Consider the following 286,881-nt stretch of genomic DNA (forward strand, 5'->3'; position numbering starts at 1 on the left):
GATAAGGGCTAGATGAAACCCTTGGAATATAAAAGGCTCTCAGTAGAACCATTGGGCGGGCTCTTATTAGCGGCCTTAGAAGGTAGAAAGGTTCTGGATAGAACCTCCCCAGAGGGTTGTGGTAGGAACGACTACACAGTTGAATGGTTCTCTGTAGAACCTCTCATACAGGGTTTATTCAGGGTGAAACCTTTCTCTAACAGGGTTCCAACTTCAATCTTTATAAAAGGTTCTACCAGGAACCTTTATTTCTAAGAGTGTGGGTATCCATACACTTTAAAAAAAACATAACTGAAAAAGTTTGTTTGAATCATTGCATAATTGCCTCAACTTGTCTTTTCAAATTTAGTTAGCTTAAAATCTTAAGGCAGCCTGACTTAAAAAAATAAAATAAAATACATTTTTACAGTGTAGACAGTATCTATACTCTCTAGCACACTCTGCTGTCCCAGTTCCTAACAGCTATTTCAGAGACAGGCGAATGTTAACCAAAAAAGGTGTCAATCCTCACTCAGGTCCTCAGTGAAGACACAGTAATCCCTCCAGTTGTGGATGTTCAGGTTCAGCTGCTCCGCCGCTGCCAGAGCTCAACCGTGACAAAGCCGCCAGATTGGAGGACAGTTATCTGGACTCGCAACACAGGAGACGATATGAGAGGTCAAACTAAATTGGCTCACCAGAGAGGGGAGTCCACCCTTCAGGCAATCTCCTGCTCCTCCCTTCAATGAATTGGAAGTCCCACCGGCCGCCCGCCCGGCTCTGAGAAGGCCAACCACATCTCACAAATGGGGCGGACAGGAGAACGAGGTGATCTGCTGATGTCCTTGGTGTTTTGAATGACAAAGAATTCAAGGGCAGGAGAGATTTTGGTCTGAGCTGACTTCACAGGGCTGCAGGACTTGGGTCTCTTGGACTTCCAATAACAGGTTAATTCTTGTGATGTGTGGATCATTTTCCTCCGGCGCCACAATAAGGGATTTCAGCTGTCGATTAACCACAATCATTGCTGAGTCAAACTCAATTTAGTGTTTGTTGACAGGTTTAGTAGAAAAATGACTCGCACACAAACCATCTCCATTGATCATCTCAAAGACTTCATCATGAATGCAACTTAATAACCTTCTGTTGTTTTGATTCATGGCAGACCTACAACTTCTACAAACTGCATCTGTTGACATTTTTCTATTGTGAAAAATGACTATGTGTGACGTGAAAGGTGCAGTTCAAACAGATGAACCTACACTGTAAACACCAGTTCATTCGTGGCACAAACTTTAGTGTAAAGTTCACGCAAATGTTTCGGACTGTCAAAATGGCATTAAAACTTTATATTTGCTTGACATTCATTTCTTGTAAGACTGACTGAAAAAGTTTTGGTTTTATATAGCCTAATTATTTAAAGACCAATTAAGAACACATACATTGTGCATATGTTCTGATAGCCAAACTAAAAGAAATGGTTGGAAAATATGGTACTCAGTGGTTTTATGTTGAAATGACATGTCAATATCCTGTTCAATACACAACAAAAACACATTATTACAGAAGAAAAAAAACTATGACAAACCCATTGTAGGTTACCTGGCACCACCAAACAGCAGACAAAGTTAGCAATTAGCAAGTGAACATAAATCAAATCAAATGAGTTTGTTAATTAACAAAAACCTACCATTTCTGTGTTTAACTCTTTTCTCTCCAGTTCCATACTATTCAGGTTAGTTTGGTATTCTTTTGCGTACTGTAATTCCCTAATGTTTGCCTCACTTTTCCTCCTCTCTATTTTGTTATCCTGTTTCTTTCTAAGTTCATGTTTGGTTCTATTGTGTCTCTGCTGTTTCCTTTTATTTGTTTTTTTCTATTTGTTACAATGCTCTATTTTCTGTTGTGTCCTCACTTTTTTGACATATTCCAAAGGTTTCATTTCGGTCTGGAGTTTGTTAAATTACTTTCAACATGACTCACAATACTTGTCAAGGTTAGCAGAGCTGGCTGTTAGGCTTTATTAATGAGCTGGTGGCTTTAGGGAGATTTAATAAAAAGAAAAACAGTCCTGCTCTTACCCCAGGATATTGTCCGGCGGTTGTTATGTTAATCACTTAGGCCTAATTAATACCATGCATATCATTAGCAAAATGAAGATTCAAATGCCAGCATGCGTTAATTACCGTTATAGAAGTCATCTACATTTCTGCGGTGAATGTTAACCGTCTGCCAGTGCTAATTTACTTGAACCCCTGTCATCTGGTGCAAAATGAGAAAATGACACGTTGTATAAGGTTTCAGTGATAATGGAGAGGGGCAGGAGAAAACATACATATTACAACAAATGTTGCCTTGTAGTGTAATCTAATGACATGACTTTATTACACAATATTCAAATTCACATTACCTGATGGGTTCACATGTGTTTCAGAGATTTTATGTACTTTTTTTTTTTTGCTGTGTTTCTGCTGTTTAACTGTCCATAAAAACCTGTACTTGTGTCTTACACAGGATGTTTAGCAGTATCAAGATGATCTACTGTGTGAGTGTGTGTGGTTCAGGGGGATTTCCTGATATAATCTCCAGTCCTTTCATTCCTAATAAGCCTCATTCGATGTGCCACAAATCCCCTGACTTATTGTTGTTATTGAGACGTGGGAAAAGGCCACTTAACTAATTCACCACCTCCTTCCTTTTGTGTTCGACTTTAAATGACTGAAACCATGACGCCCACCGCACACAAGACTGTCAGACCTGCAAGAAAAACTTAAAAACTTTTAATTTCAAAAAAGCACAATGATTTTTATAAACACTCATCTTTTATAAGTTACTCATATAGAGAGTCTGCAATCATATTGCAGATAATTTTCTCTCTTTAAAGGTCCATTGTGAAAGATGTATGGGGATTTATTGGCAGAATATGATATAAATAGAATATTATATTCATAAATATGTTTTCATCAGTATATAATTCCTTGAAAATTAGTATTGTTGTGTTTTTGTTACCTTAGAGGGCGCAGGTCCTCTTCCCCAGAGAGCACCATGTTGCACCACCATGTTCGTGAGTTTCACGGCCACTGTCAGCCCTCCTATACACTTGAAAGAGGAGAGTGAGGGAAGGTGTTTGCAATCACCACTAGATGCCACTAAATCCTACAGACTGGTCCTTAAAAGCTCATCTTAAAGAAACTGTTTAGCTTTATGTTGGAACATCACATTATACTGTTATATGTGGTTGTTTTTTTAAGTAGTATATTTTGGACTTGTCATGAACATGTGAGTTTTATTATACTGTCAAATGCTTTTGTAACAGCGCCATTAATCATTTCCTGGACTTTGGCTATGCTGGTATCATTTGAACTTGTGAAAAAGTTGTCATTAAATGTTATAAGGCCAGTTTGATGACAGAGTACAGTACCAGGGTGGTTTAGCTGACAGAGTTAGCTGATGGACAGACAGCCATCAGCTAGTTCACTTGTTGCTGAAGTATGCGAGCCGCTGTCTGCTGTTATCTGTAGCTGGTGTTAACTAGTTAGCCCAGTTAGCGAGTCCCAGGGTGCCAGGACCCCAGCCCAGCAAGAAAACCACCTCAGTACTCTTTTCCCTGTCAAACTGCCTACCACCTCCAGTTCATCCAGAGTCATCTAGACACTGACGACACTAGCATGGTGGGGAAAGGGCCGATCAATACTGTGCATGTATATTTCTCAACAGAGGTTTTCTGAGACTTGATCAAAGTCTAGGTCTTGTCAGGACACGACCCTGGATGTAATTTCCAAGACTTAAGAGTTACTTGTAATTTGCAAAAAAAAAAAAAAAACTTGTAAAAAAAATCTTTTACTTTTAACTTTTAGTATTTCTGTGGTTAAAAAATAGTTCCAAGGAAACATATTAGCAGTGAGGTCTGTGGATTATCCAGAGGCAAATGAGAAAAAGCTGTCTTGTTGATTTGGGTCAGCCAACCATTAATTCAGCTCAGAGACGGCCTTGCTTTGAGAGTTGTGTCAGAAAGTTGTGTTCAAATTACATGAAATTGTAGTAATACAAAGATGATCTCTGCCAACTTTAAACATCTTCTTAATTAATCCTCAACTTGCACACATAATTAATTGATATACATGCCCGCCCCCCCACCGCAGTCTCACACTGTGCTTCCCCGCTGGGGAAGTTAATTGTCAGGTTAGACGGTTCGCCTCCAGAGGATTTGTGCTGTGAATTATAATGATTTCCACTTTTTTCTCCACTGTCACTACTGCCTGTTAACTAACTAATGAATTATGCCTATAACACATCCCTAGGTAGGCTACCATATATACTGTATTAAGTCACTTATGTTATGGATCAGTATTCTTATTTACTTTTACTAATACCTCACTATTATAACTCCTGTATAGATATGATCTGCAGTACTAAGATTAATATCACTTCTGCTGTCATTGTTTATATTGAGTAAGGCACCATCTACCATGTGTAATAATAGTAATGATAATAAATTTAGGTAGGCCTATCATTTTGACATTTTTGAATATACTATGATTTGCTTTCTGGCAGTTTTACATGGGAAACTTGATACCACACTTATATTAGCTTAGCATAAAGACTGATTTTAGAGAAGAAGCAGTTGTAAAAATTACTATCGGTAAGTGTTTTATCAGTCAACAAAGTTTGTATCACTATTATAATTAAAGGCATAGTTTGACATTTTGTGAAATACCACTCTTATGTCTGTACAGTAAATATGAAGCTACTGCCAGAAGCCAGTTAGCTTAGCATAACGACTCAAAACCATGGATGTATTAAACACAGGTTACCAGACGCAAAGATGGCGCTAAGGTATGCCTCTGTATACGTCAAAAAAGTTTTCTAGCTTCCAGGTTTACTGCCGAATTATGTGGCCCACTGGCAATGCGCAGTTCCCGGTCAGGACATAGACTTTACATTGTGATGACGTAACTGATTTTAAAATCACTTTTTCCGGCTCAAGGAAATTTTTGCAAATATTTAACCTCCATCGACCAAAAACTCACAATAGAAAGAGTCATTATTGACCTTGTTTGGAGTTTGAGGTGTCCTGCCAACAGTTTTATTAATGTCTCTTTTATAGCTGTTTCATTCATTTATGCTCAAAACAGGAAAACAGCTAGCCTGGGCCTGTTCAAAGGCAAAAGTCCAGATTCCTGTACCTCCAAAGCTCTTTCTTTAAATATCTTGTTTGTCCATACAAAAACTGAAGTGTAAAAACAAGGGGTTACATGACTTTTTATAAATAGTGAATTCAGAGGTGCAAATAGGTGGGTTTTGTTAACTTAGGAAAGAGCCAGGCTAGCTGTTTCCTAGTGTTTCTAGTCTTTGTGCTAAGCTAAGCTGACTGGCTGCAGGGTGTAGCTTCATATTTACAATGCAAATGTGAGAGGTGTATTTCCCAAAATGTCAAATTATTCCTTTAATTAAAATAGTAATAATAATGCTTTGTCTACTAGTACTAATTAAAGTGATAATATAGCTACTTCAACTTCTAATTTCTGCTTTTATAGGCTACACTGCTAATTATGCTAACACTGATGGTAGCTTATACTGTTACACGATTTTATCTTCTTTTTTTTTTCTTTTTTTTTACATAAAAGCAAGTTATTTTTACACCTTGTTATTCTGGATATTTATCCTCATATATCTGTGCTCAGATATGATGTCAGCTGACAAAACAAGCTTCAAGTTGGCCATCTTTAGATATGCACTCTTGTCCTCAATCAGCTGAATATGATTGTTCTCCTCAGGCTAAAGTACAGGTGACTGGACTCAATATATTTTCTTTGTTCAAGTGTTTCCCCAGAGTGCTGGAGATGGGGCAGAAAAACGGCCATCTTGGACAAAGGATGCCGCTCGACCAGCTTTTTCCCCCCGGTCTCTGCTCTGCTTCTGTCTTTCAGTCATGTCCATTTCAAAGTCATCCAAAAGAAGCAAATGTGTGTGCGTCAAACATTTTTCTCATCACACATTTTGACGATGTATTGTGCAAAAACATGCATGGCCTTCTTTATAAAATATACAGAAAAAATACAGCTATCTGAGTAATTCTGAAATTCACAGCTAAATAATTCAGCAGTTTCTCATTACCAGCTCCACCCACATGAGGAGCAGACACCTTAAAACTTCACAAAGACAAGTGAGTGTCCTCGTACTTCATCGCCTCTCCACGCTACAACTAAATCTGGCATTATTCTAATTAATGAGATGAGTTCATTAGTGTTCTCGGGGTTAATGTGTTGTCCTAGAGCAGATTAGTGGAGGGATTCCAGTGTTGCTGGAGCATCCTAATTAGATCACAGTGGGTGCTGCCTGCTTAAATAGATGGAATAATGAAAGTCGTCACTCTTCGCAGCGGCAACTTGATTACTGCGCCCCATCTCTGCTCATAAAAGGCTCAACGTTCACCTGGAACAGTGCTGCTCTCTATCAAATGGATTCAATTAGATGTATCAATAAAACAGTAATAGCACTTTTTGTTCAAGTTTGGACTGGATTTGTTCTGGTGAGGATTTGTGGGCAAAACTGCCATCCAGAGGACTGAGGTGGTACTGCAGCCTGAATGAGGGTTTGAGTCTACATTATTACTGCTCCACAATATAGCAATGTTACAGAGAAATATTGCAATATTATTATTATTATTATTTTCTCAAGACAGCAGGTAGATATTTTCAGCAAAACTAAGTAATAAATAAGCTTAAATTCTGACTGGGAAGGTCTTAAATATTTATTTATTTAAAATCCATATGTCTATAAGCTTAGCAGTTGGGAATTCTACCTTGATATAGGCCTTGTCACATTTCACACTGGCTGTAAGACAATTGTGGTGATTAATGCGATTATATTTTTAGTCACTAATAAACATATTTGGACAAGTTGTTCTTTTGGTAACTCAACCAATGATTGTCATTTTACTCTACTTATAATTTTGAACTGACAATACAGTGTATGCATTTATTAAGAAGAGTACACCTATATTTTCACATTTAACATTTGAGCAATATAACTTGCTGAAACATGTAGACACCCTGGGAGTATTTTGCAATTCAAGAGACAAAAAAGAGAGTGAATATCAGAGCTGTCAATCAACAGATTTTCATTATATAGCCTAAAACATGACACCACTACTAATGTTTCAATTCAATAAATAATCAAAAATGATGATACACTGTAGGGTTTTAAATAACTTGTCGTTTTAAGTAGAGGTTACATAATCCACAAAAAGTTCATAGTAATCTAAAATTATTAGTTTAATAAATACAAAAGAAAGAAAATTATACAGGCACTTTTTACAGAACCAGAGATTCTAAACAAATTTTAAGTTGACACTACTTTTTACAATTAATTCATTTTCATTTTTTAAATTTATTATATTTGGTTTTACAGTGGACAAGCTCGCAATAACACCTTCATAAGTTGATAGAGTATTTACAGTTTGTGGCACTTTTTTTTAAGAGAATGGTAATTTAAACCATCAGGATCAAAGGACACTGAGGCTACGTCCTAATTTTAGCAATTTAGCAACCTCTGGGGAGTTTCTTAATGAAACATATTAATGTAGTTGTTATTTTATTAGCTCTGATTCTGGTATTTTGGGAAGGAATATATTTGTTTGAGACTTAAATGTCTGTGTGTGTTGGTTGTGAAGACTTTCACTCATGATCTCAGGACTTAATTCCTGGCTACAGTCCTCAACTCATTACTGGAGCATGAAATGAGTCAGCTTACAAATGAACAACTTGTTCTGCACGTCTAATTGTATCAAATGTGTTCAGTAGCTGGCATTGATATGTACACAATTCCAGTTGTAATTCTGTATTTCTATTGTTTTATTATGATTTCTTTATTTAGTCTTCTTGGCTGTATGACATTGCCCAAATCCAAATATCATTCCCTCCTTTTGTTTTGTGTTTTGTCTCACATTAATCCCGCTGCCTTGAAGCGGTTTTCATCATTTTCTCCGTTAAGCTTCTAAAATTAACCTAATCTTCTTTGCTCCTCCCGTCCCACCCACTCTGTCTTGTTGTCGGAGCCCACTCACTCATCTTTTTGTAGTGTTTCCTAAGAGGAGAATGTTGTCGAGATAAGTGGCATATTACACTCCAACAGCGGCCACGGCGAGTGACTTTGTGATTATGATGCAGAGGGTGTTGTCTTTGAGATAGGCAGAGGAGGAGGAGGAAGACTGGGGATTATGAGGCTAATTCCCCTTATAACTTTTTCCCTCATTAATCTCTGCGGAGGGATACGAGATTCTTTAAATGCTAATGTCTAATAAAGATGTCAGCGGTGACATTTTACAGTGGCGGCGCAGATGTGAACAAAGTTGACCGTGTTGTTGTGGAAGAACTTTTCTCACTTTATTCATTTTACTCATCTCACATGTTAATTTGAAGAATCCTCTCTTGGGATTAGACATGAATGTGTTATAATCACGGATACTTATGCGCCATCAGTTCAAACATTTTGAGCCAAGGTCGAACCGAACGAGACACCCCTTCTCTTGTCCTCACAAATAACTAATAACTCTTCACTTTTTCAGAGGAATCAAACTTTAATTCAAACACACGTTGGTTCTGTTTAATTTAAGCACAATCAGCTCTATTTACAGGAAATTAGTGGAGGTCAATGTGGCAACATGATGAAGACGAGACGGTCAAAAAGGAAATCCTGGATTTCCTTAAAAGCACCCATAGATCACCTAAAAACATATGAGAATAAATCACTGGGGCCTCATCTAATACATAACTTCCAGAGCAAAATCACCCCTTGCGATCCCTTTATACAGAATTAGTGTCCAAAAGGCAGAAAATGAAATGTACAGCAGATCCTTCCTTTGCGTTCCCTTTCCAAGGGCAAATCATTCTCTGAAAATCCCTTCTGAAGGGAAATGGTGGTTTTTCGACACAGTGTCATTCTGTTGAGGCTTTTCTTACGCTGACGACGGCCGCCAGTCAGTCACAGCACCCTTGGGGGGGGAGGTAAATGAGAATGTGACAACTACTAAAGGTTCGCGTAATATCGATCTCTGTTCTCATAATCTCTGTAGGCAAACCGAGCATCCTTCTTGCTGTGCGGGATTCGTCCGAACGGCGCGTGGTCGTTGAAACACGTGTCGAAGACGTCGTCCACTATTTTCTCCGCGTCCTCTCGGCTGATGTTCCTCACTGCCAGGATGGAACGGAGGGCGCGCCCTCTGACGCACTCCTGCCAAAGAAAAAAAAAAAAAAAAAACATGATCAAAGTGTTAGATTACATAGAAAAACCTGAAAGCTGCCAGTAAAAGTTCCAGCACAGGTACCTGATGATGCTGCTTCAAGCCGAAGTTGAATCTGGCGGCTTCATTGCTGAAGGCGCAGTCTCCACTGAGGTTAGCTGCCCGAATCTGAAATAAAAAGCAGACCAATTCACTTTTGAATATAATACATTATGAAGACAAGGAGCAGAGGGTTTACAATCTGTCCCTTTTAAAAGGGAAGAAAATGAAGAAACTTCAGGGAGGGTCACAGAGGAGGGTTCCCACCCCAGGACAGACAGACGTGATAGATGTTGCACAAACATAACAGAAGAACAAAAATCATGTTAAATACAGAATGATTTGATGATGATTTTTTTGAGAAATAAAATTGGATTAGGGTAAGATTGGATTAGAAATCCTTTATCCACAAAGGGAAATTCATTTTGCTAAGGTCGATACCATACAGACAAACAGAACAATTAATATATGCAAAAAGAAAAAAAGATTTGATTCTATCTAATAATAGCTTTCACTTTTTTGTAACATACCGGATACAAGTGTTCATCAATTAAAAACTCCAGGTATTTCAAAGTAGATGCCAGCTGTATCAATCCTCTGTAGAAAATAGTCCCCACCAAATTCAGTATTAATGAATTCATGAGAAGTTTATGAGAATATATGAGAGGTTGTTCTCTGCTCCCTGCCCGGGGACCACAGATGAAAATAAGCTTGTATCTAACTCTGGTACAGCTAAGGAGCTTGTCTCTGTCAAACAAATGAAATAAGATAAAATAAAATATTTACTCCTGTTTCAGTAACAATTTAATCAAACGTTACTAAAACACAATGCCCACCTGTTTTAAGAAAAAAACAAACATTTTTTAAGATAATGTATATTTATGTCCATTTTTTTCCTGCACTTTGAGTACATTTTACACATATTAAAGACAAAGAGCAGTGACAGAATACTTTAGCTTCTTGTGTAGCTGTAACCCTCTATTCCAGTGTTTCCCAATCCTGGTCCTCAGGGCCCACTGTCCTGCATGTTTTAGATGTTTCTCTGCTCCAACACACCTGATTCAAATGATCAGGTTGTTAACAGGCTTCTTCAGAGGCTTGATGACGAGCTGATCATGTGAATCAGGTGTGTTGGAGCAGAGAAACATCTAAAACATGCAGGACAGTGGTCCCTGAAGACCAGGATTGGGAAACACTGCTCTATTCAATCAAAGAGAAAATTCAGTAACTGGTTCATTCATGACAACAAGAAGACAAGACAGACCAAACCGAATCACACAATAACCACTGCACGTAAATCCAGAGCGCTGAACACACCAGGACTCACCTCAGAACAAGCCAGGTGTCTGTAGTTGTTGAACCAGTCCACGTGGGCCCGACAGTGGTCAAAGGCATGAATGAGCTCGTGTGTGACCACTCGGGTCATATGGGACTGCTGGTGGATGTTGTTCTGGCACAAAACAATCTGCAAACAAAAGCAAAAAATTTCAATGCCGAATTATTTTAAGCCTTCAGAACCTGCTTTGCCTTTATTACTGCCAAGACCTTACTTACTTGAGAAGAAGCTGCGTCAAAGCCGCCACTGACAGTCCCGTCACAATCTTCACAGGAGAAATGTCGATCTTTAAACACTTTGCTGTGTTGAGAGAACAAAAAGCGTCAAGTGTAAAAAAAAAAAAAAAAAGTGCCATTGAAGTGGAGGGAGGACAACAAGTTGAAATGACTTCAATATTAGGAAAAAATGCACATGAATATTTGGGCAATTAAGTCATTAACTAGGAATTTGATTTTTGTGGCCTGCATGCAGTAAATGTTTGAAACACAAATGAGAAAAGGACACATTAAAGGACCAGTGCGTTGGACTTAGTGGCATCTGGCAGTGAGCTTGTTGACTGACACCATGTGTATAAGGTGGCTGCAAAACTCACACAAAATGAAAAAGGCCAAATCTTAAGTGTTTGAAACATGGCAGTGCAAGATAGCAGCGTCCCTGGAACAGGGCCTGCAACCTCCGTAAATAGAAACTAGTTATTCTAAATTAATAAGTCTTAGTTTCAGATGATTAAACGCTAATGAAAACATACTTTTTAATACTATATTCCATTTCTACCACAGGACAGGGTAAACACAGGTGTTGCTCATGATAATTAAGGTTCAGTTCCATTCAGGTCAAACAGTGTCAGGGTGTTGCTACTGTGCACGTTGGCTCACTGGAAAGGTTCCACCACACTAAATGGAACGCGACTTTAATTAGTGTCGCTAGTAACACCTGTGTTTCTCCTACTATTTAATGTCAAAATGGCTGCGATGAAAAGGTTCTAATATGTAAAAATGAGAAAAAAACATTCCCTGGTTGTTGGTTTGTAGTGATGTTAAAGTCACAGTCGAAGGTCAACAATGACATACTTGTATTTTATTTTAAAATGATACATACCATCCTGAACTTTTCATGGCACTGAGGAGGAGTTTGGCATATGGACCTGAGAGAAGCACAGAAATCATTTAGAACTGAATGTACTTAACATCCACTGCTAGCTAAATTAGCTAATGCTAAATGCTGTTACTCTTGCAGCGGCGCAAACATGCTAACATTGCACTGGTAATTAAATTATAAACGCATTTGAAAGAACTTTTAATCTGACAGCGTGTCCAATGTTCATTGCTGGGATGACATTCCCTTTTAAAGGGTACTTAACTGTTAGCCAGCTAACTGCTATACTCACTAGTTTCCACTGCGAACTGTAACATGACCTGACACTTGTGGTTGAAAGTGAACAGGCTCTCCCCGATCGATCCCTTCTTGTATTTTCTCGTGCTCCTCTCCGGGAATAAGTCGTATCCATATTCCTCCTCTTGTTTCGTCTGGTCCATTGTATGAAATTTTGCCCACAATTTGGAAATATTAGCATAAATTCCCCTGGTAAGCTACCGCTAGCTAGCAAGAGAGGTCATCGCTGTTTTGTAGATCACGTGACGACGATAGGTCAAAGGTAATGATGGGACTATTTATGTGCAATTGTATTAGCATCGCTCTTATACAAAAAAAGTTTTATAACATTCTTCCTAATATAATATATATTTTTAAATTCTATAAAAAATATTGTGTTAAAGACTAGCCTATTGTGTAGATCGTCTATTCAGAACGTGTAGGCAGGTCGTCTACTCGAAGCAAAATATGTGGACCAAAACCAAATATAAGGAGGACAGTTTTTCGTGCAATTACAGCTCTCTGTATACTTTTTATCATGACAAGGGAGATGGGTCCACGGGCCACCTTTCACGTTTCACAGAGTTTTTATCTCATAATTATGACTTATTGTAGGGATATTTTTCTTTTACTGGCGGAAATGGGCCTCCATGTAAACATGTAGTAGTTTTAGTAGTAGTTTTGTAGTTTTACGAATTGATGACATTACAGAACCACAAAAATTATAATGTCCATTGTCTTAAAAATAAAAAATACTTGTTGGGTACTCAGCGCCTCTTTAGGTTGGTTATTTGTAGGCTTCAATAAAGGACAAGTGAATAAAATGTTTTTGGAGTAACATATCTGTTGTAATATAGACGATCTTTGGTTACGCCCAGCACAGGACGGAAGCGCAAAGGCTGCTGGGATTTTGCTGTCATGGCTCCGAACGTAAACAGAAAGCTGTGAATAAGGACACACTTTGTTGTAGTATTTGGCCAAATTAACTGCCGCTGCATTTTAACTGTAATTGTCAGCCGGAGAAAGAAGTGAAAGGTACTTTACAAGGTTCAAGTAGCAACAGAGTCACTTATAATTTACTTTATTTTCTTATATGTTTGGTATTTCTGCTAGCTAGCCGGTTAGCTGCTAGCCACAAAGCATGACAGCGTGATTCTCGTGTTTTCCTCTTGGCTTCAACACCAACTTCAAGACAACAACTGCAGCAACAAGTGTTGAGAAATTGTCCAAACAAATGTCTGTTTCACAGGGAATAACATGTCTGGAGGAAACAAAGCCATTGAGTTACAGCTTCAGATGCGGCAAAATGCTGAGGATATGCACAGCTTCATGAAGGAGCTGGAGTGCTGGGAGAAAGACATCAAGAAGAGGGACGAGGAGCTGAGGACGGGAGAAGTGCAGGAGGTCCAGGTTTGTTCCTGTTGTAGACATCCATCCATCTCAGGAACTGATAATAGACTGGATGATCTTCAGGTGTTAGCAGCTTGTTGTCTGTGTGTTGTAGAAGAAGCTCCCACCTGTGCGCAACAAAGACTACAAAACAAAGATGAGGGAGAAGAAGAAGAAGAAAAAGGAGCCAACAGGCGATGGAGATGCCAAGGGAGAGGAGTCCAAGCAAGCCTCAAGGATAAAAGCATATGATTATCGATCATGGGACAAGTTTGACGTGGTAACTACTGCATTCTTACAACATATACTTGAATGGATAGTTGGGATTATTATTTGAATTAGGTGTTGTTGAGAGGTACTTATTCATAGTCAGTGTATTACCTACTGTAGATGTCGGTCAACACGCTCCAGATTGGAGAAACAAAAAGGGATGCAGATCAGGAAGCTCGGCAATGTCCTGCTGTGGACAGGGTCAGCAACAAAAGTTATTTTAGCCACTTAAAAAGATCCACCTAAAAAACACCAATATCAGTTTAAGCATATGCTATATTAAGAATGTTTTCAGTGCTTTACTTTGCTGTCAGACCTTCAGCTGTCAGCCTTTTCTGATTTAAGTGGCTAAAATACATACAACCCTGCTTTAAAAAACCTGAACTATCCATTTGACATGATCCGTGACATTGTGGAGTAGCTGGCAAAAAAAATTATGCTTCCATGCTTGCAGGATAAGGTTCTGTCAGAGATGGACAAGGAGGAAAGTCCTGCTGAGTCAAACGAGTCAGACTCTGAGGAAGCTGCAGTGGATCGGGAGAAAGGGATAGCTGAAAAAGAAAAGGTAAATGCTATATGAAAGGTACTGCAAAGAATAACGGTAGAGAAAGAGAAATGACCGTTTCATAAAGCAGATTTACATCTTTTATTTTTAGGGTAACAAGTTTTTCAAAGATGGGAAGTACAACGATGCCATTGAGTGTTATACCAGAGGGATGGGTGCAGATCCTTACAACCCCGTGCTTCCCACAAACAGAGCCACATCCTTCTTCAGACTCAAAAAGTAAGTGGTATTGTCCATATTGCTGCTGTTTTCAGTAAAATTTTCAAAAATGTGCCAACATTAAGATGGGTGTGTGTCAGTGAAAAGGTTTGTTCTCCTGTAAATCACTGCGACTTCGTTCTTTGCAGGTATGCTGTGGCAGAGTCTGACTGCAACTTGGCGATAGCTCTGGACAGCAACTACTTCAAAGCTTATGCACGTCGAGGGGCAGCGCGGTTTGCACTGAATAAATATGAAGCTGCATTAGAAGGTGAAAAACTGCTCAAAGGATTAGATGATCTTTTTTTTACATTTGGAACACTGAGATAAGAATATGACTCTATCTCTGAACAGATTATGAGATGGTTCTCAAGCTCGACCTCGGGAACGTGGAAGCACAGAATGAAGTGAAGAAAATCAAAGAGGTGAGTGTGAAATTATCACTATGGGGTAAGATTAATTTTTCAAGTCACCCGCTCTTTTATTTCCTGTCTTTTCCTGGCTGGTTTCAGATACTCGGACAACAGGCCCCTGCCGCACCGAGTGAAGCCACACAGCCACAGGAGGCCCCCACACCAGACCCTGAGCAGCAGAGACTGGAGGAGGAGCAGCAGAGACGGCAGGAGGCAGTCGTACAAAAAGACAGAGTAAGCTCACATGTCAGAAGCTGGTAAAGTAAACCCAAATTTTGATGTTTTACACATTTTTGTAAGAATTGATCATTTGTATTAATCTATGTTTGAGGTGTTTAAGTGCAGAGATTGTATTAAGTATTGAAAGTATGGAAAACCCTTAATTTTAACAATTACAAGAATCAGAATCAGAAATTCTTAATGAGCCCAGGGGGGAAATTTGTCATGTAACAGATGCTCCCCTTCAAAAATAGAAAATATATGAGCATAGAGAAACTATAAGAAAATAGAAAATAAGATGTATAGATATGTACATTCTAATTAATATGTTAAAAAATAATATAACAATAATACGACAAAAATAAATGTAAATGAGAAATATGTAATAAATAATAAATGCTAGAATTATGTACAAAAATGTGTAACATGCTACAATGTATAACTGTGTAACAGTAAACAAATCAAGCTGTGTTTGTTTGGAAACACTTTTCTCAAAGCAGTGATGTTTTCTCAATGTGTGTCAGGGAAACGCTTACTTCAAAGAGGGGAAGTATGAAGCGGCTGTCGAGTGTTACAGCAGAGGAATGGAGGCAGACAGCATGAACGTCCTCCTGCCTGCCAACAGAGCCATGGCCTTCCTCAAGCTCGAGAAGTGAGCACAACATTTATTTTTCCGGCACTTTTTTTTTTTCTTGTTAGAGTGAAAAGGCCTCTGTTAAAACCAGATAAACCATTTGTTGCAGGTATAAGGAGGCAGAGGAGGACTGCACCAAAGCCATCTCTCTGGACAACACTTACTCCAAGGCTTTCGCCCGTCGTGCCACAGCCAGAGTGGCTTTAGGAAAACTGCAGGAGGCCAAACAAGGTGCTGTGTAGAACAACACTGACCTCCATAGGCAACCAGTTTAACCTGCTTTTACAGGGTTTCTGCAGGTTGTTAAAAAGTTTAAAGGCATTAAAATGTCTTAAAAATTATTATGACAGGTCTTAAAATTGAATTATGCAGTCAGTGCTACTTTTATTAAGTTGGATTTAACTTCAGTCTCACTTTTAATGTGTTTTTGGGGAAAGAAATAGTATTGATCACGCTGTAACAGCCACTAATGCAAACTATGCTTGTTCTTTTTTGCCCATATGGATGTGAAATAGGTCTTAAATTACATTCATAATGGTCATAAAAAACCTTAAATTTAAGTTGTTGGAACCAGCACAAACCCCTGTTCTAACACCAGGAAGACCAAAAAGTTCAGACTGAGTAGTATTCTTCTAGATAATCTCTGTTGCTATTGTTTAAATTTTCATCTTCACTTATGTTGCAGAATTGGTCATGTTGTATTTAAAGGCAATCCACAGCTCAAGTTATGTCTAGAAGTTGCGTTACTTTCTTAATCAACCTTAATTAAACATTAAAATATTCTACTAGAGTTGTCTTGAAATGAAGTTACACTAAAATAATATAAGCAAGGAGTATTGCTATCACTTATTGACTCTTAAATCTCTGAAGTCTAAAATCTTTGTGTTGATGTGTGTTACAGATTTCCAGGAGGTGTTGAAATTGGAACCAGGGAACAAGCAGGCCCTGAATGAGCTCCAGAAACTCCAGATTGTATGTTTTAAGATCCACTTATTTGTTCAAGTGAACTTAGTTCAAATGGTAAATTAATAGTTGATAAGGGAACAGTGCTAAAATATGAAGAGCAGAGGTAATCAGGTTATTCTGCATTCCAGAGATACATTTACAGAAATACTATTTTTACACGAAACTTTGAGCTCTTCGTTGTTGGTTGTTAGTAGAGAAATAAAATTAATTCTCTCCATCACCATGATAACATAACTGTGTTTTAAGCCCCTCTGGTTATGATCACGACTGATTAAATTCCAGTCTAATGTACAGATGACTGATGGACATGTCCGACTCTCTTAGCTTCGATCTTCCACAGACTTCTCTTGTCTCTTGTTAATGTCATTGTATGATGTCAGGACGACGACTCCAGCGGCCTCCTTCAAACACCAGACAGCACGCAGAGGAGAACAGTTCAGCCAATTGACAAACCAACACATCTGAGGTCAACTGTAAGTTCTCATTTTTTAATGTTCAGTTCTACTTTTCCCTTAATGCAGATATTTTAATGCAGATTTTTAAGCAGTTTTTATTGAGTAAAAATACAAATATTTGCTGAACTCATTGTCTCAAATTGAAAGATCTGCTTTTGAAACTCTTTTCGGTTTTTGTAGTTTATGTCAGAAAATAACCTATTTGAAGACATTAGTTTGGGCTCTGGGAAATTGTGTTACAGCATTTTATAGGCTAGAAGATTCAATAAATAAAACTAGTAGATTAGTTGATGTAGAAAGTGATGATATGGAAGATGATTTTGTCTTAATACAATGTAGAGCTCTAACAATTAGTCAATTAAAGAAAATTGATTAACTGTTTTTGTAATTGATTAATCATTTCAGTCAATTTTTCATGCAAAAATGTCAAACATTTGTTAGTTACAGCTTCTTGAATGTGAGGATTTGCTGCCTTTCATTGTCATTTATGACAGTAAATGAAGAATCTTTGTGTTTTGGACTGTGGTTGGACAGAAGCAATTTAAAGACATCACTTTTATAGACTATTGAATATTAATTAATCCTGAAAATTAATCCTGAAAATAATTGTTAGTTGCAACCCTTATAGAATTCCTACTTTTGAAAAGCAGAAAACCTAATAATTGACATACAAACTGACTTCTGTTTCTGTCTACCATGGTAGCTCACTCCCCATGTTTAGAACATGCTTTAACATTGTGTTTCCAGCAGGTGGCAGCATAGACATCAATGTAGATTGAACATCTGGGTTCTGTAACCTTCGTTTTGTACAATCTTTGTTAGAAAATTTGAAAGATTTTTAAAAAACTGTATGATCACATCAATTGACACTGAACATCTTATGTTTCCCAGAAGCCACTGAGGAGGATTGATATAGAAGAAATAAGTGGAAAAGTGTCGGTGTCAGAGGTGGAGTCGGGTGGGTCCAAGTCCTTGGTCCAGGAGGTGGTGAAGGATGCTGCAGACGAGTCGTCTCCACTGTCGACATCACCCAGCGCCAAGATGATTAAGATTGAGGAGATCACAGAAGTCCCTCCGCACTCATCTGAGCAGTTAGTGGCATTACCTCGTCTATTTTATGAAATTGATTATTTTCTGTTTTCCAATGCTCCCAACACATCTGTAAACTGCTAAATATTGCATTATTCCCACCCAGTAAACATGTCTTCTGCTTCTGTTTCCCAGAATTCCTTCTAGCAGACAAACCAAACAGGCAGCACAGGAGAAAATCACTCATCCTCCTCAACCATCAACTAACCCCTCACCAACAGTAACAGACCTGCCTCCTCCACCCACCAACAGCTTCCAGCTGGAGGGTGACCTCCGCAAGATCGGAAACCAGCCTGAAGTGATTTACAGATATCTGAGGGTGAGGCGCGTGTTTGACGATGGCAGATCTGACTGTGTAATTTGCTGGTGACAAGATAATATTTGTGTGTTCAGACAGTATAATTATATGCTGTCAGCACGGCCGTGGCAGTGACAGTTAGGGCGTACATGCAGATAAATTCTTTTCTAATTTTAATGATGTATGTTCTCATTGCCGTGTCAATCTAGTCTGATTTCCACACATGTAATCTAAATCTCATTTTGAACAAAAACGGTATTTTCGCTAATTCTTTTCTGAAATAGTCTAAATTTTACAAAAATTTAGATTCCGGTTAGCACGCCCTCAGTTTGTCAAAGAAGAGAAGAGAAGGGCACCAGTATGGAAGCTGGGCAATGTACTGCTGTGGACAGCGTCAGCAACAAAAGGTATTTTAGCCACTTAAAAAAAGAATAAATAAATTATTTTCTGATGAGTTATATAAGCCAAATATCACTCTCTCCAAGCCAACCAAACTCCATAGATGAAATCAATCATTTTACCTCACTGAACACAGGAGTTTCTGGTCCCCTGCTTCCTCGATCTGTTTGTTTGTTTGTGTTATTGTGTGACTTCGGTGAATCTGAATTATCCTTTTAATAGACTTAAGTCGCACAATAACACAAACAAACAGATCGAGGTAGGGGAAGACTGGAAATTGTGTGTGTGTTCTGTGAGGTAAAATGACTGATTTCACCTGTGGGGTTTGGTTGGTTTGGAGAGAGCAATGTTTGGCTCATATAATGATTGTTTCCCTTCAGAAAAGGTTGTCTGACAACAAGGTAAAGCAGTGACACTGATATTGATATGTTTTTTTGTCTAGGTGGATCTTTTTTAAGTGGTGAAATACCTTCTTTCCATCCTGATGCCCCTCTCAGCTTCTCCTACCAGCCGATGTGCCGACCACATCTACTGTAGCTGATTATACACTGAATATTGATAATTACCACACTATCCCTGAACTATCCCTTTAATTGAAGTTCTCTCCCATGTTTTTGTTCTTGTCTTACAGCAAATCCAGCCTGAAGCATACGTAAACATTTTCCACAACTCCCTTGAACCTGACATCCTCTATCAGATCTTGAGGACTCTGCACGGCTTCTACATCAAGTGAGTTTTAAGAGATGGGGAAAAATCTGTTCATTTACACGTGTAGTATTGTGCTGTACATTAACATCACTCTTGTGCAGCAATGAAGCTCCGGCTGTAACACTGGAGGTCCTCAGCAGCCTAGCGAGTGTGAGGCGCTTCGACATGGCCGTCATGTTCATGTCCTCCACAGAAAAGAAAGGTGGAGTGTCTTTGATGTTCTGTTGCACTTGACTCCTACTTTTCTTTCTTTTTCAATCCCGCATTAATAATTGCTGCATTTGCTTCTGTTCCCCAGTGCTGAAAGAAGTGTTTGACTTCCTTCACCAAGCTGAGCTGGAAGCATCATCAGTCACAGCCTTGCAGAAGAAGTATGGAGTGTGACACTTGGATTTAAGGAAAATCTGCAGGTTCTATAGACTTTACACCTCAACATACAGTGCTGCAAAGCCAATAAAACAATATAGTTCTATTCTAATACTAAAAAAACTTTTATTCCATTAGTTTTCATTAAATTGAACTGGTGTGTTCTGGCCCTTCATCTATGGAAATACAATGTCATCTCTTTTCTTTATTCATAAACTGCATTTATTTGAAGTTGGAAGTTGGAAATTCACAAATTGTAGATTTTAAGTCAGACCTTGGGGCATTTTAATGTTGTTGGAAATTAAAAACGAGACTCCCAGTGTAGAATCCTGTTCCTGTGGAAGGGTATTAGGGTCAGGCACAAGGGGATAAAATGAGAGGTGTTTATTCTATTTTGCTGTCAGACGTTTAGTATTTAGTTAAGTCCCAGGCAGATGGGAAAAAAATTAATCATATCCGAGGAAGTTTTTTTGGGGGGGGTTGGGGGGAATAAAACTGAAAACTGAAATGTTTTCATGTTTTATTATTCCTGTTGTTTGCTGTTTTTATCCTGTAAGGCACCTTGTAAACCCTGTTTCGCAAAGACGTTATACAAATAAAGTTTAGAATTTTTATATTATTATGTTGAGAATAAAATTGAAACACCATTTTGAGAAAAAAAAGTCAAACTGGTATTTCAACTTTATTCTCAACATTTCAACTTCATTTTCAAAATGCAAAAAAATCTTTCTTCTCTTATTTTCTTTTTCTTATGCCTGGCATTAAAACCTAATGTACTTTATTTTCAAAGTGTAAAAGATAAAGATCTTCCTCCTCATTTTTTCTCATGCTTGGCCCTAATACTCTTTTGTATGGTGTTTATATAACACCTAATGTCATCATTGATACTGCGTGTAAATGTATGTTTAACCCTTCACTGCTCAACTTTCTGCATATATTTTTTATTTTTTTTGAGGGTTTTATTTGGTGACAGAAATAGGAGTATGCATGTACATCCAACGTGCTTGGGCTCAGATGTAGCATAAAGGTTGATTTTTTGAAATTTTGAAATTTTTTATTTTTTTTGAGCAGCATAAACATGTTGATGTGTTAAAACGGAGTCAAATAGTTACATTTGAGGGAGAATCTCAACCAGAAGGGTTGTTCTTTGAGAGTTAAGTGTGAATTTCCAACTTTCCACCTCATCTTGAATGCACCGTAAAGGTATGGATTGGTCTCTGTGAGTCCTCTGTACCATTCTGAAACCTACCAAATAAATCCTGACGCTGCATTGGCTAAACCAGTATAGAAAACTGTGAGTGATTGAGGTGTTCAGTTTGAGTAAGAAGTGTTCTGCAAATACAGATTTTGCTCCGTTTTCAGAAATTGATTCACAAATAAATGTGTATTTTGTAGTTTGTGTGTCAGCTGTCATTGAGTCAGTAACAATGGGTGTAAAACTCAACATTATGTAATCTCAAATGTGTCACACTGGTGATGAATTGACACTGTACTCAGTAAACGCACAGTAGTTCCTTTTTTTTATTAAGTATAATAGTATATATTGTTTGGCAAGACAAATGGGAATACATCATGAAAGACAGTGATTAGCCTTGTGTAATTAAAACCCAAAAAGTTATTACTCAAGCACACAATCCAAAAATCCTTTCTCTATACCTGTCAAATCTTGTTCAGGGTCACAAAGAGGTTGGAACCTGTCCCAGAATGCACTGCACCAAAGGCAGGGAAACGCCCTTATTCAAGTTTCACAGTCAGCGTGCATAATGCTTGAGCAAATACAGCCTTACACGTACAGTAAGTGTCATTAATAAAGATTACCAGAGTACTTGCAGATCAGGAGAGTGTGGTTTGTATTGAATAAAGTTCTTCCAGTGTCTCAACATCCACACCACTGAGGATCTGCAGTGAGAAGCATATAAATTAAAGTTTGAACAGACAACAGCTATGAACTATGTTTAAATACACTAAAACAGGATTGCACCAACAAAGATTAATGTAATCTCAGCTGTTCCCAGATTTGAGCAAAATTAAGTTTAAAATCAGAAAATCCAGCAGAGCTTTGTTGCACACTTAAATACTAATCTCATTTTATTAAATCCAAGTTTATTGATTTAAACCAAACAGAGTTTAATCAATTTAAAAATAAATTAATTCAAGTGCTGTTCAGAGGCAGGGGAACTTTCAGCTGCTCTGTATTCTTTAACAAAACGTTGAATTGTTTGCTAGCTAGCTGAAAAGTGTTTGTGTCTACATCCGAACCCTAGACCTGCTGAAAATCTCGCTAAAAAGCTAGTTAGCCTACTCATAACAGTTAAGCACTGAAGCTCTAATTACTTGTTTGAGAAAAACTTGTCAGCCAAATTATCAGCCGGGGTGAAATAAAGACAAATTGGAATTTAATTTTTTGGCTCAATGGAATTAAATGCAATCTAAGTTCAGAGTGAAAACTAAACTGAGGTTTAAATTAAATCTTTCTTCATTTTAACCCAGTTTACAAGTCTGGTGCACCATAATTTCAAGTTCAATCATGATTTGATTGGATTTAAAAATTTCAACCTTGCTGGTGCAACCCAGCCAAAAACTTCCAAAACCAGCCCACCTGAGACACTGAGCGTCTCATTGAACATCGCCGTCTTCCCGGTGTATGTGTTCTCAGCCTGGCAGCTGATGGACTCTTTGGAAACGTAGCGGTTTACAGTGATGTCAATATCACTTCCTGTCATAGTTTTCCCATACACGTTCCATGTGATACGGCAGGAAGGAGTGCACTGAGCTGAGCACGTAAAGCTCGCTTTGACACCTATTTCAAGGCTGTGTGGTCCTGAAATGGTCACGTTCTTTGGTCCATCTGCAAGAGAAGGGACACAAATACAAGTCAAATGTCTTTTTTCTTAATTAGACTTATCAGTCATATTAAGAAGAATCATTTCTTCGGCCTGTGACAGTGTCTTACCAGGCACCACCACTGTAGTCTCGGCCGTCCTGTTTGTCTTTGACACTGGGTTAGAAGCAACACAGGAGAGGGCAGCCTTATATGGAGGTGTCACAGGTGTGAAGAATATGGAGGCGTTTATAGACAGGAGTTTGCCACCGTAAAACCAGGCGATGGAGCAGACAGGGAAGCAGTCGGTCAAACACTGCAGCTTTGTTGTGGATCCAGGGAGAGTGAACATCTGCTCACCCACGGGAACTTTGTCAGGTTTCACAATAAGCACCTCATATGGACCATCTGGAAAATGTAAAACAACCTTTTTGAATTCCCAGTTCTGATTGGTTGTCAGCACTTTAGATTATAAGTATCATAAAAAATGACATTTGAGACAGGGACGAACAGATTGGTACAACGCTCATGTATAATATACTGTATAATGTATAATACATTGAAAAAAAGGGAGTGAAGAACACTTAAAAAGTAAAGCGACCAGCTGCAAAACCTTTTGGAGTTTACACAAGTTTGTTGCTTGTTGTGTTAACTTGACATTGCTAATCAGATCTACTCATTTAAGTTTACTCCAAGTGCTATCTTAAGTTTGTTAAACTTAATATTACTATTTAGATCTACTCATGTACTTAAGTTCACTGAAAGTCTTAATGCAAGTTTGTCAAACTTAACATACTGTACTATTCAGATCTACTTGTGTACATGTTGAACACCACAGCACAATTGCATAATAATGTAATTCTCAAGGTTCTGATGTACTCACAGTTTACTTGCATCATGTAGCCAACAGACAGTACAGGCCCTCCATCAGTTACTTCTGCCAGTGTGTTGTTGTGGATGCCACTGTTCTCACCCTCCACCACCAAACACTGGTATACCCCTGTGTCCGTTCGTAAGAGGGAACTGAAGGTCACCGTGGTATTGTCAGGGGAGAAACGTACCCTGTCAGATGCTTTTATTTGGCGTTTGTTCTTGAGCCATATTATAGAGACTGGGTCCTGAGCACCGACACACTGCAGAGTGAAAGGTTCTCCTGCAATTGGCAGGGCCTGAGAGCTGGGACGCACTGAGAATGGATCTATAAAGAGAGAATGCCAAAAAAATCAATATGAACAATGATCACAAGGCTGCTACACCACAACATATTCGACTCAAAACAAACTCAAATACAATATCAGTTCAATATCTGGGAGCAGTATCACAGACTCACCAATGACAGTGAGGTTCTTAGTGGTGGTGATAGTGGCGTTAGATAACGTGTTCATGGCCTCACAGGTCAGAGGCTCGGTTTTAGAGTAGTCACTTAAAGTGATCTGCATTTGACTGGTAAACTTTGTCCTGTCCCTTTGGTCCAAGACAGGTATCTGGACTTGGTCCCCGTGGAGAGTTTTCCCCATGTACTTCCAGGTGATTTCACAGGATGGAATGCATGTGACAGAGCATATGAACGTGTACTTTCCTCCCATTTCTACTGTACTGTCACCGATTATGTTAATGTTGGATAAAACTAAAGAAGGAGACATAAAAATACATTTGAATGTGTAATAGTCATTTCTACAAGATTACAGCATGACGTGTGTGAACTTAAATGATTATCTTAAAATAATCTAGATGGATTAGCTGTAGTCATGTTTTTTACAGATAAATTCTATATAGATGAGGCCTGTCAGAGGTGTGAACCACAATTCAAAACCACAATTGAACCAGAATTTAAAAGTGAATTGATCTAAGGTAAAGATTGTGTTCTCAGTTTTCTCAACACTCATCCTTTGTATTAATGGTGCAATGGTGACATAAGTGATATGAACCACGTACGTCACTCTCATTTGGTGAAAACAAGTGTTGTAGTACAGAGGAAAAAGTCTTTGTGATGGTGCAACTAAAATTGTTATTGTGAAAAAATACCTCAGTCCACTTCACAAATCTATCGACTGTAATTTCTCACTTAGAAGTAGTTTATTTCACATACTTGCCACCGGCAGGATCACAGACTTGGAGATAAAGAGCTGTGAGACGGTGTCTTGAGCCAGACAGGCCACGTTTTCAGACAAAACAGGAATACCAAGTGGAATGACTGAAATGGTGTTGCCTTGTGCGGTACTCGATATACTCTCATCTGCAACAACAATCCATGAGTAGCTGCAGGAGGGGTAGCAGTCAGCGGAGCAGGTAAAGTTTGATGCAACTCCTGCAATCAAAAAGGCTGGACCGCTGATATGTATATTTGATGGTCCAGCTGAAAAGTTGGAAATAGATTTGGTTGAAGGTATTGCTCTCAAAAAATATATAAGCTCCAAACAGTATTTTTGAATGATTACCTGCCATTTGCAGTATCTTTTGGACAGTGACTGAAATTCCTGTAATGGGATTGACTGCTGTGCAGGTCAGGTTTTGTGTTGGCTGTAGTTCCTCAAGCAGCAAGTTTAGCTGTGGGCCCTGAGAGGTCACATTACCCCTGGTCCAGGTGAACTGGCATGTCGGGTAGCAGCTGGCTGAGCACTGGAAACCATACAGTATTCCCACTGTTACTATGTTGACCCCAATGATCCCCACTGAATAAGGCCCGTCTGCGGATAGAGGTAGAGTAGATAGACAGACAGATAGACATTAATTTACAATGATACTTTTCACCTAAGGAAAAGGTTTTCATAATTACTTAATGCACTTGTGAAATAGGCATTTTGCATGATTTTGTCTAGTGTTAAGTTATGAAATGCTACTGTTTTGGATGGCGACTGAAAAAGGTGCGCATCAGGGTTTGATGAATTGCCAGGCAAAGGTCTTGGACCAACCTTTCCTGGTGGGAAGGAGCTAGAGCTAGCATGTGAGGTCAGCTGGACAGCACTGACTGCCGAACCAAACTCCCAAATAGGGAGTCTTTCTCAGACCTCCCCACAGTTAGAGGCACCAGATGTACAGATGTAGGGATAGTTATCAGATTGTGGCTGAGTGCCACTGTGCTAGAGTGTACCAGTGGAGAATGCATGTCACTGGGTGGGGGTTGTCTTAGTAGTCTGTGCCTATTTGCCAAACGACAGCTCAGAGTATCTGACTTTGTTGGGGTCTCTGGATGGGGTCCTAGCAAGCTCACCATCAGGGAATTCAATTGCTCTGCCAACGAACTACAATGCCTGCAGGGGCTGTGACAAGAGAGACCTGAACCAGGCTGATAGGAACAACCTACCATCAACTTAATTGTTACATCACTAAATTTGCAGCTACATTTCTTGTACGCTCAGACTCTCAGTTGTTCAACACCTCACTGCTTGCTGGGGGATTAGATCACATACTGTTGAAGGCTGTTTAAGAGACTTGGTAAACTTCTGGCAGAGGCCCTTGGCCAGTGGAGATTTTCCTGCATCATGTGGGAGCATCATAAATATTTGGTGGGTGGTTGGGGCCAGACGGTTGTCTGTGCATGCCATGACATGCCATGACTCTCAGTCGTGTGTAGAAAGGAACCCCAGATTTGCTAAACTAAATATACTTTGTGGACAGAATGCTTATGAGTGTGTCCCTTAGGGTGGCCTTGGAAATTTGGGCTAGCTGGACCATAACCATCAAGTCCCTGTATGGAGCAAGAGCTGCATTCAAATATTGAGAATTGAGTAAAGCTTTTCCTCAGTGGTTATTGAGTCCCTAGTTGTGTTTCCTCTTTCCTGATCCTTCTATAACTTGTATGCCGACATTGCCTCACTACATAATGAGGTGACTGTGATGAACCTGATATACTCACAGATTACTTGCATCTTGTAGCCAACAGACTGGAACGAGGTTGGCCCCTGTGTCACCACACATTGGTAGACACCGTCATCATCCTCCAGGAGAGGATTGAAAGTTATTGTGATGCCGTCAGGGGAAAAACGCACTCTTTGAGATGCCGGGATTGGGCTCTCGTTCTTCAGCCATGTAATGGATGCTGGGTTCTGAGCGCCAACACACTGCAGAGAGTAGGCTTTGCCTGCCAGCGGCAGGGCCGGAGAGGTCGGACGCACTGAGATGGGGTCTGCGCAGAGAGAACATCAATCAATGAAAACACTGAGCATGAACATGAATTTTTTTTTTTTCATTCAAAAAGGAAGGGAGCAATATCAGAGACTCACCACTGACAGTGAGGTTGTTAGTGGTGGTGATAGTGGTATGAGATATAGTGTTTGTTGCCATACAGGTCAAAGGCTCAGTTTTCGAGTAGTTGCTAAAAGTGATCTGCAGTGAACTTTTAAACGTTGGCTTGTCCCCCTGATGCAGGATGGGTATCTCAATTTGGTCACCCTGGAAAGTCTTCCCCATGTACAGCCAAGTGAAGTCACAGGATGGAAGGCACGTGGCAGTGCATACGAACGTGTACTTTTTTCCCATTACCACTGTATCTTCACCAAGGATCTTAATGCTGGATGTACCTAAAGGAGAAAAAAACGGAGATATAAAAAGACATTTGAATATGTTACGCTCATTTTACACTGTTACAGCAAAGCATGAATGCAATCGATGTGGCATCTACAAATTGTGAATTGGTGAAGCACAGGACTCTCCTGCAGGAGAGTGGGGTTTGAGTCCAAGCCTGGGACAGTAGGATTTTAATCTAGGCCGCTTGAATTATATTATGTTCAATGGTTATTATGTAACATTTGCCCAACAATGCCAAAAATAAACTGCATACCCCATCTTTAATCTCAGACATGTAATCCAAATGAAATTTATCAGTGTTGAGTATTACAAAATGTAACATTAAATACAGCAATGCACGCAATGTAATTAGCAGTGAATGTCAAATGAATCTAATCACAAATCTAAATCACAAGTAATCTAGTTAAATGGAATTTTAATCAAATAATGCATTTATGTATAACCAAACTGCTTTAGCAGCAATCACACAACTTTCTCTCATGCAATATACCCAGTGGGATTGGATTTTAATTGTTGTTGCTTTTTCTTAAACTCATCGATTTTTAATTGTCATTGAAGATGAAGTTGTTTCACATACTTGGCACCCACAGATGTAATTTTGTAGAGACGTAGAGATGGGAGACGGTGTCCTCAGCCTTACAGATCAGAATCTCACTCTGAACAGTATTATGAGGTGGAGTAATAGAAATGGTGTTGCCCTGGGCAGTTCTGTATGTCACCTTATTCAAGACAACAGTCCACGAGTAGCTGCAGGAGGGGTAGCAGCTAGCTGAGCAGGTAAAGTTGGACCATTTACCAAAAGTAAGCATGGGTGGACCGCTGATCTGTACATTTGATGGACCAGCTGTGAAGTTTGGACACAGATTTGGTTAAAGGAGGTGCTGCTGAAGGAACTCGTGAATTTGAATTTCCTTTGGTGATTCATACCCGTCACTTGCAGCGTCTTTTGGGTAGTGACTGACTTTCCCGTAGTAGGGTTTACCACGGTGCAGGTCAGGGTCTGTGTTGGCATTATGTGCAGGAGTTGCAGGCTCAGCTCAGGACCATGAGAGGTCACGTTACCCCTGGTCCAGGTGTACTGGCAGGCCGGGTAGCAGAAGGCAGAACACTGGAATCCATATGTGATTCCTACTGTCACCACATCCACCCCATAGATATCCACTAGGGATGGCCCGACTGCAGGCAGAGGTAGAAGAGACACAACTTTTAATTTTTTCCAATTATAAAATGTCCAACTCCTCAGGAATTTGAAGCCAACAAATGACATTCAGCCCAACGTGGGAATCGAAAAAATTTGCTTTGATGCAGTTTTTTAACATTTGAAGATAATAATTATGGGTAAGAATAAGAATTTAAAAAATCTTACTTCCATCCTGCTCCATCTCAAGGGCAGAGAAACCTTAGATATGAGAAACATTATATGAGAACATTTATGTCTCAGCAAAGCTTGGTTTAAGCAGCACTTTTTAAATGTAGCTCAAATACTTCACAAGACAAAATTGAAAAAAACACAAAAGACAGAAAATTAAACATTTTTTGGCAAGAAATTACAGCAACAAAATAATAGAATCTTAAAAATCAATAAATAATAGACAATATTTAAAAAGCAGTGGGTCAGTTAACTTCAGCAGTTTAGTTAAGATTCTGGCTGCAGTGTTTTGGAAGTGCTGTAGTTTTCTTGTAGACTTTTTAGATAATCCAATGTAAAGGGAACAGTATAAACGGCAAGTACCTGCTTTCTACCCGCTTTCCTGTCATATCTTCAGCTTATCTATCATAATAAAGGCCAAAAACAGCCCCAAAAAAGCTGCTAAATGTAGACTATTGACCCATTACCAGCATACAACTTTGCTTCTTTTTTTTTTTAATGTGTACTGGAAAGCAGAGTACTCAGTACTTTTATAGCTTCTACCTGAATTGCTGTAGTTTGAAATTTATTTTCTCTCCTGCCACGTTGTTTGTTCTTTCAGGCATCTGCTTTATTTTAAGATTTCACTGAGACAGCCGATGAGGATGTGTGGTGCATTGAGGTAATTTGGCAAGATAAGGTAACAATTGTGCATCTTCAGCTGTGTATCATTGTCTCTATAAAAATGATGTTATTAAATGTTTGCATCAGCATGATAAAGAATGTCTAAAATAGTTAACCGATAATTCTGCTAAAAAGCTGATTTGATGCGAGCAGAGGGTAACCTAGCAGGGCAGCCTCTTACCTGCCAGGCAGGTGAACAGCAGCAGCAGCGGCAGACAGGCTGTGGTGACGTGATGAACCATGGCGCTGCAGACAGTCTGAACAACACTCGTATAACTATCTGCACTCTTATAATGCATGAGAAGAAGGCCTTGCCCACTGTTATCACCCACTTGAACAAAACACAGACAATAAATGACCCAGTGTTCCTGGCAAAGGTGCAAGATGTTGGTTATCAGCTGGATTTATTCTCTACAGAGGGTGTGCGTACAAGCAGCCGACGCGTTGCGTGGTTTTGTCTTCTGTGGGTTGTGGTTGCTTCTTTTGTACCTGCTTTATTATTATAGGTCAGACAATATGGCAGTCTCTTTTCCTCATATTTGCCTGCGGTTACAGTTGTAAGGATTTATAGTCAATTTATCACAGCATCTTGATAGAATACAAGTCCAGCTGTCTGCAAGATCTGATAGGTTTTGGCATTAACTTTGGGATTCTGTTAATGTATTTACCTTCTATTAATACTTCTGCTGTATGTTATCTCTGTGGGTAGTTTAAGCGCTTTGTTGCACGTGAGTTTAATATAAGAATTCTCTGGATGATGTAAATAATTCTCTGGGTGCAGCCAAGACATTTATCCATGCCAGTTTCCCAAATATTTTATAGCATTTCTTTGGGTCAGGCTGGTGAAACAGCCACGAGAACTCTTGAGACTGTACACCAAAACTCGACAAATTGCCACTTCATCGTAATAGGGTACAAAAGAAATACAATTTACAGAGCTTTGAGAATTTTAGATTCTCAATTTAGAAATCGTGTTCATGGACAAAGTAATGTTAAAGTTTTATTTATGTTACGTTTAGTCATGTTTGCCAACTTCCTTCCTCACTCTCTGTCGTATCCAATGTATGCATGGTTTAACATTAGTTATAGCAATTAGCAATGAGCTAGAAAAAGATAGTATGAAACCTTGAATAAATCATGGATTTCTCTGTGTTTGAATATATAGGACAACTTAATAAAATATATAACATGTGTCTAGTTTTTAAAGACATTTTAATTTGGAAATGTTGCATATTATGGCTCTAAATCCTCAAGATTATCCTCTATACAAGACTGTAGCATACCATTTTGCAGTGCTGCATTTGGACAATCAGCTTTTTCTGTCAAAAAAAACACTTTTTTGCCTTTTTGTATCATGTTCCTGTGTTGTTGTTTCTTTATTTTGTGCATCAAATAGTGGCATTTATGTTTTAAACGGTACATCTACATGGGGCCACCATATGAGCTTTAGATTTTTCATGAAACTATGTTTTGAGTATATTTTGTCTCTATTGTCATGTATTTTCTGTCTGACATATCAGATATGGAGAAAATATGACAAAAAAAAATTACCATTTAGCCTACATAATACCAGCTTTTAAATTGTTATGGCAAACTTGTAATCAAAGAGTTGCTAACAGTTGATCAGTCATGTTTCTGGCTGCGTGGCTAATGTCAATCCAATGCTCACTCTATCTGGTTCTTAAACTGCCACATGGGCCAATAGGTTCACCAGCTATTTGCTAACTGTTCACTGCTGAGCAGCTTAGTGTAAAAATGTTTTTAAGGGTTTTTCCCATGGGAACAGCAGCTTTTGTGACTGAAAAAGTCATTTTTAATGTTATTAGCACTTACATTTTTATCAAGTATCAGCATGAGTTGATCAAGTGACTGTCCATTAAACTCCTTGTTAATTTAAGGGAAAAATGAATTTTTCTTCTAAATACTTTTTACCTGTTAGAACATAGTTACTGGAAATATGTGAAAACACTGAGTGTTAGTGTCTATGTGGTGCTGAATTTTGGAGTTAAACCCTTAAACTGTTGTTCACAATTTCTGTGTTCGGGATTTTTTGGGAAGACCTGAAACATGGCTCAGTGACGTGCTGGAGTCATGGTCCCCCAACCCTATATATGCCCCATAGTGCGACACACAACCCCGCCCACCCACCCCCCACCCCCCCGACAGCCGGTTACTAATGCACTTTCAGTGACCCTCTCAATTCAAATCTGCCCAGGAGTGATGTGGATGTAAATTAAACCTAAGAATTACATGTCTGGTGTTGTTGTGATTTACAAGCCATCATTTTATCAAAGCGAGAAGGATTACAAGCCACGACGGTGAAGTACTTTGAAGAAAGTGTTTGTTAAAGGATTGATATGAACCCTGGGTGTGTCTTTCATCTGTCAATGCTATTTGCCAATATAAGATTACAGCAAACGTGCACCTCAAGTGTGTGGAATACTGAGCTGACCTTTCTAACTCCATATGAGTAAGACATTGAAATATGAAGGATTAACATCACACAATGAAAAAGAATTTCCTTTGAGTCCAAAGTGAGTTATTTGTTATACTAGTAATGGACACAATTATGGCTAATCACAGGGATCAACTGACCCTTCACAAAGCCCTGCCCTCCTTAGTTATTGTTGCGAAGCCTGACAAACTTTCCATTCTCACACTGCATTTGCAGTTTACAGTGGTAGTGGTAGTCTATTAAATAATACTAGTTTAGCATGTGTCGTACCTCAAGGAAATTGTCTGGGGCCACATATGCTCTAAATTTTTATTAATGACTTGCCCTTTGCTGTGAAAAATGCAGGTAAAACAATATATGCTGATGATTCTATTGTATATTAGTGTGTCTCAGGGCTTCTCCACTAGCTTGGACTATTTCATGATCACTGTTTTACTATTTTACTGCACATCTACAATCAGCCCAGTATAGCTAAACTATATCTGATCCATTCAAAAGCTAGTTAAATTGTTGGGCCTAGTCCTTGACAATCACCCATAATGGAGTCGACACATTAACACAGTTGTTTGTAAAATGGGCCGAGTAGTCACAAGAAAGTGTTGTTGCTTTTTATAATCACAACCGCTGGGTCAAGTGTCTAAATCATTAATTTTGTGCTGCCTGGACTATTGTTCAACAGTGTGGTCCACTCCAACCTGTCATGGCTATTCAGTGAGCAAAGAATTTTCTGTTCAGCTGGAGTATTGACTCAGAGATGCCAACTTTCTTATTTGACCAAATAGTTTACTACAATAACACACATAACCACAACACCAGATTTGGTTATGTTTTGGTATGCAGCCCAAGGACTAACTTTTTTTTTTAAGTCAAGCTATAACTTTTTGGAATAATTTATTGGCATGCACATCAAAGACTGAATCGGAGGATTATATTATATTATATTTAGTACCCCAGGTTCATTCATTAAAATTATCATTACATCTATGTCTTTTTTGATTAGATCTAGCAATCATTACTTATTTGCACAAATAATTCCTTTTCACACACAATTTTATAGGCCTATCATGTTTATATTTGTAATTATTTATATGTGCCATGAATATTATTTATTGTATATTATTTATAAATTATCAGAATCCACATTTCATTATATATATATATATATATATATATATTTTTTTTTTTTTTTTTTTTTTTTTTTTTTTTTTTTTTGTTTGTTTGTTTTTCATTTTATTTTATTAAGAGTGAAACACATCCTTGACATGTGTATGTATACTATGGGTATTCTGTGGGAAACATGGTGACATGGTGCAAATGTTTTTAATATATGTCTAATATCTTTAATACATTTCTCTTCCGTTGTTCTTTCACCTAACTAAGTAGAAGTGTAAAAAAAAAAAAAGACGTACAGGTGGGGATCATTTATATTTAATGTCTTGTAAGGGTTCCTTAACACCTCTGGACTAAATAAACAACCACCTTTCATTTGTTAAAGCCATTCAATACAGCTCAGGGTGGTGTACCATCACCATTCAACCTGCAGGTGGTGCCAAAGCCGAATCAAGACCATCACATCAATTTGACATCCTCACAAGAAGTCTGGAGTAGTTTAAAGCCCTGGCAAACACCCATTTTACTGCATTGTTAAGAGTGGAATTAACGACAGCCTTAGTGTTTTTATTAGTTTATTGGGTTAATTGGTCATTGTTAATTTCCAGCAGAGCTCCACCCAACAACCTGAGCGCAAGTCTATCTGAAAACCATTCATCTAGTCCTCCTGTATAGAAACTACTACACTGACAGACTGAATTTACATAAGATTTTACTGCTTGTGTGAGACAGTGAGTTTTGTACATATTTGGTAACTGATAAAAGGTGTGTCGAGGTAAAAAGTCATCAGTGCATTTTATTTATGTAAAGGCATAAAATATTCAACAAATGTATCAGGGTAGGAGCATCTTACGAATATTTGCATAACTCAATAAATTCTGACATCACATATGCACACTCCCTCCTGATATTTAAATGCTTCTCGACATCTCTTCCGCGAAAGTTCAAACAGGGTTCAGACAACAATAATATGCAGTGTGAGATCACAGGTACATGAGTCATTACTTCTCCCTTTCTTCATCACAAGTTCATTCACAGGCTGCAGAAAGACCTGACAGACAGAGACAAAGACAGAGAGACAAAGAGAGAACTGTTTTTATGATGGTAAAATGAGCATGAATGATTACCTGCTAGTATGGCTAGCAACATTTTAGTTGGTTACAGTAATAAGTGTCACCTGTTTGCAGTGGAATCACAGTGTGATTGCAGCAGAAATCATGAAGACTAGCAGCAGCATAGCTGAAGTCTCTTCAGGACGAGTTGAAAGGCTGTGCAACCCTGACACTAAACACCAGAAAAAAAGAGACAAACGCAGGTGAAAAAAACAGTGGACATTGGTAATATGATATAAGATTATTAACATTTATCTACCTTCTACTTGTACAGTTTTTAAGGCCATGGCGGTCTTCCTGGAAGCAGTGTTTTGTGCCTCACACTTGACTGTGACAGATTTAAGCGGATGATCCAGCGCCAACTCAATCACATTGCCCCTCACGGTCTGACTGTCCACGGACGACACGTAGCGACAAGAGGGCAGACACTCAGAGGTACACACAAACTTATACGTTTTTGCGATTTCTATTACGTTGGGGCCTTTGATCTGAATCTCTGATGGACCCGCTGAAAGAAAGATAATGAGGATAGATCACTACTGAGAAAAAACACATGCAGTGTACTACATTAAAAATATGTTGTGTTGTCTCTAAATGTGATGCGTTACATTAGTTGTTTCCAACTTTCAAAATTTTTTGTTAAGGGGGAAGACAGCTGAATGTTGTGTAAAAGCTTTTAGGTGTGTATTCAGGAAGTTATATTGGAGGTCCTCCATGATGGACTTACACCATGAGACCTGGTACATCAAGTGGGACAGTAACTGGAAAGACCTTTGAGACATACCATGTTACTTTGACAATGTCAAAGCATGTACAATGGTGAGTTTGGGACTTCTTATTTTGTGTTTTGTATGTTCTTCATGTCCGAGGCAATTGAGGGACTGACTGCTTGATCTGAACATCTTCCAGGCTCTTGTCTTGTTTGTGAGACAGCCCCTGTGGACTTGATGATTTGACTCGAATAATTAACGGGAACATGCCTCAAGAGTCCATGAGTGTGGACTTTGGGATTGGGCCCTGGTTCTTTTTCTAAATGTTCATCACTTGGTGACTAAGTAATCACTTCTTATCTAATTGATTTGGTATGCAGGTGTTATCTTATCAGCTGTTGTTAAATATTCATTAGTTAAAGGAATAGTTTGACATTTTGGAAAATACGCTTGTTTGCTTTCTTGCTGAGAAAGAGGAAAGATACCATGATTGTTGGGTAAATATGAAGCTATTAGCTAGCAGCAGCTCAGCTTAGCACAGCAGGAATACTTAATTCTGACTCAATTAAAGCAACAAGATCAAGCAGCTCTAAAACTCATCAATTAACAAGTTAGCCTCTGTATAATTTTTTTTCTAATATGTCTAATGTCACTGTGACAGGCAACCAGCAAAGACTCCAGGAAGTCACTGCTCCCAGCCAGTAAATAGTCCGGGGCAGAACCCACATAAAAACCACAACTTGTCATTTTTGGAATTGGGTGTGTACAGATTTAAAAATGATGAAGATGAATTAGTGACCATTTGAGGTTTTTGAAGGCCAATTGTGTTAACTTTGTGCAGGCAAGCTGTTTCTAAGCTAAGCTAACTATCTCCCGGTTGTAGCTTCATATTTATCATACAGACATGAAAGTGGTATTTCTAACTCTGGGCAAGAAAGTCATAATTTAATTGGGACGATGTTCTCTCCAGATTTTGGACTTTTCACCCCACTATAGTAAATCTGTTGTTGAAACTCTTCACTTACATGTTACAGCTACGTTTTGAGTAGCTGTGACGAACATGCCAGACACACTATTGGAGGCTTTACAGATGAGAATTTTGGAGTTGTCCTTCTCCTGAGGAGTGATAGAAATAACATTCCCTTGACCGCTAATCCATGGGCCTTTATCCATCTTCCAGGCATAGGTGCAAGACGGCCGACAGTAGGCATGGCAACTGTAGGTGTGGCTCACATTTGGATTCATCAGATTGGGGCCTGTGATGGACACGTTGGCAGGTCCAGCTAAGGTGAGAAGACGAAAAACATATGAGACTTTAGAAGGCAAAGGCATTCACAAAGCATGGAAACTGTGATTATAAGACTGAAAATTCTGAAAATGAAAAAACAGCCATCACTTACCTAACACCTGTAGTTGCTTTGACGTCATGGCAGTCTGCTGTGTATCGTCATTTGTGGCTGTACAAGTCACTGTTAAGGCCTCCACCCAACTTTTAACAGTGAAGGCCAGGACATTGCCCTGACCCTGGGCGCTTTGTCCATCCAGAGACATGGAATAGGTACATGTAGGGCAGTCGGCAACACACTCAATGCTGCTTGGCACACCCACAGTCACGTAGTCCGGACCGATGATTGTACAGTTGAATCCCTCTGAAAGTTTCCGCAGTCACAGTTACCACTATAATGTATCTGGATGTTTATGATTACACAGATAGTACCTTTAATATAAGTTTTATTATATATTTGAGTGTAAAATCACTTACCAGGATCATCATCATCTAGCTCAGGGGTCTCTGCATCTTTAGAGAGTGCTGGCTGAAGGCCTGCACAGTTAGTGAAAAATATTTCATTGTTATATAAAACAGTTTCTGGTATTAAGCATCAAATTTTGTTTCTTTGACTGAACAATCCCAACTTGACTTGAAAGGGTTTTTCCAGAACTTTCAATCATTTCACATTGTCTTCATAAGCCGAAAATGCTCAGTTGTCATGGTAATTGTTGAAAGCTACAAGTAGATCTCAAGTTCAGATTGTTTTGTCAAACCGCTTTTTCCAAGGTCTGAACTTTGATGCTTAATTTTGAAGCTAACATGTACACAAAGGCTCACAAGTCAACAGATCTATCTCCATAACAAATCAGTGACTGACATCTGCTGATAAAAACTGTGTGTTATGGTTGAAAGTGGCCTTGATTTGAAATTATTTTGTCAAATAATCCAGAAGTAGTGGAAGATGACCTAATTACCTAATTAAGAGAGGCTATGAAACTTTTCAAATGAGAAATAACCCAAAATTACTTTATGAATGAAAATTTAAACTCTTAGACAATAAAACACACCCTTAATATATAGTCAGTCATTTTGCAACTATACATCTGTATCTGTACTGTTAAACTATGTTTTAGCATTCATCATTATCCTATAATTGTCACTTACCCTTATCATTGTCGTCTCTTTCGGGTGTCTCTCCATCTGTAGACAGTACCGGCTGAAGACCTACACAGTCCATGAAAACATATTTAATGTTCATCGAAAACAGTAGTCCTATCTGGTAGCACCACAGTTTGTTTGCTTTTGCCTTGGAAATACTATTGATAATTAATTACTTAAATGAGGCTATGTAAGTTTCCAAAAAATAATAGATAAATAAATTTCCAAATACAAATGAAAAGTTAAGTTCATAAGTAATAAAGTTCACCATTTCTTGGGTCAATGTAGGTCCACTCAGGCATTTTGCTGTTATACATCCGTATATATTTATCATTTTCCCAAAATTGTCACTTCAATACATAGGCTATTAGTAGCAATACAGCAAAGTAAAATGTAGCATTCAAAAACTTACAATGCAGGCATGTTATCACCAAAATATAATTAAGGTATCAAAACTAATAGCATTCAATATACGGCAAAATATCTGCTTTGAGTGAGCAGTTTTAACACTTTAATGTAGTGTTTTATTGCTATACAACCGTACTTGACCTGTAGCATATTTTAGCTAATGTTAGTTAACACTGGCAAACATCCTGTGTAACTGGTATTAATGAGTCAGTTTGATAATGTAATGTAAACTATGTATTAGCATTTGTCTTTATCCTGTAATTGTTACTTGTAGCTTTAGTGACTGCTGTTTAGCAAATGTTACATAAGCTTGCAATTCATGGCCTGTCGATAGCAGAACAATGTGAAGACCACATTGCAAGTGAAAATGCGACATTCAAAATCTTACATAACCAAAATAAACAGTAGTGTTATACAGCAAAATTGACTTTTTCTAAGTATCAAAACTAACAGCACTTTATGTTAATACTATATTATTAGGTTATTAATGCATGAACGTTCAAGTAGTATTTTACTATCGTAGCTGGTTGCAGTAGAGCCAACTGTAACTTCTTTATGTTGTTACTTGTTAATTTAATCTATAACAATGCTTCATATTTTAAAAGCTGATACTTTGTAAAATCATCATCTGCAATGTAATTATACCTTTTAAACACAGGCCATGTTATGTTGTAAAAAGTAGAATATTTAGTGCAACGTCTGAAATTAAAATGATTTGCATAAAGAAACTCAGAATGGGTTAAGTACAAATACAGCTACATTGTCCTGTAGTTGATGATCTATCACAGTAAGTAGTTTTCCCAATAAAAAGAGCAATAAACGTTTTCCCAGCCATGGCAGCGCTGACACGTCACTGTGCCATAGGACCATATTACTAATCACGACTCAAAATGGACTTCGCCACTGTTTTTTTTTTGTTTTTTTTGTAAAAAGGAAAATCCTCGTATTACCTGTCAGAAAGAGCAGCAACAAAAGTCTGCTGAATTTTGAGTGTCGTCCGTTCTGTTTAGATATGTGGGTATTATCCATTGTCCCTTGAGACCCTGAAGTGTACAGCACACCAGGAAATACACACTGGCACTGCTTGGTCATTCAGTCAACATCAGCAGGCAAACAGCTCTTATCGGAGAGAGGGTTGTGAAGAAACATATCTGCCTTCTTAGTCACCCTAATGGAAAATCCACTGCTTTTAATTCATGTCAGATCAAAGTCAATCAAACATGACCCACTGAGTAAATTTTTGCAGATTGTCTTCAGCTACAAATAACCAGCTTAGATCAATTTGCGTCTAAATCTTGGGTCAGTTTTCCAGATGTGAGTCCATGACAATGCTCAGAAGTACAGTAGTACAAGAGTGGAGGATTACAGAGCAGCAGTGCTCCCTTTTTTGGGAGTGTTTGGAGATTGTTGGATGGTGTAATGGATTGGAAACTGACCCAAATAGGGAAATGTCCCAGGTCTGGTCGATGTAAAATTAAACATGTCCCAAACAAATTAGGATTAATGGTGGAAAACATGCATATACAACAATATGCAGCACAGCATCACCATAACCCAGCAACAGCGTAAAAACCTACACTGAAAAAGGGAAATAGTTAAGAAAACTCATAATGTCAAGGCAATACTTCAATAGATTTTTTACATTTTGGGCCCCACTCAAAGGTTTGATCAACTAATATTGTGTTGTTGAGATGATGAACTTGAATCTTTGAGTTTTATAAACCCCAAAACATGTACTTAAAAAAGTGTGAAGTACACTTACTGAAGTGACAATGAATAATGGTTAATTATTCAGTATTTTCAGTTGCAGCTATTTAATTTTCATGCGCCCAAATAAATTCAACCACCAAATTGTTGAAATACAAATTTTGGGGGATTTCCAAAACTTAAAGATTCAAGTTTATCTAAAGAAGAAAAGTGACATCTCTTCAAAAGATTATAGGTCAGCAAAATGTTGTTTAGTTTATTTCAGAACTCAAGAGCTTGAGTTTATTTAAAAGCTCAAAAATCTACTGAAGGCATCGTCTTGAAATTATGAGTTTCTCAACTTTTTTAAGGTGTAAATTGAGATTTGAGAATTAATCCTTATTATTTGCCCACTTTAAAGGTTCTGTGTGTCAATCACAATTTAAAAAGAACACAGTTACAATGAAGGGAAATTGAGGGACCTTCACTGGTTAATATAATGTGTGTGACAACATTATTCACTTCTGCTTTCCCAGCTATACAATACATGACCTCGCCCTCAGTTCCAGAAATACGGCTAATTATCTGAATAAATTATCAAAATGCAAACAGACAAAAAAAAAACTGCTGCACAATGGAGATCCAGACTTTATGGAAGCAGCAGTAGCAGTTAGCATGAATTTGAATGTGTAGTCTATGGAAATAATGTAGCACACAAACTAAATGACAACTGCGCCTTTTAACAGCAAATCACATTTATTGAAAGCAAAAATGTTAACAATCTAAAAATATCAATTACTTCTACGTACACAAAACAAAGTCAACAGGAGAAGATTTTTGGGTGCAGGTATGTATGTGTGAGCGTGTGCACAATGTGTGTGTGTGTGTGTGTGTGTGTGTGTGTGTGTGTGTGTGTGTGCTCTTAAAGTGACGTCTCTCTGGAGTCCCTGGGTGGCCTGAAGGTCAGTATCTCTGTGAAAGTGTGACCTGCACAAACACAAAAGGGAGGATTATCCATCAGCCTTTTCAAATCATGCCTGTGTCCTACTTTCAGATCCAAGTTCGCCTTTTCTCTTATGAAACTGCTTTTTTTTCTGTTTCCTCTGTTGCACCTGTAGAAAGTTGTACCTTCTGTGTATCAAAAAGTATGAAAAGATGCATCATGTAAGATCTTCGGTGACCTCCTCTGGCCAACAGCAGGTACTGTAACAACAACACTGCAAGAATTCATTTCCTGCTACTCCTGCAACTCCCTCCTCCTATCCATGTGAATTTGAATTTGTTTTTTTAACAAAACTAAATGTCCCTTGAAGGAGAATTAAGGTTGCAACAAGCTCTAAACACAACCCCAGCTGCTTCTACATGGACCCTGATATTCTACAAATAATCAGAATAATAGTTCAGACAGAAAAAAATTGCCACCAGCTGGAATTTCTAATCTGAATAATTTAAGTCATTCTCCATGTGAATGTTGCTATCTACATATTGTCAGCTTGTAAAATTTATATGACAGATGTGTTACTAAACAGTTGCTTTTATCTGTCAAATAGTCCTTCTAGCCCTAACATGAGCGAGAGCTGTGAGAAAGAACCAAAACAGTAAAACTGCAGATCTTGAAGCCAAAACAATGAGCTGAAAGAGGCTAAGACGGCTAAATTTGGTGCACATTTTCAAAGGGTTTTGTCACTAAAAACGACCCCTTTCACATTACATGTAGGGCCTTTTCACACCTTTAAGTTGAAACCAAGGTCTGAAACAAGGTTCATGGTTTTGTTGCATTGTATATATTTGATTCAGTTAGTTTTGGTTTCACATTGCAGTTATGTGAGCACACTAAAGAAGTACAAATGGCATACCTACTTCCTGTCTTCATCACCTATGTGAGCTACATCTCTCTTGCAATTAACTGGTAGGCAGTTATGTGTCTGAAGTTGAATTCAATTCCTCTTTTTCTCATCCTCTTGAAAAAAAGACTTGAAAAGAATCAGAATTTTTGTTAGTTTTGTTAGAGGTTTTTCCAGCTGTCTCTTTATAAAGTCAACAGACCGAATGGCATTTAAACATTTGGTCTCTTTGTCTCTATAAGTGCAACCACGGCTCATTTTGTTTTGTTGCGTTTTGCCTTTTTTTCCAGTTCTAACAATAGCCTTACACAAACCAAACTATGGCTGAATTTGGTCTGGACTCTTTTGGTCGGACCAAGGTTTGGCTGTTTGGTTCACACCATGCTCCACGGGAGGTTGCATGCCTGTAATTTTGGTTCAGATGAAACTGAAAAGTCCAAAAGTCTGGACCAAACAAGGTAGGTGTTGAAGCACCCTCAAAAACTGCAAAGAGCTGAGAGGAACAGCAGACTTTGGTGCTCCTTTGCTGTGGGTTTGTCACTACATTAATCAATCTTGACCTAATGTTGATGAATGCAGCTTTAACTCTAAATCAGCCTCCCGCTTGTCTCTTACGTTTCCACTGGTCCAGCGGCAGGTCTGTGTTGTCCATGGTCTGATCGTAAGGCAGCGCTTCAGTCTCCTCCTCTATATCTCTGAACTCGCTGAAGAAAGGCAGCTCTAGAGCCTCCGAGGCGCTCACCCTCTGCTCAGGGTCCAGAAGCAGCATCTTCTCCAAGACACACACTGCTGTGATGCAGATACACACATAACAAGGTCAGCATGACAGAGTTTAGTGCACCAACACCTGTGTGAACTGGAGAACCGAGATCTTCACGTACCATTTGAACTTGCTTTGGAGAAAATAGTGTGCAAATCTTTTTTTGGCACCTTTGGTAGACTTCTGATGTAGTTTTTGGCCTGTCAAAAGAGGAAGTAGAAAGAAGGATGACAAAGGTTGCTATGAGAGAAGTCACGTACGGACAGTGTTTTGTTCTGATACTTCTGAAGTCTCAGATTTCACATCATCATTAGAAATTCTTAAAGGGTTACTTCCTCACACAATGTAACACAACAAAATGGTTCAGTGGTAATGAAACACTTGGATAAAGGTGGCTCAAGTACATTACATGAATGATTCATTTGCTAAAAGTATAAACAAAATAAAATACAAAAAACAACAACAAATATGATTGCTTTTCTGTATGTATAGTGATGTATCAACAGCAGTCATGTTTCCATCTAAATGTCAAGCAAATTTGAAGCAAACTATTAAAATGTCAAGAAGCAGAAAGAGAGAGAAAAGAGAAAAGGCTGAAAACTAGGCAAAGCATACTTTTGTGAGAAGGTGGCAGTACAGGCTACATTAATAAGTAGAGTAGAACGAGTACAGGTCGCAAACTGAATACAAAATCATTGAGCAGTATGCAAGCCAGTATGCTTTTCTGGCGACTCTGACCCACAGTCCTCTGTGACTGGTGTATGAGCAAGAGGGTCAAAGTTCAAGGTGCCATGTTAAGGGGAAGTAGAACGTCCCAAAAGTATGCGTACTACACACAACAGAATGATCTTTGTAAAGGGCTGCTGCAGCATGTATTAAAGTAAAAAGGAGAAGTATGTGATGTGGAATGCAGGGCAGTTGTTTGCAAGGCCACAATAAACATGAAAGAAGAAGAAGAGGGAGGAGGAGGAGGAGGAGGAGGAAGAACTAATTGGTGGTCAACTGGGTAGTCTATGCCAGTATCAGAAACAGCTTCCTCTTCTTCTCTCAGAGTGGACGTAGCTTGTCACTTATTCAGAGAAGGTTTTTCCATCTCCCTTTAAGTGCATTAACTCATTTTTTGAAAAAGGCACAAACCACCTCAAGCGAGAGGAAAAACATTGTTTTGCAAATCTCAGCATTTCCATAGACCTTTCCTGATGCAATACGGTTAAAAATGCGCATAAAAATATGTTGATGGAAACAGCTAGTGGCACAGCACGGTGTTATTACAGACAAAATATATCAACAATCAAACAGTGGAAATAGTAATTTCCTCACTGATGGATAACAGAAGCTGAGCTCAGTATGATTTCAGTCAGTCGCAATGATTCCTACAGAGGAAAAAGGAGGTAATATAGAAAATTTTCCATCCCATAGTGCTGCCAAATTTTACCACCAATCGTTATTTCTATGGAATTGTGTATCTAGTCTAGAGCTGCGACAATTAGTTGAGTAATTGATTAGTTGTCAACTATTAATCAGCAACTATTTTGATGATTGAAGTATTCTGAGTCATTTTTTGGTTTATTTAATATCCATGACAGTGAACTGAATATCTTAAGGTTGTGGACAAAAAAAAAAAAACATTTGAGGATGTCACCTTTTGGGAAAACCGATCAACATTTTTCACCATTTTCTGACATTTTATATACCAAATAACTAATCAATTGAGAGAATGATTGACAGGAAAATAAGTGTTGCAGCTCTAATGCAGTTGTATTTTGGTGATAATATGAAAACAGGAATGAAGGGTCATGGTGCAGAAGTGGTTCAAAAGTGGATCTGAACCGCAAGAAGACACTTCTTAAGAAAACTGAAAATTCTGTGAAACTCCAAACTGACCACCGCTGCTTTCATTTTCGCAGGTCAGAGGAAAAAAACAGACTTTTTTCAACCATCCTTCAAGTTTACAGTAAGTGAGTATTTCATACAGGTTTTTGTGTTGAGTGTATATTTAATATGTGAGTCTAACCCCAGGGTGTGACTTACATCTTGGCTCTGTAGCTTTACAACAAAGTCAGCAGTTGGGGTTCCTGTAATCTTCATGATTTCTCTGAGCTGGTCCAGGTCTGACAGTTTGGTCAAGAGTCATCCACTGCATGGATTTTTACCATTCAAATACAAGCTTTCTATTCAGTTTACAATGTCAGTGTGATCAGGTAGTAGAAAGAGGAAAACAGGCAATGCAATTATAGTTTTTCTTTACTAAAGAAGGACTTCACACAGGATCTGAAACATTTTTAACCGTAAAACCTGTGTTGGAAACAGTGAAGGATACGATCGTTTCCTTTGAACAGCGGTTTTCCCAGCAGCATCTCTGCCATGATACAGCCTGCCGACCAGATATCCACTGCAACAGAGAGCAAACATCAGCTTCCTCAGTGGAATTCTGGTGATGAAACAGGATTTTTTTTTTTTTTTGCCTTTTCCTGCGCTCCTGTTGTTAGCACAAAATGTGATGAATGAGAATTTACCAGCTTGCGTGTAGTGCATCCAGTTGAGGATGACTTCAGGCGCTCGGTACCAGCGGGTAACAACGTAGCCCGTCATTTCTGCATCTGCCTGCCTGGCCAGGCCAAAATCAAGTATCTGAAGCAGAAATGTAACATGAAAATGTGTAGATGTATGGGATGTTCACAATAATACGGCTTAATGTGAAGTTAACATACTTTTAGCTCACAGTCTGGGTTAATGGCCAAATTTCCAGGTTTAAGGTCCTGTGGGATAACGAGACGTTATATAAAGAAGTTAAGAGTAATGTTTTAAGGAAAGACTCTGTTGTATTTTAATACCTTGTAAATGTCAATTAGCAAACTATGTAGTATATGGATATATAAATAAAGGTTTAATCTTATTCATGGGATTGTTCAGATTTTTTTTATTGTAAAGAACTTATCCATAGTCAGTGTATTACCTACAGTAGATGATGGTAAAAAAGGCCCCCAATTTGGAGAAGCAGCAGGATTACATGTGTAGGAAGCTTAACTTGCTGTATACATCAAATATCGCTCTTTCCACACAAACCAGATTCCACTGGCAAAATCAGTCATTTTATCTTGCAGAACATGGGAGTTGCTGGTCTACCGCTGCCTAGATTGGTTAATTTGTTGGTATCGTTGTGTGACTTTGGTGAATCTGAACTAACCCTTTAAATCCTGAGAATCCAAAGAAATTAACTGATTGAGGCAGGAGGTCTGGTTGGGCAAGCGAAAGTGGTATTATGCTTATAAAAAGGTGGCCTCCTGACAGAAAAGATTGCCTGACAGCAAGATAAAGCAGTAAAATTAAATATTCTAAATAGAGTGTAAACTTAAACATATTTTTACTGACTTTTTAAAGGTGGTTAGAACACATTTCGCTGCAAACCATGTCCACAGCAGTACATTGCTTAGCTTCCTATACCGTTGCTCCTGCTGCTTCTCCAAACTGGGGTATGCATCTCCTGTAGGTAATAAACTGACTATGGATAAGTACCTCATACAGCCCACTGAAAAACACACACTTATGGGTATAGGGGCACTTCGGATCCCTGAACCTTGACTGGAAAGGTGCTGCCTCTTCAAGGGCTGGCAACAATGAGCTCAATTCAGTCATCCAGTATGAACATGACAAATTAATTCATAAAATTTCTACTGATACTAAAATTGTATCCATGCAATAACCCATTCACTTGGTGGGTAATGTCAATGAGATATGTACTTTATGGCAGACCAGCCAAGAGCAAAAAGAATCCAATGCAAGCTCACATTTCATCTGCACTGAAAATGTTTTGAGATGTTTAAAGATGAAAGAGAATATTTGTGGAACTCAAATGTTTGTGGCTGCTTCCATTTTTTTTAGTATGAGGTACAATATTTTCAATGTTTGAGGTAATCTAAAATGAATCCAAAAGTATATAGGTTAGACTGCATTTTTTATTCAGTAACTGACTGCATTTCAAAGTAATCCTGGGCAAACAGGACATTTCAATAATTAAATTTATGACGACAGCGTATCATTCTGTCTGGAGTTTAGAGAGCTCCCTGTGTGGGAATTCGGATGAATGGGATTGGGATGGAGATGGGATGAATAGGAGTGTGAAAAAGAGCAAGAGCCCCACCCCCAACGCTCATGGTCCAAAAGGTCAAAGTTTACGCACCCTGTGGATGATCCCTGCAGAGTGGATGTACTGAGGAGAGAGGAGACACAGACAGCATCACTGAAATAAGTGCATAACCTCCACTTTTTCTTGTAATTATTAATCATGGTGAGGGTAACATGGTACAACCTGTAATCACATTACTTTATATTTATTCACACTACTCTAATAGGTACTGTATAGATGCTGGTAAAGGGAATAAATAGCATATATGTGTTGGTTGTCACCTTGAGTCCTCTCAGCATCTGATAGACGAGGAACTGCACTCTGTCTTCTGTTAACCTCTCAAGCTTCATCAGCTTGCCGAGGTCGGTGCCCATGAACGGCATCACCAGGTAACTGTGGAGAAGAGAAGAGAGGCTGAGTCACTCCAGAGGAACAACAACCAATTTCATAATCGGGGATGGAAAAGAACTTACAAGTCACGTAGGCGATCCAACGCGATTTCTGCAGTGAAAACATCCAGGAGCCCAATGACCTTATCAAGAGATACAAGCCAAATAAAATACTTAATAAAAGTGCCTCAGAAAATTTCAAATTCAGCAAGAAATCACAGACTGAAGATGCATCGTAGAGATCATACATTCTCATGTTTCATGTGTTTGAGGAGTCGTAGTTCTCGGTAAGCCCTTTTGGCAAAAAGTTTGGACTGGAAGGGCCGGTGAAGTTTCTTGATGGCCACCTGTGTCCCTGCCCGACGATCCCATGCTGAACTGAAATAGAAAGATAAGTATATATTATGTAAGTATAATTCAAAAGAAAGCTTGAGCAGGTTAAATTATACCCTTAAAACGATTCAAATGACTGGATCTAGGCAACTAGCTAGCTCATTGTGATATAGATTAGGTAGATAGTTAGCTAACATTTTGCTAAGATAAGCTAACTTAAGATGTGAATATATGATACTATTACAGGCTCCCAGCAATATCTTTTAACCATCTTCAAAATTTGGTTCTCTTTTCAACATAGACAAGCCTAGTACATAGCATAATCCAGGCTAGCTCAACTGTTATTGGAGCACAGAGGGAAAAGGGGTGGGACTTAGGATGGATCAATCGTTGTATCCAAAACTTTAATCACTACAGACCCGACATTTTAACATGTCTATTAGGAAATCCACAGGAGTAATTAACAGCATCTGGGACATCTAAATGGAACAGTGCCTCATTAATGATGTTAGTTACACCTCAGCCTTCACTGCTATGACAAGTCACTGTGGCTGCTGTGATGAAAAGAAGTCTATTTGTGATTGAAGACAAAGTAGTGGTGCATTCCATGCACTTAACTCGGGATCTTTGACTTCTTCCAACAATGAGACTGGGGGGTGGTTTTCTTTGTTGACCCTCATCCACACAACACAATGCAATGAGAGGCCCTGCAGAGCCAGCTGTGGACCAAAATACCCCACACAACCAGTAGTGCTGCTGCTGCAGGAATATTGTAGTTTATTCTCAAGTAGAGGTAAAGTTAAGTTCTGACATACAGTTGTACTTGAGTTGAATAAGGTCAAACTGGTGAATTATTATTATTATAGACTAGAATATCTGGACAAAGTATTTTGACTTTAATTTAGGTTTGGCAGGTGAAAATAATGAAACACCGAAAACACAAATTCCTAATGGAACTGCAGAGTAGGGCCTGATTGATACTGATTTTTGAGAATGATACAGATACTGATATTGGGAAGTAAAGAAAAATTCTGATACCAATATATCAGCTGATTCTTTATATTTAATAGAATAACATAATAAGAGAAAATAGAATATATATAAAAACACACATTTTTTGCAAAGATTCCCAAAAAATGACAAATATATGAAGAGCTGCAACAAGTAAGTGATTATTAATCATCTATTAAATTAATCTGCACCTGTTTTGATAATAAATTAATAAATTTTAGTCTCTGATTCTCAAATGTGATTATTTTCATGGTTTTCTTATCCCTCTATGACACTAAACTGATATATATTTGGATTGTGGACAAAATAATATATTTGAGGACATCATCGTGGGCTTTGGAGAAAAAATGATACCAGTTTTTCCCCATTTTCTGAAACTTTATAGACCAAGCAGCTAATCGATTAATCAAGGAAATGATCGACAGATCTATTGATAATGGAAATAATTGTTAGTTGCAGCTGTAAATATGTGTAGTGGAGGCAGGATCATTTAAAGTTTAACAATAAACTTTACTGTCCAAAAATACTATCAGGGCTGTAAACCAGTAAACTTTCACTAGTATTTTTAATAATTATCAATAATTCTAAATAAAACACACAAATAGAGTGGAATATGTATATGTATTAAACCTGAATGAAGAAAACAAATTGTATTTTAAAATAATTTATATATCAAAACACTGTGATTGGCCAGAATAAGCCGATAATATCAGTCAAGCGATATATCAGTCAGAGTGAAAAAGAAAGTAAATCTAATTTGTTGTTTACATGCTGTACTTTGAACTATTTATCTCTGGATGTGGAAAGGTTTGGACAAACGCATTTGATCGACTTGGATAATCCATAACCCCTGCTCCAATCAGCTGATAACAATAACAATACTCTGGGCTGTGAGGTTTATGTTTCTTGAACTCACCACACTGTCCCGTATGCTCCTGTTCCGATCTGCTTCAGGTCCCGGTACCTCTCCGGAACCTCCCACACGGTTCTGTTCACCTCCTGCCTGTAGAATCCCGTCCTGGACCGCACAGCCATACCGACTAGACTCGGCTGAGGTCAGGATGTGGGTCCGTTCAGCTCTCCGCTCCGTCCTCTCATGTGAACAAGCAAACCGCGTTTATGTTTCAAAACGCCCGAGACGAGACGCGCTGTAGTCCGAGCCGCGGCGCAAAGTTTGTTGGGGCGCAAATTCCTCCGGATGAACCCGCAGACCACTGAAGTGATTCACAGGGTCGCCGGTTACACCCCCAACACACTCACAAACACAACACACACACATTGTGTCGTGTTTGCTGGTCGCCCGGGGCAGTCTATGGGAGTGTCCACAATGTGGGGAAAACATCTGCCCACCCTAAACTTATACCCCTGTAATACTCCTATAATATCACTGTAATGTCTCTGAGGAAGCCTGTGACTTAAAATTAGTGGTCATCATCACCTTTTATTAGTGACACTTACTAATTATGAAAGTTTTGATTTAGTTTGGTTTATTTCTAGGGTGTTCATGTTGCTCAATAATGTATTTAGATTCATCTTAAGTTTAACCATGTTATGGTTTTTTTTTACTGTATTTTGGTGTCATTAAACTGTAAGTATATTATTCTTTTCTATGTTACCATATTATTCTGGATTATGCAATTTTATTCTATGCTCTAAGTAGTATAGTATAGTATAAAATAGTGTAGCCTAGCCTAGCATAGCAGAGTATACACAGTATATATAGTATACTATAGTACACGGTAATGTTACAATTACATTTCTATGCTTAGTTTCTATGCTATCTTATCCTTTAGTGTTCCATAGTGTTCTATCTACCTATCCATACTATACTATCATATTTTAAATTATAATATGCAATACTCAGAAGTCTAAGAAAGTTCACGCCACTTCAACCCACAATTATTATCAATTATCAAGAATAACTGGTGAAGCAACTGGTATAAAAGGAGTCAAGGTAGATTCTAATTAAATAAGGGTCAGCATGAAAGCATCAGCAAACTGACTTTTATTTATTTCCCCTACAAAAATCATAATCATTTAACTTTGTTTCATTCTAGATTTTTCCCCCAGTCGTCCACGCCTTCCTGCGGTGGCTCTATGTCCCCCAGGGGTCCCTGCCCCCCAGTTTATGTTCTATATTGTACTTCTCTATTGTATTCTTTTCTTTTCCATACTTTACTACAGTGGTTTTCAGACTAGGGTTCAGGGACCAACAGGGGGTGTTTGAGTGGGTTGCAGGGATCCCCAGCAAAAGGACAAATAGAAGAGTTTTACTTTTATAACATTTTTGGAAGTTGAACCAACAGGGTAAGGAATAGCGTAATCATCATTTTGATCGGTTGTGATTTACAATGACTCTAGTCTAGTGACTCTAGTGATATACAGTGACTCTAGACTCTAGTGACTTCTAGTTCAAACCTAAAAATAAAAAAGTCACCCAGGTGGGAGTCCTCTCATGGGGCTCTGTCGTATAATGAGCATCTATTGTGGCAGTAGATACACAAGTCAGTCTCTAAAAGCTTTGCTCACAAGAGACTGAGCACAACCTTCTTCACCGTTTCTGTTGCTAAAACTGGGTGAAAACAATTCAAAATTTAAAAAACAGCTTCATTGTAGAACCAATCCAAAGTCTTTACGGCGGACCCTCATATTAGGGCGGTGACATTGGGTGCTTACTACTGAGAACAATGGAAGGAGAGCATCATTTTAAATACTACCTTGCATTGAGAACCCCCAGACCATCAATAGGTGGCAAGATCTCAGATTGTTGCAAAACTATTGTTGCAGCTCCTTGACATGAAAAAGTTTGGGTACCTTTGCTACACTAGACTATGTGGTACTATTCTGTCCTTGTCCATACGTGGACAAAATTATATGTCAATATATAATTGTGGGTTGGTCGTTGGTCCATGGTTATTAATATGTTGTTACATTAGCCTCCAGTCTTTTAGGAGGGTTTTCTACAAGATTATGGAGCCTGGCTGCAGGGATTTGCTCCCATTCAGCCACAATATTACTGTAATGAGTTTGGCCACTGGGCATTCAGGCACTCAGTTGCTGTTTTAATTAGTTCTGATGGTGTTGGATGAGGTTGAGGTCAGGGCTCTATAAGGCCAATTCCTCCACATCAAAGTTGAATAACTGTTTCTTTATGAGACTAGCTTCGAGCAAAGGGGAAGGGCACTTCCCAAACTGTTGCTAAGAAGGTGGAGTATGCAGACGGGTGACTGAACATTGCAGAGAATATACTGTAAAAGACAAGAAACACACTGACAAACAGAAATGATGGTGTTTATTCTGTTGAAGCCAAGACTTGCCAAGTCATGTTACCCGTTGATGAATGAGAAAATCATCTGAATCCTTTGAAAACTGAGAGTTGACATTCCGTTTAGTGATTTGAAACTCATGGCTACTGTTGAACCACATGCCACCGTGTATTCAAAAGACACCTCTAACTTGTAACATACATACATACAGTATACGTATACATTCGATTTGCAGTTTGCTATTCAAATCCACCACATATACAACATCCACATAAGCACGTAACACGTTAACATTCAGAGCTCTAACACGCTTTGACTGAGACACAGTTTCGATTCATTTGGACTGTAAATTCAACATTTTGCATCCAGTGTTCATGGACAACTTGCACAACAGGCTACATGTAGCACTCCAGTGTGAACCAGTACAGGAAATGAAAACTAGGTAGGAGGAGGGTTTCTTTTCTGTTTTCCTCAAATATGATTCTTGTTTTAGCAGAAATAATCTGATTGACTGAGATTAAACTTGAGTGGATTAAGCCAAGGAACCACCGCACATTAAGCTGTACATGATAATCTTAAAATCAGAACTAGCTTGAGGTTTTAGTTAAACCAAAAAGATACTAGTGTGCTTTTCACTTGCCATTAGTATCCAACTTGTATCCAGATACAACAAATTAAGTGAAGAATTTGTGAAATTCCCTTGACTTTCACTTAACTTCTTACTCTGTTGTTCATCTCAACTGTGTATGACCCAGATTTTAACCACGCTATCCTATCCTAAATTTTAACCTAGCTAGCTAGTTTAAAATCAAAGCTAACTTTAAGCTTATTCGCTAACAATCTACTAGTGCTGTATATGGCATTAGAAGTTCAGTTAGGATAAATAACTATCCAGAAAATGTGTATTATGTGCCATTAGTATTCCAGTAGTATCCACATAGTATATAAATTAAGGGTAAGAATGCATCTGCAGGTATAAACCTGATTTATGAGTTTTTGCTGAACACAAATTGGTATCTGTGAAATTCCCTTTACTTCTTATTCTGATGTTCATCTCACATTAGAAGCAAATTACATTTTTGCAAAGCTAGCACAGCTCATTTGCCAGTCTAAAGAGCTACTAGTGCTGCTACGTGACATTAGGAGGTCGGTTAATTTGACTAACATACTTGTGCAACTTTTATCTGCCTTACACCTGTCATGACTATCCAACTTGTACCCAGGTAGTACACAGATTAAGTGTGAGATTGCATCAGCAGCAGCCAGATATAAACCTGACTTATCCTGATTTTTAAGCTTTTTATCGCTCCATAATTGCCATCTGACATCTGACTGTCTTTTCACTTAACCTTCTATTCCTGCAGATGGACAAACACAGAGAGTCTGGTTCTGCTTGAGGTTTCTGCCTGTTAAAAGGGATATTTTTTCTTTGCTACTGTTGCCAAGTGCTTGCTCATGGTGGGAACTGTCGGGTCTCTGTCTAGTCCTGCACTATGTAAATAACAATGACTTGACTTATATTTGCATTTAATGCTGACAGTTAAGGTTTGTGAGACAGATGTGCAGCATTTAACCTTGACAAAACTTTTGGTTTGATTCTGTTCCAAGATACCAACTAAGCATCTGAACTGCAGTCCCTCCTACAGTAAATGCATCCTACGTGTGCTCACAAATATAAACATGATCAGATCATCATCCTATCACTCAGGACTTGCTTAATTTATCACTGCCCTCGTTTACCTCTTGATATTTTCACTGACCTTCAGCATTAAGCTGGGCGACCTGTGGTTTGTTGGCTCTGCACACTGTGGTTTAACACAACCAGATTATTTCTACCTCAGCAAGAAGTTTGTGGAACTAAAATCCCCAGTCTGCTGCAAGACGAATGACACAATGTCAGTGAGGAAGTCAGCCATTTCATGCACTGCTCATTCAAAAACGTTACCTGTGAGGGACTTCCTTAAGAGGATTATGGGTGTAATAATGTTGCAGTAAGCTATAAATTACAGCAGTATTGTAACACCCACCATCGACTTAAATAAAGGCCGGAATATTTTTATACTGCAATCACTAATGAACGTGTACAATCTGGTTTGTTTTCTTTAGAACACTCAAGCATCGTGAAAACTGAAATTAAGCTGAGGAAACATGAAAGATCACTAATGAGTTCCCTGGTTGCCGCGAGCAGCCAAATATGGCCGCTTTATCGGAGTGTTTGACCAGTCACTGCTTGGACGGAGCTACTCGCTGGGTAATACAGTAAATTATTATCCAGCACACACCATCTGGGAACTGTTTCTAACAGTTTACAAAATGCCCATAACCTTTATTATTGTAAACACAAACCGGGGCTGTAAAAAGACACAGTAGAGAGAGGTATGGAAACGTGATGGAGCGCTGCCAAAGCCAACAGGTGATCAGAACAACAGCCATCAGCGGAAACTGTATATGAGAAGCGAGGTCACACTGTAAACACAGACCTGCAACACAGTCACTCTGTTCCAGCTTTGGCATATATTAATTACCTTGCTAATTAATAGCACAGTTGGTGTTTACTATTCTGTAAGCAGGAGAGGATGACTTTCATCCAAGGAAGAGCTTTTTTGTATGTTTTGTTTTTTTTACTGTGCAGAAACTATAAAGATAAAACAGGTTGAAAGTTGGTCGCATTTCCTGGTAACGCCGCTCTCTGACCCTCAGGCTGCTTTTACAGCACTGTGGCAGATGCAATAAGCAGTCTTAATGGTTATAATACAGCACCAGTAATATTCTGTAATAATAAAATGCACATAAATCATGCGGTAGTATGCAGGCGAAATGCTAAGCTCTTCTGTGGCGTGACGTGGCATTACTGCAAGCCTTTAAACATGAATTTCATAATATATGAAAGCGACGACTGCTTATGGCATTTGTCATGATGAGGGAGCAGACAGCACTCTGTCGTTGCTTTGGAAATCCTAGTGTGCGTTTTTTTGTTTTTTGTTTTTTTTTCTTCCTTCAAAAACCCGTCTATCAGTCTGTAAACACAGTTCAGTTCTGTAAAGTTGCTCCCTGGTATGACTCTTCTGCAATCCCTGACGTAAGAACGGTTCTTCTTTTTTACCACCGCTGTAGCGGAAAGACATAAGAGGAAGCAACTTTCTGGAGTGGAAAGCTCCTTCTCCTCATCAGATTCTAAAATTCCCTGTAGTTGCAATGTGTGCATTGGATCCTGTGGAGACTGTCCTGCCCCTGCTGCTCAAATAAACTCATGACAGGCAATCAAACACAGTCACACTGAGCAGAGGGGATGCAGAGTTTTTTCTTCACTTGGCGTGCCACAGTCCTTCTCCCACTCATTGAGTACGTGGTCCTTCTTCAGGTACAGGTTGAGGCAGAGCAGACAGAGGATTACTGCTCCACCTGAAGGCTGTCAGTCTTGCTGCCAGATGATTTGAAGCTGTTCACCTCTTCGTATACCAACTCTATGGACATATATCACAGAGAAATAAGCAAAAAAAAGAGCACTAATGAGACAGAGGGGAATTTTAATCCCACTTAAAGGGATAGTTTGACTTTCTTAAAGTGGGGTTGTATAAAGTACTTATCCATAGTCAGTTTATTACCCACAGAGTCAACAGCAAAACACATTTTAGCCACTTAAAAAATGTCAACCTAAAAAATCAATATCAGTTTAACTGTACGTAATATTTAGAATATTTATGCTGATTTTCCTTCCCATCAGACAGCCTTTACCTCACGGGAAACTGCTATTATGTAAGTCAAATACTGCTCTCCCCAAAGCAGCCAAACTCCTTTGGCAAAATGAGTCATTTTACCTTGCAGAACAAGTGAGTTGCTGGTCAACCACTGCCTTGATTGGACTGTTTGTTTGTGTTATTCAGTATTGTAAAAGATTTGATAGGATTCACTGAAGTCACACAAAAACAAACAAACTAACAGATAAAAGCAGCAGATAATGAGCAGGTTGCTTGCTTTGGAAAAAGTGGTATTTGGCTTACATAATGGCAGTTTCCTGTTTGAAAAGGATGTATGATGGAGGGGTAAAGTGGTGAAAATATTCTAAATATAGCGTATACTTAAAGTAATATGTTTTGCTACTGACCCTGTCCACAGCAGTTCATTGCTTAGCTTCCATGCTAGTACTCCTCTCTGCTTCTCCAAACTGGGTGGTGTGCCGACTGCCATCTACCGTATCATAATACACTGACTGCTCATGGGTACCTCATACAACCCCACTTCAAAAAACCCTAACTATCCCTTTAAGGTGGAAAAAACACAATGGAATGGTATGAAAGACTTCATTGAAGTTTTCTTGTCACAACACTTTATTTAACATTAAAACCAAGACTCCTCTGGCACAAGCTTTTATTCAGCGCTATTATATTTGTGCTTGTTCAGCTCAGTATACTAGTCTATCGAAGAAACTTAAAATTAGGATGCAAACCAGGCACACAATTATCCAGCATGACTCACATCAGCTGTGGGGCATTTCACAAACCATAAAACTCCCTTCTGAAATGAAACATAATCATATTTATGATGCTGCAAACAGTATCTCTAAATATTTCAAAACCCATAGTACACTTTAGTGGTGTAGTCAGCATTCCTGCAGCAAACATGCACGCTTAAACTCATCATTGCATAATCCTCAAAGTTAAAAGCTCTGCGGCTCGAGGCTCCCTTTGAATCTTTGGCATCAATTTGTGCAGCTTCCTCCTCTGCAAATCAAATTTGCCCTTGTAGAACTGTTTATATACAGAAGTGAGAGCATTCATCTGAAAGAAACTGAGAAGTAGACAATATCTAGACAAAATGCCATACAGTTAAAGCTGCTATAAAAGCCTTACCTTTCCATTCTTCTAGAGTTCGGTCTTTACTCTCCAGTGTTTGATCGTAAGGCGGGGCCTCCGGCTCATCGTCTGGATCGTGGTACTGTGAGAAGTAGGGGTGGGACAGAGCCTCGCTGGCCGAGATCCTTCCATCACAGTCCAGAACCAGCATACGCTTCAACAGATCAACAGCTAGTGGAGACAGAAACACACAGATAGGTGAGCTGGGATATCGTATGACAGGAGGCCGGAAACAAGTTTAAACCCAAAGGGCCAAACGTGTGTAACTGATTTTCTAATTTGCAATATGGAGAGTGCAACCTGAGCTTCAGCAGCGTCTGTGAGCCTTTCAATTGAATTTAAGAAACTCATAATCCAATCTTTGGTGCATCACCCACTTACCTAGTGGATTTGCTCCTCTGAAGATCTTTTCCAGGTCCTGCTGGGGCATGAAGGGCAGAGACTGGATGTACTTCTGCGCCTGCAAACATAGACCAGCATTCAACTTGCGGCATGTGACAATTTGGATCATTTGTTGTCAGACAGTTAGTGATCAATCACCTCAGCACTCACACATATTGACTCTACATTCAATAGCATTGTCAAAGGAATGAACTAATCAATTAGAACAGATTGCCTGCGTCACTGGGAGCAACATAATAGTGTGTCTTTTTCACTTTTTTGTTGAACCAAAATCAGTCTTTCCAATCACTTCTCCATTCAATCTTCTTTCTCTCACATGTTCAGAGCAGATCTTCTTTAACAGATCAGGTGTCGGAGTCCCAACCACCTCCATGATTCTCTTCAGCTGGTCAATATCTTAGTGCGAGAGGAGTTAAGGGCTGTCAACATTTCTGAAAAGATGATATGACACACGTGTCACATGGGAAATCAACTAAGACAGAAACTATACTTGCTGAGCACTGGTGGTGAGGATAATGTGCTGCAAAGTAACTTGTTAGAGTACTCAGACTACTTTTTTGTTGTAACAAGTAAAAGAACACGTTAGTTTTGCAATTATGTCAATAACAAATGTGCAAAGAACTGCAAAGGGGTTTTAATTTTTGGTAACACAAAAGTACTTAAACCAGTTACTTTTCTTAGTAGGTAATGCTGTAACATAAATTACTTTTTAATGGCAGTAATCTTTCAATGTAGTTTTGAGAGTATTGCTAGCCAGCAGTGCTGAGCTGTTGTGGAAGTCAACTGCTCTCCTGTGGGCACAAAGTCCCACAACACAGAAAGATCAGTAAATCAAATTCGTTTTAGCTCTGCTCTTAGATGCCGAATACAACAACTTAGATAATTCAGCCTTTTGTCATCGCTCCCATTCACTCCCCACTTCTCTCTGTTGATGCACCTCCCCTCGAGAAAGGCCGGGGATTGTAATGCAAATCCACAAGAGGTCTGCGTCCACAGGGCACTTTACAGAGGTAATGGAAGGTTGATGCTAAGAGCGGAAAAAAAAGCTGCAAATTGCAGCGCAGACTCTGGCTGTGCTGATAAAGGATACAGTCAGTGCCAGGAAAAAGGACTTTTCCCTTCAGCAGCTCTCCCATAATGCATCCCACTGACCAAATATCAACTGGAACAGAAACAGCAGAGGTTTAATCATTCAACATGTATTGTGTTTTCTTCTGAAAAAAAAAAAAGATTAGAAAAACAAATTAAATGACATCTTACCATTCTGATTGTAGTGCATCCAGTTCAGCATGATCTCTGGTGCCCGATACCAGCGTGTCGCCACATACCCTGTCATCTCATCGTCTGTCTGCCTGGCCAATCCAAAGTCAAGGATCTGTATACGGGAAGACCATTTATTAGCTGATGGACTTCACAGGTTGAAGTGGAGGAACTGTAGGTTTAAACTGAAGGTCAGTCTTACCCTCAGCTCACAGTCCTCATTTACTGCCACATTACTTGGCTTTAGGTCCTGGGAGAGATAATAAGGCAGATAAAAGAGGAGAGACACATGATTAGAATGAAGATGTATCAGCAGATAGAGGGATGGATATGAATATAAAGCAGTATAAACCACCCAGCTTGTGTTTGAAATCCATGATTGGCCATTTTCACTGCATTTATGCAGAGCATACTAATGTCAATAGCACCAGTCAGAAATGCAGCTATGAAGTGGTTATTTCATTTCTGTACTTTTTACGTCACCTCACAACCTAATTCAAGCCTGACTTTTCTATTTTTCAGCCAAATATTAAATATTCACTCCTTCTGTCCAGGCAACTGGATTTCAGCCAACTTTAAAGACGCCTGAAGAAACATTAAAAAAAAAACACTATTTAATATTTTAATGTACGCCTACGTTAGGACTAGATGCTCTTCAACAAACTTGTTTTTGCATTTAAAATTAAAACACAGTGAAGACTGAGATTCAGTGTTTAACCCTTTAACATGCATGCTCTACAGCTCTAAACCTGCAGAACTTTATCTTGTGGAGATCCCAGTATTTCCCAAAAGAAAGTTTACAAAAAAAATGCCAAAATGTCTGAACTGTGTATAAATGTGTTTGCGTGTGAATATGTGAATATTTCCATTTGAAAGAATGGTGCAGCCATATAATGCATGCTGCACTGGGCTTAGGCATTTCCCTCAGTGTAAACATCACATATCTTCAATGAAATGGAGTGAAATGAGTTGATTATTAACACTGAAAAACACAAGAGGTTAAAGAGCATTTATTTTTACTTTAAATTAGGCAAGTGCTTTTATGTTTTCTCAAACTTGGTGGTCAAAATGACAAGAGGGGCAAAGAGAAGGCACTCACTCTGTGGATCAATCCCGCTGAATGGATGTACTGTTCGACAGGCGGTGGGGTGGGGCAGGAGGATGGGGGAGGAGAGAGGAGAGAGAGAGGACATAAAGGGGGACAGGGGTCAGCAGTGCAGTTCACCATATTAGCCCCTGCCTAAAGGGAGACTGCTTTTGTCTGCCCCATGGTAACCAGGAAGGCCGAACAGCCGGTCCTGCTGGCTGCTGGACTCACTCAGTGTTAGCATGCAAGCTCTGAACAGAATTCACTTGATATAAATGAGCAGTGTTCTGATAGAAAGTTCAGTTTGACACACAGTAAGTGTATCATTTTGTAGTTAATTACCTTGAGGCCTCGGAGAAGCTGGTAAATTAAGAACTGCACATGCTCGTCTGACAACCTCTGAAATTTGACGATGTTATTGAGGTCTGCTCCCATCAGGTTAGTCACCAGGTAGCTGGAAAAAGGGGGAGAGTGTGTGAGTGAATGGGGGGTTGAGAGGAGAATATAGTGATGCTGCCATGGCAACCGGACATCTCTACAAGCCTGTAATCCCCGAGGATCGCCTCCATCAACACCACCCTCCCCTCTAATAACACAATCCTTCCATTTTTGTTGAGAGGTGAATAGATGTATAGCTTGTAGTAAACATCAAGGGATAAAAGATTTACAGTTCATTGAAGTCCTCTAACGCTGCAGCAGGTGTGAAGACGTCCAGCAGTCCTATTACCTGCAAGGGACAGAGACAAGCAGAGCTGATCAATAACAGAGTGGGAACATTGAGGAAGCTGCGTCTCTCTGTCTCTGGGTATTTTCATAAGGAACACTAACATTCTCGTGTTTCATGTGCTTGAGCAGCCTGAGTTCCCGGTAGGAGCGGCGGCTGTGGATCAAAGACTGAAAAGGCCTGGACAGTTTCTTCACCGCAACCTTCTGCCGTAAGACAACATCGTACGCTGAACTGCGGAGAGAAAACAGAAAGGAATAACATTAAACTTGTCAGAATATACTTCAAAATACCTGAATAATTGTCTGTCCAGGGTCCTTAATAAGATAAGATGACTTCCCAAAGATGAGGGGTATTTTTTATTGAAACTGCCATTATTGTGGGTGGCCCTAAAAAAGTGAATTCCACAAAAACAAATAAAAAAAGCAGAAAAAATTATATTGAAGTAGCCTGACAGTTGGAAAATGTGTTTATTTGCTTTCTTGCAAAGACTTAGATAATAAAATTCATACCACTCTCATGTCTGTCCTTTAAATATGAAGCCACAGTCAGACAGACACGCAGACTCCAGTCACAACTTGGACTCAAGTCACATATTAGATGACTTTAGACTCAACTTGATGAAATCAAAAAAGACCTGCAACTCAACTTGGATTTAAAACCAGTGACTTATTATGTCACTTGGACTTTTGACTTAAAAACACTACGCTAATATTATCACTATCCATTTTCAGCCAGTCAGCACTAATTCCCCAGATCCACTTTGTTTGAACCAATCCAACAGCATCCAATCAAGTTGCAGGAGAGAACCATGAAGAACTAACGCTACGTTACTGAGAACCAGTTGGAAAAAAGATAAAAGATAATGAAATATAATGTTGCTTTCACACAAAATCTACATTTTGGTCAACAAAAAAATGACTTGCAAAGACAGTTAGTCACTTGGTCGGGGGGGGAGACTCTACATGAATTAGTTCATGAACTAGGGTATTATTTTTATTTTTAAGTTTTATTTACATTACTTTTAATCATTTTCACCAACTTCCTTCCTCACTCCGACTTATCCGTCATATCTTGTGTTTTCACGGGAGTTATACAAGTGTAATTAGCTAGCAATGGCTGGTAGGAAGTGCATCAATACCTTAAATAAATTAAACTTTTCTCTGCGTTTGAACATGGTTGGAAACATTTGAGACTCATTAACATATACGTGACATAATTCTAATACTCATATGTCAAACCTGATATCAGCTGATGATACTGATGTCTATATATAGGTGATACATGATTGAGGGTGGAGAAAGGCAGAGGCAGACTGGCAGAGACTACTGCAGAGGGGTGAAAGAGGATGTGGTGGAACAAGAGGAGTGAGGATGTCAGACATTGTAAAAGTGCTGTGGTTCATCTCATCCGCCTCTTTTGAAATGTAAATGTCATTCCACATTTTGTACACTGAGGCTGAGCCCTGCCGCCGCTGCTTATGGCGCTGCTTTTGTGGTGCCGATGTCTCTTTTCAATCCTGCCAGCTTTTCAACACTCACAGTAATAAGAATAATACAACCATCAGAGAGCGGAACAGACAAACAGGAAGGAAACATGGGTGAGAATTGAGAAATGCAGCACAGCATGCAGAAACAGAACAAGAAGCAAGAAGTGAAACACTGGAAAAAGTGGATATTTAAAGTAAACTAAGACCAAACATGGTATAAACCACTTTATTATGTGGCATATACCCTTCGTTTTTCTGACTGATTCCAGGTTACTTCTTGCTTTCTCAAGTCTCTTCTGAATGTGTGATGTTCATTCCAGGAATTTCTCAGTAACGAGGTGTACTTAAAACCGCAACGTGCCCTGTCATCTTTTACTTACATCACACAGAATACATTGATGAAGAGCTTTTTGCAGCAGAGTCTGCAGCAGCAAACATGACCTATAATATTCAGCCATCAGTTTTAGATGAGGGTGGAGACAGGCACAGAATATTAAATGCAATATACTGTGAGGAAATGGGTGAAGTAACACCCATGACTTTTCAGTAATGGACTTCCTTCACCCTGAATGATGATCAGTGACAGTGCTTCTGTAGAAAGTTCTCATCAGAAGCCATAAATATACTGTCAAGGAGGCCCACAAACAATAAAAAATCATCTTGACTATATAAGAATGAATGTAAACCTTTGAGAACATACAGCAATTGTTAAATGGAAGCTATAGTAATTCAATATAGTGACCAATTCAACCCATCAAAAGCTACAGTTTGGCATATCAATTAATAACTAATATGACATTTTGGTAAAAACGTATCTTTGCTTTCTTATCGAGAGTAATATGAGATACCATTTTCTATCTGTGTGTAGGATTTAGTGGCAGCTAGTGGTGAAGTTGTCGATTGCAATCAACTTGCCACTCAGGTGCCACTCACTCTCCCCTTCCAAGCATGTAGTAGAACCTATGGTGGCCACAAAACCTGTGAAAAATAACAAAAGGCTCTCTCTACAGCCAGTGTTTGGTTTGTCCATTCTGGGCTACTATAGAAACATGGCGGTGAAGCGTGGCAGCGTGGAAGAGGATCCGCACCTCCTGTAGATATAAACAGCTCATTCTACGGTAAGAAGAACAAAACGATTCTTGTTTTCAGGTGAGTATACACTAATGAAAACATACTTAAGAATATTATGTTACATATTTTCTATGATCTGCCAATAAATGCTCTTAAATCTTACACACTTGCCATTAAATATGAAACTACATGTTAGTATAACAGAAAGGCTGGAAACAGGGAGAAACAGCCTGGCTCTTCATCTCAATTGTTCAATTTGTACAAAAACTGAAGTGTAAAAACAAGTTGTGGTTTTACAGGGGATTATATGCCAGAACATTTTTTTGGATGGGAGAGCTGAGATGAGAGACTTTGTGTCCACAGGAAAGCTGCAAGAAATACAGAAGACTCCAAAAAGACACATAGCATCCCCACAGCACTAATACCTTTTACTTACTGTTAAACAAAAAATAAAACAAATGTGATTAATCAGCAGAGATGTGGACCCAATTCGCATGACTTGGACTCGATACAGACTTGAGTCACAAATCTGATCACTTTTGGATTCGACTTGCAACACAACTTGCACTTAAACACTCATGACTTCACCTGGTTTAAAAATAATGTCATTTAGAACATCTGCCACAAATCAAGTCAACCCTTTTCATTCCCAGTAAGTTAACATTTAATTACCCGATTGCTTTGTTTTGAACCAACTGATCCAATCAAGCAATACACAAACAATGGTAAGTCAAGACTAATATTGACACAGTTAGTGAACTACAGCTAAGATAACTTTAGCTTAGTAACTTTGTAAATCAATGAGGTTGGAAAGGCATAGTTCAATTATGACTTGTTTAGGAGTTGACACTGAGTTTAGAACTTGGGACTTCTCAGTCTTGACTTGGGACTTGACTTGGGACTTGGGAATTGGTACTTGGGTACAAAGACTAGAGACTGATGCTAACCAGCTCTTGCTGGTGTCTTCATTTAGATTTAGCATACAGATATGAGAGTGGCATCAATATTCTCATCTCAAACATCCATTCACAGCAAGAAAGCAAATAAATGTATTTCCCATCATTTCAAACTATTATTCTAATTTCCAGCATTTTTTAAATGTAAATCTGAGTAGGCCATCTGTGCAGCGTAAAAGAGTACCTATGCAGGCCCAGAAATAAAGCCTTGGCATGATGTAAAGATTTTTCTAAAACAGTTGCTGGACTGACTGTGTTTTCATAGACACATTCTGTACTTTCTGAAATGCATCCAAGCTGTCCACATGGTGGGAGCCTATGTAACCTTCGATTTCTGTTCTTTAATTTTTCCTAAAAACCTGCAAAAATTCATCTCTCAGCAGGTATAGTATATGATATATGGTCACCTTGTGACGGAGCAGAAGTGTCCACCAAATGATGCGTGTCTCCTGTGTTGACAGTATGAAACTCACTGTAAATAATACTGTATCATTTCATGGTGACCTGTAATGCTCACATGCTTGAGTAAACTACACTCTTGCATGGCTGAGTTGATCCATGTGTCTTCTAATCACCTGCTGCCAGTCCGGATGTCCCCGCCGGGCTTCAGCCAGGACAGCAGCCAGTCTCCTCCATCTCTGACATGAACCAGGCCTCAACACCTCTCACATACCTTCCTGCCTGCCATCTTCCATACATGGGTCTGACTGCACTGCTGTCAGCACATACAACCCAGCCAAGGCATCGATTTCTCCCCTCTTCTTTTGTCTCAGTATTTTTTTTTTTTATATCCAGAGCTCTTAATGCGCCTCCGGTTTCATAAAGGAAGAGGGGGAAGGGGCAGTTAATATCCAGTGTGAGATGATTCAAGTACACTGTTTATCCACAAAGAAAAACTGTTTCTAACTATGCTTTCTGATCTTATCATTTAATGGGATTCATTCTGGTTCAATCAAGAGGAAAACCTACATGATATGCATATAGTTGGAATGGGGGGATGGCACTAACTCTTGCAAATACAGAGTGGAAATCATAATTCACTCTATAGATTGTTGCCCATGCAGCTAGAACCTTGCATTCAACATTGCACCCAATTTTATGCATTTTATCCATTTCATGAAATAGGCTTATTTGTTTTCTTACTATGAGCTGTCATCCCTGCAGCATTCTAGTAAGCAACAGCCAGCAGCTGTTTAGCTTAGCTTAGCATATGGACTGGCAACAGGAGAACGGCTAACATAGCCTACATCCCAAGGTAGTAAAAAACACCTAGCAAGTCCTCTAAAGCTCACAAATTACATCTATTCAAACAAAGAAAATGTACAGAACTGACAAGTTGTCATTTATGAAGTTACGTGGGGGGCTATTTCTTGATCCGACACAGTGACGTCATCAGATTTTGTTGCCTTTAAACCGCGCTGGGCTAGATCTTTTTGCAAGAGCGCAGTCATTTAACTAAGATAGCTTGATTTTCTTATCAAAACCCACCCTACTCTGCCTCTGACTGGCTTGCCTTTGTCAGTTGTGTTGGGTTTAGGCTTGTGTGCGACTGTGTGGTAAGAATATCAAGCCAGTTAGAGACAGAGTAGGGTGACTGCTCATGCCAAGAATAGCAATGGGATCCATAAAAACGCTGTAATTTCATACTGAACAGACAGACATTAGAGTGATATCAATGTCTCATCTGTTTCTTTAAGCGCTATACCCCCAGATACACACTTACACACACACATACACCGTCAGTCTTGCACTGCAGTCACACGATAACCACCATCTACCCAAATTACATCAGCAACAAATGAGTACCCTAATCTTGCTCTCTGCTCAGTTTATCATATTTCCAATCAACAATCCAACAAGCGGAGAAACAACAATTTTGACAGGTGAAAATAAAGCAGTCATGTTTTATTCATGGTTATCCAAATGAGCGGCTTTGTGCCAAAGTTCTGGTTTAGTGAACAGATGTTACATATGCTGACATGAGATGAAAGCAGCCTTGATCAGCTTAGTGCATATTCCCTCTTGATGTTCAGTCTCGACTGGTCCAAAATTGGCACAATTTTGGTCTCGAGAAACAGAAACAGAAGCAGAAAAGAGAATATTCAATAGGATCAGGGTGATGAGGAGACAATGAGTCTGGATTAGGCTGCAGATATGACAGTGTTCAGTCCTCCAAACTTTTGTCTCATGACTTATCAAAATTCAAGAGGTGCTACATGTTCAATTATTGAATCAGCTTTCTATTTACGATGCTTCACTCTCTCGCATCTGTGCTCTGTATCTCTAGCATCTCTCCATAGTCATTCATTACTAGCTAATGCTCCCTCACCTACTGTACTATTCTCTTTCTAAGCTCTATTTCTGTGTCGTTTGGTTCCCCTTCTCTCATGGGTAATGGGGTATAAGTTCTTCAGCTCTAGCTATAATGGATTATATGATCTTGTCAGATCCTTGACCTCACGCCTGCAGCCTCAAGAGGGTTTAAAGAGAACAGGCTGCTGTTTGAGATAAATGATGAGAGCTGTTTTACTCTGCATCTCAAGAGATATAAAACTGTGGGGCGATCCTCACCCCCCTATCTTGCCACACACACATACATATGTCGTCCTCTTAACCCCCATCCCCCAGCCGATTGCTAATCAAGTTTTTGCCATGAGAAAGTCACTGACAATGGCTGGAGATCAACATTAACAATGCAGGGGCAATGCTGGGTGGTGTGTGGAGGAATGTCCTTTGTGCGTGTGTGTATGATTTAAGAAAGAGTTTTTGGAACGTCAAGGCATTTCACCAGTGCCATCATTCATACTTATGTACTGCTGATATGATGCTCTGAGAAATGTAACAGCTCAGAACATAGAGTGCAGTGATTAAAACAGGTGCAGAAGGAACAGCTAATCCTCTCATCTTTGTTTACAACTTCAAGTCCGTCTGATAACTCTGAACAAACCAGATACATAAAACACATCAATTCTTGCGTGGCAGGGAACAGTTTTCAGACATGTGATTCTCAACCAGGGGTACTTGTACCTCAGGTGATATGAAAGATTGTGGAAAGGATCGATTAATATCATACTTTAAAATTAAAATCTACAGTTTGATAATACATACATAACCAGACCTATCTCAGAAAGGTCTGACTGCACCAATCCTATCAATCTGCTATTGGGGGAAAAACACTTGTTTGTATTTCATTAAACCAATCACAATCATCTTGGGTGCCACACAGCCTAGGATGCAGTGGCAACAGTGACTTGTTTTGGGAGATCATTTGCATATGGGGAGGCGAGCCCTGACATTAAAATGGCAAAAAACCCTGCAAAAGAAAAGGCACAGCTGCTAGCTTGGTCACGTTCATGCCGCTAGTGACCAGGTTAGAGTTAATGTGCTGTTTTCAGCGTGTCGGTTGCTAGCTCAGATGTTGCTGTTGTTTCCCGTAGTGACGGGGATAATAACATGCAGAGAGCGGAAGGAGAGAAGAATACTACTTGAAACAGAAAGAAAAATCTATCTGTGGTCTCACAGACTAACCACGCACCCCCTTAACTGCATGGCACAACCCCTTACCTAACTTCCTGGATTATTGTACTTGAACTCAAACCACAATCTTTTCCTAAACAAAACCAAGTAGTTTTCGTGGCTAAAGGTAACCAAATTGTGTGTCATGAAGTAGGCATGCCCTGTAGTTCTGTGTACTCATGAATAGACCAATCAGCCAGTGGCAGGCTTATACCGACAGTCTACATGAGTCAGACTATTAATAATCCAATTATGAAATCAGAGAAGTTCTAGAAAGTGTCATTCAGAGATACAGTTGGACTTGACATTTCCAAGTTTTCCACAAACTGAACTGAATCTTTAAATATCATGAGTAACAAATGTGAATGCCACATTGCTTAGAGCAACATTTTTTTCTGACAACAAAGACAAGCTTCATGTACCATTGAATGGATGCTTTTAAAACACTGAACGTCTAACAGGGGTGTCCAAAATGAGAACCAAACCTGAACCGTGGCAGTTTCGTGCTGTAAAAATACCCATGTGCATATAATCCTGAGGGTGAATGAAACAGCTGAAAGCATAGTCATGATCCAGGTACTTTTTTTTTTTACTCTTGTGCTATTCTGGGCAGAGCTTTAAAGCTGCGATATTGGCAAGATGTTTATGCACAAAATACTCCTATGGGAGCCTGAATCATAAAGTGGAGCGCCAACAGAGAAGCACGTCACATCTCCTGCGAGTTCATACAGCGTCTTAATTAATGTCTGAGTTCTCGGGAAGTCAGCTGTTGAGATAAAACCTCCTTTATGAGGATGCAGGCAATGACAATGATGGGTGTGGCTAAATAGGCAGACATATGAGCTCCATATCATTTTCTTGCTGGATTGTGATCTGACACAATATAGTGCACACAAGTCCTGAATCCATGATGATGTCCCAGCAATGTGATCAGGGAGTGATACTATTCCACAACAAAAACCACTCTCCTACACATCTGAGACAAAACAGGTCTGACAAAGTGAGAAAAAGACGCAATAAATTCAGCCTAGGAGTCTGTTAGGGATACTTCTTCACCTACAACAAGAAAACCCAAGCAAAAAATGATAAATCAGAACTTAACAGCCAATTTCAGGCTGTCTCCTAAAAAAGCACAGAGTGAGTGTTCCATCTGGAGAAATTTGGACTTACTGACATTAAATCTTCTGCCTTTTTCATTCTTTTGATACAAGGCATCACAGGATTTGGATTTAGACTCAGGATTTGGGAACACACAGTGTAGCAAAGCTGGCCCACAACATTTTGATTTTTCTCATCGAAGTCTGGAAAGGCTTTGTGGGCATATGCTTGAGTCAGGGGTGTCGTCAGTGGGTGAAGAGTGAATTTACCGTGCGGACAGGTGACTGGATGAGCTTTTAAGCAGTTTTCACAAAGGTGACATTTCAACCAATCCTTCCTAAGTCCCGCCCTATTTGAAACCCCTGTCAATTATCTCCTTTGGCAATGGTTGCCAATGTTGGAATGAAAAACAAATTTGAAGATGCTTTAAAGGGGGACTTGTAAAGCAACATATGCCTGACCACATCTTAAGTTAGCTAATCTACATCAATTGTTAGCCAGATAGTGAGCCAGTGTTTTGGTAACACTAGCTAATTTAGGATGGTACTATACGTTGCCTTTATAGGTCCCACAGCAACATCCTTAAACATTTTCAAAATTTGGTTTTCTTTTCAACATAGATATGCCTGACACTTAACATATCTAGTACAGGAAGCAACTTTTTTTTCCCCAATATGGCAAAGTCATGACCAACTCTTCTCTGTCTCTGAATGGGTAATACTCGTTGCCTTCATTGGTTTAGGTTGCTTAGGTTGGGTAGGTTATGGGTAGGTTTAGGCACGAGGGGTGGGTTGGATAGGGTTAGGGTAAGAATATCAGGGTGAGGAAATCAAAGAAAGAGTAGGGCAGGACTTTGTCATCTGTGGAAAAAAAAAAATATGTGCAGGAAACAGGAAAGGAGAAAATTGAAGTTCCGCTGCATACCAAGCTTGCACAAGTGTAATGGGAAAGGCGGGACTTAGGAAGACTCAATTACAGAAAGATTCTTATTTTCAAATCTACAAATCTTCTTTTGAGTGTTTTATGAGAGCCTCTCCATAGTTTCGGCCCGCCTGCCTGGATAAATCAAGTCTCTATGGAAGATTATCAGACTACTTCAGGCTTAACAGTGACTTCTTACTGGCATCATAGTGATACCAGCATGCTGTGCTGCGTAGGAAAGCTTTAACATCTCATTCATGTCTTGAAAATGTGATGATCCCACTGGGATCAGTCACACAAACCCTTCTATCCACATTTCCTCAGGCCTGCTATTACAGCTTAATTAATATTGACTGTTGGAGGTGGTTATCGCCATGACACATCACCATGGTAACGGGATCCCACCGGCTGAGCGATTGCATGTTGCGAGATTGGAAATGTCTACATTAGACAGAGGGACGTACAGAGAAGAGGAGGGCAGTTGTGCAGGTGTATGGTGAGGATATGCTAAATGATGCGTGCACTTACTGCAGGCTTCAAAGTCAAAGACCTGTGCTGTGTTATTCATAGACAGCAGCAGGACCCAGATGTGGTGGCATGAATTTTCAGGGTTCCACTACACCAGCCTCTGCAGAGTAGTGCTTCACATTAAAGTATGGAGGCTGTGTGTGTTGGCATGTTTAACTGTATTTGTGGGTGCCAAAAACCCAGAGCAGGGCGAAATCCTGAGCCCCACAAGTTTAAAGGGCTGTTTGACAGTTAAGACTGGGATTTAGGGTTGTACTTTATGGTAAAAAAAAATGATATTGCAATTAATTGGACAACTATTGTAATACGATTCAAAATCATTTGAAATCATTGTTAAAATCATTTGATATTTGTTAAGGTTTGTACAAATAATCGTGTTTTCTTATATCTAGAGAAGAAGGTTTGTAGGACAGGACATCCCTGCAGCACTACAGTACTTCATTATCATGCTGTTGTCACACATTTTTCCTTTATCAAAAAAAATGCAGCCTCTGCAATTTGGATGTTGCACTTGGCCATATTGTGATTTTGAAAATATTTTGATTAATTGCTCAGACCTAATTTAACACTAGGGTTAGGGTAAACACTTAATTGTGATGGGTAAGGTCTGGGAATCTATAATGTGAATGATAGGTCCCTACAGTGGAGTACAGTGTGTGTGTGTGTGTGTGTGTGTTGGGTATCTGGGAATTCCTGTGCTGATGCTGTCTCATTCCCTTCCACACATAGAGCAAACAGTGAGCTGTGGGATAAAAACAAGTCTTGCAGATCCGCTGTGTCTTTCTCTCTGACTGACAGCAGCACTGTCTTCAAATCTGCCCACTGAAACATTGACATACATCATTTTACATTTTCCCCTAAAATAGCTGCAGATGCAAATAGATGATAATAATTCGCTGGTAAGCAAAGAACAATGACAACAATAAAACCTCAAACAACCAGTTTCCACAAGCTGCTTCCTCCTCACACAGCCGACATGAACGCATCGCTATGCTGATGCATCATGACCAACATACGGTAAATGTTGTGGCTGTGCAGCCTCGCCCCTCCATCCGCCCTGCACACACACACAAACACTCACCACACCGAGCCGTAGGCTCCGGAGCCCACCGGCGTCAGGTTCTGGTACCGCTCGGGAACCTCCCACACAGTCTTGTTCAGCTCCTGACGGTAAAATCCTGGTCTGGCGGACATTTCGCCGAGGTGGCTACAGAAGAGGAGGAAAAAAAAGGAGAAGGGGGGAGGACAGAAATGAACGGAGGGAGACGATAGATGTGTCCGCCGTCTGCTGTCTGAGCCGAGCTGCTGCTGCTGCACACACACACACACACACCGCACCGGCCAGTGACAGCCGAGCTCTCTCTCTCTCTCTCTCTCTCTCTCTCTCTCTCTCTCTCTCTCTCTCTCTCTCTCTCTCTCTCTCTCTCTCTCCCTCTCTCTGTCTCTGTCTCTGTCTCTGTCTCTCTCTGTCTCTCTCTCCCCCACCCTCTCCTTGACGCTACATTGTTTAAAAGTTGATGCCATCATTAACAACAGAAATAACAATGAGTATCAGGTTAAATGACAGACTAATGAAGCCCGTTTCCGCCAGTAAAACCAAATAAATAAATATACCCCCATGGTAATTCATATTTATGCGATTACAGAGTCGGAATTATGAGGAAAAAAAAGTCTCAAGAGGAAAAAAACATAATTTTGACTTTTTATTTCATAATTCTGACTTCTTTGTCTAATAATTTTGACTTTTTAAAATCGAATAATTATAACGTTATCTCATAATTTCAACATTTTATCACTGTCTCAAATATGATCTTTTTTAAATCTCAAAATGTCTTATCTCATAACTGTAATTTCTTTTTTTTTTTATCTTTTAATGTATATTTATAATATTTATATCCCATGATATCAACTTTTTATTTCATGTTTATGACTTGTGGCTTTTTCTCTTAATTATGACATTTTATCTCATAATTTTGACCTTTTATTTCATATATCGTGTATTTTTCATATATCTATATATTACTTTTTTAATGTCAGAATTTCAATTGATCTTAGAATTTTGACTTTAAAAAAATCTCTTAATCATGATTTACCATGGAGATATTCTCTTGTTTTATTGACAAAAATGGGCTGATGATGGATGCTGCTTAGCACAGAACCAGTGATCCAAGTTTAAATCTCAGCTGAGCCTTAGGTTCCTCTTTGCCAAAATCTGGTCTGTAAACACTTAGTCAAGGAAGTCAGGTGGTGATATAACAGAAGAAACTGTTCTAAAACATTCAAAGTCATATGTATAGTGGTTCCATGGTGTAATGGTTAGCACTCTGGACTTTGAATCCAGTGATCCGAGTTCAAATCTCGGTGGAACCTACTTTAAAGCAGCTAACACGTTGCTGTTGTCAGTGGCACTGAACTTTGAAACTGTGATTCTTCAATTAAAATCAAATCATAGGGGTTTTGCTGCTATCAGTTTAATATGGATATGCCACACAATGGACCTTGCTTGGCTTGGCTGTCTGGACAAGGCCTCTGTTGCTGGAAGTAAATGGCCTAAGTTGCCATTTCCACATCTTCTCTAGCTTGTGATTCCATGGTCCAATGGTTAGCCCTCTGGATTTGAATCCAGTGATCTGCCTTAAAATTTTGGTGGGACCTGATTTTAAAGTAGCTTAGATGGGGAGAGTGTCATTCTGCAAATTCACTGCTAGATACCACTCAATCCTACACTCTGTTCTTTTGACACTCTGGATTTGACATTGCTATGAAAATACCAATCTGTGCGACCAGAGTGATGCTCAGGTCACATGCACTTTTTACATCTTCACTTTACTGTCAGGGTCAGAAGGAGTGTAATTGTTTTTGAGCTGTAAGATGCATGCATACTCTTACTGTCGCCATCAAAATCAGGTTTTGAACACAGAACTCAGAAATCAACAATATATGACACTTAAAACATATGACACTTCATGGGGTCTGCCACTTTTATACAGTCAACCAAAACAGACAAAGTAAAGACTGGCTTTATAAGTATGGTCTTTGCATTTGTTGCAGATACCACTGGTTCTCCTACATACTTGGAAGAGAGGAGTGAGGATGTTATCTCCTACACACTGCTCATTTCACAGAGAGCTGATTTTAGTTTAAGTGTGCGTTTATTTTTTCATATATGACCTTTAAATTAGGTTCCACTAAGATTTGAACTTAGATCACTGGGTTCAAAGTCTAAGGTTAGATTCCAGCCTGGAAGCTTTGCTGCATGCTATCCCATTTCTTTTCCCTGACTCTCTTTGGCTGTGACTATTGATTAATCTGTTGATTATTTTCTTAATTAATCAATTAGCCATTTGATCTGTAAAAAGGCAGAAATGTAAAAAAAAAAAAAAGAAGAAAAATGTCAATCAAGCCCAAGATAATGTCATCAAATGTCTTGTTTTGTCCACAACCCAAATATATTCAGTTTACTGTCATAGAGGACCAGAAAATATTCACATTTAAGAAGCTGGAATCAGAGAATTTTAACTCTTTCTTTTTCCTTACAAATTACTCAAACCGATTGATCAATTATTGAAATAGCTGATGAAGTGAATAAATGGCCCTCTGTATCCTAAGTGCATTTCTGCCACACAGTGGTGAGACAGTGTTTTGATACTTGCTTTTTACCATGTAGTACTTGTGGTACTATACTATACTCACTATTATACATTGGCATATTATCAGCTTTAATTCCAAACACTTTTTGTGTTTGTGCAAAATCTCATTAATTTCATTTGTCTGTGAAAGCAGCACGACAAGCAGAAGCATTCGCACTGATCATAGTGACGTCATTATGTTTCATAGCATCACACAGCGGTTCCATGGTGTAATGGTTAGCACTCTGGACTCTGAATCCAGCGATCCGAGTTCAAATCTCGGTGGGACCTGATTTTCGAACGCTTTCAAGTGAAGACAAACATACTGGCGTATTAATCAATGACAGTCTATAAGGAAAATACTACTCTGTGTTCACATCACACCATTGCACTTTTTCTTAACATTTTTGGACCGAAAAAAATTCCTTTCACTTAAAATATCGTGCCTACTGTATATTATACTACAGCTAAACAGTATGCTTCATGTTTCTGGAAATATTGAGGTGAGAAATCGGCACTGCAGCCACAGAAGCTTCCTGTCCTGTTGTCCCGAAAATGAACTGTAATAATGGGTAACATAAACATGCTAAAACGAGAGGTGTCTGTGCACTGTGAGATGACTTTAAGGCAAAAAATGCCGAGGAAATAAAATATATTGGTAGAACATTCACAGGGTCTCTGCAGGCGCTTAATCAGTAAAAAATCCAGTTCAGGCTGTAAAGTATGTTAAATACGTCTTAAACGGAATTATGATCTTAATGCACTAATGCATGCAATTAATTGATTGTTTTCACTTGACTATCGATCTTTTTTACAACAACCATTTTGACATGAAATAACAAACACGGGTGTTACTAATGATGCTAATTAAGGTTCCGTTACATTCAGGCCAAGCAGATCCTGGGTGCTGCTTACAGTGCATGTTGGCACACTGGAAAGGTTCTGCTACACTAAATAGAATGCGACCTTGTAATCAGTATCACTGGCTCCACACGTGTTTAACCCACTATTTCATATAAACATAGCTGCTGTGGAAAAGGTAAATTATACAGGTTATCATAAATAATGGATTATTGATTTAGACCAGACAACCCAGAATGCAGGGTCCGTACAACCGCCGGTGCAGAAGAAATTTAAAAAAATGAAACATATTTATATGTATCTACAAAATGTGTTCGTAAGACCATTAAAATGCCAGTAACATACCAGGTTGAACATGGTTGAACACGACGTCGCGTGCAAACGGAGTCTGTTTGGTCACGTTTGTATCTTTTAACTTACATAATGTTAATCCACATTTAATCAGCACCGGCTAGTTTAACAGTTTATCAAACTTTTGTGAGCGGTTTGTATTTTTCGGATTCCGCTTTCCTTTTTTTTTTTTTTTTTTCCCAAACTTTATTGAGTAAATAAAGCATGAGATGCCGATGCGACCTCTAGTGGCGGTGAACGTCGCTGCTCCGCGACCTCTAGTGGCAGGAAATGTAACAACATGTAGAATAACAAATCATAAATCAGATATTATGATATGATTTCATCAGCTTACAGCGATATCATATGTCAGGATGGCCGAGCGGTCTAAGGCGCTGCGTTCAGGTCGCAGTCTCCCCTGGAGGCGTGGGTTCGAATCCCACTTCTGACATCACACATTTTTCATTGACCATGAAGTGTACATAATACCTGGAATTCTGTCACACATCTACAAGAAAAAAGAAAAAAAAAAAAAAACAGATAGAAACATGTTTTATAAAATCATAGATTGTTGTCTGACCTGGTTTGCCTGTTTACACAATATGACACCAACAATCCACTAGAGGGCAGGAAAGTGTAACCCCCCCCTTCAACAACAGTCCCAATAATCTGAGCAATCTCAGGTAATCCAGTTAAATTCGATAAAATTTAAAGATTATATCATATTAAGAAGCGTCATCTAAACATTATAATATAATTATTACCACTAAAAGTCTATTTTCACTATAATTTATTACACTTATATTACACTGATATTACACATATTGTATTCATTTTTACATGCATAACTGTATTTATTTAATGTAAATGCATTTTACAGCTTACATAATTAGGTTTTCATTTTTTTTCTTCCATTACTACTACTTTTAAATAGTTTGATATAATTTATTGCCTATTTTGTTGTTTAAATTCTATCCTAATTAAAATATTTTAATACATGTTTAGTCATTTTCTGTTTATAGTATGCAGGGGGCTGCCACTGCACTTTATTGTGAACTTTATTGTATGACAAATTTAAAAAGCCTTGATTGAATACCTTAAATAAGAAACATGTACATGAGAAAGGAATGATCTGGTACATACAAATGATATTATAGTAGTTTAATATTTAGCAATTATATAAAAATATGTTTTTTTGTCAAGACAAAGCCAAGAATAGATATATAAATGGTGGAGACCCTTTATGAAAGATTAAAAATGACCCAATCACAAAGTGGAGTGACTGGTTTCTCAGTGTCTCGTTAAATCCAATAGATGGAGCTGTTGAGCCACGAGTGTTTCACTCAATCTTTGTTTTTGACGAGAAAAGGTGTAAAAACTGGGAAGACTTAAAAATTTAAACTTGAAAATTAGTTTTCTTTAAACATAGAGAGTTAAGAAAAGTTAGAGAACTTGTCTTATATTATATCCCGTTTGAAGCAGATACCTTTCATTTGAAACGCCATACTGAATTCTGTTAACAGGAAATACAAAATCATTCAGACATATTGCATTGATGCAAACCGAGCTTATTATTCATTTGATACTAAAGAAAAAAAAAAAACTATTTTACTTGATCTTGCTACTATTGAATCACTTTAAATTTTTAAATGAGTTGAGTCATTAATTTTGTTTATCCTGTGTTTCTCATAGTTAGTGTGGACGTCCAATTACGTAACAGATTATATCAAATACACCTTCTGACATGGACGGTATGTAACCAGCTTTTTTCCATGTGGCTATGGCTGCAAACACACACTGTAATGTGTTTCATATTCACATATTCAGTAATCATACTGATGTCAAATGTCTCCCTCATATTTCCGTGACGCGTGTCATGTACACAACTTTTAGCATTTTCTAAAAAGAAAAAAAATAATAAAGAAAGAAATTAAAATGAAACAATTCATATTCATATTAAATATAATGATGCCATATTTAACCCAGCGAGGAACATTTTTCCGATACCTCAAGAGCTGGTCGCTGAAGTTGCCCACAGTTTAAAGGCTTTTTATTAATTCGTAATTTCTCAATGGTGAACAGTTCAGTACTTTCTTAGAGGTTCACTTTTCAACAATTTGGCTCCCTTTTAAATCAAAGCCTAATTATTTTTTAGTTTAAAGAATTCACCAATCAATCGGTTGATTTGCTTTTTAACTTGCCACCCTAATTTCTGCATTTAAACAATTATTTATGTCATTTTTATTTTAAAATGTTATTTATTAATTAAATTAGTACTCTATTTATTCATTTATGAGTCACTGAGTCAATGAGTCATTTGCTCGTTCTCCAAAACCTTAGGTCTAACTGAGTTTTGTGAGCTGATTCAAAGATACCTAATTACTAGAGGCAATATGAATACTTAAAAAAACAAAAAAAACAGAACAGGATGGAGATTGTTTACATTTGTTATGTAAAACATTTTGTCCACTGACCAAAGTAAAAAAGGCAAAATATAAATAAAAAACAGTGATATTTCCACTGTGTTCCATGCTCCTTATACTATTATGTTCAGGTTTAAAATGACAAATAAACTGCTGAGATCTTGTCAAAATGTTATTGATTTTATGATTTCTTTCTCCGTATGCTAAAAGTGACTGTGTGTCTTGTGATTGGTCCATTTGTCCACCAATAGGCTTGTGCAGGGGCGCGTGCGGATTTAAATCAGAGGCGGTGCTTGTCAAACAACGCGTGAACTGATGGACTTGAGTTTCTCTCCGTCTTTCTGGTACAATTTACTGTGTTTTTCAGAAACAGCGGGCTGAAAGTCTGAACTGAAGCGACTCTGTAACAATGTTTGACTTGAAGAAGAGGAATAGTTTGACTCTGAACTGCAGCCGTGAGGCGGAGGAGTTCAGACGAGTGGCGGTGAAGCGAAAAGGCAAAGGTGCTGCGGTGGACTGCCACGCCTCACATACAGGTGAGCTGCCTTTCATTTAATGCTTCGGTCCACATTGTGTAAGAGACGTGCCCAGCCTTTTAAACAAATAATTGCTATCACTGAAAGTGGAAAATAAACTACCACACACACCTTTAACATTGCTGAGTAAAAACAAACAAAAAAACCCTACCTTTTCCATTGCATTCCGGTATGCCTGTAGCTAGACTGTATTTCCTCTTATATCTTAATATACACTATTCATATATAGATATGATCCATTAAGACACTGAGGTATTAATTCTTATCAAAATAATTATACAAGAAAATAAAAATTAATCTACATTCTAAGGAATTTTGAGCTGCAATAATTTATAATTATTATTAAAATCTCTGGTTCCAGCTTCTTAAATGTGAATATTTTCTGGTGCCTTTATTCCTTTATGATAGTAACCTGGATATCTTTGGCTTGTGGACAAACCAAGACCTTCAAGGATGTCACGGGTGCTGGAAAACACTTGATCAATATTTTCCACATTTTTCTGACATTTTGTAGACCAAACAAATAATCAATTAGTGGAGAAAATAATCAACAGATTCACAATGAAACTAATTGTTAGTTGCATCCCAGAAGGCATTAATATTTATGTAAATAACTGAAAAAAAAACTGCACTGGTGACCCAAAATGCATAAAAAGTAAGCAATAGTAACTATGTACTGTTTTTGCTGTGGTTACTATCAACACAGTGTTTTAGTGGATTTAGTGGCAAAAAAAGAATGGGTGTGAGTGATTATTGTTTGGGTGAAAAACTATCCAAATAAAATCTGAATATTTTTCCAATATTTCAGCGGAAAGCTGCCACAGCAACCAGATTATTAAGGCAGATATAAAGTTATTACCACATTCAGTAAATGAAAACAGTAACCCCTTAGCCTTAAACACTCACTAAGACCAGAGGAAATCTCATTTTAAAATGTCTTGCATTGAAAAATCAAAACCAGCAATGGAAGCTGTGGCTCACCCTGCCCTGTAAGAGGGTGACCGGGGCAGCTGGCAGCTGCACTATTGGCACCTGCTCGCCTCTTAGCTTGTTGGATTACTACAGTGAAATCTCTTTCCCCTGATTCAGCCTGGACTTTGCCTGTGTGTCTTGAGACCAGCATTTGTCAATCCCACTCCCACACATACACAAAGTCACTCTGTTCTCCCATTGAGGCTTTTTTATGAAAGAAGTGTGTTTGCTCCAATGGTACTGTCAGATGCAGGATTCAGCAGTGCCATCCTGCCTTTGTAATGCAAATCATTCTTTGGCTGGATGTGAGGCTTCTTTAAACATTTGCAGAAGCAAAATATGCCGTTCAAAGACTTTTTTTTTTTTTTTTTTGTAGCATGAAAATGACATTGCCCTTTTTGCCAGAGGTGTGTTGAAACTTTGAGACAAAGACATCTCAAAAGTTGAGTGTACTTTTAAAAAAAAAAAACAATAGACAAGAATCTTTTGGGATTCATTTCAAAAATAGTTGAAAACATCAAAGATCCATACAATTTATAGGGGTTTATTGGAAGAAGTGGAATTTAATATTCATAAGAATGTTTTCGTCAGTGTATAAATACTTTAAATAAGAACTGATGTGTTTTCGTTACCTAAGAATGAGCCGCTTATATCTACAAAAGGCAGGGGTCCTCTACCATGGAGACCACCATGTTGTTCCGTACAAAACCAAACGCTGAATATAAACAGGGCTTTTCACATTCTTTGTGGTCATCATAAGTTCTGTTACACGCTTGGAAGAGGAGAGTAAGATGAGATGTTTGCAATCTGCAAGCTCAATGCTAGATGCCACTGCATCCTCCACACTGGTCCATTTTTAAAAGAATATTTTGGGAAAGAGACATTCACTTTTTTGCTAGATGAGAAGACTGATACCACTCTCATATCTGTACTTAAAATATGAAGCTACAGTCTGCAGCTGGTTAGCTTAGCTTAGCATTAAGTCTACACTGAGTTTCTTTTCTATTCTGAGCTTCTTAGGAGTATGAATGTACCAGAACTTCCAGTATTCTGATTAAGCATCTTGTTAAAAGTAAGGTGTGTCAGTTTTAGTAGCTACTGCTGTTATTTTAATGTAAACACTGTGTAGATCCACACCAGGCAACGGACGGTGAAGCACCTACTGCAATGGCACCACAACTGTCATATCCAACCAGCTGAGATTTGTTAAGTTCTCCCAACATTAACATGACCCCCACATATGTTGTCTTAAGCTGAAACATAATTTCAGACTACAGCAGTTGTCGTGGCCTCTGGTGGTTGCTTAAGAGTGAGAAGTCAGTCATCAAAAAAAAAACTACTGCCTCACAGTTGTTTGTCTCCACCAACCAATCAAGTTACAGTTTACATCCATGTCTATTCAGACTCATACCTATAATGTAGTGAAGACTTTGAAGGAATTTAATATGGAACATACCACTGTATTGACCTGTAACTTTGAAAAAATGTGTTGAATTTATGTGAATACATTTGTGAATAATTTCCAGTAACAAACATACACTCTTCACATAAAGACTATTTTTATAGCGGGTTAGAGAGGACTGATGGAGAGCAGGACATTATGATATCATAGTGAAGACGACCTTTGACCTTTTAGACATAAAATGTCGTCACCTCATTATCATACCCTAATAGATATTTGTGTGTAATTTTGTCATAATTGGTTTATGAAATCATGAGTTATGTGTTCAGTGAGGCCACCATGACCTTGGCCTTTGATCACCAAAATCTAATTAATTAATCTTCAAGTCCAAGTGAACATTTGTGTTCTCAAGGTGTCCTTGAGATATCGCGTTCATAAGAATGGGATAACCTGAAAATATAATGCCTGTGGCCATGAAAACATAAAGGCATATAAGTCATTAGAAAAAGGTTTTTCAAGGCTTTAAAACAATTCCGAATCACAGAGGTTCTTCAGCATACAGTCATGAATGTGCAAATAATTAGGCAGATCGGTCCAGTAGTATTTGAGACAATGGACAAACTGTAGGTCCAGTCAGCACACACATGCACAGAAGCAATTGCATGATCCCCTCCCGGCCAAAATGACGTGATGAGGACATTGCTAGTCAAAAAAGACATATTGCAGTTTTATGTGCTGGACAGAGAAGGAGAAGAAATAAGCATGTTGTTGAACTATTCCTGTAAGAATTGCACGCAGCAAAGGGCCACATGTGGGAGTTGAACCCACGGCTGCTGCAGAGGACTCACAACATTAGTACATGGAGCAAACACTTCATCAACTGAGCTGCCAGGCCACAGAATTCAGACAAATTTCATTAAAAAATAACTCCAAACAATAATTTGATTATCAAAATACTTTATTTATTTAATGGTTATCATCTAATTGTTGCAGATCTACAATGCACACTACTTCAGTATTTTTTGTCTCTTCACTCAGACTCTAGAATAACAAGTGGTAGAAGTGGTAGTTGCTGATGAATAATGAAAAAAGCTGCTGCCTATAGCTGTAACCTTCAACATGCCTCTTTCTCTTTGTAATTGACTCTCAAGCTTTTGTGTTTCACTGAGATGTCAGCGCTGTCTATAAACTAGAAAATTCTGTGGGAGTGATGGGACTCAACTCATGTCAAACCCTGGCATAACTGGCAAAGGTTAGACACTGTGGAGAAAAGAGAGAAGTGAGATTGCAGAAGTATTGTATTATTGAGAAAGTCGGATTTAGCCATCTCCACGTGACCGACAAAGCAGTCACTTCAGCAGAGCCAGGAGGGAACAGGAGAGCTTTACTTTGTTATACAAGTAATGGATAATCTTACATAAGTTTGGAAATAAGCCGCTGGTAAGAACACTGTTTGAAAGTAGTAAACTGTTATGAAGTAAGAATATTAAGGCATGGATTTGAAGGAGTAGTGAAACAGCAGTGAATACTATAAATGTGTTTAACATGCACACTGTTTACTGTTTTGTGAAACTTATTAGATCAAACATGAAATGGATGTAAACCAAGAATAATTAGCTGATTGTACAAGATTGAGCCTGTAGGATTACAAATTTTAGCTGTCTTACTGCTACAGTTTGTGTCTGCATTCATTTTGTTTGAGGAAAAACACACTGTCTGCCATGTTTAATGTTAATGGAAGTCCATGATTATTGTTTGGCAGTCCAGAAAAATCCATATCCAATCAAGGCACTCTGCCTTTATTAGCTAAAGGATTATCATGAGCCGATAAAGCACCATTCATAAGCAAGGAAAAGGATTTTTTGACTCACAATTAGAATGCCTTAGATTTTTCCGGACTGCTAAATAATAACCATGGATAATAGGGCTGCACGATATGGTTAAAAAAATCATATTGTGATTATTTTGACAGATAGCAGTATGATTCATGATTAGTGGGAATGACCATTATGCAACATAATTTTCATTTTCACTGAAAAAAACCTGTTGGAAACATGATGATGTGACATTTGTTGGGGTGTGTACCAAACAAACATGTTTTCTTACATCTGCAGAACAAGATTTGCCAAAGCGTCTTTGCAGCACTCCAGTACTTAATTGTAATGCCCGTTTGTCACGCATTTTTCCTTCATCAAAATATTGCATATTTCAATTAGCTGTGCAGCCCTGATTAATAGTAAGCAGGACAGTCATTGTTTTTTCATTCTAAAACTATAAAATTTGGTAAAACAATTGGCTCTGAGGGCTGATAACAATTTAAAAAAGGGGATTTAAAAGATTAGTGACATTACATTAAGGTCAGTTTGTCATGTGCATGTAACATATTGTAAGTAGTCAAAGCTTTCTGAGGAACTTCTGAATCATACCCTTAAATTGGTTTCAATTTAAGAAGTGGTGAATTTAGTTTACCAGGACTCAGCAAATCCAAGGTCTGCAGCCAAGCCTAGTTCAAAGGTCAAAACCAGTACATTTTGTCAATGTAGTCAAGAAGTCCTCAGTTCCCAAATGTTTCTTGAGTGTTGTGCAAAGAAAATTTAATGCAACACAATGGTAAAAATGCCACAACCTTTTGGATGTTGCAGGCATCAAATTCAGAATGAGTATATATTTACAAAAAACAATAAAGTTAATCAGTTGGCAGATCAAAGTTCTTTGCACCGTATTCAATTGAGTGTAAGTCAGAGTTTTTGCAAACCATTCAATTCTGTTTTCATTTACGTTTTACAAAACATCACAACTTTTTGGGGGTTGTAAATTGAAATGTGCAAAGAACAATGGAGTTATTCATGGCTTTTCGGTGTAGTATATCGACCATCGGCTGCCCTGCTCTCTAAATATCGGCATTTACATCAAATTTACAATGATTTTGCAAGACATGGATTAGATTTTGTTCTTTTTGTAATGGTCCAATGGAATAAAATGACATTCTCTGTTACAATGTTTCACTCAATAGAGCTGCAATAAAGCCTCCAGTAAAATGTGACAGAAGAACTGTAAACAGGCAACATTGTCATATACTGTTACTGTTTGAACCATATATACATGTTATTCTCCACACGGCATTTCTTTCAGTAATGAGCAGCGTGGTGTGTGGCTCGTACAGCTGTGGCCACGCATGTGACACCGTCTGTGGATCAAAGTCTCAACTCGGTGCAGAGGAGGACGTCAAAAGAAGCCCAGCAAAAGGATCACCTTTCAAACCACAAGGTAGGCTGAAGTCTTGAAGCCTGTTTACACAACCTGGAAAAAAATGCTATCCATTCAAGTCTATTACTGTAAGTAGTGTGGTTCAAATAATCACTCCTTTTTCTATGAGATCACCACTTGTGGACTATACTGTATCTGCAAGACATTGTACTATCATCATAAAATAACTGTTTATGTCTTTGCAGTGCCTCCCAAACCAGCTCACCTCCAGAGTCCTCTGAGGCCAGGACAAGCTCAAGCCCACAGTCCCACCACAGGAAAATTACAAGTTAATGGCACAGAACAGCAAAGTTCTAACAGAGGTCATGGGGTTTCTGTCTCCTGCGTCAGCCCAGCACAGACTTGTCTCGGCTCCCCGAGTCCTGTCAGAGGAGGAGGGAGCAGTTTTTTGAATGGAGTGTCTGGAGCATGTATCAGCCCTGCCAGACACACTCAGGGGATTCCAAATTTTACAAGCAGTCCAATTTTTGGATCGCCAAGTCCAGGCAAAAGAGCCATTCAGAACTGTAGCCCACTGAGGGAAGGAGGGTACAGCCCCTCTAAGTTGTCTCCAAGGAACCAGAGCCCTCTGGCAGGAAAACTGCGAACCCCCAGCCCTGTACAGGGGAGGATGGGGAGCTACAGCCCCGCCAAGAACTCTAAATCCTGGCTAGGACTGCACAGAATCCCGAGCAGCAAAATGGAAGGACAAGAGAAGAAAGCGGGGAAATCTTTGAGTGTGCCTGACTTGATTGTTTACTTGGAAGAGAGCAGGTTTGATTGTTAATTTGGTCTTTCTGCACCATCTGAATACTGTCCCATAGCATGTATACCACTAATATATAGAATCCAGTCATTTCAGTAATTTCAACACTTTATTTCTGCAGGATTCCCACTGAAAAAGTTCAGCGTTCCCCACTAAAACGGCTGCAATCCCCCAACTGCACTGGACCAGTCATCACCATCAAAGCACCAGTTAACCACAGACTCAATCATTCCCAAAGTGAAGCCCACCTATCAAGTAGTGGCAAAGAGCATTCACAGCAAGTGAACGGCATACTGCAGGGGAAAGAATGCAAGGTATTTAATGTGAACGGAATAAATGACAGAGCGGAAGAAGGCAAAATACTCAAAGGACATGGCTCCAAGTTTTCCTGCCAGTGGAACGACCCAACTACAGAAGATGGCAGGATTCACAAGGAGTCTAAAGGTGAACATAATGATGAGGAGAAGATCAAGGAGAGAGCAGGAGGTGAGACACAAGATGACGAGAGCACAGAGCAGAAATTGTACAAGATAGCCCATGAGCTCCTGCAGACAGAGAGGGCCTACGTGGCTCGTCTCCACTTGCTGGACAAGGTCAGTGCAGTCATCTTTTTGTGGAAGTTTCAGATACTTGTTGGTCTTGAGGGATGGAACGTTTTATGTGCAGAAAATCAATAACTGTCAAGTTAATTTAAGCATCTCATCCCACTCTGACTCTCACCACAGGTGTTCTGCTCACGTCTGACAGAAGAGGCAGGTCGAGGCTCATTTCCTCCCGAGGTGATAAGAAATATCTTCTCCAACATTTCCTCCATCTACTCCTTCCATGGCCAGTTCTTGCTACCTGACCTGGAGAACTGCATCAGCCACTGGTGGGTGTTCATGTCATAAATACAAACAACATTTAGATGGTAACAGTGCCTTTTCAACAGTGTTAAAGAGAGAGTTCAGATATTTTAGAGTGGGGTTGTATGAGGCACTTATTAATATCGGTGTATTATCTACGAGAGATGGTGGTCAGCATGCAACCAGTTTGGAGAAGCAGCTGGAGTACCGCTGTAGGGAGCTAATAGCCCATTCACATGACATGCTTAAACAGTGTGTGAGCATGGTATTACCTGCTGATTTTTTTTTAATTTCAGCGCCCATATTGATGCGTGCAGTTCTTGGCAAAAATGCACGGTGAAAATGATTGACAGTCATATCGGCATTATATCCGCAACATGACATCTGTAGTTCAGCAAAGTAAAAAGCTAAGGCCAACAAAAAAAAGAATATGAATTTAAATGAACATTATGTTAAGAATATTTAGACTGCTTTACTTTGCCGTCAGACAGCCTTTTCTGATGGGAAAGCCAAATATCTCTCTTTTCAAAGTCACTCCATTGGCAAAAGAGTGATTTTTGCCTTGCATTAGAAGGGAGCTGCTGGCCTACTGCTGCCTCAGTCTGTTAGTTTGTTGCTGTTATTGTGTGACTTTGGTGCTGGTAAAATAACTCTTTTTGCCAGTGGAGTCTGGTGGCATTGGAGTGAGCAATATTTGGCTTCTGACCTTGATTTCCTGTCAAAAAAAGGTTGTGTGATACCAAGATGGAGCACAAAGAGTATTCTCTGGCTAAAATGCATTTTATCGCTGACCCTGCCTACTAGACCCTTACACCTTTGACCTCTATACAACCCTTTAGGTGCGAGAGCCCCGGCCTGGGTAATGTTCTGCTGCAACACGCACCCTTCCTGAGGATGTACGCCGACTACGTCAGGAACTTTGACCAGGCCATGGAGCTGGTGAGGACCTGGACTGAACGCTCCTCTGCCTTCAGAAACATCATCCAGGACATACAGGTAAGGCACGCAGCATATCATCAATTGTACCCATGTATGTAAACGTACAGACATCTGAGCAGAATGTTCTGTATAAATTGTCCTGTTTTTAGAGTCAGGAGGTGTGTGGCAGCCTGACCCTGCAGCACCACATGTTGGAACCAGTCCAGAGGGTCCCACGTTATGAGATGCTGCTCAGGGATTACCTGAAGAAACTGCCTGAGGATAGCCCAGATTATGAGTTTGCTTACAGTAAATATGCTTTATCTCAGTTTATTGATCCGATCATTATGTGCTGTTAGTGGCTTCATTGGTCAGTCTATCAATATCCTTGCTCTGAGTGTGCTTGTGTCAGATTTTTATGGTAGCTTTCTGCCTCATAAAGTGCCTGTCTGTCTCTGATAGGTCGTTATGTCCTTAATGAACCTCTTCCTTCATCTCCTCCCGCAGAGTCCTTGCAGACCATTTCCATGGCAGCCACCCACTCAAACAGCGCCATCCACAAAGCTGTATGTTACCATTACATACCACATCATTTACCATTAATTTTTTTATCCCTGTCACAACACATTAACTGTATTATATTGACAAAACTGATCCTGATATTGTGGTTTTCATCCATTTAATATCTAGCTTTTACCAGCAGATTGTATAATTGGAATACTGCAGCTGTAGTCACGCATCTAATCTATTTCATTGTAATATTTTGACAGAAATTAAACATTTTTAACACAGCTGCAACTAACGGTTATTTTCATCATTGATTAATCTGTCGATTATTTTCTCGATTAATCAATTAGTTGTATGGTGAGAAAATGGTGAGAAATGTTAATCAGTGTTTCGCAAAGCCCTAGATGACATCTTCAAATGTCTTGTTTTGTCCATAACTGAAAAATATGTAGTTTACTATCATAGAGATTTAAAGAAACAAGAAAACGTTTACATTTGAGAAGCTGAATTCAGAGAATTTTTATGTCTTTAAATAGTATGCAAATCTATTATCAAAATTGTTGGCGATTAATTTAATAATCTATTACTCGATTACCTGTTACAGCTCTAATTTTTAATATGTTTATAATTTTGTGATTTGCCATATGCAGCTATGATTGTGTCTGTACAGATCTGTTTAGGTGTTACTCTTTCTCTTCCTGCAGGAGAGCCTGAAGCGGCTGCTGGAGATCTATGAGATGGTTGGAGAGGAGGAAGTGGTCAACCCGGCTAACGAGTTCATCAGGGAAGGTCGTCTGCTCAAACTGGCTGCCAGGAACACATCCGCCATGGAGAGACACCTATTCCTGGTTAGAACACCGACTCATTTTTGTTGAAACTATGATCAATTATCTGTTAAAGTTTTTGAATGTGCATATCTACCCCCCTAATTTCCTTGTCTTTTACTTTTCTGTTATAGAGTAAGTCACAGGATATTTTATACTGTACAACTGCACTTTTTCTGAGCCACTTGAGCTAATATCTAAGTATGCTTCATAAAGGGAACCATGTAAATGATGGTGTATAACTTTTCTCTGCAGTTCAACAACTTCCTGCTGTGCTGCACTCCCAAGTTCAGTCTGGTTGGGCAGCGTTTCACTGTGCGCTGTAGGATCGGAGTGGACAGCATGCAGGTGCAGCAGACCACTAATGAAGACCACCCGTACTCCTTCCAGGTCTCTGGAAAGGAGAAAACCCTGGAGCTTCAGGCCAGGTGTGTGTACGTGTGTGTGGTAAAATTGGGCCGTACACACACAAATGCATTAAATATGATATCCAATTTCAATTGTACTTTATTCTTCTTTTTTTCAAGCTCTGACCAAGACAGAGACGAGTGGATAAAGGTAAGGTGTATTTTTATTGTTTCCTTTAACACATTGGTGCATTTTTCAGATTGGTGAAAAATGATACGGGTTTTCTGAAGCAAGTTTTATCTGCAGGTAATCCAGGAAGCCATTGACGTGTTTCAGAAGAAAAATGAAACCTTCAAATTGGCTTCCAAGGAGCTAAATATAGACGAACCAGTAAGTTTGGCAATATTCCAGAAGGGTTTGTATGTAAGTTATAATGTATTCACCAAATTCCAGTAAAACATCCCAGCTGATGTGCATATGTTTTCCAGACAGAAGAACTGGGCCGACGTGCCCCACGCTGGATCAGGGACAACGAAGTGACCGAGTGTATGAAATGCCAGGAACCTTTCAATGCACTCACCAGGAGGAGACATCACTGCAGAGCCTGTGGCTGCGTGAGTGACGAGATCCAAACACACAATACAGACCAAACCAAATTTCAGGACAATTTCAGTGTTAGTCGTTCTTCTGCTCCCCAGGTGGTGTGCTGGAAGTGTTCAGACAATAAAGTGGCTCTAGAGTATGACGGTAACAAACTGAACAAAGTGTGTAAAGCCTGCTACTCCATCCTGACTGGTCAGAGAGGGGAGAGGGTGGAGGGGAAGAAGAGACGAATGTTGGAGGTGAGCATTGTGTGTTTTGCAAAAGTTATGAAAAGCGTTTAGCTTTCAAATCAAAGCCAATTATACCCTTTGGCCATTGATGTTGTGGAGACCTGATATTTTGTTTTGCATGATCACCATGGATGATTTCAATTAATTTAGAAAAAGTTCTCGCAGATGCAACAAAGGCAACAGTGGATAAAGTTTTGTATATCCTGTATAGAAAATGGAAGTTTGTCTTTTTAGGAGCGTGAAATACAACATTACATGAATAGAAGTCTTTAATATCATTGTGTTTTCCTTGTGTGTTTATGTTCTTCCAGTCTGAGGCCCCTGCAGTGTCCAGTGACAGTGTGATGAGTGGCTTCTTGCTGTACGGTGACAACCCCAAGACCTGGCAACAGCTGTGGTCTGTTATCACCAGGACTGAACCTCCAGTCCTTTGTCTGTATTCTGCTTCACAGGTAGGTATCTCTGTGATGTGAAAATGACATTAATGTAACAATGTGGTGTACTGTATTATTCTTTATTGTATAAGAGACTGCTGCATTTTATTTTCAGACTTTGAGCAATGATGCCACCAACTAATCTGTTATTTTGGTAGGACTATCTGTAGAGGGTATACATGTGATGTTGTCATATGTCACAGTCAGCATCTGCAATCATGCACTCACATGAAAAAGGGAAACGCTGCTAAAATTGTGAAGGACTGTTGCGAAACCAGTTAGCTGCACAAACAGATTTGGAGTCGTTTGTCCGACAGCTAAAGGCTGTAGAGTACTGCCTCTCCTGCGTCCTTCTGTGAATGAAATCTAATACATGAATAAAACATTAAGTCCATTAAGTCCTTGTGATTTTGATCCATCACCTGCAAAAACTGCTGTATTAATTCTGTCCTGCTGAGACGGGAACTGTAGGTGACAAATTAAAGAATCTAATATAAAGTGTCCATTAATACCATACAAATCTACCATGTAATTGTAAATTAAAAATTCCACTGCAAATTATCTACCACATTTTGCTAAACACAGAGGTCCTTTCATAATATTCCTTTGCGAATTGGCATGGCAATTAATTTGGGGTCATAATTTTTTTCAACATCTTTTTGTCAGAGCAATTTCTAAATCACTTGAGGTCTTCTGTTAATAGTAGTCCCAAATGAATACGGCTAAACAGTCTAACATGACATTTTTATTTACCCCCTCTTAGAAGGAAGAGTCCCTCTGTGATGACAAAAGCTTGTTTTTCCATAAAAGTCTTGATGTGCACAGCTCCAATCTTTGCATCCACCACCTGCTTTTCTTTTCACCCCTCATATTTCAGGATGTGAAGCCTCTATCCTGTATACCTCTGCTGGGCTGCAGTGTGGAGGATTCCCCCCAGGAGCTCCAGGGTCAACCTGGTTTCTGTTTAAGCAAATCCAAAACAACTCACACTTTTTGCTGCGATGGCTTGGACCTCAAACAGAGCTGGATGACCGTTCTTAAAGCTGCGGTGACAGGCAGGATACCAGCTGACACACAACACGACATCACCACACGTGTTGATAATGGAAGAGCCTCTACTGGTGAGGAATTTATCAACATCGGTAACATGGAAAATCACTCAAATGTTTGAGATGATGGAAAGTGCTCACAAACATACAGCAACAGATGAAACCAGCCCATTGATGTTGAAGATGGTAGCTTTGAATTTCATATTCTGATAAAATGAATGAAATCTAGAACTGAAATTCAGGAATGTCAAGGTTGTTGAGACATAATAATTCAGACTGTTTCCCTTAGAAGTGGCAATGCACTTTATTTCTGAAATGGTTTATGGTAAAATAAATAAAGCGAAGGTGTTTTAACATGAGCCAGACTATCCCTTCAACTACAAACATGGTTGCTTCAGCTCTGTACAGGTCTGTCTAAGGTGCCATGCTATCTGGTGTGAAAATATGCTATGTTTTCTTACAGTGAATTGAACACATAATTGCATGAGGGTTTCAGTGATACACAGAGGCTCTGTGGGATCATAAATTGCCTTATAAAACACATTCAGCTGATCCCATTTCTTCACAGATAATGTTACAGCAATTGAATATTTACACTCAAAACAATTTACAGCTTAGCAACTAAACAAACTGACTTAATACATTAAAAAAATGGATAAAAATGATCAATGTAAAACAGAAAATGACAAAATGAGAACCTTTAGTTTGTTGTAGGAGTACTACATATATTTAAGTGTTCAGGACAAAGCCTATGAAGTAACCAAAGCACCAGATTAGCTTAGTGTGCAGCATGGCAAATTAAAGGTCTTGTGTGTAAGATTTAGGAGTATCTATTGGCAGAAATGAAATATAATATCCATAAGTATGTTTTCAGTAGTGTATAATGACCTGAAAGTTTTTTTTTTTTTTGTTCCCTTAGAAGGAGCTGCTTATGACACTGGCTCTTACGAGGATGGTAGTTTCTCCCAGACGCTTGAAAGCGGAGGGTGAGGCGAGCAGTATTCAGTTGGCTGCAGTCTACAGACTCGCCACTAGATGCCACTAAATTTTACACACAGATCCTCAATATATTTTTTTTTCTTTTTCAGCACATGTATCTTCATGTAGCAATTATACACTGATAGTTACACTAAAGGAAATTTCCCAAAACACTGACTTTGCTGTTCACCTAAGTTGCTAAGCCACACCTGATCTATGGAGGTATGTGGGCTGAAATCAAAATGTTCCCATCAAAGGGAAAAGTTGCTTAAAGCTGCATTAATCTGTATTTTTATGTAAACACAACTCAAATGACTAGATGTAACTGTTATTGCCAAACTTACAGAGAATTGGCGTTAAGCTTTGTAGGCCTTTAGACCTTTTAGCGTCTTAGCTATCTAGTTAGCTTGCTCTAGTTTTAGATAACATTTACTGTAGTAGCAATACTATTTCCAGCATCAAAAGACCCAACTATTTTTCTCAGCAGTTGGAGAAAAAAAGTAGAGCTAAAAGAAACAAAGTGAAAAAATGTTTCTTTGTGTATTAGGCCTTTGTTGGCAACATTACAAACTTCCAGATGTCCAAATGAGTCCAGATGAAACAGCATTTTGAGAGTATCTAGCTTTCAATATTGTGACATTTTCAGAGTGGAACAGGATAGGCAGCCCAGTGGGCAAAATTAGATTAATGCAGCTTTAAGGTTCTCACTTCATTTCCTAATAACAAAGAGCCGTCTTCTTGTGTTTAATGCCACCTAAGCACTACTTCATGTATCAACAGCAGTATGCAACATAAGATACTAACGAGCGCAATTTCTGTTTTGCTGTTGACGGAGCTGAAAGCATATGTTGCTATGTTGTGCTTCAAAATGTACAGAGCTTAATCGAATTGTGTCTAAACTGATTCTCTCATCTGTTCTGCAGATGATAGCTGTTAAAAAATCCACTCTGTGTCTCTGAATGGAGAGAACCATCTGAATTTGTGAACTCCTCTTCTGAAGAACAGTCTTTGTCTTGACAATAGAGCTGCAAACACAGCTGGACATTTCAGAAAAGCAGAAAAGACGAAACAGTGGTCATTGTGCGACAGCTTATTTTTCTGAACTGCAGGCCCAGCTGACAGCCAGGGTGCAAATAAGTCATTTCAAACAGCCTCTATGTCGTCATGGACATTACTCCTGCCTGTTAGACATCATTAGAAAATCTGATTTGGTCTCAGCACAGGCCAAAAGTAATTAATCTATGATGAACTGGTCATTTAGCAGTGCTTACAGACATGGCTCTTGAAGACAGAGGTGGTTTGACCTGCTTATGGTGACAGATCTCAAGAAAGGAGGCCCTGATTTAGACAGAGAGGCATAAAAATGGGACATTTAAATCCAGCACTTGATACAAGGAAAGCAACACTGGCAGAGAGGACGGACCCCATATCACACATACGCTGACACACTGTACATAAAAGGAAAAAAAAGATTATTTACAGGACGACTGCCTCTCTTTTACACTTTCATACACTAATCCTCAGTTTTGTACTCTAAAACCTCCTAATCACCTGCTCTATCTTGAAGTTTCCTGCTCTGTCGTTCAATTTGATGTCCAAGAACAGTTCAGGCCCCTTTAGTATTTGTTCTCATCCATTGCATTCAGACGTGGCTCAGTGTTGAAATACTGCTGATCCAGAGAATCACTTCCAGCCAAGCATGATTAATCCATCTTCAGAGTGAGTTTATCTCCAGGAGACTGTATCAAGTAGAACTGACCACATTACTCTTGGTTATTATACATGAAAGTAGTTGCTCTTGCCATCAGGTTGTCAGGGAGCAGAATCACGGTGAACAAAAGAAGCACAGGGGCGATATACAACACTGAAAAAAAGAGGTTCTACCAGAGAAATTTCCATCCTGAAGACTCCAAGAAGTCAGCGGTGCAATGCTCAAAGCTTAACCTGACTTTTAAAACCAGAAAGGCGGAAAGCCGACCCGTCTGCCGTCTCTCAGCTGCAGCACAGCTGCTCCGAAACCAGCAGGGTGTCATAGCCGTAGATCTCCAGCAGGTGGAGCAGGAAGAGCCTGTCTCCATGGGGATCCAGACCCATGGCCCTCACACTCTCCTGGGTCAGCGTGGGATCGGAGCTCGCTGCCACCTCGCTGAGGGTCTGGAAAATCCTGTTGTTCTGCTCCAGGAAAAACCTGGACAAGATTTAGAAGGAAGGCGGAGTTTGAGATTTTGTTCTATGGCTCAATTTTATTAATTTTTAAACAAAAGTTCCCCTTGTCTTGTACACTTTCCTTCCACATTCCTGTGGTTTTCATCGCTCATGTCAATGTGAACAGGGATAACACTGAAAAAGCCCCAGTAAACCTGCACAAATCTCCACTTTATGAGGCGTATTAACTACTGTGAGAGGAGGACAAAGGTCAGCAGATTCTGACTGGCTCATTACTTCTTGGATTTAATTTAAAGTTTCTGAGTTGCCACTGTGCAGACACTCCCTCCCAGGATCCTCATAAAAAGATCAAGTTGTGTCTGCTCTGCACACAGTGGTTCATCATTAGTTTTCACCCCATTGACTGGTTAAATGAATCATGTACTTACAGAATAAAGAGATCCTCTTCACTGGACACACAGTCTCCATTCTCCTCCTGGGAGTACAGCAACATCTGCCTATACACACACACAGACACACACTTTATCTCTAGCTGCTGCTTTACATAACTACAGGAGAGCCTGCACTCTTTGTGATTTACACCATGTAATGTAATGTAACGTGTACTTGTGGTACTTTAATTTTATGTACATATCCAGGTGTTTTAGTCAGTGTTTGGTCAGTTATGCTCAAGCTAGCAGCTTTTTAAAGCTATACTTAAAGGTGCAGTAAGTGATTCTGGAAAAACATGGTTGATAACTCTCATTCCCAGGCCATTTTGTGCATGGGACTCAAGAATCCACTATCTTACTAACCTGTGAGTCTCGTGTCACAGGCTATTATTTCTAAAGAGGAAGTTTTCTCTCAGACCACATGAATTACATTGTGCTGAAAGGTTATTGTGGAACTTTTGCCTAATGACATCAAAATAATTGCCTACCCCAGCTTTAGAGACAGTGGTTCTTATGAGCTACATGCTAATTAAACATTAACATGCTAATGGTTACTACGGTCACCACCATAGGAAAGTCTGCTAGCATGACAGATTGTTTTTGTTCTCTGAGCGTTATGATCTTTATGATGTAGTTAAAACAGAAAGAATTCCAACTCCTCCTGCCATGAAGTATATTTTAGCAGGTGCAAATTCATTGATAGTTTCAATTCCCTTCCTGGTAGTTATTTTGAGGTGTAAGCAGCAGGGTGTCCTACCTCTGTTCAGTGAGTTTGCGATATTTGTCCCTGTCTGCAGTGCTGAGACGGAGCAGAGGCTTCAGGCCGTCTCTGCAGGTCTTTACATTCTGATTGTCTACATACACGTCATACAGATCCTTCTTCTCCTCAAAGATCTTCTCAGTAGTGCCTGAGAACACAAACAAACGAGATTTGACACACTAAAAAAGCAACAGATGTATTTTTGACCAACTAGTCCTTTTTAAGTGGGGCTTTTCACAAATGTTAACATGTTTCGGTCGTCCACTTACACGCCACATAGGAGAGCTCGTTCTCCAGGGCGCTGATGTCGGCCACATTGACGTAGAAGAAGGGGCGGAACTCGGGCACGGCCACACCGATCCCGGGGATGGAGATGTTTGCCAGGCAACAGCAGCAGTACACTGAGAGGGGAGAGGGGGTGGAGGGTGAAATTAGAAAAATGATGCATGAGTGTGGGAGAGAAAAGAGAGCGACGCAGGGTGTGAGTGTGTGCATGACGTGTAGGCTGTCCAACGCTAATACAGCTGGGGAGGAACTGCATGTACGCTGATGGCAAATCCCCAGACTCATACAAGAAATTAGTAAAAGGCACAGTTTTGTGAATGAGTTTAATGGGCTTCAGAGCTGTAAAGATTGTGTAAAGGTAAAAACATGATCAAAAAAGACACTTCTCTCATCATTTTCGAGGCTAGAGAGCAAGTAGGTGGAATTCCCTATTCTTTTTAACTACTATTCAAACCCTTCTGGATAAATCCAGATGTTAGTCTAGCATCGGCATCAGTTCAGCAACAACAAATTGACAGTTTCACACTTTATATGTAAAGATTAAACAAACCAGAAAAAAGATGTGTTCATTTGTGAACTTCAGAAGTGCTAGTAGGCAGATTTTGTTACCTTAAGACAAAGCTAAGCTTGCCGTCTCCCCCTGTTTTCAGCCTTTGTGCTAAGCTAAGCTAACCAGCTGCTGGTTCCAGCTTCATACTGATCGGACAGACATGAGTGGTATTAATCTTTTCGTCACACTCTAGGCAAGAAAAACTTCCTTTATTGTTCCAGATATAATTGTGATAAATGATATAAGTCACAATATAATAGCAAAATAACCCAAGTGCACCCTTTCAAACTTTTAATTCTTCAGAATATTGGAATTGGAATGTGAAAAAAATTCAAATATCCTAAATAAATAAAAATCCACACAGAAAAAGTTTATGTTAATCTGGTCTCTTCTCTCAGTTGGCTTCGACCTTCAAACGTTCCCACACCAGAGCTGTTTGAGTGCAGCTTTGAAATCAAATCCATTTGGATTTATTCTCCCACACTTTCTGGCCTGAATCATGCAGTTGCTGGGAAAAACACCTATTAACCTCAAGTAACACCTCATCTTCACTTCGCCTTGTTCACTGTTATTGTCGCTGTGCGTGTGTGGAGGAGCTGCTTGAGCCCCACCCACGGTGAAACGTTGACAAAGCGAACAGATGGCAAAAGGACGGGAGCAGTGTGACAAGAAATGACAGCAAAACGTGTCTCAGCATTTTTTTTTTTCTGTTCGTTTGGCTTAATTCAAGCAAGGCGCTGCGCCCATGTCTAAATAATGGTAAGAAGAACCCTGCTGTTTGTTCTGGCAATGGGCAACATCAAGGTAAGCAAGAACGATCAAAGTAATTTAATTATCATGACAGACCTAAAGCTTCACAAAATGTCAAACTATTCCTTTACACTTCTATTCAAACTGAATAAATCCAGATGTTTCTTACCTCTGTAGCAGACCACGCCCACTGGTGGAGGGGAGAAGATGAGGATACGTCTGCGGAGGAGAGCCAGTTTCCACAGCACCATGATCTGCTCCCCAAAGAAGCGGATGAACTGGGACATACAGCCTGCAGGGTGGGTGATCTGGTCCAAACACAGAGGGGCAAAAGATTACTGAAGCGATATGCAGTAAAAAAAAATACATCAGCTGACGTAGCTGTACAGGTGGAAGTGTCCCTCCTACCTTCATCTCAGGGTGCATGCTGTGGTTGATTGCAGCTCCCCAGGCATTGGCTGGACATGCAGTAACGACAGCATCACCACTGGGGGGCAGAAGTGCTCTCTTGTCCTCATAGAAGGCCTCCAGTGGAGAGTAGTGGCCTGGGGACTGAAGCTGGAGCCTGGAGGAGCAAAAATAGACATTAAAACTGGAAATTTTTAAACCTTCAGCTATACTGTGTGGGATTTTCCCACAAAACAAAGCATAGAGTCATACACACATGCAAAAAAAGGTATTTGACATCCTGGGAATGAGACTCAGTAATCAATGATTTTTCTGGTAGGGCTGAAAACTACCAGAAAAAATTCCGAACCGAAGCTGCAACATGGCCTACTGCAATTTTCAAATCACAGGAGATGCGATATTTGTTGAAAATTGTGTGTCAAAATTCCATTTTATATGAAATATTGTTGTTCTGCAGAGATGTCCTTGCCCACAGATCCTTGCAAAGATCACACCATAATCATTCAATATATTTTTCAATGAATAAGAATAATGATGAAAAAATCACATTGCAAAATCAGTCATAATAATTTCAATTAGATACTTTTTCCACAGTCATTTAGCCCTACTTTCTGGTGCATTTACAAATATCAGCTGACAAAATCTTATCCTGCCTTTAAAATTCAAATATCTGCACAGATATACAAGCAGATTTTTTTTCTTAATTTCCTTTATTTTTTTCTTTGAGGAAGCTACAGCTTGTAACAAGGTGCAAAAAACACCAAGAAACAACAGCTTCAGTTCAAATACTAGTATAAAAACTATCCAGCAGAAGCCAAGAACGGCACAGATTTCTCGAGATAACAAGATAATTTATCACGAGAAAAAAACTTAACCTTGTACACCAAGTTTCATGTAACACACAGTCCAGTTAATCTGCACCTTATCTGGTTACTAATGAAGTTAACCATCTCAGCGGTTTGTGCCTGTTAGACTTTGGCTGAAGTACATTCACTGATGCACTGATCAATAATGGATACTCCTTGATCTGACATGTTCAGCTTCAATCAGTTGCTACAGTTGCCAAGATAACATCTATGCACGTTGGCATGACGCCCCTGATCTCTAGTGACCTTTTGTGTCCTCATGAAAATGACAGAAAACAAAGCCTGTTTTCTTGAGATACCAAAATAATCAGCTCTTGATCTTGAAATAACAGCATTAAATTCAACTATTGAGAAGAAAATTCATAGAAGGTTTTGATTCGAAACACCATAATTTCAAAGTTAGTACAAGAAAATTCAACTTTGGGATGTTGGAGGGAATGCCGTGAGCAGAAAGCAAACCACAGTCACGGATTTTGGTCGTGTAAGGTGATAAATGGCTTCTGGGAAAATTCTATTAGAGAAATGTCTTTGGTATTTCTCTAAATAAAAACTGGGAAAAATACCAGAAGAGATCAACAAGACAGATTCTCACTTGTTTCTTGTAATAAGTGTAGCAATGATTAAACAGATCACAAGGAACTGGTTAAAAGATGGAAGGATGAGGAAGAATTCACAGTGAGAATTAGAAATCGAGTGCATATCTTTGAAGAAAGATGGGAAAAACGGTGTAGATATATAACACACAATATTTCTAATGACCCTCGCTGAGATGACGGCTAAAACTGTAGGATGTTGACGGTATTTATGTCCTTTTTTATAATTCACATGAATCTGCGTGTGATTATGTGTTCATGATTGGCACACACTCATGTGTGTTTATACGTATAATAGGTATGTAGGTAACGTGTGTATGTATATTTGAGTGAGCTATGGTAACCAGTTTTTAATGAATCCTCCACCTAAATCTATCAGTTTATTTTATTATGTCCTGTAAAATAATACATATGTAATTAGCTACTTTATTATTCTATTATTATTTATTTTCTGAGATGTTGCTGTTGTTTTCTTGTTTTTTCCTCTTTAGCCTTTAAAAAATCTGAAATGCTAAATAATTTAAATAATTTTCCCAAAATGCAAAAGATAAAACAAACAAACAAAAAAACACAATACAAACATGACCAGTGTGCTTTTTTGTGTGTAGCTTGAATTTCTTTGTTTTGTTTTAGTTGTTTTCCTCTTTAGCCTTTGTTCTTTTACATTTTTATTTTCTGATATGTGTGTTGAATCATTTTCAAAGACTGCAAAAAAACAAAACAAAACAAAACAACAAAAAACACAGTGCGTTGAAAACATGACCAATGTGCTTTTTAGTGTATGGCTTGATTTTTCCTCCAAAGACTGTACTATATTATTATATCAAAATGAATTGGTCATACATTTTTATTTTTAAACGGAGAGCTAAAATGTGGAACGCATGTGGTCAGCCGTCACCAATTAGTGCAGAAACAGGACTGTGAAACAAATGATCAGCTGCAGCTCTTTGTAATACAAATGAACTTGGCCTGGAAACCCTCATTCAGTAACAATAGGCTAGAAAAACTGAACCGCCACCAATATGCAGCAGGCTGGATGTCATTCTGGGAAATAATGCTACCAAAGTTAAGAGAAGCATCTTCCCAACATAGCCAGACTCTGACTATGGCTATAAAATGTGATGTTTTTTTATATTTCTGTTAATTTTTCTATGACCACGATCCCTTTCAGAGTATTCCACTAAAACGGAACAGAGGAAAGGAGAGAGAGAGAGAGAGAGAGTGAAAAATGGGGAAAGTCTCCATAAATTCCTAAATATCTTAAACACCTCGTGACCAACAGTGAGCCCTTTATATAACTGCTGTAGCAGTCAGCAGATGAGGTATCTGGAGCGAGTTACGTGGGGAATGATGAGTAAGGAGGAGCACGGCCACCGTGTGACTGGAGGCCAGAGTGTGGGAACTGTGGTTTCTGGGGAAGAGAGGAGATTCGGGGGAAAGCAGAGAGAGAGAAAAGGACAGGGAATAGAGAGAGCTGTGTTCAGGAGCGAGTGTGACAGGGGTGTGATAAATCCTGGGATGTAACACTGTAGTAAACAGGCCTGTCCACACCAGCTGTGTAAAAAATAATGGAAGTGTAGTGTTGTCGAGGAGAAAGGGAGCGCATGAGTCACGGAAAGTGTGAGAGTGGTCTATTTGAGATGAGGGGAAAGAAAAACGGAAAGAGAAGTAGGCTAAGAGGAGTCAAAAAGCCCCATTAGTGGCCCCTAGAGGCCACATCTGAAGCCTCTAACTAACTACTAGGAGCCGACAGACAAGTGCACTCTGATATGTAGAACTAATGTGGATCAACAACCATACAAATAGCTGTTATTTGCATTACACATGCTAACAGCCTGGCTCTGAGGCAGTGTTGGTCAGTTTCCATCATCAGGTCAAACTTTAAATTTGTCCAACACTTGCCCAAATACCTGGTAGACTAATGACACATTGATTAGCATGAGATGTACCTTTCTAGTTAATACTAATTAGCAAATGTTAGAATTTAGTCATTATGAGCTTATTAACATGCTGACTCAGGCTGCGTATCACCAGAGGCCCCATGATACGATATTATCATGATACATAGGCCACAATATGATTAATGCAATTTCGTATTTTGATAACCTATATTGTGAAATTTATTACCTTTTCTCAACTGCAAATTATGTCTCCATATGGAAACCTTGTCAATGTCTGTTTTATCTAATAAGATTAATTTTTCAGTCTGTTTATCTTCACTCATTTTTATTGCAGCAAAATGGGATTGTCAAGACTGATCAACAGTGTCATGAATATAGACACATATAAATAGACGTTTCATTGGCCTGTGGATTGTGTGTCAGTGTTGCCGACACGCTGAAAAAGTCCAGACTGACCTGTAAGTAAATACATGTAAACAGGGGAGCTGTTTCTGCTGTTTTTGTGGATGAGAAGCGCTATAATGTTTATCTCTCGAGTCGTGTTATATTCAAGGGTTCACAGTCAATGTGGAGTAAGTTAGAAAAATAAGCAAAACCTTTTTTCTTATTCAGTGTAGATAATAAACTATTGAATATAACACCACTCACTGAAATCGGTTGAGGACATTATAGTGCCGAAGCTGAAGAGGTCAATGCAGCATCCATGTATAATATGTCTATAATCATATAAACCTGCCAACCCAGCTGACTGTGACTTCTGCTGACCTCACCAGAAAAAAATCAACACTATCTTATGGACTGAAAAGCCAGTGCTTTTGATATTCTAGTATCTAAGCATTTAATTCACCTTTGCACGAATAATGAATAATTTATATTATAAAAGATTGACATTTGACATCCTGCACTGATATAATACTGCCATGCAAAATACTGCAATATTATGCTGTACTGACTTTTCCCTGACCCCTAGCAGCTAGTATGGCTGTAAACTCTTAGTCTTTTTTGCATAGTCCAATTATGGAAGCTTCTTCACATCAAAATAAGATTTTTTTTTCAAAGTTTTCCACTGATGGAAAACTGATGGTGACTGTGCAAACTCAGCTGCCCTCTTTCATTCATTTAACCACCTCCTTGAAAAGGTCAGCATTGCCATATTTGCACTTAACCAAAAATCTGTTGATATCAAATCTTTAAAATAATGTTTAAAGGTAGGCATGTTTCTTCCTCTGGCCAGAAATGTGGGCTTTTCTTTTGTGCATGTATCTGCACCCCAGCCGTGCAAACTGTTGGCTTGTTGGTTTGTTTACAGCACAGATCTGACTGAAAGCAGGAAAGAGGTCGTGTGTCACAAACTGCAGTAAAAAAAAACAAAAAACTTAGATGCATATTCTGAAATTGCTGGTTACATGTCCACAGAATACTCCTAAAACCTGAATAATACCAGCATATCCCACATGTCTTAATCAGAATATGCTCCATTCAGAATAAGGCATAATTCAGAATATTCTGAATGATAGTGGAAAATTAGCGTGCATGTAAATATAGCCATTGTGTTACCTCATACATATTGACTTAACAGACATTTATTTAAATGATATTCTTTGAGAATATTACTTTAAAGTGCTTGGAAAAAAACAATTTTTTAGGGCAAACTTCATGTGTGGTGAAGTTTTTTTTCACTGAATAAATTTGGGTTTCGGGACATTATTTGGACAAAACAAGCATCATCTTGGTTTCTCAGAGATCATGTGGGACATTTTATACACTAAACAAGTCATTAATTAATCAAAAAACTATTAGGGGATAATGAAAATCATCAGGGGCTGCAGCTCTAATTCTAAGTCTGTTGTTCAGTGACAGTAACAGCTCCTGCCACTCTGCTGTACCGACTGGCTCCTCTTACCTGACCTGGTGCTCCAGGAAGCTCATGTAGCGGTAGAGCAGGGTGTAGGAAGGAGACAGGATCCCTACCGACTTCATCCTCGCCCCCCTCTCCACCGTGCTCTCCACCGGCATGTTGGCAAAGCAGGCGAGGCCGAAGTAGCAGCCCTTCCGGAAGTAGCTGTGGATGGAGAGAGGAGAGGGAGACAGACGAAGCCATGAGTCATGAAAAGCGAAGGCACTGCCAGATGGCTGGGCTGTTTTTTTGTTTTGTTTTTTTTTTGTGCCGGGCAACACTTTCTGTCCTGCCAGGAAGAAGACATGGGGCCGCATCCTAATACTCTAGATTAGCTTCTTTCACTTGGTTGTGTCCTTCAGGTTCTAAAGAAGGTGAACAACCTCTTATATTGTGCGTACTGATCATGCAAACACACTTACATGAAGTCTGTGGTGACTCGGTGGGAGCCGCTGGCGATGGCTTTGAACTCCACCCCCTCCAGGTCCATGTCTTTGGGCAGGCACCACTCCAGCATGTTCCCTATCATCACACCCACAGCCACAGGGATAATATGAACACACAGGCAGGCAGACAAACGCTGATACAAGAGCAGACGGTAAATATATTATCACTGTTTCATTTCATGCTCATGAAACAGCAGTGACACAGCCCTGCTGCTGGATTCCTTGGAATTCATTATGTGCCGGTTGGGCGCTGACGCTCGAGCGGCAGCTGAGCAAATATGGCCTGATAGGAGCAGGAGACAGAGAGGGTGACTCAGCCAGTGTGTTTTTTCAATCTATTCATTAGCCACATGTATCAGTCGGTGGTGTTCCTGCAGAAATATGAGTTTCATCAAGTCTGTATCAGCCACTCAGACTAAAACCCACCTGTGGCCAACCACCAAAAGATGCTCTATCGTCACTTTGACAGCTGTTAACTGACTTCAGGTATTCAGCTTTAAGTATCATGCAGTGCAAAGTGCCTATCAAAGCTCTTTCTTGTGCAGACAGAACAGTATTAAAAGCTCACTGCTGTTTAAAGGTAGAATATGCAGAATTTGATGGTCACTGTTTGTAAATTCATCATAGTTGGCCGCTCCTTTCTAGTACAGATGTCTTAATACCACTTTTTCATATCCGACACCAATATAGATACTGCGACCTTGACAGTGTTGGGCAATAATATATAGTATATTACTGTAATCATATTTTTTCCAGTAATGAGTAGTGTAAGGGATTACAATTTCCAAAACAGTTACTTTTTGACCTAGGCAGCCCATCTTATGTAGTGTATGCATGGCAGGTCAGGGCAGGTCACGTCAGCTGATAGCCAAAAAGCTAAACGAAGTCAACATCTGGACGGCTGACAGCAAAAGCTGCTAACAGTTCACTGGATCAGCAGTTCAACTTTGGAGCTCAACAAGGCTGCCAACAAGGTGCAAAGTTGATATAGTAAAGTATATAAGGAGTATTAAGTAAAAAGTAACTTATTACACTATCTGAGTGAGTTGCCCTTGAGTATCTGCCAATACGATACCAATCAGATACCTGTTTTTCCTCTCTCTTAAATAACTACTAAGACCTTTAATGTAAGAATACCTGTTCATGGATACACTTTGCTTATCATAGCCATCTTAAAATACAGTACCGACCTCACAACTTCCATGTCGTATTGGCTCGGGGCTACACGCCACCAAGCAAAGGCTGATGCCCAGAAACATCCTGGAAATACAGGCACACTGCAGGGTCACAAGTGACGATTGACAGGAATTATTTTTATATGAGTCTCTACATAGTATTTTTTTAGGAAAATCCTGCGTACTACGCCTTTTAAATAGAAGAGACCGTTTTTTCACTCATCTATTTGTTTTATATCATGCTTTGACTCACAATGCAGTGGCTCTTGATGCTTGGCTAAATCCTGTAAAAAAATTTATCCTCAATTCAATTTTTTGTCTAAAAATTCTGTCTTTATCAAGGAGAAATGCTAAAATGAATCTTTACCCTATTCCTATTCATCCTCTGCTTGTGTTAGTACATTTTTCATATTTAAATTCATTCTCCACTAAGTCTCATTTATTTATACTTTGGATTTTGTTGCATGTCTGCTCCCCCTCCTTCTCTTACCTACCTTTTCCTGTCAGATCTCTGCTGCATTTTGTGATACAAAATAACAAAATCCAAAAACTTTGAAAAATATATGAGAAAATCAAAATATTTTCTGCCAGAATTAGGGATGTTAATGATTAATTGTTAATCAATTAATCACTGTTAACAAATTGAACTGCTTAAAAACGTATTAAACAATAATTTATGCTATGTGTACCATTTGTCTGGAGGTCACAGGTTTTCTCACGGTTTGGTTTGGTCTGCCTTGTTAATCTAGAAATGGCAATTATGTCCAGTGTGATGTTGTTTTGTTTGGTGGAGTCATTTGTTGAAGGACAGGAAGATGAGAGCAGCGTTTTTCAAGCGAGAGCCTTGTTTTATTATTATTCTGTTTGTTGAGATTATTAGTGCTTCACCAGGTATTGTTTCACAGAACTAATGTGCAGTTAGAATTGTTTAAATAAAACTGAAACTGACAAAAATATGTGTATTTTGTATCTTATTAATGGTTAATCAATTATTGATTGTTAACATGTTCAACTATCAATTGACGAAAATTCAACGATTTGCTATCCAAGCAAGAATAACACAGTAAAAAATCAACATATATTAGGGAATTCAATGCACATATGCACACCTGTGTTTTAGGGTGGATTGTAGAGACACAAATCCACTTTTAATCAGTTCCGATCTGATTTTGATCCCTGAACTTGGATATCTGCCGATATCTCCTACATGTGCATTCAGCCCTCGTGGTTTCTCTGTGAGACTCGCAGACAGCCAGACAGGTACCATAAGTGTGACTGCAGGCTCCAAGCAGCATGTCTGTCCCTCTCTGCACATCCATCTGTCTTTCACCACCTTTCATTCTCCACCTATCTGTATCTTGCTGATCCTCACACACACACACACACACACACACACACTCATATATGAGCACCAGTTAAACAAATTAACTCCAAAAAAGACCCAGGCAGCTGTCATAAAAACTACAGAATCTGGATCTGTATCAGTGCAATAACTGATGAGTGAATTACATCAATATCAGCACCAGATACCGATATAGAATTGAATCTGTCCCAGTGTTGGTGAATGGCTCCTTTAAGTGAGCAGAAGTGGAGGTGTCTGTAAGTCAGGAGGTGGCATATTTTTGATACTGCTATATCTTCCATCTTTTGTGACATCTTGTCAAAATGCTCACACAACTGTCATAACAGTCTAAGTTATTGTGCTACTAAGGCAGAGGTATATTTTCCTTCATGTTCTAACATAAGAGTGACATCTGAGCGCACAAACTGTAGATATTTTTGGTGCAAGCGTTTGTTACACGTTGTTTCATCCTGGCTGCAACTACCAATTATTGCCAGTATCATTTAAGATGATCTGTTGATCATTTTCTCGATTGTGAAAAATCAGTGAATTGATCAGTGTTTCTAACAACCAAAGATGACGTCCTCCAATGTCTTGTTTTGTCCACAACCCCAAAGATATTCAGTTTCCTGTCACAGAGCGGTAAAGAAACCAGAAAATATTCACATTTAAGAAGCTGAAATCAGAGAAATTTTACTTTTTTCTTCAAATACTTAACAATTCATTTAATAGTTGACAACTAATCAATTAATCATTGCAGCTCTATAATACACTGAATAACAGGGTATGTTTTCCATTATAGGTACAAGTGCAATGATGTACCATCTCCAGCTGTCTTGTAATATTTCATATCATAGATCTACCTACTATTTTGTTGATTTCTTGATAACAGTGTGTTGCGAACAATAACGTACCGTGTTTTATCTCATCATGAGTTACCCTGTAAATCCTTGCTCTGGTATACAGTGAACATGTGGAAGCAGCTCACCAGAGGACTGAAGGGTAACAATATTGACTCTACAGACCAGAAATTGATCTGGCTAGTCTAGTCTAGTCTGAAGAAATTCCTGCAAAGCCTCTATCAGACTGTGTATACTGACCATACAGTGACCATTCTACTAAGCAAATATTTTAAAAAGCATCGTCATAACCTGTTCATTATCCTGTTATTTTCTTGGTCTCATGTCAATTTGACATGCAGCACAGCTCCACCCTGCAGGAAACCTCAAAGGTCTTCTTTATCACTTTGAAACACTAAATCTTAAGGTTCTTAAACTGATTAGCCCTTTAGGTAAAAGTAACCTGATTGGCCACTATTTCACAAGGGCTCACCCTGTCTTCAATATACCCCTCTTCATTAAAAATGTATAGGCCTACTCTGCAGAAACAAGCAGATGATTGATTTCCATCACAACACTCATCCTGACATTTTGACATTTTTCTGTGCTGTACTTAGACTGCAGAAGGTGTCATGGTTTTTAATCGTGTCTTTAAACTTATGGCCAGGTCAGAAAATGCCACACCTGTAGGAGAAGGTTCTGCAGACTTGCGCTCTTCATTTTGGGCGTCAGACAGAGGAGTTTCTCGCTTTAGACGAGGCAGGATTCATCTATTTGATCATTTCCCTTATCTATGAACGTGTTGTATTGTATTTAATATAGCAATGATAATTCCATGTTGCATATTCGATGTCCCACCTGATCTGGTATTGAATGTGACCACAAAGACCGACACAATCTGGTCCTTTTCCTCCCATTTCACCATCCTGTCCTCCAGCGACACCTCCCTCGATCCTGCATCCGAGGGATGCTCCTCGTCGTCGGGACGCGGTGCCTCATCCCTGCCCGCCGGGGTGCTGGAGGTCGCGGGTGGGGCGCTGCAGCCGTCTGCGTTGGTGGAGGCAGACTTGCTGGGAGTGGGACCCCCCGGACCGCCGCTGCTCCACCCAAACCCCGGCGCGGAGCATCCTGATGAGGCACGACTGTTGGAGGGGCTCGTGAGTCGGTCCTTGGTGTGTACTCCTACCGCGGGCGGTGTCGCTCCGTCCGGCTTCTCCGCGGACGGAACCTCCTCCCAGTCCAGCAGAGGGGCTCGGTCCGACCGCTCCACCATCCTGTCGGCGGTCCCGCCTCGTCAGTCTCACCGAGGATTGTAAATGATGTCTCAGCCGACAGGCACCAGGTCCATCCGTGGATAATTACAGCTCAGAGCAATTCCCGCATTGTAAAGTTATTGTAACCTGCTCAGAACGGCTGCATTTTGCATCAGATTAACGTTACGCGGAGCAGCGTTCACATCTATCTTTATAATCTTTCTTGTCTGAGGTGATCATAAATTTGATGCTGTTCAGAGAGGGCAACTCCTTCGTCTAATGTGGGCTGCATTCAAAACTATTCACCAGTTACTGTCACATTCCCTCGGTTAAGAATAGCTACTGAACATTTGAGAACGCAAATACGATTTGGCTTCTTGAATGCACCCTGCACCACAGCATCCGGATGAGTCTGCTTTTCACTAGCAGCACTTTCGACTAAACTATTTACGCTTTTACAAAGCAGTGTACTTACGTTCCATGTGTATAAAATGTAAAATACCATTAATTTGTCAAATTTATTGTTGAAAATATTTTGCATGTGCTATTAGTTGTTTTACTTTTGAACATGACATTTTGAATGTGGCGAATGTGGCGAAACAAATTTCACGCGAGAGTTGGTGACATCTTCCAGCGACACGTCAACCACACGGAAGAAACCTGCCACCAGACTGCTGATACAAGGAGCGTACTCTTATCGAAATGGGTGAGTATTTCAGTTATTGGTCGAGAAAATATGTACCTCTTCTCTGAATACTTATATTCTACATGCGTATGAATGATTACACCCCTGTATTATCCAGTTTTACTTCTGCCTGCTTCATTTAACGCGCAGTGCGACTGTTGCTAGCTGGCTTGCTAACGTTAGCTATTGACGGTGGATACCGTGTGTTTTCTATCCGTGGTGTTTTTGTCAGGGACAGTTCCCCATCGTTTCCCCTCCAAGCTACCCAGGGTAGCTTTTTTATAATATCTACATATTGGCACGAGGGACATAAGAAATGAACCACGACAATCCGCAGTCTTAAGTTGATTCAGTTATGCCACAACGTCAGTGTCTGTAGCTAAGCTAACCTCAGCTAACATTCTCAGCCACCTGAGTGATACTGACAGCGAGGCCACCCACTGACATGCAAACCAGGAAAAGACCTAGAAAAGCTCACTTTCATGCTGTATTGACTTTAACATTCCTCTCTGTTTCTGTTATTCTTCTATGACTTACATTCACTACTGTTTTGGCAGATGGTTAACCATTGATTAAAGGGACAGTTCACACCAGTTCAGTAGTTCATATTTCCCCCTCTATTTATCCATGTAAATCTTTTTAGTGTGAGTTGCAGAGTTTTGGAGAAATTGGCCATAAAATTGCAATTACATTGAAAAACTCAATAGTAATGTATTTTTCCAGAAATCATGACCTGGTTACTCAAGATAATCCACAGACCTTGTTGTGTGTAACTTCTCAGAGGAACTATTTTCTTTCTACTCTTCGCAAACCATATGTGCAGAAGTAAGTGTGCATCTACTCATGGATATGAGATAAAGGAGGCGGCCATTATTGTCATGAGCACAAGCCTCTCCTCCATGAGTAAACGCACACTTCCTTCTACGTGGTGGTTCTTTTGGTGGGTGTAGATGGGTAGAAAGAGAATACTATATACATGAAACTGCTTGTAATGTGTTCTGTGGATTTACTTGAGTAACCAGGTCATTATTTCTCGAAATAGACATTGTTGATTTTTTTTAAATGCATGTTTGTGCCACTTTGAGTACCACAAGCAGAGTGCCATCTAGTTCCTTTATATGTGAGAGATGGCAGCCACCTCTACGGCCAATTTCTCCAAAACGCAGCAACTCACACCAAAACAATCTAGATGTATAACTATCACTACAGGTAAAAAGAAAATATGTATTTTTAATTTAGGGTGAACTGTCACTCTTAACTATTTATATTTTGATTATGTGAGTTATCATCATGTTTAGTCAAAGTCAAAACAATACAAAAATGCCCATCACTGGTCACCAGAGCCCAAATTGACGTGTTAAACCCAACAAAGCCAAAGCGTTAAATTCAAAAGTATATCTAATACCTATCAGTTAATGAAAAGCTACTTTTCTCAATGCTGATTTCTCCCCTGTGTCCATTCTGCAGGTGGTTTCTTCTCTAATCTCTTCTCGGGCCTGTTTGGCACCAGGGAGATGAGGATTTTGATCCTGGGTTTGGATGGTGCTGGAAAAACAACCATTCTGTATCGGCTACAGGTTGGAGAGGTGGTCACTACAATCCCCAGTAAGTCCTGCTCTATTTCATCATTTCCATCTGGGGGTGAAAATTACCTTTTTAAAATGTGATCGTCTACCAGCCACTGACAGAACATTATTCTGCATCTGAAATCTACCAGCCACTTTCATACATTTGGCTGGTGCAAATGTCCATGCTTGGATTCACATCAGTTATATTTATTCAGATGCACTATTTTTAACTTAGTGGTATGAGAACAACCTCTTCATGTACAGTGATTGGATTATGAATGGAAGCGACCACGGAGAGGCAGTGTAAACACGAGCAACCAGTCCGGTCAGCATTCTTCTTTGACACATGAGTGTTTTGACTGGAGAGAATCAAAGCTGGTGGGAAACAGGGGAAACAAGTTTTCCTTGCTTTAATCAAATTAATTACAGCTTAAAGTAGTAGTGTGAGTTTGAAGTGAGTGTGTACAAACCAACAGTTGGTAAGGCTGTTCACAAGAACAGCTGTAATATTGGGAGAACATACATTTAGATTTAAGGACCAGTGTGTAGGATTTAGTGGCCTCTAGTGGTGAGTTTGTAGATTACAAACACCATGTTTACAGTGTTCCCTTCCAAGCGTGTAGGACAACCTACAGAATGCAAAATGCCATATCTAGAGGCAGTGTTTGGTTTGTGTGTTCTGGGCTACTGTACAAACATGGCATGGATGAGGACCCGCACCCTGTAGATTTAAACATCTCATTCAGTGTTAACAAAACACAACAATTCTTATTTTCTGGTGATTATACACGGATGAAAAGATACTTAGAAATATATATTCAATTTCTGCCATATTTTGCCAATAGATTCCCATAAAGCTAAACTCTTGACCTATGACCTATAGATAGAGAATTTGTGAATGTGCAGATGCTGAATATTTGCCTCTTAGAAGCGAGGAGCTGTGATGAGTACCTCTACTATGACAGCACAAACTCACTGAATATGTATGTTGTGTTCCACTCTGGGTTGTTTAATTGATGATCTTTGTGGAGAACGAAACATTTAGAATAAAGACAGAATACATTAGATTTGAAATTTTAGAACGAGTAATCGGTATTGTGTCAGTTCTTTCTTTATATTAAGTCTCTCTGGTGTTCCATGCTCATGTAAACCCAGGAAAAGTCATGTCAAAGTCAAGTCAAAAACTCATTATCCACTCCTGGAAATGTCATGGAATTGGTAAAATCCTTGAAAGTTTTGGGATAGTTCAATTTTGTTTTATGTATAATGAAATTGTTGCAGTAATACTCTGTGGATAACCTTCCACATAATGTAACATAATGGCAACATTTTCTGTAGTAACTTAATGTTGCTCCAAACAACATCTTTATTTGCTGTTATATATGTTTCTTCATTCTCTCCATGTGTTCCTAAGTGAATTGATGTTTGAATATAGTTTAAATATGATACTTGTGAATAATGCTGAGCACTGCCGAGGTCAAACACACATGCATGTATGCATATACACATACACACCCTATGCAGTTAGGTGGATTGATCAATCTATGTATGGGAATCTATGTGAGGGAACCATGGATTCAGCATTATTTTTCTCCCACTACGTCACTCACATCACAAAGCCTGAGAAAAGAAATTGAATTTGTTGCACACAGCAGAAATATCACACTGTACATGCAGATGAGACAGCATTAATAATCAGGCTTGTGTTCTCTGCCCTCACTGTACCCATTTTGATTTCTCTCCACAGCAATTGGCTTCAATGTTGAGACAGTCACATACAAGAATCTGAGGTTCCAGGTGTGGGATCTGGGAGGACAGACGAGTATCAGGTAGTTCAATTTCATGTTTATGTCAAATTTGAGATATTGACTTTAGAACATTTACAGTTTTATTGCTGTACATATATACCACATTCATCTCTGGTTTATGCAATACTTAATCGTCTTCTCATTGCTCTCCATCATCCACTTTTCAGGCCTTACTGGCGGTGTTATTACTCAAACACAGATGCAGTCATCTACGTTGTTGACAGCAGTGACCGCGACAGGATGGGCATCTCAAAGTCTGAGCTGGTGGCCATGTTGGAGGTAAGCAGGCTTCTTCTCAACTGTAGTCTAAAAACTTTGAGCCAAGTCAGGTGTGAGTGTTGTTTCATTGCAAGCTTCAGCCATCATGCATCATGCAGAGCTGCAGGGATGTCCAGAGTTCAATTACTCACCACTTTGAGAATACTCCCACTTTTCCTCTACTGCCACCATGAAAATGCACTGTCTATTTGTCAACACTGGTTCTTGGCAAGATATCTTGAAAAGTCATTGTTAAATTACTACAAAAACTGGTGTGAATTGTACAAGCAACTGAGTACCCAGTTGTGAATTTGACCATTACTGAGTACTTGTGTTGAACTTTAAGTATTACTGAAATTTACTCACAGCATTGACATCATTTACATGGAGAACCATTTGTATAAATGAATGGGGTTTACACTCCCCTCTTAAAAAGTTACAGCAGGTAATTTAAAGTGGTGCAGTTCACAAACATGACCTAAGATATGTTTTTCTGTTTTTTCTTTTCTTTTTCATATTTAGGTTCACAAAAGTGAAAATTCAGCATTTTTCATATGGATGTCCAGTCAGTGTTGATTGTAAATGTAGTCAATCGAAACAATAAATTCCTCAGTGTGTGCTATATTGATTGAGAACGCTGAGTTCTCCTACTCACAGAACCATGCTGGCAGTGCCTACATGTACCAGAATACATTGCGCGTGAGCCCATGTTGTGTTATCACCATCCTAGTCTGTAGCTATTACTTTGTTGGCCTTAACACACCGTGAGGTAACAAAGATCTTGATCAGTACACCACACACTCAGGAATTTGCTTCAATTAACTACATTTACCGAGTATTTAAGTGCAGTTAAATATCACAACCAAGCATTTAGTTTTATATAAGATGATTACAGCTGTTTTTTGTTGATATTTCTCATGATGTAATTCTGGGACTTTGTGTTTTATTCAGGAGGAGGAGCTGAAGAAAGCCATCCTGGTGGTGTTTGCAAACAAGCAGGACATGGAACAGGCAATGACGCCCACGGAGGTGGCCAACGCTCTGGGCCTTCCTGCCCTCAAAGACAGAAAATGGCAGATATTCAGGACCTCTGCCTTAAAGGGCACAGGCCTGGACGAGTCAATGGAATGGTAGGCTCTAAAAATACAATAGAGAATTTTAAAATAGGTCTGATGTAGGAATAACTGAACTTCTTATTATTCTTCTGTAGGGAGATGTCTGTTCTTTGTATTTACATAGGCTGAATTATATTTGCTCTCTGTCCTTGCAGGCTGGTGGATTCCCTGAAGAATCGACAGTAAAGGTTCCCACCTGTTCTGTATATACACCTGACCTTTGACCCTTCTGTATGAAGCCTTGTGACTGTCCCCACGTCCCACTTTTCCACCACACCCAGTTGATTGCACTCCCCCCCCCCCCCCAACCCACCTGAAGCCTTGGCCCAAGCCCTCCCAATGCCTAACGCCTTTCAAGCCTGGGACTTAGAAGCGAAGGCTGCAGTAATGTCTGGACCGGGCACAAAAAAACACACTAAGCCACACTTCTCCCAGGTTTTAGAGAACTATATGACTTTAGTGATGGATGGGTATCAAGTTAGTATCTACATTTTTCAAGGCAGTTGTAATAGCAGTGAAATACGTTATCATGGATTAAAAGGAAACAAAGTATGACTGAAATCAGTTGTTTCTGCTGGACAATGTTAGCTTCATCTTCTCCCAGACAGGTTAAGTCCTTCACAATGTACTAAAGCTAGAAGATTATCAGTAATGTCTAAAGGATGCCATGAAGATCCACTAGGAGGCAGTGTTTTGTCATCGTGAAAGGCTCGACCACCTGAACATAACTCTGAGCAACAACGGACGAGGAAACATCATCACGGAGAAGCAGCTGCCTGATTACCAACTCACTAGACAACTTTGAATAATATGCTGGACTAAAGTACAGTATTGAATTTTCTCAATAAGAGCAGCAAATTCAACTCTGGATAATGTACTTCTCTGTGAACGATCTGTTGGCTTGTGTGAAATGTTTTGATTTACTTTGGGAAATTTGGCCTCAAACAGTGGACAGAAAATGTGATCTCATCTACTACACATATATAAATATATATATTTATGTCCTCTGTCCTAGTGTTACTGCAGCCTGAGCTGTTTTTGTACTATATTGTCAGGCAAATGCAATGTCATGGATTTCTGTTGTTTTTTTCCCTCCTGTTCATTTGTGTTCCCACCTTTTTTTAAAAATAATTTAGTAGTTGAAGTCTTTTTCCATTGAAATCCTTGAGTACAGCTTTGGCATATTGGTAATGTAGTTACTGAACACTAACTGTATGCTCAAAGTTTTATGGTTGCATATTTATATCTGCTTGTACAGTGAAAATGATTCTCAGTAAAGATTGCTATCAGTGATTGTACCATTTTGTGTTGTGGCTGTTTGATTTTCAAATTATGATACCAGAAGATAGATGGTCTGATCCCCTTTTTAATTACAAAAAGTTGTACATTTAACTGCACAAGATATAAATCCACCCTTTGTTCACAGCAGGACAATAAAAAAAGGAGTTCAGCTTTGATCTGAAATTCATCTGAATTGCAGTCATTAGCAATGCAGAGACATCCTGCTGTGTAACAGCTGTTACATGATCGAATACCTTTTACACACACACAAGATAACACCTGTCATTTGGCATGGTTAGAGTGTGTTGAGAACACTCCAACAAGCCACCACGGTAAACATCTGTTTTCTGTCCTTGCTGGATTGATGTGATATTTGCTTCGTCATCTGACAAAATAATTAGAATAGCGAAACGTCCTTGATAGACAAATGTAGCCACCTCAATGTTTCACTGCACCATGGCCAGGTCTTTGAGAGCGTGGCTCCGGTGTTTCTTGGCTTTATATCCAGGCCGGAGGAACTCGATCTTCCTCTTTTTGGCTTCGATTTTGTTTTTGTGCTTCTTGAGTTTCTTCTTGGCTGCAATGTCCGGGTTAGCCACCGCCTGAGAAACAGAAGAGAAACATTAAGTCATCGCTCAGAATAAAGTTGTCGCTCTTGAGTGCGAGTGTGTATCCCATCATACCTGCATGGCTCTGTGTCGTTTACGCGCCGCTCGCCTCTGTGAAAACTCCTTCTGGACAGCAGAGAAGGCCAGAGAGAATCTCTCCAGACCCACTTGTTTCTTCAGCAGCTCTATCAGCTCCTGTGCCAGGTTCTTTAGTGTGGGATCTGGACAAAGACATGCAAGGTCTGAGGTTTATTTCACTGTTCTGATATTTTCCCAAATTACAAGTTAGACCCTGGGGCAAAAGAGTTTCCTAGGCCTCCAAAGACAGCTTAAGGACATTTACCTTGGTCTGCATATGTGCTGTCCAGCTCCCTGTACAGGGGAGTGATGATGGTTTTCAGATACGGGCCTAGTCGCTCCTTCCCCAAGTCCATGGCTATTGCTCCCAGGAACTTAAATACACATGTTCTCTGTAGGAGCGAGTGGAGGGAGAGACAAATAAATTACATTACAACTCAAACAATGAAAGATCATCATTGCGTTTTAAACAACAGGAGAGGAAAAGTCAAGTATTAGTTGAAATTACACGTGCAATACGGCATGTCTGTCCAGTGATTCTGGCTGTGGTCAGGGGTGCAACAGACCATGAATGTAAGTAGGGATGTACAACAAATATCAGGGCCAATAATGGGAAACTTATAGAATGATTTATTACTTTCATAATTCAATTTTAGCTGATAAATACTGGCTATAATAATATCTGAGTAGACAGAGTAGGTCAAAGAATGTAATGTTAATGTTTAGGCAAAAGGCTACAAAAGACTATAAAGAGTATTTTTGTTAGGGTTTTTTTGTTGAAGTTAACTTGAAAAAATAAACATCAGTCAGAATTGTTCTTTGTTTTGTTGTAATAGCAATAACAGATTTGGTTTGGTCAGAGTTATTGAATGTTAAATCATCCATCTCTGCACCTTAGCCTTCTATTTAAAATACAAAAATGTGAAATTATCAGTTATCAGTATCAGCTGGAAAAAAAAAAACATATTGTGCGTTACTAAATTTAAGACCAATATTCACTCTCCTTCTGGCTCCGTCTACGTCTCAACTCCTGAGGAAAATATCTGGCTCTTTAGCCGCAAAACTTTGATCACAAGCTAGTTGCTAACTTTGTTTACTGTATGGTGCTGAGCAAATAATCATCAATGCATTTATCTACTGGATTTTAACTAAAAAAACTGTGTGCTGATGAGAGCTGTGAGAATGAATGAAAACAGAAGTCGTGATAATTCAGAACTCAGAGCAACCCCTTTCACAAAAATATGTAGAAATACTCTACATATTTCAGAGCGCATGTTTAGACTAGACTTTACCTTCAGTGGAACTTTGGGGGTGTATGCAGCCTCTCTCTTGGCCATCAGTGACAGCTTCTTCATCAACCACAGCAGGGAAGGAGGCCGATCGTCTTTGTCATCTTCCTCCTCTTCCTCTTCTTCCTTTTCTTTCTCTTCTTTCACTTCTTCATGTTCATTCTCTTCATCTCCGTTCTCCCTCTGCTCCTCCTCCTCCTCCTCCTCCTCCTCCTCCTCCTCCTCCTCTTCTTCTTTCTCTTCCTCCTGAGAAGCAGTGACGTCGGACTCCGGAGAAACGAGGTAGATCACCTTGCCGACGAACAGCAGGTTTTTGATCACCTGTGGGCAGAGCAGAACACATCTGTTAATTAAATCTTGTATGATTTTGTATTCAGCTCTGACTGAAGTGTGTTCTGGTGGTGTTTGTATACCTGCTCTCCTGATGCCGTGTCGAGGAACTTGGACTGCAGCTGATGGCAGAAAGATAACGCCAACTCTCTCATCTAAGCATTAGGAAAGAAGATAAGATGTCAAACAGTGAAAATAAGGTGCGGAAATTAGATCACTGCAGGAAAAATGAGCAGGTCCTTGGCTTCACCTTCTTATCAAGGCTGCTGGTGATGAAGACTGTGGCTGACGGCTGAGTTGAAGCATCTCCACTCTCTCCTTTCCAAACAGACACCAGATGTTCTGCCTGATGGGCAGCAAACAGCTGACCAAAGATCTGCGAGGCTGTCAGCCACACCCAGCAGTGAGGGTACCTCAGGTGGGCTTCAATGTGACCTGCACATGTAAGAAACAGTGAGTGTGTGTGGAATGTGTGTGCACCTGTAAACGATGTGTAGTTGGTGTGTGTTGGTCCTTTACCCCAGATGTGACAGAGTGTGTCATGAGGCTTGCTGAGCTCCAGCAGGCTGCAGTGTTTGCTCAATTTGGTGATAAGAGTCAGGAAACTGAACAACAGCCTGTCTGCTCCCTTCTCATCCTGCTCATCCTCGATCTGAAAGACAAAGTGACAGAGTGAACATGCTTTCTTTAACTCATGATTCAAACTTATGGCCAGAGATGGCACAAATGCGTCGCCTCACATCTTCGTAGTTGTCTGGATTTAGCTCTTTCTCCAGCAGAGGCAGCAGGTCGTCCAGACGACGGGCAAACTTCTCCTCCTCCACCTCTACGAACAGACCACAAATCTGAGCCCCAAGACGTCGCAGGCTGGCCTGGGAGCGCAGGAGGAGAGGTGAAAGTTTTAAATGACATCTTATTCAAAATATTTAAGACTCTGAAACATACCAAAGCCGTCACAGCCACTGTAAAGCGCATCAAAAACAAACAAAATACTAAAAACCTTCATGTTAAAATAAAAAAAAAAGCAGCTGATTTGAATTCACTTCTGGCCTGTGAGAGTATGTCTTACCTTCTCTGCATTCAGCCACGTGTTGACGAGGGCAAACAGGGTGTTCTGGCGGTTCAAGTCCAGCTGGGTCAGCAGGCCCTTGATGGCCATTGCGGCCATTTTCTTACAGCGTGCAGAGTCATCGTTGACCACGACCAGTGCTAGCGGGGCGAAGAGCAGGCTGCTGTACTTCAACAGCAGGTTCTGAGCAGAAAAATAAAAACAGAATGTGGTGAGACCTTCCAGTTGTTTGCAAGCAAGACAAAAAGAGGGGTTGTATAATACTTTTCAATAGGTATGCTAGAGAGCAGCCTACACACAACCTCACTTCAAATAATCTGAACTATCCCTTTAATCAACCTTTTTGCTTTCTGTGCACTTTTTGTACATGCAGACTTGAGAGGAAATTTACTCACCTGAGGGAAAGTCTGGAAGATGTAGGCCAGCATCTCGAGCACAGACTCCCTGCCGGTGTCGTGCTCGTAGCGCAGCTGGGACACCACGAAGTCCAGGTGCTGTCTCAGCTTCTTCCCAAGGGGGTAGTCCAGCAGGTACTTTAGATAAATCTGCAAAGCATGAACACCGGCTTAGCACAAGACTTATTCTGTACCCTGCTAGACGTTCATTCAGTGTACAGCAGAGAGAGGGGAAAATGCGGCTTGTCTTCTTTTATGTGCAAGTACCTGTCGGCAGTGGATTCTGATCATAGCGTTGCTGCCGGTGACGGACAGCTTGGCCACTTTTTTCAACACTTCCTCCATCTCTGGAACAATGAGTTTTCTGGAAAGAATCGCCTGGAGGAGACAAACATACACAAAAACACACAGCTCATAGGGCAGTTTTTCCTTCCTGAAAGAAACTGTCATAAAGCATTAATGATATTAACTTTATTTTTTGTGTCAAGTATGTTTTATTGAAGAAGGGCTGCATGATTCTGGCTCTTTATTTTGAGCCACTCAAATGATATTTTGTTGATATTTTATATTTTTGATCTACTGCACAGCACCACAAACACTCAGGCCAACATCTGACTCACTACCTTCAGTAGCCCAAAGGCAGTGGCCTGGCGAGACTGGTCGTAGATGTCCTCCTCGGCGTACCCCAGCAGCACTTGCAGTTGTGTCTCTGAAATTTCGTTGCTTTTGACATTCTTCACCAGTATGGTGATGGCCTAAGAGACAGAGCAAACGTCACAAATCAGTCCAGCAGTTCTATCTTTTAAATCACCTATTTTTAACACCAAACACCACGAAATTACAAACAATAAAACAGGCTGCCGATTTTGAATCTTTAATCTATTCTCTCCTCAACCCCCAAGCCTTACCCGCCTCCTCCTCCTCCTCTCCAACAATCAACAGGTAACAGTAATATCTACATAGACACAGCATCCTGATTTCAACAGAAGATTTTTTAAGTTAAAAATCAAATTTGTCCACATCAAAATTGTATCTTTGACTCTTGCTGATAACAGTTCCAGGTAAGAAATGTCCAAAAAGCTCAAACCCCGGTAACTACTTGAAATATTGTGAGGAGGTTTCTAGCGATGGACTACAACCTTCTTAGCTGCAGTCTTTGTGTGCTTTAAGCAAAAGGTGGGAATCATCATTTAGAAGATGTACAGCAGTGTTGATTGGTGACTGTATTCCTGTTAATCCTGCAAGGGTACTGATGCAGCAGTACTTATGCATTACTAGTGCGTTAGGTTTGTCCAAAACAAGGAGGCCAATGACATTTGCATGACATTTCATATTGTAATTTCTTATTTAAATAATGATGTTTATCTTCGGGTGTGTGAAACTATGTGTATTTATTATCAGCAGTACCTTGAAGCAGTTCTGGACCAGGTGGTAGTTCTCCCCGCGGGCCGCTCCGGCCTTGGAGTAATCCTTCAGCAGGACAAAGAGCTGCTTGGTCAGCTGGCCGGCGTTCTGCGACACTGCGGGCAGAGGGAACTTCAGCAGCCAGGTGAACGCGATCAGAGCCTCTGTGATCACCTGGGAGGTTGGAAGAGACAGATGGATGGAGGACAAGTCACAATCTCCATTGTATTTATTTAAGAGAGCAGAATTGATCAATGATGCTTAAACATAAGGTGCCAGTACCTTGACATGCATGGAGTTGAGGCAGTCAAGCAACAGCAGTACGAAAGGATCCAGCATTTCCAGGGCCGAGGGCTCAGATGACGTCACTTTGGATTTCTTCAGACTCAAGTGGAGCAGCTTAGAAATAGACGGATCAGTTCAGATGATTTTTCCAGAAACATACATCTATTAAAACAAGGCAACAATTTCTTGAGGTAAAGGAAATGTGCAATATTTATATTTCATTGCAAAATACACCAATGGCCACCCTACTGTACAATGGTACCTGCAGGAAAGTCATTCATCATGGACTGTGGGCTACTTTACTGTACCACCTATTGAATAAATGTGAATACACTGCTGCTGCACCGTTTTTAAACATTTCATAGGTTTTATTCAGACTCTCTTTGCAATGCTTTTTGACATATTTTATAACTATCCATGTGGAACTGAACTGTTTTTTTTATTATTGTTGCCATTTCTATTTTATTGATGCATGCATCACAATTTGCCTCAGGGGACTTCACAATCTGTACAGTGTGCAACACCCCCTGTCGTATAGATTCTGTTAAGCAGTCAATCCCAGAGGCTGAGTTGAGACCCACGGGTTTATTTTTTATCCCAAGATTTATTGATAAGGCCTGTTGTGAACTGGGTTGCGGTGGATTGTCATTTGAAAATAGTGAAAAAGGTGTGGGAAACACTGTTCTACAGAATAATGAAAAACTACCTCAACAAACCTTTGAACAGGGAAAACAATGAATAAACTTCAGGGAGAGCCACAGAAGAGGCTCTAAAGAGACAGTTTATACTTTACTGTGGATATTAAAATTCCCTGTACCTTGTTCTCACATTAGTATTATAACTGTTAAGTATGTACATTTTTTATTGTATTGCCTAGTTTTTTCCCCATTTACTTTTTTTTCGTTGCTATAAACCGATGCTAATAAAACAAGATATAGGATTACTGTTTCAATGCTCACCTTGAGGCCAGCGTCCACCAGGATGTGCATGTTGGTTCGGCTGCTGACTGCAGCTTTCTGACCACCTCTCTTAGGAGTTGGAGGCAGGAGCAGGCAGCTGGGAGGGGGCAGTCTGGGGTCTGGGGGAGGCTTAGCTGAGGCCTTTTCTCTGTAAATACACACACACACACACACACACACACACACACACACACACACACACACACACACACACACACACACAAACATACAGTGTCATATAAGGTAGATGGAAATAAGCATCATAGTGATTTAGCGTGTATTGATTTGAGCTTGTATGTGTGTGTGTGTGTGTGTGTGTGTGTGTACCGGTCTCTCTTGGTGAGCAGCGGCAGACTCTCGCTGACCAGGCCGTGGCACAGCAGTAAGATATTCTGAGAAGTCATGCCCCCGTTGACGAGCAGACCCAGGATCAGTCTTCGCAGCACAGCACCCACACGGTTACAAACCTTCAGACTGGACGATGTCTCCAGGATCTGACAGGAGGGGGAAAAAAAGCAAAAAATGAGAAGGCAGAGCGAGGAGATCTGTGTGTCCTATATTGACACCATGCGATTTGTCATTTCACTATTGTTTACTATGACCACAAGCATGTATTTTTAGATTTTCCACATCAAATGCAGTCACCTCCTTCAGTGGCAATATGAACTTGGTGATGCTCTCCTTGCTGCAGAACTGGGCCAGCAGCTCATAGGAGTCCATGCTCTTGCTGTGGCGAGCCTCCATCAGCTTGGAAACGATTCCCTTCACCTCCTTCTCCTCAGCCACAGCCCCAAACAGCTCATTGTTGAAGATCTGACCAGCAGGGGAAAGCAAGAATTTAACTAATGTTTTTTAAGGCCTTCTGTATTATGTAAGATAGTAGAGTCAATGTGGATTTGTGGTGTGAAACATTCTTACATCGATGAGCATGTGCATACATGGGTCCAGGTCACCAGTCTTCAGTGTCGGACTGAGGACCGACAGCAATTGGTACACTGTGAATGTTAGGACATGGACCTGGACAGAGGGGTGCACAAACAGAAAACAGAAAGTCAAAGATTTGAATCATCACCTCTCAGTTGACTCATCGAATCGAGCAGTCAGGTTTTTGTAAGTCAGTGTGCATTATAACAACAAGATAAACCAAAACAAAAATCCACATTTCAATTAGGTATCAATAAGGGGAGTCATAATATATTTTTATATTATCTGAAGCATTCATGTGACAACATGCACTGATGGTTAACTGAGCGAAAGTGAATCAGGTAGTTGGTAAAGTTCTTTTTCTGTTAACTTTACAAACTGAGAGTCTACATCACTGCAAGTAGTGTTGGTGATGCACTGCAGTGGCACGCTGCCAGCAGCCCGAGAGAGACGCTCTGTAGTGTGCCAGGATTTTAGAACTGAGCTATGAGCCAGATGTACAGTTTTACTTCTCTCTGATTGTGTGAAAATCTGATGTTTTCACATCACAGCTCATGAAGAAAGGCATTAAAACACAAGTCTTTCTGGGAAAACACTGATGTAGGCTGATATGGGACAAGGCTGATTAAGTGTGGTACTCACTGAAAAAAAGGAGTAAATCATTGAATCTTCATATTGAACAACCAAATCCAATTCAAATGACAAAATTCTGAGTCAGAATTGCATGTGTTCTTCCCTCCTCTTAGTCTTGTAACTATAATGATGGTTGACTCCCTGTGGGTGCTCATACCTGGTAGCCTTTAACCAGGACCGACTGCATCTCCTTGAGCAGGTACTGCAGGTACCTGCAGCCTAAAGTCTTCAGGATCTTCACCAAAGTTCCTCTCGCCACGTCACGGATCTCCTGGAAACGGTTCCTCAGCAGCACACACACCTTGATCAGGATCCTGGAAGACACACACAAATATTATCAACGAACAGATTATTAATATGCTGCAACATTTTAAGTAGTCCCATACATAAGTTGATCTCAATTTTTTTAGAATTCATTGTCATTCTCTCTATATAAAACAGTCAGTATACAGAGAATGAAATTGTAAAGCATACAGCACACATGTACACACAGCTGCATACCCAGGCAGGTTGGCCTCCATGATGTGTGGGGGCAGAGTCTGCATCAGTTTGACCATGGCGAAGGCTATCGGTATCCTCACCACCTCCTCATCCTTCACGTCTTTCGACTTTACTGCTTTGTGTTCCTCGTCACGCTTTACCTAGACATCACAAACATCCACACACATCCACTGTTAAACAGCTGTTTAGAGTTTTCAGAGCAGATTATGAGTTTGTGTGTGTGTGTGTATTGCACCTTCGCAGTGAGACACTTGTGCAGGCGAGGCAGCACACTCTCAGTAACAGTCTGGTGGATGATACTGATCAGAGACTCCAGCTCCTCTTTGCTCTGTGGGAGTCCGCTGGACACCGCGATTGGTTTAAGAGCTGCTGGCCCTTTGGCTCGGGTGGTGGCTGCTTTCTTAGAGAGGACATCCTTTTCTCCACTGATGGTGTCTGTTTCCATGGGAACGTCGGCTGGAGCGGTGTTACCGTCTACCTCCATTGCTTCCTCATCATCGCTGTCGTCCGATTCATCGGCTGCAGGTTTCTCCTCATCATCTGCGTTGATTGTGACGCTCCCAGCTTGATACAGTATGTTTGATTTAGGATGTTTTATTATATTAGTTTGAGTTTAAATACATTTTGTGATATTATTCATCAGATTATTGAGATGCTTGTAGTAAGTGTTAATAATAGCATAATAAACATGTTCATTGTTTACTTGCTATATAATTAATCTTTTATTATGCACTTGTTATCAGGTACTGCTGTTTTTTTTAATTATTGCTATTTATGGCATACTTCCTCTGCTAAGAATTATAAATGCATAATAAAGTTTGTCAAAATCTTAATTAAGCAACAATAAAGGCTTAGTAAAGGTTTAACAATGATATAGTTGCTGAGATAGTTAAACTCAATAAATGTGTTTATAATGCTATTATAAACAATTATAAGAACATTCTTAAGCAATCTATTAACTGGTACAAGTTATTATGCTATTATTAACATATATATAGTCTTAACATATTAATTTTAATATGCATCTCATAAAGGCCTTATTAACTATCAACTAATGCTTATTGCAAGCATCTTAATATAACATCTTACCAACTTTGCTTATTTTAAAGTATGTTAATAGACACACAGTCCAAAATTTTAACTAATTTAAAAACAGAATTTTGAACATGATTGGTCACTCACCCTCTCTGGCTTTGGCAGCCTCCATCTCTCTGCTGAGGGTCTGATGGTCAAAATGGAACGCCTCCAGGACTGTGACAAGCAAACTGGAGTTGTGGGGGGGCAACACAGAAAAGAGAAGGAGGACCGGAGTGAGTCAGTACGTCCAGAGTTTACAAAATGCTTCAACAAATAATGCAGTAAATTAGTATTAGGGATATAACAATTCCAAAAAGTCAATGTACGATAATATTATGAAAAAAAAAGTCCATGATGCAGCATTTATGCAATATGTGAAAACGAAGAAAAAATATATTTTTTTGTTTGAATATTATTTGTTTTTCCTTTTAACTTAATTTCAGCTTTTCTTCTTCAATAAAATAAAGTAAAAGTAGCCCGTCATGAGCTAAGTATGTGCAAAAAAGTAGTATGAACTGTCTTTGTGAATGTTTGAATTATGTGCGTACAATTGGAAAACAAACAAAAGCAGCAGTCAATAGCAGCCCATTTATAAAATAAAATAAAATAAAATAATTAACCATGTAATGTCAGGGTGGATGTCGTCACAGTCTGGTATAGCATCAAGACATTTTTATTGTGAATGTACAATATATTTAAACCTTAAAAAAAAAACATTAAAAAGCAATGCAATGGTGAGAAGAGCATATAAAAGTGTGATTTGTAAGCAGACAGCCCTACCTGACAGCCAGTTTCTGCTCAGTCTGTGCTGTCTGCAGGATGTGGACAAAGTGTTTCAGGTAGTAGAGGTACTTGGACCAGGTCAGCCTGCGACACACTGCGCCCACCACCTCCACAGATGCTGATATCATGTTCTCATGCTGCAGTATGAGAGCAGAGGAGAGGTCAGACAAACAAACAGATAAACAAAACACAAGTATTTTAACATACTGTGAAATTTAATGGTTTGTGTGTGTGCATGAGTCACCTTCAGCATCTTCTCATCTAACAGGGCGGTCATGGCGTACGGCATTATGTAGTTCTGAAGAGAACGAGGCGTCATCACCACCTGACCCTCGGTCAGCTGCTTGGCCAACTTCCTCAGGGCGCGACCTCGACGGTGGATCTAAACAGAAGGGATATAAAAACAAACGTGTAAATTTGGGGGTTTATATGTGTGACACACAAAAAAAGATAAATCCAGATAAAAAAGAGAGAAGGGAGATAAAGGAATAAATTTTCATGGTTTTCTCTGACCTGGATGTGCTTCATGTGCTCAAAGAAGTCAGACTCAGGGTCACTGTAGTTGGTGAGCTGCACCAGGTCTCTGAACTCTTTCTTGGAGGGGAAGGTCTTCACCAGGCAGGCCAGTATGGTGGTGTAGTCATGCTGCACACTCTGGAGAACGGAGGGAGAGACTTAAAATGACGAATTTTCTATTTCGCACACTATCTTGAGAATCCAGGGAAAAGCACGTGTTTTTATGGTAAAACACAATGGCCACATTTCAAGCAACAATAAATGCAACGAGGAGAAATAGGATTTCCCACCTGACCACTTTAATACAGTATTTTGTGGCATTAAAATTATTAAGCCAAAGGAATGCAGCACTTGTCGTTGAAGGATGAAATGCCACGTGCATTGCCTGTGATTTGGACACAGCTGTTGCATATGTTTTAAGAAAGTAAACTAGGCCTACTTATTTTCTAAATATATTCCCATATGTTCTAAATGGTCTGGATGGCCATTTCTGGGAATTCCATTTCCTGGGATTAAACCCTACTTCATAATGAGTGAGTTTATGGCATTCCTCTTGGTAAACCATGTGTGTTTAGATTTAAGAGGGAAGGTGTGTGTTGCTACCTCTGTCTTGCTGCGAAGCCCCTTGTGTACAGCATCCAGGATGGTGTGTTGCACAATGTCCTTGTAGATCTGTTCTCCAGGCCCGACCGCTGCCAGCTGGGTGATCACTGCAGACAGACACAAGGTGGCGTTGTCTGCCAGCGACATGTCACCAATCTGCATCAAAAAGATGGAGGAGGAAGAAGATAATCAAACAGATAATTACAACCTTCTGTAACTATTAGTTCACATAATTTATCTGTATCATATATTTGCTTACCTCATAGGTATGGAAGCAGTTGTGTATGATGGTGTTGATGTAGTCCAGATCCAGAGTGGTCATTTCTTTGACTCGCCTGGTGGCGTCTTGGAAAGCTGTCAGACGCACGTCAAAGTAGATCTCATCCAGGTGTCGACGGTCAAATGCATTAAGCTGGAGAAGGGAAACGGATGAATTATTAAACAAAACATCTCTGAAGTTCCAGGTAAACATATAAATAATAATATGATATTTAATGTGAATGATGATCTTACCTTTGTTGCTAAATCAGTGATGTATGTGAGTGAAGGCTCCAGATCTGACAGAGTCTGAAAGCAGAGCAGCACAGACAGAGAGAGTAAGATTCATTTAAAAAAAAAAAAAACATGATGTTAAGTCTTGCTTTTATTAAGCGGTCCATCAAGGCAAACTCAGGCAAGTTTTGAACGGGCACTGGACTAATTTTAGTTAAAACCAGTGCACACATACCAAATATAGGCAAATGCTACTCTGCTTACTGTACATGGATTCATACGTACATACAGATAAAGAATGAGGCTGCTTCCACAGATGAGATTCCACCAATTGAGTGCAGTTTCACTAACAGTGATAACTGAACATTTATGTCTTAATGACATATACAGTATACCTGTAAAGATAATAACTTATTCAGTTCTTTGCTGTACCTGGAAGACATTAACGAGGGCCTGCCTGGGTATCTTGTTGTGGATGATGGAGAAGAGTTTGCTGAGCGGCCGCAGGAAGGCGGACGGCTGCACACACTGACGCAGCAGATTCTGCACTGTGGCCAGGATGTCGATTTCTGTCTCCTGAAATCAACACACGGTAAGGTCATTCATGAGCAGCACGAAGAAGCACAGTCTATTACTAACAACTCTAATTTGCATTTTTTCCAACATTTTTTGCTCTGAGTTGAGCCTCCCAGGCACACAGGCTTCTCTGGATGTAAATCTCACGTCCTTCACTAGAACTGTAAGAACAAAATCCCTGGCCATGGCACTGATCGATTATTCATAATTAAAATATTATTCACTATTAAATATAACAAGCTGCTAGTCTTACTTGAGGATTGTTGGCTTTCTGGAGGTAGGGCAGCAACAGACTGATGAGCACCGAGCTCTGCTCCTTGTTGCTCACAAATCGACTGATCCTGACAGAGAAAAAAAGTCACACATTAAAAAAATGTGTCGATGATGATGAGGCAAAGAAAAGTGCATACAGAAAACACATCTTGCATCCAGTTTAACAGAACAAATGATGGACTCTCTGGGTTTTTATCCAAATAAAAACTAACTTAGAGAGGATGTTGAGCTCCTTGGCCACCTGAACCCTGAACTTCTTCTTCTTGAGTCTGTCGCTGTTGCTTACGACTCCCTTCAGGTACTGCAGTAGGGTGGATATGTGAGGCAGCAGCAGCCTGGAGCCCTGAGTTAAAGAGTCTGGAGGAGAAAAAAACAACACGCACATTTAACTTTGCAACAATGAGACACTGGAGTTAGAAAACATTTACATATTAAGGATAACATTGATGTTAAAGGAAAATTCTGCTAACCTGCAGTGACAAGAGCGCCCTCTGTGGGCTGTGGGAACACACAGCCGTTGACACTGAGCTCTGTCTCAGTCTCTGAGGAAACAAAGTCTTCAGTGGATGCTAGGGACTCAGCTATGTCCATTACCATGGCGATAGTCACTGCAGAAGCGTTCTTGGCTGAGAGGAGGGCGAAGACGTTTAAGAGGACATCACACTCCAGGTGGTCTGGCCTCTGCTTGGCCAAGAGGGGGATGTACCTGACAGAGACAACAATATCTTTGTTCTTTGTTCTTTAACTCACTCTGAATGAAAACTATGAACTGGTAAAGATGTTTAGGTAGATAGAGGAGCAATGTGATGGAAATAAGACAGATGGAGAACAGAGACAGACTCTGACCTGGCATTTTTGCACCACACATGGATGAGTTTCAGCAGAGGGGTGGGGGAGTAAGGGCTCTCCGTGGGGAGACGACACACCTGCACAAAAAGAAATGCAATATCTTCAGTGAGTCAGAAATGTATAGAGAAAAGGCACATATAATAAAAACCTACATAACAACACAAAAGTTGTTTGCAACATGCACCTGAGGCAAGACCACAGCCTGAAAGACACCATCCAGTTCATCGGGACTGAAGCTGTAGGAATCGAAGCTGTCAAAAAAGTCCTGGATCCTCAAGATGCCGAGTCGCCTCAGGTTCTTCAGAGGACTGATGCATCCTGCGCGCAGCTGAACACAATGGAAGAAGTAGTCAGCACTGAGAAATCAGCACACATCAGTTTTGCATCTCTTAGTAAAGACTGATTTTGTAATATAGTGTAACAAACTGAAGACATTTACTTGCTTTTAACTTGTTCTACAGCTGAACAGCTTCAACCAATTCAATTTGGTATTTTTGGGATACTATAAAACTGTCTTGGCAATTAATGCTGTATAAGAAATGATCATTAGAGATAAAAAAAATAACTAACAAACAATTTTATGGATTTCTATCCTAATTACCTGGTCCCTGTTGTCCAGGATGGTGGACACCGAGGCGGTGACACAAAGCAGGATCTGCAGCACCTTGGGCAGGTAGCTGTGGATAAGGTGGCCCAGTTTCTGGATCACCACGTTGATGATGTTTAGCAGGCTGTGCTGACGGCCCAGTGGCAGAACGGCACCCAAGTCTGTCTCAGCTACTGCTCTCTCCACCGCGGCCAGACAGGAACCTGAGGATGCAATTAATTAATTAATCTGTTGATTATATTTTCAATTAATCAATCAGTTGTTTGGTCTATGAAATGTCAAAAAATGGTGAAAAATGTTTTTTCTCCAAGCCCAAGATGACGTCATCAAATGTCTTGTTTTGCACACAACCCAAAGATACTCAGTTTACTGTCACAGAGGAGTAAAGAAACAATAAAATATTCACATTTAAGAAGCAGGAATCAAACAATTTTGCCCTTATTTCTGAAAATTTACTCAAACCAACTGATTCTCAAAAGAGTTGCAGTGCCACATGAGACACCCACATAAAAATTAATTTTAATTCATGCTGATTAATCTTAATTACAAAACTATCATTGTGGACCCCGTTTGCTCCAGTAGCTTCTTATACAAGGTGCTTTTGTCTGTGGTAGAAACTACACAGACATGTCCTACCTTCGGTGTGTTGGCAGACAGGCTCCAGCAGCAGGTCGATAAACATTCCCAGCTCCTCAGCCTGGCAACCTGCCAGGAAACGCAGAATAATGGAGGACCGGGCGGCGGCGCTCGCCTTTCCCTGAAACTTGCTGCCTGCTTTACTGCGCAGGCGACCGAACAGGATCCTGTGTCAGAAACAGCAAACACGTGGTTGGTGACTGAGAGACCAAATGATGGGTGATGGGTGCTTTTTTTATTGTTGCACGGCAGCGAAACAACAGAGGCATTTACGCTCATGTTCACATTTTGTTTTTTAGTTCAACAACAAAAAAAGAATACTCCAAAATGAACACTAACAAAATGTCTTGCAGAAGCTAAGGATTGCAAGTCAAAGACTGATACCATACTCCTGTCCTGTCTATCCAGTGGTAGTCTGGTGAATAACTCTCTTATAAAACTGCAACTTGTTCTTTGGCACTTTGTTTTTTTTTGTTTTTGTTTGGATTTAATAGACAAGTTACAACATATAAATTATTGAGCAGTATAGGTGCAGGATAGCAGTTAGTTACCCTTGGACAGAGCTAGGCTAGGTCAATCATTCATCATCAGAAATGCATGAAGTATGTGTGAAAGAAAAAGCCTTTTAAAAGAAGCACTTGCACATTTTACCATCACTGTGCTGGTGCTGATTTTGTGCCCTGACTGTCAGTGAGGATGTTCGGCATAAGAACACGGGATCTGACAACTAGCTAATGAACTCACAGACAGAGAGGGAGAGCACGCAAAGAAGAGCAAAGATATTCTGTAAAGCTATCAAACGGTAATGTTACCTTGGAAGTGGTTGAACAGTGGTTGTTATGTAATGATAGCTAATGGGTTACTAAATATGAACTGACGTCCCACTGAATTTTCACTATCCATTGTCTTTTCAGCTGCAGATCAATTGGGAAACACACACACACACACACACACAGAGTACCTCATGAGCAGTGGAATGAGTCTGGCTCTGTGTGAGGCATCGACCACGCCTGTCTCCTCAGATATGTTGAAATGGACAATCTCCTCTTTGAAGTGTTTGTCTTCCAGGAGCTTCTCGAGATTCTCCCTGAAAACACACACACACACACACACACACACACACACACACACACACACACACACACACACACACACACACACACACACACACACACACACACACACACACACACACAAAAAAAAGGTTAAGGCTGTAGCCTGTAATATTTCAATATCTTGCATAAAGCCTTATTCAACAGGCAGACACTTGAACTCAAAGAAGCTCATAGTTGCATAATGTTGCCTCATAATAATGCTATATGTGCATTTGATAATCAAGTTAATAACCAATTTCAACTGAATGTGAAATGTAGTACATCCTATGATATGGATTCATAGTTGGCACACAAAAAATCTAAAACCAGGTCAGTGTGGTGGCCTGATCTGGAACAAAGAGTCACACACAAGCATCTGTAATGCAAAACTTCCCAGGAAACACACATCTGTCTACAGGTAGGCTGGAGGTACGGTGAACGGATAGCTTGATAACGGACAACAGAGTCAGCACTGAGCTGGAAGTTAACATTCCTCCGTCTGTAACTATAGAGGGTCGAGGACGAGAGTGATGATTCCGATCTAAGATGCTCACAATGACCCCATTGAGCAAAAGAAATGGGAGATTGTTGCTTCAAGAAAAATAGGACTGTAAATTTCTTTTCCTTCCATTTATTAAGGTGGTTAAGGTAGTTTTCTTACTTGTATGGTACTATGTTGGGGTCTTTGTACGTGAGAACACATTCCAGTGCCACTCGCTGGATCTGCTGGTCTTGATGGCAGAGCAACTGCAAAAACAGAGACACAGAGAAGAAAACACTTAACTTTAATAAAGTGACCCAAAACTGTACACATTCTGGTCAGAGATTTTTAACAGTTTCTCTGAGATATGTGAAAGAATGGTTGATCCAGACCCAGTTATCGCAACATCTGACATTGTCCCTCACAACCAATCAGATCTAATGGCATTCTCAACATTACCAGCCTGCAAGCTTATTCTTGTTAGCTGGAAACCTCCCACCCCTCCACCTCACCCACGCTGGATGCATTAAATAAAGTAATTTCTCAAACTAGACAAAAAAACAGATGTACAGTTCCAGGGTCTGTGAAAGGGTTCAAAGACACTTGGCACCAGTTTCTAGACCATTATGCAAACAAATCAAAGTAGGAAAAAGTTTTAGGATTACCTGGTTATAGAGCTCAGTCAGGCTGCTCTCCAGGTACAGAGAGCGAGGGTTGGTGAATTTGGCAAATACCTTCAGATGTGCAATCAGTTGCCTGTAAGGAAAAAAAAGACAATTCCCACACAGTTTTCAGTCATACTTCCAGACAACGTATATACCAGCAGTACAGGTACACCAGCCATAAAGAATCAATCAAAAGATCTGCATCCTATTTGTAAACCTTATAATGTTTTGCCAGTTTCCATTTATTTATTAGGGAAAAGCTTTTGAACAAATGTTTAAACATTTAAGAAATTTTATTATTACATTTAAAAAATGATGATCAATGAAGTGTTTCAATCATTTTTCAAGCAGAAATGTCAAATTTGCTGATTTGAGCTTCTTAAATGTAATGATTTACTGGTTGACTTTGTCATTTAAGATGGTAAATGAGTCTTTGGCTTTTCAACAGTTGGTTGGACAAAATAAACAATGTTAAGATGTTACTTTGGACATTGAGTGGAGGGTGACAAGATTACTTCACTCATGTCAAACTTGTCTCCACTGATGATGTTTAATTTGTGTTTTACAGTGGTGCAATTAAATACATTTACTCAAGGACTGTACAAATTTGAGGTACTTAGCATTTTTATTTTACACAACTTTATACTTTGACTCCAATATATTTAGCAGCGGTAGTTACTAATTACTTTACAGATTACACTGTTTCATACCCTTCCTGCCCAGTGTCTCCAGATTTGATTATTTTGAATGAGTTTTCCTGATAAACTGAAGGATAGATTGTTCCCTCATGGGTTCAGAAAATTCTTGTATTTCTTATGCTAAATTAACTCTTTAAAAAACATCTTGGATTGGTTGGAAAATGCATTGTCAAAAAACTGAGAACAGTTTTTTTGTTTCATGAGAGTTCATGAAAAGTTGACTTTTTAGAGATGCGTGGTTCTCACAGGACAGCAACACTGCGAACATATGACGACCTTACAGAATATGATGCACTGCTGTAGATTAAGCTACCTAACAATATATAAAGTTGTTAAAATGAGCTCAATGTTGAACGTCCACAGCAGTAAAAAGCAACATACACATTACTGCAGTACATTAATAAGACTTAAAACTACTATCTCTTGAATAAGGTTTTCAGTCTGCTGAATACATCCTCCTCTATATTAAAGTAACTACTGTGGTATAATACAATATTCAGTGTGACTCTGATATCTTACTTGGCAGCAGCTCTTCTAGGAAGTGCCTTCCTCTGGTGTCTGCCTCCTTCCTCTGCCCCTTGCTCTTCTTCTTCTTTGTCCTCCTCTTCCTCCTCCACAGCCATCGCAGACTCATCTAGTCCAGCATCATTCCTCTTCCTCAAGTCCTGAGTAGGAGCCACCAGCAGGTCGGCGGGGTAAAACTCATTCCTGACAACAACAAAAAACATCAGGACCAGATACTTGTACTCTGGTGGCACAGACTTACTGGTTAAATACTTTGAATGGATCTTTCCTAAATATACCTAAAACCACCGTAAACACTGACCTGATGAACCTGAACAGCAGAGGGCTCAGTTCGCGGCTGCGCAGCTCTACTCTATCAGGAAACTGGGCCATGGCGCGCCACAGCAAGCTGCGGAAGTTAGGGAAGTCGGTCCTCTCATTTGGGTCAGAGGTGACCTTCAGCTGCTCTAGGAACAGCACCCCTACGTCCCCACTTTCAATGACATCACAGCCTGGCTCGCCCTTGAGACCCGGCTCCTCCTCTTCATCATCCTCGCCAGCCTCCTGCAATTCTTTTTCTATGACACACAGAGAAGAAGATTTCCACCAGTAGTTCAATACATTTGATGCTAAATAAATATTCTGTCACCACCATGTGATGATGTACAAGGAGAAAAACCTGACCACAAAATTTACATGTAAATTTACATGGCACACAGTAGGCAGCTCTTACCAGCCAACCCTGCCACCATTTCCAGTTGTTCATAGTAGACCCTCCAAAAGTCCTTGTTGTCCATCCCTCTGGCATGGCTCCTGTGGGGACAAAAAAGAAAAATATGAACATACGCAATGCTAACAATCATATTGTACATATTAAGAAATGTTCACCTTCAATGAAAAGTGCATGACTGACAAGGAGTAAATGACTCAAACATTCATTTCCACTGAATTAATTTTGTGTTTGTTAGTTAATTTCTTTCACACTCACACAAGAAGATCAATCACTGCATCCCAGAGAGGCCTGAAGTTGACAAACAGCATTGCGATGAGGTAACGTAGAGGCACCTGGAGGAAAATGAGCAGAAGCAGGATGCGTTTATCTTAAACATCTCTACCAATTGTATAACACTGAAACACCTCTACTGTTATATTTGTTATTAATAAATTCACTGTAAGCTTGCAATACACTACCTACAAGATTCTGTGCACCAGCATCACAGCAAGTGCAAATTTAAGTAATGCATGACAATTTTTTGAATGTTTATGTATTTGTTTTTTGTAGCTATACTAGATCTATCATAGGTCACACTGTCCTCCAAAGCTGAGAATCTGCAAGTGTGTAAAGAGTAGGGAGGTTCAACACATTCAAACCTTGGCTGCAGATGCTGCCTTAATGATGAAAAGAAGAAGAAACAACAGCCAAGAGTGCTTCCTTTGTACCTGCTGGAAGGTTGCGGGCGGTCCCTGCGGCAGACTGCGCTGCACCAGGTCGTATCTCAGCTTCCGGAGGTGAAGCAGCTTCTCTCTGTAGTCCTGCACTGAGGCTGGCACCAGCTCGGCCTGCAGGCAAACCGCAAACACGGGCTGCACCTCCACATTCTCCTCACCCTGGACAGAGGGGCACACAGTCAAACATACAAACACAAGATTACTACATTCCCATATTTGGTCAAATTTTAATGAGAATCTGGAGTGACGGTCGTACCTCGGGCTGTGGAGGGAGCTCCGCCTCAAATTGAGAGAGAATCCTCAGAGTTAGCAGGCGGATCTGAGAGAGGAAACAATTCATCAGTGACTCTGATGGTAAAAATGTTCACATAACTGCTCAGATATTCAGTGACACTCTTGTTGAAGTCTCTTCATGTTTCAGTGATCTTTCTAAATAATGAGGGACCCTGCTACTGTGGCTGCAGACATACCTTGGAGATGTTGGAGGACAGGTTGGGGTGCAGGATCTGGTAGAGCTCCAGTAGTGCACTGTGGGACAGGTGCTCAGAAACACCGCTGACTGACAGGTGGGTATAATACAGGTCTCCAAGCAGCAGGGCAGACAGGTCCGTGGGAAACTTTCTGTGACAAGAATTAACACGATGGTCAGAACAAAAATACATGGAGACTCCTATTAACATTTAGCAAAACAAAAACTGCGGTACATACCGTAGGATTGAGTTGATCTTGTCCACAGCGAGCAGTGAAAGGAGCTCAGCAGAGCTGTCCAGAGTGAGGAGGCAGCTCAGGGCCTGTCTGGCTACAAACAAACCAGCTGGAGGGTGGAGAAGTGAGGCAGGACAGAGAGGCTTATGTCAGTCTTGAGAACAGCAAAACTCAATACACAAATCAAATCCTGCTTCTATTTTCACTCTGCAACTTTTTATATATATCATAAATAGAATTCTGTTTATTAATCATTTAGCTGATCAAGTGTCAAATACAATTGTCCAAAGTGTCCATCAATTTTCTAGTGTCCTCAAATGGCTTATTTTGTCTGACAAACTATCTGAAAAACCAAACATATTCAACTGACAACATTAAGTTAAAGATTAGAATTAATGCCTCGCATCTGTGTGCCTCTGACAGCCCAACAGATTACACTTTACATCCATGTGTGTATAATATATGTAGTGAAGACTTTGATGGAATTAAATAAAAGGACTAATAGGGTGCTGAAAAATATGATGTGACATCATTTTGTCCTATTGGACATTTGTGTGAAATTCTGTCATAATTAGCCCATGAACTCCTGAGTTATGGCCAAAAAATGTCTGGTGAGGTCATACTGACCTTTGACCTGAAAATCTAATCAGTTCATCCTTAAGTCCAAGTGGACTTACCATTTCAGTTGCTATAAATATTTTGTTATTTACAAACTGAAAGAAGAAATAAATCACAAACCTTTTTCCAGTTTTTCTGTTTCAATTTCACACAGCAGGTGGTTTAAGAAAGCAGTCACAGCGGGAACAACACTAGTTGGAGCGATAGGTCTAAAAATGAAAAACGAAGATTATGTTTTTTACTTTCCATGTGAAAATCTTAATAAATCCCATTAGTTCCTATCTTGTTCATATTGTTTTTAATTGGGTTAACCAGTCTAAACTACCAACTAATGCAATGCCTACAAGACCCAAGTTGGAGAATAATTTTGCTATCTTTTTAAAAACATGTTTCAATTGCTCAAAATGTAACTAATTATACAAATGAAAAAATTCATATTTCCATCTGGACTGTATCTCACAAATAACAAACTCTATGACCAGTTGGACTCCTGAGGACAGTAACAGTCTATATATGTATGCGTATTGTGTTTGTGTTACCTGATGTGTGGTAGAAGCACCAGGGCGGCCCAGGGCAGTGACAGGTCAGTGATAGACTGGTTCTGCTCCTCAGAAAGTTTGATGAGTGACAGCACTATTTCAGGTACTGCAGATTGCTCTGATTTACTGCTAGCCTGGCCTGCCTCTTTACTGCTAAACACTCTGCAGGGGGAGAGAAACATTTTTACCCTCTGGGCAATAGAATATTCAATTTAAACACAAGAGGATTCAGGATAACTGCATGAATCAGAACACCAAAGACTTACTCATGCTGTTTTTAAAGTTACTGTACTGTAGAATTTAATGAATAAAAATAAAATATTTTTGTATACTGTAGTATCTCACCCTGTGGTTTGTCCGGTGAAGAGCAGTGGGTAGGTTTCTAAGGCCATGGAACCATCTGTAGGGGGCGGGGCTTTGGCAAGGATCAGACTGACCAGCACTTCCAGGCTGCAGTGGTGAGAAAGGGGATCGCCGCAGCCGAACAACCCAGCAGTGAAGCGCAACAAGCTGGGAAGGAAGAGCTGAAGGAGGAGGAGGGAGAGAAAAGTTACACTTCAACCAACCTTCATTTTAAAATGCTGTTTTGCACCATGTGTCCACACTACTCCAGCATTTTAGAACCCCTAAAACGAAGAAGTTTGGAGACGCTACTGGCCCTCTTTCTGGGTTTGTGTTTTAATCTGGATGGGCAGAAACAGAAGCTTGAGGAAATGATGATGCAGATACCCACATTCACTTCCTGATTGGGTTTTATCCTTCACCTCCCTCTGTTCCACTGCCTGTTACCTATAAATTGAACCTGCATCCTTTGCAGCCTTTTCAGTCTTTTTTTCACCCGTGACATATAAAGAAGCATGAACAGGACTCTGTTCCTTTGTGTTACTTTTATATTCAAAATTTTGTATTAGTTATTTATATATGATAAAATCTACCCTTCACCTTTTGTTTAGTGCACTGTAAAACACTGTTCTAAACGCATTCACCTTGATATTACTCATGTTCTTATTGTTGAATGTAGACTAAAACCCATTCAACAGCTATAATCGTTAACAAGTACAAACCGCTGCTTGTCAAATTATTATATCAACATAAACATTATCTTGAATTCAGCACTAATTTCCTTTATTTCATGTCACCATAATTGCCCATTACATAATTGTTCAAAATTATAGTCCTGACACGACAGCTGTACTTAGACTACATTTGAGATCAATTTTACTTTGTTTCTTATAGGGACAGATGTCGAAATCATATAATCATAGAATTTGTGCATGTGTCTGTGGGTAATTACAAAAGAGGTTTGACATCCTTGTCACATTATACCAGGTTGAGAGAAGTAAATATGTAATTTGTCATGAACAGTGTTAGTGTCGGGGAATAATGGAGAGAAAACAGTCGGGAACTTAAGTGAAAAAAATACTACATACATCACGTTAGCACTCACCTGTTCAAACTGTTTCATGGTGAACATCTCCTTGGTGAACTCGAGTATCAGATCTTGTCCCAATGTGCTGCCAAACACCTTGTGAAGAAGAAAGAGTGTGATACACATATCATACACACAAGCAAATATCTTTACAGACACCCTGCACATGAATAAAACTCTCAAACATACAGAGGGGGATCTCATCACACACACCTTCTGGACTGTCTCCTGGATGAGGGCTTTGGGCAGAGTGACATTCTCCCCAAGGAGCAGAGAAGAGGTGATCTGAAGGAGCAGGCGGGAACAAGAAGTCGACAGAGATGGGCTCTGAATCAAGCGCAACACCGTCTGTAAGCAGGAGAAAGTAAGATGATGAAAACAAGGGAAAAAAAAGAAAGATCATGGTGACTTTGCAATGAAGTTACTGTTCTCCTCTTACCTGGCAGACAGCCTCTGGCTTGGTGATCTTGGCTCCGTCCCTGTGGGAGACCAGGGTGTGGAGAATGAACAGCAGCCTCTCCAGCTGCTCTCTTGCCTGGTCCGCCCCTTCTCCTTTTGCTTCTATGACACCCAGGACCTCCACGACACTGACCTGTTCATAAGGACAGAACACCATCAGGCACAAGACGGGGAAAATCCAAGTGTCCGTGAACGTTTTTTGATTGTTTTGACTGTATGTGAAGTTGGTGTGTATATCAAGCCTACCTGTAAGGACTCCCACAAAACTAGGAAATGTTCTCTGTCAACATGATTGGCTGCAGCTTGGGCCATGTGATCCAGAGCGTCCCTGACAGTGTCCCATGGCAAAGAGTCTCCTGGGCTGGTTGAAGGTCCAAGCTTACGCAAAGCTACAGGAAGAGCCTGAAGAGAAACAGTACATTCAGGATTATTATTACACAGTTTTGTACAGCCCACAACTCCACAATATTTACAAATTACAAGGTTTTACATTTCTGAATAACAGACTTAGGCACCAACTGCATCACCTCAAATCATAAAGACTCTGTAGGGATCTTTTCTTTAATGTTGACAAACACAATCTGAGGTAGGGATGCACAGTATGTTTTTTTTCAGCCAATATGGATAACATATAATTACCTGTTTCTCATGTCTGATACCAATAAGATTTCTAGAAAAATACATCAATGATCTTCACAATTTGCCTAAGCATTCAAATTAGATGTCAATCAGATATTATTATAGCTGATATCTATTTTTTATCAGAATAATGAATAATAATATAAATATCCCATTATCAGACCATAATTTATCTGCCCAATATTTATCATGCATCCCTTATCCGAGCATGTCAGTGGCAAAAACAAGCACTTTTAGTGGACAAACTTTGTAGGGCGCATTTGCCTATGTTGCAGCCATTGTCAGTCAGATCCCAATATATGTTTAAAAAAATATAGGGCCCAGGTTTAAAAATACTGGAATTACCCTTTAAACAGGAACAGTTTGTGCTAAACAAGGGATTCTGCAAAGCATCGTTGTTTAGTGTGTGAACTCACATTTGCAGTGCAGGAGTGAAACATGTTTCGGACTCCTTTGCACATTTCGAAGAGCAGCTGACCTGCTCCCTCTGCCTTGTTGGGGTGCTCCTGCAGATCTGAGAACACAAGACTCAGCAGGACATCAAGATCTGGAACCTGTGTGACATAATGAGACATCGTTTTATCATCAAGGCACAAAAAAGAAGGCACAAACTTGTGTTTGACATCTGAATAACTGACCTTTCTCATCAAAAAAGAGAAGCTCTCTGCTGCAAACTTGCGGATGTGCTCTTTCTTGTGTTCTAACAGTGTGCTGTACAAACTGTGGGGAGAAAAGAGGTATTCATTTCCACCACATTGGAAAACACATTCAACTGTAAGGCCTCCACAGACTCTGTGACTCCCATCTCGTTTCTTCTAACCTGTAGATGTTGCTCATGTCCTTCACCATGAGCCTCCACAGGTACTTGTAGAGGTAGGAGAGACAGGTGAAGGCCCACTCCAGGAGTTCCGTGTCCTTGGTGTCCAGCAACGAGGTGATCAGAATGAAGAAGTCAGGGAAGTGTGGGTAAAAGTCAGTCTGCAGGTCTCTGGCCAGCTGCACCACAAGGCTGGTGGGGGGAGGTGAGGAGAGACACCACTGGAGTTATTGACTTTATTCACACTTAAGCAAGACACAGACCACATGAAAAACCATTGAGACAACTTACTCCAGCAGGGGCTGGTAGGCCAAACTGTTCGGGACAGTCAGGTGTGTTTTCAGACTCTCCACTATCAACTTCTGATGGAAAACCAGCATGTTGAATGACTGGCTCTTGTTGGAAACTTCTTTCAAAAATGTAGCTGTGGAGGCAAGACATTCATTTTACATTTGTTACTAACACAGAGCATATTTCCTCAGGTTTAGATGTAAATAAGTTAATCCATTTTTGTTCCTAACTTATCATAACTCTTATTACTAGGAGTGACAATCAAATTTGTCAACAACAATGTGATTTTTGCTGATACTGATCAGTTCAGGGGCCCACACTGGATATAAGACAATATCATGACACAATCAGTCACAGAAGACACTGCCTCCCCTTTCTTTTCTGCCTTTAAATTTGACCCCTAAACTCTATCTATCTATCTATTGGTCTTGAAAGAAAAACAGCAACAAATACATAACTAACTGGTTAAGTGGAGTTAAGTTTAGTTTTAATTGACTCCACTGACACACATAAAACATGGCTTACCAACAATAACATTTACGCAGAAAGGCCATGGGAATTTCAAAGTAAACCTAACCCTAACCTTTACATATGATGATATGGACCTATGTTTTCACGTTGTATCAATGGTAAAATCAATACATCAGTCCAGATTGTTGAATCCTTACACCATACTTACTACAATGGGATAAAATAACTAATGATGTGGTCATTTATCATTGTTTGTACATACTGAAATGCTCTGTCAAGTTGAGGTCTCTCCATTTTGTCAGTCCTTCAGAGAAGTATGTTTCTACTTCCTGCAGAAAAGAACCGCACAAATCATTACTAGTCAGATGTAAACCATATAAACATTGAGAAGCTCATTATAGAAATGAGGAGAAAGATCATGTTGTTGCAACTGACTGTACAAACCTCTGCATAAGATCCAGTCCTGTCTATTCGATGGATCACATCGATGTTGACATTAGCAAGTCTTTCAGCAAAAGTGAGAAACTGAAAGAGACACAACAGGTTTATGAATTGCTAGGGCTGTGAGACAATGTCACTGTAATAATGGGACTGTACAGTATTGGAGACATCAGGTTAAATGCCATATTTCCCATTATTAGACTGTGCTACCAGAGTGAAATTAAAAACCAATTCCTCGACTTGCTTGTCCATAACTTGCATATAAAATATATGTTTAACAAACTGTTACTACACTAATACAACTAGTATTAGCGTCTCTATTAGCATCATGCTGCAGTAAGTTTGTGGACTCTCACCCTGTAGGTGTTCTCAGATTTGTGATAAGAAGACTTGGATTTAATCTTCATCTTTGCCTGGTTGCTTCAGAAGATATTAACTGTATTCCAACGGTCGTCGCGCGATTTAAATGATTCATGAAAACTACAATTTGTTTCTTCGCTTGGCTACAACTGTTTACACACACGCCGACACTAGGACGCAGCCATGTTGTGCAAAGTATTGTGGGAAATTTTTACTCCGCGTGGTGGGGGCGAAGAGAAGAGAAGAGGCGCGAGAGAGAAATCTGGCCATCACGTCCGCCTTTGGTATAGAGGCTTCGTCAGTCGTGTCTCGAAGGGAACCCCCGACCTGTGAAAGATCGCGAGAGTGGAAAATTTAATACAAACCAGGATATTTCCTTAACCCCAACCAAGTATTTTTCTATCCCGAAACCTACATAGATTTCTGTCTTACAGCGCTCTTACATTCTTAAACACTATTAGTTAGTGCAAGGTGCACAATGAAGAAACAACGCTTATTAACATCGCGAGAGTTTCGTAAATCAAGGGTTCCCTTCTAGACACGACTCGCTTACCTGCTTGCAACTTCGTTTATATTTGTTGGGCAAAAACTACCTAACAACCACGGACCATGGGAGAACATGTATGGCAAGCCGTTTTAACATTTAATAGCTAGGCTGGATATGTATTGCAGATATCTGTAATTCATTTCTTCCTATTCAAAAATAACATTTCAGATATCCACAAAGTAATTCTTCCTATACACAATTATCATTTCAGATATCCACAATGTAATTTTTACTAGGACAAATGACATCACTTTTCCCATTCATGTGTATGGGGTTTGTCATTACAGATATCCATAATTTAATTGCAGATATCCACAACTCACATTGCAGATATCTACATATGAATTATGGATATCCCTAATTCCATTTAAAGATATCTACATCTGAATTATGGATATCCCTAATTCCATTTAAAGATATCTCCAAATGCCCTTAATTCAAGATATCTGCTTTGTTTTTTCGAGATATCTTAAAATGAGTTTTACCTAGCCAGAATTACATTATAGATATCTTGAGTTGGAATTACGACTAGTCAAAATTATGTTGTAGATATCTCTAGCTGGGATTATGGATAGTCATAATTCAGATGTAGATATCTATAATCGGGTTGTGGATATCTTGGAATGGATTTTGATTAGAGATATCTCGAATTGGAGATATCTTTTACCTGCAATCTACCTAGTCAGAATGTAATTGCAGATATCTTGTATTGGAGTTTTGACAAGGCGAAATGACATTGCAGATATCTGTAAAAGTGGGAGGCGGGAGCAAGTGGGTGGTAGGAGTGGCTTGCCATGTGTATGGCTATAGGGCTTCCTAGTCAATCAATCAAAACCCTTCAAACCAAATTCCTTGGCGATAAACTTGTTCTATTTCGTGGCATTTTCTGACAACCTTGTTCACAACAGCAACCGCCATTTCTTCTACTTTTTCTTCTTCATGTGCATTTCTTCTTCTAACACTGTTCAATTGTTTTGTTTACTGAGCCAGTATCCAATGGAAAGCTTGCCATAATAATGAGCAAACGAATGGGAAGCCTTGCATGCGCAACGTCTTGCACAACAATTCTGACTAGTCATAATTACGTTTGAGATATCTTTAATTTTCATTCCGCCTAGTCAAAACTGAATTACAGATATCTGTAATTGTCATTTAGGATGTGTGACGAGTCGAGTGTCAGTTTAAGTGACGTCATTTCGGATATCTGCAATTCTGTTTTGACTAGTCAAAATTGAATTGCAGATATCTCTAAATGTACTTTTGACTAGTCAGAATGAAGTTATAGATATCTTCAATGAAAATATTTACTAGTCACAATATAATTACGACTAGTCAAAATGAAATTATTGATATCTATAATGTTAATTCCGGATAGTCATATTTAGCTATTAAATGTTAAAACGGCTTGCCATAGTATATGGGGTTGAACGAATAGTCCACTCTGCGCCATGTTTACATAAGGTAAGAATAAAACAGACAACCACAAATGCTCTCCCTAGTAGGTTATGTCACTTTCTAAAACAGGTTTAACGTTAGCTACCGGCCACCAGTTAAGGGTTATGTCCAATCACGCGAAAGATCTCGCGAGAGTAATCATTTCTCTAACCTTAACCAGATTTTTGTCTGTCCCTAAATCAACCCTCATCGTAACCATCACGCTCTAACATCATAAAACAGGATTAGCTAGTTTGTACAAGGTGAGCAATGAAGAAACGCATACAAATCTCGCGAGAGTTTAGCACCAATAATACTAATTAGTGTTCCGTTACGTTCAGGTCAGCGCAACTTGGTTTACTCAAAGGCACTCTCACACGAAATAGAATGGGACCTTAATTACTATAATTGATAACACCTGTGATAACTCTATTTTTTTCATATTATTATGAATCATATAATTTCAATGCTATTGGTAAAACATATTCTCATCTTTCCTCTATTGTTCCCCCTTTGGATATTTATTAAGTGACAGGTAATTGACACATCTGTCACCATAGGAGGAGAGCAATTGTAACAGTGAAAAAATAAGTAATATTAACCCACTTTATCTTAAATGAAAGCACTCTTCAAAGTCATAACACTACTGTTGTAGTAATTCACAGTGCATGTGATTCAGTACTATCATGCTCTGTGTTTATCTAGATCTAAATCCCAAAAATTCCACAACCACACAAACCTTTCCCGTCATTTACTCAAGGAATTATGAAGCCACAGTTTACTTAAGTCCTGCCCCTCCTCTCTGCCTGCTTTGCTAAATTGTTTAAATTTCAGAGATCTGTTCTTTATCAGTATCTAGCTAGTTGACCCATTTCAGAAGCAGTGAACACTGCAACACAGGGTGTATTGTGCACAACAGTTCAGAACAAAAACAACTTGTTGAAACAGTTGCCTTGCACAGAAAGAGTAACAGCAAATTTTTAAAAAATCGTTTGTAGAAATGTGCCCAGTGTTGTTCCTGCTGTCCACTGTTCTTGATTTTTTGCAATACGTTTGTCCTACTGAATCTGTCTTGCCTAATGAGATAGTTTTTGGATGAAAAAATGTCAGGAAAAGGTGAAAAATGTTGATAACTGTTTCCCAAAGGTCAAGATGACATCCTATGTCTTGTTTTGTCCACAGCTTGTGATGGTAATGTTTAGGTTCATCATTAATTGATTAATCGCTGTCCAAAATTTACCTGATTAAAACTTATTAATCAAAAATGAATTGATAGTCTGGAAATGGTAGTGTTTTATCTGGCAGATCCATTTGTTGAAAAGTAATTTACTGCATTTCCTGAGTAACTTGCCCAACATTGCCCCGCTGTCCACAACCCAGAGATATTCAGTTTACTGTCATAGAGGACTAAAAAAAAACAGAAAGTATTCACATTTGAGCGTCTGCAAAAATTACTCAAAACAATTAATCACTTATCAGAATAATTGGGGATTCATTTAATAGTTGATAATCGATTACTTGAAAGTACTGAAAGATAGAAACTCTTAAAAGAGCTTCGTAAAAATATTTAAACTGAGCTGATATCACAAATGGGTGAAGAACTTGTGACATTTTAACTACATCCACACCATGCTTTATCACATGCTGTAATCAATTCTGACATGTTGCAAAGTCAATGTTTTGAATAATATGCAAACTTCAAGACTTAAATAAATTAATTCTTCCTTTCGAGAAATGAGTCCACGTATTGACAGAGTCACTATTTACGGAGTAGTATTTTGTGTGTATTCGTGTGTGTATGAATGTCTGAAGTCTTGACTGATGATAGCTTTTATCTTGTGGTCAGATGAACAATTCAGTCTCCTCGCCTGTTGACTTCACATGTACCTGCCTGGAATGCTCTCCCTCACTCCACACACACACACACACACACACACACACACACACACAGACACACACACACACACACACACACACACACATACATATAAAAGGTTTCTTTCCGTGGTCCTGCTCTCAGCTCAGTTCTGAGTGAGAAGGTGATGCATCAGGACTCCTCTTAATTTATATAGCACTATCTGATTTTCGTCTCAAGTGCAAACCACATGGAACAATTTTAATAATTTTGTGAAAAGTTTGATTTCTAGTTTTCTCCCAAAATGTCAGGGGATTCCCTGGTAGCTGGATCATTTGCGGTAGCAGACTATGTGGTGTTTGCTCTCATGCTCGTGGTGTCGGCAGCAGTCGGGGTCTATTATGCCTGGGAAGACAGGGGCCAGCTAAGCTCGGGGGACTTCCTAATAGGGGGCCGAAGACTGACGGCCCTGCCTGTCTCCTTGTCCCTGACAGCCAGCTTCATGTCAGCCATCACAGTGCTGGCCAACCCAGCAGAGGTAAGGTTATAGCACATTCCCAAGGGACAAATGCAAAAACCATCTCTCCTGAAAAATCATTTTATGTCTTTTTCAGTCTGCATGCTACATTTTTTTAAGGCAAGAAATGTTTTCAGTGGTGAGAGATGCATCACTTTCCCAGTTCAGTTACCCTCACTTTTCAAAAGAATCTGAGAAATAGTGACAGAGGCAATGAGACAATTAAAAAGGGAATTCATGGACACATTTCAAAATAAATTAATTAATTTACAGAAAACATATTAGCAAATTGTGTATTGCAAAATACAGAAACTTTAAGATGTATTAGATAACTTTACAAAATTATAGAACACACTACTTATTCATATTACTCCTCTGTAGGTATACCGCTATGGAGCCAATATTGTTTTTTATGGTCTCTCCTATGTAATGGCGTTGGTGGTGACGTCTGAGGTCTTTCTGCCAGTCTTTTACAGGCTGGCCATCACCAGCACATATGAGGTGAGTGTGGCTTGGTTTGTAGATTAGCAGTTGCTTTATTATTGTATTCTTTTCTATTCACAAAGCCATGAAATGTGTTTACCCATAAAAGACTAGAGAAACCAGATATTTGACTGCTATTGTCATACTGTGCAAATAAAAAAGGTTGGTGGCTACAAATGACATGGAAACAATAAATAGCACGTTCTTGGCCTAGTCTGTGGTTGATATACCCCTGAATGAGTGATTACATTTATTTAAAGTCAAGGCTCATGATCAGTTTGCGAGAAGAGGTTATGATAACTTCCTGAATTTTCGTGTCACCAACCTTTTGTATTGTCTGTGTCATGTCTCTGCCAAGTATCTGGAGCTGCGTTTCAACAGAGCAGCACGTCTGCTGGGAACTGTGCTCTTCATTGTTCAGACAGTGAGTAAGAAGCAGGTCAACACATAATGACAGAGCTTTGACCACTGAGGACAAAACAGCAAACCCGAGGGTCATTTAGAAGTGTATCATTTCTCTGAACAGATCCTGTACACTGGAATCGTCATTTATGCCCCAGCTCTAGCTTTAAACCAAGGTATGTTGGTTTCATTCCACTTCAGTCTGATTCATGAAATGTTCCTGCATGAGGGCACTTAAAGCTGCTTGGTTCTGCTCAGTCGAGTATGTCTGAAGCCCTCCCTTTCTCTGCAGTAACTGGTATGGATCTGTGGGGTGCAGTTATATCCACAGGTGTGGTCTGTACCTTTTACTGCACACTGGTACGTAACAGCTGGCTTCTGTTGTGCACAAAATTAAAATGTAAATAACTGCTTAATTTTTACGTAACTAGAATTGACATCACTGAGTGTTTTCCTCAGAATAGCAGGGACAACATCTGTTTGTGGTCTACATTGTTGCAGGGTGGTCTTAAGGCAGTGGTGTGGACAGATGTGATTCAGGTAGGTACTGCTGGTGCTCATTGGTAAGATTTGTGAGGGAATCACAAAGGAGTTAAACTGACTGGTCAAGTCAGGGATTACCATGCATGTGTCATATCTTTTTGTGGTTGCTAGTGACAATACTGTCCACCAGTGTTTCTGCGGGCCACAACAGCAAGAAACACATACAAAACTGTTATATTTTTATAATCATCATATGTTAACTTTTTGGGATAATGCATTATACACAATATGTTAATTACACACAATAGTTTAAATGCAATAAACTGGTGAAAACAAACAGGGAAGCAACCTAACTCATCAAAATGTCCCTCTACAGCTTGGTATCATGCTTGCAGGCTTCCTGTCTGTCATCATCAGATCTGTGGTCTTACAAGGTGGAGTTTACCCTATCGTTTCAGATTCTCAACAAGGAGGGAGACTCAACTTTTGGGAGTAAGTATGTGTCAGGGTTAAATGCTCTATTTAACAATAGAAAGAGATTAACTCTTGAGAGAAGAGGTGCAGGAGCAGCATTATTTTCACAGAGCCACTGCAACAGGCATATTATGGGCCCTTGTTGACAGCCCAGATGTGAACCACAAGAGTACACTGTACACAATACTGTTCTTTCCATGATGAAAAACAATCTGCTGTGTTTATGGTGCTAAAAACTTCAAACCCTCTGTTCTGTTTCTCTGCTGAAACATTGAATCCAAGATTAATCCACCAACTTTGAAAATTCTGTCTGAACAAGTTGGCATAGGCTTCTTAAATTCACTATTAGTTTTGTGTCTGTGCGCTTCTCAGCTTTGCCTTCTTCTTTGAGGGAACGCGTCTTTGAGAATGGTGAAGCACTGAAATCCAAACTGCCTTCTTTTTCTGTTTCACTAGCTTCGACACAAACCCTCTGAGGAGACACACTTTTTGGACTGTAACCATCGGAGGGACATTTGTCTGGGTCAGTGTCTACGGGATCAACCAGGCCCAGGTTCAGAGATACATCTCCTGCAAGAGCGTCTCTCAGGCCAGACTGTGAGTCCTGAGACATGTACTTGATAGGGTATAAATCTTGACAATACTGGCTAATGTGATTGTCTGTTGGTATATATTTTAATATTTCTGTTGAAAGCAATCATTGATAAACTTAGTGTTCCATTTCTCACTCATCAGACAGTAGTACAAAGGACAAATATAAATCAAGTGGTTAACTCGGTCACCTTAGTAGGGTTGTACTGAGTCGTACACATGTACACATTTACCTTTGAAAATGTGGTAAATGTTCACCTTTCAGAAATGTCAATTACAGTGACTTTATAAGTCTAATCTTATCTCAGTTATTATCCTGGATTGATACTTTAGAAGAAAATTTCCCAAAAGGTTGGGTTTGCTCTACCCACATGACCGATACCTATAGTTTGTCAAGCTAAAATTGAACCCTTGTCTTTTCCTGTCCATTATAGCGAGCTAGCTAGCCAGTTACAAGTAAAATGAGACAGCCATTGTCAAAAATACAGTTAGTCTTGTGTACATTCTAAATACAAATAAAGGGAAGATATGATTTTTTAAGATATGGCAAGCAGATAAGTAATTTTTCTGTAATGAGGTCTCATGCCTCTGTTTACAATTTTCCAATGTTTTAGATGTTTTTGTCCACGTGCTTTGCTTGTGTGTGTGTGTGTGTGTGTTTGTGTGTGTGTGTTTTCCCATTTTTTCAGATCTCTGTACATCAACCTGTTAGGCCTGTTATCGATCTTGCTGTCCTCAGTGTTTGCAGGAATGTGCCTCTTCTCGGTCTATAAGAACTGTGACCCCTGGACCGCTGGACTGGTTTCTGCTCCCGATCAGGTAAGAAGGAGAGAAGCATAGCACGGCTGTGAGTTATGGTGATCAGTGTCTTGACAAAACACATGGATATAACTGTTTATAAATGTATATATGAATGTATGAAACTCCCGATCACCTGATCACAGATGTTAACACAGTACCTCCCTTCCTCTGTAGTTGATGCCATATTTGGTGATGGACATCTTGGGAGATTATCCTGGCCTTCCTGGACTGTTTGTTGCAGCTGCATATAGTGGATCTCTAAGGTTAACACAGCACTTAAAGGACCACTGTGTAGGATTTAGTGACATTGAGTGGCTTGCAAATTGCAAACAGCTCACTTCCAGTCGTGAAGGAGAACCTACTGTGGCCACAAAATCTCTTTCTTCCTATCTAGAGCTACTGTTTTATTTGTCCATGTTGGGCTACTGTAAAAACTAGGTACAACATGGCGGTCTCTGCTGACACACGAAACAGCTATTTTTATTTACAGATGATTATACACCAAAAATATATACTATGGTCATATTTAGCACATTATTTATGTGTGTACAGACTATTTACAGACTATATTAGGTGTTTTTTTATATTCTCCTTGATCAGCATATCAGCACATGTTCAGTAATCTAAAGTGGGATTGACATGGAAAAATGTGTTTGTATGTCTGAAAATTGTGTGTGATTTTGTTGTTATTTCAATCCCAGTACAGTGTCTTCTAGCATCAATGCACTGGCTGCAGTGACAGTAGAGGACCTGATCAAACCGTACACAAATATGTCTGAGAAACACCTGTCCTGGACCTCAAAAGGACTGAGTGAGTGGATTGTCCTCACAGTATTCTCATCTGAATGAGTTGTTTCTAGAAAACTAACACTGTTGTGTATTAACAAAGAATTTCCCTAATGTCGTTTGCAGGTCTCATTTATGGGGTTATATGTATTGCAATGTCTGGACTGGCTTCACTCATGGGCGGGATCTTGCAGGTAGACAAAAATACTGAAGGACATAAATAATGATTTTTTAAGTTTTGTAGGTTTTAAAGGGATAGTTCATCCAAAAATGAAAACGCAGCCACTATCTACTCACCTTCATGTGGATTGAGGGTCAGGTTTAGTTCTTTAGTCCACATAACACTGCTGGAGTTTTACAGGAAAACAGTGTTGCTGAATCTCCCAAACAGTGAATGGTGACCAGTTTTCAAATGTGCAAAAACAGTAGAATAAAATCATAAAATGCCTCCATGCTGCTCGTCTGGTGTAATCTAAGTCTCCTAAAGCCCCAAGATCCCAAGTTGACCCAAAAAATGTTATTTACACCATGTTTTTAGCCTGAGTCTTCCCTGTATCTCTTCCTTGGCTCAGAGTCATGTTCATGTGCACATGCCCATCATCTGAACTGGGTGTGTGATGTGACGGTGTGCAAACAACATGTTGGGACTTAAGGAGACTTCAGTTACACCAGATGAATGGTATGGAGGCATTTTATGATTTTATTCTATTGTTTTGTACGTTTGAAAACTGGTTACCATTCACTTCCACTGTTTGGGAGATTCAGCAATGTTATTTTCCTGTGAAACTCCAGCAGTGTTATGTGGACTAAAGGTGAGTAAAAGCCTGAGGGTGAGTAGGTAATGATTGAATTTTCATTTCTGGGTGAACTATCACTTAAACAGGAGACACTGTCTGGGATTAATGATTTATTATGGCAACTTTACAATTTAAGTGACGTGCTTTTTTTATACAGGCAGCAATCAGTATATTTGGGGTCATTGGAGGTCCTTTGCTTGGCCTGTTTGCATTGGGTATCCTGTGTCCATTTGCCAACTCCAAAGTAAGCCTGTCCTCATTTATCTGTAGCTCTTTTTTGTTGTTGTTGTGATTATAGCAACCGATGGTAATGTTAAAAAAAGACATTAATCTAACAAATGGATTTTCCTCCTGATAAGAATTTATCCTACCAATTATTTATCCTATAAAATATAAAAATCACAGTTCCTCAAATGATATATCATAGCACTTTCTCACAGATCACCCCTTTATTTATTATCCATGCTCCTCTGAAAAGGCCATGTTAGCATTGTCAGTGATTAAAATGTCTTCTAGGGAGCTTTGTCAGGCCTTGTGTCAGGGTTGGTTGTGTCTCTGTGGGTGGGCATTGGAGCCCAAATATACCCTCCCACTCCTGCGATGACCCGGCCTCTGTCACTGACCACTGCGGGGTGTAACTTCAGCACTACAGACAGCCTCAACTGGACTGCCACTGTTCTGCCAGCACAACCAACCTCTGTCACCACAGACCCAGTACAGAGCATTGATGGCACGTAAGTGTGTTAACTGGCTGGATAAAAAACCTCTCTTGTTTATCTAGATCTCTGCCGAAGCGAAAAATTAAAATATGTTGATGTTGATGTCAAAGTTTTGTCTGTATAGACAAGATTTCACTCCTCATGCCCTATTTTCTGATCACATAATATTTTCTCCCACCTCCAGGTCTCTGCTGGCAAATAACTGGTACTCTCTTTCCTACCTTTACTTCAGTCCCATTGGAACCATAATAACTATCAGTGTGGGACTATTAGTCAGCCTATGTACAGGTAAATAACATATTCTGTTCTAGGGCAGCACAATTAATCAATATATTATCAAAACCACATTGTGGCTCAATGCAATATTTATTTCACAGAAGCTGCAAATCTTTGATAATAAATATGTGACAATCATTGTAGATGCTGCAGAGATACCATGGCCTATAAATTGTGTTCTCTTGATATAAGAAAACACATTTGTTTGGTATAGACCTGACAAATGCCACATCATCATGCTTTTAGTTTTTGTTTTTTTTTTCAGTGAAAATGGAAATTGTGATGCCGGAGTGATCATTCCCACTAATTGTGAATCACATTGCAATAGGACTATCTGTCAAAATAATCACAATATGATTTTTTACCATATCATGCAGTCTTCAGTTCAGTAGCATGACCGACAGTCGTCTGATTAGTCTAGTTATGAAAATTAGATCTCACTGTCCTACTGTTTTGTAATGAGCTCTTTTGTGTTCTTATGTATATTTCAGGAGGCTGGAAGCTGCAGGTGGAATCAAGGCTTACAATAAAGAGAGAAGACACAACTGTTTATCACCTAGCCAAGTTTTTCAGAGACCGAGTGAGTGCTGTAGCACTGAAACAACATCAAACGCTGTAGTCTAACAACAGCTGCTGACTTTGTGATTTGTGCTCTGCTCTTTTGAGGTAATGGGACGAACAGGAAAGCTAGACCTGACAAGGGACCAAGAGAAGAAGACTGGCAGCAGTAACCACGCTTTCTGTGACGTTGAGCTGGATTTCTCAAAAAGCAGCATTCCTACATAAAATGCAACTGTTGCAATGCATGTTTGTGATCTAATTTCTGGATTATATCAAGTTATTTTCTTTGGTCTAATGCAATAAATTTAAATTTCCATAATTTGTTACAATGTAAAATATCACTGGTTTTCTTGTGCCTGCCACCATTTGAACTTCCCACGTCAGGTCAATCTAGACTGTCCTGAATCACCTTTGAGCAGTAAAATAACTCTGCTTGTAAAATACTTATTTTGAACTTTTTATAATGTAGCACATCTCTTTGCTGAGATAAGAACACAAACACTGTTTCTGCATGATTATTTTTGGTAAGGCTTTATGTTACAGACCACAAGTTACTGTGTAATTATTATGGTGTATTTTTTTGTAATAATGCTGGCTCAGCACAGTATGTACCGACATAAATGTAGATACTGGGGAACAGTACAGTAGTTATTTTTTAACTACTGGACACTTATTCTATTATTACAGGGTATATTTAACCTACTGAGCAATAATGTGGATGCTTGGGAGGAGCATTGAGAGAATCAATATTGTAGTTATTATTTTTTTTATTATTACTATTGGGAACTATTATTGCAGTGTATGTTTGACCCTGTGCTGAGCAATAATGTAGATGATGAATAGGTCATCCTTTTATAACCCACTCAATTGTCTGTCTCAGAAGTCCTTGAGCTTCCTTGGACCCGATGCCAGCAGACACCACCATCATGAAAACAAACACCGCATAGTCTCCTCCATCACAGAGGAGCCAGCTGCCAACTACCCCCTGACATTTTGGTGGAAACTTTTCATAAATACATTTTTCCACATTTTTTCAACATCTAAGAGCAGTAAAACAGCCTTGACACCAGCCTCCATCTCCTAAATGGACCGGTTTGTATGTTTGCGTTTCAGTATTTCATACTGGCACAGAGACACACACATTATATGCTGATTATGTAGAATGTGACACTATATTCAGTCGTGTTACAGATGAATGAAAACACCTTGTCAGACTGGATAAAACAATTAAGTAAAATGTCAGAGCAAATGTCTTTATAATGATATGACAGACAACAAAAATAAACACAAACGTATGTTTCTAAAACAGTGGTATCCTGGGTTGTAATTAGACTATAAGATGCATGTCCTCCTTTGTATTCAGTGCACATGAGGAATAGGAAAACTGAAACTAGACATTTTTATGATAAACTTCAATAATTTGATTATAGGAAATGCTGCAGGTTAAGTCGATCTCGGTGTCACAGAAAGAAGGATTTGTGTTGCCAACTTTCTCCTCTGTTCTCTGTCAGGTCTAGGTTTCTTGATCCTCTCATGACCTGAAAACGGAAAGGTACAAAGCAGGAGTCAGCAGCTGTTATCTGTCTGTAGCTTTTGATATTGTCTCACTGCTGCAGTACTTACTCTGTGTTTGAAAAACCTGAACAGGTGATAGGAAATTGTGTCTTCTTTCATTAATGTCAGCCTTGATTCTGCCTCATTCCTTAAGCCTCCTGAAATGTACAAAACAAGGTCACAAAACTGTACAACAACAAGATCTCATTTCTGTATCTAATGATGTATTTAACTGAATTTAGCTGAATATTTTTTACCTGTTAACAAGCTGACTATCAGCCCTACAGTGATAGTGGTTGCAGTTCCAATGAGCCCAAAGTAAAGATAGGAAGGAAAGTGCCAGTTATCTGCTGACAGTCTGATGGTGGAGGAAAACAGATACTTAGATTACTTTGAAATGTAGTCACTTACTGAATACAAATTCTTTTATATTTTTAAACATTTCAAAACATTTCAAAAACATTTTTGATGCATTTTTGCATAGGGTTCTTTTTTTATGGAGTTGTCTAAGAAACCCTGTATGTCAAACACTTTTCATGAGTTAATAGTTTTAAAATTATTTTTAATAGTTTATTAATCATCATTAATAAATCATTATTTAGTTATTATTTTAAAATTTTAAAATTTTAATATTTTAAAGATGTAATCAAAATGTAATCAAGTAATCTTTGACAATGTATTAGTATTGGCATGTATGTTGTCTGATATGAAAACTTTCTTTTTTTAACAGAACATAATGCAGATGCTTTGTTTTAGCTTTGTAGATGACATTTTATATTAATGTGATCCTTTTTCCAGGCTTAATTTGGCCCCACATATATATATATATATATATATGTGAAAGTTTACTGTTTCAGTACCCTGATGTCATTTTGGACAAGTTCATTGTTAAAAAGTAAAATGTCACAAGTGTTGACCACATTTGAAGGATCACTGCAAAAAATGTGTGTTTCTGTATATATTCTATATTATGTATAAAGAATATCAGCAGAAATAAAGACATCAGGATTTTTTTACTTCTTAATATCAGTATCAGCCCCAAATATCCACTATCTGTAAGGCATAATCCATTAGCACCCAACCCTGATGATTGGTCGCTTGACCAGTTTAGTCCAGACTGAAAGTTCTCAACAAACAGTGGATGGATTACCATTAAATTTTGTTTAGAGTTTTACGGTCTCTAGTGGGTGACTCCCAGATTCTTTTCTCTATTGCCATTAGCAGGCCAAAATTTTAACTTATCCTATGAGATATCTCAACATGTACTAGATGGACTTGACAGAGCAAAAAAAAAAAAAGCAGAAAAAGGGCTGCTTTGAGCTGAATGCTAACATGTTCACAATGCAGGTATAATTTTGATAAGGTTCACCATTTATCCAAAAAACACAAACATCAGGGGATCACCAAAGTCTCCAGAATTCATCCTCTGGGGAACATGAGCATCTCTACATCAACTGTTGTTGAAAGATTCTAGTCTGGACCAAAATTGTGGACTTATGGCCATTGACATTGCCATTCCCAGAAATGATTGTTTGGTTCAATCATTCATCAAAGCCAGTTACACACTCACATATTTGTACTGTTCTGAACTGGGGCTGTGGTGATGGAGAAAGGCTCTGTCGGCAGAGCAGTGGAGGTCCAGTTGAGGCTGTCTGTAGTGAAGTTACAACCCTCAGTGGTCAGTGACAGAGGTCGGTTCATTTCAGGAGAGGGAGGGTGCATCTGGGACCCGATGGCCACACACAAGGACGCCACCAACCCTGACACAAGACCTGACAAACCTCCCTATTGAAAAACAGCACATGAAATATAATGACACTCCTCAAACCAGATAAATTAAAAAACAAAAATACCAATTTCATACAGAATGCTGGACTATAAACAAGCATTGGCAAGTGAGCAAATCCTAAAACTATCTCTCTCTGAACTGACTGATTTTAACTGACATTTTTTCCTACCGGCGTCTTATCAAACCACCCTCGCACAGTCCTGATGAAGCAGATTAGCTGAGTTTTTCCTCTGAATAAATAATACCAAACTTAAGTCCTGAATATTGTGGTCATAAAGAAAAATTTGATTTGAAACAAAGTCATCAAGAGTTTCAGGAAGGTCCCAAAGAGTTAGTCATATTTACATGCTTTTCTTTACATTCTTTATATTTCTTTAATATTCAATTCAACCCTACAAATGAGCGGCAAACAACAGTAGAAGTGAAGGCAACAAATTTATTCATTTACAAAGCTGGTTTCATTTCTTTGTTTAATGTTATCGTGAGTTAAAGGCATCATGATAGAAAAAGCTAAAGTTAAACAAGGACAGACTTACTTTAGAATTGGCAAATGGACAGGAGATACCCAGTGTAAACAGGCCAAGTATAGGACCTCCAAGAGACGAAGAAACAATGACACCTGTCTGTTTAAAGAGACACGCATCAACAACAGCTCTGCCTCAAAAACGCAATATGAAGATAGTGATCCCACCATCAGTTACATACTGCATTTAACATATTCAAACAATAAATGTATGTTTCCTGTTTATGTATATACATAAGTGTTGATATTTGTGTATTAATATGTCCACTCTACCTGCATCATCCCTCCCATGACTGAGGCCAGTCCAGCCATGCTAATGCATAAAACCCCATAAAAGATATCTGCAACCGAATCACGCCAGAAACAGAGATTTCAATTCTGGACAATTTCACTGGCAGAGTTACAACCTCAGCCTTACTTTTGCACAAACTGGGTGAACCATTCAACAGACATACAGTATAACCTGTGAACAAGGACAATCCACTTACTCAGTCCTTTGGACATCAGGAACAGGCATTTCTCTGACATGTTAGTGTACGGTTTGATCAGATCCTCCAGAGTCACTGCAGCCAATGCATTGATGCCAGAGGACACTGAACTGGGATTAAATGAAAACAAAATCACAAAAAAACGGACAAGAACCACTATATTTATCAGGGCTGCCCCCGATAGTCCATGATTTGAATCAATACTCGGAGCCCCTATAGTCGACTGAGACTCTTCCAGTCTTAGTCTGACTTTCTCAACAAACTCATGTCTGGTTTGGTCCAAATTAATCCTTAATTCATGGCGTATAATATTCATATAGGATGGCTAAATCTGATTTGACTAAAGAAAAACTTAGTTGGGAACAGCCCTAATATTTGTACAGGTTTTTAGCGGCCAGTGTTTATTTGGAGCACTGGACATGTATAATCATGTGGTATAGAGTGCTGACATTACCCAGCTTAAAATGATGTGTGTGAAATAAATGTTGAGTGTAAACCTTAGAGAGCCACTAAATACTGCTGCAAAAAATAGTCCAGGAAGGCCAGGATGGCTTGTCAAGATGTCCATCACCAAATATGGCATTAGCTGTACAGAAGAGATGACAGGGATAAATGTACATGACACAGAAGCTCACAAAAAAATGACAGAAAAAGATGGAGACACCAGAGTATAATACATTGTTATCAATTTTCCTTCTTTGTCTATACAGATACCATAGTATGTTTTGTGTTAAGACACTGACGCCCATAACTGATCTATGCTGTGCGTCTCTCCATTACACCTGCTCAGGAGAAGAAATCTGTCCAGCTGACCATGGGTCACAGTTCTTATACACTGAGTAGAGGGACATTCCTGCAAGCACTGTGGACACCGCAAAGGCACACATACCAAGCATGTTGATGTAAAAAGCTCTGGAAGAAAGGAAACCGTACATGGACACAAATATTTATAGCATTAGAAAATTACAGAATCATTCAGCAGTCTCAGCTACAAGCGCAACATTTTGAAGCAGTGATTGAGAGGCTGGAAAAGAGTTGAAAATTCAGTCAGGTCAATGGGCTTATATGTTATTGGTTATTATATCTATATATAAGCTTTATTAATTATCAGCCACAAAATATGTGCTTGTTGACAGATTAAAACTTCATTGTGTAACAGAAGACTAATATATCTAGCATTAAATATTACCATTACACAGAAAATTTGTATTTTATACAACACGTGGTGTTTTTTGTCAAAATTAAGAGCCAATCAGAGCCTGTCAGCTCGTCGATCAGGTGACACACAGGTTTTTTACAGCACTGCTGGGGCAGCGTCCCTTGATTTTTTTTTTTTTCATTTATTCACACAAGTTGGCTACTGTTAGTAGTTAGTAGTAGTGAGACCTATTTTATCATATAGGTGTTTTGAAAGACAATTTTTAGGAAAAAAGACAAAAGAAAAATTAAGTAAACTATGACTCACACTCTGGCTTGAGTGATGCTCTTGCAGGAGATGTATCTCTGAACCACAACTTGGTTTGTTCCATTGACAATGATCCAAGAACATGTCCCTCCAATGACGACGGTCCAAAAAGTGTATCTCCTCAGGGGGTTCATGTCAAAGCTGGTGAAACACAATAAAAGGATGGTTTCCAATTCACTAAAAAACATTCATAGCCCTGCTTTTTATGGTCAGAAAATCGCTGCTTTGCCGCTCCCCAAAACATCTATTTTTCCAAATTGAGATGTAGTGAACGAATCAAACGAGGAATTTCCTCTTTCTAACTGGCACTGTACGCACTGTTTACTTCAGTAGGTGTGCAGATTATTGTGTAAAAAAGACTGGTTAAAATAAAAGTACCCATTAACTTATTTACTCAAGTCAAAGTGAGAAAGTACAGGCTCTGAAAAGTACTGAAAGTATAAAAGTAAAAAGTAACTCTCTGCAGGACTGGCTGTTTCTGTGCAAAGCTAACTGAATCTCGGTTGGTATTGGTATTTGGTATTTCTTGGTATGTCTTTTATATTGTTTTTATCCAGTTATATCTGTCATGAGTGATATGCACTGATGCACACATAAAGGAAATGTCGTTTCTGTGTTATTGTTCCATTCATTTAGGTTGAAATTAGTCTTGATGTTGAGAGGGCGGCGCACAATCATGCAAAATAAAAATAACAAGTCCTTCAAATGCATTAAAACTTAAGTAATATGCATATTTTGAAAAGTTAAGGAGTAGAAAGTACAGGTATTTGTAGGTATATGCTCATTTTCAGCTCTACATTTTCATTCTCGGACTCCGCTGGAGTAGTTTGACATGACCCAAAGTTCAAAGCTATCAGTATTTATCTTGTATTGGGCCTTTATGCAGCCCCTTAATTCACCATCTGTCTGATCTGTCTGTTCTTCTGACTGACAAACTTCTCAGAAGCCTGCTAATGAGCATGACCTGTGTTGTGCGCTATTATTGACACCAGTTATTGTAGTGTTTGCTTCTACTTGAGTAAAGTATTTGTACTTGTATTTGTGTTTCTTCCCACCTCTGTTCTTTAACATACTCACTCCAAAAAGTTGAGTCGCCCTCCTTCTTGTGAATCTGAAATGACGGTGTGGATTCCTCCTTTTAAGAGCACAGCTTTGATGATGACAGCCAGGTATCCTGCAAGCATTATTGTAATCTATAAGATAAAAAAAAAAGGAAAACTATGGTTTGGTTCCCACACCTACCTGGGTTTTTTGACCAGATTTTTAATCTGTTAATACTAGGTTGTTGCACTTGAGGGCTTTTTTTTAACATAAATTATAATGAATAATTTATTATTCCAAAATCTGGCTGTGATTCGGACAAAGATTTGCTCATATGTAATGACCTTTCCTATTTTTTCATTTGTGATACTTTTACTTGTCGTAGTCTACGCTGCTTTAAGAAATGCTGGTGTACAGTATATTTATTGTTAGTGGCTTAAACTATACCAACATCTCCTTGTGTATTTTTTCCATCCAGAAGCTTACCTGGAACACATCAGTCCACACCACTGCCTTCAATCCACCCTGTCACAACGTAGACCACAAACAGATGTTGCAATTATATCTATATTCAAATCTAGGCATCCAAAGCACATCAAGCAATCAGGTACACCACACATTATACACCTGACAACCACCGCATAAAGCTTTCCTCCCAATAACAAAGCTTTTTTAAAAAGGAGCTGCTGCAGCTTCAATATACGTCATAGCTACATTGCTACAACCCAAAAGTCAACAGCACATATTCTAGTTTGGTGGAAATGCTGACCCAGGCCCAGCTGTACCAGCTGGACAGCAAACGGCAGAAGTTCAGTTGTGTGTCAGAGCAAAATCTGTGTACAATCAAATTTCAAAGGCTGGTATAGTAGTATTAATTAACCAGTGCCTCATAAGTAAGTTGGAAGAGCCTTGTTTCTGTTTGATTACGTACCTTACCGTACCTAGCAGAACTCATATTAGCTGTCTTGTGTTTTACTAACCAGTGTGCAGTAAAAAGTGCAGACAATGCCCATTGACATAATTCCACCCCACAGATCCATACCAGTGACTAGAGAGAGAGAGAGAGGGAGAGAGCAGCGAATCACACAGCAGTCACTCAATGCAAAACCAATCAGCTTTAAGTGTCCTTATGTTAGAATTTCATGTGAATTATGAACCTGACTAACCATTGTGAAAACTGAAACCAACCTTGGTTTAAAACTAGAGCTGGGCCATAAATGATGAGTCCACAATAGAGGATCTGTGACAGACAGAGAGAAATGTTACACACTAAAAAAACGCTGAGTTAAAAATGACACAGTGGTTTTAAGGACAGACATAAATGACCCTCGGGTGTCAGATTTGCTGCTTTGCCCTCAGTGGTCAAAGCTCTGTCATTATGCGTTGACCTGCTTTTTACTCACTGTCTGAACAATGAAGAGCACAGTTCCCAGCAAACGTGCTGCTCTGTTGAATCGCAGCTCCAGATACTTGGCAGAGACATGACAGAAAAGACATTGTAAAGGGTTATTTTCACTATATTACTATGCTACTATATGTAAATGAACTCCATTTATACTATTTGGACGGGCATGTTGTGTGGAATTTGTAGTCATGAATCAAAACCACTGAACATTCTAAGCAGAGGACATGTGAATTTGAGCTTCAAAGGAAAAACCCTGAAATTTGCTGTTCATTAGCTCGCTGTACAAATACTCATCTGTGAAGAAACACTTACCTCATAAGTGCTGGTGATGGCGAGCTTGTAGAAGACTGGGAGAAAGGTTTCAGATACAACCACTGTTGAGAATATATAACTGAAACAAAAAAATATATAGATAGCTCCATAGAGGTAGACCTACAAAACAAGAATATTTTCAATTAGTTGAGTTTTTATGCAATTAACAAAAACAAAGTCATTAAACGAGTAACAATTAATTGTGCAGGCACAGCCAGGCTGATGGAGGCTTGTTATGGTGACTGGAAACAGGCCCGGCTCGAGACAACAGGGAGACTTAGGCAGGATTTTCTTCGGGAGTCCTCCTTACTTTGCCTGGAACTATGAAATAAAACTGAAAACACATCCTTGTAATGTGTGAAGTGGTTTAACGTGCCTTCATTCGGTAGATGTTTGGGAAGAATTACACACTCAGAGCTTAAATCAGAGGCACACACACAATAACTACACAAACAATAAAGCAACATAAAAGCAGCACATGTAATTATTGAACATGTGGACAGACAAAGAGACGTTGTATATTGTTTTATTCATTCTTATAACCACACTAAAAAGGAAGCAATTAAAGAGTAACTTACAGCAACTGCCATATGTTCACAATTGCTTATTCAGAGTATAGGATGGGTGGGAGTACAACCTTTAACTGCCTTTAATTTTACTTTAAACACTATAGTTCAACATAATATAGTCTCTTTAATCGTGCAATTTTGTGTTGATGTATGTTTAAATATAAGACAAAAGTAGAAGGTGTTCCACAATATAACAATTTGTTCAAACATTTATTTGTTAGCTTAAAACATAAAATAATGACTGATATCTGAAATTCATCAGTTATATTTAAAGTAAAAGCCATTCTTTTTTTTTACAAACTGAAATATATTTTTGAGTTTCCTGCGAGATTACCTTAAACACTCAGTGTCAGTGTCACCCTAAAACACGCATCAGTCTTTTTGTCAGGTTGTTTCAGTGTCTTTTTATTCTAAAAGAATTCAAATGTGCAGAGAAACACTTAAATCAACAACAAAGAAAACTGCAGTGAGATCAACCGGAAGAGATGAAATTACTTACCAGAAAATTATTTTAACATTTGAACTTGTGTACAACATTTTATCAGTCTTACCTCAGCTGGGTTGGACAGCACCGTGATGGATGACATGAAGTTGGCAGTCAGGGACATGGAGACGGGCAGGACTGTCAGTCTTCGCCCCCCTGTTAGAAAGTCCTTGGAGCTTTCTTGGCTCCTGCTGGCCCAGGCGTAGTAGACCCCGATGGCAGTGGACACCACCAGCACAAGAGCTAACACCACATAGTCTGCCACAAAGGAGCCAGCTGACATTTTGATACAAGTCAAACCAAAACCATAAATAAAATTATTCACAAAGTTATTCAGACTGTGCAGTGTGGAGCTATGTTTTCAGATAGTCCTTATACTGGCACATAACCTACTGACATGACATTTAACTGCAGGAGAATAAATAGCTCATTTGAAAATCAGCCTTGATGTCATTCATCTCCTTATTGCGCAAGTTTGTGTTTGTGTTCATGTCCAAAAAACTGCACTGGGTCAAGACGAGGCAATGCCACATTAGATATTAATTATGTAGAGCAGAGTTCACATGTTCCAATATAGTGCTCCTTTCTAAAGGATGGTTCACTTGATCCTTAATTAACATTCAACAGTGTTAGTGTTCAACAAACACCATTGGTATATTAACCCGATCTGTGTGCCTTTGAACTGTGGAAGGAAACTTGTGCAGACAGGGAAAAATTCCACACCAAGTTGGAAGGTGGATTTGAGCATAGGACATTCTTGCTGTGTTGCACAAATTTATATTTGAAGTAGTGATATTTTGCATTGCAGCAAATAACAGAAAGGCGATGTTGACCTCAGGGTCAATGTCAGCTTTTGAGAAAATAAGACAAGGTAGGGGAAGTTGTCAGCATTTTCACAAGTGGTGTTGTCCATTTTTAAGGTGGACTGAGTAGATGTCTGATGAGGTTGTGGTTAATGTAGGACCTGGGTCTTCTTCAAAGATGTACCTTGTACAGAGACAGGCTGTTATCCACACAAAAACAAGTACAAAATGTATTTACAGGCAAAATAATCCCCAAATTGCATCCCTGTCGCTTTCCTTTCAAGCTGAAGTTCCCCAACAACATGTACAGCACAGCATACAAGCGTGTCTACACTGGACTGCTACTTTGGTTTTGCCTCTGATGTCCTGCTGTTGCTCAGCTCTGTTCTTTACAGAGTTTGAAATGGAAACAAAATGGAAAATGTGTAACCCTGCCTGGTACCCAGCACTGTTAGCAAGTAAATGTGTAAGGATTGTGTGCAATGATTGATAGCTGTAAGGATGCAAAATTATAGCATAATAGCATAATGATATCAAGTTATTAAGTTGTTGTGTGCTAGTATTGATTTTAAAGAAAATTAAAAAGAAATGTCCATATAGCAAGTCATTAGAAATGAGCTTGTTACTTTTACTTGAACATCAGTTTTGAAACACACACATTAGATATTACTTAGAGCACAGTTCCTGTGTTCTAATGTAGTGCTCCTTGCCAAAGAATAGTTCATTTAATCCTTAATTTGTGTGCCTTGGACTGTGAAAGGAAACGTGCAAACAAAGAAAAATATGCAAACTCCACACCAAGTTGGAAGGTAGATTTGAGCATAGGACATTCTTGTTGTGTTGCACAAATTAATGTTTAAAGTAGTGATATTTTGCATTGCAACAAATAACAGAAATGAACATTTCTTGAATAAGAACATGTGAAAACTTTTTGGAACTTAATAAAAGTCAGTTTAGTTTTTCTTTGTTTCAATCCAGTTAAATGTTTCTGTCATTCAGTCAGTACTTGAACATGGGGATATGTCTGACAAATGTTTTTTTGTGTGTGTATGTGTGTGTGTGTGTGTGTGTGTGTGTATTTTGTTAATATGTCGATTAAATGTTTAGTGAAATGACTTTCAACATTTAACAAATTCAAAACTTTTAACATTTTGCTCAATTTTATGGACATACTGTGCATGGAAATAGTAATACAATAGGAACCCAGTGGTTAAATAATAACTACAGTATTGATTCACTCTATATTCCTGCCTAACATCCAGATTACCAAAAGGGGGCATCCACATTACATTTCTTGTGTTTGTCAGTTCTTGAAACAAAATGACAAATATATTTAGACATTTTTATGGTATAATCTCATGCAAGCAATGACAAAAAATGAGCCGATTTTATAATATTTATTCTAACACAAGACATCACAGTTTTAAAATAGTTTCCTTTCTATCAAATACTGCCTTGATACATAGTCATGTACAATAATTCAATTTGACCATGTATTTACAAAATATATACACTGAAATACACTGTACAGTATGATTCAGCCAGTAGGATACCTAGGCTTTCGCAGTATTTCAACAACTGTATTATTACCCTTGAACTCAGTCATGATCTGCCCATTTCAAAATGGACATTGCATGAATTAATCTTGATTGAGGACATGTTGAAAACCTATGCCATTGACCTGTATACAGTATCAATGGTTTAAAATGCTTAAAATTGTGAAAAAACAAAACAAAAAAACATTATGTAACAGCGTCACTATCATCACTTTCTGGCACTTCTTACAGATGGTTGTTCTCTCTTCCTGTGTAAGGCAAGCTTAGTTTATATAAGGGCAAATGTTTATGCTTTCATTTCTGCTGAGTAACATGAACTGTATCTCGTTAATAATGTCGCATAAAACGATAATTAAATATTGACATGCTGACTGTACTTTCCACACACCATGTATTTCTATTCAGATGGGAAACTTTTTTTAAGGCAGTCATTTACTGATAAAAAAGTAACATGTGAACACAGGTTTAATTAATGAAATTACAGTCCCATTCAGATCCCATAGCAGCACCCTGACTCTGTTTGACCTGAATGGAACAGAACCTTGATTAGTATAAGTGGTAACACCTGAGTTTTTCACGTCAAAATGGCTGCCATGAAAGGTATTATTTTTCTGGTTCATAATACCTCTTCTTGTTTTTCTATGGCAGCCATTTTGAAATGATATAACAGTGTAAAGACAAGTGTTGCCAGTGATACTAATTGAGGTTCCTTTCCACTTGGCTCACTGGAAAGGCTCTGCTACACTAAATGGAACGAGACCTTAATTGGTATCATTAGTAACACCTGTGTTTACCCTACTTTTTCATATCAATATGGCTGCTGTAAAATAGTCTTTTATTTTTCTGGGTCATAATACCTCTTCTTCATAGCTCGATATTTCCTGAGAAAATAGAGAGCCTCCAGTTCCTTGATGACATGGTCGCCACGGGCCACCAGCGTCTTGATTTTTTCAGGGTCTGTCACGTCTTTATTCTTCATGAAAGCTGACTTGAGGCGCTCTCTGAAGTAAGCTGCTCCTTTGGGGTACTCGCGGCCAAGATACAGCAGCTTTTTGGAAGGTGAGACACTTGTTAAAACCATTTGCAGCACAGGACATAGACGAATCTTCTGTGTTTGAGTGTGTTACTTACAGTTTTGTAAAGCCGTATGACATCACCCCTTAAAGGGTTGGCCATGTTAGAAACAAGGTGCCTTTCAAACGTCTGAAACGAGAATAGTATGAAGGAGAAACTGTCATTTAACTGAGATGCCAGTGGCAGCAGAGACACAAAAAGTCGGTGGGTGTGTGTGTGAACAAATGGGAGCCAGTCAAACAACGGTCCTGTCTACAAGAGAACTCTAAACCTGCGAAAGATCTCGCGAGATGTATCACTTTAGCCCAAACTATGAGCTTTCCCAAACCCTAACCAATGGTGTTTTGTCCTTAAACCGAAGCAGATTTTAACCACAGCGTTGCCACTTAAAACATAATGGGCTTTTACAACGTGCCCACTTAAGAGAAGTGTACAAATACCGCGAGAGTTTCGTAAATCTAGCGTTCCCATTATGACACCTCAAACAACGGAATTAGCCAGAGCATCAGTGGGACTAGCGTGCTTGTTAGCATTTTTTACAAACTCTAAGAACAGCCATATTAAACGGGAGATTGATATTTACATGCGCTCTTTTGTTGGGTGGATTTATTCAGGCGGTACGATAATGAAGAAACGTCTCCTTTCCTTTGTCCTTCCTCATGAACAGCCCAGCTGTACACACTGCCGTAAGTCTATTCGTTATGTCGCAAATAAAAACAAAGAACCGCGCATGCGTAAGAGTTTCTATGGTTACCAGGACGCTGTGGCTTTTTCGTTCCATCATGGTGAGTTTTTTTTAAAGTTCTTCATATAAGCTGTCTGTTTCACCTTATACCTTGTCCTATTCAAGTTGTTTAAAACGCAGTATATATACTAAAGTATAGTACTGTGATTAGATAAACTGTGCTTTACGTTAGAGAGAAGAATCCTTCTCTTCTCTAGCTACTACTTACTTTGTTTTCTCACTTCCCACCAGTTTCTCACCCTGTGCCTTGAATTCATGATTTAAACCTTTTTGAACTCTCTCTCTCTCCGTTTTCTTCGGTGAATGATAGAAACCCAAGAAAGGAAAGGTATGAACAAAAGTCAGCCAGCACATTTATAACGTGACTTCCACATTAATGTGATTATCACAGGTATGATGTATACAGCCAGGCACAGAGTGTTCATCCTACAGTCATGTCACTAACACACTTGTATGGTTATGGATGCACGATAAATATGGGGGCCAATAAATTATCGGCCAAGAATGGGACTTTTTTTTATTATTATTATTATTTATTATCCTGATAATGAAATTCTAGCCGATAGATATCTTATATAACTAATATTTGATTTGACAGATTATATCAAAACATTTCATTTGAATTCTGGTCTATAAAAGCTAAATATGTGTGTGAAAGTTTTTGATGTACTTTAGAAAAAATAAATGAACATATGAAGAGTTAAAACAGTTTCTTTTTGGTGTAATAGTGGTGTGGGTTAGGTCATCTTTGCTCAGTACATCTTAGTCTTTCTTACCTTCAGGTGTACATACTACAAGTTATATGTTTTTTTTTTCTTTTTTCTGTTTTGAACACAAATGTGAAATCATAATTTATTTTATCAGTATTGGCCATGTGAAGCAGGTAGTTATCAGTTATCTTAACAACTGAAAAAAATTTATATTGTGCATCCGTAGTTACTTTGTGTACCCACCCTTCTCAGTAATGAACCATGTTTCCAACTAGACATAAAATTGTGGGCTACCTCTTTAATATGTAATTTTTTGCTGGTTTCAAGTCATCCAAAAAGGGGCGTAAGCTGACCAAGGCTCAGAAGGCAAAGCTGGAGCAAGAGGAGGAGGAGAGGAAGCTGCGAGAGGAAGGTAATCCATGATCTACATCGTCTCTATTCATTTATACTGGGGCAAAATTAAACACTTGTCAGAAACAGTGGTATGAGGCATTAAACTCTGCAGGAAGCTGATGAAAAGCAATCTCTTTAATGATCTGTTTTGAGCTTCTACTAATCACTGTTTAGGAATACAAGAGATTCTTCAAGTACAAATTTGAGGTACTTATACTTTACTTGAGTTTTCATCCCACTTTTTACCCATCCATCACTACATTTCCTGATTATACTTACAAAACCTACTTTTATGTAAATAACATTTTCAATCCAGGAATTTTACTTGCAACTGAGTATTTTTGCAGTGTGATTTAGTACCTGTACTGAAATAGAAGTGCTAATCCATCACTGGTGTTGAGGTACTTCATGTGCACATTATATATGCTTTTGCTTTACAGAGGAAGCACTGCTGCAAGCAGAGATAGAGGAGAAGGAAAGATTGGAAAGAGAGAGAAAGGAGAAGGAGCTAGAAAGGCTTGAATTAAAGGTAAGATGTCCCTATGGAAGGTAATACCATGTCAGACAATGACTTAATATAAATTAACCTGATTCTTTTTTGCTTGTGAGAATAAATCCAATCTAACAGACTGATTGAGATATTCACTGCTGTCTTGAGTGCTGGCATCGTGCTCTGCAGTGTTCATGAGTGTCCTCTGGTGACAGGACCGTGAGCGCAGAGAAGATGAGCTGAGCAAACTCCGCCACCTCCTGGAGAAGAATCATACTGCAGTAACCAAATGGAAAAGTGAAACTGTGGAGAAAGAAAAGGTGTGTGTGTGTTCCTATCAGTGTGAGTGAGACATTATGAGCTGTCTGACACATGTATTATTACTGATTTTTGATCCGTGCTCAAGAAGACTTCAGCATGGAAAAACAATACTATGATGTTGATACAGAAATAACAAAACATTTTTGTCCCTGTTGAGACTGAATTACTACAAAATAATAAACTCTGTGCAAAAAAACACACCTGCCAAGTGGAAATAGACGATCAGGCATTATAATCTTCCCTTCAAAGCAAATTTCCTCTGGTTGATATTTGTGTTTGTTTGTGTCCAGTGGGAGAGATACATGCGTTGTGATGGTATCCCAGACCCAGAAGAACAGCGGGATATTAACACATTCATCAGCTTATGGAGAGACAACCCAGAGGTCAACATCAAACATGTGCTCAAGGAATGTAAAGTTGCCCTACGGGTGTGTACTTAATGTGTAGCTGTATATGTGTCACATGCTTGGTTCATAAATCAATGAAGAGTAAATTGACTCCTCCCCACTTTTAATGATCTGTTAACAAAGTTATCAGTTAAGGACCACTAATATTTTCTGGTTACATGGAAAAATGCTTGCTTTAATTCATTTTAGATTGTAAAAATATGACTTGTAAGGGTTTCCAGCTGTTTATCCAACTAAGGAAGCAACCTAAGGATATTAGTTTTGGCTAATTACTTGATAATCTTAGATTAAACAAAACACAATGCACAATAGAGAAACAGAAAATGCACACTTAATTTGTGCTCTGTGACATGTGAGTGTTTGTCTCTGTGAGGCAGTAGATAAGATAAGAAGTCTTCTCTTTTGATATGATTAAATAGATATATTAAACTCTTACACTCCTTCCTGCCCTACCATAGAGCAATTTTTATGATTTGTAAGGGAGGAGGCAGAGGATCTTTAGGGGGAGATAGCAGATCAACAGTATATGCCACACAGAACTGGTAAATTTATCATCTGAAAGCTGGGAACCTGAAGATTAATTTGAGGCTCAGCATTCTATGTCAAGTTTTTCTAGTCATAAATCTGTAATAAGTGTGCTTTCTTTAGGCTCCTATTCCTAAATGTTGAAAGTTTAGAGTGTACATGGGCTTACAACATTGAAGTATATGATGGCCATTCCCATGCTGTCATGTCTCATATGTTGTTGCAGCAGTTTTTGGGTTGATAACATTGGTTGCACAGGTTTGGTGCAACATTTAACCATTTTGACCACTCAAGAATTAATAGAAAAGTCCATAAATCACCCCGAAATACCAGATTAAGACACCAACACCTTGAGGAAGACCATTGAAAAATTCATGCAGTGATTTGGTTCTTGTCACAGAGATGGCCTATAAAACCAATCATGTAATCATCAAAATATTAATGACATTTTCTACCTAAATCAAATGACTTGACTCATGACCATTGTGCCTTATGCCAAAAATAAGCCCACTTATGAAAATTCCAACACAGTCAATGCATTATAAATGATCCCTTTATTGTTAATGTTTATTCTAGTGTGATAAAGTAACTGGTGTCTCTTACAGCTGATGGAGAAGCTGGAGGTTCTCCTCAGAGACACTACAGATCCACATGAGGCCCAGAAGTACCAGGAATCTCTCATAAATCTGCACGAGATAATTCACTCTAAACACCAACTCACCACTGAGGAGATCCTCAAGGTAAAAGAATCATTTCATTAGGTGTACTTGTGTTTACACATATGAAACGTGTTATAGTATAATAAAATTCATGGGTGGGGTGATAGGTTATTGGGTGTAAGGGCCGTTTTTGAATATCATGTGAGGTCATGACACTATGGCTCTTTTGGAACTATTCATGTTGTTTGTGTTTGTGTGTCTCCTTGTTCACAGGGGGCCAGTGAGAACGTTGACACTGAGACGGGCAACATGCAGACTGTGATCAAAGATGACAGCATCACACTGTGTCTGTGGGCCAATCTCAAGAAGAATCCAAGGTTTGTGGAAGAAAGTGCCACACATGAGTTATATGGGTCTATATGGGTCTTTTACAACGGGAAGCTGAAGCTGTTACATCGCATCTTTGACAAAAACAAAGTTAGTTTGTTTGTATTATTGTGTGATTTCAGTGGATCCAAATTAACCCTTTAAAGTACAATGACACAAACATACTAAGAGATTGAGGCAGCTGTAGACCAACAACTCTTGTGTTCTGTGAGGTAAAATGACTGATTAGTTAAAGGTGTCTGGTTAATTTGGAGAAAGCAATATTTGGCTTATATAACAGAAATAAAGGCTGTCTGACAGCCAAGTGAAGTGGTGAAACGCTTAACATAGTGTACCCTGTACACTAACTACGGATAAGTACCCCATGCAGCCCCATTTGAAAAAATCCAAACTGTCCCAATAGCTTTAGTATTTAGTATTTATCTTTCTTTCTGGCTGGTCCATTCAGGTTTAAAGGTTTCAGCTTTGAAGAGGCGGGCCTGGGCTTTGAGCTTCCCAAGCCGCTGGCTGTGAGCGATATCGCTGTACGGATCCTCCACACACGTTACGATCACCTGTCCTTGCTGGCCAGGATGGCTCACCTGACAATACACACACCCAGCCGCAGGTCCTTATCTGCTCTTACCAGAGCTAATACAGCTAACACTATGAATTCTTTTACAGTAGAAGTAACACTGGTAATATAAATCCCTTTGTTCAGCGTTCTTGTCTTTCCTCATCTGTTTGACCCCAGGTCTCTTGCAGGTGTTGAAGAGCTTCCAGAAGACATAGATGTACCTGAGCAGGAGGAGACAGGAGGAGAGGAGGAGGTGGAGGAAGACAACGAGACACAGCAGCAGCAGAGAGAGGATGAGGGGGTGATGTCCGTCCAAGGGTCTGAAGAGCGGAAGGTAAAATGCAAAAAGACTTCCCTGGTCTGGGTAAAGGAAACAAAAATAGAAGGGTAATTTTATCATAAGCCAATATTCTATGCTCTCTTTGGTATCAGCTCTATTGAAGCCTATGTGAAATAAATGGAGAAGCACACTAAAATCCAGCATATCTATGTTGTATGACCTTTGATGAAAAAAATGCCCCTAAAAAATGAAAGGACACACATCAGGCTTCCCATAGGCTTCAATAGAGCTGGCACCAAGCAGAGCATAGAGTGTTGGTTAATGATGTACTTACTTACTTAATTATGTACTTACATACTCACATCTGTTTTAGTTTTCTTGGTCTGGGTCAGTACATTCAATCTTTTCATTCTTACTGTGGATGTATCTCACAGAGCGCGGCCAGTTTACAGTCAAGGAGAAGCAGTGCTCAGCCTGCAGAGGGACGAGGGAGCAGAGTACACACACAGATGGAGGAACTCAGAGGTAGGTCTGACACTTACTGATACTCTAGATGGAAATAAAAAGACAGCCCCACCACACAAGATTTAAACCTGATGTCACTCAATATGATTGACAGGTCCTTTGATACATGGAGTAACATCATACAACAAAGTTTCGTAAAAAGACATAAAATCTTATTTTTCTGTAGAAGAAAAAAGTTCTTCCTCCATCTTCTTTTTTTTTGTCTCTTCAGCTGAAAGGGACTTGACTTCTCCTCTTGGGCAGTTGTCAGCAGTGGACCTCGATGTCCACGTGGTGGATTTAATGCAGTACACACCTCTGGGTGGGGTCCACTACTATGAAGTGTTTGATCTCCCGCCACAAGCCCACTATGTCAACGGCTGGAAAATTAGACAGGTAAATAGAAAAGGGTTTCAGTGTTCACTACTTACACTGGGCCCAGCAGCTAAAGTCAACTTTCCTCATCCATGTTTTCCCAGCTGTTGGACAACAGACTGCAGGCGTTCCCCTACCCTGTGGAGAAGTCTAACTTAGATGACAGCAAAGTTCTTACCTGTCCTCCTGTTGGGGTGTCTGTCACACTGCCTGACTTTGTTGTTTTCTTGGAAACCCCCCAAGTGGCTCGCTGGGATGCTCCAGGTAGGGCAGACGGCAAGATGTATCCTCTTCTACAAAAGTGTCTATAACTTTAAACTACAGTTGGTAACTTCTGTAAAAACATTTTTTTGCCATATTTGCTTGAACTGTCACTGTTGGGGTGCTGCAATTAAAAAAATAATCTGTTGAAATGAGCTTTCAATTTGTTCATCAAATATCAAATATATTAACAATGGCAGAACCATCAGTGCCAAATCAAAAAACTGAATTGAGAATTGTGACACCCCTAGTCACTGAATCCTGTCAGTTATTCATGAGGCCGATAATATGTGAAAAATCAGGTTCCTCTGGCTCCTCCTAGTGCTCATAAAGTGAAGTGAATGAAATAAAGATCAGATTTATTATAACAGATGATGTAAGACAATTAAGGCCTGACAGAAAGGCCTTTTGAAGTCGAGGGGCATCTGAGAGGTAAATTATCCCATGGATAACACAATTGACAGCCCCAGATAATGAAATTAAAGAAGTTATGAGTGGGAGGAGTGAAAAGTAGAAGGAATGACAAATAAATTACAGGCCTAAGCATACAAAAGTCTAGTCTTCTTGACTGAAATTTTGTAACAGCTTCATTTGTAAGAATCCACAACAGCTGAATGAAAACAACCAATCACAGCCATCTTTCAAACCAAAATGCATGTATTTGACCATGCGGTCAGGTCTCTGCATCATCTTTTACCTGGTCAAATACTACCCTTTTGGGTTGGTGGCTTGGATAATTGATTTTTGAGTCCTATTTTGAGTAATGTTCTGGTTGTTTTCATTCAGGCACGGTGGATTCTTTCAAATGGCATGATTAACACTAAGAGGAGCTAGAGGAACATTGATTTTTTTTCACATATTATGTGTGACAGTTTCAGTAAATATGACAAAAAAAAAATTTCTACAAGTTACCGACAATAGGTTTAAGAACAGGTGAAAGAAAAGGTGTTGCAAGCATAATCTTTTCTAAGTTCCTGAATTTGAAAAGGGCACCAAAAGTCATGGACAGTGAAACTGTTTTTTCATCCAGGGAAGCAGTGGAGGACGGATGGTATCACTGACCTGTCTTATGAGGAGGAGGAGGCCAAGATCTCCTTCACAATGGAGTCCTTCCAGCCTTTTGTGCTGCTGCAGAAAACGTATGCCAATCTTCCCTTCCAGAGCTGGGAGCTCAGGCCACTGGGCCAAGACTCAGCTCTGTTCACTGTCAATGGGGCACTCATTGACCTCAGTGTCATGATCCAGGTGGGAGACTGAAGAATACTGTTCAGTTCGTGACAAACAGAAGGATTCATTTGAAGATGTTGCCTGATTGTTTAACATTTTGTGTTTGTGCCCATTTGACTAACAGGGTAATCAGTGTATGTTAGAGTCAGAGGAAGAGAGAGGTCTCTCTTACCTCGCAGGGAGGTGGATGAGTGGCCCGGCCCTGCTCCGAGCCATGCTCAACGCTGGCATCAACATCTTTGTCAACGAGTACACGGACAGATATGTCAGCACCTGCGGCAAGGTCTGCATGTTTTCTCTGTTGGCTTTAAGAATAAGAGAAGGGATCACTGTACAGAGTGAATACCTTTCTTAGATTTACCTTGACTGTCAACATTTTCCACTAGATTACAGTGTTATGAATGTGCTGTGTGTTTGTCTCCTCCTCAGGACCCACTCACAGAACACGCTGCCTACGAACAGATGGCCCTCTTCGCCTCTGCTTGCGCTTTCTCGTGGAGCAAATGGAACGCTAAATGTGGCGCTGAGCATCTGGTCATGCAGGTATTCTTGCTCACACAACCACTCATTTAATTTGGCATTCTAGCCCCTGTTGTCTCCTCAGCGTCACCTGCCACATGCAGAGGTCCATCCCAACCACTTCCACTCTGGCACTATGACAAACAATTAAGTGTTTAGAGTGTAGTGACAAGAACTGCACTCCAGCACTTAACTGTGCCACCTGGGTGCCCTTAACACAAGCAGATTTGACATTTACACACCCACAAGAAATGCATGGCAGAGAGATGTGATCTCTTCAGAATGAGGAAGAGAGAAGTTGTATAATGCCAGAGTTTAAAAAAGTGCAGTCTTTTTCAAACAGGGAGGACCTGGTGCTCTCTAGAAGAGATGTTTGTTAAGAGGACAGACCAGAGATGAAAACTACAGCAGTATATAAAAACACAGCCAACACAAAACACCAGTTTACCTTGAATTTACCTCTCCTCTGCCAGGTATGTGAGCACCACGGCCCCGCCCCTGTCCCCAAGGGCTCATGGAGTCTCTACCTGCTGGGTGCTCAGAGGAGTCAGAAGCTGGAGATCACAGAGAATAGTGAGTCTTTCTCTCCAGACCTTTATCCTGGCAGTGAGTTCCACTCCACCTTCATCCACATGCTCCAGGACGACATGAGCACCGATGGCATAGCTAGGACCAGAGAATCCAGTTATCTGTTCATCGACACAGTGCAGAGTCTGCTCTGTGCCACCAGACCCCTCATGTATTCATAACCTGTGTGTAATTAAAGACACCTGCATTTCAAGAACACACATTTTCTTAATGTAGAATTGGCTACTTTATTTGTGCAAAGTTTCACGCATCTTCTTTGGAACATACAAAAGTGTACGAAGTTGAAAACGGTGACAACCACAGCAAGAACTTGAAGAGAAAAATAAAAAAAAACCCTTTGGTGGAAAGACTGTAACAATGTAGAATTATAATTTAACAAAAATAAACAGATATTCACATCTCCCCACTCAAAACTAACTCATAAATATAGATTTCAAACATTTTAAAACACATAAAAGATTTATTACCAGTGTTTATAGACTTAAAAATTATAAAATGTCCTCTGCAACCCATGAGAGAAAAGGCTGGTGGTCCTCCTGTTTCCTCAAGTGCATGAAATGTGTTTAAAAAGCCATGTGGCACACTTGGAGCCATTGTCCATGATGTTTGTCTATGGAAAACTGCACAGAGGCGTTGCGCACGACTCAGTGGATCAGTGCTATCATTCTGATGAAGTTGACATATGATTGGTCGATATTGTACCTGCTCTGATGTATCATCAAGCCTGATTTCGCAGATTGTGTCAGGTCCAAGTAGACAGTTGCCAGCAGCACTGAGTAAAACTTCATCATAATGTGTTTAGGATGTTAAGCAGCACACCATAGACCACCTGTAACTGCTTCTTCTCTTAAAACACACACATATACATACAAACACACAAACAGACTAATTTAGCAAACGTGATGTGATGCATAAAATCCTCCACAGGGTTAACTATGCCCTGAGGTCTGGCCTGTGCTGTCAATGAAAGTCTTGTTTTAGGAATCTTCAGGCACCAGTAAACTTCCAAACAGCCTCTGCTCAGGAGTGGAGCACTGCTACTTTCCTTCATCACCACTACAGTGCGCACATCATTCCTGCAGAGAGCCGATGGGCAGTAACACCATCCACCCCGGGGTCTCGGGGGCTAGACGGGGGGCTGTCCGTTGTGCCGAAGTCCCGCGTAGGGCCACAGCAGCTGCTGGATGGTCATCCAGGAGTCCCCGGTCCCCACAGGGGCTGCATCCACCACAGGCTGCATCACCAGACTAGCCAGCAATGCCAGGAGACCTGCAGGGGAACATGAATATTTAACAGTATTTTTGGAAAATGTCTGCAGATAGCTGCTCTGCGTTTAGAACAAATTGTTTTAAAACTTTTTTTCATGGCAGCCATATTGATAGAAAATAATAGTGTAAGCACAGGTGTTACAAATGATAATGATAATAGACTAATAATGTCCTGTTCCATTTAGTGTAGCAGAGCACTGCCAGTGAGCCAACATGCACAATAGCAGCACCCTGACCCTTTTTGACCTGAATGGAACAGAACCTTAGTATCACTGGTAACACCTGTGTTTACACTGCTATTTCATATTAAAATGGCTGCTGCGAAAAAGATCTGTCACATTAAAATCAGTACAGCAGACAAACTGAGTGTACCTGCAAGCACCACCACCATCGCCAACCAAAGCCAGAGCGCCCTTCCACCTCTGGCTACTGCTGCTGCTGCAGCTGCTCGAGAAGAAGTCAAGCTCAGGCTGTGGGACAGACACTGGGCCATTCCTGGATCTGTAGACGTAGGGCTGGAGGCTGGGCTTGGACTGGAAATGGACAATGACAAAGAATCAAATGTTACCACCAGAGGATGGATGGGAAATGAAGCATGATGGAAACATGGAAAAATGGTCCAAGATGCGCAAGATATTGAATAAGTTACCAGAAATGACAGATATGGAAGGAAATAAGTCATCACAGAATCCTTCTTCGTAAAAAAACTGGGTCATTTGTGGTAACTAATGCAATGGATGGCAGGCAGTGAATTAGCTGCAGCTTGGTGCAGTCTAAAGTTGCCTTCAATGAAGCACATTCTACCACCTGTCTCATACTCTGCCAAAAGATGCAAAAGCATTCACATCTTCTTTAGCAGAATGACAAAGCTGTCAGCAGCATAGTTAATAGCGGTTGGCATGGAGGTGGATTTGACCATTGACTGGTTAAGCAAAGGCAGCAGACAATTGAGGCCTGGAATCTGTCAGCAGTAGGAGTGCTGCTTCAAATCACTCTACAGTCATTGTAAGAGTCGGTGCAAGGTTTTAAGTGGCTTTTGATTGGCACTCCCACATGATAAATACAGGCCCTCTGCATGCATTGATTGTTTTTTGGACAGAGACAGAATCCAGAAGCACTTCCCACTTTGGAGTCTCCTCTCTACACACTTACAGCATTACAAACAGCTCGTCCTGACTCCTGAGCAATGTGCAAGGAAGAAAAAAGGAAAGGACAGTTCAGAACAACACATGATCCGCTTGCGCAAAATAATCAGTTGCCCCACAAAAATAAAGAAAATAAGTTTAGTAGTTTGCACATACAATTATCATGGTGGCTGAACGTGTTAGTAAATGACAGAAGCCTGAGTGCAGTAAAGAAGAATTGGTCAGATGCTTTGTTAGCAGCACACTGCAAATCAGAACTTGAGATCCATGCATGAAACACAAATCATGAAGCTTCAAAAATCACTTGTCACACTCACATACACTGATCTCAAGTTAAAGGGACAGTTCAGATTACTTGTGGGGGTTTATCCGTTGTCAGTTTATTACCTACAGTAGATGCTGGGTGACACACACCCAGTTTGGGTGAGTCTGGTAAAGGAGTATCAGCATGGAAGCTGAGCAGTAAATTGCTGTGGACACGGTCAGCACAATAATACAGACAAACTAACCGATCAAAGCAGCATTAGACCAACAATTCCCTCTTCTGCAAAAACTGTAAAATTGTTGATTTTGCTAATGGAGTCTGGTTGAGCAAGACAGAGTGATATTTGGTTTATATAACATCAGTCTGACAGCAAGGTAAAGCTGTGAAAATATTCTGAATACAGTGTACACTTAAACTGATATTGTTTTTTTTACATTAGCCTTCTTTTAAGTGGCTAAAACACTTCTTGTTGCTGTACACAGCAATACATTGCTTAGATACTCCTCTCCTTTTCTCCAAACTGGGGGTTGTTATCTACTGTAGGTAATACACTATCAATAAGCACTTCGTACCACACCACTTCAAATAAACCAAACTATCCCTTTAACAGCTGAATGAAATGGATCGATTCTGGCCCTCATAGTAAAAACCCGTAGTGAACATGATTAAAATCTGCTGAACCCCTGGAGCAAAGAAGAAGCTAGTCCAGCACAGACCCATAGAATGAAAGAGTTTCATCACTTAGGAGGTTCCATGTACTCACACAACTGTTTGAACACATAAGTGATAATCTTGTTGCTAGCTATTAGAAGTTAGACAGAAAAATAATTCAGCCCATAAGAAATCTGTGAATTTGTCAAAAATTCAAAAAAAGTGAAGTCTCCAGCTGACACAACAATATTAAAATTAACATTACAGGGACAGAGTAGTCAGCATGAGAAGTGATAGCCACAAAGGCTAACTTAGACAGGGAATTCAAATCTGTTACTCATGTCAAAATCTCAAATACAGTGCAGAAACACTACAGAAGAAACAATAAAGATACCAGTCAGAGATGATCTCTGATACACAAAACAGTTTGCAGATACTGGAACCTCAGTACAGCTAAATGACGAACTCTTCCACTACGCAGCTAGCCTCTTAGCTTCGCTGGCAGAAAGTGGTGCTGCAGTAGGCTAGTGGTGGGTATTTGGTTGGACTAACGTCTTGTGGGGCAGAATGAGGGAGGTGAGTTTGTTGCCCAGCTCACTGAGACTGGACCTCCTCCTCTCTGCCACTGGCTCCTCCTTCTGCTCGTCCTCCGACTGGCAGTCGGTGTTGTCGTAGGCCGTCCTGTTGGCATGCGTGGGGTCAGGCATTCACAAACACACTGTTCAGTCGCACATTCAAATACAGGCATGGCTGCACAACCACACCGATTCTGTATGTGCACATGCACACGTGCACATTTCATGCATATGCAGCCAAAAAAAATAATGGATTAACATTCACCTGCTGTAAACAAAGATAGAGATTTTAAGAAATTTGTGAGAATAACATGTTTGAAATTATTTTCCACAATGTAACAATTCATGCCCAGCAATGCCCAGCAATGACATGCTCCAATATTATATAATAAACCCACAGAGCAATTTCACAATCTTTCAGATATTTGGAGAGCATTAGAAGTGCTTCATTTGTATCATCTAAGCTTCAATGTTGGCTTAGCTGGTCAAACATAGCAAACTGTAATCTTGTAATCCAAACATGTGAAAGCTATATGATGCCAATAAAAAAGGAAGTCCACACTCTCACTTTATATTTTACAAGTACGCAAAAGAAAAATAACAACCCTAATTCCAAAAAAGTTGGGATGCTGTGTAAAGCAAATAAAAAACTCAATTCAATGATTTGTAAATGCTTTTAGACTTGCATTCAGTTGCATACAGTACAAAGACAACATATTTAATGTTCAAACTGATAAACACATTTCATAAAGGTTGGGACAGGGGCAACAAAAGAGTTGCAGGGATGCTAAAGAAACCCCCACCTGTTTAGAGCAATCCACAGGTAAATTGGTAACCGATGACAGCATGGTTGGGTATGAAAGGGGCAACACACAATTGTAGGGAATTCAGGGATTTCACCATCTACAATCCACAATATCATTCATCAGGGAATCTGGAGAAATCTCTGTTCATACGGGACGAGGCTGAAAATCAACATTGTATGCCCATGACCTCCACCATGCAAAGTGAAAGCCATATATCAACATCATGCAGAAACGCTGCCAGAAAAGAGAAAAATATGACAACAACGAGCCTGGACTGTTGAGCAACTAAAGACATACAGTATATCAAGCAAGAAAAGCTTACTGAGTGTTGTTGAGAAAAGCTGATGTATCACAGAGGAAAACTTTTTTTGGAACGTGTTGTAGATGTCTAATTCAAAATGAGTGTACATTTACCAACAGAAAAGTTTATCAGTTTGAACATTAAATATTTTGTCTTTGTATTGTATTCAACTGAATATAGGCTGAAAAGTTTTGCAAATTATTCTATCATCTTTTTATTTATTTTATTTTACATAACATCCCAACTTTTTGGAATTGGGGTTTCTATGCTAGATTTGGAAAATGTCACTAAAGGATGTTTGCTTCTGATAAACACTTCCCCATGCGAGGAGGGACCGTATGCATCAAAGATGGCTGCTGTGTGGTTTGAGGTCAGCGTCGGTGATTTTTCCCGGTCCCAAATGATAACACGATGTTTTGAGTTTGTTCCAGCAGTCTAAGCGTAACCCATTCCTACATTATTTCTACTAAGGACTCCTCAGTTGAGCAGAATTAGCAATTGACGTCTAGCTTTCCTTGAAAAGTTTTCATTTTAACAATCTTTTCTGCTAAATTTAGGAAATAAATGTTCAAATTTTGCAGTTTCCATTAACCTTTTCTAACTGGATACTTCAAAATGCCCATAAAAATACACTAATGGCACAACTGCTAATGACTGTTTCCATAAAACATTCAGTGCAAAGTGATTGGGGAAATGTAAACTTGATTAACCCACAGTTGGACTGATAGTAATAATGTCACACCAGAAAGCAGCCATCTTTATGCATCTAAGTCCACTGTGAAATGAGTTGTGCAACGCAGCCAGCGTGGTACTCTTCTTCTTGGCATGTCTTACCCCTTCATCATGAGAGAGGGCTCTTCAGTGTCAACCCAGGCCGCTGAGCTAACAAAGCGTTTTAGTGGGGGGCGCGCCGTGCTCTTCCCTGCCACATTCCTGGAAACCACCGTTATCAAATAGGTGCATAACAACAGCAACAACAACAACAACCCTCATGTGATGGTACAAGTCTCTGTGGCTTAAGAAAGACAGCCACAGAAAACAACTTCCCACGCAGCAGAGACAATGCCGCCGTTTTAAACAGGTGGAGTAATGTAAACAGTCCTCCTACTTTAAATTTCACACTCTCCCTTTCACATACAGACTAAATCTTGTTCAACTTAACTCCTCATATTTACAATCCAGACAAATTTAATACACATCATCACGCGCACAAATACTTACCAGGGGGATCGCCTGGTCAGTCTCTCTGTTTCAGCCTCTGAGCCGTCTTGTGTTTTGGACTGTGGTGAGAAAATTAAACTAGGAGTCACTATCATCAAAAATGCTCCTTGGTACAACCTGAAGCATAACAAACATTTTAAACCTGGACCCACTTCCTGTCATACTTTACTCTTGATGCATGACTTTTCAGTGCTTTCCTAACAACACTAAAACTAAAAAAAAATAGGCTCGCTGTGGCATAAGACTTTAAATTGTTGGTTTAACCATAAAAAACAAAGTTCACGCTTTGACATGCACTGCATATAGTTGACAGAGTCACACAATTACACAGACAAACTATCCAATCAAGGCAGTGTTAGACCAGCAATTCCCTCTATGGCAATGTATGTTTACATCTATATTAAGTGCACAAAAAATGCTATGTGATGTTCTCACCATGTCAAAGTGCATGTTGCCTCCACCAGAGCGGGGGATCGCTGCTATACTGACCCGCCGGGCTGACGACTGTTGGTAAAAATAAATAAAATATCTTCCTAAACACACGTGAACATTACTAACACATCATGCAGACATCAGTCCTGAGAGAAACAGAATGATGAGATCCTATATTATCTAGCTGCAGCTGACCTTGTAATATTGTGTTGGCTGCTTCTTGCCACGGAAGTCATCTGGAAAAAGAAGCAGTTCAGTTAGCATGTATATATACAGTATAGCAGTATATAGCAGCAGTAAATTGGCTGAAAGACTTGCTTCACTCACCAGCCAAAAAACAATGATAATCTATTGAATGACCAGTAAAATTTCAACAAGACAAAAAAGTTAATTTTGCACCCTGACCCGAATTGTATATACACACATGCATACAGTACAGTTAGATGATATAGGTTTGTCACTATATTTAGCCAGCAATATATGGAGGTTCACACTAAATATGTAGTAATTTTTCATTTCAATGTCAGATGTGTCTCAAGTGTTTTCCTGCCATTGTCATAAATAACATTTCATTAGTGTACTTCTTAAAGAATGTTGTGTAAGAAAATACTGATTAATCAGGAACTATTGTGACACAGTGACTGACAAATTTAAGATACTGAATGCCAGAACAAAATAGCTGACTGGTATTACCAGTCTACAAATGAACCTCAACATCCTACACAAACCTCTTTCAGTTTGTGATCCAAACGATCTCTCGTTCTGCATGAGTGTCTCTCTCAGCTCCAGCAGCTCGGCGTGCTCCTTCGTGTACATCCTCCTCAGGTTCTCCACATGCTGGATCATCACCTCCACGGCCTTACCGATGCGACTCTCCTGACATTCACATGCATAAGGCTCCATTTATCATTACAATCAAAGACACAATACGGTGCAGTTTGTTTTGTAGGAGTAGGAATAAAACTCAGTTCATACCATTGTCAGAGCAAAAAACATACAAACACAAAGTCACCAAACGAACACATTAGCCCACCTGGTGAATAGCTCCTAGCATCTCAGAGCGACTGGACACCCTGGCCATGGACTGGATGAGGATATCCAGGTTCTTCTGGAGCCTCTGGATGATCTCCATTGACTGATTGTCGTCCTCACACAGAGGAGTCAGAGCCTGGGAAGTGAGGGCAGAGAAGAGGTTGAAAGAAAGGACAAGGAGAAAGACAGAAAGAAAGCCAAAAGACCAAGAGAAAAAAAAAACCCAAATGGCTGCCACTGACACAACAAAGTATTTTACAGATAATTTTACACTCATACTCACTAACCCACACGTGTTCATCTACGTTTACAGGTGAATTAATTTAGTTTTATGATGATCTTGATAACATTTCTCTGGCTGTTGAAACTTGTTCATGTGAGTCTCACCACAACGCCGCACTATTTACCACAGAAAATGAAGCCAAAACACGCTATGATTCTCCATGTTTTTAGCATTGTGACAAAAAAAATAAAAACAAAGATTAAAGAATTATAAAAAAAAAAAAATAGCTAAAAAAAGCTGGTTGTTGGTTGTCTGTATTATTTTTACTTTTAAACCTTACTATTTGTTGTTTTACCACATAAATGTCTATATAACAGTACTTTTTGTTGCCCTGTTTCCCCAATGTAAACAGTCATATATCAAATTATCGGAACAGGTTTTTCATGCATAATATAAATGCAAAATGTGCTGCACAAATACTCACTGGGTAGTCCACACTCCAAAGACTGAGAATGTAAATAAAATTACACTTTGCAAAATCAAATTCTTTTGCCAGGTGATGGAGCAAAACTTTAACAAGTGCTCCGTCCACAGAAAACCTGGAAGAGTTCCATACATATGCAGACTGACCTGCAGTAAGCCCTGACAGCTGGACACCTCCCTGCGGACGTTCTCCTCAGCCAGGTCACGTGACCTCTCCTCCAGCCGAAGCCTCTTCTCCAGAGTGAACATGTCGCACTTGAATCCCAGCGCCAGACGCTGGAACTCCGCCTGAATACATGAAAAAGACACTTGACTTTAAAATTCTGGCACTCACTGCTGGACACATACCGAATGTGGCATTGTATTCTGCCAACTGCAGACGAGATGAACATTTCTAACATTTCCTTGTTTGACTAAGATAGGAGTTTTTGCCTATCAAAGACAGCATTATTGTGCTGGCAGATATGTTACGCCAGATAAATTATAAAACTTCTGCACTTCCCTCTAAGAAAACCCTCAGATTTCAAGATAATCTCATTTTAGATTAACAAAGTGATGCAGTAATTTTCTATGGGTTTGGTTATGGGTAATGTATGGGTTTCAAAGAGCTCGGAAACTGAGAAAAACTGCTGTCTTCCCACCCCACAATTATTATTATTCATCAACAATAATAGAGGAAGTAACTGAAAAAAAGTAGTCAAGCTGAAATAAAGGTCACAACGGTAGCTTCATTAAACTGTTTGGTTATGACCCTACAAAAATCATATTCATTCAACTTTACTTCACTCCTCTATGTATTTCCCCAGTTTGGGAACCACTGGAACTTAAAACAATATATGTATGATATACATTTCTGATGGGTGAACATTTAACCTGAGACAAAAGGTTGTTTAAGAAAAGAATGAATACATTTGGACTACGGAGGACAAGTTACAGAGAAATAAATAATACAGATTCTTGGTGGCTTTTTAATAACTACTTTCAAACACAAATAATCCTCCCAAAAGTGCTTATCCTCTAAAAGAATAAAAAAAAACCCCTTAACACTCTGGATTCCTACACCTTTTTCAAAGTCAAATTCAAGCACTTTTCAAGTTACATTTTCAATCTGTTCCAGCACCTTACAGCTTTGGTAAACTACATATTTATATACACATACTCAAAATGATTGTTTCACTTCTTTATTACGTTGAGTCAGATGTTATTATGCTATAAACAACCAAAATTATGTTTTGTGACAACATTCTACGGAAGGTGTGACAAATTAAAGGAATTTTCACGCTGCAAAATGTGTCACCTGCCTGTAAGTTCACTCGGCATCCTATCCAACCTGGCAACCGCCTTATTTTTATTTCTTCAACTAAAAAGCGAACCATTCAGTCAGAGAGCAATTTAGTATGAAAATCATGCAATTACAAGCACTTTATCTAACATCCAAGCACTTTTCAAACCTTGAAACACGATGTTAAAGTGTTTTCAAAGATTTCCAGCATCTGTGCAAACTTTAAACACATTTCTTATTATAGAATACAGCTAAGAGATCTAATTAAGCAATATACCATGCGAGGGAGTGCTGTTATATTGTTATTGTGTGTTGCTACTGTGTGTTATTGTTTTTACACAACAGTTAAACTAACACCATTTATTAGTTAACAGTAATAATGACTTTCTTTGTTTACTCATTTATTTGTCTCTGCCAGTACAAATAATTCCACAAATGGACTGGGACCAGGATGTTATTTAGCAACACAAACATGATCCTGCACACTAATGTTAGCTTGCTAGCAACTTTGTGTGTCAACATGTAACTGCAGTAGAGCTCTCTGGATGGATCCATAAAACTCCCTCCAGACTATATTCAGCTCGCGGTTTTTAATGGACTGAAAGTTGACATTTATATTTTTTAGACGTGGACCAAACAAACGGACTGAGACTGTTTGAAAAGGTTGGACTTTTTGAAACCAAACGTACCAACCACAGGATTTTATGATAGCAGATATGTGACTTAAGCATGATTTCAAAAGCTGAGCTACTAATAAATCCATCTGCTGATTGTGAAATCATCAAAACAATGGTAAAATATATGCATGTAATCATGGGTATATTCCCACATCAAAAGCTGTTTAAATTGCTGCGCTTGTATCCAACTCCATGTACTCTGTCAGATTAAAAATTGTGTGGCAGCGATAATAAGCCCTGAATTATGTACAAGACGCCTCCTGTCTCCTCCTGTCTCCATGGTCTCTATCTATTAGTCATTGCAATGTCAATTTATGCTCACAGTTATTAGAAGACTGTAAAGCAGAGTGATATTTGTAGCTATAAGTCACAGTTATGTCGTACTCTGTGTCAGCACTCATGGAATGTCTCTCATCCAATCAAATTACTTGGCCGAAACTAACTGTTGCATAATGACATACATACCTCAATCTCCTTGTCACTAGGTGACAGGCTGCAGATAAAGAGAAAACAATAAGTATTCTGTGACAACTCTTATGAGGATTTCATGTTAAGTTGTGGTACTGTGATCACTTCATATTACTGTATTACCTGTTCCTGTCTTTGAAGGTGTCACTGCTGTCAGAGATCATTGATGTCTCAGCTAAAGAAGGAAATTATAAGTAGGTTTATCATGGCATGATAAATACCCAACAATAACATGGTGCGATCACCATTTAGATTTTTAAAAGGGAAATGAACAAGCCCTCATTTAAAAATTGAATCAAATTTGGTATTAAAAGGCAGGTGGCAGTAGTATATAACAGTGTACAAGAATATATTACACATACATTCCTTCTCAGTGGCCATGCTGCTCTCACTTTGGTCCTCCTCCACCTTGTGCTCCTCGATGGCCTCCATGCTGCGCGACAGCTCCTGCAGGATCCGGACAAACATTACTGCCTCCCTCTGCTCCCTCTCCCCCTCCTGCTCTCCTAACTCTGATCCCTCCTTGCTAGCGCTGCCCTCAACATCCATAATGCTCGCTTCACTCGCTCCCTCCCTGCTCTCCTCCTCTGCTTCAATAGTCTTTACATAAGAAAGGTGAAATGTGAAGATTCAAAGCAGCTGACGATGTAGCTGCCTCTTGATTCTGAATGATCTGTTCATGAGTGGAGCTAAAATGAAACTATGCACTCTCCTTTCCACTCTCTTCCTCTTACACACACACACACGCACACACTTGCATAGCTGGAAAGGCAACATTTCATGCTGAATGAAGACACCGATGGCACAATCTCATCACTGACTAATGAATTATTTTAATGTCACCTGCTCCGATCGACATGATCCTGGTGTTTAATCACATCCTCTGAGGTCGTTTTAAACAGAAATTTATGGAGTCATGGGAGTGTCATAAAAATAAATAAATCCATAAAATAAATCCATAAAAGAATACATAAATGTGGAAACAAAGATAAAGAAATTAAAGAAAAAGTAAATACATAAATACATGTAGAAAGAATTAAATATGAAATAATAATTATGCATATTTTCATGTATTTTATCATTCATTCATTTCCTGATATAGCTTTATTTATTTACTGTATATAATCATTCTTTTCTTCATTCAACAATAAAGAAATATGTCTTTAAAAAACAATAATATTTATTCTCTGATTTATTCCTCTTAACATTTCCACATTCTTTTACAGATTCATTCTTTTTAGGGCACTCCTATGACTTTGGATTAAAAAAAAATAGCTGAAAAAAAGAAAAAGAAAATTGACTGAGAAAATCTAAATTAAGAATAAACATTATGCATTATGAAAAAAAATCAACCAAAACTAACTTGTACATCTGTGTTTATATATTTAAAAAAATAATAATAAGAAATTTTGTTTGTTACATAACACCTGCTGCAAACTAGCAGCAGATCCTAGATGAAAGAAAAAACTAATTAGCTATTCCATTTTGTTTGACAGAAATCTTATAAAAATATAAACTAAAAATATCAGACACTATAGTATAATGACCCTGATCAACACAAAAGCAGGGACCATCTCCAACAGTTGTCAGCCAAACGTCTTTTAATCCTTGTCTTGAGAAAAAAGTGAGAGTAGAGCCGGTCTTACCAGTTCCCTCTTATTTTTGCCAGAGAGGGGGAGGGAGTCCTTCTTGGCTTTACTATCTTCTGAATGGCTGGGGTCAGAGGTCACGCTGCCCATACCGCTCCCTGATTGGCCGGCATGTGTGAAGGACGGCTGAGACTGAGGAGAGCTGCTGTCAGAGAAGGTGGTCGCTCCGCTGCTGGTGAGCTGGTCTGTCCCTGGAAGGAAGAGTTGGTGTGTGGGTGGTCAAAGTTACGCACAGATGCAAGAAGGCGTAAACAAACAGTCTCCTAAGAAATATCAGGTTCTCCCTCTTCTCTCCTTCATGCACACAGATCAGAATGTTTTTTCTTCCTACCTTCCATGCTGGCAGCTACTGTTGGAATCTCAGCTGCACTGTCCTGTACGCTCTCCTCCTCCTCCACCAACACAGGTAGCAGACACGTGCTGGAACACATACAGAGCACCTTTACACAGTTGCAAACAACTAATCTAGACCTTAATGTCACCACCAAAAAGCAGCAGAGAAAACAGCTGTCTCTTTACAGAAATCACTACAATCTTCAGGAGTTATTGCTGCTGAAAAGTGAAGCCGTGTGATAAACGCTGTGGGTTCAAAAGGTTGCCTGAGCTAACAGTTCAGTGAATCACTCACCTGTCCTCCGCTGCTGATCTGTCTGCCGACTGGTCCTGGCTCAGGCTCTGAGAGGGACAAAAGTAAAGGAAGAGAATTAGGGAGGGGGTGGGAAACAGGCAGGTGGCCTTACAGTACAGTTGATGGTCAATGATTAAAAGACACGCACGCATTCATATACGTGTAGCGTACCTGTCCCATGGCAGTGAAATGCTTTCTAAGCTGTACAGAGAGTGGAAGAGAAAGATTGGGCTGATTCCTTATATAATGTGGAGCTTCATGGAGAGCCCTGCAGCTCGCTGAGTGTGTGTGTGTGTGTGTGTGTGTTGCTAAGAGGGGTGCTCAGAGAACACGTTAACACTGGCACTGTGCTAAGTAGTGGAGGCGGACTGTGTGCATACACAGTCGTGTGAACACACACGCGCACACACAATGGAGCAAGGTGAGCGCTCAGAGCGATGCAATGGGATATTGTGTAATGAGTCTGCATAATATCCGTTTTGACACCGCTCAGAATAAAGAGAGCTGCCTTACCATTTCACCTGACAAAAAACCTGAGACTTCAATGTCATCTTACATCTAAAGAAACACTGGAGCAAAATGAAACTCTTAGTACCCAATTCAGAATTTTGTCAGTTGAATCAGATTTGGCTGTTCAATATGAAGATTAGATTAATTGCTTTTCTGTTTCAGTTCAGCACGGCGGTAAACTCTTACATCACTCTTGTGTTTTAGCTTACCTCATGTTTTACTGCCGTGCTGCGTCATCTGTAATGTGGAAACAGATTTCCACACATCCAGAGAAAGTAAAAGTGTGCATCTTTCTCGTAGTTCAGTTACAAACCCCAGCGCACCACTGAGCAGCTCTCCCGCTGGGCTGCTGACAGCACTGCAGACTAAAAAGTCAATCTTAGTGGAATCTTAGCAGTAGAGAAGGTTTTTTTTGTCCTAATTTGGCCTAACATTTCCGCTGGGGAGCCATTTTCCAAACATTAAAATTTAATAAAAAATTATCTGAAATGTTGTGAATTTGCATGTCAAGCTTTTTTTATCGCTAAATAATACAGTGAAATTCAATAACAACTTTTATTTTTACGCACAGTCATGTCCTAGACCTAGGCTCACAGCATCTTAGTTATGTGACTGTAGAAATAAAACAGTCTTGTTTATTATTATCATTTCTAATCATTTTATTTTTTTATTTTTGGGGGGCAAAGGTTCTTTAATGTAATAGTATGATGTAACTCAAGTGGTCTGGCAGAAAACTAGACTTCTGCTCCTCCTTGGCTTTGTCTTGACGCTTTAGAAAATCTAGTCTGTGATGTTAGACTTTTGCTAATCACAGGTCAGTAAGATAGTTGATTGAGTCTCAATCCCAAAAATCTGTATTTGATGACCTTGTACTTAGCCTCAACAATCAACTATTATTCTCCAGAATTGGTTACAACACCTTTAAGTAATGTTGTCACTGAGTAAAAGTATCATATCATAAACAATTGAATTTTACTCTGAATAATAAATAAACAATAATATTAATAGTAAGATATTGCTGTGATAACTAAGTAACAAGTTGTTTATATTGATATTAGGAAGCTTACTATGAAAATATTGTCCATTTACAAGTAAAACTACAATTTGAATATATCCAAATGATTTTGTTGACAAGAAACTCATCCCCTTGCTTCTGCTGAAGTTGATTCTTAATCATCAAAAAGCTTTTTTAGACTAGGCTTCTATGAATATTGACATGCTGAACACACCCACAGCTTCAAAGCCTGTCTCTCTTGGCTCCCCTCAGATTGTCTCTCAGTAGGGAGGCGGTCCAGCAGGCCACCAGCAGGCAGGAGACAGATAAAACAAGCTGATCGATCTCCCAGCAGGATGCAAAGCTGGCTGGTCAAACAGCATCACAACACATGAAGGCCTTGACTCGGACATGAAAACAATGCAAGCCCATGTGAGGCTGAGGCTGTGCACAATTACCATAAAGTCATCTTATTGTATGGACCATACATCAAAGCAGCTCTTTGTAAACACTAATTTGTCCAGACACACACAGGATATACTGCACAGAAAAGATCCACTGTGTTCAGAGCACAGCTGTTATTAATACTTCTGCCTTTATACTACTGGTTATAATCACAGTTGATTAGTTGATGGACGGAAAACTAACTGACAACAATTTTGATAAATTGTGTAAGGCATTTATCAAGCAAAAATCACAAATATCTACTGTTTCAGCTTCTCAAATCTGAAGATTATTCTCTTTATTATTCTTATGGGAATATCTTTCTTGTTGTTTTACTGTAGTTTTTTTTTTTTAATGAATTTTAATCAACAAATCTTAGAATCAGTTCCAATCTTCTCTTCCAAGTGCTGTAAATTATTCTGCAGAAAAATAGTGGATTATTCGCAGGTCTTCAAATCCTGATATTTTTGGGAATGCAACTCAACAATCACCTTACTGACCTGTGATTAGCAAAAGTCTCCCATCACAGGCTAGATTTTCTAAAGCATGAAAACAGAGTCGAGAGGAGAAGGAGAAGTAGTTTTCTCTCAGAGCACTTGAATTTCATTATGCTTAAGGGTTATTATGGAACGTCTGATGAATAATGCCAAAAATAATCTGCCTACCCCAACTTTAATCCATGATCTGCTCTAAATCAATATGTACCTTTTTTATTGTCTTTTGTGGAGCACTATGGTCCAACTGTTACAAAATCTGTGGGATTACAACTTAGAGTAAACTTGCCAACACCTTAGTAAGCCAAATAAAGTATTTTGTACTTGCCTCTTCTGGCAACAGAGTTCAGAGAAGCAGAGAGCCGATCCTATGACTCCTTAAGTCATTGGTTTTAGTGACTACAATGATGGCCACCTGATTCTCTGATCTTTCCCTTAATTTTACATCGCAGCCCTCTCTTCTCCTCCTCGACCAAGGCGAGGACTCCTTCTCAGCCTTTCTGAAGGAAAGCCAGCCCCCATGCCCTGCCCACTGAACCCCCCCCATCCACAAGAAAACACACCTTCTCTCACTCAGCTAAGACACACATGAAGCAGCAGAGAGAAAGAGAAAGAGACAGGGTCAAAAAAGAGGAAGGGGAAGCAGTGAAGAGCTGGTGCTGAAGAGAACAGAGGAAGTTTTATTCCCTCGTGCATTAAAACACTTCCCCTCTGCTACTAACCTTAATGCGACTCATAGCTCCTGCCTTCGAGTCCGCCTCGCCTTCTTTCTCTTCGTTTCTCCTGTGGTCCTTGCTGGTCGGCTGGGTGCTAACCACAGGTCAAATGTCAACGGTCAAGCACTAGTCATTCTCTCAGGCTCGATTTGTACATTAGATACACTTTATGTCCATCTAATAAGGCACAACTGTTAGAGTATGAAACAGTAAGAGAGATGAGGAACAGCCTTTGTCTCTTTGTAGGTGGACTGTGCCTATGCAAAGCATGGCTGCACAGATACTAATTAGACTGCACACTCCTCCCACAGTGAGGAAAACACCCATTTGACTAGCAAATGTGGACCAAGTCATAAGGAAATGACGTAACTCTGTAAAATGTAAAATGGTGACTTCAACACACATCCACTTCAAATCGAGCAGAGATAATTTATACTGCTATGAAAATTAGTAAGGATGCCAGGTGAGGCTGTGGGGTAATGCCAGTTTCCTGACTTTGAGGTGGGATTTTCCTACCAAACACCAGCTCAACAGGTGTGTCTGTGGGAAAAGGTTCCTGTTTAGGTGTGAGGGTGAGAATAAACTAAAAATGTGAAGATAGAGAAGCCTTTACAGCTTGGGTTTCTGCATGCTCTTTTCCTCATCTACATCAACCACCTCAGTGGCCTCAGTACAGCCAGGTTACCAGCTGATGCACTGTCTGTGGCGAGTAAACTTCCTGCTCTTTTTTTTGCCCTGCATCGCTTCTCTATTTAGAAAAAATCCTGTTTTGTCACTCTGATGTGTCATGGGAAGTGCACATGATTCAGAGGGCATAATTAAGGAAAACCTGCTGTGTCACCTTTGACAAAGTCACTTCCCTGTGTACAGTGATCCCTCACTCTTTATCTCTCAGCAGAAATGAAGACATATCATGTTTGTTTCAATCACTTGTATTTTTATCTTTGAAGTGAATGGAACAAAATAGTTCTAGAAATAAAACAACAAATCATCTTTACTGCAATTAATGCATGAAAAAAGTACTGTATGACTTCTGCCACTGTGCTAAAATAATTGTAAATTCCTGACTTTGACGCCCCCTAACTATCAAATGAGACACTTTGGCAGACAAAAATGAGATTTTTTTCTTTCAAATACCCACAAATATAATATCAACAAACATCTAAATGCACTCAGCAATACTTTATATAATTTGGAATTGCATAAATATAAAGGCAGTCTAACTTTCTGATTATGTCCCTAATCTACCAAATAGAATATTAATTTCTTTATTCACCTCTCGGCCTGGGTAATGGTCTCATCTGGTCCAGGTGATGTGCTGTCTGGAGGAACCATCTCAGCTTCTGTAGGAGGGCTGTTACTAAGTGTGACTGTCTGGTCCTGTTCAGGTGAACCGCTCAGATTCTGGGCTGGACCAGAGGAGTGAGACTCTGTAGTCTCAGGAACATCAGCGTCTGTCGAGACAAGAGAAAAATTGGTTCATCTATAAATAAACATTCAGGGTGAAGTATTGATGTGCGATGTGCGATATGCAATAAAATTTTTTCTAATGATTTCCCTACATTTTTCAGGCTGCATTTTGACAACACCAGAAAACATTAGCTCAGTGTCGCCTACATGTAAATGGAATACATTAGCTTTAACATTTAATTTAAACCAGCAGTGAAGGACTTTCACATATAAAGGGACATCTGCTGCATTTAGTCCCTTGCTAAGTTCTCACAAAGCCACCAAGTCTGTATTTCACACTGTACCACAGTTTTTAGTTTAAAATCTGAGAACACTTCTTTTTTTATATGAAGGTAAAATAAGCTGTAAACAGAGATGATTAATAATTAAGTCATCCAGTTTAGAAAATGTGTCTTCTTCATATGTAAGCAATGCAGTAACTAAGTACAAGATTTTGCAAAGCAGTCGTGGTATTCTGAATTGACAAGAAAAACAAAACAATAACCATATTATTCATACTGTGGCATTCAATAGAGTTTGACCTTTATCTCGGAAGATTTCGTAAACTTTTCTCTCCTCTAAACAAACAGCAAACATACCAAGTGAGTCAGGAAATGAGTCACTGTTTGGTTAAGTTGTAAAAGCACACAGTGGAGAAACTAAACTGACAGTAGGGGGAGAAGAAAGTAAAATGGAAAGATCCACACAGAGAATGAATTACAGAGAGAGAAAAGGAGAGGGAGTCAGAGATCTTACTGTTGTTCTCTGAGTGGGACAGATCAGGGAGAGCATCCGCCTCTGGGTGTCTAATGCTGACAGCTTGTGAGTGGGCGCTCAATGGCTCTGCTGCCTCTTCCTGAAAACACACACACACACACACACACACACACACACACACACACACACACACACACACACAAACACACACACACACAAACACACACACACACACACACACACACACAAAATAATGATAAATATTCAAAAAGGAAAGGGGTGAAAAGATCAAATAAGCAACACGCATTAAACACGTACCAAACAGCAGGCCCGAAATCACTCCACAGAAACAAATCCTTGTCAGTGGAGAAGACATTGCATAAGAAGTCGATACAATCTAACAGCTGACAGACAACACAAAGCATCTGCTCCATCAGTGATGGATTGTTGGGAAGACCCCCAATTACTGTCATGTTCAGAGGAATTCAAAAGCAAACATCACTTTCATACTGACGGCAGCATGATGGAGTGTTTAAATTTGTTTTAAAAAGCTCGCAGGCATGAAATTAATTAAGCACTGCAAGTGAGTAGAATGCACAACATCCAAGATCAGAAGCAGAGCAGAGACACTGAGATCATAGCTGCATAATGTATAGTTTATCGTGTATAACATGCATTGTTATAGGGTGCAGAATACATTTGGAATATATCTTTCTTCAAATGCAGGTGCATAATACATTCTGTTGCTATATATGGAAGTGGACAGCTTCAACACAAGCACGCAGACTGCTGCCTGTGAGCAGAGGCTGTAAATAATGATATGTGAAGTGCTATTTGGTAGGCAAATTGCAGAAAGAGAAAAAGAAACAGAGACAGTGCATAAGCTTAGAGAGAGGGAGAGAAAATAACACATATACAACATAGTCAATTACATAATGTTATTAGTAAAGTAATATATATTTTAAGCAAAACATATAAGCAGTTTTGCATGTTTGACCACTTACTGCTATGCAGACAAAAAACTGTATTTTAGATCATTTCCTACCTTGCAGGCAGTCATTGCTTCTCATTAATTTCAGAGTAGCAGAAAAATAATTAGAGCGACTTGAGACTTCAGATATGTCCATCACAATGACAGGGGCTGTTTTTAAAGCCCTCCTTGCTGATGGTGCATTCAAGGACAGCCCCATATTGGACAGCTGAAACTCACGAGTCTGAAATGTAATATGTCAGAGCATCCTTGAACGCACTAAGAGGAAGAGTTTGCAAAAGAGTCTCTGCTTGTGACTGCCTTAGCAACAAGTGTGACAGATGAAATGCTCATCTAATGCAAGTTTTATGCTAGTTGTCATACAGTAGTAAGATTAATTTAAAAAATAATTTTAATAATACATTTTGCAGAATTTGCATAAATAGTTAAATTACTTTGCCAGTTTTTTTTTGGTAAACTACAGACACTGCAAACAATTTTACACCAGAGGAAAGAATTATTTATTTATTTTTTTGTTATTTTACAATTACTTTTCCACTGTAATTGAACCTCCTTTGACCAGCCCCACCCCAATTTTTGTTTCATCCTGACTGCTGTGAATGTACACCTAGGCAATGTGCTTGTCAGGCAGCCACCTGACAATATGATCAGTACCGATTATTGCTACTTATCAACAAATGTTCAGAAAAGTCATAGCATGCCATTTTAGAAGTTACCTGGCTAATTAATTCTGGTTGGTGCGATACCCCCACTGGGACTCTGGAAGGCAGGTGTCTGGTGACTGATGGTCACAAACATGGTTGTTTAAAGTGTAATTTTAAATAATCTGATGGCTGTAATCTCATTAATGACAACTTTAAAAAGTTCCTCCTTCCTTTCTATCACTGCAAAGGAAGTATATAGTTATATTCCAAGAACAGCAATGATCTCTATGCCATTTAAAAAATGTGCTAAACCAAGGAAGGTAAGCCGAGGACCAACTATGTTTTGGTATTGTCATGCTCTCTGCTGACACACAGTTATGCTGCTGTCACACACCTGGCAGCTGGCCAGTACAACTACAGTCATCCATTGTTGGGGCCGGGATTCAGTGTCTTGCTCGAGAGCACCTCTGCTCATGGAAGTGAAAGAGATCCTGATTCTAAACAAGGACATTTTTACATAATCCTAAAATCTCTGCACTAAAATGCAACCACATGGGTTTCTTTGAGGTCAAAACTGCTGCTATCCTCTGATAATCACATCAGCCAAAACAAATTAATTTGGACATTTGGTTTCCAGAGATTGAAAGATGCTGTAAGGTTCAAAACTTACATTCAGCTTAGCTGTATTTTTACATATTTGTTTCAAGGAAAGAATTATATATCTTTAGCCTGGCATCAAATTACACTTATACATTACACAGGGAAGGAGACTCATGACCTTCAAGATGAACTTAATTTACTTGTAAATGCAACATCCAACAACTAAAAGAAAGGAGGTTTTCATACTCCATCAATATTATTTTACACCTGTCGGTCTTCATAAAATAGATTTACTAGAAAATAATTTGTGGTGGAAATGCAAAAGGCATGAAGACACCTTCATATATGTAATGTGGGCCTGTTTTAGTAGTTCTGGTTCTGCATTTCTGGAGAGAGAATTCAAAACAATACAGGAGTAGCAAGAGATACCGACCCCTTGATCAATTCAACTTTGCCTCTTGGGGGACAGGTCATGTTTAACCAAGGTATCTAGACTAGTGTTTGCCCTAACAGGCTTCATTTCTGATTCATTTATCCTCTGTAACCGGAAAAGCCAAGTTAGATCTGAATATAGTGTATAGAATATAGTGTAGAGTGGGTGAAGCTAATGACAAAATGCATCATTAGAGTTAATGATAGTGAACCTGCATAACCATAAGAAAAACAGGTTTTGTCTTTTATAAAAGAAGGAAACATCTCAGAGGAGCCAAACACTATGCTTTACGGAGGTGCTTTTTTCATGTATGCTCGTGTTTAATTAATGTTATGTATATTTATTTTTCAGTGAATTAATATACAGGTGGAAGGAGTGAACTATTGTTATTTTGCTTTGGCTGCGCCACAAGGACTTCTCTTTATTTCTAGGTATTTCTTAATCTGTAGAACGGGTCACTTGATCTCCTTCAAGGTGCTGTGCTGATGGACTTTTGAATCATTAATTAACGTTATGAACAGGGCATGGAAAATATGGCGTTTTTGTTCAGTCTGTGCTGTTTTGATTCTTGTTTATGTGTTTATTTTGTGTCTCGAGTACTTGTTAATTTATGATGTTCCTTTAAAACAAACAAAAAGAAACAAGGTTTTCTGAAGTTTACTTGTCAATGTTTTTAGGCACACAGAAGATTTCATTAATTAATCTTTAAACTACCATTTTCTGGTAATCGTCATTGAATTTGTGCCATTATGCACAGAGGTAACATGTCAATCCCACACATGGTGACCATCTTGTAAAACACATATAGCCTAGGCCATAAAATGAATATTTCACAATTCATTTTACCTGCACTGACTGACAGTTGGCTTCTGGCTCTGACTCGGTGCAGGCTGCAGAGTCTGTAAAAGATACAAAAGAAGAAGTGAAAAAACATAGCATAAATCAGAATAAAAAAAAATGACAGGAAGAACGAGGAGGCTGAAAAAGGGACAAAAGAAAGCAGCTGTTCATTAAAAACTAATCCCGTGTCCAATTCATCTACAGGGGTTCACCGCCATCCAAAAATGCAACCCCACCTTTTACCATTAAAGGCCAGGCTGTCTATTTTGCAAAGCATTGAGCTGAGGGAGGGGCAGAGAGGTTAAAATACCATGCATGGCTAAGGTGGCATTAATGACCACATTCGCACTCTGGTTTTCTGTCTCTCTGCCTGCCAGCCGCTCATGCAGGCAGAGGAATGGGGGATTACTGAGCTCACTTTGTGGCCTCAGACCGGTCGTGCACCTGGCCATACAAGGGCCTTGAGGAAGAGAGGATTTCACATACTGTGGAGACGCACACACACGCTCATTCCCACACACAACCTTTATAAGACTGGGGCCACAACAACCATAGAAGGCAGGGGTCTACTTCCAAGGGCCTCAGACTGTGTGTATCCTTACAGTGAGTGAGAGTGTGTACTGTACTGGTGTTTCAAGGGTGGCTGAGTGCCCTGTGACTCCCAGGGATTACAGAGGGATAATCCACACACTTACTCTCACACACACACACAAATCAACATTTAAAGACAATAACGGAGTCTGTAAGCTGTGTTTCACCTTCAGAGTTTATCCTGTGAAGCACCTTGTAAGACGCAGTGAGTGAAACCAGCAAATTGGTGCTCCAGCTGGATGTGTGAGTGAACTTAAAGTCAGGACAGTGTTTAAATAGCTGGTCTGAGACTAAAGACTTTAGTTTCACAATAGGCAACTGAGAGTAAGAAAGGCTCCTATAACTAAAATGTTTTTTTTTTAGCTTGATTTTTATTCATTTTTAATTATTGTATTTACAGTTTTTATTCCATTTTTAAATGTAAATCATGGCAAGCTGCAAGTTTTGTATGAACGGTTCTATGTTTTATATTAATAGCAAAGTTATTATTATTATTATTGTTATTATTATTGTTGATGCACCAATATCACTCTTTTAGTACTTACATTTGGGTACTTGTCTGACTTGACTTTAAAAAACATCTTATTTTCAGCACAAGTTCCTCACTGTCTAAATTTAACAAATTGTTGTTACTGTTTCCATTTATAAGGAAAAAAGTAACAAGGAAGGAAATATTAAAACATTTATTTTAGTGGATGTTAAGTCTTTGTCAGGACATTAAATGCAACATTTAAATAGTAGCTGTATCAATGTCCAAAGGCATTTAGTTTCAATAACTGTTAAATTTGGAAAATGATAATCTACAGTTTTCACAGTTCAAACGATGGTTTCAATATTCTCATGCTAAGAAGACTCAAGATGTACTAGTTCACATTCTTGTTGCATGAGTCTGGCTCAAAGCTTATTTCTACGGTTAATCCTACTGCGTTGGATTCTGAGATGGGAACAGGGTGAACAGGGGTCAGAATAGGACTAGAATATTATGAAACTATACTTATCCCTATTTGGTTTGACTTTATTAGGTTCCAGTTAGCCCTGGGCTAATTCTGGTGTAAACTGGGTTTTAAAAGGCTCAAGGACGACTGCTCAAAAGTTCTTTTGAGCTTTTACTGAGATAAATTCATAAGATTTAATCTGTTAAGACCTAATTCAAAATGAATAGCTACATGGAAATACAACAGCAGTGTTACATTTAGTGGTTCTCTAAGAATAGATCTACTTTACATTATGTAATCATGAAGGTATTTCACTGTGTACTACATATACATACACACACACACATTTTTATGTGTAATATCTATCTATCTATCTATCTATCTATCTATCTATCTATCTATCTATCTATCTATCTATCTATCTATATATTGCAGTTTATTTAGTCATTTATGACAGTAAACTGATTATCTTTGATGTGTGGACAAAATAAGACATTTGAGGACATCACTTGGGCTTTGGGTAACACAGAGATATTTTTCACCATGTTTTCACATTTTATGGAGCAACTAATCAATTAATTGAGAAAATGATTGACATTTATTTATTAAGTAGCCGTTTAATAAGTGGGTTAATGTAGAGTAAGCGGGTGATTCAAGACCCCTCTGCTTTGCATTGGGCTCCTGTATCATCCTGTCTGGGTTTATTTAGCCATAATGACTCACTCACTGTACATTATCCTTACATATACACTCCAATAGAAAAAATAGTTACAATAGTTGCTTAGCAGTCGAAGTGTTGAGCTGTTGGCTGGTGGTATTTCTGTCCACCTTAGTGTCCCCACTCACCTTGACCCACTCCTGCCACACTGTTCTGGGCCTCCCCAGGGAGGGCAGACAGAGGAGTGGACGTGTCCCTCACTTCTCCCACTCCTGCCGTGTCCACCACAGTCCACTTCTCCTCCCCGTCTTCTTCTTCGCCTCTGTCTGTTAATTTATCCACCGCCTCCTCAGGCCTGCTGTCCCTTCGTCCACCCTGTTCTTTGCAATTCCTCTCTGCTAACTCGTTTTTCAAGAAGTCTTGAAGGGCGAACTCCTCATCCCAGTCCAAGTCATCTCCAGGCTGAAAAGAAAGAGAGGCACAAGGCCTTGATGAAAAGATTGAACACAGGTGAGATGCACAAAAACCTGCCAAAGTCTGACTGCAACAAATCCCCTTGTGGCAAAATCCAGTGGGATGTGATGAGGCTGAAGTTGAGCAGTAAAAGCTATCATGGTTAAAAGAACACTTCTAACTTTTCCAACAGATATCTCAGAGAAAAAGATGAGACAGCACGAAATGTGACTTTTCTCCAAAGTATTTTCCAGAAACCACTGGTCAATCACCAGCAAAGACCACTAATTAACAAAGCTAAAACATAACAAATCTCAGAGATTATCTTTTATTTTCATTACTGTTCTTTTTTTTGTTTTGTAACAAATTCAAGGGAAATATAATTTGAGTGGTTGTTCTATGAGCAAGACCGATACAAAACCTGCATTTTTTTGTCAAAACACAACATGCTTCTTGGGGTATGCAAATCTATCTACCTCAGCAACAAAGTCATTATGCTTTGCAGTAAAAACAATGGTGCTGTAATGGAAATGTTCAAGCGTGCCTCAGTGCCTTTTGTGCGAGGAGCAGTGCGTAGGTGTGTGGTCGCATTTGATTGTGTGTGTGTGTGTGTGTGTGGGTGCACATGTCCACTTCAGCCGCCAACTCGCACTCAGCTCTCTTGTACCAGATACTCCATCTGTCTGAATACAGTAAGAGCTCTGTCACTGCTCTCTAAACAAGCCCTCCAATATCTTTCTATTGTGGTAACTGAATGTTAATATATTCAAAAACAAACATGTAAGTTGAATGTATTCCAAACTGAATATGACTTTCGTGTCAGTGAATGTCTAAGCAGTGCATGAAACACTTGCACACATCCCAGGCGGTGGACATTTTGAGTATTTTGAAAATAATGTATACTGATCACGGATTAAGATCAAAGGTAGGACTGGGAAATAAAACAGTGGTGATATGTATCAGCAATAGACAATTCATCAATAACAATAAGAAAGTTGTTCAGTAATTTGAATGTTAAAGGGACAGTTCAACCCAAAATCAAAATACATATTTTTCTTCTTAATTATAGTACTATTCATCCATCTAGATAGTTTTAGTATGAGTCACTGAGTTTTAGGGATAGGGATATTGGACGCAGAGATGTCCATTGGGCTAAATGGCACTTGGCTTGTGGTGCTAAAAACACCAAAAAATACATTTGAAAAACTCAACCGCAATACCTTTTTCCGGAAATAATGACCAAGTTACACAGATAATCCACAGACCAACTATTTTCTTTCTATGGTAGAATCTACTGGAACTAACAAGGTGCAACCAGGTCATGATCTCTGCAAAGAGACAGTGGTGTTATTTTCATTATATTGGAGACAAGGCAGACATCTCTATAGCTAATATCTCCAAAACTTGCCAACTTACACCAAACAATATTGATAGATAAATAGCACTACAGGTAAGAGGAAAAATGTGTGTTTTTTTATTTTGGGGTGAACTGGCCCTTTAAGTCTATTAGGTGTGTGCCTAGTTAAATAAAGTAGTTAAATTCACAGCAATGCGGTTAAATTCAAAATGAAGTGGTTAAGTTTTGATTTTCTCTTGGTCTTTAATAAAAACATGTCACTACAAATCAATATCAACTGAAATGAAATCTTTCATTGCATTAAGTTTTTCAACTATATCACCCAGCTGTAATTAAAAGATTACTTTAGAAAAATGGTGGAAGAAAGTGGCTGCTTTTTATTTATTTATTTTATTAGATACCTGTTTATTATAATAGATTTAAGTCCCATCATCCAATCTACCCTTCCTCCCTTCCCCTCTGACCTCTTCCTCTGGTGCAGGTGTCTGGCATGAGGCCTCTCGGCTGTCCTGAGGTGTCTTTAGCTGCTCCAGCTCCTCACATAGCTGCCGCTTCTGGTTCTCCTGCTCCTGCACCCTGCATGCAACAATACAACATCTTGGTAATTAAAAACACCTGAGGGATTTAGTTTTTCAAGAGAAATGTGGAAGAAACACGCAGATTATCGAAGAATTCTAAGCACATTTACTGTCCAGAGAGACAGAAAATCATATCTTTGAAGAAGTACAGTGGACATACTGTACCCAATCCGCAGGCCCATGCAGTGTCCCATTCTGTTGCCCAGGGTGACCAGCGCCAGTTCTCTAACTGGCCCTGTGACGTTTTCTTCACTTTGCGGTTTTGTAGATCCAGTCCAAGCCCAACCCTTTAATCTCAAGACTACACACCTCAAATGTGCCCTGCCACAAAACCCTGATCCTAACACTGTTTTATAGTCCAGTCCTTCTCTGAACAGTCTGTGTCAGCTCTCCTCACACTCCTGAGCATGAGGTAGAACTATACTTTGAGTGAATCCTCTTCAGTTTTCTTTTCCCACAAACATTAATAAAGTTCCTGAGTTTACCCTGGCAACAGAGCACCAGTAAATCCAAGCTGGACAGCCTGACCAGTTCCCCCTCTCTGGTATGATGCTGCACCTCGCTAGCTCTGTTATATATCTGAAGGGGATGGCCGTCTCCATGAACACACATATAAACACATACACACATACACACACACACAGTAGAAGGCAAAACCATCCACAAAGAGTCAAGAGTGAAGTCCGGAATTGGCCCAGGCCTAGTGAGGCGGGCCCTTTGGGGTCACTGAGGTCAGGATGATTGACAGATCTTTTCCCCACTCAGCACAACTGACTGGCCATCCGAGACTGAGCACTGGAGAGCAGAGATACCCACAAAGCTGGGGTCTAACATTAAGTAATGTGAATGATGATAATGATATGAATGATGATATGAATCGTATCACCACATTCCTGCCAACAGACAACCCTAATCCAAACAATTTTTTTTAAAAAGCAGAAATCTCAAAATAAGACAAACAAACTTACAGATTAAGCCAGCGGTAGACCAGCAACTCTCATGTTCTGTGCAGTAAAATTATTGATTTTGCCTAGGGTGTTTGGTTGGTTTGGAGAGAAAGATATCTGGCTTATATAACGGCGGCTGCCCATCCCAAAAGGCAGTCTCACAGTGAAGTGGTGAAAATATTCTAAATATAGCATACACTTAGACTGATATAGATTTTTTAGGTGGACTTTTTTTCAAGTGTTTAAAATAACTTTTACTAATGACCCTGTCCACAGCAGTTCATTGTTTAACTTGCGTGCTGGTACTCCTCTGATTCTCCAAACTGGGGTTGTGCCAGCTGTAGCTAATACACTAACTAGAATGATCCGTTTAAGCTCTACTCAGTAACTTTTTTAATTGATTCAGGACCACGTGGTATTTAAGATCCTGAAACCCGTACAAGCACCCAAGCAAGCTTATAGAGACAGATAGACAGCATTTCTTTTAGTTTTTTCAGGTATCACTCTGCTAGATTTAATCAGCCTCTGGCTCTTTCACTCATTCTCTACTCTTGTGTGACATCAGCATTACCTTACTTAGCCAGACAATGAATTCTTAAGCTCTGCCTACTAGGGTTTAATTCAACCAATGAGATTACTGCTGCACAAGAACTCCTCCACCTTAAAGAAATGTTTTCCTACCTTACAGTCAAGTTGTCTTTAATTAGCCATCACAAGATCCACTGAAAATTTATTCTTCTCCATCTTCCTCTGCTCTCATATCACATCACTCACTTCAGCGCTCAGCGCCTCACACATTTCTGCCTGCCCACTGATTTTCAGCCACACATGCACAGCGAGAACAGACAGCGAGGATTTGCTCACCTGACAGAAAGGTGCAGGATCTCGGTGCGGGACCTCCTCATGTTACTGGCCATTTTGATCAGCTCCTTTTCCAGCGAGTCTGTGTACTGGGCCAGCTGGTCCAGGCTGAGGGCCCAGTCTGCCCTTTTCGCGTCCAGCTCGGCCTGCACCGTCTGTGGAAGGACAGGGCCGATGGGGTCAGCCTCTCACTAGGGTGAAACGCGCGGCCTAAATAGCTTTCTTTTACGCCTCCGAAAAGTTCTGACACCTAACTGACACACAAATCTTTCCACATCGGCCAGCAGCACGCTGAAGAACCAGCGGACGACTGACATGCACTGGTACAGCCCTGCTCCACTAATGATTTCTGTCTCATTTGCAGTGTTTACTGCTGTATAGCAGTACGTGTCTAATGAATGCAGAGTGGCAACAATGCAGGAGGAGGGGGGAGAGAGAGAAAGAGAAACAGAGAGATACAGAAAGTTGGAGTGCGGGAGGAGGGGAGTGGGTTGTGTTCATGGTACAACACACTGACTAAATAGCACTGCTTGGATGGGGCCTGTTGGAGAGTTATATAAGTGAGAGATCTCTAGAGAGGAGAGATAGTGGGTGGGAAGGAGAGAAAGAGCAGATAGGCAGTGATAGATGGAAAAAAGAGAGCAACAGGTGGAGAGAGGAAGACAGGAATCACATTACATAATTTCATGATTCATATAAGCAAAAGTACTAAACCAACCCTTTTCAGCCTGAAATAAACCCATAGGCGTATGTACATATATGTACAAAGTACACTGTGAACCTGTGACTTTTTTTAGACTTACATCAAGTGTTGTAGTGGGCTGACACTGAACAAAAAATGTAAAACGTGTCTGTGAAAGTGTGCGAGTGGATCTGACCTGGAGGCTGGTGTCTGTGTTGCCCCCTGGCTGTGCGTGGTTGTCCAGCAAAACTCGGACTGCAGACAAGACAGAGTTGGTTTCCTCTGTGAAATCCCTTTTCTGAGACATAAAGAAGAAGCATGTGGTGAGACAGAAATAGATTAACCTAGAGAGTGAAGAACTGAAAACAATATGCATAACAGCTCAGTCTGTCCTTTGATTTTTTTAGACAAGTGTTCATCCTATCAACTTCAGACTTAGGTAGGTGTACTGCTGTGCTCCTAAGATCTACTAGACATATTTATTAGTGGTGCAGTACCACCACCAGAAGTACACAAAGTGCAGTGTATTCAAAGGATGTCACATTGTAGCAAAATATTTTAAGTTAGCCATTTTGTTTTGCTAAACTCAAATATTTCATGCATTAGAAATGTAACTTTCAGAATGAACACGTTTGTTTACAGAAATAGCCTGGTCCTAAATATCTACCTGCTAGCACTGATAGCTGCCAGTTGATTGTGTAAAATTCGCTATAGACCAAAGCACTGTGACATCATGCTATCAGACATTTCTACTGTGATTGATTTATAGATAAACCAACCAACAGTGACATCTCACCTCTGGTTGCACAGCCTGCATGTGTTAAAACAGTGCAGCTTCATTGTAAAAGTCTTTGGGTACTAAAATGACCTGACTGCGGTCCAGACTGGTCTCCCATCGAAAATATGCAGTGCATTAAGATGCAAAAAATACGACAGAAACCCCAGACTCTGGAGCACCTGAAGTCGTATATCAAACAAGAATGAGAAAGAATTTTGCATTCAACTCTTCAACAATGAGTGTCCTGAGTTCCTGAGTTGATGTTAAAACAAAGTGTGATGTATCACAGTGGTAAACATGGCTGTGTCCCAACTTTTTTGGAACGTGTTGCACGTACCAAATTCAGTGTAAATTTCCGAAAAACTATTAAGTTAGTCACTTGGACCTTTAAATATCTTGTCCTTCCACTGTATTCAATAAAATAGAGTTCAAAAAGGTTTTGCAAATCATTGCATCATTGCATATTTTCATTGAAATTTTACTCTGTCTCAACCTTTTGGAAATTGGGGTTATATCAAGCTAACCTCTCTTTTTGCTTGAAATGGCCATCCCTTCTAAACAGGCAATACAAATAAACATACAATAAGTTAACATGTATTCATTAATCTAACACTGTCTAATTGTTCTAAATTCATATTAGAGCCTAAGTAATCTTGTAGTAATTAATTTTTTTAAGATTATTTTTTTGGCTTTTGCCTTTATCTTTGATAGTGAAGGCTGAGGATATGGTAGGAAAGGGGGTAAATGGGCAAATATGCTGCAGCCAGGAGTCGAACCGGCAGCCGCTGCAGAGGACTGGAGGCCTCGGTACATGAGGCGCACGCTATACCAACTGAGCTATAAGAACACCCTGTAGTAATTGAGTTTGGCTCAAATTTCAAGATGACAGGTCACCTCTTGATGTTCCTCAGCAGTTATTCACACATAACTTTCACATAACTAATTTGCCTCTAGAGCTGTTTAAATAAATCTTAAACTAAGAAACACGTGTTTTGTATCTTATTCATTATTAATATCATATACATTATATAGATTACATAATGCTATTATATTATTATTAACAACCTTCATCTAAACTCAATTTTGGAATAAGTGCAAGTCAGGCTGATGCAGACTTATTCACACTTGGTTACCAGTTTGTTAAGGAGGCTCTTGAACTCCTGAGCCATGTGTTCAGGGCTGGGCCCCTGCAGCATCAGCAACACCTCTCTGTCAAGTGTCTCATCCAGTGGGGAGGCAAAGCTCATTGTGGTGGACAAATGGTCAACTCCATGGGGGGCCTGCAGCAGATAGCAACATATTTACACAAACGAGCACAAAAGACTTCAAATTGTTCCCATCAGTGTTGTTATCAGAGAGAGGCGCCAAGTACACAGCATGTGAAGAACTACATCTAATGTTCAGACAGTGCTTTATATTGTGTGAAATATGTGAGAATCCCTACAGCCTGAGGAAGAAAAATCTTCAGAGATGAATTACCTCCCTGTTGGCATAAAACCTCTCAGAACCGTTGCCGGGATCAGAGGCACTAAAAATGGAGATTACACAACACTGCTAAAACTAGCTGTGTCTGCTGAAGTGGTCGGTCAGTGTGAATCTGTGTAGGGTGCATTTTAGTTTATATGTGCAACAGTTTGGCTCCTACAAGGAAGATGATGCAGCAGCCTTCATCAATAAAAGAGCAGAGTCTGAAACAGTGTCTACAGAGAACAAACAAACAAAAGATACAAGAGCAGAAAAGGAACAGAGAGCAGAAAAGAAAAGGGGAGCAAATGAAAAAGGCAGACATAGTGAGGGAGTGCTGACCTCCAGTGGTGACTGTGCCAAAGCCAGTTCTGTCTGCAGTGATCCTAAGCTGCTCTGGTTCAACCTGTAGGCTGCTGACAGCGACAGGCCAGCCCTGCGAGAATGAGAGAGAGGAGGAGGAGCGGCGTGAAAAGGTGAAGTGCAAACAAGTTACAAAGACATTAATTGGAAAAATTGACAAATTTTTAAATGAAAAACCAAAACACACAGAACTCAAATAGTTCTTAATAAATATATTGTTCAAATGGCTTAAACGGTTTCTCTTCCAGACATTAATAGTGTGAAAAAAGTTACTAACATCTACTGCCTGAGTAGTAACTCTTAATTTCGCAAACCCCTTCACTTCGAGACTATTCTTGGTTCACTCACCCCGCCAGGTCTGGGTGTATCATCTGCATCTGGTTCTCCAGCTTGCTCTTATCTGCCCTCAGCAGCTGAAATCAATAACAGAGACACCAGCATGACTCAGTCCATATCGACAGTTATTTAGAGGTCAACTATGTTGCCTGCTGTTACCCCACTAGAACAACTCTGTTGACTAACAGGCCTGTGTGTGGAAGCAAGTGACTGCATTCCCACAGTCTGTCAGCCACTGACCCACATGGTGATAATTGTACCAACACACTAGACACAGCAGAGAATTGTTTAGCTACCAAAAACACTGACATTTGAGTTAAAAAAAACAGCACATTTAGCTTTAAAAATGTTTTCCCAAATAGTCATATACATTTTAGAAGTGGCAAAACAATCACTTTCAGTGCCAGTTTAGTGCCATTTTCAAACAGGTATTAACCACAAAAACATAGTAAAATAACATGCAGGTTAGAAAATACCAAAATTACTCTTTCAGACATCTAATATGCTTTTGAAATGACCAAGATTTTCTATTGCTGCACACAGAAAGTCAGAGCAAATTGCTGCCTGATTTCTTTCAAACTTACTTCAGTTCAAAAATAGAGTAGAAGTGGAACAAGTGGTTTGTAAGATGCACATAAAAAGGCTGCATTAGCATAAGGAAAAAAAGCCAAGAGATCAGGAACACGTGAAAACAGTAAAAGAACATCTATGAGAAACTAGTGGGGCTTTCTGATGTCTAGAAACTGAAATGATGACAGGGTGTGAAGTTCAACAGACTGACCTCTGTGATGGAGGAGTATTCCTCCACTGCTGACTTGAGCTCATTTATCTGGCTGCACTTCTGTAAAAGGAGAATGATTGACAAGACCAGTTCAAGTTTTGTAAAGAAAAAGAAAAAAGGACAAGAAGAAATTGCCTTCACCTGGAATTTTTTTTTTTAACTTATTAAGCAACATAAATTGGTAGCTGAAGCAAATTCACAGTTTTTATGCATTGAACCAGGGTCCACTGAATGGATGCAGAAATCTTATGTATAAAATGATCCAAACTGACACAAAAAGCTTTACAGTGACACTTAAATGGATAATAAAACACGATGATGCACTGACCTCGAGGATCACAGCTTCCTTTTCACCAACGATGGCATCAAAAGAGTGAATTTGCACCTGAGGAAGGAGAAAGGACAGTTACATAAAAACAGAAAGAAACCACAATACAATGGCAACACAGTAGACACCGTAATTCTAATATGTCTCAGACAGATTCAGAATGGAAAGACCATTTTTAAGGAAGAAAGGCAGATATGCGCTCAAAAATTCTCTTATCCTGGGAACCAGGAAGAAGGGATAAAAGGAGTTGCACTGTGTGACTGGAGTAAAAAGAGGCAAAGAAGGGATGTAATAACACAGAGCAAAATACAAAAATGATAATGGACAGACGGTAAAGATACCTGAAGCTCAGCGTTAATGTCACACAGCTCTGCTATTCTCCTCTGAAGCTCGTCTGTCTCCATGGTGACCTTGAAGTTCTGGGAAGCCATCAGTTAGAACAGCTGGTCACATCCTTTTATGAAAAAACTTTTAATAATATACTCTCTGTAAGCTGCCTATGAATGAGTGGGAACTACTGACTGCCTGTGAAGCAAGGTAATTTAGTTAACTAAAGCTAAACTAGAAAGTAAACCTAGGTGTGACAAACATCTAGTCAACTGAAATAAAAATAAAAACTAGACTTATATACAATAAAAATATGCAGGAAATGACTTTGGTTTTAGTTTTGGTCAAGTCTGTCAACACAACAAGCATGAGGAGGCATGTTTATGGGAGAAAAGTGAGCCAATTGCCTTCAAAGTGTTGCGTTTGTACTGAAATTCCTATAGTGAACTTCTTAAATTTTGACCCACATAAATACTTCCCTAAGTTTTAATAAAAAGAAACTAAGACTAAGACTGAACCTAATAAAAACTAAACATTATTAAACAAGAACTAAAACTTGAAACTTATTCTGCAAAGAAACTGAAAGTAACCTGACTTGAAAACCAAAATTCAAAAATGAAAAACTACATAAAAATGAAAAATATAAAACTATAATAACTCTCCTATGATGTCAAGGCCTTTGATTTCACTGAACTCCTCTGATAAAAGTCCTGTCTGGACAGTGAAGTACCTCTTCCTGGAGAGAAGCAATCTTGGTGATGAGACTCTGGTTTTCTCTCTCCTGAAAAGAAGAAAAGCAATCAATAGGTGCTATGGAGAAGAATGCTCAGTCCTTAATTTTTTAGTCTTTCTAGTCTACTAAAATTCCTTAAGATATTGAAGAATGTGTAAAATAATATGTTGTTGAACAGTCTGGAATTTTACTATTTAATTTAAAAGTTAAAAAGGACAGCTCACCTCAAAATCAAAAATGCACATTTTTCTGCTGGCCTGTAGTGGCATTTATCCATGTTGATTTTATTGGTGTCAGTTGATGAGTTTTGCTTTCTCTCAAATATAATGAAACTACATTGCACACAAAGCACCAAAGGAAAAAAAACTCAACAGCAATCATGACCCAGTTACTCAAGTTAATCAGCATACTTTGTTGTAAGCACTTTAATGCAGGAACAATTTTTTATGGAATAAAAAGTCAGTCACAGCTCTAAGTATTTTTCTAATTGGTGTCAAACACTTTTTTGTGTTGAATGATATGTTATGTGACATTTACCTCTATACACTCGGTTTGCATGTTACAAAATCTTCAATACATAAACATGAAGCTAAAACGCACGCAAACCACAAAACAAAGTGTTGACTGGTTAATAAAGTACACATGATTTTTAAGAACATTTTGTTCTAGAAGAAGGGTGTGACTGTCTAATCAAATTCCTGCAATGCAATACAAAAGAAAAAAAAACATGGCTCTAATCTCCAGCCACAAGAAGTAATTTAAGTCAAAGTGGGCCAGTTTTGCAAGGCTATATTGAATGCCAAGTATTTTAATTTGAATCCAAATGGGGTCAACAATAGTTGATGCTATTCATCTGCAGTACAGTACATTTCAGCTGCAATGTCTAAACAGTGTGGGCGAAGAAACCCTTGAAACAAAACAACAGACACATGCCATCTGTATGCATTTCAGCAAGCAAGCAGAAGAAATTTTTATAGATCCTCTTTGTGCTGCCTGAGTTAGACTGACCACATGTTTGCTGTGTGCGGAGGCACGAGCCCTGCCTTCCTCCGTACAGCTCAGAGTTGCCTTCATCTCCTCCACCTCCTCCTTCAGCATCTTCTCCTTCTGGGCCAGCTGCTGGTTACTGTGTAAGTGGACAAACACAGATAGCAGTCAACACACCACTGATACAATAAATCTGTGCCGTGCACTGGCATGCAAGAGCATCTTACACTCTGGCCTGATTGCGTAGCTCCTCATTCTCCTCTGCCAGCTTCTGGTTGCTGTCTTCCATGCCCTCCACCACCTGCTTCAGCTTCCTCACCTCCTCCTGGAGCTTTTGGTTGCTCATCTGAAGGTCGGCAACACAATACACCAGCTCTGACGTCTCACTGAGAGGAGACACACAAACACGTTTATGCAGGGCTTAATTTGTGCCGGACTCCACCTCCTGACATCCAAAACGGGATTGCCTGAGCTCAGCTCCATCTCCTTCAGTATCACTCTGTCCTCTAAAATATCCGCTTTCAGACACTGCCTCACGCTGACCAAACAAATGCAGACTGGCGTTATTAAATAGTTGTGGCCAACATCACACAGCAGCAGGATTGATGTGTGTCTCTCCAGACTGAGAGAGAGTGCTGGATGCATTTACACTGTATCACCGCCAACGTAGGTTAAACAAGGTTAACTTTATTTATGGATTACCAAAACAGAGAATAATTGCTGATAAGTGTAATGCATAAATGTATTTTTTTTTTATCCTTGTTTTGCTTCTTGTTATAATGTATGTCAGAGACAGTCGGCTGAGTTTTCAGTCACCTGATATGTGAACTTAGTTAAGTCTTTAAAAGAGACATGGAAGTGTCACGGATCCGTTCTTTAGTTCAGGATTAATCAAAGATTATAAATACTGATCGGCACATTTTTAATTAAAAAAAAAAATTAAATATTGTTTCCTCGAGAGAATCACCTTTTTTCTGCATGTTAAGTGGATTACTACTGTGAGTGAGGGATAGTTTGGATTATTTGATGTAGGGTTTTATGAGGTATTCATCAATAGTCATTGTATTACTGACCGTAGATGCTGGTTGGTGCACCAGAGGTTGGGGAAGCAGAGACTGCTGGGGAAAGGGTCAGCAGCAAAAAGTATTTTAGCCACCTACAGTGTATGCTATATTTAGAATATTTTCACCACTTTACCCTGCTGTAAGACAATCTTTTCTGGTGAGAAAGTACCATTATATCAGTCAAATATTGCTTTCTCCAAACCAACCAAACTCCACAGGCGAAATCAGTAATTTTGCCTCGCAGAACACAGGAGTCGCTGATCTACCGCTGCCTCGATCTGTTAGTTTGCCTGGCTTTGAGAGAGCATTACTGGCCTTAATTATGACTGTTTCTCATCAGAAAAGGCTGCCTGACAGCAAGGTAAAGTAGTGTAAATATGGTGGACCAAAAAGACTTCTTGTTACTGGCCCTGTCCACAGCATACATTGCTTAGCCTCTGTACTGGTACTCCTCTCTGCTTCGCTATACTGCCGTTTACAATGGTTAACACAATGACTATTGATAAATACCTCATATAACTCCACTTCAAATAATCCAAACTATCCAATTTAATGAAATAATATTTGCAGTCACTAATAACCATGTAAATAAATAAAAAATAAGGCAACAGATAGCAGGCCAATTAATGGAAACACTCTTTACTGCACTAAATCTATAGGTCATTGCAGTTGCCACAGCAATGATATGTGAATTTTTACTTGGTCAGTGTCTCATGAGCTAAATGTACAGGCATCAGTGGTCATACACACAAATACAGACATGATATTGCCTGTTGAGATAAACATGGACGCTCTCTTACTAATTCACACACATCACTTACAATTCTGCTCGAGATGCCTCCCCTCCAAAGGCTTCCAGGCTTCCTGAGGTCATATTGAGCAGCATGGACCTCTTGGCTGAAACACACGCAGATCCAAAGCACACAAAACACATATAAAGCTCCAAGTTTCACCAATAGTAGATGTGCATACAGTGCAATGAAACGAAAAGCAAACACGAGTGATTATATGCACACTCACCAGACAGGCTGTCTCGGAGTTTGATTGAGTCCTGAGTGCCATCATCTGTTGGCTCTTCCCTGAAATACAACAGAGAAATCAGACAGCAAGATCAGTTACTTTCAAGATCTTTTTCTAGGATTTGGCAGCCATGCACTACGCTGCCACGATTCTGGACTCCTGAAAACACGTTTGAAATTATTGGTTGAACTGTTTAATTTTTGGTGCCTGGCACACCAAGTGCTAAAAACAGTCAGCTCTCTGCAGTGCGTCCAGGGTCTGTTTGAGGATGCATTTCAGACTGAGCAAAGACAGCTCACTGGCTGGTGTACAGTCCTTACTCATTTGACAGTTATACTAGTTTGTGGTTAGCCACTTTATAAGCAAGTCTTCACACACAGCTGACACAGGGACAAGATGAATCATCACCACAACCGGACCTCTACTGTAGCAGTTACAGTCCTTCAAAGAATGAAGCTTAATTTACAGCCAACACATCAACTTTTAAACACCAGAACATAACAGCCAAGATGCACCATCTCTCACAGGTTTGCCAAAATTTGCATAAGAGATAAATGAATATGGTATTAATATCAAATATTTTGACTTTCAATTTTAATCCTCCATCCAAGTTGTGTCAAACTGAGTCAAATGCACATTTGATATAGACCTGACAGAGTGCAGAATGCACTTGATGATGATGCAGAACTGCCTACGAGACAAGACACACTGCAGTTAAATGGAGATGCACACAGCCGAAACTTTGGAGGAAAAAAATTCTCACCAGTAATCTTTCAGCTGATGCATAACCCGCCTACACAACATCTACTTGCATAACTCAGACACATTATATGAGCAGCTCTTCTCTGAGAGGCAAAAAAAGAAAAAGAAACCACAGGAGCGGTGAAGATAGTGCAAGCTGTCCTTTTCATGCTGCATTAAAGAGATTGGAAACTGCAACTACAAATGTGGAAAGGAAAAAGTGGAGCAAATTTAGAAGTATAGTTAGTTAGCATAGTCTAACAAAAATGACACCAATATATGTTTGTAAAAAGCAAAAAACGGCTCAAACTGTTTACTTTCCATATATCTACCAAGAAACTCTCCACCTCAGTTCTCACATTTTCACTTTGAATTTTTTAAGTTTCTAAAGTTCATCTTAAACTGTTGCACCTCGAATTCGAAATATATATTCTAAAAAGACAAAAACATGACTTGAAGATAAAGAGCTGAAAAGTTTTTTCTTAGCTAACAATGAATCCACTATTGATTTATGAGTCTCTACTGACAGTCTGAAAGAAATTTTAATTTTCTCTTTTATCCACACAGGAGAAGGTCACAGCATGTACTGGAGCTACAGAATAGCACAGCTGGACCTAGACACATCATCTTGCTTAAGGCTGAAAGCTTGACCTCAGATGTTCTAAGATGTTGACGCACCAGGCTGCCCACCCTTCACCTCAAAGTCTTATTTTAAACTAGAGAGAGAATATTTGATATATTTTTCTCTCTACACTGAAAACTCCAACCATTTCAAAAACTTAACACCTTACAAGCCCTGAAAATTCTCATTTCTATTAAAAGGACCTTCTACTTATCAGTCTTTTATTACTTAATTTAAAGTCTGCTTTTCCGTACACATTGTTGCGGCAGTCGTCAATCCACTCCCTCATGACGGCGTGATATGTGTCCAGGTCAATGGAGACATCTTTGTGCTCTGGATCAAGCATGTTGCAAAGCTCCTCCAGTCCGCTGTCTTCTGAGCTGCGACTGGTGGTGTGCCGCAGATAGTCAACAATGTGAGACACGTACACTTTACCTGCAAGATGACAATAATACAGGGACACTTAAGAAAAAATCTCTTCTCATCTTTGGATACTTTGACAACACATGACAGGATTTATTTTTTGTGATGATGTGTGATTTACGTCTGTAGCGTACACACATCTCCTAAATCATTTGGTCTTTGCTGAGTTACAGGTGTAGGCAGACAAAACAGTAACCATAACGGCAGCAAGAATCACAGCTAACTTTTTAAGCAGTTGGTGTACTCATGTCTCAATGCTGACGCCACTTAAAAAAAAAAAAAAAAAAAACTCTTCAGCTTTCTCACAGTTATCACAGCAGGGGTCTAAACTGTGGACTAGTTTTCCTTCTTCTTACAAAAATGCTTTTATGTCCATATCTTTCCAAATTTTGTGGCTGCTTGTATCCAAGCTTTACTCCGAGCACTGCTGCTGATCCTCCGCTTCGAAAGGAGCCAGCTGAGTTGGTTTGGGCATTTGATTAGGATGCCTCCTGGGCGCCTTCCTTTGGAGGTTTTCCAGCCGCATCCAATTGGGAGGAGACATCGTGGTAGGCCCAGAATGCGCTGGAGGGATTACATATCTCATCTGCCCTGGGAAAGCCGTGGGATCCCCCAGAAGGAGCTGGTAAACATTGCCGGGGAGAAGTATGTCTGGAATACCCTGCTCAACTGCGACTGCTTTCCAAATAAGCGGAGGAGAGATTGATGAATACTTTCTCACTAAAAATCCACCACTGGCAAAGCTCCACGTACCACATCTACAACTATCTTCATATGTTAATGTATGGCACTCTTCTCCAGAACATCCATGAAAAAAAGAATCTCACTGATGTAGATTAAAAACATGAATATGCAAAAAAAATGTGTTGTACAAACAACGGGAAAGACTGCAATCAGAACAAAAATCTTAATCTTCTTCTTCAAAAAACAAATCACAAAAAAAACTCCTTTAAAGATTTGACATCCCATACCCCTGCTGCAAAAGATGGTCCACTCCAGAAAAGCGTTTAAAATGTTGATAAAACACACAAGTCTCTGAACAGATAAGAAAACTTGAAAGTTACAGCGATAAAATGGAGGAAAATGTTGTCAATGCTAGGAGGCACAGGAGACAACACTGATATTGTAAAACTATTGGACCCCAAGCCGACGAGCACTGCCTTCTTAACAGATAAACACACTGTTATGTTGCTTTCAATGACAGGTCATAATTTATAATTAGGCAACTGTATTCAGCTTGCTGGAAGACTGGTATGCGCATGACCCAATCATTAATGACCGTGCAAGAGTGTGTGTTTGTGTGTCTGTGTGTGTTTGAGTGGCCATACTGTACCTCGGCGCTGGGTGTCACAAGCATGGAAGATTGTATCAAGCAGATTCTCCTCACAGATGAGACTGATTTCTGCCATATTCTCCTTCCTATTTTCAGATGCCAGTGATGATCCTGAGCATGAACACACAGACACAGACACAGACACAGACAGACACACACACACACACACACACACACACCAAACAGAGTGTGCTTAACTGTGTAGCAAAGCAAGCACATGACACAATTTCCTTTAGGCACAGCAACAATTGTATTGGTATGATGGCCTGACACACCAGTCATTACAAAGTTACATAAGGCAAGTTAGTTTGGGGCTACGACTACAAAATAACCAGCCACTGGGCCCCCATTAAGCCTTGTTCCTCTTCCCAACCTCATCCCAGATTTGCTATGTGGTAACTTTATTAAATATGTTTTAATTTTAGAGATATGGAACATGTAAGCACAATACTGAAAGAATGTAGGTTCTGGCACAAAACAGACAGGACGGCAGCCACCTTAAGGCTTTTATCAATTTTGACTTTAAAAAAAACAAAAACTAGATGCCTGGAGTTCCCGTGGCAGCTGGAGTTCTGAAAACCTTGGGAAATCGTTTATTTTGGCTTGTTGGCAATCCAGCCTCGCTGTAGTCCAAATTTTTTCTATTTGTATGACTAGCCTTGTCAGCACCAGTTTTCCTCCTGTGGAGGTAAACAGACTGTTTTCTTTTAGTTTAGTGGTTTTTTTAAGCCTTTGTCCCTTTAAGTTAATTTGTAGTAAGTCTGTTTATTTTCCCCTTTTATAAAGTGACTGCATTTCCTCTTTTTGTTCTCATTACCTCCACCAAGGATGCTATTTGCCATTAGTTTGTTTGATTATGATTACTTCATATCACAATCCACATTCATGGGCACCAATAATCCTCAAGGGTAGCCTACACATTTAGTTGCTCAAACTACATACAGAAAGCCGTTGTTACAGAGCACTGGTTTTCATGGAAGAACCAACACACTGGTGGCTATGGAGATGTAAATATACACACATGCAACTAATTATCTTCTCACTCACATCCAAATGTGAATGGTCTGTAATTAACTCCAGAGATGTTAAATGTTTAAGATGGTCAGCAGCCATTCTTTCCTACCTCCATCTCCCATGGACAGTCTTTTCACAACCAGAGCTGGGTAAGGCAGCTCACATTCGGATGAGTTTCCCATCTCTGAGCAGAAGTTGAGGTTGTAGGAGAGGGTGCCATTGTTTGGGGTGAAGGTGCGAGACAGAGGCGGGCTCCTGCACGGCATCTCGCTCTCAGGCTGCGCCGAATGCGGCCCTCGTGTGAATGTAAAGTAAGGTGAGTCTTTGGACTGCCCCGTGGGTGTTGAACAATACCTCTGCCATGTCTTAAATTGCTTCAAGTCACTCCCATCAGCACCTCTCCTCTCTCCCAGGGTGCTAGTGATGGTGTAAGTGACGTTAGCTGGCGTGGGGGGGTTGCATGCTGGGGTGGAGGGGATAGACAGAGGAACAGAGGGTCCCAGGCTGGTCCTCTGGGAAGCTGCAGAGCTCGGCATACCCATTCCTTTACCCTTCTCCTTCACTCTCTCCCTCCCTCTCTCCCCCTCGTCTCTACGGAGGGCGCTTTTCTTCAGGATGGCCTCCAGGTTGTGCCTGAGGCCGCACTGTGGGCTGTCGTAACTGCTGGATGAGAGTTTCGGGATCTGGAATGGTGAATTGGGCTCTCGATCACCACGCCACTGAATGGTCTGCAGTTTGCGACAGATGCTGTCCACAGGGTTGTGGCGACGATTGGGCTGGGGCGTGTAATAGTCCATGCTGCTGATTGCAGGGCTGCAGTACTGGCTTCCTTGCTCGAGGAGAGGCTGAAGTCTGAGGAGAGAGGGATAGAAAATACTTTATTTGCATGCAAAGTTGGTAAAATAAACTCACATCAGTTTCATTTATATAGCACCAAGCAGGGGCGGCTCTAGAGGGGTGGCATCAGGTGGCAGTTGCCACCCCTAAAAACTGCCTTGCCACCTCAGCTGCCACCCTGGTTTTGGACTGTTCTTTTTCAGAATATATATACAAGAAACGTTGTGGCTGGATGGAAATTTACCAAGACTGAAACTCTAAAGTCTAAGTGCAAGTGAATGCAGCACAAAATGACACTCTGACACATAATTTAATGACCTATTCTGGCCACATTTTAGACTAGGTGATGATATGTGGAAAAGTCTTTCAAGATATGAAAATACAACAATTTATTGCTTTTTAATTGCCACCTTTAGATATTCCTATTCAATGGCTTGCTCAAGTGCCACAATAATATTTTCATTTGGAGGCTTTTCCAAGCAAATATTGATATTTGTTATTGTTTGCAATTAAATGAGTTTTTTTTTTTTTTGCTACCTCTTAAAGTCTCCATGCCACCTCTTGCAACCCCATGAATCTCTCCCTTGATCCGCCCCAGGCACCAAATCATAACAGAAGTTATCTCAGGGCGTTTTTTCATATACAACAGGTCTGGACTGTACCCTTAATAATATAACTTACAGAGAACTAATAGTTCCCACAAAGAGCAAACACCTTGAGTGGAACCAGACTCTATGATCAGCAACCATCTGCCATGACAAAAATAAAGACAAAAGAACGTAAAAATATAAAAACACTGAGAAACCCAGTGTTATTCTGCTGGTAGGTGACCAAAAATGTATAGTGTAATGATAGCTGGCAGAAATAGGACCAAGTAATTGTTCTGCAAATCACAAGTAAGTCTTACAAGTCAAGTCCTAGGTCAAGGTCCAAGTAATGCCATTTTAACAAGAGGACCTCGACATACTGTTCTTTGTACAACTTCCAGTGTCAAATGAAGATGTTTTGTCAACATTTGTGATTTTTTAATCCTGCTCGTTTTGCATACTGCAAACTGTCATTTTGTTGACTGCAAAGCAATTTTTGTACATGAACTAAATTATCTTTGGTATGACGTTTACACTAGTTCTTCATGTTTCTCTTCTGCATCTTTCTCTCCTGCGTCTGACTGTTCAAAGGGGATCTGTCAACCTGCTGAGAGTGATAATTAAAGTGATAATGTTAGTTGATTCAGGAAATTGAGGGAAATTAATTTATTTGTGGCATACTTTTTATAAACAACATTCTTCTTAATCTTTGGGCTGGGGGAAAGACATCAAGCATCTTCAAGTCAAAAGGGTCACATCCAAGTGAGGTCATCGATGTTTGAGTCCAAGTCTAGTTGCAAGTCTTTTTTGACTGTCAAGTCATCAAATTTCTGACTGGAGAGTCCACACATCTGATAACTGGCACATTCAGCCTATGAAGGAATGTTTTCCCTGATTGTTCCAAGATTCAGAGGCCATCATAAACAGGAAGGGGGAAAAAAGAGGGATAGATTAGGTATCAAAGTAAGCTCCTTAATCACACAAACAGCTAGACCAAACTACCTAAATTAAATTATGATCGTATAATCCATGGAAGTTACAGTGCATGCAAATCCACAAGTCTCAATTTAAATCCTGGCTTGGGAATGTGGAAAGACTTAAGAAAATGTGTCTAAATTAAAAGCATCACCTACTTAGGCTCCAAGTGTGCATACTAAACTAATTAATTCAAGACTAACAAACGCAATCATATCGATATCAGTAAATTTCTATATTACAATTTCAATACAGTATATTTGAAGGATAAGGTACTCTTTATCGACACATAAGCAATACAAATGCATTAAATGTCTTAGAAAGCCAGAGCTGCAGTATCCACACTACCAGGAACGTTCATTTTTTTTTCCCGTCAGGCTCGAGCGCACATTTATGTCCACACAAACACATGCACTTGACCACCATGACTAAATAAAACCCACCTCCTGTTTTTACTCTCCCAAAAAGCCTTTGTTTGACAGCGGGATGCAGATTTATGTCACCTTTTTTCTGCTTGTACGAGCAAAGATCCACGACGAAATGTTTGTTTGTCCAACTGTCCAGTCACACACAGAGAGCACGCGCGCACAGGTAGTGAGAAGCTGAGCGCACGCGACAAGAAAGAGTTAAAACGTCCGTGGGTGTTCACTACCACAAAAATGAGGCAGCACCCCCTCCATGCGGTCTGAAGGTGACACAGCACCCATCATGACAAGGTACAACTTTATATTTATGGAGCTGTAAGTTTTGAAAGTCGAATAAATTAATAAATTGCTTTGAGTTTGTTTCTAAGCAAAAAAGCTATTGAGTTACTCCACTGAATCGGCAGAATTTGCATTTTACATTTCAAAATTAAATACACACTTTTCATGCATTTTCAAGCATTTAATGTCATGTTGACAGCAAAGTCACCGATTCTGTCAAATGACCCTACTTCTCGCCACACCCAGAGGAAGTTAGACTACATGTTATAATCTAAAATAGAGCTACGAAGCTCCTATTGTGTTTAATACTAGCTAAGTGTCACCGCAGCAAAGGTGTTGAAATATTAATTGGATTGATTTGGATGTTTGGTGTCATGACAACAGAATAATGGGACTGGTTTCAACCTGAGCAATCATTAAGCGGTTTAGCAGGGAGGACCTGAACGTGCACCACCTGGTTTAAATTTCATCCCAGCAACCTTTGGGCCAGACGTCTTCTCCTGCTCTGAAGGTAACTTACACTACAATATTGACAACTAACTAGTCTGCATGAATGTTGAGGCTAAATATTGGTGATACAGGTTGTTACTTAATCTGGCAGTAAGTGTAAGTAATGTAAGTAATGTAAGTAATGTTAATGTTCTGTATTAAAATACAGAGACGTTTTTGGACACATAGACCTGTTTACATCCACTGTGTGGCCTGTATGTGAAGCCACATTTTTGGTTGTGAGGCCAGTAATGTACAGAAATGCTATCACAAGGCCTTTTTCTGATAACAGCTGCATTTAATATAAGAATGTACAGTTATTCATTATACAGTGTGATGGTTAACATAACTGTTGATACAGTGAGGCCAAAAACCTCAGGAAAAGGGTTCTATTGATATGAATTGAGTTTGCTGTATTTTGTTCTGAGAAAATATTTTGTGATTATGTGTTAGTTAATGTGAAGTTGGAATGGAACCTGGTTAGTTTTTCTTGTTCAGCAGGTTATTCCCCTCCTGTGACACCGTCCTTATGCAATGCTAACACATTTATATGCACTTTTTATGACATGTTTGTTTGTTTGTTGCACATTTGAAGTCCCCTTTTCACTTATTGTTAAAATGTTTTTGATTGTTTTCAGGAAAGCAGCTATAGTTACACCACCCCAATGGCTGACAGCAACATTCCAAGTTTTAAGGTATTAAAACAAATTATTCTGGCTGCTTTGTTAATAGAATGGATGGTATACCAAACTTCAGTAATGTCAGTAAAGGTCACCCTCTATGTACCATTATCATTCAAGAGCACCTACCCTCAGTAGCTGCTCCACCTGCAGCATCTTGATGATTCCTTGGCTTCCTGACCCTTAAAAATCCCCCCTGTTGCTCCTCATAGAAGATACGCCAGCGCTGCCTCTTGTCCTCATGTTGCCAAGAGCAGCACTGAAAGGGTCTTGAGAGCCACAGTCATCCAACAGTGTTCTTATTGTGACACCAAAACACATGAAAAACTGATCCAATGGATATTCCAGCACTTGGAAAAGTCCACTTGCTGTCAGCCTGTGCAAGCTTTTTCTAAGGATTTAGCTCTCGACTCATCCATGTTGTCGCCATTTCTGAGGGCAAGGACAGAATGTGTCCACTCCCGTGCTCGTCCTCCTCGTCTTCCTCCTGGTGCAGCCTGCTCAGCAGAATCCACTTTCCCAGCTCACACTAAGTAGCTGGAGCTTTGCTTGTTTTCTGACCCTGAACGCCTGAGCAGACAGCAGGCTCAGGTAGAGATTAGAGTGGACATTTGTAGACACACACACACACACACACAGAGACACACACTCACATGGATGAGAGTTTTTTGGTTTGGAGAATGTAGATAAAATAAAGACACATTTTAAAAAAGGAAAAGTAAACAATAAAACAGCAAGTGCATTAGCATGCATATTAGAGTTGCAACGATTAGTTTGCAATTAGTTGTCAACTATGTAATTAATTGCCCATTATTTTGAGAACTGATTAATTGTTAATTCATTAGTTTTGAGAGAGAAAATGTAGAAATTCTCTTTGGGTTGTGGACAAAACAAGACATTTGAGGACATCACTTTGGGCTTTAAAAAAGATGATGATCAACATTTCCCACCATTTTCTGACATTTCATGGACCAAACAACTACTTGATTAATCAATAATGAAAATAATTATTAGTTGCCAATTTGGTGTATCTAGATATTTGATGTAACAAAAATAATCAGAGACAAATATAAAAAGTATAGTGAAAAAATGCATTACTCTAACCACTTTCACACAGCATTATTGTTCTGTGGTTGCGCGCCACATTCCAGTACTGTAATCTGGGATTATGCCGCAAGCAACCTTCTGCAGCAGACTGGAGGGGAGAAGAGTGCGTCTAATCCCAGACAACTCAACAGATAACTCTCTGAATGGCAGACTAGGAAGAGGTTTCTCTTTAAAAGAAAGATCGCATAACTCGGCCTTGCAGAACAGCAGGAAAAGACAGCACTCGTTCTTGATAAATATGACACATATTTCTCAACCTGCTGTTCCTGTCGCACCATATATGCAGTATGGGGACATAATGGACCCAGACACTGATGACTCAAATTTAAGGCCTTTCAATGCTAACGTGATGCTATTCTATGCTGTATCCAACTATAGCCTTTGACTTCTAAATGGGATTATTCAGAGACACAGCTTCAAAGCAGGTTTCCAGTATCTCCCTGTTTGTGTTCTTTATGTTTTTGCCCATTCGTGTTTCTGTGTCGCTGGTTTGGGGGCTGGTTTTGCAGAAGTGTGGTCACTGAGAAGTGAACTGTTGGCCAAATACAAATTAAAAACCACTGGAATTAGGAAATGCATTTCCTGCTGGCACCTGAAATTTAAGAGTTGGAAGCCTAGATGAAATACATTGCTGACAAAATGAGAGGCTAAACTGTAATGTTATCAAAGCTATAAGATGAAATGAATTGCCTTAATAAGAAGGGATTTGCATTATTATCAGACAGATGAACTGCCCTGGAGAGCTCTGGAGAGCTGAAACGTATGTCCTGAAATTAAGGAGGCAGAACTAAAAGACAAAATGCATTGATTGCGAGCATGTTATATACAGAAAATAATTGAAAAATAGGGATGTAACAATACAAAAATGTCGAAGTGCAATAATACCACAATAAAAAGCCCATGATGTGGGGCAACGCTGCGGCTCAGTTGGTAGAGCATGTGCCTCATGTGCTGGAGCTGCCGCTCTTCTGCAGTGGCTGCTGGCTTGACTCCCACCTGTGGCCGATTTGCTGCATGTCATCCCATTTCCTGGCATATTTTCAGCTGCTTCTATCAAATGAGGCACGAATGCCCAAAGAATAACCTTAAAAGAAGTCCTTGATACAATATATAACACAATATTAATGAAAAAAGTGATGTGTTGAATAGATAATAAATTGGATGAGTACAGATTATTTCTTTTAACTTAAAGTGCTTCTGCTTTCAGTCTTTAGCAAAATGAAATAAAAGTAGCAAGCCATGATATTAGCATGTGCAAAAAAAAAAGGCATGAATTATCTTTGGCAATGAATGTTTGAATTCTGTTCAATTGCAAATCAAAAATAATGCAGTAGTTGGTGGCAGTCCATTGCTACTATTAAAATAGAAATAATTAACCATGTAATATCACAGTAGATATCATAATGGCCCAGTTTGTATTGTGATATTCATACATTGTATATTGTTACATCCCTATTGACAAATGAGTGTCGAAAACGAAGCACTAGGATAGACTGATGTTCAGTTGCTGTCAGATATTGAAAGTACAGATTTACACATACTAAACAACTCTAAGTTAAAAATGTACCCAGTGTAGGGTCAATGTATCACAATGTATCACCAATGCAATAATTGAGTTAACAAGTACAAAACAGCTCCTCTGTGGGCTGACTTTCTATCCATTGACCATTGAATGTGGGTGTTTTGTTTAAACTTTTCCATCAAAAATATGATGCAGTATTGAGTTATTAGTTTTGTATGAAATTGTTTCATCTTTGAGTGACACTTGCAAGGTTATATTTCTATATAATACAATTTCTTGTGTAGAATTATTCTCTGACATGTATATATAATTATATATCAGTATCTTTGCATGGATTCAGAAGTGAGGATTGCAAACAAAGATAATATGTCTATGATTTGAAAATGACAAGGTGTAATAGAAGTGTTATGTAGCCACATATAAAAAGCATAAGTAAACAAATTGATGAAGAAGATGGTGAGATTTCTGAAAGCTGTAAGGGAGCACTTTTCCTTTACAGGTGATCAGTTGGTGAAATGTGAATACAGTGCTCCTTGAATGTAAAGGTCAATGCATGGATTCTTCATAAAACAGATTCAGATTCATTGTAAAACTGTTTTCTCTGCTGCTCTGTTATGTGTTTTTTAAGGCAGCTGACCTGGTTATCCAGCTGTCCTCCAACCCAAAGGCTAAACCAGATGTGTTCGCCTTCGGGACTGTCTTCACTGACCACATGCTGACCATAGAGTGGAGTGCGACAGAGGGCTGGCAGGCTCCACTCATCAAGCCCTTTGGGAACCTGTCAGTCCACCCGGCCTGTTCATCACTACACTACGGCATACAGGTATACCTCCCAGGAAGTACTCAAACTTTTTTTTTTGAACCTTTGTTTTTTACCTTTTCTTAGCTAAAATGGATATAATATTTTGTCTTATGCTAGGTTCTGTCAAGAACTGACGTAGCAGTACAAGGATTTTAGTCAGGATGGGACAAAATAAAAGCCTGCATGAGGGTTTCATCATATTCGATACCCAAAAAGATCTAGCTTGTTATGGCAAAGATAAAACAATATTTCATAATGCAGCATGCTTGCTCAACACTTTTTAAAATTGTAAGTATTTAAAACATAATATCATATTACACCAAATGTATAAATTATGTTTAAATACACAGAAACCCAACAAAACTAAAGAAAGGGAAACATGAGTTTTTTAATGGTATGGGTATCACAGTGTAGAAGGTATTTATCATTCCAGTTTGATATTTACTACTACTACTATTTACTAAAAGATCCTTTCACCATACTTTTTATGCTATGATTGATTGATGATGACCTCAAGGTCACTCTTGTTTAAGTGCTAATTTAGCATTTAGCATTGAGTTTAGTGCTTTTCAGAATTTTTCACTGTGACACAGTATTGTTTTTCTTTCCTTTATGTTGTATTTCTTTTCCTCTCTTCTCTTCAGCTCTTTGAAGGGTTGAAGGCATACCGTGGGGATGACAACCGACTGCGTCTCTTCAGACCGATGCTCAACATGAACCGCATGTCCAACTCTGCTAAGAGAGCCTGTTTGCCTGTAAGATGGATGGATGGATGGATGGATGGATGGATGGACAGATAGATGACAGTGACAACATTTTCTTTTCTTTTCTCACACTCAGCCTCTACTCTTCTTATATTTCTCTTCCTCCACCTTTCTCCTTCCTCCAGGCCTTTGATCACTCCGAGTTGCTCGAGTGCATCAGGCGACTGGTAGAGATTGACCAGGACTGGGTTCCTCACTCAGACTCAGCAGGTCTTTACATCAGACCAACATTTATTAGCACTGAGGTAAGCAGGATCGTTAAGTTCTGCAATAATTTTGAAGCTTTATGTTTTTTTTATTAAATGAAATTTAATATATATTGCTATGTGTTTATGTGTTGCTATGGTAGCCCTCTCTGGGTGTGAAGAAGCCCTCTCGTGCCTTGCTATATGTGATCTTGTCTCAAGCGGGCCCTTACTTCAGCAATGGGGCGGAGGCTCTCTCCTTGTGGGCTGACCCGAAATACACGCGTGCCTGGAAAGGAGGAACTGGAGACTGCAAGATGGGAGGGTGGGTAGACACGCACTGTGTGCATGTTTTAGGTTTTAGCCACTGGTTATGAATGCACTCCACTCCAATATGTGGGTGCTGAATACTTGAAGGTTCAGGGTTTTCTATTCATGGCAACTCACCTCTTTAAATTATATTGAGGATGTGCCCTCCTTGAGTGACAGGTGGGTGCCATTTCAGGTGGCTAGCTGCTAGGTAGCTGCTTCATGCAGCCGGTCTCTTTACTCATGTTTGGGTTAGCCAACGGTTAGCCATGGTTAGGCATTTCCAAAATAACAACAGCCACAGCTTCACATTGGCTCTTCAGAAACCTGTGGGTGACATCACAGAAACTATGTCCATGTTTTATACTGTCTATGGTTTCTACAGCAGCCCAGAATGGATAAACAAAACACTGTGCCTTTCGTGTTTTTTGTGAGTTTCATGGCCATCGTTGGAAAAGGAAGGTGGGGACAGCTTTAATAAGTTGGTTGCAATCTGAAACTTCACTGCTAGATGCCACTAAATTCTACACACTAGTCCTTTAAATACAAGTGCAGAAAGATCTTCAGCACTACAGCCCTCCATTTGTGGTTTGATTCATTATTGATGATATCCATGCTGTTTCTGTTATGAAATCAGTGATGCTGTTTAGTTTTATATAATATAATTTAAACGTTCATGAAGGTAAGTGTAAGGTGCAGACCAATCAAGCATTTAACAGATCTGTCCCTAACACAAAATATTCTTGTGTCCATGCACAAATTTCACTGCAGGGAGAGACAGGAGGAGGAGTGTGTGGGGAGGATAAATAAAATTATCAGTATAGTAAAATATTAACTTTTACTGTACTTTTACTGTACTGTCTTGCAGTTTCATACAGCAGTGTAGGTGCTCAATAAATGATAGTTGAAATTTTTGCTCCGAATTTCTGCAGGAACTATGGATGCTCTTTGTCTGCCCAGTATGAAGCAGTGGATTATGGGTGTCAGCAGGTGTTGTGGCTGTACGGAGACGACCACCAGATCACTGAGGCAGGAACCATGAACATTTTCCTGCACTGGATCAATGAGGATGGAGGTTAGCCACACTACCAGAACCTCTCCTAGGTTATCTTATGTTGTTGGATACAAAAAATGTTTTACAAACATGACCTCTGCTGGCAGTATGATGTCACTACGCCATAATGGCACAATGGCATAATACAGCATCTCCAGTAAACAATTTTTTTTCTTAGTGTTACTTAGCAAGTCTCGTTTTGTTCTATTTATTAATTTATTGTTTCTCAGAGGAAGAACTTGCAACTCCTCCTCTGGATGGCATCATACTCCCAGGTGTGACCCGGCAGAGTGTCCTGGATCTAACCAGGGAATGGGTGAGAAAGACAAAACCATAAAGTTCAACATGCACGGATACATTTTCTAAATTAGGCATCACATTTCCTCTGGTCCTGTCTGCTCTCCTCTGTGCCCAGGGTGAGTTTAAGGTGACAGAGCGCTACCTGACCATGAGCCAGCTGTGCTCTGCTGTGAAGCAGCAGCGGGTCAAAGAGATGTTTGGCTCCGGCACTGCCTGCATGATCTGCCCCATAGGACACATTGTTTACCAGGGAGAGGTAAGAGAGAGCTGCAGAGAAACACATAATGTATGTATCTCAATCTTCACTTCAACATAAAGAAAGCTAATAATAAATAGACCGTATACAATTATACTATTGAAGAATGTTTTCCTCTCTAGTTGAAATTACTAACTACAGTGTGTACCAGAGCTGTAATGATACCAAACACTTATGGTTTGATAATACCGTGATAAAAAGTCAACAAAACAATATTTATCACAATATTAGAAAACAAAGAAAAATGACAACTTTAAAAACTTTGAAATGTCCCCCATTAAATAATAAATCATCAAATCAATTTCATTCTTTTATAAAATAGAATAATAGTAGCCAGCCATGACCTAAGCATGTGCATGAATCGTCTTTGGCACCAAATGCTTAATTATGTATGCACAATTGCAAAACAAAAACAATGCAGCTGTCAGTAGCAGTCCCTTTGTAAAATAAAATAATGAAATAAGAGAGCAAACCATGTAAAACCACAGCTGCCATTCAAAATAACCTTACCACTGCTCTAATCTTCTGCTTCATGATAACTTAAAGGAAATTAGACTTTTCTATCCAGAGCCTCCATTTATTTCAGTTACACTATACAAAACTTGTCTTTATTTGATTAAAAATGTAGTTATCCATGAGTAGTTTTAAAACTTTTAGAAGCTCCGTGCTTTGATGAATGCACCTCATGGTCTCTTGTGAGCGCATGGACAGTTTTTATCTTTAGAAGGTCGTCAGAACCCTGTGGCTTCTTGTTTTAATATCATAATGTATAATGTAACTTAGTGTTCTCTTCAGTCTTGTAATTTATATTGTAGCAAGTAGATTCACAGAGCCGATTAAATTATTAAAATTGTGTGTTGTTGTTTGTTTTAGAACTTGCACATCCCCTGTCAGGAGAAAAACTCACAGCTGACTTCACGGGTAGCGAAAGAACTCACTGATATACAGGTTGGTGGATGCACACACACACACACACACACACACACACACACATCCCACAGATGTTTCCCCTCGTAACAGCTGGTTGAGCATCTGCGTCCTTTACACTCTTGTCACCCTCAGGACTCTATTTTCATGTAGTAATAGGTTACTTTGAATAAAGCATTGGGTGATGTGATTGTAGGAGAAAAATTTGGAACAGCGGCATCCTACAAAATAAAAGAATAAAAGGTGGGAGTGCGAGCGGCAGTGGGACTAAATAACAACAACTTCGATCATTTATGCTTCATCACATGACAGCTGTGTTAATGCTCACATGTCAGGTGGCCAAAAATAAAAAGGCTTCACTGGAAAAAGGCAAATAAATAGATAGAAATATTTCAAGTATGGTTGATGAAAAGAAAAATGTAACAAAAACAAATATTCTCTCCAAATATTAACTTATCATGCATCTACATAATTGCATTACGGGGCTGTTATCTCAGTGATTATTATGTAACTCAATGAGATAAAAGCATTAAGTTGTTTACAAACAAACTCCCATTGGTCCTTATTCATTATACACCTACTGCATGAATTATCTTGCCTGTGAGTACATAATAAGTGAAATACTTTATTAGGTAATGAGTAATGACTTGGTAATATGGCCTACAAACACACCACCTCTTCAGTCTACACAGCACTGCAGGTTTAAACACATTCATAATGTTCTTTGCTGAGGGCTTGATTTGTGTTAATGAGTGTGTTATGTATCGCTGATTTTCTATTATTGTGCTGTGCGATGAGCCTATTATTAGTGGGGATATGAGCTTGTACTGGGAGGAGCCCTCAAAGGGTTGACATCACGATCAGACGGAAAAAGGTCTTGGCAGACTGTATGCCAAATCTTAATTTTGCAAAATGTCAGCCTCTTTAAAGGTTTGATTGTCTCCAAAAGATCAAGTTTCTAAGAAAAATCAGTTGTGCTTGACCTGTAAGTCTTGTATGTCTTCCAGACAGTTGGAAACTGGTGTGCCTCTTTGCTTTAAAAAACACGAGGCAATTAAACGAGCAATTTTAAAAGTCATACTTAACAAACAAGCGTATTCTTTCCAGTCATGAGTCAAAACAAATGACAACATAAACCGAATAGCTATGTGGCCACATACACGCAATGCAGATTTTTCTCTATTTTTCTGCACGTCATTTGCAGCAGAGCTTACATAAAAACACAAACATCGTCAAGGCAATTGGTCTCTGTCCACCAAACTTCAGCTAAATCGGTAACTTTTTGAGATGCGTTGTTAACAAATACACAGAGATGAAAACCTTATAATCTTTCATTTTCTGAAAGTAGAGAGGGAGACCCCATTAATAACTTGGGGAACCTATTAGCTTTAGTCTTTCTGTTAAGCTGTGGACCCGACTAGCTGTGTTTTGCTGTTGTTAGCCTAGTCTGCCTGACTCATTGATCCTTATCTGACTGAGGTTTTTTGCAAGTGCCAAGTATCAGTAGCCTAACTGTGCATTTTTGTCTTGGATTGCTTGATTTTCCAACTTTTGAAATAATTTTCCAGAACCAAACGAGTTGTTCATGGGTGGATTTGCTAGTTGCAGACAAGCTGGGTCCATAAAACAAAAATTAAACATTAACAACTCACAACTGTGGTTACTTTTCAAATTAGGATTTTATATATAAAAAAAACAAAACAATGAGCTTATGAAATGCAATACAGTGTTAAAAGATTAACAAGAAAAAAGTCTTGTCACTTTTGCGATTGTCTATGAATTGTTAGAAGTTCCGCCAAAGAGACATTTTTCTTTTAAACTTATCTCATAGTTTCATTTGAAGAGAAGAATTTATCCAACATTTCACAGAAAGAAAACAATGACCAAAAGAAATGGCCAAAACATGAATACAGCATTGTTTTTTCTTCTTTCCTACCCCATTAATCATCAAACAACCACCCTAATATTTATTTTTCAACTCTTTGGTAGGGCTCTGGTAACTGTACATAACATACTTAAAACTAGCTGCATCTCGACCAGCTTCAGCAGTCAAATGCTACTCTATCACTCTGTTTTTTCTTGTGTGTACAACTGACAAGCCCTACTTATTCTTATTCTTTAATGCGCAACCTTAAACTGTAGTATTTTTTACATTGTTGTACTAGAATTTTTTCTCAAGAGAAGGATCTGAATAGTTCCTCTGTCGCTGCTTGGATCCATGACTGAACTGGAGGCAGTCATGTCCTTGTTGTTCATGTTCTAGTTATGCAATTGCTTAACAATGAACAAACTGTTTTTAATACACAGTTAAAGTTAAAGATTCCAATTCTGGTGTACCAGTGTTTTCACGAATATTCCTGAGTGGGGCAGAATTAAAGGTCAGTGTGTGCGTGTTTAGTTGTTTTTATGACAAGCTGATTATTTGACTGGTTTTGCGCTGGATGCCCTGCAGGCCTCCATGTCTAAATTATGTGTGACTCTTTCCTGATCTCCTAAACGTCCTCTAAACACTTTGATGAGTTGACATGTCTTATCTCTTCAACTAGTGACTTTTGTCTTCTTTTTCTTACGCTTTGTCTCCTCTGCTCTCTATGCTGTTTTTGTTTCCTGTTGTTTCGTCTTTCTGGTCAGTCTGGGGCAGACAGGCAATTAGCATATCTGCTCTCTCCATCATCCAGGCCTCGTATGCATGCGTGATGCGCTGTTATAAATGTGTTGACCACATCTTGATATCCGATAGCATCTCTGTTCGTCGACAGTGCTTCAGAGCGAGCCAGCTGCCGGGCCTAATGGTGAAGTGTGGAGAGTTGGAGATAGGGGCAAGACAAACTCCTGAATTCTCTCATTAAGCTCGCTGTAATTGCACAAACCCAATTATTGCCTCAGCCTTTTGTGATCTTCAAAGCCAAGATGCTGCAAATGAAGCCTTGAACAAGTGGGAGAGGAGGAGGAGGAAGAAGATTTGTCGGGGGGAGAGGAGCGGAGCAGGGGCGGCAGTGAAGCTTAATGAACAATAAAATCGACAAAACGCTGGAAAACGCTGCGCTCCTTCCGCGGCACTGTTAAATCTGTTGACATTTCATTTGGAGGGAAGCAGTGCGGTGTTATCCCCCCACACACACTCCTCCTCCCGCCCCTCTTGAAGACAACATTGTGCAACAAACAAACGAGTGGTCTGAGGCAGCAGATGAAAGATGGGTTTACTAAGTCGCCCTGCTGTTCCTCTTTCAAGTTAATTAGAAATCACATTCTTTTGTTTCCCCTTCGCAGGCGTTTATTTACTTTCTCACTTCGACCATTAGAACAAATTTGCAACATGAGACACAAATAATTGGATTTGTCTCCGCGGCTGTCACGGATTGGGGAACATTTTGTTTTGATTTTTATTATAGTTCCTTCTCTCTGTTGTGTTGTGTTCTGTTGGTGGCTGAGTTTGCAGATTTGCTTACGGATATTTGATTTCATTTTTTGATTTGTGTTTTGCTCGCAATTAAGCAGCGGCAGAGATGTTTAGTGCTTTAGTGAGTTTTTTTTTTTTTTTTTTACTGCTCGGGCCCCAGGAGGACTCACTTGTAACCTTTTCATGACCTTTGCTCTTACAGTGTGGACGCACACCCAGCAACTGGACCTTCCTGGTGTAGCAGTGATGAAGAAGCCTGGAACAAACTGACACACACACACACAATGACCAGTGTGTGTGTAAGGAGGACATATTATTATGCAACAAACAAAGACATACTGTAAATGTACTTTAATGAGGAAATAATATATGTGCAATATTTGTAGAATAACTGCAACATGCTGGAGAACAGCTCTGCGGCGAGTGTGTCATATCACTTTACCTACTTTAAAACTTTAAATTAATGACAAACACACAACTGTCCAACATAATTAACAAAAGTAGGCTAATGTCTCATGCAATACTGCACAGTAACTTACAGTAACACAGCTATCATGGCTTATTCTGCTGCTTTCTGTCTCCTCTTTACAACCAACATCCAGGGTACAGCTGTGGCTTTAAGAAATGGTATGTGAGATGTTACAAACATGAAGTATGTATGAGTTACAGAGAATTTCACATCACTTGTGTAAGACTTACAAAGCAGCTACAAGGGCACTTGGAGTTTTGTAGTGAACTATATTTTATAATAGTGGAGAAAAGACATTTTTTTAAAGCCCAGTTTTATATAATCCCCAAAAAACTTGTGTAAAACAAATAAAAACAATTTGCAAAAACCTTGACCCATATTCAGTTGAATGCATTATGAAGACAATATATTTAATGTTAAAACTGATTACTTGTATTGTTTATGTAAATATAGACTAGTTCTGAATTTGATGTCTGCAGCATGTTCCAAAAATGGCCAGGGTCATGGTTTCCTCTCTGATACATCACTTTTTTCTTTAAACCCTGCTCCAACACACCTGATTCAGATGATCAGCTCATCATCAAGCCTCTGCAGAAGCCTGACAACAGCCTGATCATTTGAATCAGGTGTGTTGGAGCAGGGAAACATCTAAAACATGCAGGACAGGGGATCTTGAGGACCAGGGTTGGGCACCACTGTCTTAGATGATGAAATTACTACTAATCAAGAATTCTCCTTCCTTACCCAGTCATTATAGTATCTGCTCTTACCAATTGACCTGTTTAACTGTGGAATGTTCCAAACAGGTGTTTCATGAGCTTTGAACTTTAAATATCTTGTCTTTGTGCTGTATTCAATTCAATACAAGATGAAAAGGATGTGTAAATCATTGCATTCTGGTTTTATTTATGTTATACACATTACGTTTACATTACGGTTTTGGAATTGGGGTTGCACAATCTCACTGTTAGATGCCACTAAATCCTATGTACTGGTCCTTTAAGTAAGAACAAACAAATGTAGTGGAAATCCATAAATAAACAAGAATAGTTTTTTCACTACCTTGTGGGACTTGTTTTAAGTCAGAAGTGCTGGACAAACAGCATTCATCAGTCCTGGTTCTGTGGTGTTTGTGTGAACACAGTCTTTTTAGTCAGTGCTGTCAGAGGATTGCAGAACAGTCGTGTCTCTTAATGGTAATATAGCACAAGAAATCTTCTGCTGACCATCACACATTTGCACTCATTGAAAAGGGACCCAAGAAATTTTGTATTGTGATTTCTTTTGTCAAAACCTGCATTTCAGACTAAAAATAGTTCCAGATGCAAAAGAAAAAAAAAGTCCCCCCAAGAGCAGTACTTTTCAAAGGTTCAGGAACTTTAGGGGCGAGCCAGGCTCTGCAGAGACGCTTCCACAATTCTTAATGATGCTGAGGAGTGTTTTCCTGCCACCGTTCAGACACACACACACACTCACACACACACTCATAGAGAACCTGGAACAGAACCAAAGCCATCAGCATAATGGAGTCATAACAGAAAGCCATCAAACCGGAGAGCCCTTGGCTGTTTGGCTCTTCACACACATGTGCACGCTCACACACACACACACACACACACACATGCAACATAAATCAGGATACACTGTACAAGTTTAAAAATGAAAACTCAGGACTTTAAGTTGTGTCCACTGGTAAATTCATGCCTCATTAACTGGGATCTTGTCTATATGTCTGCCTCTCTCTGTCCGCGCAATGGATGCACATGTGTTTGGGTGTGTGTGTGTGTGTATGTGTAAGGGGATGCCCAGTGGCGTGCTGGATGATTTTTGGCTCTTTGTGAAGACAGCTCATTTTGGCGGCAGCTCCTTCCTTGTGTGCAGTGGCACAGCTGGTGTAGAGCCCAGTGAGCGTGCACACACATACACACACACAGAAAACACATACTTCAAAATGCCAAACACTATCTAGCCTGCTTGATCTAGGCCACTGATGAAATCACCACAGCACATATCTCAGTGTCTTATTCTCTGGTCCAGATTCTTCTCCTCTCTATTGTTTGCTTTGCAGCGCTTTTAAATGCTCACAGCTCACAGTTTGTTCAATAATCATTAGCTATAAATGAGTCTCTCAAACTCTTCACTCCATTATTCGCCCACAGGGATCATTAAAGTTACAGCTAATCTAATCTAAATGACATGTCGACAGGTGAGAACACATTGCGGGATTGTTTAAGGGCATGCTGGATCTTAGCTTTACTCAAACCACTCCAGGAACTCTAAACAGCAAATCGGAGCTCTTATTTTATTGATATTTACTTTGAGTCGACAAGTGTTGATTGGAGAGCTGAACAGATGAGCCTCTGAGGCAATAATTCATAACTTAATAAAAGTGTTAAAGTAACTCTGAAGGTGTGAAGTGATGGAAACATTGGACACTGTTGATTTAACAGTCAGAGGTTTTCTTCGGTGTATTTGCCAAAATGTTTGATGCAACGTTAGTGATATTATACACTGTAAAATAAACTGTCTTTAAAAAGTTTCTGTCTGAGCAGCCTTAAAACTTTAAGTTGATTGAATTTGAAAAGAGAAATTCAGGTAATTTTGTAACTATTCAAAACAAGTAAACTAGTCAAATAAACTTGAACATTAATCCAGTTAGAATAGAATGATGACTTCAATTCAATATGCTAAATCCAACAACCGCTTCACTAATGGTTAAAACTATTTACCAACACAAAATTGAAAATTACCAACATAAATGATCATGTTTCGAACAGACAAACACTGACAAAAAGTAACATTTGTAACATAAAATGGCAAACTTAAACTACTCAGTCCAGCACTAGGCATTATGGGAATTAGGCTTTCAACTGGGGAATGTTTATTTTTGTTTTTTTTGTGACATTGCCTGACCAAGCAATATCATTTGCCTTAGAATAGATTTTATAGAACGTGATTGTGAGAGTCAAAGCAATGGTTTTCATGTTTCTCAGGCACAATAACCAACCTAATTTATTATTATTCTGGGGGTCCCAGCTGGGAAAGGTTGAGAACCACTGATCTAAATGATAAGTACCATATGCTTCATGGTTGTTTTGTTCCATCCCTTATACAGATACATCCAAACATACATTTATCTTTATTGGCATAATAGTTCAGTATATATTGCCAAAGTATCTCTCTCTCCATTTGTCTCAGCTCATGGTATTTTTCCCTCCAGCTCCTCCATCTCTTTTATTCTCTCTCCATCTCTCTCACTCTCTTCTTCCGACTCCCTCCCCCCCCTCACAGAAATCAGGGACCCAGCAGGCCGCTCCCATTCAGCCTGGAGACGGCGATGATGTTTTAATTGTCACTTCTTGTTAAGGCGGCCTTGACATTCATGCGGGGACGGAGGGGAGGCGGTCGGCGTAATCAGAGGAAATGGAGAGAAGGAGAGAGGGAGAGATGGCACCCATTCAGCTCCTAAGAGTGGTGTTTGGCTCTGAGCAGTGTGCCTCCTTCTCCCTCTTCCCTCTGTCTCACCCCGCCGGGGCATGATCTGATTTGACAAGCGCAACGCTGTCATCTTGAGTTTGTCCAATTTGAAATTCTAATTAATGAACTCGGCGCCACTTTGTGTTTTTGTCGTTGTTGTTGTTGTGTTCCTCCTCTTCTTCTCCTTCCTTCTCAGGCGAGTTTGTCTTCTATTTGTCTTTTCTTTACCCTTCCTCCTTCCCTCGGTCCTCCAGTCTTCTTTGGAGGCGGTGTGACTGCAGAGGCCGCTGCTTGCTCTGGGTGAGATTGTGGTCTCACACCATAGCAGATGATATCAGTGGCTTTGGGTCACCCAATTAGAATCAAACTGTGTGTGTGTGTATTCTGTGAGTGTAGTACATTTTTACATATGTGCGTGTGTCTACTTGACTCTGTTGTGTTTGTCTCCTAATGAGGAAACAGAGAGAGGAGAGATGGCTGCTGGTCACTGATGCTGAGGGGCAGAGGACTGGTCAGTCTCCCTGTCCAGAGCTTCACACATTTACTGTACACACTCAGAGGAATACTCTGTCATAATGTTCTTTAGCACTTTGCACCTTGTGTTTGAACACAACAACACATGTCCAGCACAGCTATAATGACCTCATGGCACAGTGAACATCAATGGTTAGAACAAGGTTTTGATGGAGCAAAGAGCAAAGATTTTTTTTTCTAGAGATGCAAACTGATTTTCATCTATTATACGTGGAAAAAACATTGTGGAAAAAACATAGAGATGAATGCAATACAAAGTATGTGGGCAGATGTAGGTCAATTGTTAGTATGGTGTGTGAAATGCAGTATATTCCCATGCTGCACTCAGAAAGTTTTCCACTCAGAAACTCAAGTCTGTATCGGTCATTCAGAGTCTCAAATCCACCTGTCGTAAGACATAAGACCAGGTATCAAAATCAGATCCAGTGATCCACAGCACCACTCCTTTATGTATTTTCAAATGTGTGACAAATCAAAAGAAACAACATAACAGGCCTCCAAACCAACCTTGTCTCCTAGAATTTACATATATAACGCATATTTGCAACAGCAACAGAGAGATGTGATGTCAGAGTCACAAAATTTTCTTACAGAGCGCATCTGCCAAAACATTCACTGACAAGATTTTACATTTCAGAAAAAATTAAAAGGTTGCACATGTCAAGTCTCAAGTCAAGAAGGACAAAATACTCACATTTACAAAGGCTATGTTTAGGTACTCATAGGAGTTGGTTAACATTATGGAGAGATTTTGGAAGAGCTGCAATTATTAGTTGATTAATAATTAGTCAGTTAGTCAATCAAAAGAAAATTTATTGCCAGCTATTTTGCTAATCCAGTAATCATTCCAGCTACTGCTGAAAAATGTCAAACATTCGCTGGTCCCATCTTCTTAAATGTGAGGATTGGCTGTTTTTCATTGTCCTTCATGATTATAAAAAGAGTCTTTGGGTTTTGGACTGTTGGTTAGACAGACAATAAGCATTTAAAGATGTTGTTTCAGGCTCAGACAAAATGTGATGAACAATTTTCTTTTTTTTTTTTTTTTTTTTTTGACATTTTATAGACAAAACCAGGACTAAACAAAGACTGTTCAGGGATTACAATGTCACACACTAAAGCTGTCAAACTCATGAGTGCTTGTCTGTGTTATTTTTTTTCCTGACCCCCAAATTGGGAACCACTGGACTAAATGATTAATCATGACAATAATTGGCAGATTAATTGATAATTAAAGCAATGAGAAATTGCAGCTGAAGATTGTGGCAAATATTGAAAAAGCCAACAGTGATTTGACGCACAGCACAGGATGTGTTTAGTTTCTAAAATGTAACCAGAAACCATGATATTTCTCTTAATTAAAGTGTCATTGTTACCTAGAAACTAACACACAAAATGTAGCACGCAAACCTCTCTGTCTCATGTGTCTGTCTAGTGTTTCAGTCCTCCACTTTGCACACCAACTATCTGTATGGTGCTGTGCAAGAACAGAGCACTTTTAAAAAGCCATTCAGGGAAACAAATTAGCTGTATGTTAATGCCATTTCTAGGAGACAGGGTTGCCAGAGCAGTTCAGGTTTTCCCTTGGTAACCTTTTTAGCCGAGCCAAACCGCTGCACGATCCTGTTCAGTTTAAATTAAAGTGAAGTTATGTGGGGCAGAGAGAGAAATATTAATATCATGTCTTTGTTTGCCAGCGGGTGGTGCTAGCAGCCTACAAACCATAGAGCTCAGCCGTGCACAGCTCCGTTTTAGAGAGGCAGAGTCAGAAAGAGAGGAGAGGGAGAGGGAGTGTGTGGAGTGAGGTTTTGGAGGCCTGCCAATCATGATGAAAAACCACTGCAGAACTAATCTATTTCCATGCCCGTCCTAATCCACCAACACAACGATGGCATCATTTAATCACAAAATCATCATCACCATCACCACTATATCACCATCATCCTCCTCTCCTCTCCCTTCCTCCCCTCCCCCTCCGCTGCATTAATAAAAAATGTATTTTTTTGTAAATAAGAGCTTGTGATTAAGAGCAGATTAGCGTGCGCCTTCAGACGGACAGACAGTGATGGGTTTTGTTAACACGAGAGTAACACTGGGTGTCAGTTGTGTGTGTCTGACATTACATCAACGTTATCCTCCTGCCGCTCATGTTATTGCTCTTGGCTTAGAGTTTTAGGGGACTTTTTAACAGCGACGTTGCTTAAGAGCTTAGAGTAAATGGATGGATGGATAGATGGATGGATGAAGATCAGGCACACACACACACACACATACACACATGCATGCACAGAGAGATCAGTGTCACTCACACAGCTTCAGCGCCAAAGCCTGATTTGCTTTGTGGTAAAAGCTGTTTTATTTCTCATCAGTGTTGTAATGGAGATGCTCCGCTGTCACACCACACTTGAAGTCTCATTTTGTACTGAAGAAGAAGAAGAGAGAAATCAGCCATTTTGCTGCTCTGGTACCTCATTCTGCACTTACTGCATCTGATTTTAATATACATCATGTCTCTGAGGTTTTGGAGATTGAATGCAGTAAAGCAAAGGAGATAAGACGTGATACACATATTTCAAAATCATTTTTTCACTATCAAATTTTGCTACCAAACATCAGCAGGATTGTTAACAGTCTGTTTTCCCCATTGCATCCATTCCCCATCCTTCTTTAGATCACTGGTTCCCAGCCAGGGATTCCCGACCCCCATCAGAGGTCAACAGAGCTTCACAGGGGGTTGCAAGGCCTTCTTGAATTAAAGGGGTGTAAGAAAACTGAATGAAATAGTTAACTTTTAAGTTAGAATTATTATTAAAGATATTAACCTTATATAATATACACACACACAGGATAAAGGCACAGTGACTATCTGATCACAAGCTATAATCACAGAGGTTTCACTTTGTTAAACAGCCTCATCCTGCATTATAACAGAACAACGGTCAAGCCTGCGGAAGAAGAAAACACTGAATTTGTCAAAAAGAAAGAAGCCTATTAAGTATGTATGGTTGTAAACATTTCCAAAATACGTAATACAGACAGAGAAAACTCATCTTTCCCAACACAATATTCAGGAAATAATGTGTTCAAAATTCCTGCAACTCGCTTGTTTTACTCAAACTTCCTGCAGTTATTGCATTCACTGTTTAGAAAACTGTCACGTTTGTCAGATGTTCTCTATTGTTATTGCTGTGAACTGAATATAGCATGAAATATCCATTCAGGTTAGGGATCATCAGTTTACTCTATGAAAGAAAAGGGGTTGCTTAAAGAAAAAAGGTTGACCCTCCTGACAATAATATCTAATTCTTTGTGCAACTTTTGAGATTTGCAATTTTTCTCTTCAGGCATCTAAGGAAATAAAATTAACTTCAATAACATTCAGCAACTAGAAGTCACACTCCCGGCCCCATTCTATTCTAATCCAGTGTTTGCCATTTCGTTAAATAAAACAAAAATCTAAACAAAACACAAATTTTAAGTTTTCATGAAAAGTGAAACTTTCTCAAAGCTCTGTGGATGCATGTATTTTTAAAAATGATATAATCATTTAAATAAAAATGTTGTGAATAAAACCTTTAAAAAGTGAAACATAATATTTAGAACCCCTCCCCACCCACATAATTTTCATACAGTCCCTTATTGCACAAGATCAGCGTTTTCTTCTTATTTTGTGCCATAAAGCAACCAAGCAGATTTTTTGTATAATTAGAAAAGATGACTCACAATGTAAAATGCAGTGCAGACGCTGCCAACCCTCTTGCCAATGGTGGAATTTGTTCATGATCATTGTAGCAATGTCTCAAGATTGAAATGGTAATGATTTATTTTTAAATTGCCACCACAAAACATGGTTAATATTAAAATCTCTCGATGCTTTTGATTTCAGTCTCTGTGGGTGAAGCATGTAGATTAGTCGCAGGTGGGCACATTTTGTCTTCTTGGAATGCAGGACACCTACTTATTATTCAGTGGTGTGCTGAATATGTGTGTGTGTGTGTGCGTGTGCGCACGTTTGTGTGTGTGTGTATCAAAAGAAGACGTCGGTCCTGACGGTGAGTAATGTTCTCCAGGCCTGGCGGCTGGCACTGCTCTGTCTCCCTGCAGGTGGGAGTGAGTCACACACACTTGCATGCACACACTCTTATACACACACACACACGCAGTGCCACCCATTTCATGCTGACCACCTCAGTGTGCCAGCCCAGCGACCATGGCAGCCAACTGGCCAATGAACAACTGTCTGTCTGTCTGTCTGTCTGTCTGTCTGTGGAGCAACAGCACATACCACCACAGCAGCAGGAGTGAGGCTCTCTCTCAGAGCACACACACACACACACACACACACACACACACACACACACACACACACACACACACACAGAGTCATTCTCTCTCATTACTCACACAAGTCTGACACATCCCTGTCAAATGCCAGCTCACATTAAGGTGGAGAGAAGGTACCTTTCTCTTTCTCTCTGTTTATTCGCTGTCCCTGTCTGTCTCTGTGTTTTTCTCAGAATCTCTTGCAAGCAGCTTTACTGTACGAATTATAAATGTAAACAGCATTAAATCAAGATATTAATGCAACTGCCAACATATACACAACAGCAAAAACACATTTTTATCTAATACATGTCCCATTATGTCATCTGCAGCCACAAACAGTGCATTTATATGTATAATTGTAGGGGTTTAAATGATTGAAGGTCCAGGTTCTTGAAGTTATATTTTTTTAAAGAATTAAGAGTCTAATTTTAAAGGGGTATTGCACTATTTAGCATGCTTTGTCAGTACTGAATATGTGCTATTTATAGAAATTTTCAGACCTGTCTCCAAAATCCATAAATGCTTTTTTCTGGAGTGCAGAAGAAGCCACTGTCTCCACTTGTCTTGTCTTTCTATCAATGTCTTTTTGTCTCTATTTTTTTTTAAATTTCTTGTATTGACTGGAGATTGTTCAGCGTCACTCACAGCGTCTTCTCATGTCTTCCCGCATGTTTGATGGATGAGTGGAAACCAAATTTCCTTCAGGAAAATAACAAAGTTGGCAGTATTTTCAGTTGCTGACAAGCATCGGTCAATAATGAAGCCACTTTTTCAAAACTCTTCGTACAGTCTGCAGTACCAACAGGTATCTTGGCCAGACAGTTACAGTAATCTCACCTCCAAAACTCACTCAGACCAAAAAAGCACTTCATGCAGGTCTCAAAATAAGCTTGTAAGACCATAAAACTGGCAACAATTCTCAAGGAGGGGTGGAGGGGACGAGACCACCCAAACTTCTGAAAAACAAGAAGGTACCTACTTCCATAAATGATTTATGTAATTTATAATATACTTTGAAGCCAATTCTGCATTTGAAATAATTCACACATGAACGCAACACTTTTGGAAAAGTTTTGTTTATGTCCCCTCCTGCTCAGTGGTCTCATGCGCACGTGTCACTCATGTCCTGGGGTGAAAACAAGCGCTAAATGTGCAGGGCCAGCTAATGATGTCACTGGGTAACTCATGTGTGCCTATAGTGCATGTAGATCGGAGTGAATCAGGAAAGAGTTTTTGAGATGGTGAAACTAAAGTTTTTGCTGTAAAAAAATATCCCATAAAACACCTACTTTTAGAATTAAGTCTGTCCACTGGAAAGATTCAGCTGACCCTCTTATAATGAACCTTATAACCAGCATAGAGTAACATGGGGCTAAAACCAACCACCCTTTTCTAAATTCCAGTCACAAGTCAGTCACATTGTCAAAACCCTGTGGAACAGAAGTCTATGCAGACCAAAACTGTGAATCATTTTTCATTGTTTTCACACAAAATGCATTCAATAACCACATTTTCCAAAAATCCATGACCTTTTTTCTCTTTCATAGTCCACCACCTGCAAAACACTATATATCTGCGGCACATTTTTAAATGCTGACATTCAAAACAGCAAATTTTAGACATTTCTGCAGTAACCATTTTGAAATAGAAAATCTTAGCCGAATATTTACAATAAAAAGAAATAATGATCATTCTGAACATAGCTGATTCAGTGTCCTCTTTTTACAATACAAACTGTACAGTGTGAGACTTTTGGGTTCACTGTACATGTTGTTGGCAATTACTGTATTATTATTATGTAATGCTACATATTTATTGTGGGGTTTTTTGTTTGTATGATGTATGAGACAGGTATAAAGTCTTTTGAAGGTTTGCGCGAGTTGTAGAGGTGAAATTAATTAACAAAATGCAGTTTAGGAAAATATCATTTTCACCTGCTAATAAGCGTCGGTCATTGCTGAAACCGCTTTTTCAAAATTCTCCATACAGTCTGCCTTACCAACATGAATCTTGGCCAAAGAGTTGCTGTAATCTCACCTCCAAAACTCACGCAATTCTCCAAAACACTTCATACATGTCTCAAAATAAACTTGTTGGATCATAACACTGGCAACAGTTCCCGCTCAGAAAGCATACATCATCACTCATAATGCACTGACCTAAAAAAGACTCACAACAGGGAGCATCACATGCAGTAAATTATGACCTTTTATCTTTTAAGTTGCAGTGATTTTTCACATAAATCAGCATTTCCTTATAGAATAACATCTTTCCACTTTTTTGTCTGAAATACTAATATTAGGGCCTGCAATAATAATTACCAAAAAAACCTCAATGATATGTGTAGCATACTGAAATCACTCTGTACAGCATTATGTACTGTCCCCTTTTGTCTGTTCGGTGATGAGACCAAAAACAGGACACTATGGACAGGCTTTCAGCTGAAATTGCAAACAGCTGTGTTTGGAATGACAATGATTTCATTTTATTGTAAAATTTGCCTCTATTGTCATATGGTTACTGCAGAAATGTCTGTTTTTAACAGTTCTGAAAACTGTGTTAGCAGTTGAAAATGTGCTGCAGATATATAACGTTTCACAGTGTGAATGAAAAAAGAGGTCATGGATTTTGGAAAATGTGGTCACTGAATGAATTTTGTGTGAAAGCAGTGAAAAATGAGCTTGGTCCACATAGACTTCGCTGACTGTGTGAAGAGATTTGACATTGTGATCTTCAGCTTCGACCAGCGCAAGTTAGCAGCTGGGATAAAAACAAAAACAACCTGTATTGTCCTCATTTTAAATTTGGGTATTGCACTGTTTAGCATGCTTTGTCAGGCTATTCAGAGGAATTATGAGACCTGGCTGAGAAATCCATAAATGCATTTTACTTGAGTGCAGAAGAAGCCAGTTCATCCACTTCTCCTGTCTTTGTCTTGACATCTGTCACTACATCATTTTCTCTCACTGCCTTTTATCCCTCTGTTTTTAATTTTCTTGTACTGACTGTGGATTTTTCAGCGTTGTTGTCGTCTAATGTGATCTAACGTGCTTGACGCCTGAGTGCAAAACAAATTTCCTTCAGGAAAATAATAAAGTTGATGTGATGTGAAGCTTTGCAGGTACTGTAACACCGTGTATTGGCCCGTACTAACGTCCTCTTTAGCCGCACTGGCATCACAAACCGTCACAGTAAATGACCACATCATTACACTTAACTGATGGGTCTATCCATCAACTGTAAGTCCTGGATTTACAATGAAGTGTGCAAATGTGTGTGTGTTGGAGAGACCGCTGCATGTGTGTATGTGACTGACTTTTCCATCATTTGCTAATCAGATATCATAATTTGCTCCAGCAGAATATTGAAATATGTCTGCCGGTATTTGTATCACTCCATCATGGTTGAGTAAATGACGATGTGACAGGCATGGATAACCCACCAGACGTGACGTGACTGTGTGTGTGCGGCTGTGCGCGTGTGTGTTTAAGTGTGTTTTAATGATGTTCTGTGGAATTGGCGATGTATGGTTGCCTCTGAGCGCGGATAAAACAGTTAAACACAGTAATTGCCATTTACTCTCAGCTGTGCTCGCGTTCCCATGGGAGAGCTCAGCATTCAGTGGGTTACTGCACACACACACACACACACACACACACACACACACACACACACACACACACACACACACACACACCCATACGCTCAAACATGCATACACATCTTATTTTAGAGGATTTCATTTTAACAGAACCATTTCTGTCTTGGTTTTATGAAGGTTTGGTCCTGAATGTATACACTGCTGCCACATATCTGTCTGTGTGTGTGTGTGTGTGTGTCCATACAGGAGGTCCTGCAACCATCATCAATATTACACTCTGCCCCAAGGCAGCTGAAGGTTTCTGGGTCATTTTCAGAGAGGGCAAAATCATACACACTCAAGCAGAAGTGCAGATACCAGTGTAGAAAATTCTCTGGTAAAAGAGGAGGTACTGATCAACTTCTTAAATAAAGTAAAAGTGAATTAATTACAGGTTTTGAAATAATAAAACTAGTAGCCCTCTGAAGGACATTTCTAGCAGCTGTTTCTGTGCAAAGCTGACTAAAACCTCACCTTCTCTCCATGGTCAAGTCTCCCTTTCTGTCTGTTTCGTCTTGCTATGTCATCTCATCTGTCTTGTTAAGTTGTGTTTGTCTTGTTTTCTTTTATGTCATTTTTGTCTTGTTACTTTGTTTTTGTCTTACATCTTTACATCTTTTATTTCATTTTTTATTGTTATGTCTTTAATGACATTTTTTTTCCTGTTACATTGTTTTTTTTATCTTGTTACGTTGTTTTTCTTTAATTACATAGTTTTTGTCTTGTTATATTTTTACGTAATTTTTTTTATTATGTAGTGACTTGTTGACTTATGTCTTTTATGTGTTTTGTGTCCTGTTATGTTATTTCTGTCTTCTGTCATTTTTGTCTTATTACTTCATGTCATCTTGTTATATCTTGTCATTTTTTCATGTTAGGTTTTAATGTTGTTTTTGTTCTTTTACATCATTTTTGTCTTGTCTTGTTAGAACGTGTTAGACCTTTTAGATAATATTTTTTGTTTTTTTTTACAATTCTTTCTGTCTTGTTACATCTCTTAATTCATTTTCATCTTGTTACATTTGTCGTGTCTGATATGCACTGATGAATACACCAAGGAATCCTTTCTATGTGTTATTGTCCCATCTATTTATGTTCAAATTGATGTTGAGAGGCAGCAGGCAATGATCCAAAATAAAAATAATCAATAATTCAAAAGCACTTAAACTTAAGAAACAAGCCTATTTTGAAAATGTGAGATATTTGGGTGAAAATGTGCAGAGTAGAAGTAAGATGTCAGAAAATGAAATACTGAAGTAAAGGACAGATATTTGAAAACTCTTAAGTACAGCAACAAAGTACTTGTACTTCGTTACTTCACACCTCAGGTCAACTTACTCCTCACCATCTCTTTCTTTCTCTTCTCGAAATAAGGACGTTTTTTTCTCATTGTTTATTTTAAGCTTTTTTTAATGGACTTTTATTTCATATGAAACACAGTTCTAGCTTAGAAAATGTGTTTGTGTGTGTGTGAGAGAGAGAGAGGGAGAGAGAGAGAGAGAGAGAGAGAGAGAGAGAGAGAGAGAGAGAGAGAGAGAGAGAGAGGGGGGGGGGGGGGGGGGAGGTGTGTTTCCTGATGTATAAATTAAGAGCACATAACTTCTCCTCCAGGTCACTGAAACAACAGAGCAGTCACCCGCCTGCCAAGTATGAATGTGGGCTGCAGAGAGGGACATAAATGACCCATTGTGTGTGTGTGTGTGTGTGTGTGTGTGTGCCTTTGCCCATGTCTCTAAATGCGTGTACAAATGTGTGTTCATTTACATGTGTCAATACAGACGTGTGTGTGCAGCGAATGTGTTTTTGCATGTGTTCAAACATATGTATTTTTGTAAAGCGTGTGTCTGTGTGTGTATGTATGTGTGTGTGTGGTGGTCTTGAGTGTGTTTCTCGGTGTGTGTGATTAGGTGATCGCTGCTTTATATTCCCCACAGAGAAATAAAGAGAGTATTTCCCCTGAAAAAACAACAGCGCACAAAGAGTCCTTTGACATGGCAGTGTGTGAGTGTGGGTGTGTGCGTTTGGGCAGAGGGGGGTTGGCGGTACTGGTCTTGGACCCTCTGAACTCCCCTCAGCTGTGACCCACTGCCAGCGAGGCTTGACAATACCTTGTATGTGTAAAGACAACATTACGTGAGCAGCCCTGGTCAGAGTCAAAAGCTGTTTTCATACTGACCTGCATTTTAATGACATATTGATGAGACTGATTGTGAGTTCAGTGTGTCTGTGTTTGATTTCAGTTGACCCTGCTGTTTTGCTAAGTGTGCGTCTTTTTCTACTTCAGTCACTGAGGGACTATATTTCACATTTAACAATCGCAACTGACTTAAAATCTTCAGAGCTTGCTGAGTTTGAGTAACAATGGTGATAAATAGTGATGGTAAAGAAAATATTCAGTCACCCACCATCGCTTTTTTCCCATATGACGCTCTTATCCAAGAGACAAGCAAAATCCAAGCAAAGATAAATGTGAAGTACATGTAAATTAGGTGTTGTAGAGCTGATTTTTCTTTTTACATCGATTCCTAGGCCCACCTGAGTGGTATATACTCACAACTTAAGGGCCCTATCTTACACCCAGCGCAAAGCGGATTCACCGGTGGCACACTTGGCGTCGCTCTCTTGCACCAGCACAGTTGCCATTTTTGCCACATCTGCAAGACAGCACATGAACTTACACTGAGTCTGCGCCGCCATGGCATTGATGGTGTAAAAACGGAGACATAATGAAGGTGTGGCCAGGCGCGTTTGCTATCTTGTGCGCAGTGATTTGGAGTCGGAACCACTTGTGCATTAGATCGGCTAAAAGCTTGTGGAACCGCAAAGTCTGTGGTGCAATAGGTTAGTCTGCACAAGATAGCAACTGATGCGTTTGGCCAAAGTGCACACACACACATCACCGCAATCACAAAGCACCTTGTCCCACGCAGGAGTGTGGATTAGTGAAGTCTCCGTTGAACACATTTTCTATTAGCAATGAAATGTAAATATTGAAGTTAACAGTGCTCTTGTGCTTGGCTGAGTTGCACAAGACTCTGAAACGCCATTTAAGAATACCTGTCAAATATCTTTTTTGTCAGTGTTGGGCCAGAGACTAGTGTATAGGTGACATATTGTGCAATATATATGTAATAAAAACACACAACACCACTTTTGACCTCATGGGAACTTTAAATCACACTACAATTATTCATTCACAAAAATTCTTGTCTTTGGGTGAAGAGGTTCATTTTTTAATTTAAAGCTTCAGATGCAGCTCTTCCTCTCAATAGGGACTTTTTTTTGTGTTTGGTTTAACAAATTAAAAGTGTTGCCTCATTGTCAGGGATGATATGTTCATACAGAAATCCTTCCTTCTTCATCTCTTCTTTCATCATCATCATCTCTCATCTCTCTCTCTCTCTCGGTCTTACCTTGCTGTCAGACTATAATGCCATGTTGTACCAATGTCACCAAGTGTTAATACCTTAGCTGTCATCACAAAATCCCACGTCTCCTGTTCCTGCCCCTTCCCACCCCGTATTCATCTATATCTCCCTTCAGCTGCTCACATTAAAGGTTACTGCACCTCCATCTCTCCGTCCTCTTCGATAAAGACAATGATTAGTAAAAGATAGCCAGACAGACTGACAAAGAGATAGATAGATAGATGCTTTCCATTTTCCCTGGAGATCAACGCTTGTACCACACACAGACAGGCACACAGGGGGATTATTTGGGAAAATTCCAGGGCATTTGTTCCAGAGTGGCACCGCGGGCCTCTGAACACCGGCGATTCAGCTAATGTCACTGTGTGAAAGCATCAATCTATCAACAAAACCCTACTTTGTAGGTCAAAAGGCTTTCAGCATTGCAGCGAAAGACAGAAAAAAAAACAACAGCTCCACATTTCACCAGTGAGTGAGAGAAAGAGGCCTCGAGTGAGACTGAAAAGGGAAAATTGTTACCATTACCGTGGAAAGGCAAAGAAAGTACAGAATAGAAAAAAAAAAATCTCCATGAGAAGGAATAATCAAGATGGTTATTTTTCTGCCGGATACCGCTGCTCCCTTGCATTATCAAAATTGATCGTGCCTATAATTTTGCAGGGGGGAGACACTGAGAAATAAAGAGGTACGAAGGGCCCTATTGTTGGGCCGACAGATATCAAACACTGTGATATTGTAGCAGTTAAGTGGCAATTTTGTTTGGGCGCAAGCAGATTTTTTTATACAGCAGAATGATGCCATTCTGTGCTTTTTTTAGTGACTTTAGCTGGCAAAGGTGTCTCATGGACCTGATCACAATCACATAAACCCCCTCTTTAATGTGTATATGTTGCACTTGCCTGTTTCATTTTGATATAAATTATTTAAAGGAGCTATATGTAAGAACTGGCCTACTGTCGAATCCATGCTCCAAACTTTTGGGGGAAATGCACAGTCCCTCCCATCAGCCTTGTTTCTTTCAACAACAACTAACTTAACAAACATATTAACATTGTCTGTAACTTTATACAACTGGTTCACAGGCTTTCTCTAAATAGCCAATGTTAGCGTTGACAGTTATTAATTATCAGTCTACATGAGATGTTGTAAGCTCAGCTTCAAACTTAATCTCTTTCCTCAAGGACAGCTGGCACCAGCGAACCACTTCTTTGTTTGCTCTTGAAGTGTTTTTACGAGATTGGGTGGTCCAGACATGCAAACTTCAGTAGATATATACACACACATATGCAGAGATATCTTGGTTAAAAGCCAAGACGGCATCATAAAAACATTATTACAAGTTACAACAATATGAACAGACACACTGTCACACACAACAAATGAATGAAACCACAATAATACGGAATACAAAGCCAAGGACATTATGATGCAGGTAAAATTTCGAAAATGATTTTGGCATAAATTTAGAAACAATCACATTGACCAAAAGAGCGATTTTCTCAATCCTTGTAAAATCGACTTGATAAGATCCTTCTTTAAATTATTCCAGGATGAAGGAGCATCATATTTAAAAACTTTTTGTTCTCACTCTCACAGCCAGCATTTGTAGTTATGAGAGCGAAGGCCAAATTGATTACAGTACAGTACAATGGTGTATGTGATTTCATGTACCATGTGAAAACCAAAATGTTATTAAAAATTTTAAGGTATGTAACTGTTAGTTGTGAGTTTAGAGCTTCTAAAGTGTGAGATGCAGAAGGACAGTGACTAAACATCATATTCAGCAAATTGATTTAATTTAATTTAAAAGCAAGGGGGAGTGTAGGTAAGTTTGAGGTTGAAAGGGGAAAAAAAGCAAATTCTTAACCACATTGTACCTTTATTTTGAAATAACAATGAGAAACAAACCTTAAGGAGCACAGTTTTGTAGAGACAGGGATCTAAAGGAGATATGTCTGAGACAAAACAGGAGAGATGACATCAACTAAAAGAAACAAAGGAGTAATCATCAGAGTGACATACACATGAACCCACGCACAAAACACACACCTCTCTGCCCTCCAGAGGTACACTATCTGCAACAGGAAGTCCCATGCAGACACTTCCTGTTGGTCCCAGGAACAATGGCTATTGTTGCAGTTCGCACCACTGATATGCGGTGACCTCACCTCCACGTCTCATTCGACAATAAATCCTCCACCTTCAAATGGGACAAGCGATGATAGATTAACAAGGTAACGGCGCCGAAAACATAAAAAAAAAACAGCAACAGGGTTAAAAATGGTAAAATACGTAAGATTGAGGCAAAAAAAAAAAATGCAACCAGGATGGATTGTGTGGTTTGTTGTTCTCACATTTTGTTTTGTAATGTTTTCTCTAATTGTTCATGTTGTTTCCAAATTAGCAGCAAACTGGCGGCGCCAACCTCATGTACAGACAAGGCGGAAAGTCAATGAAACTGTAATGCAAAAACACTGAGATGAAATGTTTCAGATTGCTCAAATATCTAACCTGAGCTTCAGAAGTACCTTCTCCAGCTGCTTCACATTCCTGCCTTCAAGAGTGAAAAGCCCATACAGTCTTTTTACACCATGTCACACTGGAAACAGACACCCTGTATGATTCACCAGTTTATTAAAACAGACTTTCAGCTGACAGACAAGACTATGGTGATGCTGAAACTTAGTTGATGGATTAATAGACTCTGACAGTGAGGCACTGACTGTACTATGTGGAGCAGACAAACTTTGCATGTTCTTTTTATATTGCTTCTTGTTATATTATGTCATTTTAATGAATTTGCATGAACTGACTGGCAAAAGCTGAACGGGATGACCTGTGGCTGGCTTTCCATACAGTTAAAGGACCAGTACATAGGATTTAATGGCATCTAAGGTTAAAACAACATACTTATGAGTACTCTATTCCATATAGGGTGGATTGTAACAAGTCTGTCTTTCATGTCTGGGATCTATCAACAATTAATATTGACTACTAATTATTCTATGTACTTATTTGTTTATTTTACTGTAACCATTATTTATATTTTCCGTCAGGTTAACCATGTGGTTTAATTGCTTAACCTTAATTATATCTTATATAAGATGAGCTGTGACTTTTACTGTAAGTTGATATGGGAAACTTGTTAGCAAACAGCTCTTTATTTACACATCCAACATATTCAGAATGATGCCGGCCTTCATTCAGAGTCGTGTTTCTGGCAACCAATAAGTCCGATATTCTCTCTCCTTTTAGCTCTGTTTTTGGTCGCCACCAAGTCCTGAGGGAAGTATTTGTCTCTTTAGCTGCTAAAATCTCTGTTATGTTCACAGTGTAGTGTAAACTGCTTTCTGCTGCAGCGGTGAGAGTGGACCAAAACTGTAAAGTTGCAGGCGGGACAACTAAAACAATGAGCTGAGGGACACTAAAACGCACCATAGAACTGAGGAGAACCGCAGAGTCAGTTGGTCATTGTCTGCGTGTTCATCACCACGGGTGACCTATTTCACATAAATGTGGTGTCATGATCCACTGTAAATATAGAAATATTGATTAAAAATGCTTCAACTATTGTTTCTTTGACAAATATTAAAGACTTAACTTCCAATCAATAATTTTCTTTTAAAGGAGATCTGCTTGATGCTTCTGTACTCACTTTCTGCTTTTAGATCTTGGAAAAAGTTTGTTGAAGAACTTGTGCTATTGAAACATTATTTAATGCTCTTCACTTCATGTTTTTGCTTAAGATTGTCATTGCTATTATGTTTGACACATTTCGATTCACTGCTCTGCTCACAACTTTTTTTTTAAGCTGCTGTACCCTGCCTTGTCAAACTTTTATAAATTAAACTTGAAATCCAAGTGTATTATTATGCACCGGAGCCTTTTTCCACATCATGCCAAAGTATTTTACAGGGGTCATGATATGTAAATGGATAAAGTCCGTCCAGTACAACCAGTCTTCTACTGCTGGCCATTGTCCAGCTCTACTAGAGCACTCAACAGATAAAACTCCACGGCCCATCAGCATCTCAGCAGAAGCTTTACTGTAGGAGGTGAATATATTATATTTAAGGGAAAATTGGAGGTTGAAATATTAAATTAAATTGGCTTAACAACAACGGGGGTCATGGGTCAAATTTGAAATTCTTTTAAATGCGTCTCCCTGAGAAACTGGCTGAAACTGCCTGGTGTTTTTATGAACTGATCATGACGAAGTGACTTTATTTGGAGCTTACATACACACAGAGGGAATGAACCAGACATAACACAACGATTCACTTCCCCCAGACAATCCCAGGACTCAAACTTCTGTGCTGCAGCGCGAAATAGATAGAAAAACTCCATACTGAGAGAGAGAGCTAAAGACAGAGAAAAAGAAAGAGCATTGTGTTCATTAATCAGCTGATGACACAGCTCTAGTGGCCTTAGTAGAGTGGGAAATAATGGAACGTAACCAAGCTCCCTTACCTTATGTTTAGCATGATCCTCGAGGGTGTTAGAAAGGGGTTCCAACATTCGACAGAGCTTTTTTTTCTCTATGACACAATGCGTGCATGTGCGTATGTGTGTGTGTGCATGCACATGTGTGTGTTTCAGCATCCCTTCGTCCCCATCTGTACAGAGCAGCTGCCGTCAGGATGCTTCTGGGGATTAAACGCCTCTCTCACACACAATCTGCCTTCCCCCCACCACCCATCCACATCTTCTTCACCTTTACACCTCCTCCTTCCAGTTTTCCCTCTCATTCTCTTTCTACCTCCCTCTGCCATTATTTTATCTCGTTGCCAGAGCCAACTCTCTCATTTGTCTCCATCTTTATATATTTTAAAGTCACAATCCACTATTGTTATGCAGCACCATGCTTGCCCACATGTCAGAATCCATGTGGCCTGCACGCTATGTAGTGTGTATATTTTTGAATGTAGACCAAGTCAGACCAACTGGACTCTCCTACATTTATTGTGGATCACGTAGATTGTGAAGCTGACTGAAAATTACCCAGCATACTGATCATTGATTGGAGCATTAATGCTGCACTAATCCATATTTTTAGATAAACAACAGGCCAAATGACAACTGAACTATGAACTTTACTGTTATGGTTTATTTTCGCTGCTCTCATTAGCCCTTCCAGATGCAGCAGACAGCTGTTTTCAACAAGAAAGCTCTGATAAACCACTGTACACTACCTGCCCAGCAAGAAATGACAAATAGATTAAGGTAGCAACTAGCTACTGCAGCATTTAGAGGCTGAGGAGCCAGATAATTTCCGCAAAGGGTTGGTGCAGACCAAAAACAGAGCTAAAATGAGACAAAAATGTGATTTTGAATCACTAAATGCTTGTTTTGGAATTCATTTTAAAGTCATTTTACTTCTTAAAAGCCTAAGCACCTTCATATATCAGTATATCTTTCATTTTATGTCCTAACAAGAACTCTCAGATCTTTTAGAAGTTGTTAAAGTGTCCCACAAGAGTCAGTTTTCTGTTTTTATCACCTTAGACCTTCTTCTTGGATCGTAGAACAGAAAAGTCCAGTGGAATTTTTTAAAAGAAACTGAAGATCTATCTTTATAATTTGGCTTTTAATGTGAGTTAACTTTGCTTGTATCATCATGAATGTTTTTGCGAATGTGATCAAAGTGATTTTGTTTGTTAGTCCTTCTTTTATTTATTGCTATTATTGGATTTTTTTTATTTTTATTTTTAGCCTACTTGTTATTGTTCATTTTCATCTGATCTTGTTTTGTTAAGCCCTCTGGTTTGCATCCTTGGATGAGAGTGCTCAACAAATTAAGTTATTATTATCAAAGTTATTTTAACTCTCTATATGAAAGATTAAATACATGAGAATAAACAGGCTTTATGTGAAGATTTTAGAGGTTTAGTATGTCGACGGGACTGTTTTTATGTGTGAAAACATTTTGTGCATGTTTGTGAGAAAAACTCTGCGTGACAGACGAATAAGTAAATTGTGTGCATGTGTGTGCGTGCGTGTGCAGTGTGTGTTAGCATGGCTCGAGGGGTGAGTGAGTTTTATCCTACTGTCAGAGAGAATGTGTCAGATTTCGACTCCTTTGTTCCTTGTCGCCGAGTCTTGTCGTTACGTCTATCCGTGTGTGTGTGTGTGTTTGCCTGCCATCCCTGTCAGCTTTAGTTATTAGTCACTGGCTCTGTCGAGAGGCGCCTTTTTTTTTCCAAATAGTTTTGAAGTCATAAATCCATAAGCAGACAGATGTAAGCTGGCGACCAAATACAGATATATATTAGGCATTCCCCTGGATCCAGCAAGCTGCTTGATGGGACATAAATGCAATCATATCCTTTCTCCCAAATCCCTCAGAGCTTTCACATTCTCCCTTCACCACCACTCATAGACTATTAAGATACAGATGCTCTCGCTGTATACACTACACTCAGCCGGTTGAGATAATTCCCATGTATACCATATGTCTTCCCTTAAATTTTGATACACTGCGTCTTCTCTGAAGTGTTGATAAGACATTTGAGTGGAATACAGCGAGCATTGTGGTCCAAAGCATCATGTGGGTTGCAGAGCTGGACCGCCTGCAAAGAGAAAGCAGAATGAAAGAGACAAACTGAGCGAGCACATTTTGAAATAGGTTATTCAGAGGAGCATGTTACAATCAAAACAGAAACTGAGGTGATTTTTTTTTTTGAGTTTTGGAGGTAATCTGTCAGTGTGTGAGAATGGCAGTGAGCTGAGTTACATCCGGTCTGTCACCCTAAATGTAAACCCTTTGAAATCATTATACTCCTATTACTGTAATTGAGTTTGAGAATAATACCAAATGCCTCAATAATACCAGATTATGAATTCATTATGATATGCTATAATAATGCTGGCCAGATGCTGCCAGTTTTGTCTGGCCGGCAAATGAATCTAATCCAAACTGGACATCTGACAATGGAGGTTTTCATAACCCTCAAATGACTTTGAACAGCTTTTTAGGTCGTTTTCATTCGCAAAAATACTAATTAAACACAGAAAAAAAAACCCACAGGAAATCAAAGCTGGCTGCAGTGTGATGATTCAAGTTAGAAAGAAATGTGCTAAATTTAATAGAATAATGATTTTTTTGAGGAAGTGATCTAAAACATGAAAACGGGAAATCGAAACAACACATCAAAATAGATGTTATACATGTCCGTATATAAAACAGAAATATGGGCCTTAAGACTGTACAAAATGCAAGCCTTTTATGGAAATATGCAGTTTTTTTTAAAGCTTTAGTTACTAGTTAGTTTTAGAGGTGCACTAAGATGTCATTATTTACTTTATCTGTAAAATTACCTGCCTCTAAATTTGCATAGAAGACCAGAAGTGGGTGTGGTTTATACTGTAAGTCAATGTCAGGCAAATGTTGTATTTTATAACATAATACTCATTGCAAAGCATCAAAATTATATAATATTGGTATATAATTCATTATGAAATATATTTCCATATATCCTCATACTGTTTCCTTTATTTCTTTCTGTTTATAGCTAAATTAAGTTTATGAACTGTCTGAAGGCCACCGCCACCTCTCCTTTAACTGGAGGATATTGAAAAATCAGAAACTGCTTTCCTGTAACATATTAGGATTCAGGTGCAACCCTAGTTACTTTGCAGATTAATATTGTTAATACAAACTATACATCAGTCCGTAAATCGTGGCATATTATTGTAGCTTAAACTACCCAGCAGTATATAATAAGCATTTAAAATGAGCCTCACCTTTACTGGCTGCAATATTAAAATGATGAACACATTATTGAATCAATAATTATAATCCAGTTATATAATACAGATTGTTCTGAAATGGGCAATTCTGCATAATGAGTACTTTTATATTTAGTATTTAAGTATATATTGATGCTAATACTTTTATGCTTTTACTAAAGTAGGATTTAAAATGCAGGATCTTTACTTGTAGTGAAGTATTTTTACATTTTCTCTTAAGTAAAGTGTCTGATTCTTCTTCCAGCACTACTTCCACAGTGTCGCTGCTGCCTGGCGTCTGCTCGCAGGCACACAGAGGTGGTTTTAGAACAGGAAGCACCGCCTTGACCCTTGCTTCCTCCATTGCGCCTTGTTTATGTTCCAACGACTTCCTGCATTTCTCTGTCATTTCTCAGGCTTGGAATAGCCCGGGCGGCGGATGGATATATCATGATATATTTGTCTAGCAGAGCGTATAAGTGTATGAATAGCATCGTAAGCTGAAGGGAAAGCTGTCTCCTAACAAGTGAAGATTGTTGTGGCTGTAATTGTAATGCTGATTTCCTGTCACTAGAGGGTGGTTAAGCCTGAGCTATGTGAGCGAGATTCAACAGTGGAGATACAGCACATGACAAGAGGTAAGATTACTGACATGTTTCACAAAATGATCTCTCCTCTCTGTGAAATAGACTTGGTATTCAAGCTGAAAGTTTTCTGAGACGTATAAGTTGATTTATACATGCCTATACATAAGACTTGAAAAGGGATTTAAAATGTAACAGCAAACCAGTGTTATGTTTTTGCATTTTTCTCTAGAATACTTCAAAAGTTTGCCTCCTGCATCATTAAAGATTGCAGACAGTATTAATCAACAAACAACCTACAATGTCTTGACACCCTGCCTCTCTGTAACAGGTATGAAACATAGCCTATAATAAACATCTTTACCCTTTTAACAAGTTCGTCGATAGACGTTCTGTAATGACATTAGCCTTGAAACAAGAGAAAGACGACAGTATCTCTGCAGCTACTTGAAGTGATGTAAATCCACTTGATCACTGAGAGGGTCAAGTTGGGTTTTCCTTTGAGATTAGTGAAATGATGTACTGGTGGATTGATCCTCCTTCTTCTTTAAGATGCTGACACTTGTCTCAAAGGAATTTGTGACACAAGTTCAACTTCAGTGGAGACAAAAAACATTTTAATCTTGAAGGAGAAATGAATAGACTTATGAGGCGGATGTTTCTGTAATGAACTGACTGACTTCAGTAGCTGCAGCTATTAGCCAACAGACGACTGATTTGTCTTTATGAAGGCCACCTACTAGTCTCATTGGTTTGATCACGGGTGCCCCCGTCTTGGAAAAAAAAAAGTGCTGGTTTTGGGGGAGCCTTGTCGCCCCAGCAGGGTGTCATTTGGCTGGGCTCATAAGCTGCAGGCCCCAGGGGTCTGGAACAGGCTGCCAAATCCTGAGAAGGTAGCTGCTGCAAGCTAGTCAAGAGTAATATATGATGCTCAGTGTGTGTGTCTGTGCCTTTTTTTTCTCTTGTTAATAACGTCAAAGACAGGCTGCAAACACTGTAAAATATCATATAGGAATTTAGTGGACTCAAATAACCCTTTCTCATCAACTTAACATAAATATAGTTTATAGTAAGTTATATTTATCCAAGTTGATTAACCTTAAAATTTCCAAAATTTGTTTTCAAAACATTTCAGAACTTATAAACAAATTCTTATGACTTGACTTTTGACTTGAAATGATGAGTCAAATAAATGTGCTGTTCAGAGTTCAATCAATTAAATAAAATAATAATAATTAAAAAAAGTTTCTAGAGTAACTTGAAGAACAGAATGTCCCCTCTCACAGTTGCTGGTTCAACTTAATATCTTAAGCTTATTGAACAAGTTTTCTCAAGTGCAACTGAATTGATATCAAGTTTATTTGACTAGAAAAGTTCATTGTTTTGAATCATTACAAAACTACCTCAGCTTGCCTTTTCAGATTCAGTCAACTTAAAATTAAGGCAGCCCAGACACTAGCTTTTTTAAGTTAAAACAGATGTGTGTTTTGTTTGTTTTTTACAGTGTACCCAAGTAATGTAAGATGCTCAGTGTGTGTGTGTGTGTGTGTGTGTGTGTGTGTGTGGAAGTACAGTATGCTCCATTTGCGCTGATTAATAATAAAGACTGGATACAAAGCTATTTTAGGCCATACAGTTTACATAGAAAAGTCAGCTCATTACAATGAATTCTATGTTCCCGATACTGGGAATATGATTAGTGGTGATATGCAATGTAGTTCTTCTGTAAGGAATCAGTTATATTAAAACATATTACCCCTGTGTGAAATTTTGAACAGAGTGTACAAGTTAAATGGCATTCTAAAAATCTGTACTGACTTCAAAAGAATCCGTGGAAATGGCTGAGCAGTCAGAGACCGACTTTTGTGCCCTGAGAAATCAGAGGAAATTGACAATAAGATCTTTCTCAGATGGAGTATTAAAAGTTTTGCTTGTATTGCGGCTAAGGTTTCGTGATTCCCATCCCTCCCTCCCACACACAAACACACAGCAGCATCCATGCAGCTCTTCGGAGGAAGGGAGAAACAGAGAGAAGGCTGCGCATTTGGAGCAGCTTTAAACAAATTTGGGCGTTTCTGATGCCCAGTTTTGAAGTAAAAAGACCAACGCTGATTCTGGAAACGTTCCCAAACAAACCCAAACTCGGAAGCTCTTACTGCTAAATTGCTTTGTGAAAAAACAGATTAGTATGTCATATAAACGTGAAAAGATGTAGGTCTTTGACAGACAGGATCGTAGTGAGGAAGTCGTGAGTTCAAGTCACTGCACCCTCCAGCCTGACCTCAATAACAATGTTTCAGAATTTCTTTAATTTTCTTTTTCATATTTTATTAAATCATTTAGCTCTTTAGTCATACTTAATGCATGTTCTAATGGAGTAAAGTTCTGTCTAAACTTAACACAGCTAACTAAACTCTAAGATAACTGTCAAAACTTTGGTTATAGTACCAGATTACATGGGAGTTTATTAGGAAATTACACTTGTAAAATAATGCTTTACTATTCTATTTACAAGCTTGATGCTTTAAGTTCTGTTTCAAAGTACTCAGAGAATGACTGAATCCTTTATTTGTTTTTTATTTGTTGACTTACAAGTAGTCAAACATAAATATGTTGAATCTGAAAAGTACTGGAATCAGCATAAGTTTTAACTCTAAACAGAAAAAAAATACAGAGGACATGACCTCGTAAAGAGGCACATAACTTAAACCTTCTAAATGTTACGTGATTTTTTTTACTGTAATAAAAATTTTAATTGTTATGAATATTATTGTGCAGGCATTAAAATCCCATGTTCATTTATTACCACTCAAATTGGATACCTTTACATTTGTAACTTTGGAAATGTTCACATTTTGCAGGAAACAAAACTAAAATAAGGTTCCTTGCATCATGTCAGCAAAGACAAACCCTAAAACCAAACACTAAATAACTTGATCTGTGCAAATATTATTACAATCTGCTAAAGGCACCATCGAAGACACAGGACATGAATACACACCTTAAGACAAGAAAAACCATATAATGGACAAAAATTCCCAGCAGATCTTTAAAATATACTAAATGATTCATATTATGACTGAAATGTCAAAAGTAGTTGTTGACCAATTATCAGCTCCGATGTTAAACATTTTTACGTTTATCTGTTTTAGTCTGCTGATAAAATAAATCAGTTGTGCTACTTTGAGTTGATGCAGCTTCTTTTCTGTCTATTGTCTGTTAATTAAGTAACTTTATATACTCCTGAGTAACTTCATAACATTTTGTTGCCTAGTGGAGTAAAAAAGTACCTGTGGTGGAGTGAAAAGTATTAAGTAACAGAATAAAACAGAAACAGAAAGAAAAGACAAAACTAAACCAAAAAAACAAACAAAACAAAAATATCAGTCAATCTCTAATCAGAAGTCCTAAAAATCTGAAGCATCTGAAGTTTGAAAGCACCTTACTGACCCAACATTGAACTCAAGGAAGGAAACAGGAAATGAATTCACAATTGTGGGAGAAAATGAGCTAATTCAGCCCTGGATAAACCACTTTGTACCAGTGGGGCTTTTTTTTATTTTTATTTTACGAGCCTTCTCTTCCTCTGGCCACGATACAAATTCTTGTGGCTTAATTGAATTGGACTGAACTTTGGTGTGGGACATTTTGGAGAAATTCAAACAGGTAGACTTTCAGACGTCATAACGGACAGACAGGCACACTCACACACATATAGAAAGAGAGATAGAGAGGGACATACACACATAGAGACAGAGACAGATAGAGTGTGTTCCCTGAGCTACCTAGCTGCTAAACACTGAAAAGAGGAGAGTGAATTTGGAGTGACATCCCAGTTATTGCTCATGACATTTGTGCGTCGTCCAGGCGCATATGCGCAGTAAAAGCCGCACCTAGGGGAGGTTGTCTCTCTCTGTGTGTGTGTGTGTGTGTGTGTGTGTGTGTGTGTGTGTGTGTGTGTGCTGATGAGCTAAGCGCAGCTGAGGACAGACAGTGAATGAATAATAAAGTGTGTCAAACCTGACCTATGCGGTCACTCTAATTTAGATGTTACCCCGTTTGACCACCACCCCACCCCTCATACACACACACACACACCACATAAAAACAAAGCCTCTTGTGTGAGTTGACTTCAGAATGAAGAGATGCTGATGACTGCCTTTGTTTTCCCCGGCTTTAACATACAGTAACTATTGGAGTGTGAAAGTGAATTGGACAGGGATCAACCATATAATATAGTTTTGACAGCCTTTGAAGCGCATCCGCTCTGCCCCCACGCTTCTGCTGATTGCCCCTGAGCCCTTTTTCTCCTCTGCACAGGCATACTGTGGCATTTACAAGGTACAGTGGGCAGCAAAACGCTCATTAGAAACAAGTAAGCATACATGGCTGGAGAGGGAGAGAGGGAGAGAGAGGTACAGTGAGTGTGGGGCAGAGGGTGAATCATTTCGGTTGAGTGAAACAGTGATGTAGTAGTAAATAAAAAGCTTGATAAACAATGATCTGGAGCTGGTCAGTGTCAAAGCAAGCACCAGTGTACAAACTAATCTATCAACTATCTAAGCACCCTATCTATTCATATTGCATCACTTTAATACGACTATAAAAATGTATTTTTATTACGCTGTTCTATAATAGCAGATGAATAAAGGCAAGAACAACACAAAGTCTCTTTGCAGCAGTTCCCAACCTTTTTCCATAAGTGGCCCCTTTTATATGACTGAATAAACTGATGACACCTCAATAAATAACTATTTAGTTCACTATATTTTATGGATAATTCACATTATATTCAATGTATAGCAATAACAGCACAAAACAACTGATAAACTGTACAACTAGAAGAGGTCACTCAATAGAGTACAGATCTCCAGCAGGCAACCCTAAAAGAATATTTGGATGTAACCCCTTTGTAATCGCCAACATTTTGATCGATTTAGTCATAATTAGCATATGATTTCTTGAGTTATATGTTTTGAAAGGTCACAGGGGTTTGACTACCAAAATCTCAGCAGTTCATCCTCAAGTGCAAGTGGACTTTTGTATTAAATTGGAAGAAATTCCCTCTAAGCATTTCTGAGATATATGTTCACGACAGCAGGATAGACATGAGGTTACAGTGACCTCTGACCTTTAGCCATCAAAATCTAAGCAATTCATCACTGATTCCAAGTGTTCATTTGCACCAAGTTTGAAGAAATTTCTTGAAGGTTCTCTTGAAATATTCTTCTCACAAGAATGGATGGACATGAGATCCTTGTTGAGTCCAAGTCGTCATTTATGGCAAGTTTTAGGAAATTCCCTCGAGGCGTTCTAGAGATTTCACGTTCACAAGAATGTACAACAGAGTGAAGGCTCTGTGCATATTCCTTCTGTCCAGGTCTTTTTTTTTTTTACTTTATACCTTTAATTATAATCTAAATCTTAAAAATAATATTTTCATTTAGTTTTCCTCACAGAAATGAATGAAATGCTGAGAAATGTTCCTCTTACAAGCCTGAAATCACAAAAGTCTTGCATTCCCCCGCAAAGGTTCGAGGACCCCTAGTGAGGGGGGAACCAGTGTGTTACAGTAGAGTGTTAGCCACCATGACTTCGGTAACAGCTTCAGCGCTGTCTCTGTCTATGGAACTCACAAATAAGTACACTGAGCACTCACAAATTGTCTTTTTGGATTTTCCTTTTTATGAAATCAATAGCTAACTGTCTACTGACACAAATGTTTGTCTTGGGTGTGTGAACACACACTGAGGAATAGCAGACAAAAAACATCCGTGTTTTTCAGTCGGCTGTTGCTATTGATTTCACAAAAATGCAAGAAAAAATGTGAATGTGTCAGTGGAGCTTTGCTGCTGGCTGGTAGTACACTTAAAGACTTCAAGAGATTTTACACAAGGACAATGAGAAGAGCTTGCTCCTTGCTTTGTTTCGCCTCTGGAGGAATGAACATTATTCTTCCAAACGATATACCCGTGTTTAATGTTTTGATAATGGTGGTGAAGAGCGCAGACTAGCACATCAGTGCAGAGTCTCCCATGGCTGTTCAGTCTGGTTGAGAACTGGTGATTGTGAAGACAATCCATTTTCATGCTCATCAAACTAGTGCATGAACTGTAGTGCTTATTCGTATTTAGATATCTGGGCTGTCCACACCCAAAATGATAACCACAACAACTATCACAGTATATATTTCATTATATATGACAAAATATATTATTTTAAAAATAATATATATATCAAATTAAAATTTGTGCTAGCTCAAGTGAATAGTGGAGTAATGACCACACCTTTATAGTTGATAGGGGTGCACGCTGGGTGGTTTTTAGCCAGTACCAGTATTCAGCAAAAAACAAATGACAAAATATTTAAAATAAAAATTTTAAACACACTTAATTAAAAGACTGACCATCTCTGGTACTCGTGGAGTAGTTTTTTCTAAATATCAAACAAGATGGGGCTGTTTCCAAGGAGGCTGTTACTGAATTTAGTTTTTTAAAAAAGATTTTAGATTTCCACCTCCACCTTCAAAATAATCTGTCAACACAGAGCCCAGCAGGTATTTGAGTTAATAATAGTCTTAATAATTTGTGTACAGATTTTTTTTATTTGGGTTGGTTTATTGTAATGATAGCTTTTTGCATTTTGAATCCAGCATTGCATCAAGCCAGTCAGTGACTGTCTTTTACAAAGGCACCTGCACCTTATTTCTCGACTAATTTATTCATGTTTTGAACTAAATTCTTAATTTAGTGCATTATTTTCAGGATAATTTCTCAAAAACCTACTAGCTGTATAAACTAATTTCGACTGCATTTGTCTTCATTTTCATTAAATAGATCAAGCTCATAAAATCACTTTTCAGGCATCTATCGTCAGGTGTACCTGAGGTGCAGGGTTAGGTCAGCCAATTAAAATGCGAGCAGAGAGGGTACAGACCAATGGGGAAGCGGGAGGCGGGCACTGTAATGTACGCGAAACAAGCACGTCAGCGTCAGTCTTTACAACAAGTTTGGGAGGAGAAAACAACATTAACGTTTGACAGCCATGTCTGCAGAGGGGTGAGTGTTTCATTCTCAAAATATAAAGCTAACCTTTTGAAATGTGTTTTTAAACAGTTAAAAGTATTTACTTTTCTGACCTCCGTGGTGTCACGATATTTTGACACCAAGAAGGACAGTTTTAGCATCAAATACCATAAACTCCAGAGCCGCCACGTTGAGATGCAATAGAGGGGAAACACAGGTGTTGCCAATTATATTAATTAGTTAATACTGGAAAGGCTCTGCTAGGGACCTTAATTAGTATCAGGGGTAGCACCTGCGTTTATCCTATTTTATATCAGTAAGGCCGCTGCACAAAGGTCTATTAGCTTTAGTTTCATTAGCTATTAGATTTTGTCCATTTCATGATTTTGTAATAGACTGTTAAGTCAACATTACCATATTATCGCCTGATAAAGCTGAATGTGTCATTTAGGGAGTGTAAGACTAATACTAAGATTGTTCACCCAAAAATGAAAATTCAGTCATTATGTATTCACCTTCATGCTAATTAAAACAAGGTTGCAGAATCTCTCAAACAGTGTAAGTGAACGTTGGACAGTTTTCAAGCGTGAAAAAATGCCTCCATACTCCTCATCTGGTGTAATCAAAGTCTCCTAAAGCCCCAGCCAGCCAAGTTGAGTTGAATTACATCACTTTCACCATGTTTTTAGTTTAAATCTTTGCTGTAGATCTTTAGGAACCGTGTTTATGTGGACGTGCACACTGTCTCAACTGGGTGTGTGTATGGAGTGATGATGTGGGCACAAGTGAATGCCATGTAGGCATAGGAGATGTGGGTTACACCAGACAAGCAGAATGAAAGCATTTTAACCTTTTTTTTTTTTTTTTTTTTTTTACTGTTTTGTGGACAAAAAAATAACCCAACCTTTATTTGGCATGAGGTTGAATAGACAATGACTGAATTTTAATTTTTGGTGAAGTATAACTCCAAGGTTGTCAGAAATATCAATACTTAAAAACAGTTTTGATATTGTGTGTTGAAAACAATAGTTAATTACAAAATCACTCAAATACATAAGTGATTAAAAATAATTCAGGACCTCAGTTCAGCATTGCAAAACCAGTGTCTACTTCTGTACCAGCACTGTGTGCAGGATGTTAACTAAAAAAAAAAAAAAAAAGAAAACTTTAAGATATTTTGTATGCCCAGGACATTTTTTCTTTTTGCTGAGGTACTACCACTAACTATTGTTTTTCTATACCAATATTGTGTCAAAGTGTAACATTCAGCTATCATGTCCATTCGTAGCCTGATCTGTACAATTATTAACCTCCCTTTTCCAACCCCTGAGAAAATTGTCTGTTTAGCTGCTCAACACTCCACCATGTTTCAGCACCAGCTAGTCACTTTCTTTTAGTGGCTAGAAGGGGCTGATGAGAGCAGTCAAACCAGAACAGTAAGGTTTTTGGCCGTAAAACCAAAACAATAAACTGCATTGATACTAAAATGTTCCATAGAGCAGAAGAATCCTGCAGAGTTGGATGAAGTGACCCTTTTTGCATGACATATAATCATTCATCATTTCACCCTTTTCTTAATTTAAAAATATTGATAGGATTAGCCTAGTGCTTAGACAGACCACCAACCACAAGGTGACAACTGTAATAACTGACTAGTTCGCTAACCTGCTTGTCAGTCAATTGAACCTAGCAGTGCTGCCGGCAAAAACTTGCTAAAGCAGCTATGTTAAATGGATACTAAAGCTTTGTGTGGAGTTGATAAGCACAACAACTCCTGATAGCGGGATGTTAAAAGTTATACATCCTGACAGTGTACAGCTGCGTCTTCCTTCAGGGCACATCCGCCCACCAGGTTTTCAATCCTGTTTGCAAAATTAGCTCTGACCAATATGGCTGCCCAACTGTATTCTAATACCCACAGAGCCTCTGGGACCACTCCAGACTGTAATCGTTAATTCTTGGGATGCTAATGAATTCTCATCATTATCATGAATCATAAAGAACATGTGTTGGTGTAGCTTTTGATATATTGTAGTTGAAGTTGACAACTGTTTAGAGTTTTGTGGAGTTTGGAGAGTGTTTATCTGGCCTGCTGTGCTGTTGGTGGCTGTTCTGGCTCTGTGGTGGTGCCTGTTCTGGAGAGGAAACAAACTGACGTCTCCTCCCCTTGGTGCCTCAGCTTTGTGTAATTTGCCCAAACCTTTGTGTGTATGTGTGTGTTTTTCTGTGTGTGTATGTGTGTGTGCATCCATGTGTGTGTAATGTGAAGTGAAGTGAAGAGAGAGAGCGGGAAAGAGGTGGAGTGGCGAGAGAGAGACAGAGAAGTGACACAAATCAATGTGAGCACCCAAACCACCATCACCAGCAGCAGCAGCAGCCTCCCCGACCTCCATCACCTCTCTGCCTTTCCCTGGGAGAGACGGACAGAGACGAGAGTCACAGGAAAGACAGTCTCCTCCACCACGCAGCATCCGGTAAGTCGTAACAGAGATAGAAATACCTCCCACCAATACCCAACTTGTGGAAGCGATGGCAACAAGGGTGCGCTGGCAGTGTGAGTCGGTTCACCAAAGTGCAGAACGCACAGAGCAGGGCAGATGTAGCTGGTGCCTTTTTCTGCTTCTCCTGTGCACCAGCTCCTCTCCTCTCCGCTGCCTCTGTCACCGCTGCTGCAAGAAAGAGAAAAATAATGCCCAGAACAGGACTGTGAGAGTGCCGCTGCCGGTCCTCCGCTACCCATATGTTTTAAAGCCTGCTGGGGATTAGGGATTGGATTGAGGGAAGCTTTTTTCCACCAATCACCACCCTGCCTTCCGGAAAGCAAGAGAGAGCTGCTGAATGAGTAGAGAAAAGAGAGGGAGAAAAGTGGCGGAGAGGTAGTTTCCCTGTGAGAATAATGCTCCTCATGCAGGAACTTAGTTTATCTGTGGGTTTTATTGATGTTATCCCAGTATCCCTTTGTGGATTTTTGGTGTCCTAAATGAGTTGATGAAACTTCATGGATTTTTAAAGGACTATCAAGTAGCTTTAAATCTACTGTTTGACTTTGTCACATACTATATATTGTACAGCTGTAAGTTTCAAACACTTATCATCTATGATTTATTATCTTTGCAAACTCTGTTGTCTTGACTAGATTTTAAAAAGAAGTTCTGAAGTTTGAATGAGGATTAGTCAAATGTGCAACATGCATTTGTAGAGGATTAACTACTAATGGGTCTTTTGAAGATATTCAGTGCACTTTACTGCCAGTGATTTTTCTTAACATTGATTTCTCTTCTGCCAGCAAGCCACCGGTTTCCATTGCTTTACACTATGAAAATCATGAGTTTTGTTGTTTGGTGTTACTATCATGTTGGTCTAAAATTTTGTTGTCAGTACAAAATGAATTCCTTGGCAGTCCAGACTTTTATTGTACCATCACTACAATTGTTGCTTTGTTAGGCTGTGTACATGCAGTCCTCTCACAAAATACAGTCTTTTTTTCAGAACTGAGATTCTACCATGACATGCAGGTGATGGTTTACTTCCTTGCAGACTTAACAAAAGTATTATGGTTTGGACAGTGATCTAATTTTGGAATTCAGTAACATCGCTCCTTGCTGCACAGCGACTAAGAGGATGCCACTTTAATGGGCACACAGAACATGTATGGTGGAGATGGAAGTCTGGTAAAACCTGTATAAGTGGGCTGGACAGTCTTTGTAAACTATCAGAATTGGCTAGTTACAAAGCAGAATTTGGTTTGCTTCTTTCACAGGGCTGTGTGATTGCCTATGCGTTTATAGGCCAGTTTTTTAGAATTGCACTATACACGTTTAGTATTATCTATGATGATTTGTAGTAGGTTGTGTCCTCATTTTCTATGGGAGAATCAAAGGGACTGAAGCACTGTCAAGTGGTTGTCTTTTTTTGGCCATAGTAGCAGCATGGCTCTAGGGATGGCTCTGTCAGTCTGGTGGTCAGTCTGTCAGTTGGTCTACCAACTTGACTGAAATATCTCAACAGTTGAAATTTCTTTACAGACATATATAGTCCCCAGTGGATGAATCCTATATACTTTGGTGATGACTTGATAGTTATTCTGGTGCCACTGGCAAATGGTAACATTTGTGGTTCAGAGTGAAATATGTTGACAGCCATTTGCCAGATTAACATTTAATTTACTACATATATTCAAGATCCCTAAAGGATAATCTCCAGAGATTTTGATGACTTTTCCTATCACGCCACCAGCAGATCAAAGTTCTCCTTTATTCTAGTGAAAAATCCCAACATCTACCGGATGGACTGGCACAAAAGTTTGATCAGACATTTATAGAGCCTGGGAGATGAATTTTAATTCTAAACTTAATCTCTTGACCTTCCATCAAGCGGTAGGCAGGTAATAATATTTGGAAAGAACTTAATTTGAACATTCAAAAGTGGGTGTGTCCTAAACCAATATACCTGCTGTGACTAGCTAGGTAAATAATGAATCTTATGGATGTTATGATATTATTTGTTGAAATTGCTACATGTCATATTTTCTTTTACAGGAACACAAAATGATTGGACTAATATTTGTTTAATTTGTTGACTTTAATTATGACCAAATACCTGTATAACACATATCACTCCAATCAGATTTGGCTGTGCTTCGTGTTAACTGCTAATTAGTAAACGTTAAGCTAAGATGGTGAACATGATAAAAATTCTATTTGTTTATCAACGGCATCAACCTTCAATGCAGGATACACATTTGAGGAAAAGTTTAGTATTTTCTTCGCATTTGTGGTCGTGTGATAGTCATCAAGTTCACAGCCTTTGTGTCTGTATGTGTGTGTGTGTGTGTGCCAAACTCTCCTGCCGCTTCCTTTCTAACAAGCTTTACATGTCTTGGCATCCTGCCAGCTAATGCCTTCCTTTATGGCTTGAGCGCTGTGTGTGCAAGTGTGTGCCTGTGTGACTTTGGCCACGGGAACTTCCTTAAGCAGTGTGTCTTGCTCATTAGACAAACTTTGCTCTCCTTGTTCATCAGTGATTTTAGGAATTGTAGAAGCCTGCCGCTGTAAAAGGTCAAAGCTGTTAAGGTTTGAAGAGACTTCACTGTAAAACTGTGTCCTGTTGGTGCAGAAACTCTGGTCCTGTGTGATTTTGATCTACTTTTCACTGCTGAAATAAACCACTGAACCATTTCTTTTATTGAGCAGACCATTAGTAAGGCCTGAACTGACCTACAGAAGATAACTGAGGTAAAATCATTCTTCTCCATTAGAGAGCTCTAACCCTAATTTATACTGTATATGACAAATAGGAAAGATTGAGTAACTTTACTTTGATTTCTGATACATTGCACTCAGAAGTGTGATTTTTTTTTTTCTGTGCTATATTCAGTTTCCTACAACCCCCTACTCAATTTATTTGAAGAGCCAATTGCAGTCATTGCTGAGTCATACTGTACATGTATCAGTAATGAAGGTGATGCATGTGTCTTCTGTTTACAGTCATACAGTTTCAGTTATTGGTGCTTGGCAGCGGTGGATGTTGTTATCGGGCTGCAGCATCAGGGATTGGTTTCCGCTTCATTTTCGACAGATGAAAAGTCAAACACACACATGAACAATCTGTGCTTGAGTGTGTTTGCGCGAGTTGTAGTGAGTGTGCACAACTCCTGAGGCACACAGAGCGAGATACATTGTTAGATGCAGGTAAGAGTCAGACAGAGAAAGACATCTGTCAGTCTCTGAATGGTATTTTCCCAATGCAACTGATGAGGTACTCTCCCCCCTCTCTCTCTCTCAAACACACACACACACACACACACACACACACACACACACACACACACACACACACACACATATTCAGGGAGGGCTCAGGTGAGAAAGCCATGTGTTTGAGTGTCAGTACTTCAACGGGGTGTTGATCTCGTACAAGACAGGAAGCAGTAAACAAATCCTCCAACATGTGGCGGCTTGCTGGAGCATATCCCTCTCTTCTTCTCTCTCTATCAGACTATGTTTGTGTGACTTATGGCGTAATGAAAAATCACAGCCGGGTGAAAATTGGAACAGTTTGTCAGTGTTGCAGAGATGTTAGTACACTTGAAATGGAGTTTGTTTTGGTGAAAGAAATTGTGCAATAAACAGCGATCAAAAACACATTTACTGAATTATTTTTGGAGGCTTACAAAATCACCCTCCTAAACAATTGAGAGGTGGGTTTGGATGTTTTTGTTGCTCGTGAAATAATATTTAATCCAGCATGACCTCTCTGCAATGAACTGTACGGTAAGTGTATAATTTATGAAGGGCTGTCCATATCTCTAGATCCCTGAGGAGAAGAGCTGGGAGATAATTCTGTCTTAATCATCTCTTGACTTTTAACAGAATTCAGTCTTTCCCATAACATTTTCTTTGGGGGGGTGAGGGGGTGTGACTGGCCCCCTCATGGGACTCCCCCTGCCCCCCCTGAAAGAAACTAAATGTGTAATTTATTTTATGTTGTGAATTGTATGTTTTCAGATGTTTATTTTCTATTTAAAAAAATTATTATGAAATTCTGAGTTTGTTCTGCTTCCTGTTGGTCCACTCATTTTATGCTTTGTTTCTGCTGACGTTAAATGAAGAGATCACTAATGATGTGCTGTCAGATTCAGGTAGCACAATAACTTGATTCTCTCTCAGTTGTTCATGATGTTACTCTGTCTTGTGAATGTTAAGTGTATTTATACTACTGCTGTAATATTTGTAAGACTTATTTCAGTAATCAGCTTGTTCTGAAATCATCTAGCTTGCCTTGTCTTACTGTAATAACACAGGAAACATTGTTACTGCAACACTTGTTTAGTATTCACACAGTCACGCAGAGCGTGTGCTGATCTTATTTTACAGTCCTTAAAATGCTTTTAGTCAGTGTTCAATAATGAGTCATAGATATGGAGAAAAGAATGACATAGTGAGCAATTTGGCTTCGTATTATCAGCTCTATTTATCAGCTATAATTTCATTACTGCATTCCATAACTTTAACATTTGTGTTGTCCACTTTTCCAATAAATAACAGCGATGTGATATATCTCGTAGACACTGTTTCATATGAAAAATGAGCTAGACTTCTCAGCTAGCTGAGGAAACTGGCATGAAACAACACAGTACATTTTGGTCTTAGATGTGTCGCATTCTAGCCACATAAAGTCTTGTTTCCGTACACTTATACATATTTGTTGCTGTTCCTTTTTAATAGTCTGCCTTTGGTGTTTATGGTTCTTCTGTAAGGATTGCGTTGGCGATTTGAGTAAGCTCAGAAAACAACATGTTGGTAGCCGGCAATGAGAGCTGTTAGCTGTTTTGTAGAATATTGATCTTAACAGCGCATCGGAATCAGGATATTTGTAGAAATATAACATTGTCTTGGCAAGGGCGTGAAGTGTTAGGGGAAAAAAGTTGGTGGCCATAGGGGGCCACCTTTATGCAATATTTGATGGTCACAGAGTAACTTTTTGTGGCCATTGGGCTGTGATTAATGACGAACCCTGATTTCTGATAAATTATTGGTTATTGTACATCCCCACTTATTTGTTAAGTGACGTATAAATTCTGAGCTTTACCTGAATTCACCTCATCACTGTACTTCATAAAAGTTAAAGTGCCTACTTAAATGCACCCTTTGTACATTCAGTCTCCTTGTCTTTCTCTCTCCTTTGTAGTCTGTCTCCCTATTTTGTTTTTTCTCTTTTTTCCATCCATCTAATGATCTATCTATCTTTTTCTCTTTCTCAGTCTCTCCTCAGACTTTGGATGAGGCTGAGGAGTGTGCTGCCAAGACGTATGAATTATTAGACTAATGGGCTTAAGTGGCTTGTCCTAACATTGTCTCCCTCCAACACATAGTCATGCAGCGGCTTAAGAGAATACACAAAGCAAGAATAAAAAATTAGAATGAAACCAGAATACCAACCCCCCCCCACCCCCCTCCGTTGTGTGTTTTTTTTCGAGGTCAGGATTAAAATTCATCAGAAGGAAGCGTTAACTTTCCCCCCTCTCGTTTCTTCTCCTCTCCCCCACCTCCTCCTGCGTCTCCTCTGTTTTGTAAGCGCGAAGTGATCCATTGTTATTAAATTGAGAGATGTGCTGCATGCGTTCATTCCCCGTGGAGGCTTTTAGTAAGTGAGCTGTTACAATATTTGACTTTAAAAGACGGCAAATCTCCTTAAAAATTGAGAATGAAACTGGGACGGATGAACTACAGTGTACAGTATGTTGCAGGATGAGAAGACGCTGGGTGGAATGAGTAGTTGAAGGAGAAAAGGAGAGAGGGGGAGACAAGTCAAGAGACTTGTGTATTAAGTCTGACATAACACTCAAGTCTCCATGAGCTTAGTATGAGCTTTGGTCTTTGCTAACTATCACTTTGAGATGTAATTTAACAGCACAGTGAGTGAGTCCTAGAGGGAGAATAGAAGCATTAGGGTGTGTGTTTCTTTCTTAGAAAGTGACTTCAACCTAGACCTGTACGATATGAGGAAAATCTGCGACCTACGGTAACATTATTTAATCTTGCAATTACAATATGACTTGTGATAAATAAACAGATATTGAAGTGTGCATATTAACTTGTTCACTCTGGTAGTTGGCACAGCTGTTCAGCATATTTATTCACTACTTGTGTTTATAACACGTTGTCTCTCTTGAATCCAAAATGATTACAAAATTGCAGAAGTGCTGTTCTTTTTCATCACAAAATCTTAGTCAATCATTTGGCATTTTTCTCACCATTGTGCTAGCTAAAGTTGCAGTCACCACCAAATTGACACCAGTTAATCTTAGGGTTGCTGATGGTCAGCTAGGCCTTCATCTGAGGGGTCAAATGGTGTGATTGCTTGTCCCATGTATCCAGGGCTCAATCTGGCTTGTTCAAATAAAATGATTTTTCACATTCATTGTGTTACAGGCAGTCTTTTGCCATGTGTTTATCAGTCAGCGCTACTAAGGTTAATGATCATTTAAGAGTATTTTTTCAAGTTGTGTTCAGAGTTTACTCACAAACGATAGCTAACAGTTATTGCAGTTGTCTGTAACCATATTAGGCTCTTATGCGATGTATAGTGAACAACTAGACTGCATCGCTTAGGAACAGAACTCAATGAGGACTGTCCAATAAATAAAACCATTCTTGAATGAATGAACGTGAGTGAATGAATTGTTTACTTACAGTAATTTAACAATCTATTCATAGGTCTTTCCTGTCTGCAGTGTGAAAGGCTGCAGGGTTGAGCATGAAACTTCGTTACCCATTCCAAATAGAGTTGTCGGGCTCATAAAGTTGAACCTAGCTCAACTTTTGCAGGACTGCAAAAAGCAAAACAACACTTATTACTTTATTACTTGAATGTGGTATTTTTACTATTTACTTGATTGCTGTGATGAAAGATAAAATACTTCTTAATGTGATAGCTTTCCAGAGTTGGGAAATCCTGCCTCAGTACATTAGACTTCTGTGCAGTGTTTGAGCTTTTGATAAGCATTCAAACTCATGGATCTGTTTCTCAAACTGGACTTCCTGGACTATATTTGATGTTTTACCAGCACCTGAAGCAACAAGCCATTAAGGCAGCCTATGGCATTGCTTTGCATGGCTAGGGTTCAACGCTAAATTTTGGTATAAGTGGGTTAGGAATCAGGAAGTCCATTTCTACTCACCTTTGACGACCCATGCCAGTGTGGTAGTGCCCAGATCAATCCTGTTATTCGGTTGAAGGGCAATTGCACTAGAGTGCACAGTGAATGACTGCATGTCTTCACCCCCTGCAGACAGTGGCTGATTGGTCCTAGTCATGTGCAACGCTCTCAACAGAGATGAGAAGGAAAAGAGATGGCTCACTCACACTTAGCTCTTTCCATCATAAGCTCCAGAAAACAATGTGTTTGTTTTTTACTACTTGCCCAATTGGGTGAGTGAGTTGCTAGATATAATAGTCTGAGTTGGCAGTTGAGCAGTTCTAATTGTTGAGCCTTGAAGGCTGTTTTTGGTCTGAATGCTTGCTAACATTCTGTGACCAGTGACCTCATTTGTTAAATGAATATATGACTCAATTTTGAGAAGATGTTTTTCTCATGGTTGCATACTGTATTCTGTCAGCTGGACCACAAAGTTTGATAGCTGTGAGAGCAGAGACTGCTGGCCAGTAGTCCATGCGTTTGTTTATCGATCAAACACCTCACCTGTACATTTTTGGTCAACCTGTTTTTCCTATAGCTGATCCTGTAGCTTAGCAGAGTCTGACATGTCACAGATTTTGGTATCACACAGGAGCCAAGTGAGCTGCTGGCTCAAGATTTCATAGATCTCATTATTTTCAATTTTTGAGATGAGAATTTTTTTGTCTGTGAGATCTTCTCTAAGAACTTGAGGAAATTATGGGACAGTACACTGATTTGGCATTCTAGTCGAAATCTTTGGCTCTTCTTTTTGTGTACACAAATACACACACCATGACCCTCAGTGGGTCAAGCTACTCCTTAAAACAAACAAGAAAGAACCCCCCCCAAAAAAATAAAAAATAACGAAACAAGAACTGACAAAAAGAAGTACCCCTTGAGACCCTCTTAATGAACCAAAGTCCAAGTCGGACAGAGGTAGCCTATTTCCAAACTTTTTTTTCTCCATTTCCTTTGTGCATCAAACTCTTCAAAAAAACATAACAAGCTTCTTTCATGGATCAAACGAGAGCGGCAGTGCTCATTGTGCCAAAGCGGGATAAAAAAAGGAGACAGAGAGGGAGAGAGAAATACCTTATTATTGTTATCAAAGTAAAGCCAGCTCCTCTCCTGCTGCTCTTATGGGACCTCCCTGACTCTCTCTGCTCATAGACCCAGGGGGAATCTAAACATGACCCGCATACACACCCCCCTCTTCCTGGAACACACACACACACACACAGACACACATGGGCCTGTCTTGGTGCACGTCGTTTCATTTGTGAAATTAGTCCATTCTCTCTGACCCTGTCTTTTCATCAGGCGCGGTGGTGCATATTTAAGTCCCTTTCCTGCGCTTGTTTTACTAATTGGTGGCTATACTTTGCCCAACACTGATATCCTTTGATCATCTCAGATCATTACGTTTACCTCATTAATTTGCTCAATGTGATTTTTCTCCCCCCAAAAAATGTAAGGGTCCGTGCAAAATTGGATTAATAATAGATCATATGAGCCAAGAGAAAGTGTAATTCCTTTGTGATTTCTCCTCTACTTCGCTCACTCTTCCTCTTTCCTTCTTTCTTTCTCTGATTATTGTGTCTCATTGTCATGTGGCGGACAAGTCAGCTTTAAAGGAAAAGGTCAATATTTTTGGAAATGTGCTAAGATCAATCTCCTTTAATTTGGGAGCTGGGGCATCAGCTCAGCACTTGAGACAGCTAGCAACACATACCAACACCTTTAAGCTTTCTTTTTAGCATAATGTGTCATGTTTGTTTAATGCAGAGATCAGACTACATAATATCAACCTGATAATGGCCCAAACTGACAAATGTTTGGTGTGTTATTGTGTGTGTTATGGAGTGTGTTGCAGTGTCAGACAACTGATGCAGAAGGTGGATTGCCTCACAATGTTCATATAAAAACTAGCAGGTCAAAATTTATCAGCCTCATCTTCCTTAGATTGACAGCTTCTGTGTGCCCCATGATTTTCACCTAAAGGAATATATAGTGTTTTCCAGACAGAAGAGGAAAGATGTTTTATTCAGGAGTCACAACCATTATACCAAAGACTCGCACCTGTTTGTGTGGTGTCGCCCTCTGCAGACATACAGTATGCAAAGGGCGCCTGTGTGTTCTAACTGACTGCTGATGAAAATGAATGATTCCAGCTTCACTGTCGTTTATAAAACTCTGATCAAAGTGGGTCCTAGTAGAACTATAGTACTCGGCCATGTCTTTCAGACATGTCACAGCAAGAATTAGGACTCTAGTGACCATCTGAAAATACAAAAAATATTTTGTAGTCTGATCTTGACATTATCTGTACATGAACAGATGTGTATAAGTGACAATTTTTTTATTGTGTGTTAGATTGTGAACACCAGGTGCGAACCAACCGTGATGTCACCCATTGATATGTGGACAATCATTGTAAACCAACTGACTGGCCAGAGACCGGAACTGGCTGGTTTTCTGTGGGACTGGCCCTGACCAATGACTGGCCAGCCATACTCTGTAACGCTGACTGCAACATCACACCCACAACAATGCTGATCTCAGCAGCTCACGCTCAGCACACACACTTACACATGCTTACATTAAGTCGATGTTAGCAACAGAATCCAAGAACAGGATAAAGAGAAAACAGAAAGTCTACAACGAGACAGCGCGGCTGATGATGTCGCCAAACAGCTGTGAACTTTCGAGCTCTTCAGGCTAATGTTAGCCAGCAGCAGACTGCTGTTCACAGACTTGGAGTTAAAATCTCACCTCCTGTTCTGGCTGAAGAATAAACAACCTGTGTTGATGTGTGTCCTCAAAATTTTCTCATCCAGAATTGTTTAACTTCTGCTTTCATTTTTCTCACTGCAAAGGTTTGCTACAGCAGTCAGTTGCACTGTCATTCTCCGATTTGTTTACATCTGCTTCCACATGAGATCATGTGAAATCACGTCCTGTGAGATCCCAGGAGATTCCACAAAATCTTGTGAGATTTTGTTCCCTCTAGTACATAATATTAATATAATAATTCAGTAATGTAATAATGAGGCCTGGCTGTAATCTGGAGCCGTTTTGGAGATACTGTAAAAATTATTTAATAGTCAGCGTTTTATTATGAACATCCAATTTAATTTTACAAGAAAAGTTGCAAAAATGTTTGTGAATGCTGCCAATTACAGTTCTTAGAAAGCCTGAAAATCTAAATTGGTCAAAATCGGAATTGGCCAAAGGAATTGGAATCGGTGCATCTCTAATTATTGGGGTCACCATATTGTTATTGGGGGTACGCACAGTACCGATGAGAGCATGGTGCTGATGGGTGACGTACTGCAACTTGGATGATGCTTGGTTTTGGATTGCATGTGTAGCAGGAAATAATGGGGGCCTGCCAGATGACAAAGCTTCTTGTATTACAGCTGAACAGAGCACTGAAATGTTTCTGAAGAAAATTTAGGTCAAAAATAGGCAATATAGTAACAGACTGTCTAGTTTGACAGAGCTGCAACGATTAATTGATTATGAATCAGTTAATTGGTTTGATTAATGTTTTGAGAAAAAAAGTCAAATTCTCTGATTCCAGCTTCTAAAATGTGTATATTTTCTGCTTTCTGCTTTTTACTCCTTTATGACTGTAAACCGTTTTAAAACTACCTGTTTTCCCCTTTCCTCAGTCTTTATTCTAAGCTAAACTAAGCATGTCCCGACTCCAGCTCTGTGCAGTATATCATGCACACAAATGAGATTGATATTGATATTTACATGTCACTCTAAAAAGAAAGAAAATAAGCATATTTCCTACAATGTTGAAGTATTCCATTAAAGTTAAGTATGCAGGCTTTCAAACTCACAGACATGAAAACACACAGGTAGCAGGTGCAGACATCATGTTTACACCACTTTGCTAATTTTTGCTCCGTATGCAGTAGGTGCTGTGTGTTCAAACATACATTAAACATTAGATAGAAACACTATGATTCATCTAGACTGCGTGAAGTCTACAGTCATACTCCACTTACACTCACCAGCTGCAACTGTTAGTACTTCCTGTATCACACTTGTTTCCCGTATTTCATCCCTTGTTCAGCATCAATATCTCCACAAATATCTTCTCTAACAATAGGCTGTTGTCTGCGTTTTTGTTGACAGCTTCATTGTCAATCCATCCAACTCCAAATTGTGTCGCACATAAAGACGTGTATCTCCCTCTTCTTTTCTGTTTCCTCTCCTTCTTGTTTTCTTTGGAGCAGATTACATCTGGGATCACTCTGTCTGCAGGCGCCGCGCCGCATTGTGCTGCGTCTCTCCCTTGTTGTCACGTTGAGCTCTGCGCCCCCCTATTATCATATAGATAAGTGAATGTTCTGTTGCGGCAAGATGGGAAAGTGCGGCTCTAATGTAGTGTATTGTGTACGTTGTTAAAATTGTCCCCTGTCGCCTCTGCCATTCAATCCGCCTGTTCCTCTGTCCTGGTTGTAAACACAATCACTGAAGACTGAGTTTTTTTTGGGCCTTGTGTCTGAGGAAAAGATGACATGAGTTGGTGTGTTTTCTCAGTAACTTGGTTTTGTGATGCAAAGTGGGCCATTCTGCATGTGAGTGTGGACAGTATATGTGTGTGTCTGTAAATGGATACAGTCTGGAGTGTGTGTACTGTATGCAAGACGTTATTTCAAGAGGAAGATGAAGCAAATACATATAATGATGGTTACATTGTATAGTACAACATATCATACAAACATTTCCACAGGAATACATTTACACACTCCATATTTGTGTGTACATGAGAAATTCTTTGACAATGATAGAGTGACTTTAGGCAGGAGGAAATCCCCTACAGCTCTCATGGCTCAAATACCCACTTCTATAGTGTGTGTAACTGCATGTGTGTGTGTGCAGGGTTCAATGTTATGCTGTAATCTGCTTGCCAAAAGTCAGGTTTTATTTGCCCCTGTACAAACTGTTTTACTAGTGGTCATTAAATAACAACAACGACTAAAGTTAATTGTCATGTTTAATCAAGGGTCACAGCATCTAAAAAATGTCAGAAAATAGTGGAAAATGTCCAAGGTGATGTCTTGTCAGTCTAAAATACAAAGATACTCACTGAAAATAAATTAAGAAAAGTGAGAAATCTCCATATTTGAGAGGTCGAAAACAGCATTTTTTTTTTTTAAATATTTTGTGTGAAATATTGAAGTATTACCTTAATAATTAATCTTTTATTTTTAGTTTCTTCATAGTTGGGCATGTCAGTTGCCAGATTTACTTGCCTGACATGGCATTTTACTTCCCTGAGCAAGTGGGCAATCCCTATTGCTGAGCCCTGGTGTGTGTGGTGTTGTGTATGAGAGAGAGAAACAGGAGTACACCACTTAATTCTGAAATCCTCCTTCCTCCCAGGGCTCCCTCTTACACACTCACACACATGCGCACACACACACACACACACACACACACACACACACACACACACACACACTCGAAAGACAAGAGTCTAATATTGACTGTACCATCACTAAAACACAGCTCTCACAACATAAATGCACTGGTTAAACTGGATTATATCTTTTGCTGGGCTAGTCAACCCCAGTTCAGTCCATTTCAGTCCAGTGTAGTTCAGACTCGTCCACCCACTCTGATGGAGCTCAGCTCAGTTGACTTCAGTCAGTTTTAGCAGAACAGTGTGAACTCAGCCGGAGGAGCTGCAGGCCGTGACGTGATGACTCAGAGATGGAAGGAGACAATCTGTTCCCTGTTCAGCCCCAGGTGTGTGTGTGTGTGTGTGTGTATACATATGACACATGTGCAGTGTGTGTGTATTAATTCAAAAGCTCCTCAAGGATTTGATGCACTGTGATATTGACAAAAATACAACAGAAGTTATGATTTATTTATGTTTCTTAAATTATTGACATTGTTGAATGTACCCACTGTGATTTATGCAGACAGAGCTGTGGCTGCTGAATTTCTTTACCACTATTTCTAATATCTTGAAACATTTTGCGCGGTTAAAAATGAATTGCAAAGAAGTTGTCCAGGTAGAGTAAAACAAACAATTTCTTCAACACACAGCTTGATTAAGAACCCGTGGGGTTTCTGGACAACATCAGAACAGCTTGTTAAGGAGTTAAGGAAACTTTATCAAACATATTTCTAAAAGAACCAGCTGCCTCCTCTGAAGGTGTTTTTCGTCAATTAAAAGTTCAGCTGGGCAGGCAGGTACCTGTTGAACCCTTTAAAGTATTGAACAAAATAACTAGAGATGCACCGATCGACCGGCCAGAGACCGGAACCGGTTAGCGTCACATATCCGATTCTGTGTCCGTCATTGTCACTCACATGTTCTGCACGATGGTCATGTGATGCGCGCAGCAAACAAACTGACCGTGATATCAACACAGCGCTGATAACAGCTACACACACTCAGACACATGCTTGCATGAAGTTGATGTTAGCGACAGAGGAAATGCAGGCATGTAATCTAATGTCACTGTTGTCGTTTTTATCTCATTGATAAACCTCACTTTTCATACTCTCATCAAGTAGATACTTCCATAGACTGAGCTGTAGATACTGCTAGTACAATTTTGTACTGCTGCAGCTTCACATTAAAAGCACTGAACTGGCAAAACACTGCAAAAGGTTCCACCACTTATGTAAGTACCACTACAGTCCTGTTGAGTAATTCTTGTAGGTGTTTCCTTTGAAAACTGAAGGTTGTTGTGAGTGTCACAAGGGTGGAGGAGACACACTTTATTTAAAAGATAAAGTAATTGTAGCTGGGTGGATTAAAAGCATGAAGAGAGGTCCTTAAAGTAACATTCTGTAAGGCAATTCCACATGAACAATGAAACATGAAAAATACCAAACTATAGCATGCATGTGCAGCATTACATGGGGTTCAGAGTTCAGTGCATTAAAGTTTTTACTGTTTTCTCCAATTTGTGCCCCTTTCTCTCTTCCTCCCTTCTGTAAAAAATATTAAAAGCCAGTTGACTGTCCTTTGCTTTTGAAGAAAAAAGAGACTTGAAGACTTAAAGTTGACGTGACATCATTCCCTGTAGGAAGAGAGAATAATGGAACAGTTAGGGGCTGTTTAATTCCGCCATATATTCAAAGTAACAGCAGATTTTTTTTTAATTTTTATGCATTTAATTTTTGTGTGTGTGTTTTCTTGTTTGTCATCTCCACCTGCTATCTCCTCACATGCTTGTGCTGGCTTTTTACTGTATTCTCATATTGTTAATGGGCATACCTAATAGTGGGTCACAAAATATAATGTGTGTGTGCTTCCATGTTTACATCATGTGTGTCTGAAGCCTTGCATGTGCCAGACTGAGAACCGCGTCCCTCTGATCCAACACCATCACCACCTCATACACAGACACACACACTTCCTCCCTCCTCCATGCGTTCTTCCACTTTCAACATCCTTCTCTTTCTTATGGAAAAGAGCCAATTAGACTTGTGTCTGTTTGTTTTAAACAAAATGGCTTTTAATTAGCGCGATCAAAAAGGCTTCTTTCTGCAGGCCCCAGGATCCACTTTGTAGTTCCCCCTCCAGATCGCACATGGGTTTGATGCCACCTGATAGGACGCCAAGACAATCAGAACACTTTTATAATGAAAACACAGACACTTTATCACTTTGTCTCTATCTATCGCTTGTTCTCTCTTAAAGTCTTTTGGTCTTTTGTTGCATTGTTATCACAACCAGTCCTTTCTGTTGCCCACATCCTCTTAATTCTTCCTGTGTCGCTCCTTTCTTCTCTTTTGTCCTTTCTGTCTCTGATCTGTGTTGTTTTAACGACACGGCACAGCATGGCTCACTGCTGGACAAGAACATGTCCTCTGTCTTCCTCTTTGGCTACATTTGCTTGCCAAATTGCCAGTCACTTTGCTTAATGACACTCGATATCTTTACTAAGATGCAACCCTTATCCCATATCACTATGTTTTGCTGATGGTCTTTGGAGTAAGGATGTATTAACACAAGGTATAGCCTGTTTTTTCCAAATGCTACCTCCTGTTTCATATCGAAACACTCATAGTAATCTAATAATCTTTAAAACCTCTGTAGCTTTTATGGAAAGAGCAAAGTTCCTCAGGAAGATTGCTCTACGTGCAGATATACCTCAAACTTGCAGACTTTATCGCTGGTTGTTTCTTACACTTTCTTGCCTCTTGCTACCACTCTCAAACACACACACAACTTAATGCAGCCTTCGAACAATAACTGGTGAGACTGCATTAATTACATTCAGAAAGTGTTTAACATGGTAGAGGCATGGCAGTGTGGCAGCTGGGTTGTCTGATGGTCAAGTGGTCCATCACTTTGAGACTGAAGACTGAAATATATAAACAAATGTTTAATGGAGTGAAATTACATTTTGTGAAGAGTTTCTTGGTCCCCTGAAGATGGATCCTGCTGACTTTGGTGATGCTCTGACTTTTCCATTAGAGCCACGATGAAGTTGACATTTGTGGCTTTGTGAATTGTCAACAACTATTGCATGGATTGCCATGAAACTTGGTTCAGGCATTTAAGATAACCAGATAATGTATCAACCTGTCATCTAGGACCACCATTTGGTCAAAATATTAATTTGTCCAGTACTTTCGTTTATGTCCAAATACCTCATGGCATTCCCATCAGCATCAACTGTAGGGATGGGGAAAAAAAGATTCTTAGATGCATCGCAATTGTCTCTTGAAAGATTATATCTTGATGAATGTCAAGACATTATGATTACCTGTAACAAGACTGGGCTGAACCAATTGGATGGTGAATGGTAATAGATGTAAGCATTTGCTTTGTATTTATGTTCCAAGCTAGACTGCTTCTATAGTTTGTTCTCTTTGTTTTGCATCTGATTAATTATGGCTCATTGCAAATACAGTGTTTTAAAAGTAGCAAGTAGAAAATAAATCCTGTATAGAAATAAATTAATTTGATTCATCAAGATGCATTGATAATCGTTTTGTAATCGCATCGTAGCCATCTGTTTAGTGCTAATTATCAAACACTGGTGAAAAGATGGCAAACATGATGAACCTGCATCAGCGTCTTTGCACTCTTAGGCACTGTGAGCATGTTAACATGTGGACATTTATGTCAAAGTGCAGCTTCACAGAACTGCTACATGGCTGTAGACCTTTGGCCTTACTTAATTGTTGAAGGAAAGATGTATTGAGATAAATACTATAGCATTGTGCCCTGTCATCTTCCAGCTCCAGCAAAGAGGATATGAGTGTTTGTATCTGTCTGTCTGTACATGTGTGTGTTTCTAGGCTTTGCACCTGTAGTTATATATGCTTTGTTTATTTTGCCAGATGCGCTCATGCTGGCATAAACACTACATATCTGTGTGTGTGTTTGTCCGTTTCTTTGTCTGTGTGTCAGGTGATGTCTGCCGTATTGTTGGTCTGTTGTTGACAGTTGCTGCAGGGAGTAAACATGTGACCCAATCAGTTCACTACTGCTCAGCTCACCGTGGCTCCTAATTGACGTGTGTGTGTGTGTGTGTGTGTGTGTGTGTGTGTGTGTGTGTGTGTGTGTGTGTGTGTGTGTGTGTGTGTGTGTGTGTGTGTGTGTGTGTGTGTGTGTGTGTGTCTGAGCTGAAATGGGTTCAACTGACAGCTGTCAGGTTGCTTGACTCAATCATGATCTTTTCTGTCTTTCTTTCTTCTACATATTCTGACATGAATACACACACTCACACACACAAACACAGACACTGAGAAAGATACACTATCCAGCGATGTGGACACCTTTTGACAAAACATTTACATATATTATGAAATGGATTAAGAATTTATTAATAGTCATAATATGCCCCTTAGTTTGAAGTTCATTAGTGCATCAGTTATCAATGGTAAGCAAAGATATTTAAGGTAGCATTTGTCATTGGTACTGGCTGTCTAAGAAGGGTGGATGTCATAAAAACAGAGGGTGTAAATTTCTCCTGACCTTAAAGCTAAAAGCTCTGGTTGAAAGTTTCAGATTGGGAGTGATTGGCTAACACCCAACGGTGATGAAACGGTGTACTGACACACCCTGGATTACGCTTCTGCATCACTAACTGCAGCACACTGAGAAGCAAAAGCTCTGCAGGTGAACAGTAACATAATCAGCAGTAATCTGCTGCTGTTAGGTTCATCTTTGAATTCAAAATACTGAATAATTTGTTATAAAAATTACGGCTGCAACTAATGATTATTATTGTTTTCATTGTTGATTAATGTGTTGATTATGTTCTTGATTAATCTATGAGTCGTTTGGTCTGTAAAGTGTCAGATAATGTTGTAAAATGTTGATCAGTGTAAGCCCAAGGTGACTTACTCAAATCTCTTTTTATGTCCACAGCCTAAAGATAGTCAGCTTAATGTCATAGAGGACTAAAATCAAAAGAAAATATTCACAATTAAGGAACTAGAATCACTTTAAAAAAAAAAAAAAATTAGTCAAACAGGTTAATTGATTATTGAAATAGCTGGTGATTAATTTAATAGCGGACAAATAATCAATTAAGGGATTCATTGTTGCAGCGCTAATAAAAATGCTTAATTTAATAAACATCATTATTGTCATCGTAACAGAGTAACAAAGTCCTGAAGACCAACTTCATTTATTTTCAGAAGTGACTGGAAAGATCTTGGCTGTATTTAAATGCCACTTTCAAAATTTATGAAGCCTGTTTGCTAGTGAAGCATATCATAATCCACATTCATCAATTATGTATTTAAATTTATGGATGATTTTGTCATCCTAATTGTCCATACATTCATTTTACTGTCTGTCCATGCTGGAAGAGGGATCTCTCTTCTGTTGCTCTACCTAAGGTCTCATTTTTTCCCCATTAGAGTTCTTTGGGGAGGAGTTTTTCCTTATCTGATCAGAGTCTGAGGGTAGAGCATGTTCTGTGCTGTGCAGACTGTAAAGCCCATTGTGACAAAGTTATGATATCTGGCAGTAAAGGGTAAATAATTTGTAAGTAATTTGTGTGAAGCTGAAAGCAACATGTAGGCAGCACCAGTTTTCCCTGATTGAGATTTTCTTTTCTTTTTTTTCTTTTTTTTTTTTTTTTTACAAAAAAATAACAAAATATTATACAAAAACTTTATGAATCATCTGTATAGCCTGTTTGACAAAAATATCCATCTTTGCCAATAAAGACGCAACTGTATCAATCAAATTTTTTCTGGCACTGTGGCAACGTGATATCTCTCCACAATTACAGTATGTATCCTCGTGAGGTGACTCCTGAAGCCAACAGTGAGACAAGGGAGCTGTGTCAGTGCAGTATGAGTAGGCATTCAGAGCTGAGCAGTCACAGTTTATGGATGAGTCCCTAGACAAATGCCTGAGCAGTACCCTGACTTTAATGGCTGCACAAGCCTGATTTATTATGTGAGTTAACCCTGACCCTACTCTACCTCACACCATCACCTTCACTGCTGCGCACACACACACACACACACACACACACACACACACGCACAAAGATTACAACTCCATGCACGTGTCAGAGCCTGATAAATGGACAGAAACAAAGCACGGTAGGGACCAATAACAAGACAATACAGATGATATGTTGGCTTATGTTTGAGATATAGCTGTGTGTGTGTGTGTGTGTGTGTGTGTGTGTGTGTGTGTGTGTATGTGTGTGAACTAGCAGCCTCTTTACCTACTACAGTTACGACCTTATTGTTGATATGAGTAGCACTTAACGCAGACCCCATTTGCCTGTAACCTTCCCTCTCTTTACTTTCCTACAGCTCTCTGTCTCTCTCTGTCACAGTGAGTAGTCGCCTTTGTGCGTGTGTGTGTGTGTGTGTGTGTGTGTGTTTTAGCGCACTTAGCATAGAGCCCCCTGGTTTCCCTTCATTTCCATATAATTAGATTGTGTGTGAAAGGCTACTTCCAGTGCATTGATTAAGTGTCAGAGGAGAGCAGTGGAGAGGAGACGAGCATCTCTGGGCAGGAGAGGGACAGGAGGGGGCATGGCACTACAATAACCTGTCATACACATACACACACACACACACACACACACACACACACACACACACACACACGCACATGCACACAAAGCCCCTCCTTTCCTGATGCTGTTATAGATAGTGACGTCTCAGCTACTGAAAAAGGCACCAACAAAAGGATATGAGAGAGTGTGTTTGTAATAATGACCCATATTGTGGACAGTATGACATTGTCCCTGTTTGCTCTCTTTCTCTTTTTGTTTTGTCTGACAGAATCGGAGCAGACAGTCGTAGCCTTGCTTTGTCTCGGACTAGCCCCCGTTGTCTCTGTCTAAATTTATGTTTTGCTGTGGCGGAGTCTGACTCGGGTGTTATACGACCGTCCGCTAGCCTGCCCTATATAAGGACAAAACTACTGGACTGGGCTGAGCGGAGCTGTGCTGGGCTAATGGATTGCAGTCTTTCCACAACTGTTCGTCTACTGTACCTCAAGCCAAATTTCATTCCAGAGGACTAATGAGAAAATCCTTCCTACATCTCTTCTTTGTTCATAGTTTTTTGTTTTTCTTTAGTCTTTCATTTTTTTCTCATGTGGTCATTTTTGGCTAACAAAACTGGTATTCACAAGTCATTCATATAACTCATTTGCAAAATGTCAGAAATGCATAATGTAGTCTTGTTTCAAATGGCTTTTAGTAAGATTTATGTGTTCAGAAGGTTGATGCCTTGGCATGCAGCTTCTTTTGAATCAAACACAAAAGACAGCATTTTCAGGTTTCAAAAATTTCCACACATTCAGTGCTGCCATGCTTTATGTTCATACCAGGAGCTGCTTGATAGAGGCACAGACTTCTACTTTTGGACTGTAAGCAAATGTACTGGCTATTTTACTGAACAATAGAGATGTTCTGATACCATTTATTTCTTCCCTATACTGATTCCGATACCTGAACTCATAAGGGTTTTTCCCAAATTGACAGAATGTGGAACATAGTGTTAGGTCAGACAGAGTCCTAAAGTTGTGCTTGCACTGACATCACTTGCTTTGTTCATGCTTGACTAACATTGGCTCATTCACCAGCTGTTTGGCTACCAGCTCACTTGCTATGTTCAGCTGACTTGTACATACCAGGGCTGGGTGATATGTTAAAATTTACCCACTGACAATTTGTGTAAGCATCGAGTTTGCTATGTTCTACAAACTCTCTGGGCCCCGTTTCCCAGAGCCTTCGTAGCGCTACATGCGTTGTAAGTTGTATTTTGTATTTTAACTTACGAAGTTGTATTTTGACTGTATGAATGACCAACTGACCACTTTTAGTGTTCATCACAAGTGTGAGCTTTTATGAAATTCCAGCCGATGCTGGTTTATATCTGCAGTTGTTTGCGTCGTGCTGATCTTTGGCTGGAGGACTGTCTCTACCACCTTGTGTACCGCTGGATACCTGCTTGCAACACCAGATTTGGTGGAGAGCAAACAGGATTGGACTTGGCAAGTCAAGTGGGGCTGCTTAAAGCCCCAGCTGAGTTTGGATAACAATCCCTTCCACACACACACACACACACACACACGCACACGCACACACACAGACAACTGTACTGTAGCTGCTCTCTGTGCTAAGTGCTAATTAGCAGAACAAAGCATCTGTTGTTCTTTTAAACACACGACAGTTAAATATTTCATCTATCTGCCTGTCTCCGCCGATCCTCAGCTCCACTGGAGGAGCCAGAGGAGGCAAGCTGACAGCACGCACACACACTACACACTATACACACACTGACACACATTTGCTGTAAATGTACACATGCATGCACACAAATAAATGTACAAGACAGCATACACAAAAATAGACATGCTGAGACACACACACACACACGCTGCCTGTGCTCTCATGTGAGCTGACAGCAGCATCAGCATAATGTGCCATATTAAAGTGAACAGGACCTTTACTATAAACACCATTCCCCCTTAGAGAGCTGGAGGTTTGGTCTGGGAGAGACAGGGCCAATGGCTAAGTGCTTATTACCCTGCCTCCCTCGATACTTACAAATATACACTTTGTTCTTCCACTGTCTGAGGTGGGGGAGAGGGGGTGATTAAGAGAAAGATCACAACCTGGAGAGAAAGAAAAGGTTAAGTGAGTGAGTAGAATGATTGTTTGAGATGGGAAAAAGACAAATCTGATGCTCTGTCTGTCTCTTTCCCACCCTCGTCTTTTTCCTCTCCGTCTCCCCTCCTTTTCCTCCCTCCATCTCTGTCTCTTGTGGCTTGAAGAAGGAGTGTGGGGGCAGAGCGCTCTCGTCTTGTTAAACGGCTGGCAGATGACAAAAAAATTAGAGGCATTTCGCTCTTGACAGGTTGTTGTGTGTGCACGTTCTTTTTTTTTCTTCCGTTTTTTCTGCTTCAAATGTTTTTTGTCAGTTTGTTTTCAGTCAAGCTGTCTCAGCAGCACAATAAGTGCAACCAGTGCACGTACGCACACACACACACACACTAAGACTCACACATGCAAAAACACATGTGCAGGTTTTTTGTGTTCTCATAGGAGACAGATCTGATTTTGTGTTCTCAGATTGGTGGCAATGGGAGGAGGGAGAGGAGCCGTTCGCTCACAAAGACGTCTTCCCCTCCGCTAATTATCGAGACAGGCTTTGATTGCCTGTTTGGAAACAGGTTTTCAAACAGCTGTAATGACGATGATTAGGCGGTGCTGCAAATTCTGTTCAGGCGGGGGGAGGAGTGCGCAGTCGGTCCGTCCAACATCTCGCCACCTTGTGTTTACGTGAAAGTGTGTGTTTTTCGCAGACGTGTTCATGTGTCATTTTGTAAAATTATTTTTACATTACGGTTCAGGCTTCGTCCTCGTGCCTTTTCTCCTTGTCTGTTTGTAAGGTGTCGCTGTTTGAGCTCACAAAGGTGCCTTCAGGTACTAACCACCACCTTTTGAAACAGAGGATGTGGTGAAATTGTTATTTTCATGCTTTTTAAGGTAAAATGTTTCACTCTAGCTTTACTGGTGGCCCAAAACTACTGGGTACATGTTCTTGTTTCTGAAGAAAACAAACAAACAAAGAGGAAAAGCAGTATTCAGACACATGGTGGCACCTTGTAAATGATTACAGATGCAATTTAGAGAATACACATATTAATTATTGAAGCATTTATGTTTTTTCAGTGTCTTTCTGAAGAGACTAAATTATAATAAAGGTCTAGTATTAAGATTAATGCGGATTCATTTGCAGAATATAGCACATATATTAAATGGAAGTGTTTGTGTGTAATCATTAGTGTATAATCACCTGAAAATGAACCATTGTCCTCTCTTTACCTTAGATTGAGCCATTTATCTACAGATGGCTTTGGGCTTTGGCCATGGATATCGCCATGTTGCACCGTCATGTTTCTTAAGTAGTCCAGAAATGAAATGAGGTTTATGCAATCTGTAAACCCACTGCAAGATACCACGAAATTCATCACACTGGTCCTTTAACACATAAAAATAATCCAATAGCAATTACTTTGTGCTGTAACACATGCATCTAGTCTGTGTACATGAAAATGAAGAGAAGACCATTCAACAAAAGATCAACAGAATGAGCTAAAAGTTGGTGCAAAGACTTAAGTTGGCTTAAATCTTGGTTTTGTTTGGCTTCTTAGTATTTGGAAGTTGGAATTTTTTCAGCACTGGTTGAAATTTGCAGAAGAAAGCACATAAAGCAAATTAAGTTCATGATTTTCTCACAGATGGTGGAGTGGGTGAAGAGGGTGGAGATGTTTCTCCTCTTCAGTATTGCCAAGGGAAAAAAACAAAGATGGCATGAGGGCACATGAGCAGCAACATCATCCATGCAACAGGAAGCACCAGAGTTTGTAATTGTGAGGAACATTTTACTGTAATGATTTATTAATGCTTAAAATATTGCATGTAGCTTTATTGTAATGCATCCATGGTGATTCTTCTTCATTGTAGTTGTATTAAAATATTAAATCATAAAATCAGTTTGTCCTGAGTGTAAAATGAATAGAGATTCATTGCTGTGGTTTACATGGAGAGCATTCACCAGGAGGAACCCGAGCTGTCTGACCCTCATTAGAGTGGGGAAACATTTGAAATGAGCACCAAACAACCACACAGAGTGGCAGCCAGCTTTTCATTAGGGGAGAGAGACAGAGTGAGAAACAGAGAGAGAGACAGTGAAAAAGAGACAGAGATCCTTGATTTGATTACTTCTGCCGACACAGACCATGCATTTCAAGTGATGAGAAGTCTTATTTGTTTCTCTTTGCATATACACGCGTAAGAGTTCATGAATGTGTGTGTATTTAGTCTCAGACAGAGACTTAGAGAGAGAATTAGTGAGTGAGAGTGAGACAGACAGACAGACAGACAGAGAGTGACAGACATACCTAGAGGATTAGGGATGCACCGATTGACTGGCCAGAGACTGTAACTGGAGGGTTTTCATTGTGACCAGACCTGATTGGTGACCGGCCGGTCAGTGTCACATACCTGATTCTGTACCAGTCACACTCACACATGTGCTCCACATGATGGCACATCATGCGCACAGCAACATAGACAGTAATGTGACAGCCACAACAGCGCTAGTCGCAGACACACAAACAAACAAACAAACATGCTTTCAGATTCCAAGAACAGGACACAAAGAAGACAGATAGTTTACAAAGTGATGGAGCAGCTGAGCAGCTAACGGTGTTGCTGAACAATGGTCAGCTCTTTAGTTCTTCAAGCTAATGTTAGCCAGCAGCATTCTACTGCTCACAGACTGACAGTTAAAATATTACCTCCAGTTCTGGCTGAAGCATAAACAACCCATGCTGATGTTTCTCCTCAAAAGTTTTCTTATTTAGACTTGTATAACTTCTCCTGTTTTTCTCACTGCAGCAAATTGTTGCACAACATCTGTCTTGGATTTGTTTACATCTGCTTCCACAAGATCACATGAAATCACCTCTGAGATCTTGCAAGATCATGCCATTATCTTTATATAATAATAATTGAGCCTGGGCTCCATTAAATAAGGTTGCAATTAGAGCTGAAATTATTAGTCGATTAACTGATTACCTGATCACCAGAAAATGAATCTGAGACTATAAAATAATCGCTAATATAAACAAAAATACCAAACAGTCCTTATATTCAGATTATCATTTGTGAGGCTATTCCTATTTTCTGTGTCTGAGGTTATTGTAAACTGGATATCTCTCTGTTTTAGATCGTGGGCCAGACAAAGCTATTTGAACCAGTGACTTTAGGAAAATTATTAGGCAGTTTTCATTAGTTTTTGATGTTGCATAGATTAAACTATGAATTGAGAAAAATATCCGCAAATGATCAATAATGAAAATAATCATGAGTTCATCATTAGGCCCATAGTTTATCAGGAATATGCAGTACCATTTAAACCCTATGTTGCTTTGTCCCCCTTTAGAGACTGTAGGTGACTGTGAAACATATTTAGAGACTGTAGCTTTAAACAGTCAAACGTTGTAAACTTGAGATAGAAAACAAGAATATTACAGTAACTTGCAAAGAAAGCAGTGGGCCTGCAAAATCATTGAAGACTTAACTCCGTAAGTTGACATTTTGCCAACAGTGTGCTTTCTTTAGAGCTTTGTCTGTGCCAGCTGATTTGAAGCCTGAAACTGAAAAAAGGCACTTCAAGACAGCTAATTGAATAACCCTCAAAAGAAATATATAGCATAATGTGGGAAGATGATCTGTTTTATCTGATGATAAGGATTTAGCCAAACTAGAGAGGAGAGAAATGTTTAAGTAGGAAGAATGTGCCATCAGTAAACTATCAATCTCTGCATACCCTGTTATCTCAAACGCATTTTGACAATAGATGTCTTCTTGTGATTTTAATGTTGCAGTCAACACTTCTAAGACAACACTGTCATGAAAGTAAAGTATTAAGACTTTTTGGACCATATTTTACAGTTTATGTGCCGTTCTTCCCAGTCATCACCTGTCAATCGAACAATATGGGCAGGACTCCTGCATCTTCGTCTTGGGATTTTCTGATTACATTTCTTGAGCTGGTGCCGTTTTCACTCTCTGCTCTGTCATCTGTTGTTATCCATGCTAACCACCCAGCTCTTGTTCTTTTAACACAAAACAAATCATTGTGGCTTCTACCAGAAATGTATATCACATCACTTCCTGTGCAACAGAGGACTTGCCTGACACTGCATGTTCAGAACGGCAAACGTAATCTCTTTCATGAACTGGATATGTCAGTCAATGATAAACAGTAGCAGAACTGACATCAATGTTATCACTGTAAGAAAGAGGCCAGGGGGCACAGCTGCTGCTTTGGCCTACGGGAATGTATCAGCATCCA

General features: G+C 39.5%; 15 protein-coding genes, 1 long non-coding RNA gene, 3 other non-coding genes and 1 pseudogene across 20 annotated transcripts in view; 10 read left to right on the top strand and 10 right to left on the bottom strand.

The window, feature by feature from the left end:
* Positions 1-8,540: 8,540 nt before the first annotated feature.
* atp23 (ATP23 metallopeptidase and ATP synthase assembly factor homolog) lies at positions 8,541-12,293 on the bottom strand. Its single transcript, XM_084711348.1, has 6 exons — positions 11,986-12,293; positions 11,697-11,742; positions 10,817-10,898; positions 10,590-10,727; positions 9,308-9,391; positions 8,541-9,213 (listed from the first exon to the last, which is right to left on the bottom strand). Exons 1-6 carry the CDS (start codon positions 12,131-12,133, stop codon positions 9,010-9,012), a joined length of 702 nt encoding a protein of 233 aa, XP_084567474.1. The 5' UTR covers positions 12,134-12,293; the 3' UTR covers positions 8,541-9,009.
* A 925-nt stretch (positions 12,294-13,218) lies between these two features.
* rpap3 (RNA polymerase II associated protein 3) lies at positions 13,219-20,290 on the top strand. Its single transcript, XM_084710848.1, has 16 exons — positions 13,219-13,379; positions 13,474-13,638; positions 14,083-14,193; positions 14,285-14,412; positions 14,541-14,662; positions 14,746-14,816; positions 14,904-15,038; positions 15,548-15,675; positions 15,767-15,888; positions 16,559-16,629; positions 17,004-17,096; positions 17,970-18,169; positions 18,303-18,486; positions 19,496-19,593; positions 19,674-19,774; positions 19,871-20,290. Exons 1-16 carry the CDS (start codon positions 13,227-13,229, stop codon positions 19,954-19,956), a joined length of 1,968 nt encoding a protein of 655 aa, XP_084566974.1. The 5' UTR covers positions 13,219-13,226; the 3' UTR covers positions 19,957-20,290.
* A 934-nt stretch (positions 20,291-21,224) lies between these two features.
* Positions 21,225-30,443, bottom strand: LOC146306639 (hemicentin-1-like). Its single transcript, XM_084711437.1, has 13 exons — positions 29,500-30,443; positions 28,653-28,685; positions 28,214-28,462; positions 27,864-28,130; positions 26,983-27,279; positions 26,616-26,885; positions 25,198-25,446; positions 24,849-25,115; positions 24,090-24,386; positions 23,643-23,957; positions 22,892-23,167; positions 22,538-22,786; positions 21,225-21,837 (listed from the first exon to the last, which is right to left on the bottom strand). The coding sequence occupies exons 1-13, from the start codon at positions 29,615-29,617 to the stop codon at positions 21,815-21,817; spliced, it is 2,910 nt and encodes a 969-aa protein (XP_084567563.1). The 5' UTR covers positions 29,618-30,443; the 3' UTR covers positions 21,225-21,814.
* Positions 30,444-33,844: 3,401 nt separating this feature from the next.
* LOC146306640 (uncharacterized) lies at positions 33,845-38,880 on the bottom strand. The gene is made up of 8 exons (XM_084710484.1): positions 38,492-38,880; positions 37,140-37,199; positions 36,468-36,527; positions 36,106-36,354; positions 35,731-35,988; positions 34,255-34,503; positions 34,061-34,167; positions 33,845-33,934 (listed from the first exon to the last, which is right to left on the bottom strand). The coding sequence occupies exons 1-7, from the start codon at positions 38,631-38,633 to the stop codon at positions 34,076-34,078; spliced, it is 1,110 nt and encodes a 369-aa protein (XP_084566610.1). The 5' UTR covers positions 38,634-38,880; the 3' UTR covers positions 33,845-33,934; positions 34,061-34,075.
* Positions 38,881-39,962: 1,082 nt separating this feature from the next.
* On the bottom strand, positions 39,963-48,957 carry mapk12b (mitogen-activated protein kinase 12b). Its single transcript, XM_084710485.1, has 12 exons — positions 48,607-48,957; positions 46,595-46,724; positions 46,431-46,489; positions 46,239-46,350; positions 46,012-46,041; positions 44,543-44,590; positions 44,348-44,462; positions 44,152-44,223; positions 43,863-43,942; positions 41,953-42,031; positions 41,687-41,860; positions 39,963-40,214 (listed from the first exon to the last, which is right to left on the bottom strand). The coding sequence occupies exons 1-12, from the start codon at positions 48,723-48,725 to the stop codon at positions 40,150-40,152; spliced, it is 1,083 nt and encodes a 360-aa protein (XP_084566611.1). The 5' UTR covers positions 48,726-48,957; the 3' UTR covers positions 39,963-40,149.
* A 4,609-nt stretch (positions 48,958-53,566) lies between these two features.
* mapk11 (mitogen-activated protein kinase 11) lies at positions 53,567-70,188 on the bottom strand. The gene is made up of 12 exons (XM_084711102.1): positions 69,943-70,188; positions 59,387-59,516; positions 59,227-59,285; positions 58,901-59,012; positions 58,571-58,600; positions 57,674-57,721; positions 57,472-57,586; positions 57,302-57,373; positions 56,528-56,607; positions 56,191-56,269; positions 55,807-55,980; positions 53,567-54,420 (listed from the first exon to the last, which is right to left on the bottom strand). Exons 1-12 carry the CDS (start codon positions 70,053-70,055, stop codon positions 54,347-54,349), a joined length of 1,086 nt encoding a protein of 361 aa, XP_084567228.1. The 5' UTR covers positions 70,056-70,188; the 3' UTR covers positions 53,567-54,346.
* A 971-nt stretch (positions 70,189-71,159) lies between these two features.
* On the top strand, positions 71,160-71,231 carry trnaq-uug (transfer RNA glutamine (anticodon UUG)). The gene has a single exon. It is a non-coding gene; the product is annotated as a tRNA-Gln (tRNA).
* Positions 71,232-72,709: 1,478 nt separating this feature from the next.
* Positions 72,710-72,781, top strand: trnaq-cug (transfer RNA glutamine (anticodon CUG)). Its single transcript has one exon. It is a non-coding gene; the product is annotated as a tRNA-Gln (tRNA).
* Positions 72,782-74,049: 1,268 nt separating this feature from the next.
* On the top strand, positions 74,050-74,132 carry trnal-cag (transfer RNA leucine (anticodon CAG)). Its single transcript has one exon. It is a non-coding gene; the product is annotated as a tRNA-Leu (tRNA).
* A 2,381-nt stretch (positions 74,133-76,513) lies between these two features.
* LOC146306646 (FYVE, RhoGEF and PH domain-containing protein 4-like) lies at positions 76,514-89,143 on the top strand. The gene is made up of 16 exons (XM_084711505.1): positions 76,514-76,640; positions 82,147-82,281; positions 82,467-83,034; positions 83,148-83,619; positions 83,752-83,897; positions 84,711-84,867; positions 84,960-85,098; positions 85,297-85,355; positions 86,001-86,144; positions 86,376-86,548; positions 86,648-86,678; positions 86,775-86,858; positions 86,957-87,082; positions 87,167-87,310; positions 87,613-87,753; positions 88,613-89,143. Exons 1-16 carry the CDS (start codon positions 76,514-76,516, stop codon positions 88,904-88,906), a joined length of 2,940 nt encoding a protein of 979 aa, XP_084567631.1. The 3' UTR covers positions 88,907-89,143.
* A 1,287-nt stretch (positions 89,144-90,430) lies between these two features.
* LOC146306647 (DENN domain-containing protein 11-like) lies at positions 90,431-105,784 on the bottom strand. The gene is made up of 9 exons (XM_084710875.1): positions 105,030-105,784; positions 100,792-100,891; positions 100,376-100,534; positions 95,113-95,269; positions 94,874-95,012; positions 93,389-93,520; positions 93,117-93,267; positions 92,357-92,425; positions 90,431-91,950 (listed from the first exon to the last, which is right to left on the bottom strand). The coding sequence occupies exons 1-9, from the start codon at positions 105,442-105,444 to the stop codon at positions 91,755-91,757; spliced, it is 1,518 nt and encodes a 505-aa protein (XP_084567001.1). The 5' UTR covers positions 105,445-105,784; the 3' UTR covers positions 90,431-91,754.
* Positions 105,785-105,980: 196 nt separating this feature from the next.
* On the top strand, positions 105,981-112,156 carry arl1 (ADP-ribosylation factor-like 1). Its single transcript, XM_084710876.1, has 6 exons — positions 105,981-106,130; positions 107,577-107,714; positions 109,425-109,506; positions 109,653-109,764; positions 110,695-110,873; positions 111,014-112,156. Exons 1-6 carry the CDS (start codon positions 106,127-106,129, stop codon positions 111,042-111,044), a joined length of 546 nt encoding a protein of 181 aa, XP_084567002.1. The 5' UTR covers positions 105,981-106,126; the 3' UTR covers positions 111,045-112,156.
* Positions 112,157-112,551: 395 nt separating this feature from the next.
* On the bottom strand, positions 112,552-139,002 carry utp20 (UTP20 small subunit processome component). The gene is made up of 61 exons (XM_084710877.1): positions 138,683-139,002; positions 138,330-138,410; positions 138,148-138,214; positions 137,415-137,547; positions 137,127-137,315; positions 136,945-137,026; positions 136,723-136,860; positions 135,914-136,069; positions 135,648-135,800; positions 135,422-135,556; positions 135,227-135,304; positions 134,125-134,303; positions 133,780-133,941; positions 133,361-133,449; positions 132,626-132,731; positions 132,388-132,538; positions 132,174-132,236; positions 131,909-132,076; positions 131,457-131,533; positions 131,202-131,281; positions 130,791-131,046; positions 130,484-130,672; positions 129,267-129,357; positions 128,782-128,867; positions 127,988-128,113; positions 127,027-127,193; positions 126,385-126,593; positions 125,968-126,111; positions 125,781-125,860; positions 125,405-125,640; positions 125,147-125,291; positions 124,915-125,002; positions 124,518-124,661; positions 124,107-124,160; positions 123,853-124,005; positions 123,594-123,749; positions 122,988-123,128; positions 122,719-122,856; positions 122,472-122,611; positions 121,797-121,879; positions 120,850-121,178; positions 120,615-120,754; positions 120,271-120,427; positions 119,475-119,573; positions 119,202-119,369; positions 118,884-119,050; positions 118,557-118,704; positions 117,595-117,711; positions 117,316-117,486; positions 116,532-116,663; positions 116,176-116,286; positions 115,909-116,058; positions 115,514-115,696; positions 115,185-115,316; positions 114,964-115,096; positions 114,695-114,879; positions 114,528-114,599; positions 114,118-114,435; positions 113,091-113,217; positions 112,823-112,968; positions 112,552-112,741 (listed from the first exon to the last, which is right to left on the bottom strand). Exons 1-61 carry the CDS (start codon positions 138,731-138,733, stop codon positions 112,586-112,588), a joined length of 8,505 nt encoding a protein of 2,834 aa, XP_084567003.1. The 5' UTR covers positions 138,734-139,002; the 3' UTR covers positions 112,552-112,585.
* Positions 139,003-142,715: 3,713 nt separating this feature from the next.
* Positions 142,716-149,838, top strand: slc5a8 (solute carrier family 5 member 8). Its single transcript, XM_084710874.1, has 17 exons — positions 142,716-143,060; positions 143,421-143,540; positions 143,881-143,946; positions 144,049-144,100; positions 144,217-144,284; positions 144,426-144,464; positions 144,784-144,899; positions 145,338-145,478; positions 146,162-146,291; positions 146,448-146,536; positions 146,975-147,084; positions 147,186-147,253; positions 148,014-148,100; positions 148,373-148,590; positions 148,760-148,863; positions 149,343-149,431; positions 149,518-149,838. The coding sequence occupies exons 1-17, from the start codon at positions 142,827-142,829 to the stop codon at positions 149,635-149,637; spliced, it is 1,851 nt and encodes a 616-aa protein (XP_084567000.1). The 5' UTR covers positions 142,716-142,826; the 3' UTR covers positions 149,638-149,838.
* A 687-nt stretch (positions 149,839-150,525) lies between these two features.
* LOC146306651 (sodium-coupled monocarboxylate transporter 1-like) lies at positions 150,526-159,503 on the bottom strand (annotated as a pseudogene). The gene is made up of 17 exons (XR_014768972.1): positions 159,110-159,503; positions 157,990-158,109; positions 157,676-157,741; positions 157,461-157,512; positions 157,253-157,320; positions 156,759-156,797; positions 156,309-156,424; positions 155,232-155,372; positions 154,549-154,678; positions 154,264-154,352; positions 153,767-153,876; positions 153,552-153,619; positions 153,292-153,378; positions 152,537-152,751; positions 151,224-151,324; positions 151,036-151,124; positions 150,526-150,950 (listed from the first exon to the last, which is right to left on the bottom strand). The product of XR_014768972.1 is annotated as a sodium-coupled monocarboxylate transporter 1-like (transcript).
* Positions 159,504-162,234: 2,731 nt separating this feature from the next.
* lyrm5a (LYR motif containing 5a) lies at positions 162,235-162,671 on the bottom strand. Its single transcript, XM_084710868.1, has 2 exons — positions 162,533-162,671; positions 162,235-162,449 (listed from the first exon to the last, which is right to left on the bottom strand). Exons 1-2 carry the CDS (start codon positions 162,575-162,577, stop codon positions 162,237-162,239), a joined length of 258 nt encoding a protein of 85 aa, XP_084566994.1. The 5' UTR covers positions 162,578-162,671; the 3' UTR covers positions 162,235-162,236.
* A 534-nt stretch (positions 162,672-163,205) lies between these two features.
* On the top strand, positions 163,206-171,592 carry dnai7 (dynein axonemal intermediate chain 7). Its single transcript, XM_084711506.1, has 16 exons — positions 163,206-163,260; positions 164,241-164,342; positions 164,764-164,852; positions 165,029-165,133; positions 165,425-165,562; positions 166,672-166,806; positions 166,999-167,102; positions 167,561-167,719; positions 167,846-168,002; positions 168,383-168,473; positions 168,685-168,848; positions 168,932-169,091; positions 170,119-170,333; positions 170,440-170,598; positions 170,745-170,858; positions 171,308-171,592. The coding sequence occupies exons 1-16, from the start codon at positions 163,206-163,208 to the stop codon at positions 171,581-171,583; spliced, it is 2,223 nt and encodes a 740-aa protein (XP_084567632.1). The 3' UTR covers positions 171,584-171,592.
* Positions 171,593-171,624: 32 nt separating this feature from the next.
* irag2 (inositol 1,4,5-triphosphate receptor associated 2) lies at positions 171,625-217,488 on the bottom strand. The gene is made up of 40 exons (XM_084710556.1): positions 217,138-217,488; positions 212,846-213,588; positions 211,723-211,833; positions 210,221-210,401; positions 208,604-208,662; positions 208,405-208,480; positions 206,747-206,905; positions 206,541-206,658; positions 205,530-205,580; positions 204,814-204,891; positions 204,473-204,529; positions 204,145-204,204; positions 203,376-203,440; positions 203,007-203,100; positions 202,334-202,480; positions 200,619-200,720; positions 199,744-199,895; positions 197,819-197,930; positions 195,733-196,006; positions 193,367-193,419; positions 189,892-189,991; positions 188,963-189,140; positions 187,693-187,780; positions 184,529-184,575; positions 184,232-184,320; positions 183,898-184,091; positions 182,614-182,698; positions 182,375-182,426; positions 182,249-182,276; positions 179,972-180,112; positions 179,120-179,254; positions 178,815-178,962; positions 178,282-178,322; positions 178,090-178,158; positions 177,655-177,713; positions 177,268-177,366; positions 175,304-175,432; positions 173,843-173,869; positions 173,063-173,223; positions 171,625-172,691 (listed from the first exon to the last, which is right to left on the bottom strand). Exons 2-40 carry the CDS (start codon positions 213,531-213,533, stop codon positions 172,549-172,551), a joined length of 4,650 nt encoding a protein of 1,549 aa, XP_084566682.1. The 5' UTR covers positions 213,534-213,588; positions 217,138-217,488; the 3' UTR covers positions 171,625-172,548.
* On the top strand, positions 216,251-228,387 carry bcat1 (branched chain amino-acid transaminase 1, cytosolic). The gene is made up of 11 exons (XM_084710555.1): positions 216,251-216,350; positions 216,967-217,023; positions 220,266-220,460; positions 221,084-221,194; positions 221,329-221,448; positions 221,553-221,713; positions 222,630-222,772; positions 222,982-223,067; positions 223,167-223,307; positions 224,181-224,255; positions 227,837-228,387. The coding sequence occupies exons 2-11, from the start codon at positions 216,994-216,996 to the stop codon at positions 227,873-227,875; spliced, it is 1,101 nt and encodes a 366-aa protein (XP_084566681.1). The 5' UTR covers positions 216,251-216,350; positions 216,967-216,993; the 3' UTR covers positions 227,876-228,387.
* A 32,747-nt stretch (positions 228,388-261,134) lies between these two features.
* Positions 261,135-286,881, top strand: part of LOC146306656 (uncharacterized) — a 98,853-nt gene continuing 73,106 nt past the window's right edge. Inside the window, exon 1 of the long non-coding RNA XR_014768954.1 lies at positions 261,135-261,319. This is a non-coding gene — a long non-coding RNA (uncharacterized LOC146306656). The remainder of the gene's footprint in view (positions 261,320-286,881) is intronic.

Source organism: Lutjanus erythropterus, chromosome 22 (assembly GCF_056507025.1).
Source record: "Lutjanus erythropterus isolate fLutEry1 chromosome 22, fLutEry1.hap2, whole genome shotgun sequence".
NCBI lineage: Eukaryota > Metazoa > Chordata > Actinopteri > Lutjaniformes > Lutjanidae > Lutjanus > Lutjanus erythropterus.

Excerpts from the sequence above, each read along its gene's own strand:
- bcat1 (XM_084710555.1), top strand. The coding sequence starts at position 216,994 with ATGGCTGACAGCAACATTCCAAGTTTTAAG. Across the intron at positions 221,714-222,629 it reads GGAGACTGCAAGATGGGAGG|GAACTATGGATGCTCTTTGT; the intron begins GTGGGTAGACAC and ends GAATTTCTGCAG. Across the intron at positions 222,773-222,981 it reads CTGGATCAATGAGGATGGAG|AGGAAGAACTTGCAACTCCT; the intron begins GTTAGCCACACT and ends ATTGTTTCTCAG.
- lyrm5a (XM_084710868.1), bottom strand. The coding sequence starts at position 162,577 with ATGGCCAACCCTTTAAGGGGTGATGTCATACGGCTTTACAAAACT. Across the intron at positions 162,450-162,532 it reads TCATACGGCTTTACAAAACT|CTGCTGTATCTTGGCCGCGA; the intron begins GTAAGTAACACA and ends CCTTCCAAAAAG.
- utp20 (XM_084710877.1), bottom strand. The coding sequence starts at position 138,733 with ATGAAGATTAAATCCAAGTCTTCTTATCACAAATCTGAGAACACCTAC. Across the intron at positions 115,697-115,908 it reads TCTTCCAGACTTTCCCTCAG|AACCTGCTGTTGAAGTACAG; the intron begins GTGAGTAAATTT and ends TTTTCTGCTCAG. Across the intron at positions 115,317-115,513 it reads CGTGGCTGAATGCAGAGAAG|GCCAGCCTGCGACGTCTTGG; the intron begins GTAAGACATACT and ends CTGCGCTCCCAG.
- LOC146306647 (XM_084710875.1), bottom strand. The coding sequence starts at position 105,444 with ATGGTGGAGCGGTCGGACCGAGCCCCTCTGCTGGACTGGGAGGAGGTT. Across the intron at positions 100,892-105,029 it reads CACATTCAATACCAGATCAG|GGAACATGCTGGAGTGGTGC; the intron begins GTGGGACATCGA and ends GTGTGATGATAG. Across the intron at positions 95,013-95,112 it reads GCATGCACCCTGAGATGAAG|ATCACCCACCCTGCAGGCTG; the intron begins GTAGGAGGGACA and ends TGTTTGGACCAG.
- rpap3 (XM_084710848.1), top strand. The coding sequence starts at position 13,227 with ATGTCTGGAGGAAACAAAGCCATTGAGTTACAGCTTCAGATGCGGCAA. Across the intron at positions 14,194-14,284 it reads GGATAGCTGAAAAAGAAAAG|GGTAACAAGTTTTTCAAAGA; the intron begins GTAAATGCTATA and ends TTTTATTTTTAG. Across the intron at positions 19,775-19,870 it reads GTCCTCCACAGAAAAGAAAG|TGCTGAAAGAAGTGTTTGAC; the intron begins GTGGAGTGTCTT and ends TCTGTTCCCCAG.
- LOC146306640 (XM_084710484.1), bottom strand. The coding sequence starts at position 38,633 with ATGACCAAGCAGTGCCAGTGTGTATTTCCTGGTGTGCTGTACACTTCA. Across the intron at positions 37,200-38,491 it reads GTTGCTGCTCTTTCTGACAG|GTCTTCAGCCGGTACTGTCT; the intron begins GTAATACGAGGA and ends TGGACTGTGTAG. Across the intron at positions 35,989-36,105 it reads AAAGCAACTACAGGTGTTAG|CTGGACCTGCCAACGTGTCC; the intron begins GTAAGTGATGGC and ends TTCTCACCTTAG.
- LOC146306639 (XM_084711437.1), bottom strand. The coding sequence starts at position 29,617 with ATGCATTATAAGAGTGCAGATAGTTATACGAGTGTTGTTCAGACTGTC. Across the intron at positions 28,463-28,652 it reads TGAGATGGAGCAGGATGGAA|TCGGGCCATCCCTAGTGGAT; the intron begins GTAAGATTTTTT and ends CTCTGCCTGCAG. Across the intron at positions 22,787-22,891 it reads GACTACAGTGGTGGTGCCTG|ATGGACCAAAGAACGTGACC; the intron begins GTAAGACACTGT and ends CTTCTCTTGCAG.
- irag2 (XM_084710556.1), bottom strand. The coding sequence starts at position 213,533 with ATGGACTATTACACGCCCCAGCCCAATCGTCGCCACAACCCTGTGGAC. Across the intron at positions 205,581-206,540 it reads CCGCACACAGCAAACATGTG|GAGAGAGAAAACCAGAGTCT; the intron begins GTCAGTCTAACT and ends TCTTCTTTTCAG. Across the intron at positions 180,113-182,248 it reads CTAGTGACAAGGAGATTGAG|GCGGAGTTCCAGCGTCTGGC; the intron begins GTATGTATGTCA and ends TCATGTATTCAG.
- atp23 (XM_084711348.1), bottom strand. The coding sequence starts at position 12,133 with ATGGACCAGACGAAACAAGAGGAGGAATATGGATACGACTTATTCCCG. Across the intron at positions 9,392-10,589 it reads GACACCTGGCTTGTTCTGAG|ATTCGGGCAGCTAACCTCAG; the intron begins GTGAGTCCTGGT and ends TTTTTATTTCAG. Across the intron at positions 9,214-9,307 it reads GCTTGAAGCAGCATCATCAG|GAGTGCGTCAGAGGGCGCGC; the intron begins GTACCTGTGCTG and ends TTTCTTTGGCAG.
- dnai7 (XM_084711506.1), top strand. The coding sequence starts at position 163,206 with ATGCGTAAGAGTTTCTATGGTTACCAGGACGCTGTGGCTTTTTCGTTC. Across the intron at positions 167,720-167,845 it reads ATACACACACCCAGCCGCAG|GTCTCTTGCAGGTGTTGAAG; the intron begins GTCCTTATCTGC and ends GTTTGACCCCAG. Across the intron at positions 168,003-168,382 it reads AAGGGTCTGAAGAGCGGAAG|AGCGCGGCCAGTTTACAGTC; the intron begins GTAAAATGCAAA and ends TGTATCTCACAG.
- LOC146306646 (XM_084711505.1), top strand. The coding sequence starts at position 76,514 with ATGTTTGACTTGAAGAAGAGGAATAGTTTGACTCTGAACTGCAGCCGT. Across the intron at positions 86,549-86,647 it reads ACCCTGGAGCTTCAGGCCAG|CTCTGACCAAGACAGAGACG; the intron begins GTGTGTGTACGT and ends CTTTTTTTCAAG. Across the intron at positions 87,083-87,166 it reads ACTGCAGAGCCTGTGGCTGC|GTGGTGTGCTGGAAGTGTTC; the intron begins GTGAGTGACGAG and ends TCTGCTCCCCAG.
- slc5a8 (XM_084710874.1), top strand. The coding sequence starts at position 142,827 with ATGTCAGGGGATTCCCTGGTAGCTGGATCATTTGCGGTAGCAGACTAT. Across the intron at positions 146,537-146,974 it reads GCATATAGTGGATCTCTAAG|TACAGTGTCTTCTAGCATCA; the intron begins GTTAACACAGCA and ends TTTCAATCCCAG. Across the intron at positions 148,101-148,372 it reads GTCCATTTGCCAACTCCAAA|GGAGCTTTGTCAGGCCTTGT; the intron begins GTAAGCCTGTCC and ends AATGTCTTCTAG.
- arl1 (XM_084710876.1), top strand. Across the intron at positions 107,715-109,424 it reads GGTGGTCACTACAATCCCCA|CAATTGGCTTCAATGTTGAG; the intron begins GTAAGTCCTGCT and ends TTCTCTCCACAG. Across the intron at positions 109,765-110,694 it reads AGCTGGTGGCCATGTTGGAG|GAGGAGGAGCTGAAGAAAGC; the intron begins GTAAGCAGGCTT and ends TGTTTTATTCAG.
- mapk11 (XM_084711102.1), bottom strand. The coding sequence starts at position 70,055 with ATGTCCGCCAGACCAGGATTTTACCGTCAGGAGCTGAACAAGACTGTG. Across the intron at positions 57,374-57,471 it reads GATGCACTACAATCAGAATG|TTGATATTTGGTCAGTGGGA; the intron begins GTAAGATGTCAT and ends TTTCTGTTCCAG. Across the intron at positions 56,608-57,301 it reads CCTTTTTCCTGGCACTGACT|ATATTGACCAGCTGAAGAGA; the intron begins GTATCCTTTATC and ends TCTCGCACTAAG.
- mapk12b (XM_084710485.1), bottom strand. The coding sequence starts at position 48,725 with ATGGCTGTGCGGTCCAGGACGGGATTCTACAGGCAGGAGGTGAACAGA. Across the intron at positions 44,591-46,011 it reads CTGCAGGGATCATCCACAGG|GACCTTAAACCTGGAAATTT; the intron begins GTGCGTAAACTT and ends GTTATCCCACAG. Across the intron at positions 40,215-41,686 it reads GCCGCTGGACCAGTGGAAAC|GTCACACTTTCACAGAGATA; the intron begins GTAAGAGACAAG and ends GTGTTTGTGCAG.